At 39.5% G+C, this 266,787-nt stretch overlaps 4 protein-coding genes across 6 annotated transcripts; 1 reads left to right on the top strand and 3 right to left on the bottom strand.

Moving 5' to 3' along the window:
* Positions 1 to 7,180: 7,180 nt before the first annotated feature.
* On the bottom strand, positions 7,181 to 28,053 carry LOC133452223 (uncharacterized). Its single transcript, XM_061731443.1, has 11 exons — positions 27,989 to 28,053; positions 22,633 to 22,696; positions 21,241 to 21,343; positions 20,780 to 21,071; positions 19,719 to 19,845; positions 18,008 to 18,078; positions 17,347 to 17,476; positions 9,315 to 9,482; positions 8,988 to 9,125; positions 8,273 to 8,424; positions 7,181 to 7,315 (listed from the first exon to the last, which is right to left on the bottom strand). Exons 1-11 carry the CDS (start codon positions 28,004 to 28,006, stop codon positions 7,181 to 7,183), a joined length of 1,398 nt encoding a protein of 465 aa, XP_061587427.1. The 5' UTR covers positions 28,007 to 28,053.
* A 12,060-nt stretch (positions 28,054 to 40,113) lies between these two features.
* On the top strand, positions 40,114 to 45,204 carry zgc:113531 (uncharacterized protein LOC541359 homolog). The gene is made up of 3 exons (XM_061731161.1): positions 40,114 to 40,596; positions 43,274 to 43,403; positions 43,532 to 45,204. The coding sequence occupies exons 1-3, from the start codon at positions 40,249 to 40,251 to the stop codon at positions 43,720 to 43,722; spliced, it is 669 nt and encodes a 222-aa protein (XP_061587145.1). The 5' UTR covers positions 40,114 to 40,248; the 3' UTR covers positions 43,723 to 45,204.
* A 343-nt stretch (positions 45,205 to 45,547) lies between these two features.
* On the bottom strand, positions 45,548 to 238,651 carry b4galt2 (UDP-Gal:betaGlcNAc beta 1,4- galactosyltransferase, polypeptide 2). Of its 3 annotated transcripts, none has more exons than XM_061732519.1 (9): positions 238,257 to 238,651; positions 213,621 to 214,599; positions 156,524 to 156,642; positions 155,326 to 155,442; positions 99,545 to 99,732; positions 91,126 to 91,248; positions 61,065 to 61,169; positions 49,820 to 49,996; positions 49,124 to 49,165 (listed from the first exon to the last, which is right to left on the bottom strand). In XM_061732519.1, exons 2-8 carry the CDS (start codon positions 213,964 to 213,966, stop codon positions 49,843 to 49,845), a joined length of 1,152 nt encoding a protein of 383 aa, XP_061588503.1. In that variant the 5' UTR covers positions 213,967 to 214,599; positions 238,257 to 238,651; the 3' UTR covers positions 49,124 to 49,165; positions 49,820 to 49,842. The 3 variants fall into 3 exon arrangements, with proteins under 3 accessions (XP_061588504.1, XP_061588503.1, XP_061588502.1); XM_061732518.1 differs by having other exon boundaries at positions 49,140 to 49,165; positions 49,816 to 49,996; XM_061732520.1 differs by lacking the exon at positions 49,820 to 49,996 and having other exon boundaries at positions 45,548 to 49,165.
* Positions 238,652 to 239,583: 932 nt separating this feature from the next.
* On the bottom strand, positions 239,584 to 247,149 carry atp6v0b (ATPase H+ transporting V0 subunit b). The gene is made up of 8 exons (XM_061732516.1): positions 246,887 to 247,149; positions 245,981 to 246,029; positions 244,914 to 244,997; positions 243,625 to 243,702; positions 243,465 to 243,534; positions 242,036 to 242,087; positions 241,729 to 241,919; positions 239,584 to 241,628 (listed from the first exon to the last, which is right to left on the bottom strand). The coding sequence occupies exons 1-8, from the start codon at positions 246,969 to 246,971 to the stop codon at positions 241,602 to 241,604; spliced, it is 636 nt and encodes a 211-aa protein (XP_061588500.1). The 5' UTR covers positions 246,972 to 247,149; the 3' UTR covers positions 239,584 to 241,601.
* Between the last annotated feature and the right edge of the window lie 19,638 nt (positions 247,150 to 266,787).

Here is a 266,787-nt window from a genome sequence, read left to right as displayed (position 1 = left end):
AATTATATAATTAAATTATTGCTTAAAAATTTAAGTTGGCCCGCACCATATTACCTTACAAGCAGTGAGTTTGTAGTGCACAGTCTTAAGAAACTTGACTCACGCCTGGGGTGCCTTCTGGCGGTGCTGGACCCCCCCGGGGAGGGGGAAACGGTGCGTGATTGTATGTCTGTGTCGGTGAGAATGCGGTATGGAAGGGTCCTGCCATGGCGGATTTGAGCCTCCATTGGCAGGACATCAAAACTTAATAATTTATGAATATTATATTATACAACGATGGTTATTATTATTATTATTATTATTATTATTATTATTATTATTATGTATAGTATATTATATTATTATTAGTATAGGTATCGGATAGGTGAATGGATGAATGAATGGAATGCCTGGGTCTGGGGCCCTCCGTTGTCGGGCCTGCACGGGTGTCGCCTTGTTGGGGGGTTCCCTCTCTCCGGGCCCGTCTCCGGTCCCCCCCACTGCCTCTGCGGCGGGGCGGCCCTCTGGTCTTGGAGGGCCACTTTCGTGGGGGACGGGTGCGCCTGCCCGCGTCGGCGGCCGGGGCGGCTCTATCTCTCCGGGCAGGCTGGCCCCCTGCCGGGTGGGGGTCATTGGCCTGAAGGGTGAGGGCCTCCTGGCCGCGTGTCCGGCCCGGACCGGGTGGCCGGGGATTGCCTGGGTCGCGGTCCGCCGCCGCGGGATCCCTGGCTGCTTCTTCCCGCGCCGTGGGCCCCCTCGGCCGCCGCCGCCGGGGGGGGGGGGGGGCCTCGCAGGCGGTGGGTTGCCTCCCTCCTACTTCTCCCCTCTGTGGGGTTGCCGGTGGCCTGGGTTCCGGGCTCTTCCGTGTCGGCCTCTGGTCTCGCGGGTGGCGGGGTTGCTCCCCCCCCTCCCCCACTATAGATACACTTCAGGTGGAGCTTTGTTTGGTTTATCACACACACACACACACACACACACACACACACACACACACACACACACACACACACACACACACACACACACACACACACACACACACACACACACACACACACACACACACACACACACACACACACACACACACACACACACACACACACACACACACACACACACACACACACACACACACACACACACACACACACACACACACACACACACACACACGCTTGTTCACCTGCATGCTGGCTCTCTAGTTTTTGGGTTTAGGTAGCGGTAGCGATAGCTTAGCTCAGACTGCGATCAGATCTCAAGATTTAGGTTGATTGCTGTTATTGTTTTGGTTGGCTCCGTGCCGGTTTCGTGCTTTGTTTGTGGTTTTTTGTTGCAGATTTCCAGTGCTTGACGTGTGTCTCCGTGTGTTCCTGCTTCCTGGATTGGCAGTGGATGTAGTCACCCCCCCCCCCAAAAAAAAACAAAAAAAACACTGGGTTTGTATGTGTATATTTATGTATGTGTACGCATATGTGTGCGTATATATATGTATATATATTAAATATAGTAACAATGCACATATATACACTTTTGGTTTCTACCGTCATGGTATCAATCAATAATATGTGTGCAGACAAGGTAAAAAAAAAAAAAAAAAAAAAAAAGAAACTTGACTCAGATTATACATCAATGACATACAGAGGCCACTCAAGAATTGACTACTAATGAGCTGCTTTGTGGCGCAGTGGGTTAAGCAAGCAGCTCATATACTGAGGCTACAGTCCTCCTGTAGCGGTTGCAGGTTTGAATCCCGGCCTGCGCACCTTTGCTGCGTGTCATCCCCATTCTCTCTCTACCCCCTTCCTGTCTGCAACTTCAATAAATAGCCACTAGAGCCACGAAAAAAAAAATCTTAAAAAAAAAGTATTGACTACTAATGAGGCATCATGGATGTTTATGCTCTGCTTTAGTTGCTTTTATCTCAACAAAAACTACTGAACAATATTAAGCATTAAAAGACAGGAAAAAATGATAATACAGGGCCCTGGATAGCTCAGTTGGTAGAGCAGGTTGTCGAGCCACATTGTCATGGGAAGCTCCAGCCCCTACCCCCTACAGGGCTTTGAACTGGACTCAAGACCTTTTGTTGTGACTCCAGCTTCCTACCCCATGTGAAGGTCCCGACACCTCGGAAGTTGGCTCAAACAGACAACTGGACTCAACACCTTTTGTTGTGACTCCAGCTTCCTACCTCCGTGCAGATCCCGACACCTCGGAAGTTGGTTCAAACAGATTTGAATCACGAGAGCACCCTATGGGGTGATTTGGAGGTCTGTGACAGTCATGGCAAATGTCTGATAATGACATTTGGCCCGAGTCACATCCGACTGTAAATTACTTTTTGTCTCTCGCCTGATTTGTGTATTCTTGCTTTAACTTCTTGTATAAAAAGCTTGTTTCAATTTCACTCGGTGTCAGCCCACCGAACGAGACACTGTCTGTGTCGGTCTGCTGAACGCCGTCTAGAATAAAATCTCTCATCCCACAGCGGACTCCTGAACTGGACTTTGTAATATTCTTCAACAAGGTTCGAATTCCAACGTGTAGCTCTTTAGTACTGTCTTCCCCTCTCTCTCTACCCAAGTTTCCTATTGAGCAACTTTCAAAATAAGGGCCACTAAAGGCACAAAAAAATAAACATACATACTTCTGACCAGACACGTTGTTGTGATGAATCCACAGACGATATGTTCTGACATATCGTGGCAAGCTGAGAAGGATCTTCTCAATGTCAGTGGCTCTCTGTATTGATGTTTCCCGCAAAGGTTTTTCAGTGCAGTTTGGAATTTCTGCTCCATCTAATCAAGAGAATTGAACATAAAATTGCATTGAAAAAAACCCACAATGGTCTGCTACTAAAGAGAAGACTTTTAGGTGTTCTTTTCCTTTTTGTCTGTTTTATCAAAATTAACTAGAAGCTAAGCATTTACAGCTTGGTTTACGCTTTGTGACAAAACCAATTAAACATTTGTTCCAGAGTGAACTCCACCCTACGTCTATTACTAGATGGTAAATGAGTTTAAACTTTTGTTTGGAAGGAAAACATATGAAAAAAGTTTAGATTTAGAATGGTAAAATGTTTGCAACATATTAGCTGCTCATGTTGGCCATGAGAGCAAATGGCCACGTCAGAAAGAACCATCTCTGATTTGAGTCTGATAAGACTCAAAAATGTCAATCCACTGAAGTAATGGTGCAGATGGGGTCCTTACAGGAAAAAAGCAGCTTAAAAGAGTTCTAACAGATAATAGTAACCTATCACACCACCTGGTTAGTTTCACTCATGTACACTGAATCATCTAACTTATCAGTTTTGTTAGGTTTTTTTTGTGAAAGATATGTTTTGAATTATAATTTGTTCTGCAAGAAAGCAAGGCATTAGTCTCATCTAACACATGCAGCGAAACATCAGAAATATCAGGTATGAACACAAAGTAGACGACTTTGATCGTAAAGGAGAAATGCCACCTGAAAATTGAATCCAATTAACTAAACATCTTAAACCTTTTCAACATAACCTTTGATTTTCTGGAGGACATCTGCTCTTTCTAAGACACCTGGTACTCCAGGCACTCTGACAGGTTCACAGAAATGGTTTCCATCTTCAGACACAAGGCTGATCGGTGCAAGGTCTTCATGGTCAGGTGTTTGTTTCTGTACAAACAAGATAAAGTGTGATATATTACTAATACTGCTTAAAATCAATCTAAGCCTACGATTACATATCTACATAAATATTGGACATGAAACGTTTCAGTCGAAAAAACAGACATATTAAAATCAAATATCATGAATGTACATTCATTCGGTCAAGGAGGTGTGCCCAGCAGTACAACGAGTTTTCAAAGACGTCCAGGTCATCGATTAATTTTTCTCCTCGTTTTGATCCAAGTTGAGGCAAAATTTCTCTGAAGAGTACATACAGTCCCTCAAAAACAGCTATCTGCAAGACAATAGTCATCACATACATTAGAAAAAAATAATAATAATGCATCTCTCATTTCTAAGCTTTTATGATACGCATAGCATACGCTCACTCACTCTAACCTATAATCACGTACAAGCTCAGAGACAACTAAATATGTCACGTTACACATACAGAACTAACTTTAAGCAGAAAAAAAAACAAAAAGAAAAAAAACAATCATGATTCAATAAATGTTAATACACTTTTAGCTATACTTGGGGTAATCATTTTCTGTATGTTGAGTTTTATTGTGTTTTCAAACTTAAGCCATCTACAGTGTTATTACGAGTATTCCTATACACAAAATACCTGCTTTTTTCCTAACATGAGCTCTGATGTTATAGAGAATGGAATTTCCTGGTCATATTTTCCCAGTGCAAATTTTCAAGATCAGTGTTCAGTTTAAAAGCTGAATGCATGTTTCTCAGTTACTTTTTCTTTTGTTTCCAAGTTGTCTCCACAGAAATGTGTTTGTGGTTGAAAGGTTAAAAGTTTGACAACCCTGGTACCTGGATACAATTTGTTTTTTACAAGCCAGCAATAGAAAAAAAAAATGTTTTTGCAACCCTTCACACACTCTTGTTTTTTGGAACAGGCTCAGTTGGAAGAAGGCTATTGGATTTGTACTAAAGGCCTTTATATGCTTAGTTTTCTTTGGGGAACATCTCCCTAAAGAAAAGCCAGTACAGACCAGTCCGTCTGTACAGGTCTGCCTGTATGTAAGAACAACTTTATGGAAACTCCAATTGCCTCTTCTTTGGCAGACCAGTCAGTTGCATACTAGAATTTTTTTCCAGAAGTAGCACATTGTCCAGGTATTTTTGCAAACTACAGATTGCACAGTAGAGCATATTCTGGGTACTATGTAATACATTTTTACAAAGTAGTAGTAACACACTAGTACAGTATGCCGTTTTGAAAAGATCCAATAACTTCACAGGAGATTAAAGATGTTGAGAGGTTTCAACATCATTATCTGTTCAGCAGTCAGGGCAATGTGGCATTTGCAGAACTCACTTCTATAGATAGTTACAAATTGGGCTCTTTATCACTGCAGACACCTTGTTGTTAATATACAGTAGCATCTATTATAATACAGGTTGATACATTTTTTAAAATATTTGTTCTTCTACCAGTTTGATGTTTTATTTTGCTTTTTAATTCAACCTCTACCTGTTTGTTTAATGATGCTGTCTGACTGAGCTTTATTCATGCTTTATTATTTAAAAAAAAATGATTTAAAGCAGTAAAACATTTTTCATTAAACTGTACAAAACTTTTGCTTAATACAATTTATAATGCAGAATTACAACACCTAATGTTTTGGGTTGTTTTTTTTACCTTCTGGTTCCTGGTCATGATTTCATTTCTGAGTAACTGATGCAAACTCTGGGCGAGTGGGTTACATCCAGTCAGTTCTCGTATGTAGGAAATCAAATTTTTCCAGTCTGACCTTGTAAAGTCTCTCTGAAAGTGGAAAAATAAATTAAAACTTAAATACAGGATTATAAGCACTTGAGTGCAAAGTGTATAGTACAATTAGCTACATTAGCAAATCTTTCAGGCCAGTCACTTTCTTCATTAATACTGGCTGCTTTCAGAAAGGGCAGACAAGTACACAGTGTCGACCCAGAGCATGACACTTGGCCTTCTGATCCTGAATGAAAACAACAGAGGTAATTTGATTTTGAAAGTCAGATGTGCTCTGTGGTTGATGACACTTTTGGCGTCACATAGACTCTGATGTGAGAAATGTTGCAGAAAATTGAAAAGTTCCTTTAAACTTTTATTTTTTCTCCTTTTAAAGTCCACAGTCCATATAGACTTGAACTGTCAACCCAAAAACCATTGAAATGGCGTGACAGCTTCCTCCCCTCCTCCTAGTAATCCGGTTGCCTTTTCAGTTGACTTCTAGGGGCCAGAGTCAGCTGTCAGGTGGAAGTGGCTGCACCTGATGGGGGCGTGGCTATGCATGGATTAGGGCTGCTGGACCAGGAGCTGGCGGACTTTCTCTCTCTGCTGAGCAAGTTGGAGGCCTGGAGGCTGCAAGCTGCATTTGGTTTTTTGACTTTGCTTTACTTTATTCCACATCACCCATTTCACACATGCAACACTCATTACACTACTGATGCCTCCCACTTACATACGTTACTATGATTTGTAAATAAATAATTTCTTTAACTTTGAACTGTGTGTGTGTGACTTCTCCTTTGTTGCAAACCCTGAGCCAGGGTTGTAACAATGGGATGTAAAAGATCAGCCCTGAGCCCCTTTACGTTTATCATGGTGATAAATAGGTTGATAGATTAGAACAGACAGCAGTTTCCATGGACTACATGAAGATGTCATTGTTATCTAGAGTGAGAGTTGGAATCAGGCGGAAGAAAACCTGGAGAGGACAGGAGAAGAATTATTTTCAATTATCTGAGTTAGAAGAAGCAGCAAGCGTAAACAAAGGTTTACAAGTCAGTGGTGAAACCAGCACTTTTATATGACTCCAAGATGGAGGCCTGGCCCATAAGACAGGAAGCAGAGCTGATGGTGGTGGAGTCGAAGATGTTACCATTTTCTTTGAGAGTGAGAAGGATTAATCAAATTAAAAACAAGCATATCAGAAGAATACCCAAGACTTCTTGGAGATAAACTAAAAGAATCTAAATTGAGACTGTTTGGACACCTAAAGACGACGGGTAGTAAATACACTGATAGAAAGATGCTGGAGATGGAGCTGCAGAAGAAAAAGGAAAGAACATAGAAGCAATTTCTGGATGCACTCAAAGATGATATGAAGTTGGCTAATGTGATAAACGTAGATGCAGGGGACAGCATAAGATTAAAGTAATTGTTCTGCTGTAGCTGGCAACCACCAAAGCGAAAAGCTGAAAGAAGAAGAATGAGAATCAACCATGAACTAGGTTTGGTAAGAAGGGTCATTATGAGGACAATTAAACATTGCTTACAATGGCCCACAATGAAGACAAGAGCACACTGATTCCTTGCTTGGTTTGTGGCACTGAAGGTACAACATCATTAATGAAGAACGTCTCATCCTGCGGCATCTCCTCAGGAAAAGAGGATATGGAAAAGAAAACTGTCGACTCTTCAGAGATACCACTCTTTATCAGTGTGTCACCACTGGAGTATTCACCTCTGTAAACAGATACACCACACCAAAAAGCACTGCATGATTGTAAAGTAGAACATTAAGAAAAAAAAATCGTTCATTGAAAGTCACAGGGAACAAATCAACAAGTTGACATACTTGTGGTGAAGAACATGTGCAGGGACTCCACTTGCATTGGACAGCTTTTGTCTTAGAGTCACCATTGTATCAGTTTCTAAGTCCAGCATCAGCTCATAGTCTCCCTTAAAGGATAAAATAAAATGTAAAATAAAATTAAAAGCACTAAATTGTATGTAAATAATGAATTAATAATTATATAAATAATTGTTTACATTGTTGTTGTAATGTTGAAAATGTTCAATTAATTGGTACCATTTACTTTACAATGGTAGCCTACTACTATATACATGAGTATAACTGTGCACTTTATTCATTACTCTGTAAATAGAAAAGATAACATGCTGTGTAATTTTTTTTCTCAAGAACCTATGCACTTGCGCCCAGAAAAAGCAGATAAAACAGAATACGAGTATAAAATATTAACAATGAGAGGTAAACTTTCACAACTAGAGAGCATTTCTGCAGCGCAAGTGGATAAGACTATGTTGACAAAAAATTTTGCTCAGGAGAAATAATGCATTGTGTAGTACAAGCATGTGGCTGGGTGTGTTTAACACTTTGCTTTTGTGTACACTAGCATTGCTAGCTTATTTTATTTTATTATTTTTCTGATCTAATCCATCTATATGTTGCCGGAGCTGTAACAAGGGTGAGCGGAGGTCCAACTGACCACTACCAGGACCCTTGATGAACAAATGCTTGGCTAACTTTGACTCCACAGGGCTCCACCAGACACTTCGCTCAGCGAGTCCATCTCCAGCAAAAGAAACATACACCTGCCTTTAAAAACCCATTTGGGTCAACAATGGCTATATTTTATATTCATGACCACACTACAGGGGTTTTTTTTTTTAGTAAAATGTCATGTAAATTATATAAAACAATAAATATATGATTGATTGCCAGCTAACATGCTGCGCTCAGCATAGTCTGGACTTTTAAGCTTCTGATTATTTTACATGAGCCTATCCTGTTTATTTGTCGTGTTTTCCATGTAGTCTACACGCTCTCTTCTGAACTTTATCAAAAGTTTAAAAAAGCATAATTAATTGATAATGAGCACCATAGCATAAATGTACCTTTAGCATGATGTGACATCGAATGACATCTGTTCCTGAAGTCTGATCAAACCTTGGTTGTGGCATTATAGGAGAAGCTCTTAGATTTTCCTTCGGTGTAAATATGGCATAGATCATGGCACCATTTTCAATGTGTCTGTCCTTCAAAGACCCTTAATAAAAAGACATAACAATTAAAAACTAGCTATGTCACGTTAATAATGTGCCCCATGAATTAAAAAAAAAATCCCCCCAAAAATCAGAAAGTTTCCATTTAGGAAAGGGAATGAGGGAGACAAGAGAATGTTCTGCCCTGTTTCATATCAATAACTATTTGCTACATCAGCAAATCTGCTGCAGGGTGTAGAAATTTCATCACAATTACAGACTAACTTATGTTGCAAGAGAATCAGACATATTTACCTTGAGATTCAGGCTAACTCAAATTGATGTTTACGTTGTTGTATCTAGTGATGGGAGTGTTTAATGTTAAGAAAATCTGATTTCTCTTGGTCTCATTTAATATTTTCATTATGCAAACCTATTCTCCCGCAGTAGTCTAGAAATCCAACTATCCTCTCATCTGGATTTGTTCAGATCAACCATAAACACAAAATCTTGATTTCGCCTGTGCTTGGATTGAATATTTTCATAACTAGTTCAGTAAATAAGAATCTGGCTTTTACTTTATTTTTCCAAATGTATGCATCAATTCATAAAGACACTTTCTACTCACATGTGTTGAAGAAGGGGTCGTCTGTCAGGGGCATCCCATCAGCTGTGTAGAGACAGACTCCTTTGTTGATGCCAACATTTTCAAAATGACAGATTCGTAACATCAGATCTTCAACTGTGTTTTGTGCTGGGTCCATATCTGTAACATTGACATTTCAAACATTTATGCAGCTTAGGTTTAAAATGTAGATATGAACAGGCAGGAACATTTATTTATATATATATAATGTTTTTTTTGTAATAATAATAATAATCACTATCACCAGTCTTAGGATGCTTACTATAAACAAGTCAGAGACTCAAACAGAGACAAATGCTTTCCTCTCACCTTTAATATGCTTTGGTGTGGGACACTTAGGGTATGTGTACTGGATAGAGAATGACTCCAGTGATTTTTGTACTGGTGCCACAGCTTGAACTTGTCGCTGTGGAGCTCTGAGTTTTTGAATGAAGTTTTTCATGGTGGAAAAACGAGTCTTTTCCACCTGACTTAAACCTGTAAAAATGAAGGCATAGATTGGGAGTATTTTCTTGAACTCCAGTCTCATTACGTTACAAATGACACCATCAGCAGTTAAACGTTTCAGTTTAAGATGGAGAAAACAAGGCAATATGGACATCAAATTAAAAGTACAAAAAGGTAGTCTTGTGCCAGGCTCTTCTGTTTTGTAACCTTGGTTTTAGGCATAACTGAGATTCACAAAACTGAACCTGAGCAAACAGAACAAACTTGTGGACCGATTTCCTGTGGAAGACACCAAAGTGCAGTTGTTTAGCCAGAGACAAAACCAAACAGTATTTCGACAGAAAATGACCCACAATCGAACCCCGCTGTGGAGAAGTAATGAGCTGGGATTTTTTTTTTCTTGCAACCACAGCACCTGGGCACCTTGCAGTTGTTGCCTCAATCCTCCACTCATTTCTAGACAGTAATCCAGAGATGTGATGCCATCCGTTCAACAGCTGTTTCTATATTTTGCCTTGACTTTTAATAATATTAATAATAATAAAATATCATGTGATGTTCATCCGTAGTTATATCTAGATCCAAACTAAGATACAAGACTTTATTGTCATTGTGCATAAGTAGGCCCTACAACAAAATTTCTGTGGAAGAACACGACAATCAGCAGCTAGTTTAAGAATACTCTTAAGAGAATGAATATATATAGGGGGAGAGGAGGATGGTGGTATATATATATATATATATATATATATATATATATATATATATATGTGACCAGGTGTTAATACACAAGACCCAGAATAAACTGGAGCCAGAGACTGCTATACCAAAAAATATAGATTTTATTTGCAATAAATATATGGGATTAAGGCTGCATCAGGGAACTGGTGCCGAGTTACACATAAGAAGAACTGTCCCAAAATACGTAGGCAAACACCACTACACACAATCCAAGTCAGCTCAAATCAAACTGTATGCCACACTCAAGTGAACCCACTCACAGCAAGCTAAGGTGACTCAAACCACACAATAAAGTGCATCTGCAAAATGGCTACTCGACCACTCAGTCCCTCTTTTACGCAGCCAAAAGCCCAACATGAAAAATAAATAAACAAAAAGATGGCCCCGTTCATTGACTAGTTAAAAGCTCTAAAATATATTAAGTCTGGGAAAAACAGTGGTTGGCTCCTCCAGTAATGTCCTTGTTTGAAAACTTGCTAGACTGGAACACCGTCCCTTCCCCCAATCAGAGACATACAGGTGACTGGAATCTGGTTTCTTGGCTTCAGCTGCTCTCCCTCAGGTGTGTCTCAGTGCAGGAAGAGAGACCCAGGTGAGCTTTCCGCCCCTTTTATAGACTCCGCCCCATACCTTGATGCCAATGCTAGACTGACTGTTACCTTCCCTTCCACATCTACCCCCACTTTGAGAGGTCACCGTCCCGGTGACAAAAAACAAGGTTGCTTCCTGTTTGTTTTAAACCCATGGTCTGAACACCGCATACAGCGATTGGCTGGATGCCTGAGAACTATTGTTTTCACTATTAGTTGTATTATTTTCAACTGGCCTCCATGCTGATTGTGGCAGATTAAAGGGATTGGCATGGTGGCCTGCTGTAGTCCTATGGGAACGTCTCACAAGAGCAGGAGAGGTGGCAGAAGGCTCTTTATGTGATGGGTCTACCAGGCAATTTAACTGAGGTCCTGGTGGTGTCATAGCTGATGGATCTTCTGGCAGCACATTATGAGATGTAACTGGCAATTGGGGGTTTTCCGAATCTAAAGGCTGCACATTCATCATTATAACACTGCCAATGTCGCTTTCATCTTCTGGCATATCAAAGTCATTTTCCTCTTCTTGAGGCAAACTGCGCAGTTCCGGTGAAGGAGGGTCAGGAGTGTCAACACTGGCAGCAGAAGGAAGAACTTTAAGCTCTGTCCGATGAATAGTTTTCTCTGGCCCAGCTCCGTTCCTTGGTCGAATTTTATAAACCCTTCCTTTGTCATCCAGACAGTGCATGATCTCATAACTTGTATGGTCCCAGACATCCTGGATTTTATTACGTCCAAGTGGATGGTTCCTTCGGAAGACAAGGGTTCCTGATGCTAGTACCTCTGTTACATTTGGGGTCACTTGCCTATTCCTACGTTCAGCCGACAATTTTAGTTGACCTTCAGTATGGTGATATGCAGTCTTCAACCTTTTCTGATGCTCAACTACCCAATCATTAGTGGAGCCTGGGGCTGGATTGTTATCTGTGGTGCCCAGCAAAAAATCAACAGGTAGCTTGGCTTTTTGCCCAAACATCAACTCATGTGGGGAGTAGCCAGTGGATGCATGCTCTGTTGTATTATATGCAAAAAGGATCTGAGGCAAGTACTGTGGCCATTTCCTTTTCTTTTCAGGTGGAAGGGTACGGAGTAGGTCATGCAAGGTGCGGTTAAATCTCTCACACTGGCCGTTACCCTCAGGGTGGTATGGTGTGGTGCGACTCTTTCCAATGCCATATATTTTGCACAACTGTTTTAGCAGGTCTCCTTCAAAATTCCTGCCTTGATCACTGTGAATGCGTTTAGGGACGCCATACATATAAAACCACTTTTCTGTAAGAATTCGAGCTGTGGTGCTAGCTTTCTGGTCCGAGGTTGGATATGCTTGGGTAAATTTGGAGAATACATCCGTGATAATGAGGACATTCTCTCGCCCATCGCTTGCTTTTTCCAGGACAGTGAAGTCAATGGCCAGGATCTCTAGAGGTTGTGACGCCATTATATTACCAGGAAAAGTTCTAATTTTGGGCTGTTTGGCTTTAGCTACTAGGCAGCGATTACAGTTGTGGCAGTATTTCTCGATATCTTGCCACATATTTGGCCAAAAGCACCTCTCCCTTACAAGGTGTGTGGTCCGTTCGACCCCTTGGTGACCATGGTCATCGTGGAGATATTTGAGCACCTCGCCCCTAAGACATTCAGGGAGGAGAAGCTGGTAAACTTCTCCACCTGCTTTTGGTGGTCTGATACAGCGGTACAAAAGACCATCTCTCATACAAATCTTGTCCCATTGTTGGACAAGTTTGCAGACATCCTTGGGCCCTGTCATTAATTCTCGTTTTGATGGACGTGCTGCACGCTGCCAGTAAAACTTGAATGCACCAATCACTTGATCGGCTTCCTGGAGTGCTTGTAAGTCTGCTTTTTCCCGCATTGGGAGAGCTTGAATTGTGGTGACAAGACAGGTGGTGGCAAGGTCCTGAGGTGGAATCCGTGGTCCATGCTGTTGTTCTCGGATCATACTAGGTACTTGGATGCCAGGGGTTACTGAAGAAATGGAGTCATTTGTGGGCTGCCGAGATAGTGTATCTGCATTCCTATTTGCAGTGCCTGGACGATATTTGACTTCAAAGTCAAATGCAGCCAGCTCTGAAATCCAGCGCTGTTCCACAGCCCCAAGTTTGGCTGTTTTCAAGTAGCTTAGAGGATTATTGTCAGTGAAGACAATGAGCTTATTCCCCAGCAAGTATTCTCTAAACTTGTCTGTTACTGCCCATTTGAGGGCCAAAAGCTCCAGCTTCCTTGAGCTGTAGTTGGACATATTACGTTCTGAGCGTCTAAGGCCCCTGCTGGCAAAGGCAATAGGTCTCCGTCGACCTTCTTGCTCCTGAGACAATACTGCACCAAGTCCTGCATGACTTGCGTCAATTTCAAGCACAAAAGGTTTAGCAAAGTCAGCATAGCCAAGGACTGGGGCCCTGACTAATCGTTCCTTCAAGGACTGGAACCCCTGCTCGCATTCTTCATTCCACTTCTCTACAATAGAGCACTTTCCAAGCTCTATTGTTGGAAGGAAACATAATGGCTTATGTTTCCTTCCAATTACATCTGCCACCAAACGGTGTAAAGGTGCTGCCAGCTTCGAAAACCCCTCCACAAAGCGGCGGTAATAAGATGCAAAACCAAGGAATGACTGAAGCTCTTTTGCAGTAGTGGGTCGTTTCCATTGTGACACCACGCTGACTTTGTCTGGGTCGGTGGCCACCCCAGTTGCTGATACTATATGCCCCAGGTATTTAACCTCATGTTGAAAAAACTGACATTTTTTGAATTTCAACTTCAGGTTGTGTTCTCGCAAGCGAGCCAGGACCAATTCCAAGCGCTGTAGATGATCTTCAAAGGTTGATGAGAAAACAACAATGTCATCAAGATATAACAAAAGTGATTGGAGAGACTGATCACCAAAAATGCGCTCCATTAATCGCTGGAAAGTACTGGGCGCATTGCACAGACCAAAAGGCATTCGATTAAACTCAAACAGTCCGAATGGGGTACAAAATGCTGTCTTGGCCTTGTCCTTTTCGGCAATGGGCACCTGGTTATATCCACTGGCCAAGTCAAGTGTGGAAAACCATTTTGCCCCACCCAGGGCATCCAGGGACTCCTCTATCCGTGGCAGTGGATATGCATCTTTCCTTGTCTTTGCATTAAGGAGCCTATAATCCACACACAGCCTTATGCTCCCATCCTTCTTTTGAACAACGACTATGGGGGAAGCATAAGGACTGCAGCTTGGCCGAATTATGCCACTGCACAACAGCTCCTGAATGTGAGCCTTGACTTGCTCATACTGAGAGGGGGGTAGCCGCCTATAGCGCGGACAGGGATGTCATCCATTACAGGGACCTCATGCTCCACCAATGTGGTGCAACCCAGATCTCCCTCTCCTTGGCTGAACACTCCTGTATATTTCTCCAATAGCGCCTTCCCTTGCTGCTCTTGCTCTAATGAAAGAATAGGCCATGAGGCACTAGAAAGATCACAAGTTGCACTCCTGTCAGCAGTAATGGATTTCACCACAGCCACCTGGCTTCCATCCTCATCTTCCAATGTAACTGAACACAAGGGAGACTTTGTTTGAACGACATGCAATGCACCCAGTGGGGTGTTTGGTTTGAGCCATGCATCCTGTAAACCAACATTGACAACGGGTATCTCCACAATACCTTTGTTTACGATCAACAGAGCTCTAGGGATCAGTACACCTGGAGGCAGGCAGCTTCCATCTTCAAGTGGTTCCAGTAAAACTGAGGGAAGAGTGGTGGTAGCAGAACTTGGGCAAACAATAGCAATAAACGTCATAGAGCCTGCTGGAATGCGTACGGGTCGACCTTTGACCCTAGCCTTTCCCAAGTACCCCTGTTCACTCAGTGACTCAATGGAATGGCATTCTAACAAGGCCTCTTTCCAGCCTGGCTTGGCAGATTTCAGTGGGGGGAACTCAAAAAGGTCCGGACCAAGCTGAACAAACAGCTCATGGTAGCAACGTCGAATGATGTTCATGCCAAGCAAGCCAGGCACAGACAACTTTTGCTCCCTAAGACAAGGGTCTTCTGGGCTCTTCACGAGCAATACCCCCATCCGGGGCAGGGTCTTACTCAGAAGATTGACATCAAGTTCCAAGTAACCTATGTAAGGGATTCCCAGTCCATTTGCAGCTTTCAGCTGCAGCCAGTTGCACTGTCGCAATTTATCTTCACCTTGTGACTGAAAATGCTCTATAAAGAAATCTTCTGTAATAGTGGAGACCATAGACCCGGTGTCCAGTAAGCAGGGAACTGTGAAACCTCCCATATTAACTTCCACTATTGGACATTCTCCTATCAGTTCAGGTGAATGTTCTTCCTGGTTACTTGAGCCTGAGTGCCCCCCTCCTGGTGTCTGGCCCCCCACACCAGAGGGCGCTAGTTTTCCTGCGGCCAAACTGAGGCGGCTACAGCATCGTTCATTTGTACTGTTGCTTGGTGTCCTGGACTTTTGATGGGACCTACGGCAGACTGCATCTGGGCCCTACAGAACCGTGCTATATGTCCTGCCTTATTACATCGCAGACAGATAGGTCTACCATCTGCTTGAAAACGATAAGGTTTTGAGTCTCTCCCCTCTTTTTGTGAAATGTGTGTGTGTGGGGTTGTATTTAAAATGCCTAAGTGTTTCATAATGGCATCTAGCTGTACCTGCTGTTTCCTAAGACACTCTTTAAGCTCAGCTAGATCATTATGAGGTGGCACAGTCACAGCATTAGACTCAGCTACATCCCCGTCTCCTGAATTGGTGTATGTATTGCAAGAAAAAGCACGAGCCCTTTGCCTATTCCCATTTTTTCCCTCTTCCGCCCACCTGATGGCAATACCACGGAGCATGGTAAATGACATAGTAGGGTTTTTACTGATGTTCTGTTTAAGTTCCCTCCGCAGCATATCATCATGTACATGTTCTATGAACTGGTCACGCAAAATCTGGTCAGAGTTCGGAATACCGCCAGGTGTTTTACAAATTACAACATCCATAAGTGACTTTAAAATATGGGAATAATCTCTCAAAGATTCCCCTTCCCTCTGACTGCGCTGGAAAAACTGAAGCTGTACAGCAACATAAGATTGAGAGCAACCATAATTTTCAGTCAGTATGGAAAATATCTTTTCTGAATTGTCTCTGTCTGTTGGACTATGAAAATCAAGTTCTGCTTTAGCACTCCCATCTAAATGATCATAGAGAAAAAGAATCTGTTCAGCTTGGGACATTTGTCTAACTGCCAGGCACCTGCGAGCCTCTTCAATCCATTTTTCAACAGTCATCAAATCAACTGACAATTTACCAGAAAATCTCGGACACTTTCGCTCTCTTGGAACATACACAAATTGAGTTTGTACTGGAGCAACAGCAGGGGTAGGTATGCTGCCCCTCGCTGAGGTGGAGGCATCAGGCTCATTAGTTGGCCTTACTTGAGATGAAGCAGTACCTTGGTTTGCCAACTGTGACCTCAATTGGTCATTTTCACCCTGAAGTTGCTGCACCTGATCCAGTATGGTTTGAAGGTCCTCCATACTGTAGAAAAATGTTCACTATAGAGGCTTTGAATGGTCCTGAAGTCGTTTAAAGTTGATCCTCTGTTGGTCTTGATGGTAGCTGCCACCACTGTTTTTCCCACTTTGCTTAACTATGGCTATCACTATACAACCCAGGGCCAAAAACAAAGAAAAAAAAAGAAACACAGCTAGTAAGCAGTCTCAGCATGCACCCTGCCAACAACGCCAATTGTGACCAGGTGTTAATACACAAGACCCAGAATAAACTGGAGCCAGAGACTGCTATACCAAAAAATATAGATTTTATTTGCAATAAATATATGGGATTAAGGCTGCATCATCAGGGAACTGGTGCCGAGTTACACATAAGAAGAACTGTCCCAAAATACGTAGGCAAACACCACTAAACACAATCCAAGTCAGCTCAAATCAAACTGTATGCCACACTCAAGTGAACCCACTCACAGCAAGCTAAGGTGACTCAAACCACACAATAAAGTGCATCTGCAAAATGGCTACTCGACCACTCAGTCCCTCTTTTACGCAGCCAAAAGCCCAACATGAAAAATAAATAAACAAAAAGATGGCCCCGTTCATTGACTAGTTAAAAGCTCTAAAATATATTAAGTCTGGGAAAAACAGTGGTTGGCTCCTCCAGTAATGTCCTTGTTTGAAAACTTGCTAGACTGGAACACCGTCCCTTCCCCCAATCAGAGACATACAGGTGACTGGAATCTGGTTTCTTGGCTTCAGCTGCTCTCCCTCAGGTGTGTCTCAGTGCAGGAAGAGAGACCCAGGTGAGCTTTCCGCCCCTTTTATAGACTCCGCCCCATACCTTGATGCCAATGCTAGACTGACTGTTACCTTCCCTTCCACATATACACATATATATATATATATATATATATATATATATATATATATATATATATATATATATATATATATATATGTGTGTGTGTGAGTGTCAAAACCTTGAATCTAACTATACTTTCAATAGTCTTTTTTACATTCATCCATATTCCTTACTCTTACCCATGTTGTTCAGATCCTCATCCGTCACTCCATCCAAGAAATCCATCTCATCCTTCACACCCAACTGAAGAAACTGGTTGTAGAAGGACTGCAGTCTGTGCCGCTCAAGCAGGTTAAATATTGAAACCATCTGAACAAAACACCATGACATTTTAGTTATTTTCCCTCAACTTTCCCCTTCAATATTTCTCCTGAATAACAGAAATACTACCATCTACAGAAAATACATTTTTAACCCTTTCAGACAGATGGCAGAAGCCAGAAGTTCAGAGCTTAGGTTGTCTGAAAATAGGTCCAAAACACTAATTCAGGCACCGAAGTGGAGTTCGTTTTAGATTGGATATTCGACAGACATTCATTTCTGCATGTATGTAGCCTACAAAACACATTTTTTATATGTAAATATTAGCATTTTTGGTTCCAGGTCATGTGACTCAAAATCAGTGTGAGATGAGATACACCTCTTGTTTTTATATTTAAAATATGTTTAAAACCTGTAAATATTAGCTCATTAGCCTCTCAACGGCTTTAAGCTTTAAACACAGTAATTATGCTTATATCCCACATTTTATTTTGAAAATAGGAAGTGAGGACACGCTTCAGCCCTCTTCTGTGTACAAGCGCACTCGGACTTGACAGTAAACACCGAATCGGTGTTTACTGTCAAGTCCGAGTGCGCTTGTGCGACCTGCTCGGAGTCGCTCTGGACCATGAGGAAATGAAAGCGAATGTCTGTCGAATATCCAACTCACAACTAATTTCACTGCCGTGGTGCATTAAAGTAAAAATTGACTTAGGCATTTTGTAACGTATCGATAATCCCTCTGAGCTTCCCCGCTCCGGACCTTGAGTAGTACAGGTTCATCTACGTGCTGTTTCTGATGAGGAGCTCCTCCTCAGTTCTGCTAAAACCTCCAAAGAAAACCCCCTTAGACAAGTCTTGGCCCTTCTGTAATAATAAACTCTGTTCATTTATTTATAGGCCTACCTCTGTCCGTTTTGGGGTCTAATCTTCCTAGATGGCGTGACGGTCTGATAATGTTATCTGGTCTCTCTTATTTCAGTCTTAATGAGTGATTGAGAACACCTGGGCCCTGTGTTCCCGTCTATTTAACTACACCCATCCCACAATGGAGTCTGACTTTTTCTCTCTGCGTTCCTTTCCTTTACGCTCGACAACATGCTTACTTCCGTTGCTCACACATCCATAAATACCTTCACCACTGATCTAACTGATTGCCACACCTCATACCGTTTTGTTTGTTTTTGTTAAAATAAATATTATTTTCTTATTTCCTTATCTCCTGCTAACTCCCTGTTTGTTTGCCATGACCTTTGAGCCGCTTTGTGACAGTGGCTTTACAGGACGTGACAGGATCCTCATTTCAGAATAGGGCTAATGTTAGGTAATGCAGTAGAGTACTTTGAGATTTGGAATCTTTGTCTTAAAATCAACACTATGTAAAGCAAGGTAATATTGCATAGTTGTGTAAAAAAGAAAAAAACAGGCACAATCCTACCTTGACATATAGAGCGCTCCACTGTTACCTTCTTTATGTGAAAATGAAACCCTGGAAAATGAAACCTAACAGAATAAGCCACAACCCACACGCAAATCATTTTAAATCATTTCCACGTTCTTGGAGTGCCTATGATTGGGATGGTCTGTCTGTTTAATATGTTCACATCAATCCAACCCAACTAACACCTTGTCCCACATTTTTGGGGGTCGTATCGAAGAACTGATCACAAGGCAGGGACTCGTCTCAGCCATCCAGAAGTTAAAGCCCACTTCAATAAGCAAAGAAGCATCTTTCAGGACCTACTGCGGTTTCCTTAACATTGCAGGGTTGGAGATGAAGACACCATCACAAACTTGCATCAACAAACCCACTGTTATCTGGATAAAGTAGTTCATCAGTGGTGGAAAGCACTGAACACAGGGACCTATTTGTGGCAATAAGGTGTCAACACAAAATTTAACCCTCAAAAAGGATTGTCCTCTTGACTTTACATATCAATAATTGCAAAATGTCTTTGAATTGTTCATTCTTTCTCACCTTTTTAATTATTCGGTGTCAAAAGTAAAAGGTAAAAAAGAAAAAGAAATCGTTCCCACTCAATACTTTCCAGAACTCATGGATAGAGACATAGAAAACACACAATATGCAATTAAAAGAGATATGACTTTTCATATACAGTGGAAAAGCTTGTGCCAGTTAATGCTAGAATACTAACAACTTTCAGTTTAAAAGTGTGTCTTGATTTTGGTGCGGTATGTAGGCATAGGCCTATTATTTTAGGGGTTGAAACGTTTCCTTAATAGGGGTGTTTTTGAAGATAAAGATTTTGCCCCATCAACGGTCACAGACCGTCCATGTGCTGGCGCTGCCTCTGCAACAGTCTCTGCACCACCAGCCTTTTGCTGCCACTACAGATCCTGGCCAAGGTCCACGTAGTCTCTCTGCACCTCATTTCAGCCCTGAAGGTCTGATTGTACTGGAGGAGAAAGAGGAAGACAACTGGACACATCTGTAAAGAGACAGCTTGAGGAGGAAAGGACAGGAGCACCGAGGAGGCTATTCAAAGGTCACAAGAGGTCACAAAAGAAGACTTCATCAAAGCAGTGAATAAGAATATGTACTCTTATGTCTATGAATGAGACTTATTACTGAACAGTATCATGGATAGCTTCTGCCGCCATGTGGCAACCATAAATTATGAAAATCCTAATTTTTTTTTTTATAAAGTATTCATTTTCAAAGGGTCAGACAGTCAAGAATTAAACAATATTACAGAAATATGCACCCTCTTTTAAACACCACCCAAAACATGGAACACACTCTCCACACAGACAAATCGAAGTAGTAAAGTAACAAAAAATAACCATAAATAAAAAAAGTAAAAAATAAGTAAAAAATAAATAAATAAATAAATAAATAAATAAATAAATAAATAAATAAATAAATAAATAAAATAAATAAATAAAATAAAATAGATAAAAAAACAGGGGGTAAAAATTAAAGAGCTAAAAGGCGAAACCTACAAAGGCGAACCTACAAAAAACCTACAAACCTACAAAAAAAGCAAAGGGAAACCCATTTGTTTCACAACTCATCAACATTTTACTTAAATAATATGGCTGCATGAGATGTTACCTATCTCGACAATACACTTTTCATTTAAATATTTGAAAGGCTAATTCGACCTGAATTAATTCAAAAACGACAAATAATAAAAGTACCAGCACTCAAACTCTCCTTGCCTGTCGTTTATTCAACCATCTCTGCATCCAGATATGTTAGTGACTTGTGTGACATCTTAAAATCAGTAAGAAACAAGAAGCTGCTTTGTGTTGAACAATTAGTTCTCAGTTTCCCCCGTCATACCACTCTCATAGTGACTGGATCGCAGGTATTTGTTTTTGGCTGACATCAAGGTGGCCCTCCTGCAGGAGTACTGTATGTTGGGAGAGTGGTTTGCTTTTAACAGTTTTCTGTTTAGCAGAGAGGGGGCTGCTTGCAAGCCCTGAAGTATCCTTGCTGTTGCAGGTGGGATGTTTGTGTGACTTATTAGAGATTGGTGTGAGCCTGTGTAAAGAGTGAGTCCTGGATGGAGAGGCGTGGGTTGGAGGAGGTCCACTTGGTGGCCTAGGTATAAGATGGCACAGAGGAGGAGCTCCACGTAGTCCCAGAAGACTGTCTGTGCTTTGTTCTGATGACAATCTGGAGAAAGCAATAAGAGAGGGAAATACATTAAAAAACACATTACAATACTGTGAAAATCAACTACCCTGTTGTAATACACTGATAAAAACTGAAAGAAAAAAACACATAAACAACAACTGTAAAGCAAATATTTACAGAAAAGCAATCCATAATTACACACGCTCACCTCATGTTTTTTAGTCCCTTCACAGGCAGACGGGACGGTGTTGCTGATGGACGTGGGAAGAGCTCCAAGTCCATTTGTACAGCTTCTCTAAGTTCTCTCAGCTCTGCACATATTTTAAATATAACAGATTTCAGTAACAAAATGTTCAGAAAACAGATGTAAGGAGGGAAAGAAAGTTTATAACAGTGTGAAGCTTAAAAGGGAATAATTTTTTTTATGAAAATTGTTTAAGCCCAGTATTTAAATGAAAATCTATCTTTCTTTTTAATGCAATGACATCTGGAGTCCCAACCATTATATCATCATCTTCAGTTTGATATCGTCATAAACCACTGAGGAGATCATCTCTAAATTCACTAATGTTTTTTTAAGGACATTTATGTCTAATTTCTAATGCAATATAAATACAATATCTCAGGGGGTGATGTTATTTTTGTTTTTGTTTAGGAAAGACAAAGCTTCTATGGTATTTTAAAGCTAATCATGTTACCGACTTATAAACAATAGAGCTAATTAGCAAATAACCAGTCATAGGTTGCGTTTCCATTACCCCTAGAAAACCCAAATATCGAAAAAAAGACAACCTGTAATGGAAGTGGTTATAATTTGAAAAAATTCCCAAACATTGCAAGAACCTTTTTACACTTCACAGGAGGTGCTTTTTCAGGCGATTTTAAAATCCACTTTATTGCAAAAGTGTAATGAAATCGCTTTTTGAACATTTTACATGTCTCTGGCAGTGCTGGATGGTCAATCTAAAGTCATCAAAATCTAGTTTCCAGCTGTTTTTGGCCTCATTAATACAATTTAATATGTTCTGTAGCACTACTTAATCATTACTATTATCTACTCAATCATTTGAATGATCATCTCCTGCATTCATCATCTGACCATCTTTTCAACAGTGATTTCAGCAATGGCTGAAGTTTAGACAATCCGTCTAAACTAAAGACTAAAGATGTTTTTATGCATCTTCTTCAATGTTCAGATTTTATTTTTTTGTTGCTTTGAAGAGAGGTCTTGAAGGAAAAGTTACAAAAGTTAAGCTTATTCTATAAAACACCATTCAATGGAAATACCAACCCCCTGCAGCACTACCTTTATCGCAAATTCAGGGATTTTACTTTCTTTTTCGCTAAACTGTAATGGAAACGCAACACTTCTCATGTAGCGCTAATAATCTATCTTAAACCTATTTTCTTTTACAATTATACTTAAGAGTAAGTTCAACCAGCTGCTGTAGGTTAAGCAAATATATCAATGCTGTAGTGTTATACTAAGCTTAAGATTAAATATTAAAGTGCAAAACTTTTGCATTGGGATAAAAGTAGAACATTTTAAATACTAATTTGTGCCACCAGATGGCAGTACAATGGCAAACATTTATCTCACCTGAAAGGGATGGTTCATATTTATCAGATTCACCCTGGCTCTGAACGTTCTTTTTTCGATTTACCTGAAGGAATAATAATAGGAAACAAGTGAGTTTGTCTTAATGTGGTGTTTACTGCACATGTCAGCAGTGTTTGATTAAAAACTGGGGCTCAAAAGTAGGGCACGCTGGAAAAACATGAGGCAAATGTGTTAAACACACTCACAACAAGCCATTGGAAATTGCAAAGGAACAAGGAAAAAGGCTAAAAATAACACTGGCAGAAACGGGAGAAGAATGTGCGTGAGAGTGGGTGTGTTGGTGAGAGGCCGCTAAATGATTGAGCAGCAGTGTTTCATCACAATGCTGGCCCCTAACGTCTATATCCATAGCAAATGAAAACCATAGCGCTGCGTGTGTTTGTGTGCCCACACACACCAAGACCAACGTCCCATTTCCAAGTGTGTCCTTGAGCGTGTGTTTGCTCCAAGTGAGTGGCTGAATCCTCCCCCATCCTTCATGTTACAGCAGCCAAAATCCTAAAGAGTCTTTAGAGTGACCACAGACTACACACACACACACACACACACACACACACACACACACGCACACGCACACGCACACGCACACGCACACGCACACGCACACACACACACACACACACACACACACACACACACACACACACACACACACACACACACACACACACACACACACACACACACGCACAAATATATCTACAACCCTGGAGCCTCAAAGTAAAATCCCATGCAGTATCTCGGCCTGCTGTCCCAGAGGGATTCAAACCCAAACCTCCCAGTGCTGCCTTTCAGAGCTGCAGACGCTGTACTTGTGGTGTTTTTTGACAGGGAAGAGACTGGAATCTAAAACAAGTCTGCAGAGCACACACACACTCTGAAAATAGGCTTTGTGGCCCGTGCGGGCTCCGAATGCATGGCTCAGACTTGCTGATATGTCTGAAAAGACAGTATATTTTGGGGAATATTCTCGTGCACTTGAACCCAAACTCACCACTGCACAGGACAGAACATTGTCTCTCTATCGTTAATACTTTGGACCCAAACCAACGCGGCAGCCAAATTTATTTTTTTTACCGTTGAAAATCATTTTAGCAATGATTCTGCTGAGCCAGCAAAGCCTGATAAAGAAATAACATTAATCTGGAAAGACAATCTGCTTCAGCTTGGCCAGAGCTGGATAGTTTCAGTCTTTTCTTAAGTACCATTAGGGACTTACTGTAAATGGGTCATATTATGACCACGTCTTACATGGGATGACAAAGTTAAAGATTTTATAATAAATAATGACAATGTATTACCACATAGAGGTAAACATTGCTTTATCTGCTGTATAAGTTGCAACCTGTGTTTGTTTGCATGATGCAATATGAGCATAATAACAGCCTGTGAAGCTCGGTAGCAGTGAAAGCGCTGGTGGGTTGGATACAGACTAGAAAATACAGAACAAAGAAGCTGAAATGCAAAAGCTTCATTGCTTTTACTTGCAGCCTGACCAACTAAGTATGCAATAATATCATGGCTCCTAATCTGGGGACAGTTCAGAAACGCTTCACCTATTAACAGATCAAGTAGATTAATGCATAAAGCTGCAGGATATGACATACTTTCCACGGCTTCGGCATATTGGGATAACAACAATTTTCTCACTTGACTGACCTCATATTAAACACACAGCGATTCTGTGGTGTGTATGTGTGAGATACTCTAACTATCGCTGTTAAACAGTTGTTTTTTGGAGGAAACCCAATCTGCTTTACAAGCACCGTCCTGCTAAAAGAAAATGGCTCATTATGCTTCTGCTTTAGACCAATTCAATGATGGCTGCGACATGTGGCGCAAAAAAGAAAGAAGGTAAAAAGCAATCAGATCAAATTATCTAAGCGCCTGAAAGGGCTCGATTTAATAGCTGTATCAAAAACAATATAACCTTAATTCAAATAATAACGCTAAATGAACAGGGTCCTCAGGTGATGAAATGAGAAGGTGGCGGAGCTAGAGCCAGCAGGCAGAACATCTAGAATCCTGATACCTTTTAAAATGTAACTTCATTTATCATTTTCAACATTTCATGTGTTAGTTTTCTTCTTTAATTAATAAATACAGAGATAAAAATAGGTTCATGACATTATACTCTATACTTTTTTATAAGGGCAGAAGGCTCTGCACTGTCTCAACTGGAAACAGAAAACAGGCAAATACAGGTCCTCATCATTCAGGACATCAGTGGAATGAAGAGGATTATTAATGCATTATAACAAATTGGATATAACAGGAATGTAATGGGATTGAATTGCAATGTGTTTGTATCAAATTATCATGACTGTTGTGAAATGACTACATAGATTAACTAGACTGAAGTAAATTCTAATCTTTTCTCGTCCATCAGAATCTAAATTGCCCTTTCCTTTCATTTTTTTGAAGGAGATAACTCCTAACTGAATATATGCTGTATTGTCACCATTAAATTATTATTTTTTTTGTCACGTGCCACAACGTTTTGTACCACATTTGATACATGAATTTGTGAGACCTCTAAAGCACACCATAATCAAAAAAAGGAAAAAAAAGTTATATACAAACCAAAAAAATTATAAAAAGTATAAACAACTCCATAAATATATACATAAACGTACCTAATGTATTCATAATGATAAGAAAAATGATTACGGTATTTAGAAATTGTGTTTTTAATTTCATTACATAAACAGCACTTCAAATAAAACTGTGTTATTTTATATGCAGGCATTAAAGGCTCACTAGCTCATTTATGAAGGTGTATGATGGTATATATATCATTATATGACGTACAGGAGATGTAGTAAAGTAAAACCGTGAACTGAAGTCCTGATGTAAACAATTATACTCATAAATAATAAAACTTCATAAAACGTATTTAATTGTACAAAGTAAAAACTGCACAGAGGGGCCTCGGGACAGATTATATTGCCATTCTTTTTCTGAGAGCAGATGAATTATTGCAGATAATGAGGCGGTTTTATCTCGCTAAACACAGTTCCAACATCGTTCACACTACAGGGACTAAAAGTGTCATTTTACGCCACGCCTCAACACATCAGCTGCTTGGAGAGATCATTTCCTTACAGAAATCAATAACATTGCTATATAAACACAGAAGCTTGCCGTAAGAAACCTCTCAGATTTTTTTTTTCTCATAGAGAACAATTACTCGCACCCTTGATTTTGAACTGCTGGAACGGCTCGGCTTTGCCTCTGGAAACGTAAATAACATCCCCTCCTCCCTTTCTACCTCCCCCCTTCAGTGAGAAATGTTTGTTTTCAGACATATTTTAGACTGCTTTGTTTGTGATTTCTAAAGGCTCTCGTTGCCATTACCAAGTCAATGTTTTCTTTTCTTTCTTTAATTACAAAAAAAATTAAGGCTTTTTTTTACAACTGCCTGCATATAAAATAATGGATAGTACCTGGAGGATACATTCACTTTCACACCTACGCACAAAACAATACTAACATCTGCTGCAAAATGAAACTGCATATATATTGGACTTTAAAAGGTTTTGCCAATTAAGGCACTAACCATTAAAAGGATGGCATTTATACACTCTGAGGATACATATTATGTTTTTTACTGGTTCCTAATAAACAATTGAATTGGAGTACTGACATTTTTCATTTTATTGTAACCAGAAAACTGGTTGATAACGCGACGCCTCTATAAAGACATGTGCACAGACAAAGACAGATAATTTCACATCTGGTCTGCAGAAAATTCCTCCATCTCGCTAAACTTGCTCTGCTTCTCTCATGTGAGACAGTGTAGCCAGATTGTAGACATGAAGGCACAAGTGTTTAGCATTGTGTCATCCTCTGTGTGTGTGTGCGGCCGTACGTGTGTGCCTAATTATGTCTGTACATTTTCAGTGAGTGGAAGGAGATTGATATTTCCCAGCACTGCAACAGCTCTTGGCCAGGCAGATGGAAGAAAAAAGTTGAAAAGAATTTAGGCTGAAGCCTGCACTTTTCCTGGGGTGTAAAAAAGTTTGCATGTGTGTCCGATTGTGTACCGTAAATGGACAGCCTGGCACCATTTCAGCACTAACAGTTCAACTGGATGAGGGATTCAAACTTTGGAGGACAAACAAATTATATATTTTGTTTAAGAAAAAGGTGCACTAATGTTCAACTAATGTTTGTAGTTGCATTATCTATAAAACCATAACGGCACAAATCGCAATCCATCCATCCATCCATCCATCCATCCATCCATCCATCCATCCATCCATCCATCCATCCATCCATCCATCCATCCATCCATCCATCCATCCATCCATCCATCCATCCATCCATCCATCCATCCATCCATCCATCCATCCATCCATCACCAGATGTGGCCCATGGACCATCTCAATGCCTTCCTTTTTAAATAATAATGCACACATTTTTACTTTCTTCTTAAATTTGGTAAAGATTCTTGAGATGTTTGAAAACAAAGTTGATGCTTTATCATACACTTTAAATTGATTTCTCAAAGTTCAGACTGGAGAACTAACTTTACCGGCAGTGACGGGTCAGTAATGCTATAGTTTTAATGGCACGACCCCACTTTGAACTAATGCTTTTGAAAGAAATCCGATGTGGCCTCATTCACTTGCTGCCCTAAATATTGATTCACCAGCAATATGTTTGATAAGTTAAAGGACTACAGCTGTGTTCAGAGCAAACACACCGATGGTTGAGACATTTTTCAGCCAGGCTCGCTAAGTATCTCATAAACTTTTCACCGATGTGAAATGAAGAAAAAGCCCTGAAAAAAGTTGAATACATGTGAAGAAACATGTGACAGAAAAGTCCAATGTCCACAAATTATCAGTAAACATTTAAAAACAGTTATTATACAACTACATAAAATAAAGAAAACCCTCATCTGATGGTGAATTTTTGAAAAAAAAAAAGAAGAAATAAATGATGGAATCGGCTGGTAAACTGAGCCCACATCTTTAATGAATGTGTGGCCCCTCGTTGACTTTAACCCACTTCATCCAGCTCAGGATTGTTTAAGACTGTAGCTCATTTCAGCTGTCAGTGGATGAGAGCAGGGTACAACCTGGACAGGTCACCTTCACTTTAGTCATTTATATACACAATAGTAGGAGCTCATCAGTCGAGGATGCTTACAAGGTCATATTATATGAGTTTTACTGATGAATGAAACTTGTTCATTTCTGCTTGTGTTCAGCCAGTTTGGGATTTTGTTTTACACAAATGTATAAAAAAAAAAGCTTAAGTTCTGCATCACTCCTGCACAGCAGGAATATGAACAGTCAGTTAGTTGTTGGCTTGTTTCAGCTCTTACCTTAAAAGAATTTATCATTGTGGTCAATGCTTCACATTCCCCCAGGATGCGAGACCTAGATACAGTAGGTAGGTAGAGAGCAACAAAGAGACAAGATAACAATCATACAGCTGCTCCAATGACAACAAAAAAGAGCAGGTGTACTACTCAGAGTTTATTCACTCAAGTTTTCAAGAAATACTCAGGCAACCGTGTCCTGCCCCCCCCTCTCTCACTCTCCCTGAACTCTTTCTCCTTCTCTTGTTGTGTAACATGAGCAGACATTATTCATTTTCTTCATATGAAAGAGGATTCCTCTGCTGGCTCGGTCCAGTCTGGGATCCATTTTCTGACAATGAGCCTTTTTGTTCTAGTCTAGTCAGGAAATGAGAGAGAGAATGAGAGACTGAGAGGAAGAGAGAGCAGGAGAGAGACAGAGAGAGAGAGAGATGGAGGTGCTTTTCCTAGGTAGCTCCAATGGCTGCGTTGCCCTGTGGGCCTCAAAGCGAGGGACGGAAAGAGGAAAGGAGGAGTGGAGCATGAAGGAGGCAGGACAGAGGCCAAAGACAAAAGTTGAGGGGAAATTAAGAAAGAAAATTGTGGGAAAGGAGAGTCCTTACACAAACTTACGATCACACTTATAGACACTTAATAAGGTAGTTTATAATTAATTCATATGATTGTATCAATGTGATGTGCTGACTTGTGCATCTTGATGTTATGCAGGTTTGACTTCTATGACCTTCTATAAAATGTTTAAAAAAGGAAAAACCAAAATCAGTAAAGAAAAATGTTTTTAACCAATAGCCAGAGCAAGAGCAGATATCAGTTAGGTGTATATTTTAAAGACCACGCGTCTTGAAAACACCAGAATTACAAAAAGTGATTTTAAGTCATGAGAACAAATATGAAAGTTGTTTATATAATGAACTAATGGCCAACGTCATCAGTAAAGCACGTGTTTTTTCTTTTGGCAGTCACTGTTTATAATTAATTCAGATGATAAATTATTCACTGCATAAAGAAACAAAGGATCTTGCTCAAGAAGATTATGGGTCATGATTTTTTTTTCAAATCTTAATTCTAAGTTTTAAAACACAACCATCTGGTTCAGGTTTTTAAACAATACAGTTGACAGTAACTTAATTCTTGCCACTTGATGTCAGCAAAAACAAGTAGTGAAGGAAACGCTGACCTTTATAGCTGGCAGGAACAGGAAACTATCGCTTATTCAAATATCCAGCTGACAACTAACCTCGAACACAAGTTTCAGTTACGTTTATGATATCCAATTTTGAACTTCTTACAGAGACATTTCACTCTGAACTTACTCAACCCTGGTCCCGGACGACCACTGCCCGGCGAGTTTGGAGATTCTTTTCCCAGCTCCAAAATTATTCAAGTGAATGTATCACCATCAGTTTGTCATCCAGGGCGACACAAGTCTGTTCATGATCCATTCATTTGTATGAGGTGTGTTGAAGCAGGGAAACACCTAAACCTGAGAGGATAGTGGCCCTTAAAGGGAAAGTTCGGTTTTTTACAACCTGGACCTTATTTCTGGCATTTTTTATGGTCGTATACTCACCCAGGCAAGTTTGGTGTCATTTGGAGTCCTTCGGAAGATATTAGGAGTTTTGTGCGAGCCGCTTATGCATATAACGGTAGTGAACGGGGCACAGCGGGACACAGACGAAATAACACATGATTGCCGCGAAACTCGTTCATTTCTTTTATGAATCACTAGATCTGCTTCCAGGACCTGTTGTCTACATCCGGGGCTGTGTGTGTAACAAATAAATCAGTTTGTAAACAAGACCTCTGACCTGCATGACGTCATCTCTGTGCGCGCACTCTGTTACACACACAGCCCCGGATGTAGACAACAGGTCATGGAAGCAGATCTAGTGATTCATAAAAGAAATGAAGAGTTTCGCGGCAATCATGTGTTATTTAGACGCTGCATCGTCTGTGTCCCGCTGTGCCCCGTTCACTACCGTTATATGGAGAAGCGGCTCGCAAAAAACCCCCTGATATCTTCCGAAGGACTCCAAATGACACCAAACTTGCCTGGGTGAGTATACGACCATAAAAAAGGCCAGAAATAAGGTCCAGGTTGTAAAAAAACGAACTTTCCCTTTAAGGATCTGGATTAGGAATTTTATTTTTAAAGAAATCTGATGGCTGCTCTATATCTTTTGAAATCGTTCTCATGGTTTAATATGAAGAGGAACTGTCACCACATCTCTACGTAACATACCGAAGGCGACCGGCCACTTCATGTATCCCAGTGATATTCAGCTTGTCTCTGACTGCTTCGATCTCTTGTTCAGCGCTGGGCTGGACTGAACAGCGAGATCTTGGCCTGTGGGGATTAGAGGAGAAAAAAAGTCAAGTATGTTCTCTGCATTTTGGGACGTTGTAACATCTCTGTAAAATATGTGGGCAGATTCACGATTGTTAATAACCTGCTTCCATTTTTAGTATCGCCAGTGGGCACAGTGGTGTGATTGGTGTAGCAGACGTCCCGATGACTAAGGGCGTAGTTTACCAACTCCGGTTTGTATCGTATAAGGAAATCCTCACCACCTCTGCTACAACAAAAGCAGACACAATCACTGAGACGTCAGCCAAATCTGTTGAAAGAGTTAACGTCTTTAAAATCAAACTTTATCTCTGTTTCATTTTTTTTAAAGAAACATTTAAAATTCTTAATATACTTTTCTGTTTTATTAATGTTATTATTTGTTCTTATTTCACCTACGTGATATATGTTATTTTTCCCTCTGTCTTTCTAACTTTATTAGGTTTTTCCATGAACTGCTGATCATATTTTTGCGTCGTACACAATATGCTTCATGTATTTTATACTCTACTACTCTTTATACTCTACTCTATAAAGCCAAATCTATAAGAGACAACAGCAGCAACATTATTTCCTAAAATCTGTGAGAAGTCTGGGAATCTGTGTTTGAACTGAGATTTAGTGAATCAATCTATGCTAGAATCTGTTTATCTGTAATCACAACCACTGACTAAGATTTCTCAGGCAGCTGAACCCTGATCAAACATCTACAATCATCACATTCCCACAAAAAGTCACAGATGATCACAAAAGGGATGATATTTGTTTGGACATTTTAGTCTTTGCACTCGGGAGAATATGTCTTCTTACTCTGCTCAGACAATAACATGGACCTTTGTGTTTGTTTGTGTGTGATGGGGGGGGCCTGTGAATGGTTGGAGCATCAGGACCACACAAGCAGAGGCCAACATGATAAATCAGTTGACATTTACAAGGTATACACCCATCCGCAGCGTCGTATAAATGATTCAAATCGCATGCAAAATGTGGCATCAACTGTGTCAGCATCTCCTGGTAAAAGCGGCCGTGTTGTACCTTGGCTATTAGAGGTTTCTTGGCGGACACGTCCGGTAAATCAATTTAAAAATAATGAACATGCACAAATAATAATTTGGAGTGAAGAGCATGACAGCATTGTGATGCTTTGCCAATATTTTCTCAATTGCATAGGCAACAAAGTGCATTAAATTCAGCTAAGTTGACAAACAGAGAGCTGTGGAGGAGTATTGTTATGGGAGCTGTTATTAATTAAAAGTGTGTTGAGCTTAGTCCTGACATTCATTCAGCTGATATGCATTTGGGACTTAGCCTAATTGAATGATCAAAGGCCTGAAATACACATGTACACACAAGGCCACGCATCAAGGTCAAAAACTACACTGAAGTCAGCTTCAAAGAGGAAATGAGATTTGTGCTGGCACCATCTGTGTGGCACCAATACTCGTTTTGGCACCGTTCCCACACAGCCACTAACAATGGGATACATTTTTCAGTCTGAAAGGGACTTTTAATAATCCATTTAACACCGAGCCAGAAAACTTTCCTTGAGAAACTTATGATGTGTGAGAGAAGAAACACTCAAGTTTGTGTGTTGCTTCACTTCAGTTACACTGTAATCAATAAGCATCAGACCTGAAGCCTGTTGGGTGTTGGACAACCATCTTAAAAATTAACTGAGATTAACTGAGATTAACTGAATATAATCTAATAATTAATAATAATAATTCATTATATTTCTAAGGCGCCTTTCATGGCACTCAAGGTTGCTGTACAACAATCAAAACAGAATTAAAACCACTACCTAATCTAATCTATCTAATCTGATTTATCTTGAGATGTATTAACTTTTTCCAAATACATTATTCTAAGTTATCCCTGTATTTTCCTGTAGTTCATTTTTAGGAAAGTGTGGCAACACTTGATAGTGGGTGTTGCTGACATGCCTTGGTCTTACAAACAAGCGATCGACTTTCTTCCTGTTCGCTACTGAGGCAACCCACAAGCTCTGATACCTTCGTCTTTGATATCACTGTCTAGCACGGCAGTTTGACTGGACGACGCTTGCATCGAGGCGTAAAAAGCTTTCCTTTCAACTTCAGATGGAAGCAGCGCTGCCACCACGACACATTGGACCAACGATGCAGTTCAGCAACAATTCATGTAACTTCATTTAAAGTCAATGGACACTGCCAGTAAACATGTGTGAAAGAGAATTACATTTTTATCCAGGGTGAGATACTTGAATAATTTAGAGATTTCAGAAAAACATTGTAGGAAAGTTTTGTAGTTACTTTAAGAATCCTTGACAAGAGATCTGCTACAATTATATCCGCAAATGTTGGCATTATAACATGCTGATCTCACATGCTTAACTTGCATACTTGCTAAAAACCAGAATGTTAACATTAGAACAGTAAATATTTTGGCATTGTGAATGTTCAGTTTCAAAAACCTCAGAGCCTCGGTACAGCTTCACTCGAGCTGCGAGCTAACTGTATACTCTTAGTCTGGTTTCCTATAACATGCCGATAAGACTAGAATAAATATGTCCTCAACATAGCCTGTATAAAATGTGGACATAGACGCCATAATGCCACCATAAAGCCTTTTAAAAGCCTTCAATTTGGCATTCACGCTTGCTATTTTGGTCCTTTTGGATCCAGAAATGTCCAAATGTATACAATGGGGTGGAGCAGGAGGGTGATACTTCACCCTGATGGGACAAACATACGTGTCTTTGAGGCATAATATCTAAACGCACCAGAGAAGTGGACAATAAATTGATAGACGATAAGTGGAAAGCCAAAAAACCAAGAACAATCCATCTCACGTTGTACTGAAAGGCACCAACAAAACCAGAGAGAAGTGTCACAGGTCAACATTCCTGGCAGCAGAGAGCTGGTTTCTCGGATAGTTAAACATATGCAGACTCCCTCACACACTCTTCTGCATCCTTTCATTACAATATAGACAGTGGTTTTCATGATATATAACACATCCTTCCTGGGGTATTTTATTACACAGGCTGACTTGACTTGTCCTAAAAGATGTGGTAAAAATAATAACAGAAATAACGTGGGAAGAAGGACATTTTATTGCCACTTCTTGTGCAACTTATAAATGACATATAAAAGAGATATAGAGTAGCGAGCCTTGGTGTTGCCTCCCTGTGAGCGCTTCACTGGAAAAACAAGAGGATATAAATCTGCTTTACTCTGTTTCTTCACCTACATCTAAACAAGCTTCCAGTTAAACGGGAAGGCCCCTCCCCCTCCTTTAATTGCCTTATTGTGACACAATTTCGAAACCAGCCTGCAACATCTCATCTCTGAAAACCTTTGTTCCACTGCTTTCTCGGCCCATCTGTAACTGTCATGGGAACACAATATAGTATTTTATGGCGCCTTTTGTCTGGGGGGGGGAGTGACGTAGCTAGCAAGAGACCACAGTCTGAACTGATTAAACAATCTCCAGGCCAGTGAAGAAAGTCAGATCCAGAAAAGAAAAACAGAAAGAGAGACGAGTAGAGAAATGCGTTTGACTGAATGGTTCTAATGAGTGTTTTTACAATCCAAACTCCTGGAAAAGTGAAGTGTCGAATGTAAAAAAAAGGGAGTCATTTGAGTTTGACAGTCTGTGGCGCAAAAGTGGTCTCAGTCTTTAGTCTTTTTTAATTAACTTACTTCTCCATGTATGTTAAAGGTCTAGGAATAAAAAATAGTCTTATAATCATTTCTATACATTCATGTTCATTTTTGTGTGTATTTTTTCATAGTACAATGTGTATCAGAGGTATTAATCGTTCTAGATTACAAGCAGGATTAAATAAAACCTTTTTCATGAATGAATAACGTACATTAAGGCAGATTTCTGCCAGAGACTTGCCTTCCTTCTTTGCAAACTCTCTCTCTGAGAGTCTGCAGTAACATCTTGACTTCAGCTCTCGCCAGCTCTTTCACAGCAGGCGGATCAGCTAGCGGGGAACCCTGGGGATGTGTTAATGGAGTCTCTGCCCTGCTGCCACGGCTTCCACCTTGATGGCTCATCTGCCAACTCTTATGCCACATCTCTGCCTGCAAAAGTTACCATAGTGAAGACAACCAGACATTACGCGTGACAAACTTTCAATGACCTATTTACCTATCTGGAGGTACTTGCAATATGTCACCAGCAGCCTTTTAAAACCAGCCTTGAGTGTTAAAATTTGTATTAACATTTTTAAAGGCTGCCCTGCCATGGACTGGCGACCTGTCCACGGTGTGCCCTTGTCTCTCGCCTGTAATAGGCTGGGATGGGCTCCAGCACACCCCTGTGACCTTGTATTGGATTAAGCGAGTATGGAAAATGGATGGACTTTCAGGGCTGTTTTGCTTGGAGAACGACAGAGTTTGCTGTAAATTTCACAGTTGGCACAGTCTCCTTGGAACAAGAAATGAAAACATCTTATTTGCGCTAGATCCAACAGCAACTTAGTTTAAGGTGCCTCACTATGTAAAGTGTTTAGAGATGACTTGTGTTTTAAATTTGTGCAATAACTATACATTTAGAGAGACCAGACACATTTTGAGCAAGCTAAGTGTCTGGACTAAGAATCTGGACACCATTAGGACCTACTTTCACCATCAGGATCACACCTGTTCCCTGCCATTAATTTCAACCAGCTTGTCAAAAACTTCCAGAGTATATTGGAGGATACTAAACACACCACTTCTGGATTTTACATGCATCTACGCCCACTTACCCACCAGTATTTGCTCTACATCTTGAATGCACACACAGGCCTTTTAAACTCTCACTTCCTCCATGTGCCTTTGGGTGATGAGGTGTTTATGTTACAGGATTCATGGCTCAATGACTGCAAGTCGCTGCCTTTCACCACACCTCTTTGCTGTGAGACCGTTGATCTCATTACGGAGCTATTTCAGGGGAGGAGTTTTGAAACGTACCAGTAAAAAGTACTGGCAAACACTATTATTGAAGGATGTCAATTTCTTTTAAGAATATACCAAACCGAAAGGGGACAATTTTTACCCAGAGAGAGGAGAAATAAGGATTTGGAGGAATGCAGTGAGCCTTTGTAGGAAGACATGAAAAGAGTCTAACATTTCTTCAGATCTAAGCGCCTTAGACAATGAGGACCTTGATAGAGGGAGGAACGGCAGCATTGGGAAACGGATATGTTGCTTGCAGATCTGCTGTTCCAACATAACAGGATAGCAGTCAAAACAAGGCTGCAAAAGAAACGGGGACAAAAAGATGTGGAAGTTGGCAGGCAAGGAGTGGAAAAAGGAGAAAAGTTATTTGACAGAAAGAGTAATAAGTAACTGCTTTTTTTTCTTTCTTTAAGCCAGGAAATTTCTCAGAGCTCCCAGATTTTTTTTCTGCCCTGGAGGCCTTTCAAGCAGTCAACACATATGAATTGAGCTGTAGGTGAAGAAACATCAGGTTATAACTGAAAGTAATACACATAGGCACCCAGTACAAATATCCAGACACACACATCTACAGCTGACCAAATAATATGTGCTGCTGACAGTCTTATCAACCATCGAGGATTAGCCTCGCTGACCCTGATATACTGACTTCTCTGTTTTCTGAGCTCCCTGGGTCTTTTTGTTTATTGGTACACTGGTTGCAAACTGCATCAAGCAGACTAGATTTATGTTTGAACTATTTTCTAAAATATACATTAAGACTAGTTTTTGTTGTCAAAGACATTTATCTCACTGCGAATGCATTGTGTTTGAGCCACAAGTAGGTAACATTGCATGCTTTTGTCCAAAGGGTTGTTTTCGTTGCATGCTGTGTAGCTGTCACATGTGGGTTTCAAATGTAAACTCCCATAAAACTCTAACTCTAATTTGGAGTACATGACTTGGTTTAAGAGCTGAGGCAAACTATGTCCAGGTGTTTTTCTGCAAACTCTGACTGGCCCCGCTGATGTACTGTGGCGAGATGAGCTGATCTACAGATGCAGAGATATCAGTGCTGAACAAAGAGAAATGGAAAAAAGTTGGCAGACATTAGAGGGAAATAAAATAAGTTAAGTAGCAGGAATGGGGAGTGTTGGCAAGGAGAAATGTGGGATTTAGACAAACTGTGAGGGTGTTAGCAAGGAGAAATGTGGGGTTTAGACAAACTGTGAGGGTTTTTATATATTTATACATATATATGTATACCCTACAGGGCCATTGAGACAAATTCTTTATCTATTTTTATATTTACAGCTGCAGATTTGAACACAAGTCTACAAGTATGACATTTCTAGGTCAAAATATGTACATTTGTGTCAATTTGTATGGTAACTTGAAAATGTAAGTAACATGTCACATAAGCCAGCAGAAAATGGAGGTGGGATGGTCTCACGTGGCACACTCCATAACCAGCAGGTGTGGTTGGGCTGTCTCATTGTGCTATTTAAACCAAGGCATTGTTGGCTTCGTTGGCTAACGCTTCAGGAGGGATTGAATCCATCTTAGCAATCAATGGGCAAGACGTGGTGCAAACTCTGGAAACTTGCCAGTCTATCACAAAACCATCCATCCATTTTCTATACCCGCTTTATCCTTTGCAGGGTCACGGGGTCTGCTGGAGCCTATCCCAGCTCATTACAGGCGAGAGGCAGAGGTTACACCTTGGACAGGTCTCCAGTCCATCGCAGGGCCTACGGGCAATTTAGAACCATCAATAACCTACTACACATGTTTTTGGACTGTGGGAGGAAGCCGGAGTACCCGGACGGAACCCACTCAAGCACGGGGAGAACATGCAAACTCCACACAGAAAGGCCCCTGCCATATAGAGAAAACCATATAGAAAAAGTCAAACAACTTTGCTCCCACAAAATCACTTGTACAATCAAGTTAATGTCACAAATCAACCTAATGCGCATGTTTCTGGACTACCCTGACAAAACCGACGGAGGCATGGAAAAGAGCAGACGACATACTGAAAGCCTCCAATCAAGATTAAATGCAGGAACATTTTTGCTGTGAGGCAACAGTGATATCCTTTCATTCTTAAAGGGGACCTATTATGGCATCTAATACCTATTTTAAACAGGCCTTGAATGTCTCAAAAACAAGCTTCTGATTGTTTTTGCTAAATAAATTAGAAATTCAGTCTCTAAACCATGTCTTTATCTTCCCCGTTTCTAACCTCATTATCTACCGGTATGCAGGATTCTGAGTGGGCGGGGAGGCTATGATAATGAGGCTCTGTGTTGATTGGCTGACTGACGCGATGACGCGATGACGCGAATGACGCGATACACTGCTACGAAAAAATGGCGGAAGCTCCGGCCGGCAGAGTTAGTTGTGGGCGTGGTTTCACGCATCGCTCCTGTCGTTACCTAACGACAGGAGCAGAATCTGAACGGCTCGTAGAAGCCACATCACTCTGGATGGCTCATCCGGGCGGCTGTACAGACACTGCAGGATTTAGTTCCTCCTTCTCTGAGTTGGCAGGCTGAGGGGAGACCACTTTATATATGTTAAAGCAAGAAAAAACCTGTTTTTTTCATTATAGGTCCCCTTTAAAACATAAAGGAAGTTAGTACGACAATCTTAAGGAAGCTATATCCTCAAAGTAAAGCACCTCTGATTTTAAAAGGTGGTTGTAGGGACATTATAGTGGTTTATAAGGCTGTATTTTTAAAATGACTATAAAAAATCTGGGGTTTTAAAACAGTCAAGCTTCACATTGGTATCAGACTGAGTTAGACCATTTAAAAAAATAAGAGAATGGTTATATTGTTTGGGTTTTAGTCATGAGTTCTGTCCTAACAATGTTCTTCTTCCTAAATAAAGCTTCACTTGGATTTCTCTCAACTGTTTGTTTTCTTCTTTTTAAAATTAAAATTTTCACATCAGTCTTGACCTTGAACGGGCCTGGTTGTGTGCTTTTCCACCTCGACTTAGGGTTTGCTCATTGACCCAGAATATCTATCTTATACGAGGTCATGTTGCCACGGTTAAGTGCTTTTTGAGCACGGGGGCTTTGGGGCTGAGACTTGAGCTGAGCTTGAGTAAACATTAATGTCTGTCTGGCTCATATTTAGACCGCATAGCAGCACAGCGCCAGTTAGCCAATATTTCACTTTTATTATGGAGTCTGAGAACTGTAATAAATGAATATATGCAGCCAAGGCAACTTTTCTGACACAGCCTTAAACCAGAGGGTTTACACTGTTTAGCTAGGAATGCTTAGCTGAACCTTTCAAAAAGGAAACTCTTGTAGAACTTGCGGTTGTATTATTGTGGAAACCTACTATAAATACACCCAGTGTATGATTCCCTGAAAAGAATAAAACTTTCAGTGAATAGAAAACATGTACAAACTTACCAGATATAATAAACAGAGCAAGCTGCACTTATCTTGCGCTTTTGTAGTCTTGTTGACTACGATTCAGTATGCTTGTACGCTACAGGTCACACTCACACAGAGCTAAAACACTGAAAGGATTGCACTGATAACCTTCTGATTGACAGATGACGGCTCCATCTTGTGAGAAACACTTGCCCCTTACTTACCAACACGTCATGAGATAGGAGATTAAACAGTATAACGGTCATACCTCAGCGTGTAACTTTGAGTACTTGTCAACCAGACTGTAGCCCAATGCTGTTTGGATCGTCAGAACCTCTGACTGTGAAACACTTTCAGTGATGAGAGTCCATAGCGACCGGCCCAGAGACCAGAGCTGGTTTCCATCAGGTTGAAACATACTGTAGAGCAATCTAAGCACCAAACATAGGAGTTCAATACACAAACATAAAATAAATTAATTAATTAAAACAAATCCTAAAACTGAGGATTGTTTACTTGTAGCACGAGGGTGGGGGGTACTAATATGGACTGCAAGGCAACCCCAATTAATTTAGACCAGTTTCTCCAAAAGATGCAGGTTTTAAAAATATTTATAGATAAATTAATAAATACAATAAAATAAGATCATCATCTGTGCAAAGAAATTGGTGAATGGATGGATGGATGGATGGATGGATGGATGGATGGATGGATGGATGGATGGATGGATGGATTCATTCAAATTAAAAAATACTTTATTATTCTCCAAAGAGGATATCTAAAGAGTCTGAAGTGTAATGGATGTCAGTGCAGTCTTTTCGTTTACCTTCAGCATGTGCTAATGTCATACAACTGATAAACAACTGAAGGAATTGTACTGTAGGGACAACAACTGTAGGAATTTAAACCGAACAAAAGCTAGTTGTTTTTAAAGTAAATTTCAATTATTAAAATGTTAATCAGTGAAACAATAAACCTGGTAATACAAGTCCTTTACTTTGTTGCTTTTTGGAAACAAGCGCTCACCTTAAATCTTTAGCTGTGCCTAGTGGTATCCAAGGAAAACAGTGCAGTTGTTAGGTTGCTATGCATAGAGAATATCGCGAGATTTGTGGAAACAACGGAAAGTCTCTCATCCAGCTATTTGATCTTTAACTTACCTTTAGATTTTATTATTTAACACATCTAAAATAATGAATAATGTTTGAATTATTTATTTATATTGACATAAAGTTGACTAAAAAGTGTGTTTTTGTGTTAAAGAGGGTGGGACGCCAGACTTCAGCTGAATCTGCTCTGTGAACCCTGAAGGAGGCTTTGACCATAAAGGCTGATTTATGGTTCCGCGTTACACCATCGCAGACTTACGCCGTACGGGGCGCGTCGCCGCGTACCCTACGCCGTAAGCTCTGCGTCGATTTAACTTGGAACCATAACTCAGGCTTAACCCTCCCCTGTTTCTGCCCCCAACTTCCACTCCTCCCGGGCTCTTTCCAAGAAGCGCAGCTTTGCAGCCAGCTGTGAAGCGGCTGCAGATAAGAGGGAACTCCACACATTTGGGGTTCCTAAACTATGTACTTTTTTAAATTCTGGACTAGATAACTTCAGTATGGCACATGCTGGGAATGCGCGCTTCTCCTTGGAGCGCAGGAGCGCACTGATCCTGGCGCTTCTTCTCCTCTGCGCACAAGCCGCTCCTCCGGGCTTCCCGCAGGAGAACACCTGCGAGGCCAACGGCAGCAGGTACTACCTGGGGGAGTGGTACTTCCTGGACTCGGACCATTGTACCCAGTGTGAGTGCACCGCGGAGGGCTCCGCCTGTGCGCGCACGGAGTGCAGCTCTCTGCCGGCCGCCTGCATCCATGTCAGCCACTACCCCACCGACTGCTGCCCCCGCTGCGAGAAGATCGGCTGCGAGTACCGGGGGGAGGTGTACGAGCTGGGGCAGAGCTTCCAGGTGAGTAACCACCAGAGGTGTCAAAGGTATTCACATATTCATTACTCAGGTAGAAGTATAGATACTAGAGTTTAAAAATACTCCTGTAGAAGTTGAAGTATCAACTCAAGTGTTTTACTCAAGTAAAAGTATAAAAAAAGTAAAAGTATAAAAGTCTTCTGCACCCTTATTTAGCAAATTTAAATTATTATCAATTTTTTCTATTAACCAGTTTCAAACATGGCTGTTTATGTTTAAGTCAATTCATTTCAAACAAGACATTCCAGGCACTTTTCATAATTTTTTTCCGTTATCATCAGATATTCATTCTTATTCAGTTAGAGGTGGGAAGAACTTTCATTTACCTCTGCAGTCACCAATCCTTTATCAAATTCCATGGCCCTCAACTCTGGAACTGTTTAGATAGATCTCTTAAGTTAGCGTCATCCTTAAAAATGTTTAGGACCAGCTTGGTGGGGTATCTTTTATTTAGACAAAATTAATCAGGCTATTCCTACTGAAATGAAATTGCCATTTCATGGATATTTTTGTTTGTGTACTTATTGTATTTTTCTTTGTTTCTTTTACCTTTTCTTTTTTCCTTTCTATTCTTTTGCTATTGATTGATTTGTTTTGGTGATTTTGTATTGAGGGGAGGATTTTTTATAAGCCCTTCAGGCTTCTTTTCCTCTCCTGCACAAATTATTTGTCCTTGTATGATAAAAAAATTATTGTGTTATCACTGTGCAAAAAAAAAAAAAAAAAAAAAAGTACTGGTTTCAAAACTACTTAAAGTATAAAAGGCCATTAAGGACAAAAGCCATTGAAAATGAATGCATCTTAGTATAATGCAAATATATTAAAGAACCATATATGTGTACTATTGGGCATTAACATGTGTTTCAGAGAGCAGAAGATATGATGACTAGTTGCCTATAAGTATTGTAATGGTGCAAAAAGTCAAACTTCAGAGGCATCTTATCATTTATCTTAACCTTTATTGGAATGTACATCCAAGTTTAGTTGCAGGAATCTGAGGGAACGGATGTAAGAACAAAACTGGACAAGAACATCTGAAACAACCACAACCAAATTCACTCTATCCGGATGGAGCAATTTAACTGGATAGTTTTCTTTTAAAGGCCGAAATGAAATAGAGTAACGAGGCTGTTTTTAAAATGTAAGGAGTAAAAAGTACAGATAATTGCGTGAAAATGTAAGGAGTAAAAGTAAAAAGTTGTCTGAAAAATAGTTACTCCAGTGAAGTATAGATAACCAAAATTTCTACTTAAGTAAGGTACTTCGTTACTTGACACCTCTGGTAACGACACATGCGTGGGGATGCGAGTGAATAGCATTTGATTGGTTGTGTTGGTATTTCTCAGGTGGAAGCCGTACAGGTATGCTTCAATATAACCGCACAGGGCTTCACGTATTCAAGTATTGGATGGCAACACACTTTTTACAGCTGAATGAAGAAAAAGCAAAGATTCTTTTAGTTGGTCCAAGTTCTCTGAGGCAACATATCCCCCCTTTATTAACTTATCTGTCAGTAAAACCTTGTGAACTTGTCAAAAACGTGGGTGTTAGGGTGTTAGATGCTGATCTTAACTTCCAGAAACACATAGCTAATGTCTCCAGGACGGCCTTCTATCTTAGAAATATATCTAAAGTAAGATGCTTTCTGTCACAATCAGACTCTGAAAAGTTGGTTCATGCTTTTATCTCAGTAGATTAGATTATTGCAATGCACTTGTTGCAGGACTAACAAAGCAAGTGTAACATAAACTCCAGTTTATTCAAAATGCTGCAGCCAGAATTCTAACAAAAACCCAGAGGTATGAACACATCACTCCTCTTTTATCCTCTCTTCACTGGCTCCCTGTTAAACAAAGAGTAGATTTTAAAGTACTTCTTATTGTCTTTAAATCTATGAATGGGCTTAACTCCCTCCTACATGGTTGACATGCTCACTGAATACATACCGGACAGATCCCAGATCATCAAATAAGAGTCTTCTCATCATACCTAGAATTCAGATCTGCTCATGGGGTTTTCAGTCACTACGGTCCCACTCTCTGGAATTCCTTGCCGCAGGAACTAGGTCTGCTCCAACAGTGCCCTCTTTCAAAAGCAGACTAAAAACGTACCTTTTTGCACAAGCGTTTGAGTAAACTCTACATGGTTGGCTGGTTGATCGCACTTTTGTTAAAAATTGAATTATGGTTGTTATTGTTGTTTTTCTCTTTCTGTTATTGTAAACTTGTAATTAAGTTAGTTTGTTTGTTTATATATTAGAGCACATTGAGTCCATGCTCGTCATGTGAAATGTGCTTTATAAATGAATTAGCCTTGCCTTTGCCTTCACCAGAAACCCAGTCTAATTAAAACAAGGTCCATCTGCATCTGTTCCCTTAAAACACATATGCTCATTCCTACATGTTTGTTGTGTTGCAAGTAAATAAAGCATGGCCATTCCTATAATGTTAAACTACAGTACATATGTTGATACTTGATATCCAAAGTATCAGAAAAATTGAGGTAAATGGCGCCCCCTTTTGAGAAGGTATGGTTAGGGAGTGATGTATATTGGGTTGAAAAAAGTTTCATTTACCTTTCACTTTCCCTCTCTCTTTAAATAACTCCCACTTGTCTCATGATAAGATGATGGAAAACAAAATCCCATTGTGTTTTCCAGCCATCCGAGTGTGAGCAGTGCACCTGTGACAGTGATGGCATTGCCCGCTGCCTGGTTGCAGATTGTGCCCCGCCACCGTGCGTCAACCCCGTCTACCAGCCTGGGAAATGCTGCCCTGAATGCAAGGACGGTATGTGCAAAAACTATTTAGCATAACATAATAATCTACCTACCACACTACAGTCGTTTTGTTGATATTAAGATGAATTTTATCTGTGACTTTTTGTACACCACTATCCATGTCCCTGCTCCTTCTAGGGCCCAACTGCTACGTTGATGCGACACGCAGTCGAGTGATTCCTGCAGGACAGCCCGTCTGGGTCGACTCCTGCACCCGGTGTCGCTGCCACGACGGCCAGGATGCCGGTTACTGGGAGGGCAACCGCCTGGCCTCCTGTTCCCGCCTCAAAAACTGTACGCCCGATCAACTGTCTTCACAGAAAAACTAGGTGTCTCTAGTCAGAGAGAACAAGCAGTTATCACAAAATACATATTCACTGACGTCTGATCAGCTGTGTAGCCTCTGTTTCAAAGAAACGTTACTTAGGTGGGATCAAACGTCTTTCCTAAGCTCTGCAATGTTCTGAAGGTAAGGTACTGGCTTAACAGGCACATCAAACCCTGATTCTGAAAATCTATGCTTCTGCAGAAGACTAAATTTGATCCTAAAAAAGAGTGACGTTGCTCCAGATATTTTACAGTTTATTTAATTTACCGCTTCCAAAAGGTTGATGGGAGAAGAGTACGTTTTAGGACTGAGAAAGTACTGGGCTTTTATAAACCTCAGTCACCCAGGAGCTACTGCTTTGATTTAAGCAGCATAACGAAGCCATTGAGATTATTAGATGATAAGAGGTTACAATTGAGCTGTCACTGGTTGATGCAGCATTGAGACGTATGCAGCCGGGTGATGCAGCCTAGACCAGGAAGTGCCTGAGCAGAGCAGAAAACAATTCTGCAACTGTCTTTTAATTCTCATAGTTTAATTTCAATGCAAATTGAAATATAATGTACAAGAGCACGGCCTTAAATGAGTGCACTATGGTTGTAGATGTGGGCAATATTTGAACAGGGACATTTGCTGGGGTGTTATTGCTGTAGAGCAGGAAAGACGGTGTGGCCTTTCATAGAAACATGATTTCATGTTATTTCCCTCCAATTACCATTAAAGAATCACAGTGAATGTTGACGTTTACGTCAATGTTCACTTTAAGGCCACAGTTGAAGGAATTTCATAGATTTATATACAACATGTCTTCCTTCAATGATGTGTCATAATCCTAATTACAAGGAAACCAGAAATATTCTTGGATTTTTTTTAAAACGTGCAGTTAAGGCTGCTGCTGCATAAACAACGCCGTCACAGCTGCCAAAATCGTAGCCTTAATTCTCTCAGAAATCTTTAGTGTGTGAGGTTAATTTTAAACTTCTACCATTACGAGCAGCTTTTAAACCCTTTTTTAAAATCGTAGAGATCTCTGTGGTATAATTGGACAAAGATTATTGTCTGTATGATGCAGATGCAGCTTGGTAGCAGCCAGCTGGTGTAAGCTGCTCGGGAACTGATCCCAGCCAGGAAACGGTCCAGCACATAAGAGACAAACCAGATAATATACCTGATAAGACAAGTAATCAACCAGATTTGGTGGAGTGGATGTATTTGTTACCCACTTTTATTTTTTCTTTTACTAACGTAAGCTAAAAGGCCCTTCGTAACAACTAAACATCCACATCATTTCCTTTTATCTCTTGAACTGCTGTTCTCTTTTTCAAAATGTGTAGTTATTCCTGGGAGCGCAGCTTAGATTTACTGACTGAAACAAAAGGGACATTATATAAAGTTTCAACATTATGGTGTTAACAAATCATGTGTGAGGTGGTGCTGTCTGTGCTGCTGCTAATATTCCACAATAAATCACCTTTTTATATCTGTTCGGTGTATCTGGTTTTATCTGGTTGTATTTTTTTTTTTTTTCACAAAGCCAGACAGATGAAACAAATTGTTACGCCATTCAAACACCACAGTGGGGCAGAAAAACGGACCACAGAGGCCAAACAAACCGGACGTGTGAGCTGGGGATCAGACGGCGTTGTGGAGGCGACTTAACCTCCTTCATGCTGCTTTAAATCAAAAACTCTGGATTAACTCATTCTGCAGGTGAAAACTAACTTCTTACAAGCAGAGCTGGACAGAAAAATACAATCACAGTGAAAAACACCATCATACAATCTTTAACATCAGATTTATTGATTGTATAGAAAAAGTAGGTTTGATATGACATAACGCATTCTATATAAGATATAACATTTTCAACATTCAATGTACAAAAAGAAAAAAAACCAAAACAGCTATAGATACAGTAAAGTTCTAAAAATACCTACAGGTTTACTAAAGATCCTGTCCACTGTCAGCAGATGAACAAAACTGTATCTGAATGTTAATAGGACTTTAATGATATGAGGTGTGCTTGACAGCTGGAGCAGCTTCAGAAGTCCAATGAGAAACATCAAGCACTTCTCTTGGCTGTTTGATTTGCAATTAGAGGCCACATTTTTTATAAATACACTTTTTGATGAATGCATCTGTTGCTGATCCTCTTGAAGTCATGTTACTGTTTACACACTGCGGTGGTTATTTCTCTCCAGTTATAGCTTCACTCCATCCCATGTACTCAGCTCAGGACTGATGTTATAAAAAGGGCAGCTTTGATTACGCTGGAACTCATCTCGTTTTAAAAGGGACACTCCACCAGTTTTATTCTTTAGTTTAGTTTCAAGTGAAATCATGTACTGTAAGCGACAGGTGATGAAAATGTTTCTGAGCAGCATTAGACCTAGACTAGAGCATTAGACCTTCTTTGCCAGAATTCATGTTTCAATTTTATATATCCTCTCCTACATTAAATCAATCACTCTTAAAAACAACCTAAATTCATCAAAGTAAAAGATTATATATAGAGTGCCCCTTTGATACAACAATTTGTATTGCAGTGCATTCTGTTGTGAACATTTCTAATGAATCAGGTGGATTTGAAGAAATATAATTTTCAGTTGTAAGTGAATTACAACTCAAAACATACAAGCCTTTAAAAATGTTATGATCTCATTTCTTCAACAAAGACTTTAAAGCAGCACATGCAGTAGAGGTGAATAAATCTGTAATATTGCACAGCCGTAAACAGTTTGAGTAGGGAACTGCATTGACTTCACCACGTGTAGTCGGTCAAAACCGACTCAAAACACAGACGAGAGAGTGGGTGAAAAGGAAAATAAAAGAGGAGATGAGAGAGGTTAAGAAAAGGAAGGAGACAGAGGGATGCACAAATGGGGATGTCGAGGAGCAGAGATTGGAGAAAATTAAGATACAGAGATCCAAACGCACCATGAGAGCCCCTGTTGATATCTTTTGAAAGACGGAGCACTCTTGTGAGGCACAGCTGTGCCTGAAGTGGCCACCACAAAGCACAACAGTGAGCCACTGACACGCACGGCCCAAACTGGCAGAGTAAGAAAGAAAAGGCAGTGAAAAGGCAGATCATGCTTAAAAAAAGGTCAAAGGTGTGAATGTGTGTGTTTGTGTGTGTGTGTGGGAGTGTGTTCAGAGAGGAGGAGCAAGCCTTCCAACAGGCCCGAGGCAAACACCCCAACAGATGGGAACATTTTTGCCTCGAGGCTGATCAAAAGGCAGAGACTGTTTTCACCAAAATAAAAGGCCCAACATGGTTGTGTAATTCAGTATTAACAGTTGCACAATTTTCATCCAGACCTTTATGTGAAAAATGTTAAAGATAAGGTGGAAATATTGAAAAAGGAACATGGAACAAACCTGAAGTTCGGCCTTTTACCCATCTTAAACCACGCATTTTCTTCAAGAATGAGCTTTAATACAGAATATTTCTCAAGGCATCAGTTCGGTGTTTAGGTGTTAATGGCAACCGCATCACAGGAGCAGTGAGGAAACATAAAAACAGGTGAAAATAAGTCAGATATCAGAGACAAAACTGTCAAAAGTGTGAACTAGTGTCTTTTTTAAAAGGGAAGTGAGTAAGACTTTTGAAATAGAATTTTTTGCAATAGAAACAATCTCAGTGATTTATTTAACTAATAATATGATCTGAATGTGTGACGAAATACACTAAATTGCGATATAAGGATGATATACAGCTGGAGAAGATTAAATTTGAAGCAACATTAAAGACGTCAGTCAAACTGCTAAGATTCATAATATCCACCAGCAGATGAGAATCACTGTCTTTCATTACTTCTGGTTATATTTTTTCTGAAAGTTTGAACAAAAAAGATAACAGAGAGGAAAAAATGGGATATAAACAGTATCAATACAGTCAATGAACATTAAAAAAGGACCATTGGATCACACTGAAGGCTTGAAATAAGACCATGAGACCATTATTCTTCACTTTATCTGTGTAAAAGTTTCAAGAGTTAGTTTTTTTTTAAATCTCCACAATGCTTTTTAACTGTAAAACATATCCCATAGACAGCTCAGTTTTTTATGATTTCTGATTAAAATATGAGGATGAAATGTGACAAATGCCCAATGTTCAACATAAAACAAGCTATCTTGTACCTTTAAAGAGCAGATTACCCTTTTTATAGAAGCAGAGTGAACGACGAACAATTGGAAACAGAATCTCCTTATTCGCCACATTGGGTTAAAATCCTAACTGAGCTGTCAGTGTATAATCAGGCCTGCTGTTTCCAGTTTCCCCGTCAGATTTCATATCCTGCAAACAATACCTCCAGGAAAAAAAAAAAAAAAAAAACATTCAGATCTTCATAGATTCCATTTTGTTGTAAAACCTCCAATAAGCCCGCTTCCGTTTTCAAAATTGTAGTTCACATGTGTAAAAAAAGGAGAACAAAAAGAGAGTTCTCAGATGTTCGTTGCTGCTGACGTTTCATCAGTGTGTTCACGAGTCTTCTGCTGTATATGCAGGCACGATACACATTCATAGATTGATGGAAGAGGTTTTGATTAATGAGATCCAGACAAGTGACACCCTGACAAAATCGTCGATATGAAACTCTCTAAGTGCCGCATGTCACAAAAGTACGACCTTTTTGATATGCAGACCAACCGATACAGTTCGGTGGACCACCACTGCAAGTCAATATACTATTTGAATGTACAGTTTGGGCCCTGTGGCATTCAGGCCTTAGCAAGACTTTCTCTTTCTCTGATACTTAATTTCCAAACTGGCAACTGCATCGTCTCCATATCATTTATCGTTTCTTTCCTCGTGGCTTCAGCCTGAAGTGTCCAGGAATCCTTGTGTGAGCTCAGCAACATTTCCAAAACAATGATATAATTGTAATCCCCCAATAATAGTTCCTGTCAATATGTTGTTGGATGCCCTCCAGCGTACGTAACGACTCCCTTCTGTCAGACGTCGATATTCCAACTTTTGGTCCGTGAGATACTCGTAGGGAAGTCAGTGACCGGTCCAGGCGTGAAACCTGCCAGTGGCTGCTTGAAGAGGATGTAAATAGAAAGAGCCTGAGTCCAATAAGAGATTAATATCAAGATGAAATCTCAAAAGACCAAACAGAAGGGACCAGAGAGGAGAAAGAGTCACTACAATATCAATCCTCAGTCTTAGTTGTTCGGGGTACAATATCTCTCTTTCGTTTCTTCTTTGCTTCTCTTCCTCTCCCCTCTGCCCACACCGGTAAATGTACATGACTCTGAATCATGTTCAGTTTTCGCTCAGTCATTCCCTCTAACCTTTGATGGGCCGTGGCGGTGGCTTGCCAATCTCCACAGAGATGTTTGTGTACAGACGATACTTCTTGACGTCAACCACTCTGTAGGTCAGGGAGCTGATGCCGTCCTTCTTCATTGTGTTCTTCGTGTTCTGGATTTTGTTGAATCTAATGAACAAAAGGAGAAGAGGAAGAGGAAGTGGGAAGGGGGGGGGGTGAAGAAAATTAGATATGATTACAAGGTAAAACTGTAAGTTTTGGGTTAATAGCGTTTTTTTTCTCCTCTGTGTGACTGCATGCTTGTGTAAGTCAGTCAGGATAAACTGTAGAAGTTTGATTATGTCAAGAGAGGTTTGACTTATTGTGTAAATTAAACATTTTAATGACTAAGAAGAGGTACTGCATTTGGACTGACAGTATAGCCTACGTGGTTACCTGAATTCGGGCTAAGCACAGACCTGGTTCAGTTTCTGCAGCTGGATTTGAGTCATTGCGATCAGGCTGATTCTGGGTTGTCATTAATATCCCACCTGAGCCACATTAGTTCCAATTTTAGGCCATTATGAGGCCAACATTTTTTTTTTTTGTCTACCTGCAGCTTTTTACTCTCATCCTTCGTCAATGCAAATATTTCACAAAAAAAAGCAACTCTGGCTTTAAACTCTAGTTGAGAATAATTTGACCAGAGACAGATGGATAAAGCATCTACCAAACCAACACATGTAAGCCACATTTATATAATTTGAATATATATTACATACACATAAATCTGTTCACAAAAACCAGAAATGTTTTAAAACTGTATGAAAGTATTGTACCTACAACTCTCAAAGACATCATGGTCTTCACCAACAGGTGGTGCTGTGATATTGTACTTGGAACTCAACGGTATTATTAACAATATCCGCCTGCGTTAGTCTGAACTTTGCTGAAATATCCTTCCCCTCTGGATGTGATTCAGCAGTTATACCAGGATCTGCTCTGATTTTAGTATTAAAGCTGGAACATAAAACACACAGATTTTTTCTTTAGAGAGTGACATACAGATCTGCTACTGAGCTTCTTCTGCTCAGCGTGATATAACCTTTGGCATCAAAACAGATTCAAAACACAAACCCTCATCACACTCTCGTAGTCGTACATTTCTGCAGCCGGTCAGAATTTAAATGAAGCCAGATTGTGTGAGTGTGTAATAGTATGTTTACGACACCCTTGTCCTAAAATGGCTTTTTGTTATTTCTTGGTCTCTGAATAGAAAGAGCTGAATAGTGTGTGCGTGTGAACACCAAACAGCGGCACGATCGCTGTTCAAAAGACACCAGTGGCTGACTGCAACAAAAGATGTCTTCTTAATGATACGCTTGGATGTACAACTGAAGTTGACACTTCAGTCCGACATGGTCCAGCGAGTCCACAGATTCCTGTCGGAGCTGACTAGTAAGAACCTATCCCTCTTTCTGCATCGCTTTCCCCTTCTGTCCCTCTCAAATCGAATCAAAAAGAGCTTTTGTGGCATGAATGGAGGCTGGAAAATTGTTGTTAGGCATCTTTCCGTCGAATAATAAAACACAATAACATAAATAGAGGTACATGTTTTGTGAGTTCTACAAAGGACGGGCACTCCTGTCTAAAAGGAGGGGGATTAGATTACGAGAGAAAGAGCAAGACCAGAAGAAGGAGAGAAAAAGAGAAGTGTTTCAAGTAAAATGAGGGCTGTATGGTGGGCTACACACACACACACACACACACACACACACACACACACACACACACACACACACACACACACACACACACACACACACACACACACACACACACACACACACACAGGAGGAGATGTACTGATATTAAAAATTATGTTATTAAGGGAAAAGATTAATTCATCAAACATGGGATTATACATAAATTAATCTCTTTATACATATCAAGAATAACAGATGGAAATACACTCACATGCACACACAATATCAAGACTGTTAGTTTTTATTTCAGAGTTAGAGGGCATGACACAGACAGCCCTCGCATATTCAATGACCTGATTTCAAGAAATCCTAACTGGGCTATGGAAAGCTCAATTTTAATGCCATCAAGCCATCAAGATTTTTCCAGGAAAACATTTGTGGTTTAAGATCGCAACCCCCCTCCTGCCAAAATAAAATGGATTGCCCACAAATCCGAGGTATTTGGTCATATTTTCAAGCATAGTTCCAGATCCAGGAATGTAAGTATTGAAAAGAGAAATCTGACAAAAACTCAATCATCTCCTTTAGTCACATAACGTCTATAGAAGATGGACTGAGAGTCTGAAAGTGTCTAAAAAGTTACCGTAAGCCAATCCTGAGGTTATTGACCTTGTGGTTACATAATGTCTAATACTGTTTGAGGCCTATTTGATTTTGATTTATTCCAATAATTATTCTCTTAACACATTCATCATCTCTAATCATTACCGTCAAGTCATTTTCATGCAATATAATGTTGAATGTGTATTTTATGCTTCCATTTAGAGTAAAATAGACAATCAAGCAGGGTAGCTTTAGTGTAAAGCTACTTTTTTTTAGTCTTTACCAGATAAGCTTAATTTATGCATCATCTAACAACTACAGTATGTATAGGATCTACGTTGTTACTGCCGTTTATCCTTGTCTGTTGTTGTTTGCATCACTCTGCAGGTTCTGTGCTGCAGTGCTGTCGCTTGCAGCACAAAGCTTCAATTTGTCTGCTTCCTATATGTAGCTCAGACATAGCAAAAGAGCAAATAAAACATAACAGAGGTGATAAATGTTGAGTGTTGGTAATTTTTACTGACATTGTAGCGATATATCTTTCTACCTAGATTAAAACAACAAAGGAGAAGTAGCAGCAAGAAGTATGAAGCAGAAGAAGACCGACAATCCTATCAAATGGTCACATGTAGTGGGACAAGTGGTAACATCTAGAGTGAGAGGTGCATGTTAGGGCACGACGTGGCTTATGGTGTAGGGTTGCCTGATACAGCACTTGTCAGTGCTCATACATTTCAAACAAAATTAACTAAATTTAATACATGTGTATCATCTCACTTTTTATAAGAGGGCGCATTCAAAGCAGCCCTGTCTGGTTCGTTTCAAACAGAACAGAGTTCATATGCTCAGAAAGTGTGCAATTGAACTCTGATGCAGATCAAATAAGCAGAATCTGGTCCATCCAAAAGGTAGGTTTTGAGACACACATGATAGAAATATGGGCAGAAGAAGAAGGTTAGGGGCAGGATGGTGCAGATGGTGGTGAAGCCGCCTCACAGCTAGAAGGATCTGGGTTCAATTCTTGTCTTGGGACGCTGTGGGTGGTGAGGACGTGTTTACTTGGCCGTGTCCTCAGCACCCACACCCTGGGTGGGGTTGGCTGGCTCAGGGCAGGGCCCTCCCGGGGTTGGAAGAGGGAGAGCAAGGCCCAGGAATGCATTAGGTAGGAGCACTGGGTAATAACATGTGATAAAAATAAATATAAAAAAAGAAATATGGCCAGAAGAAAATATATCACAATGGTAATGAGAGCGTCACCACAGGTGAGGAGGAAAATAAGCCACTATCGTCTTTTTGATATAAAAACCTGACGAATGAGTGTCCAATGACGTCCACTATAGCGACAAGATGGCGACCACTGAAGGCGTGAAGTGTTCAGCGTTCCACATTAAATCTTCTGACAGTTTTGAACGCACCATCTGGGTACCTGCCATGCACTGTGAAATGAAAACATTGCAACTGTACATGCAGTTATGCACTAAAAATAGAACTCGTGTGCAATTTGGAGCAAAGTCGTCGTCTCTAGAATTACACACAGAAACGTTGCAGCGACGCACAATGGACAGTGTGTCTGACGCTTCTGGATAACCCTGTCGTCATTGTGGTTTCTTGGTTTGCTCTCTCTTTTCGATGAGTGTGAAAGAAGGATGGAAAAAGACTGCTCTGATGCCAATTTTTAAATGTATAAAAAATGTGTATTACAATAAAAGAAGGCATAAAACAGAATGCAGAATTTGGGATCTTTCTGAGCCAATTGACCCTTTGTCAAGCGTCGCTCCTGTTGCTAGGTCGGACAAAACTGTCATCTCTCCCGTCCACTTCCATTGTAAAAACAGGGTTTTACATCACTTTATTTCTAATGAATGTACCAAAGAAAATCAACAGCAACTAGACATAAATAAAAAGGAACACTTCGGGTACCGTGTACTGAGTTTAAAAAACTGAGGTTTTCTGCACAAACTAGATCTTTTGATTAGTTTAGCTGATAGCATGGTGGAAGAGTTGAACTGGGAGTGTGGCCGTCCACGTAGCTTTATCCAAAGCAGACATTTTTTGTAATTTACCATTAGTTTTGGGAAAGGGATGGAATGTATTCCTGTGATTGTCTCTGGGTAGCCAGTGTCGCTTTTTCAAGTGCCCCAAGCACACCGCTTAACCATTTTAAGATAAATAAATGAAACACTTTCGCGGTTGTAGCTATGCGTTGTAGCCTGCTGCCGAGCCGACTTTGTTTTGGCAGTACGGATCAGATTTCTGCCAGTTTGGGGATAAAAGATACGCTGCACCCTCACTACCCTGTGCACAGTGTGTTCCTTTTTTACTAATATAACGTTTATTAAAAAATAATCCAGTGATTTAAATTTCGATACAAGGCACAAACACAAACTACGCTTTTTCCATAGATGTGAACGAGAGACGGCTATTTTATCCAACCTGATATCCTTCCCCGAATGTAGCCACGGAGATGGATTTTTCTGATTGGTCAGTCAGGGACCAATCAGAAGGCTGACAAAAGGGTCAATTGTAAAAGAAAAAACCAACAAGCAGAGACAGTGACATGCTTTTATAGAGGATGAGGCTGGAACCCTGCCTACAGCAGCTGTTAGCCATAAAAGACCTTACTAGATCTACCACTTGTAAACTCAGGTTGTAATCTAAGGTTTATCTTTATTGTCTAAACAAATTTCAAAATGAAACAAATTCCTTCATTTCCCTAGAGGAAAGCATTTACTTTAAGTTATTCATTTGTTCAACAAGAGTTCAGACACCACATGATGGCATGGGATTATCTATGTATTCCAATAGGTGATATGCCGACCTTTGTTTTTGGGGGAATTCTGCTCCTCAGATGCACCGGATCGGGATGAGAGGTGAATTTCACTGTTGAAGGTGGTGATAAGGAATTTTTCTTCCATTACCCTCGGATGTGTCTTTACAACGACCCACTTTGGCCTGAACTCTGTGTCTAATCTAATTGGCTAGGGTCTAGCAGTGTAGTGTAAACTTGATCGGTTGAAACATGTTGAAGCGGGAAAAGATGAATATCCCCCCCCCCTTTTGACAGAGGCAACGCAATCAACACATGCAACCCCACGTTCATTACAGCAACGGAGAACATCGTCATTCAGTCTATGGAGAATGACCCAGATGACAACACACAACTCTGCTGTGTGAATCCAGGTGAACACACACACACACACACACACACACACACACACACACACACACACACACACACACACACACACACACACACACACACACACACACACACACACACACACACACACACACACACACACACACACACACACACAAAGGATGGCAACTATCAACATATCAAACGTGATGCTTCTAAACAGTAGTTCCCAAGACAGTGGGTCATGTAACGCTGTAACACGGTACAGGATAGAGGAACTTTCAGAAATGTTTTATTTTATTTCAAAAAGTGGGCATTCATACAGACTTGTCAGAAGCATGATGAACATGAGTCACGAGACTATTGATACAACTCTAATTTAGCTAAGCCAGGCCACCTTGCCTACCTTAGCATCTCAATACTAAGCTAAACAAGGACAAATAACAAATAACCCTGTCAAAAAAATTACAACATTTGCCACCAACACCTTCAAGGCTTTGTCTTTTCAGATGCCATTGCTAAATTGAGAAAAAGCAAATAAAACAATTCTATATACAAAGACACAAGCTTGTGCTAATAGTCTGGATCGCTGTCCCAAAAACTGAAAATTGATGTTTTAATTTGTTTTTTTTGGAAAGATTTTAAAAAAATGTTAAAAGAAAATTTTTAAGCTTTTATTTCCGAACTCTCTGTTGGTTGGTATATTGTCTCACATTGGGACAGGGCCAGATAAGTTGTTTCCAGCTGGAATGCTTAGCTGGACCAACATCTGCTTCTAGATACTGGTAGATACTGGTTCGGCTAATCTAGACTTATTTTGTTAAGACATATAATAAGTGTATCTCACATTTGTCAGATTATTATGAATAAGATGTTAAATAAAGTTGTATTCATGTGAAATTAAAACTTTCAGACACAAGTGGATATGGAAATGCACAAACACACACATACACTGAACAATATTCAGCTGCAATGCAAGAGATGCCACTGGCCAGACAGACCATGTACGTATGTGTGCATGGGTCTGTGTGTGTGTGTGTGTGTGTGTGTGTGTGTGTGTGTGTGTGTGTGTGTGTGTGTGTGTGTGTGTGTGTGTGTGTGTGTGTGTGTGTGTGTGTGTGTGTTCGTGTTTAACAGATACCAGTGGCTTGTGATGAATGTGCCTCTTTCTTACGTCCACTGGCTCAAAATCTCATTGCTATGCCGAACCAGCATCTCTGAAAGCACTAAGAGAATGGACGTCTGTGTGAGAGGATGTGCAGGTTCGAATAGATTTGCATTCATAAGTGTGTGAGATAGCAAGCATTCATCAGGCAGTGAAGACAACGCTTCCCCTGGTAAAAGCTGGACATTACACATGTCCTCCAGGAAGGCATCAACACCAACATGGATCTAAACACAACCCACCACGTGCAGCTAAAACCCATTTAAACTGTGTAAATGACTATTTTCACAGGGGATTTGTTAACTTGTCACAGCAAGAAAAGCTCATGTGGAATTGATAAAATTAACACTGGCCCAGTTCCTAGTTCCCTGGCATAGACTCTCAGTCATCCAGGTCATGGTAACTCTCAAAGGCTTGAAACATGGCAAATGGACCTCCTTTTCATTGTTCTTGAACAACTTACTGCCCTCATTTTCTTGTCTACCTGCTGTTAATGAAAGCCGTGCCAAAATAACACTACTAGGAGGAGCGTTATTAGTATACACACCGTGTGTATATGGTGCGATTATGGTGATCCACAAAAAACCATCATCAGGTAAAAGTTTGGTTTATCACTGAATATGTACAAAATGATGTTGTTGTCCTAATCACCATTTATCATCCAAAATATAAGCAGTATATATCTGACTTGCTTTGTCGCTATTGCACGTTAGCCTTCATTTCAAAGTGTTGTTGTGTTTTGACGAGTGTATATTGGAGATAAGGGGTTACCGTGGTGACCAATTCTTCTTAAATTCGTTTTATACAAAGGAGACTTGTAAAAAATACCAGATGGCTTGATAGATCATATTGATTTAACACTTTCCCACTGAGTAAGAGCAAAGCACTTAAAGCTGCACTATGATGAATGTTAAGCCTCCTTCAGGAAATGACAAGTGATGAATTAAATTTCATGTCCAAAGAGGGATCCACGAGGGAGAAAAGGAAGGAGAGAAACACTCCCTTCCACACGCGCTGCCTGAACACACTTTATTTAAGCCCAGGCCCACTTCTTTTCTGAAGATGCTTTAGGAGGGAATATCTGAGACATAATAATGAGGGTCCAGTAAGACTGTTAGAATCCGGTTTGTGTCAACTCATAGCCAGTTATTTTCTGCCCGCTCGCCACAGTTATGAATAATGTATCGATCCCAAATAAAAAGCTTCCCTGTTGGTGTCAGCCTTTGGTCCGGTTTACAGATCACAGAAAGCTGGGGTCAGGAAAACCAGCAAGACGAGGACAAAAATGAGAACTGGGTATCATTCAGACGAAGACACACAAGCAGTCTCAGAGTAGTGGCTGATGTATTGATTTTGATGAAGGCGACTGAACCACTCTGACCTAGACGGCTCCCATCTCCACTGGTGTCATTTCAGCAGGCAATTACCGAGGAATCGTCGATCCTTTCTATCTCTCTCTGACACTCACACACCTACATTTACACACAAAGCAATGATTGATGACGCATTTACCAAGCTGGTTATTTTAGACACTGTGTATGTAAATTATTGCTGTCACTTTACAGAATCGATTGTTAACTTAATGCTTAAACCACATCTGGATGGAGGCCTGATATCTCACTTGTTTCTGTGGTGCTTTAAGGTGAAAAAATAAATACTTTTTGTATCATTAATCTGACATCTCTTAGGCATTTATCCTTGGTAGATCACTTCTGTGTCACATTTCTATATGAAATGTCTGTTAAATTCAAGTGTTTCCCAAATGAGTTAATTTACTTGGGGCTGATTAAGTGAATCAGTAGACCAGGTAAATCTCTCTGCCCTTGGCACTATAATAGTTTTAGGGAGGGGCGTTTGTGGTGACATTGTCAAGCTGGTGCAGTGGATGTGATGCATCTTCTGTCAACCAGCCATGACTGGTTTGTCAGGGAAGAGGATGGGGAAAAGGTATGAGAAGAGAACAGACACTTTGAGCATGGCTGAAAAACTGAGGAAGAAAATGCCTGATACTCTTGAGAGAGACAAGGCAGGCAAACCCATATTTCCAGTGGTAAGACTTTTCCTTATTGGGGAACAAAAAAAAAAGTAAAAAATTGAGTGAACAGGAGCTGGTACAGTTACAGGGGGAGTGAAGATGTGGGGTGTTCCCATCGCAGCTCTGGTCACTAGCGGGCCTGTCAGGGGACCTGAAGCAACCTGAGATGATGGAGTTGGATGATGTGATGGTGATGGTGGCAGTAACTACCATTGTTATTGTCATTATCATTATTATCAGTGTTATTATTACCAATATTGTTGTTATCATTGTTAATTTTGTTATTTTCATCGCTATTCTTATTTTAGGTTGGTACATTTGGGAATGTGTATTCATGCTTATGTAGCAAATATATCTATATGTTAGTATATATTTCTACATGCATGTGTGTATGCATCTTCAAGTGCAGGTGTGTATTTATATTTGCATGTATGCACTAATACTGCTATAAATATCACTATCTGAACAATATAACATGACATAGTAAACCATATAATTATGATATTTTTGTTTTAGATTAAAATTTCATAGATGTTTGGATAAAAGATAGATTTATACCTACAAATCTATGTATAGACTAGTATAGATCGTAAAACCAGAAAGGTAATATAATACAAATATTAATATAAACTTGTTTGCTGGGAACCTGTTGAGAGCTGGGGTTTACAGGGGGCTGCACATAAAAAAAAACAATTAATAAGCAATACATTAAAACTGTATGTATGTATGAGTGTGTGCACATTTGTACATGAATGTATGTATATGGTTGTGTGTATGTGTTTATATATTCACATGGGTATATGTTTATGTCTTCTATTTAATTATAGTTATTATTATTGAGTAAAAGTAGTAGTATGCATCTGTATATGTAATTGCAGAAATGGGTATGCATTTATGTGTATGCATGTTTAGGTATAATCGTTAAGTATGTGTACATTAATCTGTGTGCGGCACGCCTAAACTAGTACTTGTAATGTTTTTGTTGATTTTATGTCTATCAGTGTTTATCCAATATGTCCCTCCCCCTTCCCCCGACCTAGACACACATTCAAGATGCTTGCACACTTTCACACACGTATACCAAACACATGCAAACCTACAGTATACAAGCGTGCCACATGTAGTACACACTTTAATCTGAGAATTCAGAAAAAATAGCTTTTGTCGTTGTCTTCCCCTTCGTTTATATACTTTGTTTATATGTATATGCCTGTCTTATGTTGTATAAGACACCTTTTGTAATATCCCACCACACAATTTACATTACAACACACCACACAGCCACCACACAGTCACAACAACACTGCACAAACTGCACCCATCACTGTCTTGTCTCTGTCCTGCCCTTTTATATTTCACATCGGTGGATTTCGCCCTCCATCTATTAATAAAATATATTTGATCAGTCTACCAGAAGACCAGTGGAGGACACATTCACTTTCACACACACCTACACACAAAAAACTAACATGTACTGCAAGATTAAAATAAATGTATAGTGGCAAAAATGAAAGAAAACTCATGGCCAAATCCAACTGGATGAACTAGTTACATTTCTGCCTCTTATAGCTTGTGGAAATGCTGTTTTTTATGTACTGTGATATCTTTTACAAAGGGGAGAGTGATCTAATTTAGACCATTTGATGAAACTAAAATTGTAATTAGTACTGGATGCCAGGCTCAGTGGTAAAATGCAACATTCAAATAATGAATGCCGTGAGTTGTCTGGCTTCAAAAACAGCCAATATTTTTTCATGTTACCAGCAGTTTTTAATCTTCTTATAAACCAATTTGAGAGACTAAACCAGACCTCACTGTGACCAAGAGGGAGCAAATTCCCATCTAAATTTTGTGACATAATAATTTCACATGAGATCGAACTAAAATGATATTGGACGGGGGGAACAGATTTCACAACATCTTCATTCAGACCAAGCTAGAGCAGCTATTGATTTTTGCGCTGAAAAGCATCATTGGCCAGCCTATCCAGGCATGAAACCGGGGCTCTTAGAGGAGAATAAACAGTGATAATCCACATTTAAGCAGCTTAATGTGAGGTGCTACACTCCTGGTGATTAATGTGTCTAGAAGGGCTCATCTCTCGTTCATCAAAGCATAAAATAACACATTTATGGGGGAAGAATTCATACACATTTGTGTGTAAAGCAGTTTAAATGGCTGTAGCAAAAAAAGAGCAGAATTCCAGCCCCAGGGATGCCTCTCTGAAAAGCTATTCTTGGTTTATTGAAATTTTTTTGTCCATCGCATTTTGAAATCTTTCTGGTCTCTCAGTGACCAGGAAGGCCAAGCCATGTTCTTCGGAGTAATGCTTTTTTTTTATATATACAAAATCCAATGTAGCAACACTGTCATGACATTACAGCAAATTACCAACTTTTGGTAGTTACGTCTTTGAAAAAACGAAACAAAAACAAACTAAAAAAAAAAATTAGATTTTGTGATGACATAAAGCTGTTCTCTTGGCTCTTGCATTTATCTTTTAACATCCTGTCATAAATAAAATGTTCAAATCCATATCTGAAAAAAGACTAATCTCTGCAGTTCTGCAGTATAACCTGCAAAAAATAAGCTATTCATTGATAAGGAAATATATAAGGAGTAGATAGGAACAAAAATAGTAGTAGAAAAGGAAATCAATACATTTCTATTACTGTAAAAGTCACAAGCAACAGTGATGTCAGGGGTTTCTGGAAAAAATGAAGTTGGTGTTCAACAAAAATAGAGTAGAGTTAAGAACTGAAAGAGCTTAATTTGTAGGCATAAAAGCGTGATATTAAAGGAACAGGAGACACAATCCCAAGCTAGAGTCTGAGTTTTTTCCCCAGAACCTCGGGACTCTGGCTATTAACAAGCGGATGTCACAAACGATGGAGTCTACAAATCAAACAGTCTTTAATAATACACTTAACCACTTCAGAGATGTATGAAGAAGAGTGCATTTGTTTTTTCTCCCAGTTTCTCACAAGGAGCTGCTCAGTGAGTAAACAGCAGGAGCGCTGGACTAACAGTTCACAGCTCCCACGTGTAAAAACGTACTGTAAACCAGAGCCTGATACAAAGAAAGGACAGGTGTCTCGAATAACACCATTGCTGAAGAAAAGGGTTTTCACCACTGAAGTCCGTATTGGACAGTGATAGTAGATAATGAGAACAGCAATGTGTAACAAATGTTTTTTACTATTCACTGAAGGCCTTTTACTAATCCATGTTTGCAGGCAGTATGTTCATCAGTGGCAAACAGTTATTGTAAAGTCATGCTGAAGGTCTTTCGTTTTCCATGATGTCCAATATTTGTAATACTTTCAAATAAAGCTGATACATTTTGAGAGGAACACCTGAGCCTTGCAGCCGTGAAACAAAAGCGGCGCGATCGATTCGAATGTATAGCTGGGGAACGATTTTCGACAATGATGTAGTACCTCTGCGGGTTGGGCTCGTTGTGTTTGTCTCTCTCGTGTTTAATCATTCTGTAGCGGCCGATGCGAACGTCTGGCCTGGACACCTTCATCCCATTCAGAGTTATCCTGCAACACATACAGATACATTATCTGTTAGAGATGGGAAAGAGAAAGGAACACGTGACCAAATGAAAAGAGGGAGATTGTGAGAGGAACAGAGCAGATGAGGGACTACATACCAAATTCTGCTCTGGAGTTCCAAGGTTATCTTTTCAAATATTTGTTTTTGCTGAATATATTTGATACCATGAGCATCGCTGTTTTTTTTTCAGGAAACCCCCACATTATTTTTCATGACATAATCTGATATATTCTCAAAACATACATGACTGTTACTTGTGCCGATGATTATGCATTAGTCACACCGACCACACCGACCAAAGTAATGGATTTCAGTTTGATTTTCATTTTGTGCTTGCACCTTGTTTTGTGTTGTTTGCAGATGGGAATTTGACTTGCAACTCCTGTAACGTCAGAAACAAAGTTCTCCAACATGTGTTATGCATTGTGAGAGTCTATTTTCTTAAACTCCACCAGGAAATTCTTTAATACCTAAACCCAAGCTGATAGTGAGTGAAAGCACAAAGGACTGTCATTAACATTTCATTTTTTAAACTGTATTTTTGAATTGCATTTGAATTCCATTGTATAGACTATTTGTGTAGTCCTGGTTTCAGCTCTGGCAGCACTTGTTTCAGGTGTCGAATAGGATGACACTGATTGGACAAATTTGATCAGAATGAATACAAATAATGTCAAAGGTTGCCATGAGCTAAGCCACCTAAACTAAAAATGCAAACTTTATTGACTGAACTAGCAGGGATTTGTTCCAAACCGCTTCTAAACCAGCTGGTTCTGCCCTTGTGCAACATGATGTTGCACAGCCTGAAGGGGAGAAAAGGCTTCCTAAGCACTCTTCAGAAAACCTATGGGTGACATCACAGGGGGGTTTGTCCGATTCTTTATATACAGCCTGACATATCAACAATGATGAATTTGGCTCACAGAGCTAAAGTGGAGATCATGACAGAGGCTATTAAGAGGGTTAAGAAAGTAATAATGGGAGAGAAAATCCGAGTGACCGTATAAAAGCAACGTAACCTCTACACTTATGGGGTCCCAGTGAGAAAATGAATTACAAAAGTTCCCATGTGCTGCTTTGAAAGCAAAGTAAAGTATATCAATTTGCTTAATATAGTGTAAAAACTAATAATACTGGATGGGTTATTTACCAAAGCCTTCAGGGCAAAAGTTGTGCAATTCCTTCAAAAGTGAAAACATATTTTCTACATTAGTTTGGAAGCTACACTACTTGAGAGACACTACTGCTGTTACTTTTGAGTAACTATGACAACAGGAGAGTGATAAACAAGCTGTAACAGCTGTTTCTGAGCTGTAAAGACATCAGTGAATATGCTGACTCAATGAACAAAAGCCTCAATGGGTTGAAGAGGAGACCTCAGAGCTGCAGAGCAGAAGCAAACTGGAGTGTGAGGAAGGAAGAAATGTAACCGTCTTCTCTAGATCGTAATGGGGAATGTAAGATGAGTGACACACAACATGGATGAGCTTAGAACTATGAAGAGGAGACAGTGGGACTAACGGGAATACAGTGTGATGTGCTTCACCAAAATGTTGGTTCAGGAGCATGTTCATATAAGCAGACAGAAACTACAAGCAGCAAAGCAGAAGTAAAGGAGACAGGCTTGAGTTGAGGTGCTTGTTAACACTCCAAGACATGTGACTCCAAAAAGAGCCACTCTATACCCCAGATATCGAAATGTTCTCTGTCAGTTTCCATCCATATTCTACAATGTGACTTCACTTACAAAACAAAATACCGAAATAACTTCAAGACAGTCTATTTCAACCATGCTTCTGTCTACTACACTTTCAATTTTAGTTTGTCAGCGGCTTCAACAAAGGAAAAAAAAAACTGTATTTATTATATGCAAATATTATATTACAGTAAAGCCTGTTAGACTGCAATCCACTTGGAAAATAAGGTGCTCGTTTTCACCTTCACCTTTAGGAATCTACAGTTCACAGTAGCCTGTGAACACAAGATAGTAACAGGAAGCTGAAGGAAATCTGCAGCGGTGCTTTGAGGTTACAGATTGAGTGGTCTTTATTTCCTTTTGAAAATACCAATTGGGTTCTGACATGCAGCTTTATTCACTGCTGTAGAAATAACTTTTCTTTCTTTCCACCAGGATGAACAAGATCTGATGCACATCCCACACAGGGTGTTGAAAAGTTAGTTTAGTTTCTATGAACTCCTGAAAACATTGTGTTATGCTTCTCTCAAGTGTGACTTTCCCCCAAAATTGGAAAAAAAGATAGTATAGATGTATGTGATTGCTATCTTCTATCATCATCTCCATTTTACACTCTTCTTCAGGAGCTACCATTTTGTCCAATTGTCTTTTTTGACTTCTCATGTCCTTCAGATGGAGTTCTCAGGGCTTTTGTTGCTGTAAATAGTGCAAATTAATTTCTAAAACAACACCCAGAAAAATTAACATACAGCTCACTTGGGGGAATAAATTACTGTACCAGAGATATCGTCAAAAGAAATAAACAGTTCCACTTTGGGAGCGGTGAACTTTACAGGCCGCAGCTGGGAAAAAAGACCTAGATTTACTGCATACAAAGCATGGGATCAGAACCTTGAGACCGAGCGGTAAATGCTGTATTACTGCTAAGGTGCCACACAAGAGGATATCTGTACAGAGATCTGTGTGAAATGCGAGAACAAATGGAGTGAGGACAAGACAAATGACAGATCTGCTCCATGTAAAGCCCAGCTTAAACCCTGAGTTCGTCAGAGGCATGGTATTCATATGTCTAACAGGATAAAGCATGTTTCTAAACAATCAAAAATTCTCACCTTTTGCAACACAGATATGTGAAGTGAGTTAAAAAGCATCCATGCCTGATATTGCTCCTCTAGACCTGCCCACCAGCTCTATACTCCCAACCTTCTCTTAAGTGTCTTTCTTTTCTCACATCTTAGCTCTTTCTCTTAATATTTAAGACTTTCTCGTTTCCATTTGCCCATTTATCTTGCCTTTCACTTTTATTATCTGCTCTGTACTTCAACCTAAGTGTATAAAGCTGATATTAAATGTTTATAGTGCACAAAGAACTGCAAGCGTCACGCAGATTAATATTTTCTCACCACAGTATAGAACCCTGTTCGACTGTGTTTGAGATCTTTATTAATAAAATATCATAACGCTGAAAGTTGGGGGCACAATGGGGGAGTGGTAATACTTTTCTAAAGGGCAGAGGTGGACAGAGTACTCGACCCCAGTACTTGAGTAAGAGTACAAATACTACTGGTCAAAATTTACTCCGTTACAAGTAAAAGTAGCTCAGTCAAAATATTACTCGAGTAAGAGTAGAAAAGTACTTGCTTTTAAAGGTACTTAAGTATCCAAAAGTAAATGCTTTTAAATTTACTTTAAGTAAAAGTAAGAGTAAGAGTAAGAGTAAATTTCTTATTTTCCACATCAGTAAATTACTATTTTTTTTAAATTTAAGGATCTTTTAACTCTTGTTTCTGAGAATTAACTCTTTGAAACCAGCTGCACTGATGTGCTGCTTTTAGAACCACAATGTTATATAAAACCTGCAGAAACACCAAAAACAAATCAAATGAATGAGATCATAAGAGGACAGCAGATGATGCAGAGTTTATTAACAATCATGAACTGAAACCAAATGAACCTGCACCATCCAACTAAGTCTGGATCTCCCTCAAAGACCACTGCTTTACAAAAAACTACATCTCTGCTTTCAATAACTCAATGTTGACGTCACTTAACTTTACAGGAAGGACATGTACCAGCACAATATAGCAATATAGAGCATAACAAACTGTCTCCCAATGTCTGTCTTGGCTGTCTCCCAATGTCAAGATACGGCCAAGGATTTTGTGAAAGTCCCTGCTCCGAGTCCGAAAAAAGAGCAGACCTGAAAGTAACGAGTACTTTTCAGCCTTCCTAGAAATTGTAAAAGTAAAAATATTTGTCTTGGAAATGTATTCAAGTCAGAGTAATAAGTACCAAAGAAATCTAGTACTAAAGTAAAGTACAAATCCTCTGGATATGTACTTAAGTACAGTACTCAAGTAAATTTACTCCGTTACTGTCCACCACTGCTAAAGGGAGACTGGAGTGTGTGTTCCAGTTACAGAAGACTCACACTCCTCAGTCTCCCTGGTAAAATCGATGAGGTGCTGGCATGAGTTTCCTCCATAGGGCGGATGGACTTTCCCTTAGAGGTGCGGTAGGATACGCATTGATCTGAGATGGACTTGGAATAGAGCCATCACTCCTCCACATTGAGAACAGCCAACTGAATTGGTTCAGTCATCTGGTGAGGAACGGCCTCCCTGGGAAATGTCTTTAGTACGTCCAAACTGAGAGAAGGCCTCAATGCAAACCTTGAAGAGATTGTATTTCTCAGTTGGCCTGGTGTCCTGTTGGAAGAGCTGAGGGGGCGGGGAGAAGGAGCTCTGGGGTTCTCTGCATACTTGTCTCCCGTTTTGGCCGGGAAACTACCGAATTTTACCTCTCTTTCCAGCCGTCCTCCTGTATTAGTATTTTCCCGTACATTTCCTGTTTTATAATTTAATAATTTTGAAACAGCAAACTGAATTGCCACCGGCCACCGGAGGTTAGTGGCGACAACGGGAGCAAACTCGGAACAACAAATCAGAGATGGATGGATGTAACGAGAGAAGAGGTTCTCTCTTTGTGTAAATATCTCTAAAAATGGGAAACCGACTTTACTTTCCTAAAGAGGAGCAGGATGAGGTGATTTTAGTGTCTCTCACGGGGGAAGGACCGATGTCCGTCAGCAGCATCAGAGAGCTACACGAGTGAAAATGACAAATAAAAATAAAATGTAAATGTTTCACTTGAAGACAATCAATGTGTATATAAACTGAAAATATTTAAAATAAATAAATGTGCTCTAATTCACTTTTGTGTTTCCATTTAGGCTCTATTATAGGAATTACATACAGTACATAGGAAGTACACAGCATTTCGGTGTCAACAAAGGTCGGCCGATCAGATTCTGAGCACATAATTGTAGTTTGTAAGTAGTTGACAGTTAGTTATTTTAGATTTATTGTAAACCCGACTTGAAATGTAAGATACTGGACCTCGTTTGGGCTGGTGGGAGCCTTATTTTTAAGGTATGGTTCTCTGATTAGATAATGGACGGATGAATGGATGTTTGTGTACCATGTAGATATTGATGTTGCATCAGGCTAGGAAGGGAATGACATATCTATGTTGCATAATGTCTTCAAGGGCCTACTTTTATAAAAAACCCACAGAGAAGGCCAATCTTAATCTTATCTTGTGGTGTGTGACCGCTTCAATGTACCCACATTACCTACCCGTCTATGGCATATTTAGGTCCCATCTAAAAGCTCCTCCTCGCTGTCACTATTGTAAAACGGTAAGCGGCACTGATGGCTTGTCTGGGTTGGCAACAGAAAATGGGTTCCCAGCTTTTCATGTTCGGAGTTTCTTTGAAGTTTATCCACTACCCGTTTGTTCTACACTTATGCTTACAAGTTTACCATTTTCACGTTATCCGTGTTGGTTTACACACATATTTGGTTTTAAACATTAAGAAATATAGCTCATCTACTAATCTATTTCTAAACATATCAAACCTTCAGTCTATCCTAGTTTTAGATGAAAAACAGAAAAAAGAAAAACAGTTTTATAAAAAGGCACATATGCAGTTTCCTACGATAATCTGGTTAATTAGTATTAGCATCATATTTTCTCTTCCTTTCACCTCTGCCTCCACATTTGTGCTTTGCTCTTCATTAACCTCAACTTTTTTTCTCTCCGTGTCCTTCTCCCGCCCTTGTTGTGTCTCTACTTTCTTTGAGTTAATCTCCGTCGTCCTCCATTTCATTTTCTTTTGAGACCAGAGAAAATGTAAATAACCCAGAATGCTGGCTGGGCCATCAAAAACAAATCAGCCAGTGAGAAACCGAAACCTAACTTCATCAAAACAAGACAAAATAAATTCAGCCAAAACGTAATCAGCTTTCCTCATGTTTCTTTTATTGCTCTCAATTCTCCGTGTCTTTGTTGACTCAGCACACACGCATAGGAAAAAAAAACAAAAAAAAAACGACATTTCTGTTGGAGGGTGCACACGCGACCATGCAAGCGTTTGCATAGTTTTAGGCATTTACAGTGAAAAAAGGCTGCACCTTCCTTCTCCTCTTGTGCTTTTTGCTGGGTTTTACATCAACTACAGTTCTGCATCGTTAAATAAATATTTTTTTCGTGCAAATTTCTGCAGCATTTGCAAAGCTTGACTGTAAAATCTCTTTTTTTTCTCCTCCTAATCCCCTACACACGTCAACTTCCTGCTTCTATATTTTAGGTCATGAATGTTATTTTAGAGCAGATCAACAAATGGTTTTGTTCTTTGCGTAGAAGAAATGTAAGTGGTGTTTAAAAAAAAGGCAGCTTTAGATTGATTTAAAATGATGAATAATATCAAGTATGAGATGGAACTACAGGCACCATCACTCTCAACACTACAGAGGTTCCACATTCTTCAGCTCATTAGTGTTTGGCTTCAGTCTCATAGCTTTCATTAACTTCATTGCATGCTGCAGTGCAGAGCTTTTTTTCAGCAAAGTAGGTTTGATAAACCCCTGTGCACTACCTACTCAGCAACAACAGACGCAAACAGCTAATGACTAGCTGGTGAACAGATTGGAGCATTTAGCAGCTAAAGAGCTGGTTATTTCCCAGAGGAGCCGCAGAGACCAAAACTGAGTTAGAGGAAGAGTGAAGAGCGGATTTTATTTTCACGAGACCGACTCCTCACTAAATGAGGCTGGATTTGTAACAAAGCCGCTGTTTGAGAACAAACGCACCATTTGCGAAGCATGATCGTGGTCAAAGCTATTAAATAAATAGATTGGAAATATTAGATCAATCTTATATTTAAACACATAGGGTTTGAATGAAGAGGGACAATTTGGAAATACAGCTTACGTATAAAAAACGATCAATGTCATGATATGATTGAAGACTGGGTATAGACGCCATAATATTCCCATTTTTTTCTATTTATAGGAGTTTCTATTAAATTAGCTATGTACGATATACCATTTAAAAGCCTTATTCTTCATGTTATAGTCTACTATTGCAATGGAAACAGGTATGAGCCCTGATGCTGCTGTTGACGTACTAAATACCTAGGAAATGTCCTAAGTAGTATTCTAGTGTCATTCTCTCATTTCTCAGCCTGACCTAAAATCCTTGGTCTTCAGTCACAAACAAATCTCAGAACACGTGCACCATCTTGGCTGCTATTGGGGGATACAGACTGGAGTTGACAGCTCTGCCAGTGGCAAAGAAAGCTTATTTAAAATTCAGATACAAGTGGAAAAGTGTATAAGCATATTTGAAACCACTTGCCTTATGAATCTGGTGTCCAAGTTACCTTTCCATGTATCTGTTTATTCTGTGATTTAGTCCATCAATCCGCAATCACAGATTTTGTTTGATCCACCTCAATAACTGCCATTCTGCCTGAAAACAGGCAGCATAAATTTAGGACTCTTTTGTTTCAGCACCCAGTATCCACAATCACCGGTATCCAGTTCTCGTCTCTCATCTTATACTTTGTGGAGGTTCTGAAAGCACTCTGCAAACTTAACAAAGAGTCCTATTTTAGAACTGAAATGGCAACTGCTCCAAAATCTTACCAGGAATATGGGAAAGACAGCCCAAACAGCCACAGTTTACAGATGACAGCACGATAGCCATTTTTCATAAACGCTGTGCACATGACATGTTTATTTTGTGACAGAAAAGAAGATTTGGAATTAGTAGTCATAGGCCATCTTTTGTAAAACTTCCTTTTATAGATGGACATCTGGAAAAATATGTTAAAATTCTGGCTGGGATGAAAAGAAATATCAGAATAATGTAGAATAAAGTAGCTGGTAAAAATTATTTTTATCAGATGACTTCATAGTATCCGTCTGCAACTCTTCCTTTCAATGTATCTTTTATTGCATTAAATGCCTGTATTATTACTCATACAGCGTACTTTGTCGTGGGCACTTTGTGCCTCACAGCATGGTTTTCTCAGTTTGAATCCTGGCTGGGCTCATTCCGTATGGGTTACATGTTTCCATGTTTCCATGTGAGTTCTCCATGTGTTCCTGTTTCTTCCCACAGTCTAAAATTGATAGGTCAATTAGTGATACATTCTCCACAGGTGTGATTGTTTGTACACAGTTGTTTGTCTCGTTTGTCCCTGTGTGGCTCTGTGAAGGACGGTGACACTCAACATTTGGTTCCAGTCCCCCGTTTCCCGACTCGCCCCTAAAAAGGCCCTAAAATTGCCACTGCTGACAAACGCTCCAACTTCTTATCAGTACGGAGATTATGTTCCACAGCTCTGACGGGCAGGGGACAGTAACACAGCCTGACAGCACAGTGTGAACATTATGTAAACAGGAAAAGGACAGCAGAGTGTACCATGGAGTTGAGGGATGGAAAGGCTCAATCTCCCCTGGGTGATGTATATAATTCAGAGACAAAACATTTGACCGCCAAATCCACTGAAACTCAGCGTGTGGGTGACTGCTGCGAAAATCCCCCACTATGAGAGACTTTTAAGCACTTTTTAGTAGTGTGGAGTGGTACTGACAGAAAGAAGACGTAAAAGACAGATTTAGTACTGGCATGAATGTTGCAGACCTTTGAATGATTACAGGCACAGTTTACGATCTTTTGCAGTCTTGTGTATTTCCAGCAGAAATATTCCCCGTATGACCTTGACAATGAACACATATTTCTACGTCAGATAACGGTTACTCTAAATCACTCTTCCAGGTCACTTTAAAAGGATTCATCTTCTCAACAAGGTTGTATTGTTCTAAAAAAGAACAGAACGACTATTTACTCCAGCTATAAGTAAAATGAAAGGCTCCACAAAAGCTGAACCGCAGCTGGGATGACTCTTATATCCAGTTTAGTTATCTCCAGAGGTGGACAGAGTACTCGACCCCAGTACTTGAGTAAGAGTACAAATACTACTGGTCAAAATTTACTCCGTTACAAGTAAAAGTAGCTCAGTCAAAATATTACTCGAGTAAGAGTAGAAAAGTACTTGCTTTTAAAGGTACTTAAGTATCCAAAAGTAAATGCTTTTAAATTTACTTTAAGTAAAAGTAAGAGTAAGAGTAAATTTCTTATTTTCCACATCAGTAAATTACTATATTTTTTCTAAATTAATTTAATGATCTTTTAACTCTTCTTTCTGAGAAATAACTCTTTGAAACCAGCTGCACTGATGTGCTGCTTTTAGAACCACAATGTTATATAAAACCTTCAGTCTTGACTTGTTGCGGCTCTGTCTTGACAAACGCAGGCTACTTTGGCGGTATCGTTTTGAGGAGGCTTGACGTATTTCCGCTTTACGTACGTCCCAGTGGAGAGCGTGCACTGTGATAGGTCTCCTCCTTTGACAAAAACAGCTTGTGTCCAATAGGATTTTAGGGAAGAAGAAAAAAGAGCAGACTTGAAAGTAACAAGTACTTTTCCGCCTTCCTAGAAATTTACTCGAGTAAAAGTAAAAATATTTGTCTTGGAAATGTATTCAAGTAAGAGTAATAAGTACCAAAGAAATCTAATACTCAAGTAAAGTACAAATCCTCTGGATATGTACTTAAGTACAGTACTCAAGTAAATTTAGTCCGTTACTGTCCACCACTGGTTATCTCGACTAAAACCTCTTAAAAAGGTCAGGATTTTCTGTGGATTTCTCTTGGAGAACACAGCCCCTCCTTGGAAAATGCATCAGCCTATCGTGAAAAATCTTGACAGTGGTCTAGTAACACACATACACACATACTCACTGAGAGCCCAGAACCCTTTTTTTGGACTGGATTAATCATACATTTCTGCAGCGCTCTTCTCTTATTCCCACCAGTGGAGTTAATTGCATTAGAGCAGTCGAGTGGAGGGCTAGGGAGCCAAGTCTGGTGCCCTGCCTCAGTTCCTTCTGTCGGCAGAAATGAGACGAGAGAGGAAAAAGAGGAGTGGATGGTGGTGGTGATGGTTTGCGGATGCACAGCAGAGAGCAAGTAATAGAAAAGTGAAGTGTGTGGGTGGAAGAGATCTTACAAGAGCAATACATCTGGGAGCGGAAGAAAACCTTCAAATGGCCTTTTGCTTGTCATGTTTTTCATTCAGACTTCACTTTTTTGAAAAAGAAAAAAGAATAGTCTAACTGTATAACTCAATAAATAGACTCAGATAAATCTTGGAACTGAGAGGTAAAAAAAACAACAACATACAACACCAAAGTGGTGGATATTTGTTACAGTATATATGAACACTGAATAATGTGTAATTAGGGCCCGAGCACTGAAAGTGCGAGGACCCTATTGTATCTGTGATGTTTATTATTATTATTATTATTATTATTATTCTCGCCGTAAATGAATTGCCTTTTTGGAGGCCTTAAAATGCTCAAAAACTCACCAAATTTTGCACACGCTTCCAGAGTCGCGTAAAATTACGTATTTTATGGGCGACAGGCATGGGTCCACAAGAATGGGCTCTATAGCGCCACCTATTTTATGTTTTTCGACGAGCCCCATAATATGGTTTGACCTGCAGCAATGACCTTTATGTGTCTATTATATCAGACAAAGCCCTACAAAAAAGTCTCTTGGACCCATGCTCTAAGTTACACAGGAAGTCCGGCATTTTGAATAGAAAATGTCATTTTTGATGAATTCTGATCATTTCTAGGCCTCGTACTTTAACGAACTCCTCCTAGAGATTTTATCAGATTGGCTCACAACTTGATTTGTACAATCTAGACACATGGCCGACGCTAAATTGCGAAGCTTTTAAATTTCTGCCAGAGGGCTTGACCGTAGTGATTCGGCGAAGTTTGAGGTCATTTTTAAGCCTCGCCATCAAACATCAATTGGCTGTAATTCAGCAATACATGATTTGATGTGGTCGAAAACGTATGTGCATGATTGTAGGCTGAGCCTGAAGACATCTATGGTGGAATATTCAGGATCGGTTGTAGCGCCACCTGTTGGCACCAGGAATTGTCATGTCTTCTAGTATGCATCTGTGCTCCAAGCGAGATCAGTTTAATGATCTCAAAGTTGGTCAGATAATAGGTAAGACATTGACGATGACTGACAGAGAAAACTGTACGTTCTTATCGAAGGGCGTGGCCGTTAGAGGTGGTCAAATTTCTGTGTCTCGCCATGAACATAAAAGTTGTTGTAACTTAAACATACTTGGTCCAAATTGACCCAAAATCAATACACGTAATCAGGCTTCCATTCTGAAGAAGTGGATATGACAATCTTGGATTGAAATCCATAGCGCCACCTTTTGGTCAGGTATACATTTTTCATCAAATTATGTGCTGTCATTGCTGTTTCATTCACCCAATCACAATGAAATCGACACATACTAATGTCATAAGCGTCCTTATTAACTGTGTTGAGTATCGTGGTCATAACTTGAAGGGAACTGCCATTTTACGTCACTCTGAATTTTTTGGTAAAATAATAATTTAAAATCATAGGCTTGGTCTTAAGACAATAAAATGTCAGATTTAGATACATTTCGACATGACTAAAAAATCATACGCTGGTACATATCGCTTTTGAAGAACTTTGTAACTCTCTTTTTCCAAAAATGTATTCATATACAATTAAATCATATTTTTGTCATGCCATGTCCAATTAACTTCGTAAACTTCGTAAAAATATTGTTTACTGTGATGTGAAAATATATTTTTGGCATTAAGGTGCGTAAAACGCACGATTGGTAATGAATATTTATTTAAATCCATTGGATTTAAAGCAAGCTGGCTCTGTGTGCCGGCCAGTCCTGCAGCGGAGCGGAGGCCGAGGGGGAGGGAGGAGGGGGGGAGCGGGGGGACGTTGCGTGCGCACCGTATTGACGTTCCTCACACGACATGAATCCTCCAGTGTTTTCACACGAGTCCCAACCTAATCTGTAAGTATTTTTTTATTGTGTGCATAATTGTAGAGTCGTCTTAAGACATCTATGGTGAAATATTCCTGTGGAATAGTTTTCACCGATGTATTTCGGCGGCGCATGTCTGTAATGTAGCTCGCTTTTTTCATGTCTTTCATGTCTCTGTCTTCTACCGAGACAGAGACCACTTAAATAAAACCACACTGATTTTGAGTCAAACCCGTCTTTTTAAATTCAATTTTTATACAGAAAATAATAACAGTGCATGTATTACACCTTATTTCACAGCAGCTTTGCAATTTTATTATATTATTATCGGCTTTCAGCCGAGATCTGGTCGGCACCGCGCAGCGCCGCGGAGGAGGTGCATTCAGGGACCGGTCGGAATTCTAAAAAGCCGATTATCCTCCTGGTGCGTTCAGGGACAACTGGAATTTACTGTATTTGGCGAGAATTTACCGTTGCTTCATTTGCTTAAAAATTATTTAAAGGTGACCTATTATGGCATTTAATGTATATTTTAAACAGGCATTGAATGTCTTAAAAACAAGCTTTTGAAGGTTTTTTCTACATAAATGAGAAATTCAGCCTCTGGGCCATGTCTTTATTTTTACCGTTTCTAACCTTCTCTATGAGGGATTCTGAGGGGAGGGGGGGCTATGTTAATGAGGCTCTGTGCTGATTGGCTGCCTGAATGACGTGTAGCAGGGGAGCTTTAAGCCTGAATCACAATTGTGGGTCAATGATGTATAAGGCCTTTGAGAGGCCTATTTTTAAAATACTTAAAATAAAGATGTATTTGGCCATTTTCCAAACATTTGGAATGTAGTGTGCATATATGTGAAAACTTAAAACAAAGGTATTTTAGTGTTTTTAAACCTACATTAATAGGGCAACGACCTTAAAAAAGTAATTGGGGGCGACCGTTATTTATCTCAAAATTAATAGATTTCCTTAACAAAATGTATATTTTAATAAGTATCAGTAATTAAATTAACTTTTCAAGAAAGATAGACTCATGTGTCCTTTCATTTTTGAAAACCATTTTGAAATACATTTTATCTATAATGGAAGTGTCACCCTCATAAAGCCATTTATGCATACTATACCAATGATTTATATTTGAACCAAAACTCATAGACATTAAATTTTGAATTTGCGGATTTCCTAAGTTCTATAGTAAACCATGGTTTGTTAAGGTTTTCAGAGCTTCCTTTATCGGTACACACCTGTATCATAGCACAACTTAAAGAAAAGTCTCCTGGCGCCATGGCCGAAACCCAACAGGAAGTCGGCCAGTTTGAATTAATCATGTAATTTTGGCGCAATTTATGCCATTCCTTCAGCCGCTTCTTCGCCAGAACCGTAACGTGCACCCAGGTGTGTTATACATCAAAATGTGCGTCTCCATCCTGCAATAACGTGCATAACTTTTCTCAGTCAAAAGCGTTACCGTGGCGATGATAGACGCCAAAAAGCACGCCCCCAATTCATCTGATTGGTCCATACAGATAAAACTTCGTGCCTCAAGTCCCACAATACGCTTTGACGTACATGCACAAAAATCGGTACACACCTGTATCATGTCGCAACTTAAAGGAAAGTCTCTTGGCGCCATGGCCGAAACCCAACAGGAAGTCGGCCAGTTTGAATTAATCATGTAATTTTGGCGCAATTTATGCCATTCCTTCAGCCGCTTCTTCGCCAGAACCGTAACGTGCACCCAGGTGTGTTATACATCAAAATGTGCGTCTCCATCCTGCAATAACGTGCATAACTTTTCTCAGTCAAAAGCGTTACCGTGGCGATGATAGACGCCAAAAAGCACGCCCCCAATTCATCTGATTGGTCCATACAGATAAAACTTCGTGCCTCAAGTCCCACAATACGCTTTGACGTACATGCACAAAAATCGGTACACACCTGTATCATGTCGCAACTTAAAGGAAAGTCTCTTGGCGCCATGGCCGAAACCGAACAGGAAGTCAGCCATTTTGAACATTTTGAATTAATCGTGTAATTTTGGCGCAATTTATGCCATTTCTTCGGTCATTAATTCAGCCCGAACCGTAACGTGCACCCAGGTGTGTTATACATCAAAACGTGCGTCTCCATCCTCCGACACCACGCATTACTTTTCTCTTTCAAAAGCGTTACCGTGGCGACGCTAGACGGCAAAAAGCGCGCCCACCCTTCATCTGATTGGTTCAGACAGAAAAAACCCCATAATACGGTTTGACGTACATGAACGAAAATTGGTACACACCTGTATCATGTCGCAACTTAAAGAAAAGCCAGGCCTGTCGATACATTTGATATTTCATGGTTTGCATTAATGGCCGTTGCCTAACGGCTCAACAGCGCCCCCTAGAATACTTTTCTCTCCCATAACTTTTGAAAGGTTTGACATAAAGAGTCGTGGGTGGTGTCATCGGACTCGGTATTGAGTCCTTGACCATAATTGGTGAAAATTAGCCCCGCCCCTTCTTCTGATTGGTTGTCCCGATTTTCTGCTATAACTTTTGAATGGTTTGACATAGAGAGTCGTGGGTGGTATCATCAGATTCTGTATGGAGTCCTTGACCTTCATTGGCCTGAATTAGCCCCGCCCCTTCTTCTGATTGGTTGTCCCTTTTTTTTGCTATAACTTTTGAATGGTTTGACATAGGAAGTCGTGGGTGGTGTCATTTTTGATATGCTTATGGGGGGCGGTGGCCGTGAGTGCGAGGGCCCGTTCATCGCTGCTTGCAGCTTTAATTCTAACTGGAATGCAGGGCTGGGCTTTTAATTGAATTTTAATTACAGTACGGTTTCAATTAGGACGTTCAATAATGACAAAAACAGTTTGGATTTAAGGGATCTGACATGGATCAAAAGCATATTTCACTCTGAGTGACCTATGATGATAAATTGGCAAAATAGAAAGAGAAAGACATGGCCCCAACAACAATCGATGACTTCTATCACTGATGGTTGGCCAGTTGGGTGTGTGTGTGTGTGTGTGTGTGTGTGTGTGTGTGTGTGTGTTGGGGTTTAATTCACAGACAGCAACAACGGAGGAAGAATAGAGATATGGATTTGCAAATTTTAATGGTTGCACTATGACTGGTAAAGGTTGAAAGTAGACTGACGTGATGGATAGAAGGCTGGTTGTTGAAAGATGATGGAGATGGAGCTGCCACACAAGGGGGAGGCCAAAATGAGATTCATGATGTGAAAGAAGACATGCAGGTGTGATGAGGTGAGATGCAGAAGACAGGATGGCAATGAAAACAGATGGCATGGCGAGGCCTGAGGAGAAGAAGACTTTCTTAAACTCTAAAGGATTAAGGGTTGCTGTTATGGGCCTTTAAGCTTGACTTACTTAGCTTATATTAATCTATGGTGCTAATTAATATTAATATTACATTCAATCTTATCAAATCTGGCCAAACATCATCATTTTACATGTCGCTACCTAAACAAAATCTGAAACGGCAGCTGCCAGAACTGAAACAAGGACCACCAGAGCTCCGCTGGGACCGCCCGGCGATCGACTCGGTGCTTGCCTTTAATCAGGTAGCTGCTACCAGGTTGACGGACTGATATACTGAAAATCACAGCAGACTTCTACCTGGAAAGATCCTGAAATGATTTGCTGTGACACCTATCTTCTTTAGTCGATCCATGCCAGAGTATCTGCAGAGCTACTGGCACTCATTTGTAATTGGAGCTGCTGTTTCAAATGCTGCCTAAATAACTGCTGTGTTTAGCCGACACTAGGTTAGAATACGCTGCCTGCTCCTCGCTAATCTTTGTCCTCTGACCCATACAGGCCAAACCACAGCAAACAAAGCTGTTTGTCAGTACAATTAACAAAACAACAAAATACATTCCCTGTAGAATATGAACGATTATGCACTGTTAGGTCTTTAGTCAGAGGTCAGAAGCTACGTATGTTCAGATGTCAAGATAGTGCAATGTGCTAAGTAGCAAAAGTGATGCCAACTACTGGTTGACTCCACTCTCCTAATCAAACAAAAATATACTGCTTTATTGATGTTGTCCGAAAATGAATTTACCTCTCGTATATATATATATAAACTTTATTACAGGCTCTAGATCCAATAGCAAGACATACAACATAAAAAAATAAAAAATAAAAAACAAATACATAAACACATACAAACATACTCTTATTCCTGAGAGTCTTAAAAGGCACCCATACCAATGTTTCCATAGATATGATTGATATCTGACCCAAGTGCTTCATTATAATACAGTTTTGTGACTCATCAAGTCGAGACATAAACTTAAACATACGTATAGTAGTCATGCATGTGAAATGTAGCTATAGAGACCAAAACAAAAACCAAAACAAAAAGTTGGACATTTTAATGTTGGTGACCATGGCGATTTACTTGCTTTTGAAGTCAGCCCCTAGTGGTCAGTTGATAAACTGCAATTTTTAACACTTCCAAGTTAGCCTCAACCTGGAGGTGGGCGTGCCCTGGACAGAATAAATCAGGATAAATGGATGGATTTAGGCTGGGCATCTCCTTTTTATTTCTACTGGTTGGAACCAATTAATATGTCAGATTATGAAGTACTTTTCCGTCTTGTGCCACATATTTATTTCTCTGAAATCATATCAACGTTTACGTTATTTCAATATCACAAACTAATTTTGTCAGTAGGCAAACACATAGTATATTATTATTATTATCTAACAAAAGGTGCATAAGCTGCATTATGGTAGATGTCTGCTCCAACCCTTCCATGAGGATTTCCTGTACCCACGGCTGCTGACTCTGGTTGTTCTGTTGCACCTCTCCTTCCCCTTAGTGCTTCATTTCTCTACTTCTCTCCCTCTCTCCACACCTCCAAAACCTCTGTGCTTGTTTCTCATTTTACTCATGAAGCATCTTTCTTACTCTGCCCCTCCATGTGTCTAGTTTCTGTTGGTACATCCTTCAATATTGTGCTGTTCTATGCTGAAACACAACCCAGAGGGAGAAAGCAGAGTGGGAAGCATCTTGTTTTAATACTAATAAAAAAAGAAAAAGAAAGAAAGATTGTAGCCTTTACTGAAAAAGGTCTGACTACAAATCAAAAGTTAAGAGTCCCACAGAAACGCAGGTCTACTTTCTGATTTCAACACAGACATAAGTGTTCCCAGTGGCCAGCTGAAAAAACCACCGAAAAAAAAAAGAAAAAGATGGCTACATGGAAATACAGTAAGTGTTTGAATCAGTTTGGTTTACTATTAATACAGCAGTAATATTTATAACCCATGTTCCTCCTGGACATATTTAAGAACAACATTTAATTAGGTCATTTTTCAATAATTTTATCTTCACATTTGTCTGTTAATGACAAGCTAAATGTCTCCTCTGCATAATTTTACTATCATATGAATTTATATCACGGCTTCTGGTTTGAATTAAGATAAAAACTTAGAAAATGGTATATTGTTAATCTTTCTGGCACTGTGGATAGGTTTAAATACTACAAGACCCATGAGCGTACTAACCATCCATGCTTAAAACCCAACCTCTGATCTTATGCAGTGGTTCCCTCATAGTTTTTACAGACCTTCAGGCCTGGCAGTCTCCCAAAACATCCTATTAAATGGCAAAAGTAACACAAATCAATATGCCTTTAAATGTTTTTATGGGCAACTTTAGGTGCTCCATTCTGAACCCAAGAAAAACATTTTTAGTCTCGTTATCCATCATTTTTACCATCTTTTGGAGTCACTAATGAACACATCAGTTTCTCTCTTCTAATATATTATGGATTAGTAGCTGAGAGCAGGAAAGAATAGCCTGGCACGATAAGATCATGTTCATGTTATTTTGTTGTATTATAAGTGCAAAGAAAATTTCCAGCAGGTTTTAAAGAAAAAAAAACAACAAAAAAACAAACACTTCAATTCTATTTTATTCACTTTGTTGCTAATTCAAAGCAGAAGGAATCTCAGGGCACTCCACGGAGAAAGCCTCCATCCACCAGTTCTTTTTTAATATCTACTCGAGTCCTTTTCAGGGCCACAAGGTTGCTGAAGCCTACTCCATCTGTCACCGTGCAAAAGGCCCCGTTAACCCTGGACAGGTCACAAGGCCATCGCAGGGCTGACAAACAACCATGAACTCTTGCCTACAGTTTAGACAAGTTTAGACTCACCAGTCAAACTGTGTCTGTGAACTGTGGGTGTAAAGAAAAGTGTCTTGAAAAAGCTCATGCAGGGACGGAGAATTGGACTTGTGCTGCTTTCAGACTATGTGACTCTAAGAGTCAGCAGGGGGCTGGGGTTTTCAGATTGCACTGAAGTTATTTCAACATTCACATTATGTGACTGATCACCAACAGGGGGTCGCACACTACATGATCTCATTATGACTGGGTCATCTAACTGGTTTCTAAACCACGTTTGAACACACTTCAGAAATTAGCCTTAAAGGAGCTTGAGGCTCCTTTTAAGAAATGAGACTCTCTAGTGCCACCCTTCGCCACGACGGCCGTCGGGGGTACTGCAGCCAACAGTGAAGCCGGCACGGGAGAACGGGGAGAACGCACATGCAGCGTCATGTGACGTCACATCCGCAGGACAGCGCGGGAAATTTGGGACCGAATTGCAGCACATTTTGCAGCACACAGCCTGTTCAAGGCAACGGAGAGATACACTAGAGGGCTCATTCTTTTGGGTTTGGAACGCTTCATCTGACATTATTACTAGAAAACTTAAAATGTATATGGATTTTTTTCATAAATCTTGCCACAATCCGGCCTCAAGCTCCTTTAACCTTGTGAAAAACACAACTTGATAATTTGAAAATATCCTGAGGGAGTAACCGACGGTGCAAGATGTTTGTGCGAAGACCTATTCAGCTAAAAAAAATGAAAAAAGAAGAGTCAAAGAAATTGGATACAATGAATAGATTAGCATACAGGGGTGGTAGGGATTGTCTGTGCTGCAGAAAGCACTGAGTAAGAAAAACAAACAAAACAAACAGGTGTTTTGTGGAATGGTGAGTTCTGTGCGACTCCTCTTGCTTTGTGAAACCCATCACAGATGTTGATCAAACTGGGCCTGAAATTGTTGAGGACATGATGTTGGCCCCTCAGAAAATTGAAGTCCAGGTTATTTCATGTCAATCAAATGTGTCACGCCTGGAGAAATGATTTAACTAACTGCCATCGATATAGAACAAAGACAGACTTACCAGTTTTTTCTTTATAATAAAAATAATTTTAGAAACCTAAAATTAAGTCAGTGAAATTTCTTCACTTCAAAATGCCAAATCGGTTGAATAAAAATACAGGAGAAAATATCGAAAGGAGAAAACATGGCACAGGGACAACATGCAAACTCCACAGACGGGCCCAGTTGGGATTCCATTAGGGAAAACTCTTGTAAGGCTCTGACTGCCACGCCATTGCGCTATCCACCAGTTCAGGACAATTATACATAGTCTGATTATTTAAATCAAGAAGAAAAAACTCAAATAAATTATATAAATAATAATAATGAAAAAGATATCTGTTGACGGTGATGAAGAATAAAGATTATGTCTCTGCTGTTGGTGGGAGGGAAGCTGTTCTCCAGAACTCCTGCTGGAAAATGTTACAGCTGTTCCTCGAAACAAAGAAGAACAGAGAAAAACCTGATATGTTAAACCGCCCTCGTGCTCTTTCACAAGGTGGTTGCGTTCGTTACGTTCAGTTGATTTCAAAGTATGCTCCTATGTACTGAAAAAGTGTTATAGCAGACATTTCAGAATGAATGTGGATTCAACAGGCTGATTCTTGCATTTTCACTTGAATGGTGACTTAACCGCTGCTGTACTGTTTTGTCCTGTAAGCACAAAGGAATAGTAAAAACCCATGCTAGGACTGAAGTGTGCCAGATATCTGTCTGATGTTCAGTGGACGTCACCTATCCATTTATCAATGGGGAATTTGTATAGGGACCCCCAACAGGCCTGTGGGGACAACCTGGCCCCAGTCCAGTTTGACATCATGTACCCTGCCCAAGAGTTAAAGTTAGAAAGCCTTGAACCTAGTGAAATAAATACAAAAAAAAAAACATGTTCAGTCCCCCATCCAGTTCGTCAGCTAGAGTATGGTCCCGAACAAATGCGTTTAAAGCCCATGTCAGGAACATGCACACATCCTTCACCAGCCTGAGTAACAATGTGTTCAACTGCATGTAAAGCATCTCAGCAAGGCTTGGGGTGGTGACCCAACTACTCACAACCCACCTTTTTCAGTCCAGCATACAGACTGGCTGATGAAAGGGTGTGAGGGGAAATTAGGCCATTCTCAAATAGTTGGTCTTCAGACTATCATATTCCTTACCCATATTTCAGGGGACAATGGCATCCTCCCATTTGAATATTAAAACCTTCCTTCCACATAAAAGGTGTCAAACCAGTTAAATCCACAGAAACATCCAGCCCTCTTTAGGCCAAAGTTGTAGAGCAATCTCTGAGCTGTCTGCAGCCAGAGCTGTTACATGTGATGAAAGCCCTTGTCCTCCTTCCTGCACTATTAAGTTTAGAACCACTGATCTCAAAAAGTGCTTCCCTGACCAGAGGAAATCCACCACTGTCCCCTTAATGTCCTTTATAGCAGTGGTTCCCAACCTTTTTCCTTGGAGCCTCCCATACTTGTGTCTAAGACCAGCCAGGACTCCGATCCGTACGTACTAGCACCAAAATAGTCTTTAATTGAAAAAAATTAACATTAATTATGTTTTTTTGATACATTTCTCTTTGGTTTACTCTCTATACATATGACTTTGTTTTTCTCCAATGTCACCAATGTATAAAATACGCACAAAAGGACATAAAAGGACATAAAAATATTTCTGAAAAATGTCTCTTTTAATATGAGACCAACATTTTTTTTACATTTTTCCTTTAAAAACCTGTCGGAGTAGATTACATTTTGAGTAATGATATAATAATAAGGAATGAAATCATTTCCTGTGTTTGTCACCAGTGTATAAAAAAAAATAAAAATATTCAAGACATTCATAAATTATTCCCAGTCTCTTGAATGACTCATTCGCAAATATAATTTTTACAACTGCATAATTTCAAAGCAGACAAAGTTTCGCGCCCCCCCCAGATATCTCTGGCGCCCCCCCAGGGGGGGCCCGGACCCCAGGTTGGGAGACACTGCTTTGTAGGACCCTTGGAGTTTTCTGGTAACTTTGGTACATCAGCAATGGCCCCTTGAAGATGTGTTTTCATGCATATCTAAACTGTCACACAAACCAGTGGTTCCCAACGTTTATCTGGTGGCCCCCCCTTTGGTTTATAAGAAATCACAATAAAGCAAACTGCGATCATTATTGTACATCTGGCAACACTGGGAACCACTGAAATAAACCATCCGGTCCAGACAGAAAGAAAGAGAGTGGATCTTTCTGATGGTGGAGAGCTGAGGGAGACCCTCCTTACGGATGCTACTGATGTGTGAATATATATTTCCGGTCAGCATTAAGAAAACTCAAGTTCTATAGTTGGTTGTTTGGTTCTGGGATTGCAGTGCTCCAAATAGTCACAGTCCTGTAGTCTCTGTGCATCAACAAAACAACAATGAAGCTGTGAGAAACACCACCTTCATGCTTCAGCAGCCTTTAAATTGTACGTCTAATGGCAATGGGCAAGGTTTTTAAGTAAGTAAAGGTCAATGAAGGGTCACGGGGACACTTGTTCTGACGGATTACAATATCAGCAGCCGCATGATGCACATCAGCCAGCTGGCCTGCCGCACACTCATCTCTGCTTACATTTCAAACTCCTCTTTCAGTTTTCTGCTGCTTCCCTTTTGTCACCTCTTCGTTCCTCAGCATTGATTCAACTTCAGCATCAAGCAGCTGATCTGCACCATGTCAAGATGGGTTCTGTTGTTACCGTCTTAAAGAAAGTATCTTACAAGGGAAATGTGGCTGCCTGCTCTTTTTCTTTTTTCTTTTTTTACCCCAGGGGGAGCCTATTTGTTCTGGCTACAAAGACTTGTGGATGCTGCTTTCATTTGTCGAAGAAGCATATTTCAAAGATGGAGATACAACTCAGTTACCAAACTAGGATAAAAATGGCATGTTAAGTCAGACATTTCAGACATTGAATCAGACATTTATTTTTAGACATCTAGGGCATTGGACTTCCTTCATTTGATGTTATAATGGTACCACACTACAAAAAACACATTTTTGTCTTCTGAGCGCCTCTCCTTTAGTCTTTTTCTCTTGTGTCATATTAAATGACCACATTACTTTTAAACTTAGCATAAAAAGTAGGGACATTTGTTCTTGGTAGATTATTTATTTGCTGTAACAATGCTTCTTGGCAATAAACCTTATGTACTGTTGGAAAGCCTGTTTAAATCCCTTTTAGATGGCAACATATTTCTAAGGAACATGGATTTGTGGGAAGAGAGAGAGCTGAGTATGTGGGTTGTGCCCATGAGAAATTTGCCAAATATCATCTGCCAATGCCAAACAACTTATTTTGCCATAAACTCTTGTTTGGTGTTTGGTGAATTGGATGATTGAAGTTTGAAGAAACAACACATATTGGCAATTTAACAATTTATCCATTTAACAAACAGGAGCCTCAAAAGCATGTGGAAGAACCAGACACAGCAACAACAGCCTGGCACCTCTTCGTCATGCTGGTTACCAGCATGGTCACATACTGCTGTGGGACCAGCATTCAACCAGCATTTGTTGCAAGTCAGCCAACGTGGTTGTGTTGGCCCGAACAGCGCGCCCAAGCTGATCCCACGTATTAATGGGGTTGAGGTCATTCCATCCTCTCCACGCCCAAATTCTGGAGGAAGTCTCTGATAAACCCTGTTCTGTGGGGGCGAGCGTTGTCATCTTGGAGGATAGAGTTTGGTCCCAGACTGTGGGGATATGGGATTGACAGTGATTGCAGAATGTCACCCTCGACATCTCTCACAATTGATATGGCCTCCAATGATGACGAGCCTCGTTTTTCCAGTGAGGGAGATGTCGCCCAACACTATCACACTGCCTCCACCAAAAGATGTTACTCTATCAGTGCAGGAAACAGCATAGCGTTCTCTGTGTCTTCCGGTACACATGTTGCCGACAACAGCGCAAGAGTCAATAGCAAAATATGTTGTTTTGAATTGGCAGAGAAGATTCTGCAAATTTTTCATGGGCACAATCGACACACTCAGCTCTCCTTCTCTTCCCACAAATCCATGTTCCTTGCAAATGTGGCACAATTTAAAAAGCGAAATAAACAGGTTTTTCAATGGTATAAGTTTTATTGCCAAGAAGCGTTGTTACTACAAAGAAATAATTTACAAAACACAAATTTACTTACTTTATGTGGTAAGTTTAGTTACATTAAAAAAAAATGTAATTTAAAAACAATTTCATGGTACATGACTAAAGAGAAATCGCCAGATTATAGGGACTCACATCCCCTTTGGATTGTAAGATTTTGAGGGAGTTGCAAGTTGAAAAAAAAAAAAAAAAATCTTTATATCCCCGCATTCTAAGCACATATGAAAGAGATATAAGAAGACTTATTGTGGATCAATGAGGGACAAAAGAATCCTGCATGCTTTTCCACCATGAGTTATTTCCAAGTTTGCAATTCATTATCTAGATAAGGAGATGCACACTGTGTGGTTGCGCCACAAGAGATTATCTTGTAAACCCTTTGCATTGCAGAAAGTCGAAGGTTACGTAATTTATTTCAAGCCAATCAGATGTCTGTCAATATAAAAAAAAAATAAAAATCTGTGCCCATGGCCTTCACGCTTTTGTAAATGAAATGACATTAAACGTGTGTTTTGTGTTTCAAAGAAACAGGTATTCCATCATCACATTACCCATCTTGTGTGCCACGGTACTGGAAAGCAATATGCCCACTTGTACCTAAAAACACTGATGTTTACATGTACCTTTAGTACATGTATGCTGTATTACAAGTAGAAGGACCACATTTAAATAAAAGGCACAATAACAGTATTTTTGTATTTTCTCATATTATTTTCATATCATATTTCACCAACTGTGTGTGGAGGCAGACATGCTCATCAGTTACAAAAAACAACATAAAATAGCTCACATGAACCTTGGATGCTAACTAACATTACCCTATATTCATTCTGATAAAATATTTCCATAAAGTTGTCATGATGTGAAATCCTACAATTGAGACCAAAATGGTTTTTGGAAAACAGGTTGTAAATATGTTTATTTCTGCCATCCTTGCTATCTATTCACTGTCTAACCAGCTGTTCTCTGGCTGGTACAGGTTAGTGGTCTTCAGCCGGTGAACCAAGTGATTCCTCCAGACTCCTCCTTTGTCCCTTTATGGTACATTAATCATCATTAATGGTAATTCACAGTGAAAATAATGGTCAAGGATGTGAAATCTAGCAATCTAGCTGATCTACTGGTTTGCAAGATTACTAGTTCACTTTTTTTAACCAGTCCCTACTGGTTATTTGATGAATTGCACTTTCCCACACATGACGTGTAACTGAAATTACCAAAGGAATTTCTTGCATCCCCTTTTTGGCACCTCACCCAAAATAAACTGTTATGATTCAGGAGTTGAGGACACAAATGAAGGAGATTGAGAGGTTGGAGGAGTAAACAAAAGCCCCTTATTAAAACAGAAAGCACTGCACAGGCAGGAAATACAGAGGAGAAACAAAAACCAATGACTACAGGGAAAAAGAAACAAAGAGCAAGAGAGAACGCAAAAAAACATCACAGGGGAGCACAAGAGACAGACTGGCAGGGAAAAGAGGAAAGACAAGACAATAGTTGTTTCTCAATTCAAAGTGCGGCAGGTTTGCTGATCTGACCCAACCTCAGAGTGTGATTGAAGTTTTCAAAGGCTTGGCACACCCAAAATATCCCCACTCTTCTGTTATTGTCTAGACGTCTACTTCACATGCTGCTCTGGCTGCTCATGCATGCAACCCTGGCTCAGGCGCCACAGAAAAACAGGAGGGTTTATAAAGAGGAAGGAGGAAAGGGCAAGGAGAGGCAAGCGATGGAAAGTGCGTGGCAGCGGCTGGCCTGGCACGAAAGCTGTCGGGTTGGGAACAGTGTTCGCCCAAGGCTGCTGCTGCATGTACAGATAGGGCGTCAGATGATGCTCAGGAGAGAAAGCCCTCCCTCTCGCTTCTTTTTCAGTAACTTTTATGATTGGTATAGGAAGGGGGTAAGTGTCACTGAAAGTTGCTGAAATGTGTCCTCCCCATCATGGGCTGGATCACACTGAGCAGCATGGGCAGCTTTGCCCCAGGCTGGTATTAAGCTGGCAGGACCCATTTCAGGCAGGGGCCATGATCTGCAGCATCACAACCAACATAAAAGGGGAAATTGCTGGAGGGAAGCAAGCAAAATAGCTGCAGGGTTGGAGAGGAGGACAAACTGAGGGAGGGGTATAGGTTCTGAAGCTGAGAGCTGAAGGTGTAAGAGAGCAATTTGGTCATTTAGTTTTAAGAGTAGCTGTTACGTGCCATAGTGTGTGTGGGTGTTTTCTTTTTCTGCTTGTTGCAGGAGCTGCTGGGACGGAGCCTTGCACCTGGTGCCCATCTACAATCAGGAGGCTTCGCAGGTGTGACAATCAGGAGGCTACCATAAAGGAGAGTGGACTGGAGTGTGCATGGAGCCAAATCAAGGCCAAAAGTTTTGCTAATTTGAAAATAAAATTTGAACCTGAAAATTCTTTTTTAGTTTCAATTTTATTTTTTCAGTATCAGATCTTTTTTTCAGTTTCAAATCTTTTTATTTCAGTTTCAAATCTTTTTTTCAGTTTCAAATCTTTTTTTTTCAGTTTCAAATTTTTTTTTCCAGGTTCAGACTTTTGGCCCGGATCTGGCGTGGGGGGCGTGGCATCAACTGAGAGGGGCGTGGCATCATGAGTGACAGCAGAACAGAGAAGGCGGGGGACGTTCCTCAGTCATGTTGCCTTCAGGAAACGTAGGTTGCAGAAGTTATAAGTAGAAGTATGATTCAACACTGTATATACACCATATTCACGTGATTGGCAGTGGAAAAAACTGATATTAGTGACACATTTCTGTTTAAAAAGCTGTTTTAGACCGTACTTGGCACCAATCGCAGTATAAAAGCAATAAACTATGCCAGACTGTACAGTTCAACAGCCACACTTTAAAGTTTGACATTTCCCACTTCCAGATACTTCCTGTATTGTTCAATGTAATGATCAATGACAATGACAAATTCTTCTACTGATACTTCTACTGATAACTTCTGCAACCTACGTTTCCTGAAGGCAACATGACTGAGGAACGTCCCCCACCTTCTCTGTTCTGCTGTCACTCATGATGCCACGCCCCTCTCAGTTGATGCCACGCCAGATTGGGGCCAAAAGTCTGAACCTGGGAAAAAAATTGGAAACTGAAAAAAAAAGATTTGAAACTGAAAAAAAGATCTGATACTGAAAAAAAATAAAATTGAAACTGTAAAAAAGAATTTTCAGGTTCAAATTTTATTTTCAAATTAGCAAAACTTTTGGCCTTGATTTGGCTCCATAAGTGTGCTGTGTGCTGTGTGCTGCTTCAGTGCTCCCCAGAACCGCTGTCTCAACACCTTGCGTTCTGCCAGTGTTCCCTGATCGTGTTTGGTTGTCCCTCCTTTTGAGTGGATTGTTTTTTGTTAAATGGATAGTCCTTTTTTTCCTCGGTTTTTGGAGTATTGGTTTGTGTTTTAACAATTTTGAGTCCTTGTTTGTTAATAAAATCCCTGAATTTTGTTTACCCAGCTGTCATCTTTTTCCCTTCCCAGGAAATTTCTACTATTGTTGCTCCTGAACTTCCTAGACTGTTCAGTTCGTAACAGTAGCTTTTAAAGCGAGGGGTTGGTGGAAATATAGCTGCCTGCATGATTCCAACCTATGAACGCTGCCTCCTACCAACAGAAGGAAAACTAGAGGCAAACTTTGAGTGTCATCTGTCGTCTTTTGTCTCCATCCCTTTACCCTGTTTTAGTTCTGTTACACAGTCCACAGACTGATTTTCGACCTTTGTGACTGCTGCTACAGCTTCCATTGTGTTTGTCCTTCCCGCTTCAGATGCCTTGGATAAAAAAAGCTTGTAACATAATGAATGCACCAATATATTTTATCTAATAACATACACAGCCTATATTGTCCCAAACCAGACAAGCAAACTTTAAATGATAAAAGATGCTCCACAGCAGTCTGGTGGCTCAACAAAACCCAGACAAAAATTTCTCTAAAAAGATCCATGATCCTACTCGGTTTGATAGTCTCGGCTGTGAGGGCACATTCATCTTCTTTAAACACTTTGTCCAAATGTGTTTTAAAGGGCATTTTCCTTCAGAATGGTCAGCAAGAAGGGCTTTAAAACAAATCAACTTTGAAAAAAAAAAAGTTGTTTGCTGGAGTGTGAGCTTCTAACTTCTAACTTTATTTGCTTTTTTTCTTGAAGGGTATTGAGGGTGAGACTGACTTTTGGTAATAAACATGAGAAACAAGGAGAGAAGGCCAGGGAAAAACACAGGGCACAAACAGAATTGATTGTAAACCAACAAGTGTCCAATAAACCCTGTTTCCATCACTGTTGTAGCACATTTCTCCTGGGAAAAGCCATCGTCTTGACAGCAGCATATATCTTTCCAAATTTACAATATATACTTCTAGTCATATATTGGTCACATGTTAAAACCCAACGCTGCTGTAGATTCTCTGAGAGCTTGATTAAGATACTTCTCTTGGTGTATTTGTGCTCCTTTTATTTTTTTCTTTGTGGGAATAATCTGTATGAATTTCTGATGACAGAGTTTGTGTTCCAGTGGGTGGACTGAATCCAAAAGCAGATGTTGGTTTGTGTGTGTAGGTTTTAGGTACACTTCAATGTTCAGACATGCGTACCCATGCACAGCCCTGTCCAAGAATGGCAGCTCGTTGTTTTCCGCATCTTGAGGTTGCTGTCCTCTGAGTTGATGCTTTCAGTTGAGGCCTCTGCTTCTTATGTTTGGATTTTGAAATATCAGCCCCGAATTTAGTCACATGGAGAGTTCTACTTTAATATTTCAGCTGAATTCAGGGTTTCAACTTTGCTATTTTGATGTAATAAATCAATACAAAAAAAAATGAATTCAACCAGATAGCAAAAAAAAAAAAATTGACTTTTAGTCTCGTTGAAATATGTGATCCGGGATAAATTAAACACTTAATGGATAACATTTTAATAGTTTAATAATAGTCTTGTTGCGTTCAATAGAACGTGAATGGGAATTTGTGTGATGTGAGCCATTGTTCGCGTGCAATGGATGTCCACCGTCAGAAATACTTTAGGAGAAGTATCGGAATACTGTTGGAAGGGTCATTTCTATGGGAACTCAGTCAGATCAGCCGCTCTGATCTCAAATAACTGATGTAAAGTTGGTGTAAAATGGTTGTTTAGTAGGTGACACCCGGTGACTGCATATATCACTGAGATACGGAAATGTAAAGTTTTTGATTACATTTTGTGCCTAAAGTTGCCTTATGGGCAGATGTTGACAATAATGTAAATCAAAAAATGTAAATCAAAGTTGAAAAAGATTTATTTTGTGTTTTTATTTTCTTTTAAGTGAGAGTTTTACTATATCTGCCTACATTATTTCATATTTTATACCGTGCAGAGAATATCTTGAGGACAATTTACAGCATGTATTGGACAATTGCAGCCTTCATTCAATAAAAACAAAAGTGATTTCACTTTATTTGTCATCCTTTGGGACGTAATTACGGGCATAAATCCACGCGAGACTGAGAACCTGCACATATATATCTATTTTATTGCATCTTGCCAGATGCTGACAAACAACTGCAATCTTTTAAAGAGTGTGGTTTTACTCAGAAAGTGCTTCTCCAAAGTACTCTGTTTTTGCTTCCTTCTTTTTTCTTCTTCAGCACCACTGTAACTTTGTTTGGGGAAAAGATAAGCCTCACAGTGTGAGAGCGACAGCAAGACGCTCACACACACACATATCAGAGACAAAAGAAAAACAGAATCAGAAAAGAAGATACAATGAAGACCCAGGTGGTAATGTGTCTGCGGAAAAGGCGCCCTGTTGTGTTGTAATTAAAGTATTTGTGCCCGGCTCTCTGAATGGAAATGCTCCTGTTTATGAGGCTGAAATTTTCATTTGAGATGGGCATGAAGCAATACAAGGATGGCATTTTCATACGACTTATGGAAGTAATCTGTGATAATAAGGGTGATGTAAAGCTTCATATGGAATATTTGTTTTTAGGGATCAGGTTTATCAGTTATTAATAGCCAAATCATCAGATCACCAGTTGTAGAACAAAAGGTCCATTTCAAGAGACCAGAGGGATGAAATAAATAAATCTAAAGCAGACTTAACTCATCTTTCTTTCAACCTCTCAAACAACTATTCTTCTCTTACATTTGATTCCAGCCAACATCCATAGCAATGCCATTAGTGTACTTCAGCAAGTCAATAAAAGCTGACTGAAATGCTTCAAAAGGTTAATTCACTTGCTAATCATTCTCCTTCTCTGAACGATTATAATAAATCACCTCCTCTACGTAGAACTTCAGTGTCACTTTCAGCTGAGGCACTTCACTTAGCCGCTGTAGTCTCCAGTAGTTGTAGCCAGAATGAATAATGCATGAGAGCACATTTGAGGGCAGATGCTGATGCTGATGTGTGATGTTGTGTGCTCCAGTCGCTGGTCTGACATGCATTTTATTCCAAAGAGACGACTGAACATAAGACTGACAGATGGCGGCGTATGTCCAGTACTCGATACCCAACGTTGGTCATGACAAGTCATTTACATGTAGCTAATTTTAGGTTTTGCTTTTAGCTTTTTGTGTAAATGTTTCAAAAATCCTTTCATGTAGGATAATATCTCAATTTAGTGGATTTAACGGCAGCAACAGCCGGCACTCGTGGCTTGACCTCCATCACTTACCTGTTGTAGATGTCGTCGTCCTCCCCTCCCCAGCCCCAGTACTCATTTGGAAAGCCGTTGATCTTCAGAAACTGTTTTTTACTGAGGCCTGAAACTCCTCCGAAGTAGCCTGCGTAGGGAAGCCTGGAGGAGAGGGAGGGAAAACAGAGAGGTGGGATGGGTGAAGGAGGCAGAGAAGGTCAAAGGAGGGAAACGTTTGAAGAAAAACAGGAAAAAAGAAAAAAAAACATTTCAAAAGATTTATGCAAAAATCTAGATGAATGCTAAAAATAAATTGTTTGTAAACAAGTAATGCTGGAAGGCACACGTCTCTGTTTTACTGAAGGTTTCCTTCTGAGTAAAATAATTAAATCTGAGAAAATATCAAAACTGCTCAGCGGGGAGAGGAATATGTTAGAAAACTGAAGATTTCAGCAGGTTAATGGAAAACTCTTATCAAATACTATCTTGATATGTCCACCTTTATTTAAAGAGACAACAGATCTAGTTCGCTTCAAGGATTTATTGGGATGGAGCCTTAAAGTCACTCAATGTAGCAATATTGCTCAGTGTAACATTCTAACACAATAGCTTCTCCCTAAGCATACCATTTTAACATACAGTACTGTTATATTTAATCTTACAAAGCCACTTTCTGTAGCAACATCATTTCTGACCACAAGGGGCAGCATGTGTCAGCTCCTGGCATAAGACACAAGAAAGTTTACTTCTAGTGGAACAAAGTGGTATTACAAGACATTCACTCATTACAGTGGAATTGTCAGCGGCTCTTTTAACTACACAACTGACTTGTATACCCATGTGGACAGAAGTGGTGTTGCTACATAGAATAGCTTTAAAAGAGAGAGACAGACAAAAAAATCTGGTAGTTTAGGTATGTTTAGTCATTTTCAATTGGTCTCTTATTTTCCCCCTTTCAAATAATTATTTTGGGCAGACTAGTAGAGCAGCTGTACTCTGGTACTCTGCTTCAAGAGATTTATTTGAGGGGAATCTACTGAAGCAAAAGCAGTTTTGTTCTGTCTGATTATGAAATGCTGTAATGCAAAAAGAAAAAAAGTAGGTTTCCAATAACTGTATTAATACCTGAAGCACAAATGCTGACGATGGTAAAAAGAAGTGTCTTATTTCAGTAACCAAAAAGGATTGTTGTTGAGCAGTTTGTCCACCATTCATCTCGGTCTGTGCGGTAATTATAATTGGCTTATGCAAATCTGACAATCAAATGAAGGTCGTTAATTTAAAACGATGATCCGACCTCACATTACATCATAGATCAAATTCAGATGGAGCCGCCCATTAGGGATGTGCAATTAAGCAAATGTTAACCGCGATATCCATTTTGACACCTAATGATCATAAAAAGATTGTATCTTTCCCTTCATATTCTGTCTTGTGCTCTGAATGACACAAACACACACTTCAGGCCTGCGTTTGGCCACAGGTGAATGATTCCTTCCTCCCTTAATAGGGAGGTCATGCTGGCGTTTCTGATCAAAAACGTTTCTGGGAATATTCCAGCAGCAGCAGTACTAGCATTTGCTATGTTGACCTTGATTAAATCCTATCTGGTCCAAAATTTGAGTTCACCGAGGAAATGTCAATGATTTTATGCACAATTCGACAAATGCCACATTCCTCTTAAAGTCAGTGGATGATTGTTTTTGTTGTTTGCAATTTCAATGGTGACAAAAATAATCATGGTTATGACTCTTCATCATCATGTAGCGTTACTGTCTGTACCGACAAAAATAAAAGGAAAAAGACCTCCAAATCTTTGCTACAGCAGGAAAGAAAATCTAAAAACGTAGTGTGTGAACCTTCTTGATAAACTCATACATTAAGATTTTTTTTTTTAATTTGCAGCTTTAAGAGACACGCACTGAACATCTGAATCAAATCTTCAAGTATTTGTGACCGTCAGATCTTTTATGCATCTTGTCATTGTTGACATTTAAGTGGATAATTTATGGTTGGCTTTTAACCGCAAGTGGATAATCTGTATCCTCTTTTGAGCCACTCAAAACATGAAATGAGGGTAAATAGAGCAATGCTGTATAGATCAGAGCTCTGAAAGCTCATCAGCGGCGGCTGCTCAGAAGCCAACTTTCCTTGTTGGACTGAATGCCAGAAAGCTTGTAATGATGAGTTTCCATACATATGAATGTTAAATGAACGTGTTCAATTAATTTCATGATTGATGGAGGAGATCAGCATGTGTACCGTGGGAGAGAAAGAGCGTGGGAGTTTGTGTGTACTCAGAGAACAAGGGAAGGCAGGCAAGCAGTTTTATTTTTCTCCTCAAAAGACATGAGACTAGTAGAGTGAATGTAGGCAGGGAGTGTCATGACAGGTGCCCGGAGTCTAACTAGAGGGCAATGTATGTGTGTGTGTGTGTGTGTGTGTGTGTGTGTGTGTGTGTGTGTGTGTGTGTGTGTGTGTGTGTGTGTGTGTTCTATTCAGTGTGCAATGTCAAATGTATGACAGCTCCCTGCCAAAAGAAGACAAGCAGAAACTAATGAGGCCGTGTGTTTCTGTCCAACGTTTCCGAGCAATAACATAGTCAGGTTGTGTGTCTGTGTGCTTAAAAAAAGGGTGAGAGGAAACATATTTTTTTACAATAATAATAATAACAATAATAATAATTTTTATAATTATAATAATTATAATTATTATCTTCTTAATACCATTGTAAAGTGAAGTTAATGTTGTCAGAAGTCTTTTTTAACAGTGAGTAGACACACTTGATCCCAGTGTGATAATTTCTGTTTTTTATCACCAAGATTGAAAAAAAAAGCCCTTTTCTAAACTCTCTAGGTTTGTCTCCTCAGTCCCAAGGACATTCAGTCTGAAACTGGCAAATTCTAGTCTGTTTTTTTAAGGTTTTTCTTTTTCTCAACAAATCTCTCCGTGCCTGTAAGCAGCCACAATGCATTATGTACAGACGTCCTTTTAATATTTAAAGATTTACAGCAAAGTTATAAATCAAAGATAGATCCTCGAATGAAAAAGTATATCTAAAATGACAAATGAAACAATGAAAAAATGCACCTATTCTGTTTCTATACCAAAGTATCTTGATGTAATTTAAAGTACAGAATTACTAGATCAGTATTATTAAAAATAAGATTGAAATGGATGAATGGAATGAAACAAGTAAATAAACAAATTGCTAATTTAAACGGTTGGGAAGAAATTAAATTAAGAAAACATTCAAATAAACCATTAATTTCCTCTAAAATGCAAAATAACTGGCACACAACGCACTTCTCAAATTAAAAAGTCAATCAGATAAAGTAAAAGTCAACAAATAATCTAAGAGTCTAATAGCTTTTACTGCATCATAGAAAATGATTAATAGAGATTAAAAAAAAGAGATGAGAAAGAATATAGATGGGCACCTTAGTTTTGATTTATCCTCAGTTCTCCCTCTGCTATAGGGTTTCATACTGGGACTCTAAAGGCTTTTACTCAGTTTAGAACTGCCGGAGTTATCCAATAAGTGGAGTACTGCATTAATGCTTATTGCAGCGGTGCGTTAGATGACCACATATACTGGCTAAGGAAAAACGAGACAGACGCAAGTCAGACTGACTTACATTAGGCCATATATCATCCAAACCTCCATCAGACTATTTTCTATTAATCGTATTTGCAGAAGCATCTCCATTTGAATAATGTGGTTGTTCAAATATGATTTTAAATGGTTTTTGAAGCTCTGGAGGGCTTCTAAAGGGGCGTGGTTCACAGCTAGGGTACCTCAGGGGTTACACACACACACACACACACACACACACACACACACACACACACACACACACACACACACACACACACACACACACACACACACACACACACACACACACACACACAGTCTCGAGTTGGACAGGTCAGGAAACAAATCATTTATGCGTGGAAGACCAATCAAGGATTGCGCAACAGAAGAGCCCAAGTGGAAAGAAGAAAAAAAAAGCAGGAACAAATGCGATGGGAAATGAGTTTATTTCACAACTTATTGCTCAGTTTAAAGTGTGCCCCACGGCTGAGGTCTCCGGCAAGTCTTCATCCCCTTAACAGCTGAAGTGAACTGAAGCATTACTGTCGGTGATGTAAAAAAAGAAAGAAAAGCTATGTGCGCCAACTGGAAACCAAATGTCTACTGAATCAACAAACATCGTGATATCTGAGTAGTGCTTGAAATTAAGTAGAGCATAGAGAGGATCTCTGGCTCACATGTTTTCTTCCAACCTTCAGAATATTTGCACCGCAGCTCCATGGCTCCACAGAATCATCTGCAACAGTAAACCCAGCGTATCTTATCATAGCAACAATGTAGATCAGTCAGGAAGATTGGATCTGATCACTTGCAACATATAATCTGAACGATCAATCAGAGGCATTGGAGTCTGATTAGATATGCTAGTGGTGTGAACATAGCATTTGTCTCACCAGTAGCTCGGTGGCTCAGTTCACGCTCCCACCTTCACTTTAGATCACGACCTTCACATCACACACACGGACACACTCACAAACAACATTGTGGCAAGCCAATGCCTCCATTACTGCCCGCCCTCTCTGAAGCTGCTGGGAGAATTGCCTCTGGTTGAATTTGAGAGTATAGTTACATTTTAAAAGGTCAAAATTAAACACTTTCAACTACAGTGACATTTAAGTCTCCAAAGTCTGTCCTCTTTTTTTAGGTTCTTACATCCAGTGATCAGGCATTGAAGTAACAATTTTCTGTTAAAGTAGGAACAAATAGGTTATTTCACATAAAGCTTTAACACAAAAATCACACTCAAGAGTCTTTCTAAATTCAAAACGTCATTGTGTTTTTCTGTTCAAAATACGACTTATGAGTCCTTGTAAAACCACATCTACAGTACCAAGGAAACACATTTGATAAGTTTCTATTTTGTTCTTTTTTTTTTTGTCTGCACACATATTGATGGTTAATACCATGCTGGTAAGAACCTAAGGCATATATATGTGCATTTTAATATAAAATACATATGATATATACAAATATATATACAAAGCTATTCAGTCTTGGGAGGTGCAAAAGGGATGGAGCAGCACTTAACGTGATCTCAACTTCACACTCAATGTTTTTACCATTTTTCACCAGAAATGTTGAGTACTTCTACATTTGTAAGCTGCAAATAAAGCGATCCTGCCTTTCCAAATATATGAGTGGTCTATTTACTGCATGATTTGACGCTCACCACTGTAACCTTGGGAACCAGTTCCCACTATTTTCACATTGCAACCAATCTTCTTCACTATCAATTAACTTAGCATGAGGTTTTCCTTTTATCCCTATTTACTTGATTTCTGAAAAAAAAACAACAACTGATTGCTACCTAGAAATTCCAGGGGAAGCCCTGCTGCTGCTGCTTGAGGATCCATCAGGGTCCAGAGGATTCTCAGTTGGACAACCCCGACCAAGAGCTCTTACATGAATACTGTAGTTTTGTTGGCCACAACAAAGTGATGCATTAATACACGCTGTGTTTTAGATAACTTAGGGCAGATGAGGTGTCATTATAAAAAGATAGTAAAACAAGACAAGTATTTTATTCCTTTGGAGCTGCTACACACCTTTTAAGTATATCTATGTAAATAATTTCCTCCAGACTTCAGACAGCATATGGATTACGTTTCACTCCATATATTTTCGGCTCAGGTTGTCTCGGCAGATTTTCCACCTCAAAGAAGACCTAAGCGGGTTATAGTTTAATTATGAAGGATTTGAAAGACTATACTTCACTTTAATTATCTTGTTTCATGACTGGAAAAAGTCATTTTTTTCTTCTGTCTATTGCCTTATATTTTTGTCTGTCATATTGACTTGAAAAAAAAGTGTTCGTACCCTGTGGATAGCACATCCTTTAATTAAAAAACAAAGTTTTTTCCATAAATAACATTCTGAAAAGTGTGCGGTGGATTTGTATTCTGGCTCATGTACCCTGATACTCTGATATAAAATCCAGAACGACCAATTGCTTTCTGAAGTCACCTAATTAATAATCCTGCAAACTATTCTCAGTGTAAATGCAGCTGCTTTGTGAAGACCTCAGAGGTCCGTTAGAGTACATTAGTAAATGAACAGCATCATGAAAATCATGGAAAACATCAGACAGGTCAGGGATAAAGTTGTGGAGAAGTTTAAAACAGGATAAGGTAAGAAAAAATGTCCCAAGCTTTGAACATCTAATGGAGCACTCTTCAATCCATCATCCAAAAATAGAAAGAGTATGGCAAAATTGCAAATCTACGAGGAACCAAGAACGTCAGCCTAAACTGACAGGACCGGCCATCAAAGTTCTAATTAGAGAAGCAGCCCATCGTCACTCTGGAGAACTCCAAAGGTCTGCAACTCAGATGGGGGAATCTGTCCACGAGAGAACTACTGTATTCGTTGTCTGTTCAACAAATCTGGCCTTTGTAGAAAAATTGGTAAGGAGTGTAGCACCCTATAATGTAATAATTTCCTGAAAATGTAATAACGCCTGAAAATGTAATAAAATTTGCACTTAACTCATTCAAAAATGTAATAAAATCCAATAATATAATAACTTCACCAATAATGTAATAAAATATCCTGACTGATATTGTAATAACATTTTTACCGATAATGTAATACCTTATTACATTATTGGGAATTTATTAAATTTTTTAGGTGGGTCTTTTTTTTCTTCCCAAAACTGATAATGTAATACTTGACAGATAATGCAATATATATGTTCATTTTCAGTCCAGAGTTCTACATTTTGTGTTTTAAGTATCTAAGAATGTTATATACGGTGGATTTGAATCACCAGAATGACTATTGGGTTAAATTGCAGACTTTGAGTACCATGTAATAAATTCCCAATAACGTAGTAAGGTATTACATTATCGGTAAAAATTGTATTACAATATCCGTCAGGATATTTTATTACATTATTGGTGAAGTTATTACATTATTGGGTTTTATTACATTTTCGAGTGAGTTAAGTGCAAATGTTATTACATTTTCAGGCGTTATTACATTTTCAGGAAATTATTACATTATAGGGTGCTACAAGGAGAAAATAATTGTTGAAAGGTAGTTGAAGAACATGTGGAACATGTGGAAGAAGGTGCTCTGTTCAGATGAGACCAAAGTTGAAGTTTATGGCCATAAATGGAAAATAGAATATGGTGGAAAACTAACACTGCAAATCAGCCTGAATACACCATCCCCACTATGAAGCATGGTGGTGGCAGCATCATGATGTGGGGATACTTTTCCGGTGCAGGGACAGGGAACCTGGTCAGAGTTGATGAAAGAATGGATGGAACTACGTACAGGGCAATTCTGGAAGAAAAAACCTGTCTCAGGCTGCAAAAGACTTGAGACTAGGCTGGAAGGTCACCTAAACATCCCACCAGAGCTACAATGGACTGGTTTAGATCAAAGCATATTCAGGCGTTAGAAAGTCAAAGTATAGACCTAAGAATCTGATTGATTTGAAAACTGCTGCTCACACATTCTCTCCAATTCAATCTGAGCTTGAGGATTTGTTTTAAGAAGAAGAAGAACGGGCAATGATTTTTGCCTTGAGATTTGCAAAGCTAGTAGAAACATACCCCGCAAGACGTGCAGATGTAATTGCATTGAAAAGAGGTTCTACAAAGTATCGACTCAAGGGGGCCTGAACACAAAAGCACGCTACACTTTTCAGATTTCTCTATATACAAAAGTTGGAAAACAATGTAATAATTTCTCTCTCAATTGCTAATATTTTTCTTGTCCATTAATTGAGTAACTGCTTTTTAATACTTCATACATTTGATCAAATTTCTTCATGCAAGGGGAACTTTCCACATTCCTACATCAGTCAGCGTTTCTCTGAAACAAATTGGATAAAACACACAATTGGATTTCTGCAGCTCTTCGCTGAAACAGCAAAATACAGCTGACTTTTCGTTGGGGTAACAGTTGCAGTTTGCACAATGTTTTCACTGTTAATAAAGGTCTTTGTACCCGCTGCAGTCGAGGTTGCTTTGCTACGCTTTGTAACTTATGCTCTTGTTCAGACTACAGAAGGACATCAGAATCAAAGTGGCAGCAGAACACTGGTGGATTTTCATGCAAATTTATGGGAGGAGACAAAGATTTAAAGGCATGATAAGATTTACTCAAATATTTTTAAGATAATTGTGGAAACAAAGGCTGTTGGCCATCTCTGCAGTTCTCTAATAGATAATTGATAACATATTTATGTAATAATTCATTACATTTCAGATGCTTTACATTGACAACAAGGATCTGAACATGGATGCAGATATGTAGCCCTCCTGCAACAATACGGTCACACATACAGAGATACTGATACAGATGTCTGTATATGTAATTTCAAACAGCTCTGGAAAGGATTACACGACTCACCTGAAACCAAATTTGTCCATGGCGATGGCGAAGTGTCTTGGTTGATCGTAACAATGGTAGAGGTTGCGGTCGTCCATAGGGATCAGATCCACGTCGCTGAAGATGAAGCAGTCGTACTCAGCGTCCTTCAGGGCCTCCGTGTAGCCAACGTTCAACAACTTGGCACGATTGAAGGTGTCCTCCCCCAACTGCAAGCAAAATCATATGAGAATATTAGAAAGAAACAAGGGTCCTTTAGCGGGGAACAGAAATTAGGGGTACACAAGTGGACAAATGTGCTGGTACCCCAACATTAAAGAATGAAAAACTGACACTGGTAACTGATATAACTTGAAAGCGACCAAAGTAATCATAAATGAGAATTTACTGAAAAGTGGTTAATGAAAATCAGACACAGTCCCACAGCAGGGACTGTGTTCTGCTTAGTGTCTTGGCATACGTTCAACATCGGATACGGTTCCTGACACAACCCTCCTCATTTATCCAGGCTTGGAACCGGCACTATTGGTGGCTACACCCTGTATATTACCGATAAATATGGGCCTGGACATATATGCTATTCTTTTATTTTATCTCCACAGCTTAAGATGCAATTAAAGTGGTGTAAAGACGGCTAGAACTATGAATGAGCTTTTTAAGAGATACGAGTTGAAACAAATGCAATTGCTATTAACTGCCAATATTGCCAACATAAACATAAAAAACATTTTGGTAATGCTTCTGAATTCTGCTGAAACTAAACCACTAGCACAAACAGCTGTTATTCATTCGGACTTAGCATCTGAAATAATTTATCCTGAATTCATCCCGGAACCATCGGATGGTAATATGCCATATAATGAAGTGTGTGGCGGGAGCTGCACCGCCCACTGCCAAGTATAAATGAAGGCTTTGGCTCATCCAAACTTTACACTGAGGAGTATGAACGTTTAAGTCATTTGTTTGCTACAACAGTTTAAAAGGGTCATCATTGCCCTTTGTGGCCATGAAGCAAAAAGTATCCACTGAAACTGGGCTTCTCAACTACTGTGATGTACGAGCGAGCCCCCAACCTCAAAGGGCGGTAATGAGCCTATTACTTCTTGGCACATTAGAAAGTGAAAACTCCACTCTAATGGAAAACACATAGATGCTTTGAAGCTGGCCAAATTACACAAAGGTTAATCAGGAGTGTTTTAAAACTATATTTTTTACTTTGACAAGAGGAAATATAGTGAAGAAGAATTTTTTTTTTTTCATCCACGGAAAAACTTTCCATTTAAAGTGTTGCACCCGCCCCCATAAACTAACCGCATTTTCGAGTTCTACTTTTAGGTCAAAATGTGTCATGTTTTAACTAGAAAATGGGGTTTGAATTAGGATTTTGAATTAATAATTACTTTGTGTTGTGAAACCAATTTTTTTACGCTTGCTGAAATCATTGAAATGTTACTGCCGGCTAAACGTGTAACCGTCATCTAAAATAGTGTTTTTCGAGCTTTGTTGAAGCATGACACATTTTTTTAGAATTAAAAAAAACACTCAAAAATGTATGTTTAGTCACCACCACCTCTTGTATGGATTTTTACTGTCTCATAAAGTCATCAGGGTGTTACCTGCTGCAACCGACTATGCATCAAACTGCACATTAGACACAACAATGGGAAACTTTTCACAATTTTTTTTTTCTTGTTTTGTGTTTCTTGTTTTCACCTGTGTGAAATTGGATCATTTCCCGCGGCACACCTGGCGATCTCCTATGCAGTGTTTCAGAACCATTGCTCTATGGTTGCAGACTGGCACTGAGTCTCCATATTTAGCATCTGCAGTGCTAGTTTATAAATTATATTATTTATTTGATAGTAGATGGACCATGAATTGACATTTTGATTAACTCCAACAGAGCCGGCTGCTGCAGTGAAGTGTATGTACTTGTCAGTCTCAGCATGACCCGGGTCCAAGATAAATTAATTCTTGGCTGACAGCACACTGTGAGATACCCAAGGTTAATACATCTCACAGTTATAAATTCAATAATGCACAAGGCATTGTATATCTCTAAAGAAACTTTCTGAAATGCACTGGCTTGGTAAAGTCCAATGTCCTTCTGAAACAGAGGCAAGGTCAATAATCAAGAGGAGAGGCTACTGTACAACATGACTGAATTTATTCACTACACTTTCCTGAACAAGAACAATGAAAACAACCAGTAAGCAGAGATGTGACATTAAAACAAACGATCTCGGCTTTGTGGGGCAACCGGCGTGACAGACCACGTCATAAAAAGGGTTTAACTTGTAGAAATACATCTAGTACAAATGGCATCAAGTCACTTAGAAAGATCAAGTAGTTTTATTCATTTCAGTCGAAGAACACACCTTTCAATTACATTTTCATTAATTTGGGGCATTTTCTGTTCTAAACCAGGAATACACCGTTTTCCTTACTGTAAGCTGTAAATGCTGTGTTATTCTGCATAGCTGATAATGTTACACAAAGCCGTAGCTGCTTTGAGAAGTTTGAGGACTAGATCATTGTGTTGAAAACCCAAGTCAGCAGTTCACTGGTGAATTATCAAAGAAAGAAAGAAAAACTTAATTGAATGCAAGAGAGAGGAGCGCGATGTAAGTTGGGTATTCTAAGTCCTACTTCTATGTTGTCTTATATGACGATTTCCTGCTTTCCTGTAGATAATTATAAAGAAGACAATTAGGCGCCTTTTCAAAATTGGACTCAACTGATGCTTCGGTTATGACACCGCAGGGATGTGCTACAAAAGTATCCTTTTCAACTATTTCACTACATTTCTGTTCACGGCACTGGGTGCAGGTTTCACGGTTTCTGCAGTATCTTTCCCTTTTAAAATCTGAGTTACAGAGTTGTGTTACAGACTCCCTAAGTACAGCAAATAAAGCCTGAGGTGAATCTGAGTGAAAATAACGATGGGGAGGCTGGCATGAGACGTCATGGCTTCCAGTAAATCTGAACTGTTCATTGTTTTCAGGCTTAACTGCAGAAAGTGGGCAGGTTTTGTTATGTGGTTTAGAAAGAACTCTATTGCCCACATTGGAAATATATTATATGCTTAGTCTTGTACTATTAGGTCCTTTTGCTGAGCCTCCATAGTGGGAGAGACTCCACATGACAAAATCACTGTTTCTGTTAATGAAAAAAATACCATAACAAAAGAAAATTCATACTTCCCAGTTTGAAAAATGTCCCAGTATCTACAGTAAGCAGCAGAACTATGAACCAGTGTTTTGCTGCAGTCTCCTATTCTCTTGCCATTTGGGAACACCGCCTACTTCTGACAGCGGTGAGACTCTTTGAGATGATTAATGCATCTGCTGCCCTTCCTTTCTTCTGCTCAGGAAACTGTTTCCTTTTGTTTTTTGGAGGTACATTTGCCTTTATACTTGTGCATTATCTGCTCATAATAACCGTGAATCAAGTACAATACGTAATCCCTCTTGTAAACCTTGCTAAAACCTGAGATTTCACAGCATAATCCCGCATCACAGGTAACAAAGACATCTATTGTCACAAACCATAGAGAGTCCAAATATTAACTAAAGTGTTCTTCTGCCTGTTTTTGGACAGCATTTGGTTTAGTAAGTAAGAACAATTTCATGTAAAGACAGAAAGACACCGATGAAAGACAAACATTTTAGAAGCATGCATCTTACAACAAAAATTAATTGATCATTATGGATTAAGCACTACTAGAGTTTCGGACAAACTTCAAGATGCAGGATACAGAGATGCCCCTGACACTTACTATTTGTCCTTGGAAATATAACTAAAATAGCTCAAAAAACCCTTTCCACCCCTGACTAGCATTATATAAGACACAGGTGCAACTGCAAACAAATGTCATTATTACTCTACCTGCACTGTGGCTTTTTAAATCAGATTTATATTCTCAGAGCCCATAAAAGCGAAACTTCGAGTGTGTGGTGTCGTCCTAATGTAGAAGAAAAATGTGTAAATCTGTACCTGTGATTGGGGCCACTGGCAGAAACTTGAGCAGTGGGAATCACAGAAATCAGAAAACATTTTCTTTTGCCTCTGGCTAGACTGGATGAGCTGGAGAGATGTTTTTTCTGCTTTGATTACTGTGTCACTGTCAGGCAAATGTTGCTGGTGTCTTAATATGAAATCTCAACTGCAGACTTACGGCTCTGATTGACAGGGTGAATGGCTGCACCAGGCCTGTATGCCAACCAACATAGTCTGTGAGCTCAAAGTGACATCCTAATAATCTTTGCTTTTCTACAATTTAATTAGTTTCCCCTTTGGGGATTAATACAGCATTTTAGAATTTGAATTAAATTTGAATTAACAGTGTACACCCCTAAAATACACATATAATATACATTAAAGACATGATTTGAAAAAGGAACCAGGATCTCAAGCTGACTGGTAAATGTCATAAAATAACAGAGATTAAAGCAATATGAAGACAAAGTTGAACAAAAAAAAAGATGGAAATATCAAAGTTCAGTATCAAGTTGGTGTTTTCAGCAGTGATATTGTTTACTGATGTCATAGTCTGTCCCTGTCTGCAGACAGTATTTTATCAAGCAAATATAGTTGAATGCAGCCAGTGTCAATGTTTTTCTCCAGAAATAAATAAAAACATCACTGAATATCAAAGAATAGCTAACTATTATCTATTATATTCTAATCATATTATGGCATAAATGTGTATATCTATTTTGTTATTATGGACAGATTTATAAATTAATCTATAATTGCATAATTCCTTAATTCCCAGGTTAAAAGTAATGTTTAAAAGCTACTTTCCTTACAGCACCCTCAAACACAAAAGAAGAGGAGTGATGATGGTTGTGTTGATGATGAGGAGTTGTGTTGCAGCCTCACGACCATGACTACTTGCAGCTGAAAAGTTAAAGTAAAGATATTAAACAATATATAGTCTAGTGTAGTCAAAGTTAAACACAATTAAAATGCTCTGGTGGGACCTTAAGCCATGGCAGGCATTAAAGGAGCATGAGGCTCCTTTTAAGAAATGAGACTCTCTAGCGCCACCCTTCACCACGACGGCCGTTGTGGGTACTGCAGCCAACAGTGAAGCCGGCACGGGAGAACGGGGAGAACGCACATGCAGCGTCATTTGACGTCACATCCGCAGGACAGCGCGGGAAATTCGGTCCCACAATTGCAGCACATTTTGCAGCACACAGCCTGTTCAAGGCAACGGAGAGATACACTAGAGGGCTCATTCTTTTTGGTTTGGAACGCTTCATCTGACATTATTACTAGAAAACTTAAAATGTATACAGATTTTTTTCATAAATCTTGCCACAATCCGGCCTCAAGCTCCTTTAAGAGAGGGGGCATTAACTTTTGCACATGACTGTAAGAGTTTTGGGAACAGTAAAAGGATACAGTAAGATTAAAGACAAGGGAATGGAGACAGATGGACAAAAAACAACAGAGTATGTTCCTCCCAACGGATGAACTCCATCTGTGAACTTCACGGCACATGATATCTTCCCTATCACAGCAGGGCTGTAAACTATCATACGGTACTGAACTGGACATTTCCATCGCATGTGTATGCAGAGCCGGTGGGATTCAGGGATTTGCAGGCTTGTCAGGGTTTGTAAAACCTTCATTTGAGTTCAGTCACATGTTGCCATGTTTTCATCTCTCTGACAGCTGATGTATACAATTCTCAGTTTGTGAGCTCCAACATTTGACATTTAAATCACAAAACGTCAAACCACCAGCACGAGTTCTCACAGGAGAGAATTGCATATAGTCTGTTCTGTGCTGCAAGTCCCACTCTGTCATTGAGACTTATTTCTCAGGCCTTGTTTTGTTGGCTTTTTCCCCCCCTTTTCTGGTCACCCAGAATGCACCGGCAATTTGCCTGCAGCAGCCCACGGAGGACGGTAAAACCATTCATGTGTGCATATTCTACAAATCAACAACTTACAGGGTGAAACGCAGAAAGGGTTCAATTTAGCAGGGAGAACTTTTTAGACTCCCCACTTTCAGTTTTCGAGGCATCTTGTACCTTTCAAGGACATTTCTGCTCCATTAATTTTTGATCAGACTCTACATAATGCAGAGAGCATATGCATGTGAGCGTGCAGCCTCAGCCTTGAGTAAATGAGTTTACTGACAAGTGTGACAAGTGTGTATGCAGCACAAATATGGATTTCTTCAGTCTGCTGATACGTTTGGCTCCTCAAGCTCACTAATGGACAGACTTTTTGAAAGAATCAAACACATTTGTCTCGAAAACAAACTATTCAAACTAAGTGTTTGCTTTATTCCTGAAGGTTTTTCTCCTTTTGCCACATATCTAATTTGGAAATTGAGGTAGCTGTCAGTCACCACGGACGGGGATAATCTTTGAGTCAACTGCTTATAGGAATATTTGAATTACGATAATAGCACACAGACAGGAAGCTTTTAAAAACACTTTTCATTACTTAGCCTGTGTTAAAGGGGTCATTTAGTGCTCACCTTTTGGCCGATGCGCTTATTGATGGCAAATAAAAATAAGTGCACTTAAACCAACCCAAACATCAATCACTATGCAATAATTTAGTTGCATCCCTCAGATGGAAATACAAACAAAACTTACAAGCCTGTGCCTGCTAATATATAATTATTAGTTTATTAAATGAATCACAAAGTTACAATTCTACCTGAATTGCAAATTCTGTTCTGTAATTCTGTCACAAGCTGGTCATAACCGGCCTGGAGTGGTAGCTTTGCTGCTACAAAAGTCACAAATTCCAGTTTTATCAAATGCAGCGTGTAAATCTAAGCAAATAAGAGAGACAGGGGTACACAGCAGAAATAGTGAGGAATAAATCTTATTTCGAAGAATAGTGTTGGTGGAATGAATACCCCAATAGGGCACAACATTATGCCTTCATAACTTCTGCAGTTTTTAGCTCAAGGCACTTCTTTAGTTTTAGAAGTTTAGCCGCTTTTACGACATTGTCCAAGATTTACTACGTCTTGAGTCTCTTACTTGCTTCAGCCTTCAGGACAGCTCCATCACTGTTGATGTATGACAAAGTGCCGTAAAGCCATTTGCAGTTGTTGCAGCAGATGGGTGGAACGGGAGTCCAAAGTTACTTTGGGTGGTTTTTCCTGACAGTTACAGATGGGAAACTGCGAGAGTGGCTCCTTCAAATTAAATTGAAAAAAAAAAAGTTGGTGCTGCTTTCATAGTAAGCAGGTCCTCTTTGAGCTCCCAAAAGAGTCTGGACATAGAACATCTGGTGCTGAGATGTTAGGAATAGATCGTTTGGGCTCTGTGGGTTTTGTGGATTAGGATTACTTCCTACAGATGCTATCAGGTCCCGTCAGATTGATGTGTGGGGACTTTGGAGACCAAATGAACACTTTAGACTCGGATGCATTTCTTGAGCAAAAAAATAAAAAATGCTGACAGGCTCACCGCTGACCTGCTGGAGGAGCCGCCTAACGTGGTTCAACAGTGTTGGTACGTATGTTTGAAGATTATTTAGCCTGAAAGAAGTTGCAGTTACAGTAGGTGGTAAATGCCAAAATAAAATGCATATGAATACCAGTGAAATATTGAATTTTAACTAGATGAGGAGTGTTTACTTGTGTCACCTGTTAGTGGCTGGTTGGTGAAAATTAAGAGGGTCATGGAAATGAGAGAAAAAGGTCACCCCTAAAGGAAGACACTGATGCAGGTTAATCAGATGACTAATAAGGAGAGTGAAAGTGACAAAAAAGTGTATGTAAATGACAGAAACCATCAAGGAACCACGATGAAACTGCCCCAGCTGCTCCAAAAAGTGGTAACTATCCTTATTTTTAAGTGTATACTGGGTTTATCAGAACATTTTCACACACACACAAAGGAAATGTCTGCTGCAACCAGCAACTGTACTCTGAGAAAGTTGACAGTTCATCAAATCAAGCTGTAAAGTTGGAAAAAATAGATAAAGATAACGCTAGAATAAGAATATATCTATAGGAGCATTTTTTTAAAGGGGAAATGTCTTAGTACTGAAGAACACATGGAGGGGGGGGTCGATATCGGAGCACATGCAGGGGTGAGGGACCGGACCCTCCCCAATAAATCCTTTGTGTTGAATCACAGGTTGCATGGGAATTTGTGGGGTGGGGTAATTGAACGGAAAACACTCATCATCTGCCATCGAAGTGTCCAATTTCATCACTGCAGCGACTCAGTGACTGACAGCAGGGAACTCTGGTCCCTGGTGAAGGTGTTGGCACCTCCTTTGTAAAGACGTGCAATAGTGTGCGCGTGTGTGAGGCAGATAGTTGGTCCAGTCACCATGCTAAAGATTTCATGAACAAAAGGCTGCAAGGAAAATAATGAAATACCCACAGTGGTGATAATTCCAGGAATATTTAACATCGCCTCTGAAAGCTTTGCATCAAAGCCTTAAATAATGAGCAGCTTCAGTTGTTTACTCAGCATTGAAATCGATAACTAACCATCTCAATGAGGCTGAAGATAAAACGGACTGAAAAAAATATCTGATGTCAGATTTTCTGAGCTCTGATTAAATTTTCATTTCATATTATATCTTAGGTCACGACAAAACTCAGTGTGCTCCTGAACTTTTTTCAACAGTTGCACGCATCTACAGCTGGATGGAAAGAGTCTGCGCTCAGACATTATAAGGCAAAATAAAGATTGCCACATTCTGGCCTTGCTGGCAACAGAAAGTGTTGCTTGCTCACAGAAAAAGAGACATCTATATGAAGCATTGACTTCTTTTGAAGGAATACGACAATGATCAGCAGCAGCGGACTGAAAAACCTTTGTTAAAGCAGTGTAAACAACAAGAATAGAAACCTTGTAAAAGAAAGATTTACTGTGTATGTTGCAATTCTGTAGGTTGAACAAAGGTAGAAGAAATATCGAGGCTTTGTGGCGTATAAAATCCGCTAACAATAAAATGCTAGTCGTGGTGGCAGATGAAGTGGAGCAGTTTCACAACAGTCGGTACCAACACCGACCTTGTTACTCTCAGCACAGGGGAAACAGCAGTCGTCAGGTTTGGTGCAGTTTAGTCACTCAAGAAATAGAAGTGAAGTTTTTAAAGTAATGTAAAAGGGAAATCTTTAAAAAAAATGAGAATGTCTCGTTCATTCAATAACACTGACTCAATGATTGAAGTCGTTTTCTGCTTTTAATCTGCTGATATATCAGATAACAAAAGACCACGATGAAGGAAATTGCATGCAATTTATTATCAATCACTATTGCATTATTGTATTTGAGGATTTCAAAGAAAACTGTTTTATCAATTTTGGTGTTTTATAAATAAGTAACTTAATATGACAACTCAATATGCCTAAAACAAAACAAGCAGTTTTAGTGCAGAAATATTATCATGAAGTGACGAAAAAAAAAAAGCAAAATAAAAGTATAAATAGTCTCGAAATGGGCTAAAAGCAGTGTCTGGCCTTTTATCATTATGGACTTTTTTAAAGCCACTATATGTAGAAATACCACTTCTAACCACATGGGGAAAATTGATCAGCTGTATTTTAAATATAGCTGCTGATAATACTACACTAATGAAAGGGTGGAGACATAGCACATCTTTTATGCCATTTTGTTCCACTAGAGGTATAATGTGTCATGTCTTACAGCAGGGCCTGCTGCCCCTAATTGGTCCAAGATTGATTTGCTACATTAAGTGTCTTCAAAAGGTTCTTACATATAATAACACTACTATGTATGTTGAAAATGTTGCTGAAGGAGTGACCAGTTTGTTAGAATGCAACACCAAGACCCTCTGACCAAACATCAGCAGGTTGATGTGACCAACTGGGAGTTGGGAGGAGCGGGAATGATGAATGATTTACAACCGATAACAAATGGTGCAAACTCAATTAGCTGATAAGTATCACTTGACATGACCTAAAGGTCTGAACCACTGTGAAATAAACCTTGAAATTAGCACTTCTATATATTCAGTTTTGCAAATAAGAACATCATTACTGATGCCGCAGAGCCACAGATTTATGATTTAAATGGAAGGTATTATTTTTCCTGTCATAAACTAGCACTGACATCACCTACAGCACACCTCAACTTTGTTTCTCTCACCATTAGCAGTAGCTTTGAGCTGTTGCAGAAATAAAAGGCTGGTTCAAGTGATGAGTGGCATAGCTGAAACAGGTTCCCTTTTAGAAGGTTAAATAGTTTTATGAACAAATATGAGTGGCAGGGGAGGTAATTCAAATCATTTTTCATCCAATCTGCAATGGAAAATAGCATTATAATGTCAAATGAAACAGTAGTAAATGTAAAATAATACAAAAAAGCATTTAAGCTCTTAAATAAAACAGAAATACAAAAAAAAAAAAAAATTAATTAAGGACAAGAAAATCTGCCATATCCAGTCTGATCCAGTCCGTCTTTGCTTCGGATCAACCTCAAACTTCTCTTCAGCAGCTCTCTGATTCTCTCTTTGACCTCTCAGCTCCCGCTGTGAAAGGTAAATCTTCCTCACGTCCACCGTCCACGCCGAGTTCATCTCTTACATTTATTTTCTCTGTTCTCCTCTCATGCTCCTTGCTCCGTCTGTTTGGCAGCTCCTCCCTGGTGTCTCTACAGTAATCTGGTCAGTGTCAGGCTCTGTCTCTCTACATGCCCTCTGAAAACCAATTAACCCTATCAACCATATCGGAGTATCACTAGATAAATCCATCGCTGCTGCCCCCCGCGCCAGAGCATGAGAGTATGAGCAACACAGAACAACACATATTGCTCTGGTCATTGTTGCACACACAAATCCGCGACATACCCAGAGTTTTGTTGCCATGGAGATGGATTGATGTCTCATCAGTGCTCTGCCTGACTGTCACAAAATTATGTGTTTAAATGTATTAAGAGTATATCCACACAAAACTGTAAATGTCGATGCCTGCACATGCAGTACGTGCAACAGGCTTTATCATCCTCCTGCAGATGGACGTGGTGGGGCCCCTCGGTCAGTCAGTGCAATCAATGCAGGGCAAATAGAGACCACGGGAGAAAGAGGGATTTCACCTTATTGAATTTAATGGACACTGAGATGAATGTGTGTGTGTTGCATATACTGTAGCTTCCAGTATGTACGCGCGTGTGTGTGTGTATTTAGAAAAAAAAGAAAAGGTACTGACCTCTCACAAAGAGCTACTGCCCAATCAAAGCTAGATGGGCCCTTTTTCCAGATATAACAGCCACTGTTTATAATGTTACATCTGTCATTGTATGTGGAAACTGTGTGTAGATTACTCATGCAAACTGCAGAGTGCAGGTGCCGTAACAGGGTTGGTGAAGTGCTCTAGTGCTCCAGGAGGATTGGTTACCTGGAGCTGCACCAGATGGATGAAAGGACCAGGACGAGGGACGACTTGTAGAGTAAAATTTTCAGTCATTGATTAAATCATTACTTAATATCTATAGAAGGAGGAACTGACCAAAACTGGAAAGTCTCACAAGGTAGCGCCAGTCGTAGTGAATTGCAGTCATTCTAGTCCAGGGGTCGGCAACCCAAAATGTTGAAAGAGCCATATTGGACAAAAAACACAAAAAAAAAATATGTCTGGAGCCGCAAAAAATGAAAAGTCTTGTATCAGCCTTAGAATTAAGGCAACATTCTATATTAGTTATTACTGGGGGGAGATTTTTTTTTTTCATTATGCACTTCGTGAAGAAAGTCGAAATGTCGAGAAAAAAGTCGAAATGTCGAGAAAAAATGTTGAAATGTCGAGATTAATGTTGAAGTACAATCTTGAGAAAAAAGTCGAAATGTTGATGAAATAGTCGAAATCTCGAGAAAAAAGTCGAAATGTCGAGAAAAAACTCAAAATGTCGAGATTAATGTTGAAGTAAAATCTCGAGAAAAAAGTCGAAATGTCGAGAAAAAGTCAAAATTTCGAGAAAGAAAGAAAATAAGAGAAAAAAAGAAAAAAGGAAAAAAGAGAAGAAAAAAAAGAAAAAAAAGAAAAAAGAAGAAAAAAAAGAAAAAAGGAAAAAAAAGAAGAAAAAAAGAGAAAACAAAGAAAAAAAGAAAAAAAAACGAAGAAAAAAAGGAAAAAAGAGGTCAAACATTTTTGAAAAAGCTCCAGGAGCCACTAGGGCGGCGTTAAAGAGCCGCATGCGGCTCTAGAGCCGCAGGTTGCCGACCCCTGTTCTAGTCAATGAGTGGTTTCGTTGGAGGCACCGTGAAGCTGTTTAGAAGCAACCGCCCACTCTGCTCTGGTAAAAATGCTAAAAGTTACTGTGTGTATATATATATATATATATATAGACCTAATTCATGACCTCTGGTCTCCACAGCAGTTTTTCTGGTGCTTTATGAGTGCTTGGCGCAGAAAACAAAGAGTGAGGAGGGAGGAAGAGCATGTGACGGAGCTGGCGTGAAGCCAGAATAACTAATTTGCTGTAATGACTTTCTGGCAGTTGTGACACAGAGGAGCTCCCACATAAAGTGAAAGGCCAAGCCACGACGGCCAATTCAATTACTTTTCCGCCACAGTGTAGTCAATAGTCGCAGATCAGGGCAAAACACACACAACAGCTGGTGATGATACGCTGCGCTGCAGAGCTGAAACGACAAAGCATGTAATTTGTTGTGAGTACATAACTGTCTTATTGCAGAAATCTGGACTGACGTCCGAGTGGAAATAACAGGTGAGATTGCAGCGAAACCGACTATGCATCTTCTATTGCCAGTTTATTGTGAGGAGGTTTCAGGCACAAATTTAAAACACTGGATAAGAACACAAGAACATGTTCTGTGCAAAAGTACCCAAGTACACTGGGTCTAGTCTGCAATATTTTACACAGACTACTCAAATCAGTGGAGAACTGCTTGTACTTTCTTGTGCTTCAGTATGTCAGTTTTATGCTTCGTGTCACAATGAAAGATTATGACATCACACATAAAAAGTGCTGCACTTATACGATGAGTTTTGGTGTTTGCGAGTGGATTTAGAGTGAGAATGGGCACATGAAGGAAGCCGTTCATGAGCCCGGGAGTTCCTGAGTTCATTTGAAAAAGCTGTAGTGGCGGCCTGAGGGGCAACTATTTAAACAGGTGATTTTCAGGGCGTGAACGGTATCTTATAATGTTTTTAGCTCTGGAGAGGTAGCAGGCATTGGCACTGTCCTCCAGGGAGAGAAGGGAGCAGCAAATTATTCTTTGTTCTGTTCTGATCCCCCTCTGGAGGGCCTTTTTCTCACCGCTGCTGAGATCTTGGCAAACCACACTGTGATGCTATATGCCAGGGTGCAATCTATGATGAAGTGATAAAAGGCAGGCAGTCACTTTGATTTCCTAACTGTTCTCAGGAAATGCAGATGGTACCGGGCTGTGTTACTGGCAGACCAGGAAAGGCATTAAGATTTGTGGATTCCCGATAATTCAAAGCCATTAACCCTTCCCACACACACACTCAGTTTATAAAAAATGGGAGGGGTTCGGTGCTGAGCTCTTCTGCTTTTATGGACGTATTATTTGCAAATGTTGTGACTGTTTGCGTGTCACGTTTTTGTCCGGTCATGAGTGTACAATGGGCCTCATTCATGAAATGTGAGCAGGACAACTGTTCACTCAGCAAACTATATAAGTAATTGGCATTCATGAAAATTTTAGTACTTACACACTTTTTGCAAAAAGAAACTAGAAAATAAATATTGATGATTAATAATAGTGTACATACATATTGCTTGTATTTATCAGGCTTCACAATATTAATACCTTTTATTCTTCTATTTTTTCACTTTTTTTTACTTTTACACAAACGTTATAGTTATGAGAAAATAATACAATTATAAAAACGAACATAAAATAATGAGAAATCATTAAAATATGAGAACAGTGTTTTTTAAATACAAACAAAATAATAATATAGTGATTCATGCTGATCAATCCAGATTATGTTGAGGAGAGGCCACAGACAGGTTAGTCAGATAGTCAGTCTGATATACAGATATAGTCAGACATAGATAGTCAGATATATCTAGGACAACTCTAATGAGTGTTTTCTTATTATAAGTAATCGGTATGTAATATTGAATTTAGTAGCCATTTCTAGCTCCTTAAAGACATATCCGTCTTTCAGTGAATTCCTTTGTTTTACACGGGCAGGTTCGCGAGCAGTCAGGGAAGATTTCAGGCCTCTGATCCTCATACCTGCAAGCCCAAAGTGATATCAGCTATGTGAATGATAGGAAAGGAAAGAAAGGGGAGCTCGGGTCAGCCATCTGTGGTACAGCATGAGTTGCTGCTATGACTTACGACCAACATCTGACCTCTCACAGCCCGGAGCAGGGCGCTGCTGCAGGTGAAGAGATGGTGAATAAAAGGTACGTCAACTCTGCTGCAAGTGAGTTAAAAACATCAATGAATCAAGAACATGCAAATATAAAATTCTGGCCTCAATAAAGGCATTGACTATAGTTCATGACCAATGTCCAGTCGTTGCTCATGAGCTGCTGGAGATTCAGTTATCTCCAGCAGCAGATACTGGTTGCTGGTACTTTATTGCCCCCGTTGTCAAAACGCACACAGGTCTGGCTGCTGATTTTTATCATTCATTGCTTAAGTTACTTTCTGTTAGTATTTTTTTTTTGTTAGTTTGTAAATCATTGATGACGTATTATACACTGCGAAAAATCAAAAACTTACCAGGAATATGTCTTATTTCTAGTTAAAATATCTCATTTTTAGTCAGAAAATCTCATTACACTTAAAACAAGAGTCAGTACCAGAAAAATAACTTGTTATTTGACACTTTTCACCTGTTTTTAAGTAAATTTCCACTTGAAATAAGTAGAAAAATCTGCCAGTGGGACAAGATGTATCTTCTCATTACAAGCAAAAAAAATCTTGTTCCACTGGCAGATTTTTCTACTTATTTTAAGTGAAAATCTACTTGAAACAGGTGAAAATTGTTTTTTTTTCCAGTGATGAGTCTTGTTTTAAGTGTAATGAGATTTCTTGACAAAAAATTAGACATTTTAACTAGAAATAAGACAAATATTCTTGTTAAGATTTTGAGTTTTTGCAGTGTAGGACTTATTTAGATGTTTGCATAAAGTATGTTGTGTTGATATCTTTTATTTTGTTGACCAAAACTGTTGTAGTTGCCGTTTGGTGGACTTGCAAAAAATTGGAAGTGCTATTGAAAGTTGTAGAGCACCAGCACAGTGTTTAAAGGTAAAATTCTGGCTGGAGCCTAGAAATCTAGACATTTCACTCAAAAAATGTAAATTAGCTTTGCAGGTACGTACAGCTACAAACCGTTTGAGCTCATTAGCTGTGCACGAAAGTTATGGGCAGAGTCTCTAGGAGGGTTTAACACGATGATGGCAGAGCGGCAACGTAATCTGAGTGGAAACAGTGCTGCAACTGAGGAATAGCGGCCGTTTAACCCAGGTTTGGAATCGACAGTTAAAAACTGACTATTTCTTCAAAACTTGAACAGAAGATTACACTCAAACTATTCCGTTGCAAGGTACATGCATTTGTTTTGCAGCTCACAAGCTACAGCAAAAGTTGAACTTACTCTTCTACACAACACGCTCTCCCAGTGATCGTTTCAGTTGCTCTGAATGTCACCTTTGTCGTTGCTCTGATTGGTCCTAGAACTGACCTACTGTGTGCAATCAGCCGTTGGTATCGCCCCTTGGGTTGGGCGGCTCTATGGATGGATTTCAGACCCTACATCTCTACTAGATGTGGATCTGATCTATCACGTTATAGGGTGGGGGGCATTTTGGTATTGGGGTTGAGGTGTCACATCAAATTGTTGCCATTGTGACATGGGATGGCCCTGAACGCAGGACAATGTTTGTCTTCTCTCACTGCTCTCATCACCCTTATAATATCCCAGAGCAGCGTTAATGACCAAACAGCAGACGGACACAGTTAGCAGCCAGCTGGTGAATGTGGTGGAGCATTTAGCAACTAAAGAGCAAAGGTATTTCCCTCAGGGAAACAAGTGGACAAAAATAGAGCGAAGGAGGAGAAGCATATTTATCTAGTGCTTAAACAGGCAAGGACGCACGGACACAAACTCTATAAACCATTGAAGGATGTGCAAGTCCAATGCTTTTAAATTAGGGTGTGTTGGTCAGAGTCAGTGGACACGTGGACTCAAACACTCAGATTTCACAATTATATTATACATTTTGTAAGCAATCTCCTCTGCACAGTAGTCAAACGTGACATTTCAATGCAGGTTTATGGTTTGAAGAACAATCATATTTTATTGCTTCTCCTGCTAATACAGTACATGCACATTCATAAGCGTGATCAACAAAAGTACTGAAGCAGAGATGCAGGTAAGTACAACAAAAAAAACACAAAAACATGCTGCAAATAGGCCACAATAATAGACATAAGTGTGATTTTTGACCATGTGACAAACTGCAGTACACAGGGCCATATCTTGGAGCAAAAGTAGCGAGGGAGAAAAAGAAAGAATGACAACCTGAGCCAAAGGGTAACCCTGGATTCACACTGAAAGTGTCAAAAATCGCCTGCATCGCGATGCTTGGTGGATTCACACTGAAAGATGCATGCACTATCGTCGCCTGCAGTGGGCGGGGCTTTCAAGCTGCACAGAACTGGAGGGAACAAAGTGTATATAGTCTACACATATCTATACTGTATATAGCGTGCACATCTTCAGTTTCCTATTTCACCATGGATCACACTTTGGGAAGCCTTTATATTTTAGCGTTATTTCCACATAGATAAGAGTGAGTCTGATGCTCTTTAACAAGTTTGGTCTGCGGATCAACAGCAACCGTCAGCGAGCCGTTGGTCCCGGTGAAGCTTCAGTCTGTCCGCAGTGAGCAGCACTGACCCAACAGGTCGTAGCGGATTTGGCCATATTGTTTAAACTGTGTTTTGTGATTAATAAGCACGGTTTTTAATTATTTTGCGTTGGATCGATGTAGCAAAATAAAATCGTTCCGACCATACAGCTCCTCAACCATCAGTTACGTGTTTCACATGAGCAGAGTTCAGGTCAAAACGGCAGTCAAATCAGAAAAAAATGTCAGTTTACTGGATGAAATATATTAATTCCTGATAAAATAAGTTTGTTAGTGCACAGCTATGCTCATGTGTGCAAGTGAATGAGTGTACGTTTGTGTGTACATGAAAGTACAATCTGCATTGAGGCTTCTTGCTTCGGGAATCCCGTTCTGTGATTGGACGCTGCCTCGGCGTCGCCGCTGCTCATTTGCATAAAGTTGAGATTTTTCAACTTCAAATTGACGCGCTGCTCCCTTTGCCTCCGCTGCCTCTCGACGCGTGCTTTCATAGAAAATGAATGGCAGCCGGTCGCCTATGATGCCTGTGGCGCTTTCAGTGTAAATCCAGGGTAAGAGGTAGAGAGTAAGACAGATAAAAGAAATGAATTAAAGTAGGAGGGTAATAAGAGAAAAAAAAATGTTGATGATCATGACAGAGAGGCTGCCAAGAGAAAGATGACAGCAAAGGTTAAAATTGCCTTGTGGGAGTTGGCTGGCATGTGTCACTCAGAAGCTACAGCTCCCCCCCCGAACACAGGCACACACAAGACGGCCTCCTGACAAGTGCAACTGGCATGACGGAGAGCTGCATGGAGGTGAAGGGCACAGAGCCCACCTGACACTTTGACAAATATGGGGCAGATGGTTGCAGCGGCCTACTGTGCCAGACCTGCTCTCACAGACATATGTGGATCTGGCCGAGACAAAAACAACTGTGATGCTGTAAAAATCAAAAGAGGGGCTCTTCAGGAGGAGAGGAGCCTTGCTCTGGATCTCTGAAGCATCAAAGCCGTGCCATCTCCAACATCAAGGACGCTCAGCACAAACAAACGCTACGCACGCCCAGTTGGGAACCGTGTTCCTCCAACACACTTTTGTTGCAGTGCGTAACGCCTCAAGCAGCACTGACTCACCACTACATCAAGCTGAAAATGGTCAATTAAAATCCAGATGAAACGAAAAAGCGTCAACAATAAGGGACGCATGTTATTAGCCACAGAAGTCTGCACACAAGATGAAAATAGTGTGATCACAAAACTGAACCCACTAGGAGAGAGAGCCAGATCACAATTAAGAAGCAATAAAAGTGAGTATTACGTGAGTATTTCAGAGCGTGGTCGACACCTAGTGTATTGTACTGTTGTTATTCACGCTCCCTCATCAATGTTTCTGTCAGTAATTTCATGTCAAATTGCCAATTAAAAAAAAAAACCATCATGATGGCATTATCATTTTTATTTTGTTTGTTCCTTTGTTGGAAAAAAAATATTCATGTAAGGCTCATTTATTCACTGTTGTATGTATATATAACTTTTAACAAAAAAAACCATAAAACTACTTTGTTACTAGGATCCTTTTTATTACTCAACCAGTAAATTATAAAATCTTATATATATTTTTATTGCATTTTTGTATTTTCCATGAAGCGTTACAAACTTATACTTAATAAAAATCAGGAGCTGATAAAAACATTAGGTGGATTAAAATAAATGTGCTCCATTTTTCTTTTTTCCTAAAACTTCAACCGTAATTTGTTCACTGTTTCCAATTTATCATCCAGACCAATATGGACCACCATCTGCCTAAACCAAATAATAATAATGATTAGAGAGCCTCTTACAGTTTCCCCATCACTTTGAGATACTGTATATGGGTGTGTGTTTGTGCTCTTGTAGACACAAAATGATTTATTCTCCAATGTCGTTCCTCTACAGAGTAATAAACAGACACATGACGTGGTAATAACAGTATTTTCGTACGCCTTTTATGACTGATAATATAATTCACCCTGCTGGACATCTGATGCAACATTTTATTGGTAGTTGTATGTAAGCATGAGGTGAGAGTGTCACTTTAAAGCCCAAGGGCTGGAAGTTCAAGTTAAGTTTTCTTTGTGTTTGTTGTTGCTAAGCAACCAGAGTTGGAGGAAAACAAAATATCAACAGCTAATTTTTCATGGAGCCAGTAAATTGCCTCATCTTTGACTACTTCTATAGTATAAATGTTTTTTTCCTTTGCTTTGTTCTCAACTCAAGAAAATGTATATGATAAACAATGTTTCACATTTTTACAGCAAAAGCTAAAATCTCCAATTTCATCCTCCTATTCTTTATGCTTCATTGGTGCCTGACACAACTCTCAGGTGGGTTTCTAAAGAAAGACAGTTCCAGGTTTTTAAAGATGGTATGTGGTGTTTGTATAAATTAGCAAAGGCATTTTTAAGCAATATGACAGAGACACACACACACACACACACACACACACACAGACACAGACACACACACACACACACACACACACACACACACACACACACACACACACACACACACACACACACACACACACACACACACACACACACACACACACACACACACACACACACACACACACACACACACACACACACACACACACACACACACACACACACACACACACACACAGTTTGATGCAGACCAATCATTTAACCCTTCTCTATGACTTTGCTTCAGAAACAAGAAGCTGCTCACAACATCTGTTTGGTTTAAACTTCTTGTCAGCTGAAACAGTCTTAACCATTGTAAAACTCTTATGCACTCTGCATGCCCTTGCTTCTCTCATTTGTTTTTTTTCTTTTCCACACTGCCATCATCTTTTTTTTCTTCACCTCCTTAAATTCGGACTTAAAGCTTTTCAGCCCTGGGTCCACAACGTCCTCTAAACTAACAAGGATGCTTCGTTGAGTATTTTGTCCTTAGTTAAACAGATATTTGCATTCTCCCCTCAACCCTAAGTCATTAGCAGATATCATCTGCTGTAGCAGTGTCAATCCTGAAAAAAACTGTTTGTTATTCCCCCTTCAACAGCTAACCTATGACACCTTTCAAAAGCTATTCAGTGTATAAGTGCCTACTGCTTTTTTTAATTCTTATTCTTAGTCAGTGCAATGTGGAGCCCATACAGAAAAATAAAATGAAGCCTACACCAGCTTTTCTTGACGATATCAGGACAAATATGAAGATCTAATCAGAGGTGATAGCTGTCCAAGAAGGAATAATTAATTAACATGTAGATGTGAAGGAAGAGAAGCAGCGAAGGACTCTGTCTACTCTCTCTGTAATATGGCAGCTGAGTAATGTCGTACGAATACCAATTGGCCCTAATTAAAATAATTTAAGCCATAAAGGCAATCTCCAGCTTCATTATGCCACTCTCCTCTTTTTTCCTACTTTCTTTATCCAGCGATTAAAAAGCCATTTACTTAACTCGTTATCGGCGCGTCACTGGACACCGATAAGCACCTTGCAGGATGAAGAAGTAAATGTTCGACTCTTAAAAAAAAAATGTGTGATAGATGTGCTGCTCTGGTATATTTATTATGATCTATTGGGAAATTGAAGTTGCTCAATAGTATTGATAAACATTTGGTCGACAACATGGCTGCCCTTGGAATGAATCCAGGTGAATCTTTGCTTAGCAAAACATGTTATTTTGATGTCTTTCGAGGGCCAAGGGATCTTACACCTCTGCAGTATAGATTTATAATCGCTGCTGGAGGACACTCTAGTTGAGGTGGAGCATATCATTTAGATAATAGAGTAGAGCTCTTCCCAATACCATTTTATGAGTTCAGCAGATTTTAATAGATATCGAATGCTTTGTTTTCTGTGTTGAGTGTCTGAATAAATAAAGTGCTGAGGACCAACATTGTCCCAACATACTTACTGGTGTGTGATTGTACAGCAAAGTGTTACACACACATTATATAATAAATAAACACAATCGTGGGTGTGATATGAATGCTTATTTGGATGGGTTCAGAAGAAACACAATGTGCTTTTTGAGCCTGAATAAAATTCAAGAGGTAATATTACAGTCATGTCAGTGTCTGTTTACTCACCAAACAAATGTAAGATATTTGGGTTTTTGTTGGCCAATAAAGGACCTGTTGTGGCTACAGGTGTTACAGGTAATTAACAGCAAAACATTTAGGAGATAAATGTTGAAGTGAAGCTCAAAGAGAGAAACCCCCCAAAATAGAGTCAAGCAAAGCATTAAACGAAATGGAAAAGATCACGACAGGCGTCTTTTAATGTTTTAAAAGACACAACTGCAAAGACATAGTGCTCAATACAAGAGTAGAGGCAAGAGCAGCAGCAGTGAAGTTGAAACTACTCCGTGTTTATCTTGGTATATGATGTTGGCAACACTTAACAATTAACAAGGAGGACAAACCCAAGTACAGATTGGAATAATCGGTTATTTATAACGGACGGATGGATTAAATAGACAGTTTATGATGAATTTCATGCCATTTGTATTGTGGATATGTAAAAGGCTGATGATATTTTATAAGAAAAAAATGTAATAATCTGATTGGATTATAAATATTCTATTTGACAAGACTAGGGTCAATGGTTGTAATCTGTAGTTAGCAATTTATTTTCCTTGAACGATCACGGGTCAATAGTTGTAGCCCTTTCTGGAGTAAAACCAATCCTCTACTTGTACTTAAAAAATGATCTCTGACATTAAATACAAATATATATTTTCAAAATAAAAAATACAACAACAATGCTAAGAAAATGGCATGCAGATCCAGAAAACTAATCTGCTTTGATGTATTTTACCGAGAATCAAACTAACCTTTGAGTTACATCTGGATGAAAGCATGTTTTTTGTCATCCAATAAAGTACTATTGTCCTTGACATGACTGAGCACCGAGCTCAGACAGCAGACAGAACACAGTTACAAATATCAGGCCATGAGGATCGACTCTCACGGGGCACATAACATAACCTGAAAGGAGCTTGTCCGCTTACGGCACGGCAGGAGCTGTGTTTGTGTGAGTAGAAAAACATGTGAATGTGTGGATCAAGGTTAACAAAGCAGTAAAAAAGAAAAAGAGGGGATTCCATCATCATAGAAGAACAAAAATACCACACCATATACTGCTAAATCAAAACTGATGAGAAAAAAAAACGCAACATAAAACATAAGAAAGAGTATTTGCAGGAATATATGTCACTTTCCAGTTTACATTACAGGACGTCTATGTGTCTACATACTAGGAAGCTGTGGGAAAAAATGTATTCATATCGATGGGATTTATATTCTTTATGATTAACAATTCATAATTAGATTTTGGCGAAAGAAAACGGATGGACCCTAACACACTAGTCTTGTTGTTTTAAATGCAGAGATTTAAAGACAGGGTAAGGAGCTTCTGGATGATGTTATGTGTATCGATCCGTTGATACATTCAACAAAACACACAACCCTAGCACCTTAGGTAGAATATGGACAGCTAGCATATGCTGAGGAAGGATTGGTGGGTTAGAAATAGTTTAGAAACTCCCCCCTTTCATGATATCTCTATTTATGTCCTTTGTAACATAACTCATAATCTGTTTTAAAGACAAACAGACATGAACCTGACTCTCTTAAACCTTAATACAATGCAATCCAATTAATAACATTAGTTTGTGAAAGTCCCATGAAATACAATGAAATTAATTTTCATCTTGAGCTCGACTAACATGAGTTTCTCTATGGAAGATGCCAAAAGTTTAAAAAAAGGCCAAAAATGTGTCATCTGATTATTCCGTCTACTTCTAATATCATCATAGAAAACAAACATAGCAGCAGCAGCAGCAGCATAAAAGCCCTAAAAGGTAAATAGTTTTATCAGTTTACGGCTGTGGATTTGAATTTTTTTAACACCTCTACGGGCCGAGGGGGGGGGGGTACTGACTAATTTAGAGTTAAGAAGATAGTTGCAGAGAAATGAAAGACTGAGGAGTTGGGTGTGTTAGGGAGCAAGATACTGCTGCCAGCACCAACAAAATATATCAAGCTGTTGAAATGCTTTCCTGTTGAGCTTTTTCCATTAAGATCTTAGTTGGAACCCATTCTGGATGACAAATATGAGGTGTTCGTTTACATGATCTGAAAGTCAAAATACAGCAGTTTTATTTTGTAACTCAATTTATCTCCTCTGGTATCAAGACTTACCGGTTTATATTCCCAAACTAACATGTTTTTTTTTTTATGATTATTTTCAGCAGCATGTTGATTTTTAGCAGTCACCACATTATAACCACGTTTGTTTGTCCCCTACAAGCACATTCATATTGTGAACTAATTAGATCTAGTTTCTACGTGTGAAAAATACTTAGCTGCACTCAGTTTGCTTTTAAGTACTTATATACCCTGACTGTATACCCCACCTCAGAACGACCAAATGTGTTCCAACACACTTAATACCAAACTATATCTACTTTTAACAAGTGAAAGTTGAGGATTTGCTGCAAACAGCATAAACAGCTCTTGTAAGGGAGAGCAGCAATTGAAGGACACCGAATATGTTAAAGTATTTTTTATGACTGGCATTGGATCAAACAAGTGCAGATGGGAGAAAAAGAAGACTTCAGAAGCAAATTGAGATTCTTTAGCAAGCTGATCACAGCATCTCAACAACCAATGTTTTCTAACAGGAAAGGTGATATCCAGAGGATGGAGGTGGCAGGAGGCAACACATCTTGAGATATTTAGATGGTCGAGACAATGGTAGGGAGTTCGCATCATTCAAGGGCAAATACACTCAAATCATAAGTTCAACAGGCTCTAAGTCGAAGAGAAAGAAGAGAACGCCAACATCTGCGGCAAGTGAAATGACTAACATAACAAAAAGCTTTTTCTTTTGACTGTTGAATAAATATGCTGTTTTCCACAAATGTAACATCTTGCAGCTACTGTGTATAATGAGATTAGATGATATGTGTTTTTTTATAGCTGTTATGCCTATACTATGCATTACATTACACAGAATATCTTTGCGGTGTGGGAACTAAAAACATTATATCAAGTGGACTTGACATTTCTGTGGCTACGCAGGCACAGCTGAATGTCTGCAGTGTTATTATACAATACAATGGCTTGCCTTGAGGAACATACATGAAAATAAAAATTTGATATCAAATGTAATACGTCAAATGTGGTAAAAATAAAAAAATTAGAGTGCAGAGTCCAACATAGCTATTTTGCTGTAACTACTGTAAAGTAAAGTAACTTTTGCAGTGACCGTCTTTGCCTCATATCATGCATGTGTTCGATCCTCCGGTGTGAAGAATGAAGCAGAATAAACTCAGCGAGCAGACTGCCATCAGCGTGGGTTGGTATGTGAGCTTCACCTTCACTCATGGAGGAATAATCCAACCACTGGAGTGTTTAATCTGAAATATGTGTTCTGAGACATAAACCTTTCACACAGCCACTCCAAACGTCACAGAAGAAGGCTGGAGGTACTTCACATCTCCCCTGTCTCAGACTGACGTGCCGTTTCTCCAAAGGGAATACCACCTTGCAGCACCGAAGAGCTTCTATAATGTTTTGACTGTCAATGATGACTTCTGATAGAAGTGTTTTAGCTGGAAGTTACATTTGACTGCCGAAACACTCCCGGAGGATTCCTTAGTGAAGTCCCTCGGTTGAAGTCTGAGCTTTGGCTGTCAGCACCAGTTAACCCACCCCGTGATAGCAGGGGTGGATCTACAGGGGGGACAAGGGGGGGCAACTGCCCCCCTGAGGTAAAGCCCCGCCCCCAAAAAAACATTATATCCTTAAAATCATACTTCTAAAAACAATCGTTCGTATGTCCTAAAGCCTTTCATTGCATTGACGAAAAAAGATGAATTTACCAAAAAAAAGTATATAGTTGTAAATATAATCCGTGGCCACACCCACTGCTGTGTCACTGACAGGAGACAGAGTGATGCAACTGAGGAACCTAACCTGCCCCAGGTAGTCAGTGTCTTCATGCTATGTTTTAACAGACAAAGTTAAAGGCAAATTAATGAAATCAATCAATTAATCAATGAAAAGGACATTTAAAAGTGGAGAAATTCCCATTTTGTATTTAAAGTGAGGGTTGGGCAGGAGGAAGAAAATGTGAGATTTGAGGAAGAAGGAATGATAGAAATAGCAGTAGGATCAGAGCTGAAGAGGGCCACTGAGAGCAACAGATACAGAAATAAGTGAAGATAAGGAGGGGATATTAGCAAGAGGGATGAAGATGATGAGTTCTTGGAGTCGGAGGGGAAGACAAAAGCAAACAGTGCAGAAAAAGGGTGATAATGGAAAGGACGAAAGCACAGAGTCAGGGAATCCACCTTATATTCCAGCTGGACCACATGGTATGTATTTATACTCTATGAATCCCAGCACAGTGATAGTAGATGTTACACCGAAATAGGATCTTTTCAGCAAAAGTCTACAGGTGTGTTTTAATAGTAGCTGTGGAAAGCTTTACAAATGTAATCAATGTATTTGATAAGCGATTATGAAATAACTAAATATGAAACACCTCCCAGTACAGGAAAATGTTATGTATACAGTGAAAAACTGGAAAAAAAATAAGTTGGAAGTGGGAAGGAAAGTACTATTTATTATTAATGTAAAAAAAAAAGAAGGAAAGACAGAAATGGGAAAAGCAAGAACTTCTATGAGTGAATGACCTATTCAGATGTCAGGGGACAAAACTGTAATTTAGTTTGACTGACCAAATGTCTTAAAGTACATTCTATGCGAGAAACAGCAAAGATAAATTTGTCAAGATGTTCCAACAGTCACTTATAATACTAAAAAAATATATGTGTGTGTGTATGTATATATATATATATATATATATATATATATATATATATATATATACATATACATATATACATATATACACACACACACAGAGATAACCACGCAACTTTGGACTATCATCCGCCACGACCAAAGCTGTTGGGTACAAATGTTTGGAAATGTGAATACAGATACACTTCAGCTTTAACTTTAAGTAAAAACAAACAAACTCAAAACATATACTTTAGCACTTCAGGTGAATGGACAAGTGCTGCAGCACACTTCAATCTCAAAGTAGAATTGTTCAGTCTTCTCATCTTTATCCCTTTATCCCCCCCAATAACCCCCCCCACTCCCCTTCAACCTAAAGGGCACAACGTGCTTCCTTGAGGGCTCTTATATTCTAAAATGCAATTTTTATCTCGTGGAACCACAAAGGTTGTATTGATATAACATATAAGTGTGATAACTCTGCACTCTGATAATGCGGATTACCATGGCTGTGGCCATCTATTAGGAAAATCTTGCCAACTGAAGGATAACAGGCCCAACAGCAGGCCCTCTTTTGAGCAACAAAAGCAAATCCTTGATTATTTCTGAACTCATTTCTTATTTTGTTACTTTTGATAATCAACCTTTCATCTGGCACCCACGCAGGAGTCGCTGTGTTATAAACACAGGAAGGCTGCCGGTTCTATGGGGCTTTCTAAATGGCCTCCTGAAGCTTCTGTCTGTTTTCCTCATTATATCCTCTCTATATGATAAGCCAAATAGGACTGAGCTACTGCAGTGAGATACTGAAAGCCATTTGACTAAAGGTTATTTCAAGATAAATGTCACTGTTCCCTGGGGAGTGTAGACTTTAAAAATGTGGTCCAAATGTGCTCTTATGATACTGACGACAACGATCCAGGAGGGTAGAGTTTAAATAATATATTTACTAAACACAACTGGGAAGTATAAAGTGAAGGATATTTAAAAAGAAAACAACAGCAGGCTATATATAGAAGATATGAGCCTCAAATCACCCATCTTATCATCACAGATACTATATTGTCATACGTGGTCCTTTGATACATAAATGCACCCAACATGACTGAATTAATAATTCACAAGCATGTCATTAAGGCCAGCCACCCCGAGGGGCTGCAGATAGATTAACACCTGATATGTCTCCACTGAGGGAACTTGTATTATTACACTCAATGTAGGAAATGAGAGCACTGTTCCCAATGGGACTGGAGTGTTGGAATGTGATCAGGATGCCATGAGGAATTAGTTTGACGCCATCTGCCTGCTCATGTTTCAATATGCTTAAAAAAAGAAGAAGTGAGGAGTAATTTCCATCCTTTTATGGCCAAATGAATCCTGAACAATTATACTACAAAAGAACACTCTTTGGATTTAGATATATGTTGCTGTTCTGGTTTATGAGCAATGCTCTCTTTATGAAAACATTTGGAGTGTGGTGAAAAAAAGAACGTGGGCGCCATTAAATGGTTTATGTTTTAGAACACTCATAAAAATAAAGTACATATTTCTAAGGGTTTACACATCAGGTTAGGATTACAAAATCATCACATAAAAAGGTCAAGACAACGACATATTACACATTTCTGTAAACATTAAGTTAAAAACTATTTAGAAGCAGGGCAGAAGCTGTACGTGGAAAAACACTCAATGCAATACCCTGTAGATCCACCTTGTCCAGTAACGGCTTTAAATGTTTTCAGCGTGACATTGTTTGGGTGTATTTATCTCCCTTTTCGACTCTGCTTTAGTTCACTGAAGCTTTCAGTCATTCATTTAAGCCCAGCTCTCGTCTGGTCCTGACAGAGCGTTTCCAGAGGTCTGGACATTTGCTGCACCTTGATTATTTTTTTCAAAGCGGTTCTGCTGGGACTTGCTGGTGTTCTCTGTGGTCATTTTCCTCCTGGATGATCCGATTTCAACCAAGTTTTGGCTGTGAGACAGATCGCCTCACCTTTGAGTCTGGAATAGTTTATCATACTGTGCAGGCATGTTAATGGTTCGACTGAATAACTGCGAAGTGCCCAGATGCTGTGGCTGCAAATCAATCTAAGTCATTACTTTTCCACAACCATAGCAGTTTGTAGGAGGAGTTTGTTTGAGCTGATATGCTATGTTTGGTTTTTGCCAAGGATGGACCTGCAGATTTGAGACTTACAATGCCATTTCAATCATGTCAGGTCAAAGGATACTGACCCAAAAGTCTGATTTATAAAGACGCAACTTTGCAAACCTCCTGCTCCTGTTCCCTAACCTTAAGCAGCAGTACTTACTTCTTTAAGATCATTGCTGATGGCTTTCCTCCTTAGCATTGTGTTAACACACACCTGAATGTTCCAAATTAGCAAAATGACAATATTTTTGCTTTTACTGGGGTTTTTTATATAGCCAAGAAATCAAGATGTACAGGTAGAAAATTAACATTTGTTTTGCAAGTGTATAGCTATCATTCTTTGGAGCTCATTAAATATACCCACAAGTCTTTAGGAGGCAATCAAATCAGTCTATCCTTCTACAGAGAATCTATGGATGGGGTTAACAGGATGAACACAGAGCAGTGACGTATGTCATATGAATGCTGTCAGGCAATTAAAACAATTTAGAGATTAATTCATTAAGATCTGTAATTAATTAATCTAATTACTCTCTTTTTTAATCTCACCTAAAAATTGCTGAGAAAAGCCCTCAACTTGTGGTGGTTTCTTTTAAATTCATTACATTATTGTGGCAGATCAAAAGACTGATACATAACAACAAAAAACTGGCTTTATAAAGGAATATATTTATTTTTTTAGCAGACTTGAACAGATGCAGTCGTATCCCAATTTACATCCACTTGGCAAGAACATTCATCAGCCTCTCGGTCTCAGACGTGCGCATGCGCGCGGTGCTCTCCTCGAGTTTAGTTTGGGGAAGAGCGTTGCTGTGGCAACATCGTTGCTGTGGCAACATTGTTGCTGCTAACGTTAGCTGTGGCTGCGCTCGCGACCGGGTGCTTTGCGTTTATGTGGCTAAACGTGATTTGTTTCGGTGGTAAGCAAAGTCCTTTCCACTCGTTATTATTGGTGCCGTCGGGGCGTTTTAGAAATGTAAATTCCCCGTTCACTGGACCGACAACTTTCACATGCTCCTCCATTTTCACTTCTCTCTGCTACTCACCACCACCGGCCCCCCAGGCCTGTCCAACTACAACGGGAGTCTACCAGCGTAGCTAACCGAGCCCTCACACAGTAACAGCCAATCAATGCCCACTTCAAGGTGGGACTGACCATTGTCACTCAAGCACAAGAAGCCCACCGCACAGATTTCAGATTTCACAATAAAGACAATTCGCAAACAGAAAAAGTAAAGTTAGAAATTAAAAAATAGATTAGGCAATTATAAAACATGCTAAATATACTTGTAATTAATTAATCGCAATTAATGCACTAATTTGACACGCGTAAATATAATTTGTAGTGTGGATGGCTGAAGCTGATGCTTGAATCAACAGTTAAAGACCCTGACTTTTTCTCCTAAAATTTAAATGAGGACAGCACTCAAACCATTCCTGTGCATGGGAGATGTATTTGGTGTTTTGCTGACAGGCTACAGTACAATTTGAATTTACTCTTCACAACACACTCTCCAATTGACTCGTTTTCGCTGTCTTTTCAAGCAACATGCTAAAAAAAAAAAAAAATCCATCCAATTTTATTACATTGAATAGGCTTGCTCCGAGTATCATTTTTTACAATCCTTGCCAAATTTAATTCTCTACTCTTTTCTTAATTGATATACTTCTTCCTCACCTGTCCAAGTGTAGTAGCCTAGCAACAAGACGTCATCGGCCCGAAATCTTTGAATAATATGCGAGCGCCCTCAGTGATGTGATGTGACCTTGTGTCAGTTTATAATTAAACCCCAACAGAAGCTGCCCTCCATTCTGCTGATTTTAAAGGTCAAACATATGATGGGTGGGTGGAGGGGGTAGTATTATAAAAAGAAGGAGGACGGTGATGGGAAATGGAAACATCCCACTGAGCAGAGTGATTCAGTCTCTCTGAAGCCTTCTCCACAGTGCATATTTACCACAAATGAAGGTCTTTCAGTGGAAGGAAGCGTATAAGGCAGCGATAGCGCAGGGAAATGGGGGTGCTGTAAGGCAACGTGAAGCAGCCTCAACCTCACATTCACCTTAAGTGTTTCTCACTAAACAGAAAAATGAAAGCTTTGATAAATACTTCTGATTACATTTGAATTAAATTGGTATCAACTGGTTAAGGAGAGCTGAACTCCAGTGGTTTGTGCACATAAAAACTGAAGTGTGCAAGTGTTAAAGTTTGAATTGGCAATTCATCTTCCTGTGATGGGTGAGGCTGTTCTTCTGAATCTGTGACCGTGAACCTGCATTTGGTGGTTTGTAAATCGTTTTTTAATGGAATTAATTCCCTCCTGTTTTTACATGTTTTAACGGTTGCTAACACCATTATATCCTACAGTCCCTGACATCCAAAAACAGAGTCAACCATCTGCTTGCCTTTAAAGTTCTAACAGCATCTTAAAAAAAAAAAAAAGTATCACTAGATAATGTTTTCCAGTGTTTAGTTGAGAAAAGAGAAGTGTTCAATGTGATGGATGCATTTTCGTGAAACCTTATAAACCCTGCGGTTATCAGGGCTGCGAGGGGTGAGAAGTGAAGAGACATGTCTCCAATTTTTCAGTGCTGCCCAGTGTAAATGTGTGGCAGAAGGAATGAAAACAAAATGGAAACTTTCACATGATTGGGCTTTATACTTATTAATATAAAAAAGGCTGCTATTTTTACTGATAAATTCAGTTTTCATGAAAGTTATAGTTACAGTTAAAGTCACAACAAAGCAGAAATGAACATGCATTTTACGTTTGTCACATGACCCAACGATAATTAAGCACTTAGCCAAATATGCCTGAATTCGATAATCATTTCACTTGGATTGATTAATAATTTGTATTTTACTGGATTATATTTAACTTTGTAAACTTTGAAAGTTGTCTGTATAAAGTGCCTTGAGATAATTGAATTGAAACGTAAAGTTGGGTTTCAAAATCTGAACAAAATGCTCTGAGATGCTGAGAGACTGCTCCCTGAGGACGCTCCCCGACAAATGGCAGACCAGCTCAAGTGAACTGTACTAACGATGTAAACGTCACAGGCCTTGTTTATCCAAAGTGAACTGTTAAAGCAGCACAATGTAACTTTTCCACCTTAATCTAATATTTCATCATCATCATTGTGATGGTACATCAACTTCCAACAGGTTTAATGACACCTCTGTCATGGTCTGAGGGGTCTGTATCGCCTTCACTGGCACTATGTAACTTTGAGGTGCATGGTAGGAACCCTTCCACACTACTGGTAAAGCACTACCGCTTTTATCCAAGGGAGCCGCCAAACTCAACAAAAGCTGAAAGTTACATTGTGCTGCTTTAAGATGTGAACAGTTTATTTATGCCATTCTGGAAAGCGACCCTTGCATACAGGCCCCGTGACCGGCAAATAGGGGAAATTTAGCTGTCCTTATCTGTTTGATCACTGTGATCGGAAAAGTCTGAAGCTAAACAAAGTATCAACTTCCGGTCCGGCGTTCTCGTCGTAAACAAGATGGCGGGCGTAACGGCCGTGTGTCAAATCTGTTTCATCCACCTTGAAGTATTAACAAGGCAATGCCTTTTCACCATCTGAAGAGGGAAATTAAAGCCTCAATAACACATCCCACACATGTGATCCCGGTCCTTCTTTGGTGGTTTAACTCGGTGTCATATCGATGACGCTACAGTGAAAAGGCAGCATTTGATGCTTCATCATGGACAAAATGGCAGCCAGCAACAAGTCAGAGAAAGCTTCAACGTCCGGCACATCTTCATCACTGAGCAGCGTCGCCCGTGCTCGAGCCAAAGCAGAGGCAGCGAAGGTGAGGGCTTCATATGCAAGTAAGGAAGTACAGCTAAAAGTGGAAAAAACAAGAATTGATGCAGAGCTTGAAGCGCTAACGCTATACAGAGAAGCAGACATTGCAGTAGCCGAAGCAGCAGTCCTAGAAGAAGAGGCAGAGTGTGGGAGCAGAAAATCAGTATCAGACGAAGTAAAAAGAAAAAGAACGCAGGAATATGTGCAGTCTTAGATTGGGCTTTCTGAACCTCGAGGCCTACCACCGCTTCCCCTCGCTAATGACAACAATGGTCACTCAGGTGAAACATTAGTGACATGGGATGGATCACAAGGCTCAGATCCAAAACCTCAGCCCAAGAGCAGTAAGCCCAAGCCTGATGACAATCACGCACCTTTGCCCACTCCAAGAGCATCTGAGACCCAAAAAGTTGAACAAACAAAGAAAGTTCTCAGTCCATTCTCCAACCCATTCACGCCTCACTACAATACACCGGCAAGCATGTATTGTAGCGCTCTGGGGCTGTATTTAGGGCTGGGCGATATATCGAGATTTTAATATATATCGATATATTTTCAAACGCGATATGGTACGAGACAATATCGTTTATATCGATTTAAAAAAAAAAAATATATATGATTTTGATATAGCTTATTTTGTGACAAATTGACTTGAATGTTTTATTTGAGATTTGCACAAATGTTTTGTTATTTGCACAACTGTCAACCTCAGTGGAAAAGTCTGCCTGTTACTGTCTACATTGTATTAATTGCACAGTGTATTTTAATTTAATTGTTATGCAGGAAAGGGATATTTGTTTTATTTTATTCAAAAAGCATTTTTATTCTATATATGCAGGCAGTTTATTTTTATTTCATTTGTTTTATACATTTTGATATTGTGCAGGCCTCTGTTAATAAAGGAACCTGTGTGACATTTGGCTAGACATTGTATTAAAACTGACTGTTTTTTTAAGGGTTTGCCTCAGAAAAAAATGAAGCTAACAGAGATGCTATGCTATAATGCTTTGGGGGAAACCCCAATTATGGCACAGAAAAAATATCGATATATATAGAGTATCGCCATTCAGCTAGAAAATATCGAGATATGACTTTTGGTCCATATCGCCCAGCCCTAGCTGTATTGCACCACGGCGAAATGGAGTGACGGAGAAGTCCGAAGGGTTCATGACGGCGTCACGACAACGGCGTAGGTTCTGCGTTGGTTTAACGCAGAACCAAAATTCAGACTTAAACTTTCTGTTTATCGTGCCATTTCTTGACTGTGGTGTTCGGGCTCCTCCTCACTCTGCTGTCATTGCTTAAATTCATCAACCAGTCAGACTGCCAGTCTCTTGCCAGAGATAATTAGAGGATGTTTATTTTTTAAATTAATCATCTCTTAAGTGGCCGGGGATGAGGCCACATGGGGATGGAAACATGGGCTGGGTTGATCTGGAGGACTAATCTGAAGATGCAGTGGAAGGTTATGTCGAGAGATTGTTTAGAAAAATAAAAGTGGAAATTCAAAAGATTTATTTACTTTTTAATCAATCCTGCACCTCTTAAAATGACAACTACACCCCCTGAAAACTGAGTATACAACAATTTAAGCATAATATGAGGCCTTTTAAATATTCAGGTTGCCTTCAAGCTGTGGTTAAAACAGCATGGCTAAATTGTACCTTGCACCTTCATGGTACGGGTATCTCTTCCTTACAGAGCAGCTGAGCTGACAGATAGGTGAGCATGGTAGCAGAGGAGGAAGAAAGTCAATCTGGCTATGATAAACTGGTTATGGTGCACCCATTATTCACAGCTTTCTCAAGTGACGGTGGTAAAACTACCAGAGGAAAAATGAGGCAGATGTTTGTAGTGATCCTCACCGTGGGCTCTGAACATTATCAATGCACCAAAGTTGCACTTAGTCCTGAGTTCTTTCAGTTGGTGCATAACTCTCTAACCTCCTCGGAGTAGTGTTAAATCTTAATAAAGATGAAATGAATCGCGTGTTACTCACTTGCACTGAAATAGATGCATATATAGTCCCTTCAGAGTTGGGGAACAAGATTGTTTATTTGACCCTTTAACCTCCCAAGCACCAGCTGTACTCTTCATGAAATGAATCCAGTTATTCCTGCAAAGTCACGCACCGAGGGATTTTGTATTTCAGTGATGAAAGCAGCACCGTCAGATTGCTGGTTGACAGATGTGGATGTAGACACAGGTAACGCAGTTGTCTTGTCTGAGGTGAAATGATTTGCAGTAAGTCTCTCTGCAACATTACGGTGGTGGGAGCAGGGCATCTTGTCCTTGCAAACAAAAACCTACACTGCTGCACCATGAAGCCCTAATTTCAGACCTGCTCTAAAATCCCTGAACAGATAATCAATGAAAACCGCTTAACAATCTAACTGGTAAAGCTGCGTTTAAATGTGCTCCATAAATACCATTTATTTACCAACTCTACAGTCCAGTACAACCTAGTCCTTAGACTGTTAACATTTCTTAAACAGTTGTTAAATACGTACAACATGCTTCCAAGGAACTCTCTGATTCAGGGATATACGAAGTATTCATTCAGTATTCATCCTCAAAAGGGAACTTGAGCTGATATTGCTCCTTCAAAAACGACCATATTCCTCTGAAACCATTTTATAAAAAAAAAAACAAAAAAAAAACTTGATAGTAACCTGAGGGAAAATCGCCTAAGAAAAAAGTTTGCACAATATCACTTTAGCCTTTTAACCCTAAGTAGATCAAATAAACCACACAGGTACAAGATAATTTTGTGGCTCTTTACTTACAAATGGTAGGCAGCACAGACCATGGATGTATTATATAACTGGATACAGTGCCAAAAATGGCCGCCCATTCATTTCAATGCATTCTGCTCAGCCAGCGCATGTGCCGAAAAAATTTCTGACTTCCTGGTTTACTTCCTGGTACACGGGCCCATAGAGCATGCGCAGTTGAGTCACCTCCCATGATGCTCTGGGGCCTCCCATCATGCCCCGGGGCAATGACGCAAGTATTAATATAATATGTATTAATATAATATATTAATTCATGTATATTATTACATGTACAGTATTACATATATTATCAATGTATTAATATAATATAATTACATGATATATATTAATATAATACATCCGTGGAATGCACGGACACGGCTGTGACGTCAGCCGTGACGTCACGCCCAGAAAGAGACTTTTCTTTGACTTTTCTGGCCGTTATAAAACATTTTTGACGGATATAAAGTCCATGACTTAAAAATATAGAATACAAAGATTAGTAATTGCCGGTGATTACAGCTGGAGGTGTCCTGTGAACAGTTTTAGAGGCTTCTCTTTTACAATTGCGGTCTATGGGAAAAAAGCTTTCTGGGTCCCATGGGATTTTCTGTTGCAGTACCGCGACTGGCCACTGGAAAAAATCGGCACGCCTTCTGAGTGCCAGACCCGGGAGCTGCTCTTTACTTACACAATGGTAGGCAGCACAGACAGGCAATGATATCACAACTCTTGCTTTTATATAGCCTTCTAGACGGGTAAACCCATCCTTGGAGCCTAGAGCTCCCTCTAGCTGCAGAGACGACTGGAGATACTACATTCACAACAGCAGCTTGGAACGTTGTCATTCAGAAGGAGGGATGTCCACGACATATAAACAGCTATTTATCCCTAAATTGTCATTGTGTGACATTATGGTCTAATTAGCAAGCCGGTTTAGGCATATGATGCATATGATGTTCTTGTGCATCTCTTCTTTTATGAGATGCAAAATGTTTAGTCTGGAGGTTAGGGCAAGGTGATGATCAGAGTACGGGACATGAAATCTAACTAGCACTAGTTTCTTGTGTTTATTTTAATTGTACTGTGTAAACACGCAGGGGGGCTTGCTTTGGTATACATACACCAGTTCATGTTTAAGAGGCAAAAACCATTGATACCATAATAATAATAATAGGAATTCCTACTATTTGAGTGTCTGCATTGGTCTTTTACTGAGGTTTCCTGTAAAAGCAGATCCTAAACCCATTAACGGCAAGGTCAGTATCCTCATGGACCTTGTGATAATCTCCAACCTGCTTGCCCAAACCTGTTGTGGCTTCATACCATGCAATTCTTCAAACTGTGAAAACAGAAAAACGTAATAATCACAATTTCCTGCACAGAATGTCAGGTCAAAAGAACTGAAGCCAGCACCAAAAGTGAAACCAAGCTTCTAGCAGCTCATAAAGGTCTCTATAATGCTTTATTTTAGGAAACCACAGAGAGAATTACTCTTGTCTTTCCCCTCTCCTCATGGGGGTAAAGAACATGGTTTATTCATTGGAGGAAAACCTGGAAGTTTGACCCCTCCAAAGTCCAAAGCACATACATAAAATATGCACATGCAACCGCAGCGTTGAGTTCATAAAAAGACAACCAACACAAATGTTCTCCAATTTCTGTCTTTGAATATACATTTTAAATGTTGTATCTTTAACCTTAGAGTTCTTGGAAACAACTGAAAACGTCGCTTTCAGAGATGATGCAGCAAATCAGTCCAAATCGAATTTTTAAAATCCATATGAAGTTCTTTCTTTACAACTGTGTTTTTCTAAACTCGAGCCACCCGACCCTGAGTTTGTAAAACCCTTAACCGATCAATGGCATTAGTGATACTTCTCCGGAGAGTACTGGGTATTCATTCTCATGCTGTTTATGGTCACAGCTATTGTAAGAGCAGGCAACTCTACTGGTAATTGACACAAAGGACTATTATGTGTCACGCTTGTGCTGACCAAAGTGTTTACAAAAAGCCTTATGCATTGAAAAACTAAACAACTATTTTAGCCCGACAGTCATTTGGAATTGTGCAAACACCGGCGCTGAGATCAGGGTTTTGTAAATGAAACATTGCTAATTGATACGTTTTCATGCTACATAGCAGTGTGCTAATCAATGCAAGGAAAAGAATGATTCCCAGTTATGCAGAGGGGTTATACAGTCCTCGAAGGCAGTTATTTTCAGACTCTGTGAATTGTCTTGTGAGCCTGGTAATCCATCACATAGAAGGACAAGGAAGAATGGCAATGATTCCCTGAATTACCTCCTCTGACACGCACATACCCACGTTCCCCTGAGTCATCAGCGGTGCCACGGTCTCTCTAGGAGACACAAGGTGGTGGGTAAGCGGGGGCAAAGACAGGTAACAGGAACAGAAACAAACAGGCAAGAGGAGATACAACAGCAGGCTGGAAAGTAGAGATACAGTAGTTTATAAAACAGTAAAACTGTTCAAACTACTGCAAGTTGCTCAATATCCTGCAATTTTGCACTCAAAGTTTAGGCTCTTTAAGTGCGAACATGTCTTTGTATAATTCAGTCTGATGCCCTGACTTAATCCCCACGAGCTCAGTCGCACTCCCACATGCGAGCGTAACATTGCTGAGCTGAGGCATTCCCACTCTGTGAATGTAAGCATATTTTTGCTTGTGTTTGCGGTGACAAACATGATGAATTTCTAAACCAAAGCACAGTAATGGACTTCATCTCAGCCAACACGCAGAGGGATGTTATCCTCGAAATATGCCTTGAAAATATCCAATTTCTTTGAGTAATTCAAAGTGCTGGAGAAGCATGTTGGAAACTGCCGAATGTTTGCCTTTATTTCCTCCTTCAGATGCTGAAAGAGCGGAAGAAAGCAGAGAAAGAGCACCAACGTACTGTACTCTACACACAAAACAAAATGTGAGAGGACACATAACAATTGACTTCAGTTATTTTGTCAGACAGGAAAAGTATTAAAGCCGTTTCTTTCAAGAGTCACAACTCTGATACAGCAGAAGAAAGCAATAAGGACCCTTAGTGTTCATTAGCAGTTTTATCTGCTTATACGTCTATGACTAAGTGCATTGTTGGCCTGATTCCCATCCTCGCCTTGGTTCAGATGCTTGTTGTTGATCTGGTTCTGCTTTTTATAACAACTACTTTGTCATAGGTAAAAAAAACCCAACAGATTCAGTTAAACTTGATTACATTGAAGATTGCAACGGCATTTTACTGAAAGTTAGTCTCTTAATTAAGTTTGTAAGTAAATTTTTAAGCCTCATATGAGTCTGTTGCTGGCACAATATTTTGAGTAACCTACTGATTTGAACAATTTTCTACTACTTATTTTCTACTTACGTCACTAAATAACTTAAATATTAATACTCATGTATTACACATGGTGTTCAATGTTTTGCTGATGTATATGTCGACGGGGCTGGGGATCAAACTATTGCTATCATGGTCAGAAGAGGACCATCTCTATCTGCTGAGTCCAAGATCTAAAGTCTAAAACATCTAAGCTCCAGTTGATCAAACTAATCAGCTTGTCACAATGAAGTATCCTTCTGAAAATATTTGAGTTGGAGCATTCAAGTGGAATAAACACAAGAACAAGGGCATCATCCATAACAACGGCACTGCATCTGTTTTACCAACAGTATTCATTGTGGAATTGGACTTATTAGTAGGAAACAAATTGACAATCTTATTTTTAGCCATAAAAATGTTCCCATCTTAAAAGATGGTGTCGACCCTTACCTAATCAGTCAATGGCAAATACAAAACACTGTATCACAACTTGACAGAAATGAGAATGGGTGTAACAAAGAAATAAATAAAATGAATGTCTTCTTTCTTTCTTTTTTACAGAATAATGAAAATCTCATCAGTGAGAAGGATAAAAATAAATCTGTTTAATTCAGTTCTGGATTCACGAGCATAAGAAAAAACTGCTGAATAGAAAAAGTAACAGAAGCCATTCCTTCTTTATGTTGGGAGCCAAGGGGAAACAATAAATAAATAAACAGTTTTACTACAAACAAGAGGCCAGATAGTGCATAAGCTCATGCCGCAGCCCCTGCTGTATCTGAGGATGAACTCGTATCCACATTGGCTCATACAGCCTTGAATGCAAATGATCAGGATGGAGACTTGTACATATGTACAGATAAATCACAAGCTGACTTCCTTCAGGCTTCCAAAGGCCGTTTTCCATCCATTGGAAGCCTAAAGAGTAAATATATAAACCAGCTGTCATCCGGTGCCAAAATATCAGGACAATAAATCCTAAAATCACATGAGCAAGATCTTTCCACAACCAAATTTATGCACAGACACAAATATTTATATCACTTGCACTTAAAGACTCACAATTAAATGAGATTATCATAAAAGCTTGGAAGAAATGTTTTAGGAATTCTGCTTTAACCTCCCTGTAAATGCAGCACCTTCGGTTTTAGTTTAGTTGAATATTCCTTCACCTGCCTGCCTCCTATCTGTGAATCTACATTACGGTCCTCGGCAGCTCACAACAGTAACACAAGGGCATCTGCATGACCACATTCTTCTGTGTTCGTGGAAATGTCATTTCCCACAGAAGATCAAACCTCCGATAAAAGTGAGATATTCATGTTCATTTTAACCCCCTCCGATGAGAGATTACTCCCTCTAAACCCATTTTTCCTGCTTATTTTCTTTTGTACTTTGGAGATTTCAGTTTCAATATTCTGTAGGCCTATTCATATATTCATTAAATGTGAGTTTCCTTAATGCCTTCCATCACATTTACACTTTATTTTCATGTGTGCGTGCTGCACACCAGTGGGCATTTAAAGGGTCATCATAAACACGGCTTCATCCACATACTGCAGCTGGCTTGAAATGGGAAAGTAAGCCATCATAACGCTCATTTTCTTGCCCGTGGCCTCCATCTTCCCTGATATTATCCCCGAGCTCCTGACGCGATTAAAGAGCAGCCACATTCCAATATGGATCTGGCAATCTGCTCCTGAAACCGGTAATGTCAATTAGAGAGTCCAAGAAAGCTTATGTTAACACTTCAGCCTCGAGTCGAGAGCTGATCAGAGATTGGTTTAACTCCCTGATGTCATTTACATGTTTAGTTAAAAAATATACATGGTTTGTTGTTTGAACAGGTGAATTAACAGACAATCAGCCTGAATAAACAAGACAAAAAATACATGAAGCGTTGAACTAAAACTAAACTAAAAGTGAGGAGAAACAATGTTTTTCATTTTTAATCAATTATATTCTAAACAAAACCAAAAACGGAAGAAAAAATGAAGCAAAACTTAAAATAAACAGACAGAAAAGAAGAATATGTGCAACGCATGACGACATCCTCTGCTCTGCAAAAAGAAACTTTTCTCTCTTTTATTGCGAAGGAAAACTTTGACTTCTCTACAGATCTGGAAACAGCACCCTTCTGCTGCAGAAACCTTGAGAAAACCAATATCAGATCCATTCTACCAAATCGATGTGTATAATTTCAAAGATGTGTTGGCTGCTATTGACAAGGATCTTTTTTTTTTTCTCCCTGTTCTCTCACAGATGTATATGATGTCTGATCCCCTCAACATATCCTCCGCGGGTTTACTCGTCAGGATACTGAACGTCTTTATCATTTCACACAGATCCTTTGACTGGTGAGCAAAGGCAAAGATAAATGAGCTGAAGGTCAGCCAGCTGAGAGGGATTGTATTATTCTGCCTGATACAACACCGGCTATCACACCACACCTCACACTCCAGCATGTGGCTGGTTACATTATGTTGACTAGTTAAAATGCACAAAATCGGCACAGACTCTTATCCAAACTCTTCAGCAGGTCGCAGGGATGGAGACAGGAGGACATGGAAGATGTGGTGATGCTTTTGCATCGATTTTTGGCATGGCTCCAAGAAATAAAGCATGCCTATAAATGTAAAATAGACAAAAATGCAAGGAAATAAGAGTTCGGCTGTCTTTCTTTCATTGTCTTCAGAAGCAAACTGCTAACAATCTGGATGTTGTTATTGTGTAATTTTCAAAAATATGACTGGAATTGCAGACATGAAATAGGGAAGAGGAAGAGAAAAAAACAAAGTATTCCACTAATAACAGAGGGAGCATAAAGTTGCAGGATGTCTCAGCTATTATCCCCACTCCGTTCAGCCATTAGGAGGAAATGACAATAGGTGGGAGGCATATTAAGGCAATTTTCTCAACAAATGATTCACAATGTATTATTTTCTTGTTTTTTGTGCTCAATACAATTGAATACTTCTGGCATTGATTGTATTATTGTAAAACGTCATCAGAAGTTAATTAAAGGTGTTTTTGATGATAAATAGCATTATGATGGCAGAATAAGATGGGTTGTTTCTTTTAAATATTCCCTCTGTTCTTATTTTATAATGTCACTGAGTCTGAGGTCAGCTATACCTAAATATTGCATACATCCACTCCTTTTCTTGTCTCTACTGTCACCTTATTAATATTGATTTTCTATACTCTGTCTGGACTTCGACTGCTGGGCATGTCTTCTCCACGATAGTACACTGCTCCAAAAAAATTAAAGAAACAGTTTTTTTATCAGGGTATGGCATGAATTCAACTGCACTTTTGTGATAAGGTTTTGGTCAGGTACGTAGCAGAGGGGGTTGTTAATCAGTTTCAGCTGCATCGGTGTTGATGGAATTAACAACAAGTGCACTAGAGGGTCAACAATGAGACGGCCTCCAAAACACGACTGGTTTTGCAGGTGGAGGCCATTTCAAGTTCCTCCCTCTTGATCTTTTTTAAATGTTTTTCCACAAGTGTTTGCTTTAGCTAAAGTCATTATCACAACTGGGAGCATGAAGCGATTTCTTAACCCTCCTGAAGTTGCGCAGATTGTCCTCCTTCAGGATGGCACATCCATGCGTGCTGTTGCAAGAAGATTTGATGTGTCTCCCAGTACAATCTCCAGAGCATGGAGGAGATTCCAGGAGACAGGCAGTTACTCCAGGAGAGCTGGACAGGGCCGTAGACGGTCCTCATCCCATCAGCAGGACCGATATCTGCTGCTTTGTGCAAGGAGGAACAGGTTGAGCACTGCCGAGCCCTACAGAATGACCTCCAGCAGGCTACTGGTGTGAAACAGACTTCACGAGGGCGGCCTCAGGGCACGACGTCCTGTAGTGCCCTGTGCTCACTGCTCAGCACCGTGGACACAAGATATTGAAAAGAATTTTGAGTTGCAGAAATTGAATTTAGGCAAAATGGATGAGCCTGCCACATCATTTTTTCACTTTGATTTTTGGGGTGTCTATATACTGAGCCCCCATGTAGACTGAAAACTTTTATTTCCATCAAAAGATGTGGCATCCTTTTGTTCCTGAGACATTAAACTGTCCATATCAGTATAAATATCCAACTTTTTTTTGTTCACCATTGAAATCTGATGTGTTTTCAAAGTGTTCCTTTAATTTTTTTGAGCAGTGTAGTATTTTTTTCAATCTTTTACAGAGCAGTAAAAGTACATAAAACATAGTCTGTGATAACTTTAAAGATAACATTAACTATAGAGTCACAATGAATTAAGTAATAAAGTCCCACGGCGGGTGGGGAAACACAGCCACTTCATTTATTTGATCAAGCCAATACACAGGGCTCCAACTGAAAACAGAAGGTCATCAGCAAAGAAGCAGTAAAATGTTTCATGTTTGCAAAGATCGACTGGCAAAGCACTCCAAAGCACCAATTTAGTCTCCTTCAGATTACTTTGCAATATGAATGAGCAAGTCCTTCTATTTACATCCTAATTATCTTGACAGAATATGAAGCTGACTGACGCTGGGTGAGTTTGATTAAATAACGTTACATGCATCAAGAGCACTTGTGCTAATTGTTGATACAGAGCTGTTTAAATTTTTTTAATAGTTTCGCAATGGATTAAAACTGCTTTAATCCACTGCCTTCTATCCCTGACAGAACAAACAGCTCTCCCGGTGTCCACTTAGACGTCACTATGATACATCACTTGTTTTGTCATTTCTTCTACCACCTACAGAATGAAGCAGATATACGTAATCTTAATTAGACCGAGTTTCGTCTCTTCCCTGGCCTTGATGTTACTAGTCATGTGTCTTATTGCTTAATGTCAATCATCATAACGTCCACAAATATATACTGATCTAGAACGTGACTGTTAGAAATGACGGATGTGCTTTCATAATACAGAGGGCTCAGGTGGAAATATAACTTTAAATGCTTTATCTTCTCATTCCTCCAACCTATTTTTATGATTTACACTCTCTAAAACAGGAGGGCTAGAGCCTTTTCTAGCGCACACCGGATGAAATCCTACAGTACAAATGTGACATTTTTTAATTTTCTAGAAACACATGAATTACATGTTAAAAAAAAAAAGAAAATATATGCCTTTGACCATGCCAGATTGTTGCGGTCTAAATCTACAATTTAAAAAGGCAGAAAAGTAAAAATGAGTCATGAGCGTTCAGCTCTGCTCTTGATGTGTAAGGGACTTGCATTCATCGTGTCTGTTACTCTTCTAAGGCCACGTTTACACGTAGCCGGGTATTTACAAAAACGGATATTTTCCCCTCTACGTTTTCAAAAATATCCTCGTTTACACGGACCCGCATGACAACGCTGTTAACGTCATGCCAGCCAATCAGAATCCTGGAAAAAACATCAACAAATGACACGTGTAACTTCCAGTTAAGGCTGATTTATGGTTCCGCATTACACCAACGCAGAGCCTACGGCGTAGGGTACGCGGCGACGCACACCGTACGGCGCGCATCGCCGCGTACCTTACGCCGTAGGCTCTGCGTCGATTTAACGCGGGACCATAATTCAGGCTTTACTTCCAAGACGGAACGAGAGTCTGAGAGAATTTAAAACAGGTAAAATAAAAGAAAATATTGACGGTGGCCAAACAAATTGTAAACACAGGTCGCACACATGACGCTGCTGGTGATGTTTCTGTCGCATAATGTGACGTAAATCTCCGTTTTCCTCCGTTTTCTCTGTTTAGACGCAAACGTGAAAACGGAGTTTTTGAAAATCTCCACTTTGGCCGGAGTTTTCAGAAATGATCGTTTTTGGGGGCTTTGACCTCCGTTTTCGTGTAAATGAACGGCCAAAACGCATGAAAACGCCTCAGTTTTTGCCCCGTGTAAACGGGGCCTAAAATTCAGACATATTAGGACGTTCTCCAAGACGTGTCAGACCACACGTGGTGTGTGTTGCAGCTGAATCCCTTGCCCCTTGGTTCCAGAAGGTGCTCTCGGGTTCATCTTCGAACATGAATCCTCGCATATGCTTCAGATACGCTTCCTTTCTGCCTCTGCAGTGGCTTTTGCACAAACGAGGATTTTTCTTTTTCTTCTAATCTTTTTAATACACATCATTTTGGCTTCTATTTACTTTTCGTTTTTACAAACTGAGCTAAATGTGAACGCAGAGACACCCTTGCCTCTGTATTACTGCTAAACATGTATCAGAGCGTGCTGGGAAATTTTTCTTCAAAAGTATACTTAATAAGCATTGTTAATAAAAAAATGTCTAAAAAGAGAAAGGAATAACATTACATGTTCTGAATGAGATGGCAAGTGTGAGGAACATCTATTATCTTTGAACTTGACCGCAAACAGCAAGTCATTTAACTAAAGCTGAAAATATGGCACATTTAAAGTTTACATAGTCACTGTTAGAGCGGGAAAGTACTGTAGTTTTTAGTGCATTAATAATCTTTTGGGTGCATTAATAATCTTGCTTCCTGCCAAATTTGCGTGCAGCAGGGAAATGAAGCAGAACTACAGCTTCTCTTTGAGACCAAGATGGGAAAAATGGAGATGCAATAAGCAGCCTTGAATCACAGTGACATTTCCAGGTCGTTTTAAGAAGAGCTCATCAAGGTGCTCGGGTTTCCTACCCTGAGTAGCTCAACTATCAGGTTTTTTTGCTTTTTAACTGTCAGCCAAACAAAGAGCAAGATGTGAAGGGGTCGCACTCCAAGAGAAAAGACGGGATTTCAAAGTTTAAAGGACTAAAAAGTCCTAACAACCCAATAAGCAAAGCTGCGACCTGCTCCTTTAAACATTTCCACACTAAGGGCCTGATTTACTAAAGGTTTGCGTGTGTAAAAACGTGTGCAAACTTGACATCACCCGCAAACCAATGTGCAAGCTGATCTACTAACAGCGTGCAGAGGACTGCGTCTCTCAAATGAGCAAAATAGCACACGCTGTTCTTTTAGTACTTTTGCCCTGATGAATAATCAATATGGGGCGTACCCGCCAGAAATCGCTAAATACTGGGAGGGGAAAATGCAAATAGGTTCATTTACCACACGCAATGAGATTTACCAAGCCTGAAAGTTATTGCGGGGATTGTGATTGCGTCTGTATTTAATATGTTCGAAAGGAAGGTGCTAATCTGCCCAGCATTACGCACCGATGGCTGCTGTTATTGTGGCAAGGAGGCGACATCGCCAAAATCAAAGAATACGCAGAGAGAGAGTTTTTATTCTGTTGCATGCTATTTTAAAAATGGTTGCACAAGTTTTATTAAAGGCCACTTTTTCTTTAGTTCTTCGCCTTATATCTTGCCACCTTCTTTTAACCTCATCTGCTGTTCTTTTTGTCTTACCAACTGCATTTATTCTATTGCAGATTTTCTCCCATATTGCGTTTCTTTTTGTAATGTTTAAATTTCTTTGCTGTAGTTCATGAATGTGTTTATTTGCCTCTTCCACTAATATCTCTAACTCCAACTCGTCAAATTTCATTTTGCGCTTGCGACTATCCTGCTTTCCATCCAGACTCTCCATGGCGCAAACCGTAAGACGCGCAACACCTCATTTAAATACTGCGGTTTGCACCTGTTATCAATTGCGCGAGCATTCTTAGTTGATCACCCGCAAAACACACAACAGCACGTGCAAACTTTTTCAGTGCACACGCAATTTAGTACTCTTTATTTAGGATCTTAGTAAATCAGGCCCTAAGAGTTTTAGCAGTGCATGCCAAAAGGGATGTCACGCTCACACAGGCAATGAACATTGTGTCATGTTTATGAACGAGGGGACATGGACAATTTTATTCATTTATTTTTTGAGGAACATATATTTGGGTATCTCAAATGTGTTTAAAAAAAACTCTGGCATAAAACAGCTTTGGGGTTTTATTGATGTATTAAATTTCTTCTGATAACAGAAAAAGGATAAAAGAATGTTGTTAGATTGGCCGATTGTGAAAATAATATCATTCTCCCTGTCTGTGTCATTTTTAAGACGTTTAAAAGACAAATGTAAGACAAGGGAAGGCCCTGTTAAAAAAAAAAAGAATCTTAAAACATAAAGATTCACCCAAATATTGGTTAGATATCAGCTGTTTTTTTTACTAAAACTAAACATTCTGCAAGTCTGACTCTCTGACACCCCCACAGTGTCAGTGTCATTAATGAATCTAGAATTCCATTTGTTTGGCGTTTTAGCACCAATCATCTTAAAATACATCTCAGATATTCTGAAAAATGTGATATCTAGATAAAGAGGTCACGCTTGAGTTTTTATTGCAGTATAATCTATTCTAAGTGGATTTGTAGACCTGAAGCCATTAGACTTTCCACATCTTGCAACTTTTATGTTTTACAATTACTTCTCTGAAAACTTAGAGGTGAAGGGAAGTTTTCAGCCAAATCTATAATTCATCATAGCGCAGGCTACATCTTTGCACATGGGACTTTATAGGTCCTAATGGGTACAGCTTGAATGAGAAAATTACATATCTGTAGAGTTAAAAAAAAATAGGTAGAAATGTTCAACCAGCACCAGAACAAAGACTCGCAGGAGAACAAGGAGGGTGAGGAAAAGGAAAAAAGCAGTTGTTCATCCCATCAATATCTTATTCTACGGTCAGTTACACACAAATTTAGTTTTTCTCCTTTTATTTTTTTAACTTTTTCTTGTAGTTTGAGGCAGCAGAGGACAAAGAGTGCAGCATCGTTGCCTGAAATACAGTGGTTATAGGGAAATAGGTGAAAATGGAGGCTTAATTAAACAAAAAATACTAATAACTGATCATGAGATCAGTTATTAGAATTATCTTGGTTGGTGGGCTTTTTAAGGCATTAAATTTTCTTCCTAAAAATAAACGTTTAATCTATGAACTCTGGTGAGAGGATGCTCCTGCTGTGGATGAAACCAACCAGCGACTTGTCCACTGCGTACTTTTCCACTCGTCCAATGACATCTGGGACGAGCTCAACTCAATACGCAACTCAGAACAAAATAAATTGAGAATAAAAAATGGATGGACGGTTTGACGAATGGATGGTGTGACCATTATGTCTTCACCCATTGATTGATGGACTCTTCTAAATCCCTAAGTTGACTTGGCTGTCACACGCTTGTTCCTTTTAGTGCTCGAAGTGACATTAAAGGAAGAATCTGTCTGAAATCCCAAGAACACGGCGCACATACTCGAGGAAGTAACCATGGTGCTCATGTGTCATGACAAGCAGACACACCATCAATCATGCACCAAGCCTAAAAAACTATTTCTTTGGTGCATTTTAACAAAGTGGCCTATTCTGGTGTGCTTTTGGAGCCCCCTCCATGAGCTTTTGAGGTACGATAGTTTTGACAATTAGTGTGAGTTTCTGAAGTTCAGAAGAAAATAATCTATTTCACAAGTGATGACTTTGAACAAAATCTACAACGTATTTGTCATTTATTAACAGTTGCTTTCTTGCTTGTGATGTTCTCTCAAATGTAAGTAGCTTTAGATAAAAAAATCTGCAAAAGGACAGTAGTAGTAGTAGTTTTACATGAACTGGCCGTAAGTGATCAATGAAAATAATGCGAATCTTAATCACTGATAAATTGGCTCCGTTTAGAAAATAAGATAAGATTATTTATTTGTCATTGAGCCAGCGTTCGAAACCATGATATATGAGTACAGCCGTATCCAGTACAGCCCATCCAAGAGAACAGAAAAAAAACAACAACATAGGACATGGGTATTATTAGCTGAAAAGGATAACACTGGGAAAGAGGAAGTAAAAAAAAGATCTTCACACTGTAAAAAAAAACAACAACAAAAACCAGTATGAAGGTGCAAAAATATCACCTCAGCACAAAGAAAAGAAACATACTCAAACAATTTAACATCATGACGGAGACTAGCACGTGTGAAGGGGGAGTTGGGTGTGGGTGCTGCATTCAACATGTTGTCATGCTTTAGTCAGTAGGGATATGGTAAAATATTTTTTGCTTTTATTTCATTTTTTTGTAAAGCTTCTTCTTGATTTATAATTTTATGGGCTAACACAATTTCAATAAGTTGTGCGTGTTGTCTGACTTGAAGCTAAGACATCTGAAATGAGAAGATGCACCATATTAACAGTAATTTCTTCAGTGGTGCAAACGTATTACTTATAACAGCACACACACACACACACACACACACACACACACACACACACACACACACACACACTTATATATGTATATTTCTGGGCTGCAGGTCCATTATGAAGCACTTTCCCTTCATCCAAACAGACTGCCACTGAATCAGTGCTTACATCCTCTTATAAATACTGATGAACCTTGTTCATAATTTTCTGATTTTTCACAGAGTAAAGAGCAATGCCTAGTCAACTGTGAAAATAGGTATTAGCTACAGTCACAAATAATATATATTTTTTCTTTAATTTGCATTTTTGCAGGGTTCATTCCAGCATGGCAAAACTAATCATAGCTTCTACAAAAAAAAGAAAGAGAAATCACACACACACACACACACACACACACACACACACACACACACACACACACACACACACACACACACACACACACACACACACACACACACACACACACACACACACACACACACACACACGCCTGTTTGGTCATTTCAGGACAGGAACTGTCTGGTGACCTTCAACATAAAGCCCAAACAAATACAATCAGAAACACGGTTTAATCCCAGTTGATTCTTTGGCATCGCTTCATAACCGGATACTGCAGGAGCTGAAGCAAAGACATGAATAAGAATGATTACCAGACAAATGCAGGAGGGTTACTGCCAGATAAGTGTGTATTTCATCTATGTGTGTGTGTGGATAGCTGTGCCAGAATAAGACAGACAACAGCCAGTTGTATCTTTTGTGGATTATTTACAGCAAGATGTCCGGCCAGATTTTACAGTGCTGTGCTTACTCTTGATGTAAATATGCTGCAACTTCCTTTCCTTTTTTTCAGTCATTATTTTACACTAAAGTAAAGCTGGACCAAATAAAGAACAATAAATGTTCTTCAACATATGGTGTCCTGTGCACTTTGTGTTGTAAATAACTTTAGTAGCTCCCACTGGAAAAGGCTGCTTTGGAAGAGGAGAGAACATCAAGTAAAAAAAAAAAAGTAAATGTAATCAAGTGTTAGGTTCAATTTAAACATTTTTTATTAGTGAAGATAACGTTTGATATGCAAGCACTGACTTTGTGAGATGTACTGACATCTAGAGGCACAAACTGCAAACTTCAACCAACTGCAAGAAGCCACTATTTGATTTATCCGTTGTGACCTTTGTGTAGCAACAAGGCAACTGACAACCTGCGGTGTCTTTGAATGTAAAGGAAAACAACAGTGGTACTTATTTTTGCACTGTTCTACATCGATGGAATAAAAGCGTGAATATTCTGTATTTAACTTAGTTTTCAGGATATTTTTATTTATTTATTTTTTTTTTCTGCCTCTTCCTCTTTGCTTGTTTCTGGGCATTCCTCCAGTTTACACAATGAGCCAATGGCCGACAAACATTGGCCCCGGTCCTTGGCCGATAGAGAGGACACGGAGCAGCAGGAGATAACAGCAAGGTTGCTTTATCACTTTCCGGATGATCTTTCTGCAACGCCTACTCACTAAATCTCCCTGCCAACAGTGCTGCTTTACAGAGCAAGATGATGGTAATTTACAAGTGACTAGTTGAGGCCAAACAAGGACAGTAGGTTGGTGCAGCAAGTGAGAGAAACTGTTGCAATGAGAAGTTCTACCAGTAAAAGTTATGCATGATGAAATATCAGACCACAAAACATGTGTTCTTAGGTATGCACCTATGGTGAATGTAAAAGCAGTTTTGATTATAAAGTACATAAAAAAGCATGAGCTGGGTCAAAATGTAGTACAATAAAAAAGTAAGAAATATCCATAAAGTAACATCCTGGAAGGAGAAACACATCCAAGAGAAGCGGTCAGTCCATCACAGGGCCACACAGAAATAAATACCGAACCGCAACATGCTTATGGAGGCTATAATGAAACCACATCACAAGGTGAAAACCCACCCAGGCACAGAAAGGAGCCACACAGCACTGCAACTGTTAAAATAATTAACTGGTAATGTTCTTCTTTTTTTATTTATGTTCTTCTTGTTTTAAGGTAAAAGTGGCAACCGCCACATCATGGCGCTGCCAGAGGTGACATAAACATAAGCAAACAAATACATAGAAAAAGGTCATAAGTAATAAAATAACATTCAAATTGAAACACTTAAACACAAAGAGCAACATTGAGGCATCTACTAGACTGCAGTGAAATGAGATGGGTTTGAAAATGAAACGTTTCTAAAGTCAGAGGGTTCTTAGGTGTGTTTTTATTGATTCATTTATTTATATACTCATTCATTGTTGGTTGTTATATTTGATAAATGAGAAGTTTTCATTTGATCAAGGCTGATTACTCATGCTGAACTTGGGAAGCAGAGACACTTTGTTTCTCATTAAATCGCTTTGAATTTATCAGGGTTTGATCCATCAGAGCACCAGATGCGTCCAATATTCCTGATGAAAACAAAAACAACATTTCTTAATTCTCACTTCAGAAATAAACTGCATATTTTGAAACTGTCCTGCCCTCATGCACGATTTTGTTGGGTAGAAATAGCTGTGTAGCCCACACTTGATTGGCTGATGCTCGCATCGAAGCGTAGAAAGTTTGAAATCCTCCAACTTAGATGAAAGCAACGCTCCTACGGCGACACGGGACCCACAGTTCAGTTTGGCAACCCCTTTCAAAGTGAGTGACCATATGCGGTTCAGGATGTTTTTACCTTGTACAGTAATGGAAAAGGAAGCTTCTGTAGTTGTTTTCAACATAAACTATAATATGAAGAAAGGAAAAAAATAAAACATCCATCAGATCTGATAACAACTATAAAATCCCTTTAACTGCCATACCACTTATGGCCACTATGTGCTGGCAAACTCTTGATAACTTACTTTCAATAAAAGACAATAAACTTTTGTCATAAAAAGCCTACATCAACAATTTTGTCTTATAGCTCATCATGATATTTCTATCTCCTGTAGGTCCACATCTTCTGATTAGTGTGTAAAGTGTCCCTCCTGAAAATAATGACATCATTAGATATTTGTCCCTAAAAAAAAAGCAAACAAAAAAAACAACAACACACATCTAATTATTTCCAGCAAGTTTTCAGTTCTTGTCCAAATATGTGCAAATCATGCTCCATAAAGACGGAGAAAGGGACAAACGCATGCTAAACCCAAGCATTCAAAACAGCAGTTCACAGCAGTTCACTGATGACAAAGTCACTTTAAGAATATTTTCTTTTGGAGTATTCTTTTTATCATTATTATATCATTATTATGATGTTTTGTTGGGGATTTAATCTACGGTTTAGTACAAAATCCATCACTGATTTTTAAGAGCGCAACGAAAACCTTGTCTTTTTTTTTTTAGTTCCTTGAGAATACAAAGTTTCAAATTAAAATGAACATGCACATAACACGATATCAGCAATTTGAACACAGATTGCGTGCATGTGTTTAATAATGGCTTTTCTTCTCTGCTATACACTCAGGTACTTGTTTCTTTGGTCCAGATGCTATTCCCTAATTACATCCCAGCTTCATTAAGGTTTTATTGTTCCGTTTTTGTTCAAACAATCATTCAGAGATGTTCTCGCTCGTTTCTTAAACTACACTTTGTAGCACTTTTGAACTCAATATCCTTGCACAGATCATGTTTTGGTGATTCGGTCTTACTTTTGCTGTTTTTTGAAAAAAACAAAAAAAAAAACAAACATTAATGCAGTTATGAAGGTGGAATTTACTTCTGCTGAGGTAGACTTCATCTCAGAGTTAAAGATGATCCACTAGGAGCTCATTTAAGTAATGACCAAAGCAAGAACGGTCAATTATTAAAGCCTAAAATGCAGCTGGAAAACAATATGGCAGAAAAGCATCATGTGTTCCCAAAGAGCCAGCCTTCATTGCAGTCTATTGTCCAGCTCTGGGATACTGCAAAAAGCTGTTATTTTAGAAGATGAAGCCATGTGAACCTGCCAGTGTTTCCTCTTGAGATCACAACCGTCCTCTGCATTTGGGAACAACCCTGGTGAAAATGTCAACATCCGTAGTTATTATGTGTTGACGTAGGTATTGGGAACATTTTCTTTTACTGTTCAAAATAAATTCATACAACTGTCAAGTGCAAAATGTTTTTTTCTCTGGTGAATAACACCTAATTTTGCACTTTGGAAGGGTACAGAAGAATTAAAAACAATTAAGGACAAATCTAAAGCAGGTATGCCTTTGAGGAACTAATTTAGCACTGCCGCTATGCCTTGAATACCAAAACACAGTTTGCATCAGAAAAACCCCCACCAAGGTACATTTGCCTACGTATGTCCATGGATAGACTCAGGTTGGTGTCCAAAAAGTAATTATCTGTTATCCAGGATAAGACTGGAGGGAGAAAATTATCAGCACTTCCACCCACCACCAAATAGCTCACACGCGCACGCGCACGCGCACGCACGCACACACGCACGCAAGCACGCAAGCACACACAGGCTCTGTGTTAAAAAGTTCCAGATTTTCACTCATTTAACACTCGAGCGAGCACGACAGAAAGGTCTTCTCCGCTGTCCTGTCACAAAGTGTTGGCTGGTGTAAAGGCTAAATCGCCCGTCGTGTCAGATACATGAGGACCTCTTGTCATCAAAATCCCACCTCTGTCCCATTGATTCAGGTCCTGTCAATCTGCCTGTCCATCCGTCCTGTTTCAGAGTCTACCTGCTTCACTCTCTCTCCATCTGACTTTCTAACAGTTTCTTTTCAGGCAAGTATTTAGATAACCTAGTTTGACCTCTTTTAAAAGAGATTAATGGAACATACGTATGTCATGTTTAGCATACTACATCTTCGTGAAGATTGGAATATGATTTACAGTTTGTCTTATGATAAGTTTGGGAACAGCCTGAACATTTTTGACTGATAAAGAGTTTCTGAAAGTAGAAAGAGTAAAATCTGTGAATCAAATTATTGGTCAGATGGCATTAGTAAAGAATATATTTGGTAATATGGAAGTTTTAATCGTTTCTCCAAACACATAGTGGTCAGATGGTAATGTAGTTTCAACCATGGTGCAGTTATACTGTAGTTACCTTACGTTTGTGCTTTTAAGACATATTTTGCTTTTTTTTGAAAATAAACAATGGTTAAGTATTCTTAAATTATGTAAATAATCTAAATAATGTAATAAAAGTTATTATTTTAAATTCTTATGTCACTTTTCAAAAGTTTGGGACCAGTTCTTGAGCTCTTTTGGTCAAAATACCAAAATACCATAGTAGAAAATCACAGCATTCAACAACATACCAACTGTCTCTAGCTGGCTTCTTTGTGGTCTCTCTTTTAAAATATATGTTACAGTTTACCAATGCTTACTTTGATATAGGTCTGTGATGTCACAGGGCCTTGTAAATCTGAATGGCTCACTGAATGACATTTTCAAGTAAGACAGTTGTGTTTTCTAAGAGTTTTTGTCACCTCAGACACACAAATAATTGCTTTCAAGCACAAACTAATGACATAATATATTCCCCTTTAATGTAAGTGGAATAAGAAACCAGAATTCCTTCACCTTATAGAAAGGTTTCTGATGAGTAAGTCCTTATTGGAAACAGGCCATAACAGTTTTAAAGTTGGGTTATCATGTGACAGGGATTCACAAACATACACCTGGTGGTGCTGGTGGTGGTGTTTCACTCACTGGAACTCTTTGGGTGAAATTGAAACTTATTCGAAAAATATAAGGAATAAATTGACCTTGTAACACAAGCTGCTTGTGCCGAGAGTAATTCAGTATCTCACCAAGGTCAAAAAGTTTTAGATAAATACATGATAGTGATTTCCGCTAAAACAGCATGGACTCTTCAACTACGAATCACAAAGCGGAGCAGATGATGATGATTATAGAGACAAATGCAACCAGGCACTGAATCAGCATCTGTCGAAAGTGGAGGTGACAGAGCAGAGGATGGTGCTGAGGTAAAAGATTATCTACCATTTAATGTGATATAACATCATTTTTTTCAAAGATCTCAAACAGAAGTGTGGTGCGGTCTGCTTGTACGATAAACAGTGTGTCTTTGACTGAGGATTTATCTGCACTGCAAAGCCGTCCTTGAGCACGGCACTAAGTCCCTTTATACTGCGAAGCTGAAGCTCCAAAACAAAACCTGATCTCTTAACAGAGACAAAGCAGCAGCAGACGTTCCTACTGTCTTTCTCCTCGTCTCGCTCCTTTATTTCTTCCTCCACTTTTCATCTCTGTCCTTCATTCTTACTGCTTTCCATTCTGTTCCTGTAAATCCCCTCTGTTTTTCCTTTAACTCCTACTTTCCTTCCTGTTTTTATAATCCATTTCCTTGTTTCCTTCCTTCCATTATGTTTTCTATAATTCCTTCCTTCCTTCTTTAATGTTTTTCTCCTCCTTCCTTACTTCATGTTTGTTTTATCCTTTAATCCACTGCCTCCTTCCTTCCCTCCTTCTCCTATAATTCCATTCATTTTTTATTCCTAATTATCCATCCTTCATCCATTCTTTTTTCTATATTTCCTTCTGATCTGTTTTTCTATAATTCCTTCCTTCCTTTTGTCCTTCCTTCCTTCTTTCTCTTCTTCCGTTCCTTCATTATTTCTGTAAAATCATAAATGTAGCCCTTCCATCCCTTTGTCCATTATTTCTTTTTCTGTAAATATTTATCTCTTCTTTCCTTCCATTCTTTTTCTATAATTCCTTCCTGCCCTCCATTCTTCCTACTGCCCCTCCCTTTCATTCTGTTATCATATCATTTCCTCAATCATTCCTTCCTTCCTTCCTTCCTTCCTCTCAGGTTTTCAGTAATGTTTATAAACAAACCTTGACTTTTCAAAATTCATTTCATTGTTCCCAATCAAACCAGCTTGTTGAATTATCTTTTTGATATCCATCATCTTTTATGACATCTTCCTTTATGTTAAAGTTCAGATACTTCCGAAAAGTTATTGTCAATCTGCATGTTTGTAAACCTCTCACTACGCTTAAATGCCACATTTTAAGGATAAAGATGATTTTAAAGGAATGTATAACCTCATGAATATTTAAATGCGATGAATTGAGTGGAAAAGATGAGTTTAAGAGAAAACATGGCCCAGCTGTCGCATTGACTCCGACATGTCTCACCCTCGCCGACAGCTTTGCGTTTGGGAAGAGAGAAACTCGGAGATGCGAGGGGCAAATATATGTTTGTGTCTGTGTGTACAAGTGCAGGAGAGAGCAGAGAGAAAGACACTGAAACGCAGCTACATCAGAGCGGCGCGCAGCAGGACAGACGGGACCAAAGGTCTGCTTCACAGGAGGAGTGATTAAAGCGCTGCGCGAAGCCCACGTGGGAGCAAAAGGGCAGAAAAGAGATCTCATTACCCATAATGTAAAAGAAGAGCAACTCTCAGAGCAATTCTTAATGCAGCATGGAAAACACACTAACTTTCACAACATTAACAATCTTTCAGAACTGACATAAAAAAAAAGAAAATGGAGGGAGCGAAGCCACTCTCCTGATGAGAGGAATAAGCTCTTTCACCACATTAATAATTATAAACACCTGCTAATGGCTGCAGCGCTCTCATCAGTCTTTCACAACACTTAATAAACTTGATATGGGTGTGCAGATTTTTCACGACCGTTTCTTGTCATAATGTCGGAAGTAATACTCGTTACTAGATTTGCAAATCTGTGTATCATAAAAACAACCGTTATTCACATGATCTACCGTGTTGGAGCCAAAGAAAGCAGGTCATTTTTCTTTTAATGCTTTCTACTCTCGTTTTTATTTTTACTGTTCGCCTTCAACTTCATACACTTTATGATTAGAAGTTATCACAGCTCACGCGCCATTGAAGACAGAACTACTAATCATTTTGTAACTACTGATACCAAAATCTATTATTTGTAACCCAGATTAGAAGTAGCATGTTACATATTAGCATTGAGACTGTCAGGAGGCCTACCTGGTTGATGATGTAAATGCCGTAGTCAATCCTCTGCCGTCTGAGGATGGGGTGGAGGTAGTGGAGCCAGTACTTGAGGTGATTTTCTCTGTGGCGGAACGGGATGATGATGGCAACCTAGAAAAAAAAAAAACACGGACGGTTTCATGTCCGTGCTCACACAGATCCACTTTTTCTAAATTCTCATGTTATTAAATTTTATGATTTGTTTTATTTTAAAATCATGCAAATTATGTTTAAAGCAAAATCAAAAATGCTCCCTGACCCAATACAGAGGTTCTTTTCAATTCAGGAGACTCGTTACAATCTTAGAGGTGTCTGCAATTTCACAGTACAAATAGCTAAAAAAGGTATGAAAAGGAGATGTGTCTCCATCACTGGAGTTAAATTCTGGAATGATGCCAACATAAATTTAAAAACATGTCATTCTTTTGTTGTATTTAAGAAAATGGTTTGTAAAGCTATTTTTGAAGCTTATAAGTGCAATTGACCAGCTGTTAATGTTTCTTTGCTTTTCTATTGTTTCTTTGCCTTTTGTTGTTTCTTTGCTTTTCTATTTTCTTTTTGGTTTTCTGGAGGTCGGTAGCCAAAATTAGAAAGTTGGTACTATAGGATAGGCTTTTATAAGCATTTTGCTTCAGCCTATGCCTTTTCAGTTATTGTTCAACACATTTTTTTGGTTTTGTATGAAATGCTGTGTACAATGTTTTTTTGGTGTTGTTTTGTGTTGCAATGACTGAATAAACTTCATTCATTCATGTTATTCCCGTGTTTGTTGGAATCTATATATGCACTCAATATATAGCTGATAATATTTGCTAAACTTATGACACTGCAGTCAGCTTTTTGCAGCTTTTTGCATTTACAACATTTAACATAAAAGGAAAAAAGAACACCATGGCTTTTTTTCAGAGCCATGCTCACACCTGGTTTTAAAAGCTGTGACTGTGATCAACGTGAGCCAACTTCAAGTAGAAAGCTCTAGGTGCATCTGTTCACGTTTGCTTTTAAGAGTTTTTTGACGTGTAAATATATAGTTGGTTGAGTGTGTGTGTGTGTGTGTGTGTGTGTGTGTGTGTGTGTGTGTGTGTGTGTGTGTGTGTGTGTGTGTGTGTGTGTGTGTGTGTGTGTGTGTGTGTACTGGCAGGGGAAGTGGATCTTGGTTAGACATTGTTCTGTGGGAGATGCGTTCACAGACCTTCCATCTGGGCCGGCAGTCGGGGGGCGTGTATCGGCCTCCCTCTGTGACGTTGGGGTTCTCTTTCTGCACTCGCTCCATTGTCATCTGGGAACTGAACTCGATCAACAAACGCCCCACTGAGGAAGCAGCAAAGAGGAAAAGGGTTAGCGAGATGTGGAGGAGAGCAGATAAAACAGAGGATGAAAAAGAAGAAGTAAATGACGGGAGGAAGGAAAGCCAGACAGGACACAAGGGATGCACAGAGACAGGGGACAGAGGAGGCTTTTAGCTTCAAAGCGGCACTGTACGTGCATCAAAGCAGTGTGTGGAAAAATAATGGTTTCCAGGGAAACGCTGTGCGTGAAACAACATTTAATAAGATGCAAAGGCTTTGGAGAACATATAATGCTTAAAAAATAAACAAAGACTTTGAAGTTGGAGAATATAAACATGACATTAAATGTAATTACGCTGCTCAGTGATGAAGCCACATGGTATGCTCCGTCTCCACAAATGTTTCCATCATTCCTTTGAGTTGCGAGAGATCAAATACTTTCCGTGCGTCTGCCTGTCTGTGTCTGCCTGATTGATTGAGTGTTCTAAATAATTTCAAAGAGGGTTTTGCTTTAATTTTCCTGACCCGGACAATATATCCGCTCCGGTTGCATATAGAACCGGCATCATTAAGCTACAGGAGCAGACTTGTCTGTTGGGATCCAACCAAACCCCGAAATAACTCCCATCTTAACAAACTAGACTCCCAGCCCCTTAAAATATGATTCATTAGTTCAGATATTTATTCACTGTTGGACCAAGAAGAAGTGAGCAGATTCATTAAGCACCATTCAATCTACTAACATAAAACATTGTTATAAATCATATAGGGAATTATGTCTGTGGAAGTGTTGTTTTAACAAAAACATATGCCTTCCACACATATTGAAAGTGTTGTTCACTATTTTAGCTGCAATGTTATGCATTCAAAGAATGAAACTTGATTTTTGGTTGACATAATTGGACTTGGCAAAAAGCACATGATGTATTTTTAAAAGGATTAAAAAAAATCAGAGCAATTAATTCATCCTACTAGCAAGGACTGCTTGTTTTTTTTTAAAAACGTAATAAGACTTATTCTCCTCTTACATAAAGCCCTATTGTTCTCTATAAACAATTACATTAAAGGAACCATACTGTTGCAGCATGCAGCATATTCTTCATTACATGATGACTGGTTCTGCTGTTCAAGAGTCAAATGTACACAAAACAGTTTTAAAAGCCCCGGGAGACATTAAATGTGTCTCATTCCAGTTGTCTCTTGCAACAACTGCATATCGCTTCAATATGTTGCACATTAAAGATGAGGACTCAGAAAGGGGGAAAAAACACAGCAACTAAGGTTTTGGTTATTGTCGTGATTATTAAGATTAAATGACATGAAGAAAAATGTGTTTCAAGTTGCTATTTGCTCAGATAAAGGCAATAAAATGAGAGGTTAAGACAATGTTTTGGGTTTGGACAAATACACCGGCGGACAATGATGATCTTAATGGATTATAAAAGCTTGCAGAACTCAGGAGGAGGTGAAGACGAGCACCTCTTCGCTGTATCTTTGGGAGTGATAACAAGCGACGGTGTCCATTTAATAGGGTTCAACCATCCTAAGAGGTTCGAGATGTAATACGTAGACACTTCAGTCGCTCAGCATAGAGAATACTTTTCTCTACTCATCTTCACATGATGCTGCTCGGAAATGTGACCATTTTATTACCAAATTTTGACTATGCATGTCTTGGTCGTATAATTAAGAACACAAGAGCTATCAGTCTCCATTAATACAGAATTACGCAGTAGCATCTACCTCCTCTGTTGCTACACTTGCTGTACAGTATACACAGGATTACGCAACGATAACTGTATTGCTCTGCAAGGCAAAGAGATGAAGCACATATAGAAGATAATCTACTTAGCATCGGTACACGGGTTTCCGCTGAAAGCTCTCTTCCAATCGACAGTGTACACATCAGGAGCGTGATCGATGGCAATAAGGTTATATGTTCATGTTCATGTAACTTCATTACTTCTTTAACACACCACACAAACTGAATGCAAACAGTCATAACAGCTGAGCCCCCTCCATCCTCTCCACACTCATATTTCCTTTTTTCACAGTTTCCTCTTTGACAAAGAGGAAACTTTGACAAAGAGGAAACTGTGGGTCTTCTTTGTGTCACTAAATATTCTGTTATTCTACTTAACATAACAAAAAATGTTAGCTTTAGCAGAGGAATTGTGCAATTCTTATCTTTATCTAAAATTAATGCATCCAATTTATTGGCCAGTGACTTTCACCACTTCCATTAATTTAGTAACATTTTCTTTTACACTTAAACACAAACTCCCTCTCTGACACCTAATACAGTGAGTGTGGAAAGTATTCAGACTCATAGCAAAGGGTCTGAATACTTATGACCATGTGATATTTCAGTTTTTCTTTCCTAATAAATTTGCAAAAATTTCTACATTTCTGGTTTTTTCTGTGAAGATGGGGTTCTGAGTGTACATTCATGAGAAATAAAGTTAACTTTTTTGATTGTAGCAAATGACTGCAATGACACGAAAGGGGAAAAATTTAAAGGGGTCTGAATACTTCCGTACCCACTGTATATATTATACTTTGTTTAGGGTAGGTATCGGATTTACACTTGTACATTGTACTGTGATTTACCCAATCACTACTAGGACAGTATGCTGTCACCAACATAAACTACTGCAGGTGATGTTCACATCTGCCAATGAAGAACTACACAAAATGTTGCCATTGGCTGGTTGGAAAATAAAAAACAAAACATATATATATAAACTGAAAATCAGATGTCCTCCTTAAGAACAAATATCCAGATATTCAAGCATTTGGGTCCTATTAGCTTGATCTCCACTGACCGTTAACATATCTTTTTTTAAGAAGTGTACATCAGTACAGATCTTTAATCAATAAGTTCCAATTGGGTGATCTAAATGTTCCCCATTTTCTTTGTGCAGTATCGCCAACAGCTTGGAACCTTGTCAACAAGTGTCTTAAGGAGTGTTTGAGGTGTTCACGCAGACTCCTGACTACCTGCTGATTTGCCACTGGCCCATCGGCGAGATCCACAACTGACATAACAGGTGTAAAGTTGTGTAATGTCTAGCACCTGCAATCCACTCTAACTACCAATTACAGCAGAGCGTCCCTGTGGCGGATCCGATGTAGCAACAGCTGAGTACGTAAAGAGCACAACATCCCATAAAGCTTGCCGCTAACGGATGAAGACATGGAAAGGAACCTTAAAAGAAATACATGTGTTACTTCGCTGCTGTGATACATACAAATGGCATGTATAATGCAAAAAGGCTTTTGAATGTGTGTGCAGATAGGACATACTCATGTCTGTGTGAGAGGAGGAATAGGGCGATGATGGGATCGAGGTAATAATTGTGGAGAGAAGAAATGGAAAATGGCAATACATTGTATGATGATATATAACTCAGGCACCTACGTGTGTATGCGATCGTGTAATATCTCATGCTTATCTACAGTATGTGGTAATTTTACAGTAATATATTATAATCATGTTGCCTGAAAACACACATTTCCCATGGCCATGAGTTTAGCTGCACACGTACCAACGAAGCACGACAGCAAACACAAACAGCCAGTGGATTCGTTTGAGGCCGTGACTCAGGGTCACACTCAATGAGAGGGGCGCACAAACGGGATAAAAATGAGACCACTCAAGTGTTCTGTTGGTTATCAGTGGGATGTGGCATTCATCCATTCAGAGTTTCTTTTTTTGGGGGCTTTTCTTTCATGTTGTTGATTTGCTCTGACCTCCACACCAAGCAATTTGTACAGTGGGTACGGAGAGTATTCAGACCCCTTTAAATGTGTCCCTCTTTGTTTCATTGCAGCCATTTGCTAAAATAAAAAAGTTCCCTTTATTTCTCATTAATGTACACTCCCCATCGTGACAGAAAAAGAACAGAAATTTAGAAAATGTTGCAAATGTATTAAAAAAGAAAAACTGAAATATCACATGGTCATAAGTATTCAGACCCTTTGCTGTGACACTCATATTTAAGGGTGCTTTCACACCTGTCCCGTTTGGAGCAGTTGTTCTGGAACAGGGAGCGTTTCCCCCTAAAGATCAATTTGTTTGGTATATATGAACACAGCAATCGCACTCGGATGCGGCACAAAACAAGCGAGCCGAGATCACCCAGGAGCTCCAAACGCACCTGCAGCGGTACGTTTGGAGTGAGAACATAATCAACACAGCAACCGACACAACTCCATTCATTGTGTATGTGCGACCGCGGCGCAGAGCCTCCACCACCTGGACACAACTTTCTCTCTTCTCCCTTCTCTCTTATTGGACGTGCCGAGATGTCGTCACAGCGCGGCACGGTGAAATTAAAAAATGTTCAATTTGGGCAGGCAGGCGTGGCTCAAACGCCGCGGCAGGAGCCGCCGGGATCGGCAGCAGAGCGGTCCGCTCTTGCGCCGGTAGCACATACACAATGAATAGGATCGGTGGTCTGCGCTTTGCGCCCTCTTTGTGAAAGGGGCTTTATAACCATTGTTGTTTTTCCCAGGGTACGGAAGAGGAAACTCCTTCCGCGTTCATTTCTGACCAATGAGAGAACAGTTGGTTCGCACATGGCATTTGTTGACAGCTTTGAACCGCTACAGACGGTTGCCTTGTGAACACAAACCCCACAAACGAAACAACTGTATCGATTTAGCCCCTGAATCGGAACAAAACAAACGGGCCACAGGTCTGAAAGCACCCTAACTCAAATGCTGTCCATTTCTTCTGATCCTCCTTGAGATGGTTCTGCTCCTTCATTGGAGTCCAGAAACATTTAATTAAACTGATTGGACTTGATTAAGAAAGGCACACACCTGTCTATATGAGACCTTACAGCTCACAGTGCATGTCAGAGCAAATGAGAATCATGCGGTCAAAGGAACTGCCCAAGGAGACAGAGACAGAATTGTGGCAAGACACAGATCTGGCCCAGGTTACAAAAGAATGTCTGCAGCACTCAAGGTTCTTAAGAGTTTGGGACGACCAGAACTCTTCCTAGACCTGGCTGTCCAGACAAACTGAGCAATCATGGGAGAAGAGCCTTGGTGAGAGAGGTAAATAAGAACCCAAAGAGATGCAGTAGGGAGATGGGAGAACGTTCCACAAAGTAAGACTATCACTGCAGGCCTCCACCAGTTGGGGCTTTATGGCAGAGGGGCCCGACTGAAACCTTTCCTCAGTGCAAGACATATGAAATCCTGCATAGAGTTTGCCAAAAAACACATGAATGATTCCCAGACTATGAGAAATTAGATTCTCTGGTCTGATGAGACCAAGATTGAACTTTTCTGCGTTAATTCTAAGCGGTATGCGTGGAGGAAAGCAGGTACTGCTCATCACCTGTCCAATACAATCCCAACAGGGACACATGGTGGTGGCAGCATCATGCTATGGGGATGTTTTTCAGCTGCAGGGACAGAAATTGAAAAGAAGTTGCAATTGAAGGAAAGATGAAAGCGGCCAAGTACCGAGATATCCTGGCAGAAAACCTCTTCCAGAGTCCTCAGGACCTCAGACTGGGCCGAAGGTTCACTTTCCAACAAGACAATGACCCTAAGCACATAGCTAAAATAACAAAGGAGTGAGTTTGGAACAACTCTAGGACCATTCTTGACTGGCCCAGCCAGAGCCCTGACCTAAACCCAATTACGCATCGCTGGAGAGATTTGAAAATGACCACACACATTCACCATCCAACCTGACAGAACTGGAGAAGATCTGCAGGGAAGAACGGCAGAGGATCCCCAAATCCAGCTGTGAAAAACTTGTTGCATCATTCCCAAGAAGACTGTACTCGCACAAAAGGTTGCTTCTACTCAATACTGACCAAAGGCTCTGAATACTTATGACCATGTGATATTTCAGTTTTTCTGTTTTAATAAATTTGCAAACATTTCTACATTTCTGTTTTTTTCTGTCAAGATGAGGTGTACATTAATGAGAAATAAAATTAACTTTTTGGATTCTAGCAAATAGCTGCAATGAAACAAAAGGGGAAAAATGTAAAGGGGTCTGAATACTTTCCGTACTCACTGTATGTGAAAGCTCAAAGGCTGATGAATTGTTCCAGTGCCGCTACTGTTTCTGATAGGCCCACATGTGCAGAGAAACAGAGATCCATCTTGGGCTACACATTCAGTTTAATCTGTTTCAGGTTGAACAGCTACATAAGTAGGCTGTGTGTTAATGTGTCTATCACCTGTGTCAACTGCATAAAACGCTGAAAATGTAAGCGGGTGAAGTGCATGCTAAATGGTGGAGCTGCAACAACACCAGCCTGTGGTCTGTGTGGTCTGTGTGGGTCAACTGCATGTAGGAATAAGACTTGTAAACTACTGTACCACTTAAAAGATGAGATGCATTTATCAGCTTTTTACGTGTCCATTTTGGAAAGAGTGCAATTGAAAAGTATCATAAAATAACACAATAAGCTGGCTGTCAATCAACAGTCCGCCTTTGAGAGTTTTTGAGCCTTCACGTTGCTTAAGTGACAACCGAAAAAGGGCTGCGGTTGGATTTTTCCATATTTGAGGAAATGGGCACATAAAAAGTGGAGAAAGGGGAAACGAAAGAGGAAGGAGTGTGTCCCTTTCCTCCTGCATCCCACTGACATAGACAGCAACAAGAGAGTCTTTCAGCTCACTGAATCTTATTAGCCTGTCCACACTCTCCACCTCTTCCCTTTCAATCATTTACAAGTACTTGTACCAACTCCCAACCGTAATTGCTATCCTTCTCATTTAGATGAAAAAGAGGCAGATCAAGGAGGAGTGGAAGGAAAAAGTGTGAAATCCACAGATCCACAATGCCTTTGATTTTATTTATCATAATTTCTTCTTGTCCATTTTACTCTTCTCATTTTCAAACCCCTTCCAGGAGTCATTATGGAGGATTGAGGAAATAATTAGTGGCAAAGGTTGCGCTCGGTGCTGGATGTGTGTGAGTGCTTCTGTGTTTGCTGCATCAAGGGATTACTGGCATCAAAGAATCTCCTTGACATACAAAAACATCCAATCATCTGTTTGTGTGGCTGTGTGGCTGTGTGTCTGCGCACAACACCCGGTGTGCATGAGATAAAAGGTTAACAGCATTTATTCAAACCTCACCAAGACCATGCACCAAGGGCTGCATCATCCACCAATTGATAGCGTTGTTGTTGTTGTTGTTATAAAAGGAAACATTAATTCGAAATAAAAAAAGGGGAAACATAAATACCAATTAAAGGATAGAGTGAAACAAGTCTGTGGTTTGATGGATCTGGGGACAGACTGGTGTCAAACTGTATTTGTCAAACTTTCTCTGGGAGCTAAAGAGAAAAAGAGTCAAGATGACAATTTTCAAATCTTGACAAGAAATAGTATTTATTCCTTAAAGTGAAAAGAACAGAAATCAAATGGCTTATGTACGCTTACTGTATGCCACAAATGTATGAATAATTAAGGGCATGGTCTTTTGAGTGACAGCTGGCTGTAATTAATGGTTAGCTGCCATCACTTTAGCTACTTAGTATTCAGAACCGTCACTGACTTCTGAGCTGTGATGATCTAACAGTACATAGTTATTCCTACTTCAGAGATCAAATCCCCACAAGCCTTTCTGTGTGGAGTTTGCATGTTCTTCCTGTGCTTGCGTGGGTTTTCCTCGAGGTACTCTGGCTTCATCCTGCAGTCCAGAACATTTATGTCATACTAAATTATTATTCTAAATAACCCAAAGGAGTGAGTGTGTGTGGTTGTTTGTCTATATGTGGCTCTGCGATGGACTGGCAGTCCTTTTCAGGATGTACCCCTGCCTTTCACCCAAAGAGAGCTTGGATGGGGCTCCAAAAGACCCTGTGATCCTAAATAGAAATAGGCCCAAAAAGAAATGGGAAAAAAGCCCAAGGACAAAGTTTAGCTAAGCAGCAGGCCACCTGGACCAATCGGGTGTCCTGGACTCTGAGGCTGCAGTTATTTCGCCGAAGTGCCAGCTCATCCAGGGTCCAGCTGGTCATCAATCAGAGCTCCCCAATCTTTATTTAACTGCAACATTGTATTGTTTCAAATGTTAAGGGGCAATATCGAAAATGAGATTGTACGGATTCAGTCACTCAGAAAGTAAGGTAACACTAGTTACCATCATAGCTCAGCAAGGGGACCTCAAGGCCACAGTCAGTTAGCCAAGCATCCGTTACATGAGTCTTCCAGTGATGCTCAAGTGGAACTCCAATCCTTGCTACAGCTCCCGTAGAACTTGTTGGAAATCTTTTGATTTATCAGAATGGCCAAATAGTGACATTAGTACAAGTTATCATGAGTTAAGCCAAAGTAATATAGCTAACTTGTGTAAACTGCACTAAAGTGGGCGTGTTCCAGGTGGCCTCCATGGCTTGTTTTGTTCTGGATTAATCAGGGCTGGGCAGAATCAGTTCTGGCACCCATCAGCGCCCCCCAAAAAGGCCTCAAATCAACTCCTTAGAAAACCCTTTGGTAATGTCCCAGGGGGGGTGGGGGGTTTCAGTACTTTTTATAAAGTCTATGCTTTTACCCTTGACCTCCACTAATTGAAACCCACCTTATGTGGACGTTTCATGCTCTCCCTGCTTTGGAGTATGCTACATTAATGTTGTCCCGTGACTGAAAAATGACTGTGGGCACAACTGTGTTTGATTGCGTTTGTCTCGTCACCACTATAGCTCACATTGCTTCTGACACACAGAGGTCGCTTATGGTTAATTGGTGCTTTTACTGATGAATGCACAAGTCAGTCCAGGGGGTTTGGAAGAATAGGTCTAACTGCAGAGTTTATTTTGGGAACCTTTTCAGTTTAATATAGAATTTTAGCGTCTGTTAATGCAAATAAATCAGTAAAATAAAAAAAAAGATCATAGTAGAGGAACAAACCTCACAAGCTCCAGTGAGCATTCTCATTGTTGAAAAACTGGATTTAGTTCCAGTTCAGAAATGAATATCTATTCACTGTTAATCCATGTTCCAAAAGGTAAATGTATGTAAAAGTACAATAACTGTTCAGATTAACTTTTTGCTTTATTTATAATCGGTTTTCCAATTCAAATATAAAAAAAAAATGTGTACTTGTCAAGAGGGTGATTTTTGAACTACTCTCCTCTCATGTCATCTGTATATCAGGGCCATTAAATGGCCTGAAAATAAATATATTATGGTTTATTGGAAATATTTTCATAGGCTGAACATGTAAAAGTTCTGTATGATAAATATGAAAGAGAAGCAGAATTCACAAGCCTGTTTCCATAAAACATGAGGAGAAAAGACGGGCAATATTTCCAGATTGCAATTGAGCCCGAAAGTAACGCCAACACGATCATTTATTCAGCCGTTTTAAATGGATTCACATTTGGATTCCTGCTATGGAAGAGCTCTGCCTTCATTCCTGCAGTGACGATGACTGACGCTAATGTCTGTTAACCAAAATAAAATAAAAAACTACACTTCACGAGAAATGATTACTGCATATAACATGAGCCCACAAAAATATCCAGAAGATATGGGTGATTTGATGTAGAAACACCAGGAACACGATTACTAGAGGTGGGAGAACTAAGAGCAAAGCTTACTGCATAATTTAGAGTGATTACATGTGGCTGGCTGACTATTCTTTCTCTGCAGTGTAAAGTATATTCAGAATGTGTATACATGTATGCAATTATCTAAATCCTTTTTCTTTTCTTTTTTAAATCTATCATTGAAAGTAAAGTGAAATTAAATTTAATGTGAGCTCTGAGACTGCAGCTCCATCAGAAACAGTTCCCTTTGGGTTTGTTTGGTTTCACATTCAGACACATTTGCAGTCATGAAATTGGATGAGTAGCGAACTCTAATCATCAGGAAATGTTTGGCGCTGTAATGCAAGAGAAACAACGTGTGCGCACGCAAACAAGCCCAAACAAGAACTTTCTTTAATGAGTGTGAATTTTAAGCCAATTGAGCCAAGTAATTACATTGTGACAATACAACGGCACTGATTCGAGAGGAAAAAGTATTCAATGGGATTTTTTCTTCCATCAAGAAGCAATGATTTTATCAGCATTTACTGGAGAGATACTGCTCAGCACCGGTGTTGCAGATCATTACCCGAACAAGCGAGGCAAAAAGCACTTGATGGCTAAAATCCAAGAGCACAGTATGCTCACTGAAGCCCTTTTTTGCTTTGAGACGGAAGAGGCTGGGTGGATGAAACAGATGGAGAATGCGTGAAGCACAACAACATGTCCTGGCAGGGTGTGTCGAAAGAGAGACAGAGAAACAAAAGATGAAGACAAACAAAATAAAAGGCAAGAGGTGCAAGTGATGCAGGGTCAGATAGTGAAGGATGGTTGGTTGGACCTCAAAGAGAGGGTGAAATAGATGAGAAAAGACAGGAAGGAAAAAGTGAAAATGCAAAGTGAAGGGGTGGAAGATAATGTGAGGTCCTGAGCCAAATACCATGGCAACACATCCATCAAAAAACAGTGGTGCTTCAGTCCACTGAAGTCCCGCTACTATAGTTGTAAGATTACAACTGCCCTCTCTAGTAACCTGAAACCAAAAATATCTGCTATGATTTTTTTTTTCTTGGTCAGCCTCGTTGCCAGAAGGCAACATTGGCCTTTAAAATGTGTGAAAAGCAATGATACATGCTGCAAAATCAGGTAAGGACCTTGTTCACAACAGATATTCATGCGGTAGAAATTCAAAAGGTTTTGAAAGTATTTTGAGTTTTTGTCAATGCCTCTCTGCCTCTGTCCTCCATCACTTACTGGAGTATTTCCCATCCCTAGTCCTTGGGGAACACTGTCCTGCATGTTTTAGATGTTTCCCTGGTTCAATGAACCTTGATACAAATGGCTTTGCCATTAATAAACTTTTGCTAACCTTGATGACAAGCTGGTGACAACTATTCATTTGAATCAGCTATGTTAATGCAAGAAGACATCTAAAACATGCAGGACAGCGTGCCCTGAGGAACAGCGTTGGGAAACACTCTCTTAGTGTGTCAATTCCTATTTAACTTATCTGTAACCTCTGCTTCGGGAAAAAAGGACATCTAAGTATCAAAGTGAAGTTTTCTTTTTATCCCCGATTTTTTTCCCCATTTTCATCACCCAGTGCTCCTTCCTAAGTGACAGTCCTGGGCATTTCTCCCTCTACCAACCCCGGGAGGGCCCTGCACTGAGCTCAGGTCTCCTCAACCTGAGGAGTGAGCAGGCCGCTTCCTTTCACCAGACAGGCTTCTCTGGCCGGACGACGTTATTCCGGCCATATCCTCCCCACCCCAGTTGCCATTATGGTTGAATGTGTCATTTTTGTGCATTCCCTTGTTCATGTAAATCTCTTGTTGAACCGTTTCAAAGCGCTGCGACTTATTGTGTAGCTACAACAAAAGTATGTCAGAACCAACCGTTGTTGGTTGCGCTTTTGCGAGTGCCTGGATGATGCAGAAGCCACATTGGATGGAACAACTAAAGAAATCAAAAACATTTTTTTCATTTTTTTCAACTACTTATCGGGTTGATTCTTTCATAAATGCAATCATACAAACCATCATCGTCCTCTTTAGATTTAAACTACACAAAATAATCCAAAGAGAACCCAACTGCACAAATCTTTTGTGAGTATTTCCCTTGATGCCATTTTTGGCAGAATTCACATTGTTCTCTCTATTACATGATATCAAATCTGCATGTCTGGCGGGAGAACCGACTCCAGCGTGCCAGCATGTGGCCGCGCGTGCATGTAACTGCGAGTATGAGCGTGTGAATGAGTGTATCTGGCAGCTACAGGTCTCACTGCCACAGTCCAGCTGGCAGTTTGATGTGCTGGTTGGCACATGCCGACCCATGCTAGCCTACACACACACACACACACACACACACACACACACACACACACACACACACAAACACACACACACGCACGACTCTCTTAGGAATCTGTATCCTGAGACGTCCGCAGCCAAATGCATGAAGACTCCAAGGTCGCGATGATGTGAGAGCACTACACGGATTGGCGTGATCAATGAGACAGACATGAAATGGTGCAAGAGAGCTAGCTGCCAAAGGATTACCGTGCAGACACTCCTACAGATGCCAGGCCGCATCTGCCAGAAATAACACTGCAAAATAAATTAATCAGTGGCCCAGGACTGAGATTATGAAAGGTGACATGTATGTGGTACAATTAACTTCAAAACCTGACAACGAGACTGGGATCCTTGTTAGGGATTGTTTCCGCTCCATCTGCACAAGTGCTGTGACAAAAGCACATTAGAGCCTCCACGTGCTCGGTGCTCACAACTGCTCAACACTCAGTCATTTCTCAGGTTAACCTCTTAAAGCTTTGGAGGCTGCAACAGTGGGTGCAGCATCCTCTTCTTTCTTTGGATTCACACTTGTTCTACGTCATCATCTTGTAGTTTTGGTAAATGGAGGCATGCATGCAAACAATGACTTTTGTTTTTTTACATCAATCTGGCTGATAAGATCACTTGTGTCTTTCACAACTATGAAAGTGCAGATGCAGTCTCTGTCAAAGCCAGAGGGATTTATTCTAGCAGAAGCCAACAGAAGGAGAGAATGTAAATATCCTTTCAGAGTTTATGTTTCCACCGAAGCTGACATCTGACATTTCTGAGGACTGTACTTTGATATTTCTTGCATGTGTCAGCAGACACACGCATACAAATACACACAGATGCTCTTAAATCCATCAGAGTATCAATGTCCCTCTGTTCACGTCGGTCTTGATCTTCCTCTGCTTTAATCTCCTTTCCTTCTTTTCCTCACAGGAATTTATTTCGCCTGTCCGTCACCATTAAAGGCCATCCGGCATACAGCCAGCTGTGTATGGTGGCGAGCTCTGAACACACAAGAAGATCACAGACACACACACTACCTGGTGGCCCCAACGTCTTGACATATACACAATTCAGCAATTTAAAGCCGGAAGTAGCAAGATGGACAAACAGAGGGATGAAGGGAGCTATAAAATGGGAATTTCATCTACAGTAAAAGCTGCAGCACTGATTTAAAAGATATATAGTCCACAAAAGAAGCAGTGGAATGGAGTTCAGGTACTAACTCAATCTAAAATTGATCATTATGAAAAGACGAGTAAAGACCTCATTTTAAAATAAGCTTTTGTACTGTAAATTTATGAGACTTTACCAAATGACGTCACAAACCATTTTCTATTGTAATACCATTTCTGAACACTTGAGGGCATGCAGGTCTGCTGTGTTGATACCGGAGCCACTAACAATACTGTGCTAATGACTGGGGATGGTCCGGCATGTCCTACTTGAGCTGCATGACTTTGTTACTTACACTAGGGGCCGACGCGTGAACTTTCTTGTAATATGCTCTCCCCATGTGATCACAAGTGGTATAGCCACAAGGAGTGGTTTTAAGACATCAGGTTATTAAGTCAACTTTTAGAACTAAATAAGATCTTAAATGCATTAGCTACTCCGAGGGTAACGTGTGTATTAATTTGAGCGTCTTTCGGTTTTCTATTTGCACTATGTGGCAGTTTTTATTTTGTAATGTATTGTAGCTTGATTAGGGAAACAAGCAGTGAAAAATTACAACCGAAGCTGTTCAAGCCTGGTTTCCCCGACGCAGCAGCAGAACCAGCACAATGACTCAAAAGCTCCTTGATAAGTCAGACCCTGTTTATTCCAGAGTGCATTACCATAATTAGGAAACGCACAGAGTCACAGATCAACTCGAGCAGAAAACAGCAGAACAGGAGTTTCTCAAAGTGACTCCAAAAGTTGGGGTTTTGAACAACCTTTAGTTGAACACGGGCCATGCTACTATCATCAGTGTTATTTTTATTACATGGCTCTTCAGACAAACATTTAAACATTAATGTAACTTTAAAACGCTTTGATTTCTGATGACAGCAATGATGATTTAAAAAAAAAAACAGATGACTCCAAACACAAATTTAGAGAAAACATATTTTTGACACCTGTCACGACTGCAGAATTCAATAACGCGTCTGGGAGCTCTAAAGCGCATAAAAACAAGACAGATCAGTACTGATCACAGAGTAACACCATTGATCATGACTATATAAACCCTCAGAACATGATCAGCCCACTCAATGGCAATTATCCCGTTATCACTGACGTAATTATACAGCAGATTAAAAAAAAATTATATACTATAAAACTATAACTCAGACAACTAGATAGATCAGAAGATCTAGCTATCTGTATATCTATTAATATGACATCATACACAACTGATAATCAGTATTACTGTAAGTCTTTAAACTGGCAGCCTGAAAGAGAGAAATAATAATGATGATTCAGTAAAAAGTCTTTGGGAAGTACAGATAAGAACTAAAAGCTATTATAGTTCATTATGGGAATGAAGCAACGGCGTTTGCATTAAGCTATTTGGCTACACTTCACGATATATATTGTTTTAGTGGAACTACAAGAACGAAAGGCAAGATGACTTAATAAGATTTACAGTAGTGGCGGATAAGAAGGCACCCCGAGGACCAACAGAGGGGCTGAGACTAAGTGAAGGAGAGAAGGAAGTGCTTATATATCTCCACATGGTGTTTGCTCAGCCAGAAGCTCGGAAAGGCTGCTCCAGACTTTCCTCACACTTCCTCACTACTTTCCTGCCCTCATTTACAAAGCACACTTTAAGTACACCTCAGAAAAATAATGTAAAAGGTACAGTTGAGTTATTCAGTAAAACTCAGCAGCACACCTGCATATGTAAATTATTCATGATTTTGCACAGCAGCTTACATCAGCACTCAGCATCTCCCGTTAAAAGCTGTTCTCATTCAGCCTGACAGCACATTTGGACTTCTTGTTTGTTGCGGCAGTTCAACATTTATATTGTAACCCAACTGAGACAGGACTTACAGTCACTTCTGGTTCCTGCAAGTGAAGGATGAGTGAAAACAAATGAAACGAATGAATGAATGGCCTTAAAATGGAAAAATTCTGGAGAAATCATACGATGAGACTGCATCCCAAAACTGATTTTTCTATTTTTACAGTCAGAAAGAAGAACAATCACACCTGCATAAATATTGCAGTGTCTGAGTTTTTTGCAACACATGTATTAGCCAAATTAACTGAAAATATACACTTACAAATGCATGTAAGAAAGATATTCTGAGATTCTGAGTTGGTAGATTCTGATTTTCTTTCTTCAACCCATAATCAGCTGCACACAATTAAACAATCAACGCTGAAAGGTAGTGGAAGCTGCAGGCTGTGTTCGCCAAGAAGGCTCGGAATGGCGACCGTTTTGGTTGAAAATGCACCTAAAATTGTACATGGGTGGGACCTTCAACTATATTTGAGTGTATTTTTCTGATTGCAAATATAATTGTTCACACTGTTAGCCATTAATATCTGACCTGCGGGAATTTTTTGAGGAATATATAAAGACTTCAATCAGCAGTTTTCAATAACAAAAGAAGTTTAGAACATTTATTGTTGGCACCCTTTGAATTTTAGCAGCTGCTCCTAAATGTGTTTAGTGACAGGAAAACAAACAACCAAAAAAACTACCTCGCATTACGTTATCTTATGCTGCGTGATCTTAGAAGGTATCAGTACCGATCTCTGCCCATAGAGCTGATCTGACCTGACCGGACAAAAAGTCCCCAATACCGATTACCAACTGATCCATTTTACCTCTCTACTTATCTCCTCCTCATCTGTTGTGTTGCTCCCCAAACAACACCAATTTGTTATACAATGGATGATGAAAAAAAAGCGAGGCAATCTGCTAAAGAACCGTGCATGAAAGTACCAACGAGGAAACATGAAAATGTGGGAACAAGATAGAACAAAGTTAGTTCACCTAACTGTTCCCTCAAACTGCTACAAAGCTTTCAAGGTACAGAGACATATTAATATTGTTGAGCAGGGCACTACTTTGTCCACTGAACTGGATGGACATCAAAACCACATCCATCTCACCAAAGGACAAAGGACCAGAGGTGATCTTTTGAGTTGCCTGCCGCTGCTTCTATTGGCTTGAAATTTGTGGACCAGAGTTAAAGGGAATTTTTTCAATATATGATAAGCTTAATTGAGGTCCGGCTTAGGTATTAGGGTTCAAACTGTTAATAATCCTTTATAGGACTGCAGTATCAGATAAAAATGCGGTACAAGAAAAAAAAGTCCATGGTCTTTATCACAGACTCTATAAGAAGAGCTGGACAATCCTTAACCCTAAGGTTTTCTGAAGAGTGCTTTTCAAGCCTCTTTGCTCTCATTCATTAATTGAATATGCACAGCGCCATTTTGCATATGGACAGACAGAGGAGACCTGGAAGCCTGCTGGAACGAGCCCAGTTTAGTTCAGTAACGTGAAGTAGCTAAGTTAGCTTGGCTGATTTAGCGTTGGATTACTTTACATTCATTCTGACCAACTCTGGAAAAACGATCTTAATGAAGTGTCACTACCAAAACGGCATCCGAAACAAGTGCTGCCTCTGGGATCCGCCATCATTCAGCCTGGTGGGGAAAGCTTCCTGGCGTAGGCCAGCAACTCTCAGACCGAGAGACCGCAGGTCCCAGCAGATTTCCACTTTGAAAGGTCCTGAAATGATGATCTACAGTGGCTTCTGACTTTTTTACCTGAACCACACCGCAGGACCTGTTTCCAGTGAATGTCTACATCCCGCTTCAAATGTCATTTCAGTAGCGATGCCAGAAGACACAGCGGTTAATGCACTGTCAGCAGAAGCTGCAGGCTGCTTTGCTAAACGTCATCCTCGGACCTTTCCAGGACGACACAAAGCCAGTCGCAGCAGTCCCTGCAATTAGCAGCACCAAAAAAAACCTCCTGTCTTCTAGAAACGAACGACTAGGGCTCCAGTATGTCGTTATTCACAGCTCAGAAGTCAAGACAGTACTAAGCACTAGGTTGATGACGCAATGACAGGTAGCCATCGGCAACACTCCTAATTATACATAAATGTGTTGCTTTATGTTTTTTTACATGATGTGGTAAAGTAAAATCATCGCTGAAATCTAGTTATGGAGACCTAAACCTTTTTTTTCTCTTTTTTAAATCAGACTGGAAATATGTTCAGCCCTACTGTAGATTTGGGCATTTGAACATTCAATTTATTGTGATTCAGTCACTTTTGGAGCCAGCCCCTAGTGGTCGGTTGAGGAACTCTATTCAATTTAATTCACAGATACTTCATTAATCCCTAAAGGTGAAATTATTTGACTGTAAAACTAAAACTCCCTGTTTGCATCATATTAGCAAGATGTAGCCACCTGGTCTTTCTTTACTTTAAATGTACCAAGCTTTTGTGAAAAGCAGGTTTTTATTCCTAGTTTCAAATGAAGCTGTTCATCTTGTGGTATTTTTTCACATTGCTAGATTTCGAAGTCTTACAATTAAATCTAGAAAGGTGCATATAAAAACTTTTGCTGCATTTCCACGTGTATTTTGCAGCGAGAGCAAGCTAAAATCAGTCAATTGATTACTCTCTCTCTCAAGCAAATCTTTTTAATTGTATTTGGTGGCCAGTGTTGAAATGACATGAAGCTGGATAAAGAGGGCATGCATAGTGGTTCATACATCCTTTAACTATGTCTTTCACTGAACTCACGACTCCCCAGGCAGAACAACCTCCTAACAAGCCTACTAGTAACTAGTTTCCACGTGCATGCTTTAGACCACACTCAACAGTGAACTGGGCTTAGAAATGGTTCAAAATGAATGAATTGATCAGCACCACTGCAGAGTAATATTCACTTCTATTCAGTTCAATTCAATTTTATTCATATGGCAAAGTGCTTTACAGAAAAAAAACAACTGATGATAAATAAACATAAACACAAGTTAAAACAATGAGAACACATGCATAAACCTTAAGTATAAATGAACAAGGTGGAAAAAAGCCATTCTAGAGACTTGCTTGAAATGTGGTATAAATTAATAATTCTGGTTCTCTACTCTTATTCGAGTACAAAAAAAAAAACGCTGATAAGTATGCAATTATTTCTAAAAAATGGTAAAATAAAAGTGAACAAAAAGATTTCCATCCAGATGCAGTACCCAGTTTTAAAAATTACAGCAAGAACCTGAACTTACATGACCTTTTATTATTATTACAGTTTACCTTCCATTTGATTTTAAATATTGCACAATTAAGTATTGTACCTTGATTTTAATACATTTTTATAAATGTGTTGATACATAGCTGCTACAGAGGATCAATTATAATAGTTTTGAATTTTTTTATTTTATTTCAACTTTTTTATTATTTCAGTTTAGTTTTAGTTAGTTTAACAAGCACATCAGTAATCTTAGTTTTGGAAAATTGCTTAGTTTTAGTTTAGTTTCAGCTTTTGAGGGATGAACGTAAGATGAAAGAATCCTTTCAACAATGCAATATAGTACATATATCTTTTATTCTTTATTTTGAGTGAGTAGAAATATTAATTATTTATTTTTATTTCAGTTAATGGGATTATTTTTCCACTCTTAGTTTCAGCTTTAGTTTTGGTTTTAGCTAACTATAATTATTCTGCAGAGGGCTGCTGCCAAACCAACTTTTGTTGTATCTGGCTGCACAACGACGATGCCAGTATCTGTGCTTCTCCTTAACTCAGAAACATTTTGTATTAAGGACATGCTTCTTGAACATTTTTTACTAACACCTGAATATTCTTGAATGGGCAACTTAAGATAAATAAATAAAAACCCAATGACGGCTGTGTTAGATGAGGATTTGATCATACTTATGCGTTGCACCATTGTCCTTACATATTGCCAAGCTGATCGTAGGATGTCTTAGTAGTCAGGTTTTAGCTGTATAGAAAGGATAAAAATCTAATCTGTTAAGCCGATATGTAGGTCACATGATGATATTTATGTTCTTATTTGCAATATAACAGAGCACTGGGAGCTTGTTCTACATAAGCTTATGTTGAAAATAAAAAAAAAAAATTAAAAGGGCAATCTAATGATTATGGTGATTCACAAAACTCAACATTTTTAGCAGAAGTGGTAAAATGGTGAAGCATCAGAACTCAATTAAGCATCACAATGCTGTACCTTGGAATAATTGTGTCTCTTGCCCTATTCACAAACTGAAAACAACAGCCTAAATATATAAATTGATAATTAATTGGATGTAAACTCATTGATAGACGAGGCAAAAAGTCTCTCAAGGCCACAAAGTCACTGCCAGTGCAAAAACGGGCACACAAACACAAAATGCCTCTACTTTGGCTGGGGCTCAAACGCGAGCTGATTTAACTGATGAAAACGCGGTTTAGCTTTTCTTCTGCTGGACTGCAGCCACTGCCGAGCAAACTGTTCCTGTCTCCAAAGACACGGTAACAGATCCCATTTCAGGAGAACGCTCTGAAAGACCTGACAGAAAAGAGGGATGAGGATCGAGAAAGAGAAAGAGAAAAAGAAAAAAATGGTCAGGACGAAGAACAAGAGACAGACAGCAACAGATGGAGAGAGAAAAGCATGGATGATATGAGAAGAGAGGAAGAACAGAAGGCAAGGGAGAGATCTCTAAAAGTAACCAGATTCTGCATTTGATTATACATAAAAGAAGAATATGAATTTTCACTTGTGATCTTGAATCATCTTAGGATTGGCTTCAAGGGGAACATTTCCACACTAAAAGCAGCAAGAAATGCATCGAGACTGCAAATTTCATTCATTTGTATTTGTGATTTTGGCAACCAGGTGAATGAAGGTGCAATACATAATGTTTTTTTATGTTTTTTTTGGTCTAGTTGTAGCTTCACTCAACTTTTGTGGGTACTGCAAAGTTCACTGTTCATTGTACTTTAGGCTGTATGCAGTTCACTGTCACTAGAAGATGTTCTAGCCAGTGAACATGCAGCATGATTTCATTATGTGAACCAACTCAAAGAGCGGGAAGGTGCTAAAACACATCTGAAAGTGGCAAAGTCCCGCCATGAGGGTTTGTATGAGACTTTGCCACTCTCGATATACCGGTAGTACAGCTCTTTGCTGTACTTTTTCCTCGGCTCGTGTTTTTTTTCTGCTTCTGCTTTGCATAAAGTCATTAATTCTTAAATGTCAACAGAACTAAAACAAACAAGAAGTCAGTGTTATTATAGTCTAAGATATTTACTATCACTGTGTCATTTCTGCTGCTGGGATAGATGAGGAGGACGAGGGGACGTCGAGGGGACGAGCGAGAGTGAGAAAAAGCAGAGGAGAGGAAAGTGCACTTCATGGTTATCTGATCTTTCTGCCCTCTGTGCTGAGAGCTACAGTTCCTCCACTCATGACTATAAAGCCTGCAGCTCTGTGGCATCGCTTTTGTGCACAAAAATGCCTTTCAGGCCCACAATGCCAGTTTTGTTTGCTTATGTGGGGAATTTCTCTGTCACCATTTCTGAGTTATTAATGTTTTTTTCTCATGGGATGCATACAACACAATTTATGTGAAACTTTATAAATAACTTCAAGTCCTATTTCAAGCAAAGCCGTAACTCAGACCAAGCGCTGTACTTTTATGTATTATAGCGTATTTTGGCCATTATATGACTCAGAGGACTGGTCAGCTGGGGAAAAGTGTGAGAAGAAAAAAAAAAGAAAAAAAGCTTCCATCGTTATATAAAATACACCAGTCAGCTCCATGAATACAGTACGAACCACAAGGATCATTTGAATGTGATATATTGCCACACATCTGCTGATGCAGGTGTTACGGGGTCGATATTCAAATACCAGCCTGCCGCAAGCTGCTGTTTGAATACACAATCCAGCAATATCTCGCTGCAAAAGATATTCGCAAAATTTTAATTTGTCAAGCAGTGTTTTCGACAGCATGTCTTAATTTGAAAATGAGGGTCACTGTCAGGGATAGCGTAAATGGAACAAATAAAAATGTGCAGGAGTTTGTTTCCATGTATCTGTTGAGCTAAGGGAAAAGAACAGTCTCAGCTGATTTTGTGCTTTTCATCAGTTCATGAACAATAAGTGGAGAAACATCTGCGCACAGGCTGGAGAACCACTGATGTAAAAACAAAGCGTAAAGTCCAAGATGGATGTTTTGTGGGAAACAAATGCCATACATTAAAATGTATGTGCAGGGCCTTGTGAAGAGGCATCACTTCTTGTCTGCTAAGCCATGCAAACAGGGAACACAGACTGTTTGTGTCAGCACAAGATCCACATTAGCATAACCTGAGCTATGTGAGACTTGATAGGCTGCATGGCAGACGCTGCAGGCAGTCCCAGATGGGTGGGTGGGTGTGAAGATGGATGGATGGATGGGTGGGATGAAATATTAGAGGAACACAATTTAAAGAGAAATTAAAGGTTTTTAAAATACAAAAAAATTCCTTGATCACTTTATCAATGGTATTTTTTTTTTCCAATTGTAATCCATATTAATACAAGCTACTTGATTAATGAAATCAACATCCTCAGAATGTCTTACATCGTCACTAATTAGAAGTAAGAGATTTTAATCATTTCCAACGGTCTTAATATGCACATCTTAATAGGAAAAAGACAAGTCTGGAAAATTAACAAGCTATATGGAAAATAATTACTTCCATTGTTATTTTCCACACCAGCAACCCCGTTGAGACCCATACATCCATCTCATTAGCTCTTCTGGGTCCTCTGGTCTCCAGGGTGACTAGGGCTACGCTGTTCTGACATGTATAACACCCTCTAACACTCCCATGAAGCAAAGCACACACATTCTTCAGCAGACAAATCATCACCTCACAGCAAGGAGGTATCCAGTTCAAATTCCTGCTAAGGCATTTTTGTGAGGAGTTTGCATATTTTCCCTGTGCGTGGGTGGCTTAGTCCAGGCCTCCTTCAGTGGTTTAAGGACATGCTTGTGTGACTGCATATTGCTGTTTGTGACTGTGTTGCATTGCAATGGACTGGTGACCTGTCAGTAGTGCACTTCTGCTTTTTGCCCACTGACACTTATGACCCTGAATCAGACTGAAGCGGGTATGGATTATGGATGGATTATGAGTTCATGTCGACTATAGGAGTAGTTGTGATTGTGTGTACATGGTTGTTTTTCTCTGTGTTTTCCTGTAATTGCTTGGTGACCCATTCACCTTGTACCCTGCCTCCCGTTCAGTGACAGCAGGGATGGGATCCTGGCCTCTGTGACTCAGAACACTATTATAGACTTTAACTTGATATTGAGATTGGAAGAACCATATTATCTTAAAGGGGACCTATTATGAAAAACAAGTTTTTTCTTGCTTTAACATATATAAAGTGGTCTCCCCTCAGCCTGCCAACTCAGAGAAGGAGGAAAGCAACCAAATTCTGGAGTGTCTGTACAGCCGCCCGGATGAGCCATCCAGTGTCATGTGGCTTCTACGAGACATTCAGATTCTGCTCCCGTCGTTACGTAACGCCGGGCGCGATTTACATAGGTCGGCCTCCGATGAGTGAAACCAAGCCCACAACTAACTCCACCGGCTGGAGCTTCCGCCATTTTTTCGTAGCGGTGTATCGCATCATTAAGGCAGCCAATCAGCACAGAGCCTCATTATCATAGCCCCGCCCACTCAGAATCCCTCATAGATAATGAGGTTAGAGAATGGGAAGATAAAGACATGGCTCAGAGGCTGAATTTCTAATTTATTTAGCAAAAACAATCAAAAGCTTGTTTTTAAAGACATTCAATGCCTGTTTAAAATAGGTATTAGATGCCATAATAGGTCCCCTTTAAGTCATAATTATATGAACAAGAAGTGTTCGTCATACACCAGAGTTATTATGGTGCTCCACAAGTTTCTGTGCTTGGACCACTACTTTTTGTTGTTTATTCTTCCATTAGGTACTATGACCAATCAGGATCATTTTTCATGCAGATGATATTCAGCTATACCTATCCGTGAAGTGAGATAAGACCAGTTAGTTAACAAGAACAAAACAATGTCATAAAGGTGTCAGAAAACTTCTAATTTCCGTCTACTGAATACAGAAATTTTATATTCTTGCCTTTGCACAAATACACTTTATCGCGATGTAGACACTACGGATGGGTTTTCTTTCTTTGTCTTCATGAATAGGCATCATGTGAATTTGAATTTTTTTGAATTAATTGGTCTATAAATATTAACAAAATGGATTTAATTGGAATATTATTGGATTATTGCAATGACATAAACTTTTCTTTTGAACTAGCACATCATTAATAAAACAACCTGAATATAATATATGACATATTATATGCAAAAGCAATGCAAAGCAGTTTATAACCCAAAAGGATACATTTCAGATCAAGAACAATAATATTCTTCTCAGTCTGAAACAGTTGGATTTCGACTTTTAATGATTGTGTAAAGTTGTTTAGTCTTAGCTCCTATCCCTTATGTGACAGTGAGCTATGTCCACTTCTAACCCGTCATCTCAGGCCCTTTAACCAAAAAGTCATTTTTCCCACTTGGATCATCTCATTTGAGGGATTTTAAGAGGGTTGGCAAGAAAAACGTCTCAATTATTTCATTTGAATAATTGGAGAGAGAGATACAGACTGTAATTTTCTGGGGTGAATATGTTCTTCTTTCCCCATCTCTCTAATCAACTCAGCGCCCTGGGTTGGCCCCCAATTAAAAAGATGACCGGACTGAGTTTTTAAACAGGGCTAATGTTGATTAGGTTTGCATTTGATGATTTGATGATAAAAAAAATAAAAAATAAATAACAGCTGTACTGTTAATACTTTTGGTGTGGTGAAGAAAAAAGAGACATTTATATCATGTGTGATGTGACATACAGTAGCTAGATTTAATCAAATTTTAGCAACTACAGTATTCCTAATTAATTATTTACCCTCACAAGCCATCATGGCTTTTTGACAGTTTAACAACTTTTTATTTGTTAGAAGCTAAATTACATTTTAGAGTCGCTTCCAGCTGGCTACTTTCTGCCAAAGACACTGGCAGCACTGATAATTTTATCCCTGTGAAAATCTGGCTGTGGGATTACAAGCCCCAACTGTGAGGATCATATCCACAATATCGCTTCTGCCTTCATGTCTTATACGAATTCAGTCATCCATCTGTCTATTTTCTGTACCAATTTTATTCTCCCGGAGTCTTCCTAGCTGTCAATCAACAAGAGCCGGGGTACACCCTGGACGGGGTTACCAGTCAATCACAGGGCCACACAGAGACACTCACAACTACTGTTTAAATTCAGCAATCAACTGAACAGGCAGTTGCAGAGCCAGACGGCACCAGGAAAACCCATGCAGGCAAACAAGGAAGATGCCAACTCCACATAAAAGGTCCCTAGCTGGGATTTGAAACAGCAACTTCCTTATTGCTACTTGACAGTAAACCCACCACAAACCTTGTTGTGGTTTGTTGTGGTTTAAAACACCTTTTATGTAAAAAAGACTGACATCAATGTAGGTTTTGCAGGTGTTTTATTTATTAAACACCTGTTATGCACTCCTCAGTTGGTCTAAGACACATTAATACCTAATTCTCATTCATACTCCTCTCCAGACTCAGCGTATATCACGCACATGTGACCCTCCCCCATTCAACATTATACACTCTCTCACCACAACTTACACATGATACAACGAGACAACCCTCAGAACCGTAAAGGAAGTTTTGAATATTTGTTCTATCTTCTGACGAAGCCCCAGAACGTATAAACTGGTATTTGGGACCTTTAAGAAGAAATTTAAAAGTCCTTCAGGATCGAACTTTCTAAAATAAAGAGGGTTGAGATAATTTTTCATGTTACTGTACCTGCTGAGCAGAACTGTACCAAAATTAGAGGACAAATATGACATGATAAAAAGAGAGTGGTTCATTATCATCTTAATATTTCATCTTTAGCCCGTTTACAACCCATTATGCCTCATTACACTAACAACTGTGACTTTTCTTTCCCACAAGAGACACCTTTGATCTGTAAAGTCCACACTGACTCTGACACCTTGGTAGAACAAGCAGAAACAGAACCAGCTTTAAGTAAGGCTAACTTTTTTTTCTTCCATTTTTAGGTTAAGTGAATTTAGAAATTAATCATTTCAGTTATTCAGTAAATGTATTTAGTTCAATTCAACTTTGTATTTATTTATTCAACCACTATTATGCCACTGTATCTCTACTCTACTTATCCAGTTTGCCAATTGGCAACCTTGATGACCAATCATAGGGGAGGACAAGTTTTAGATAAATAACATTGCAATAAGAAAAACTAGGTAAGAAATTTCAAGAACAGCACCAGAGGATTAATGCAAGACATAAAAGTATTTTCAACATTCAAACATATTTTCTTTTTCTGCATTTTGATGTAATCTAGTTGAAAATATTATTTCTAAACACATGCTAAAGCTTTTGTTTACAGAAATAAGAGAATGACAAAAATTTGAACTTCAATTTAGAGACAATTAAACAGAATCTCACCAAAGGAGCTGGACTTTCCTCACCAAAATATACAGTAAATGCCATACAATCTCTTATAAGACAAGAACATTAATTTTAAGTATTTTTTCCTTCGGGGATGAATAAAGTATCTTGGAATTTGAAAATCAACTATTACCACTTTAACATCAGATTTTTACGCTATTAGTTCTGAGATAAAAGAAACGACAATCCAACTGCATAAAACGAGTACTATGACAAGAAATACGTAAAAAGTTACAGGATACAAAGGACCAGAATAAATGACACAAAGCTTAGAAATATTCAAAAAAAAATCCTTCAATCTGTTTCATGCTAAATTCCTGAACTGAAATTCCTGCTCCAATTTTATCTTCAGCCTTGTATTCCTACAGTAAATTCCTTCTGTATATGATTGCTTTTCTTTAATATATGTGACTATTTATCCGTTTGTTATTTGGTAATTTCTTTGGAAAAACTGACATACAGGATATGTATGTATAGTACAGGGTATATGCTTTTACTGATCTGATACTGATTCTGATTCTGATACCTGATACTCAATACTCATACTCAGGTGAGATAAAAGCATATATCTGAAACTTATCATAACTTTGGAATGACAGCTCTGTGCACATCTTGAGTCTTTAAGAGGACACAACAAAGCACCCAAAAACAACAAAGCAGAAAATATGTGGCTTCTGACAAAAGGCACAGGAACGGCAGAACTGAACAGACAGATGGCCGCGTCCCATCCAAGCGCTGCGAGGCTGATCCAGTAACAGACAAATGATGTCCAAAGCAGACAGTTTTGGACGGGCTGTGTACAAGTCCCAAACCCACAAGCGTGGGCCACGAGTCTCCTCTCACAACTCATGAATCAATAAATCATTAGAATTAAATCTAATTTGTTCTTGTTTAGTTTGCTGTTTAATTGAGGTGTGTGGATAAACTTTAATTTTACTTGCGAGACGGTTACCTAAGAGACGTGGTTGCACATATTATATAACCAGCTTGGTGGCACAATCTAACATATATACACATCGCAGGAGAAAACTAGGGTACAATGAGGAGCTCTCACCCATGAATACAGTGACACAGGTTAGTTGGAGATAAACCAGCAACCTTCTAACAGAAGCACAGCCACTTTATCTCGTGAGTTACAGCAGTCCCGATTCCCCAATTAAGAAAGAAAACAGGATTTTGCTGCAGGTTTTCAGGTATGCAGTTTTAGCCGCTATCACTCCTGCAACCACGCAATGTTCACACATCGCAATGTTCAGGTTGGTTTCCAGGGAGTTTCTCCCTCATGGCATGGACCAAATACATGCGAAAGGGAATATATACTCTCAAAGTGTGAACCATATATGCCTGCATTAGAGTAAAGGAGTAAGAGAAAAATACAGGCATTTGACGGGCCAAAACAGTGACCTCAATACACGGAACCACGGTAAAGCACTGCACCGAATCTGTCCTCAAAGAAGTGAAAAACCGCCACTGATTTCAGCTTTTTCCTTTGGACCCAGCACGTTTTATTTTGCAGGATTTTTTTTTTTTTTTTGTACCAGGAGGTTTTCCAAGGACTTCAATGGAGACTGCAAGGTCTTTTCCTTTGTTTTATTAATAGTATTTTTATTTGGAGAGTTAAAAAGAAAAATATCCATTTAAAAGTTGAATACAGTTTTCATGGCACAAGATGTCCTCAAATATTAGAAGCAAGAAGAAAAAAGGAAAAAAAAATGTAATTTAAAGCTGTATCTATGAATAAATGAGAATTACTGCATGCTGTTTGTCAGGTCTGAATTCAATGCAAAGCTAAATCTCTCAGCGCCTCTTGTCTATAGACAGGGGAATAGAGCACAATAAGAGATGTAGGACGAGGTGACAAATCACCACTTAAGCTTCTGCTGCCTGCCCACACTGCAGAACAATGCAGGCCTGGCCATATGTGAAAGCAATGAATGACACGACAGCCGTCCAATAAAATGGGGCTTTTTAAAATGCTTTCAAATGTATGTGATATAATCAGGTGGGAAGTAAACATAAAGGAACGTGACTGGTGATCCAATACAAAGAAAAGGACAGGGAACCTTTAGCTTTATCACAAAAAAAAAACAACTTGAAAATAATGGCAAGTGCCAAAGCTTATAAAAAGGTTTAGAAACGATAGAAACTGTTTGATAAAGGCAGAAAATACTTCCTACAACAAAGAATAAAAGGTTAGAGTGGGTGAGTCAAAGGTCAGGATTGATTTTCAAGCACAACTGAGTCGAGCTAAATTAAATTGCAAAGAAAACAGCCCTTAAATGTGGGTAAAACCAAAATAATGTATAATAATAATATAATGTATAATGTATACAGTATATACAGTATATAGAGGAAATGTAGGTTTCATTCCCACCATCTCTTCTTTCAACTTCGTGTGAACTGTGACCAATAAGGGCAAAAAAATTCTAAAATAATAAACAAAGCAGCTATTAAAACAAAACGGTTAAAGAACGCAGTCTAGAAAGAGTGATAAATGTGATATGAACATATTCAAAAGAATCTAACTGGTGGCTTAAAAGCTTCCTTTGGTGGCTTTTTGAACAAACAATAGCCTCAGGTTGAGAGTTAAATGAACATTTGTAAAAAAGCCCACTGAGTCCCTCTTTTCTTCATATTAAATGTGTTAATTCAACTCTGGTGAAAAGAGCAGCACCACAGCACCAAATGAAACAAAATTAGAAAACAACTTGGACGAAATGTTATCTCACTGGGGACCTTTCCGAGAAAAAAGGGCAGTATCGGGATTTTGTTTAACCTTTGTGTATTATTACCTTGTGATTGGTGAGATGGGGGAAACAGTGGAAGAAGTGTCAAGCCTTTGCATGTTTTAGCTCTTCAGCTTTCCTCTATCATGCAGTCTTAAAATTTGAAAGACATCTATGTAAGCTGCATTTAAATGTCACTGATTTTGAGAATTTATCTTTTAAGAGACTGTAATTCATGCTCCAGGAAGATGAGTGCATCTGACAAAACAGCATAATATTTCCTTTTACTGAGCCAATACAAAGTTAATGTTTGTTGCCCATTGTAGCATCATAAATACTTAACAAATTCAATGTCTCTGTTCAATTTTTGCTGTCATTTAGGGCCACAGGAAATTACTTCTGAATTGCATGCTTTTAAGGTTCATCAGTTCTCATCATCTCAAATTTCAGTCTGGTCGGATGTGCTCTGCTTCTAATGCTAAAAATGTTAAAATGACAACAACAACTCCCGGTGGTCCGCATGTTATGGACGAATTTCACTTCAAACTGTGTTGCATATGTCAGAGGCGACTGTCAAGTTATGGCAGACGATTATCCACAGGAACACAAAGTTTTATAAAAAGCATCAGCAGGGAAATGGATGTTTGCTGTCCAGGGTACTGAAGGCATGAGCGGTTTATGAGACATTTGGGATGAAATCTCTCCAGCTAGTTATATTCTGCCAGAAGGCGAGAAATTGTAAAAATGTACCAAAGCTGCAGGGTATAAATATCGACATACGGTATAACGGGGATACTTTACATGCAAAGCAGCGGGTATGTCGCTGAAATTTGATGAAATAGGTGATGTGAGAGGAGACAGATTTGATCTGTGAGATTCCTGTGTGTTATATGAGCTTTCATTCCCTCTCTTGCATACATATTTAGGAGTCAGATGATGTCATAATGATAAAATGCACCTGATGGAGATGGTTCTCCCAGAGCGGGGCGTGGAGGGCAGATCAGATGGGATGAGATGAGAGCAGAAGTTATTGCACCGGTGCCGTTGTAATACTGCCAAATTAATTAGGTGATAACTTGAGGTTTTCCCACTCCAAAACGATTGACGGCAAAAAGACAACGACAACCATCACAAAATACCCTCAAATAATACTAATAAAAACTGAATGTATTTGACAATGACTCCTGCTGAGGGGAAGCATTTTGTTATGGTTACAAAAGACAAATGTAAACACAGAGATGAACATCGAGAAAATTAGTTTTTACAAATGTGTGATAGACAGCGACCGTGTGAGGACAAACAACAAATTCAAACTCTGCTGGGAGCCTTTAATGAATTTATCGGTCTGTTAGTAAAATTCTAACGCTGCATCTTAGAGTCTGACATTTCAACAAGATTGTTTGGTTGAGGGCCTTTTACTTTATTATCCTGTGATAACTTAAGACGAAATGACTAACCATGTCTGGAAGTTTTTTGTTTTGTTTTTCCCCACATATGTGCTCGTTGTTACGTCCGCTCTCACTGGAGCGGTTGTGAAGACGACTGTGAAATGGCAGGAATGAGAATCAGCACCTCCCAGTCTGGCAAGGGTCCCTTTTAACTGGTCCACCTATGTTCCTACCCTCACCTGTTGGTCACAAAGAGTGGTTAGAGACCGACAGAATGAGATTTTAAATATAACTCAGTCATCTGTGATGGACTAGGAGAAAAAACACAGCTCCTCATTATCAAAAGGAGACAAATGAGGTGTCTCTGGCTTCTGGTAGATCCTGGGAAGGCGAAGGGAAAGGCACGTCCAACTGGAAAAAGGCCCAAGACAAAGGACATGCTGGAGGGATTATATTTCCTCCTCCAGTTTTTGTTCTGAGGGACTAGGGAAAGCTGTAACAGCTGTAACAGCCTTTCTGCTTGGGTTACCTCCGCCATGACCCAAGCTTGGACGAACAAAGATAGATGGATAGAAAGAATGATAGGTAGATAGATGCTCACCGTTATGAAAACATGTTTTATGATCGATGAACTAACAAAAGGAGAAGATAAGCATTAAAACTAGACATTGACAAAATAAAAAGAAGTTGGTATTGTGTAGCTTTTATTGTCCCCATTCCTCACACAACACTGAAACAACACTCTGGCTGAAGATATTTATTTCTGCTTTACCTGGACTTTAATAGCCCATTAAATGACTGTTGTTAGTTTTTATCACACTCATAATGATGCTTAAGATGGGTCCAATTGTACTTTTTAATGAGATACAAGGTGCAAATCATCCAATCTGTTCAGTGATAAACAGATGGAAAGCCAGATTACTGATGTGAAGAGAAGCTTGTTATAGTTTGAAAAGGGAGCTATGACACTGCATCTGAGCTATTAAAAAAAGAAAAAGAAAAAAAGCCAGACGACAATGAAGATCTTCAGAAAGTGAGTCCGTTTTTTTTTAAGAAAGAAAAAAAATCATATTTCCTTCAACTTCATCCTTCTACCTGGTATTTGTTTTGACACTCAGATTAATGTCTGTTTCTTTGTTTGTGTCTTAATGTGATGCATAAATGCAGTATAAATAGTCCAAAATAACCCAAATTTTATGGAGAAGTACATCAATAAAAGAAGGAGCAGGAAAAGCATGTTAGCTTTCCGTATCAAGAGACCAAACTTTTGAATAATAACCATCTGAACCTGCATGCTGGTTCAGCTCAAGGGAGCACGAGTGTTCAGAGCATTGATTTCTGTCTGTTGGTGAGCCTGTGTGTGTGAATGTGCAAAATAATATGTTAAAAGAAAGAAGACAGCTGTCTCTTGCAAGCAGCCTGCATGGATATCCTTACAGGTAATAGAGAGGAGATTGAGGTTTCACAAATATAACTCACAGGATCACACACATGCAAACACAAGAAGAGAAGCAGCACGTTGTGGGATGGAGGGGTACCAGTCTCAGCTTTAACTTTAATCATGAAATTAAGTTCTGCAATACATCTGACTGACACAAACATGAGTGTGTGTGCACTAATTAGTGTTTCAAATGCATCTCTGCGCATGCATTTGTTGTTATTTTTTTTTTAAGGGTATGTGCTAGAAAATACATTAGAATGTCTGCCGCTACCGCAAATGAAGTTTATGTGTGTCAGTGCTTGACTGACAAGGCGGGTAATGAACGTGTCTCCAGAGGAAGCGGTGAACCGGGTTCTTATATAAAGTGGTCCTCCGTGGACGCTCGATGCTAAGGGCACTTATACCACGAACACTTATATACAGACGATATCATATCACATCGGAATAGTGCACGTCACTTTTAAATACCTACAGTTCAATGTAGAGACCGGAGCGGCCACAATTAACTTATTGCAGGAGACAGCAGTTTACTCGAGTTTGATTAAGATTAAAGATTCAGAATATCATCAAGGCAGGAAGCATGTTTAATAGAGCCATTTCTGTTGGATGGATGCCCCTCTCATGGCTGATATCCCACATGAACAGCACCCAGCTCTGGCTATGAATTAGCTCTTCACGCTGGATTCAATTGATTTACTATGACAGCTGATATCTATACAGTCAATTTTCTGCCAGCACATTTCTAATAGCAGAAGTGAAGTTTGTGGGTTTATTTGTCATTATTTCATGTGATGGTACAACTGCACACGCAATGCAAAGCTGTAAAAAAGTACATTCAAAATCATACTGTTCTACATCCAGATTTAAAACAATTTTTTTAGCTTTTCTCTTTTTTTAGTGTGTGACCTATGCTTGTGTAAACAACTTCTAGCCAAAACATTGTGACATGGACTGCCTTCTGTAAGCTCTGCAACTTCCCCCTCAACACTGCTGTCCGTTCGGCGTTCGTCCTTGCAAGCCTTGAGGTTACTAAGAGCCAAACTCACGTCCAGCCTTTGTCAAAGTCCCTCAGGTCTTGTAGATCGCATCCCATAAACAATAACAACAACCAGTTGTTTACATTCTTGTTGAGCTGTGAGCTATGTCAAGGCTGTTGGTAAACAAGTCAAAGGGACAGATGAGTGCTTAACCACTGATGTTGAGCGGTTCACTCTAATAGTTGAAAAACACATTTTGTTGGACACCAGTCATCCTTTTTATAAGGATACGTGTAGAAATTACAACTCATGGCTACGGTTTCCAGAGGAAGACGTGTCTTACATTATAAAGATGTCCTTAATGCAACACAAAGACATTGTCGTCATATATAAGATTCAACTTCAACTGAAGGAAAATCAGATTACGTTAATGAAATGGCACCCAGTGCTCACAGTCTTCTGTCCCTACTGTCAGCAAAAGTCACCCAAAGTAATTTTGTACTCCCACTTGGTCATATCTTGAAACAACTGTGTGCTGTTTTATGGTATTAATACACCTGATGATAACGATGAGGCTAGCCGACAGGAAAGTACTGACAGATGCAAAAAGGAGTGAAATCAAGTAAAAGCTCAAATGAGAGAATCTCAAAACCCGGTGGTAAAAGTTACTAACACTCCACACCTCCAGGTTAAAGATTGCAAAAGTTCCTGTTTTACTTTTCACAAGCCAATTACTATGTGACGTCATGATGCTATCTAAAAAACTTTGGATGAATTGGACGAATCCCACCAAACAGGCGGTGCTCAGAAGCGTCCCACTTCTGAAATGGTCCAGGTAGGAGCTTAGGAGGCGGTGGAGGAACAAAAATGCAGGCCGACTGCAGTGCTTCCATTGAGATCCAGAGGTAAGTCTTAAACACAGCTGCCAGTACAGTATTATTTGTCAGTCATTTAAAATGTCAAAAGATAAATGTTACTCATCATTTCATCCTCAGCAGATGAGATATTGCTCGCCTTCTTTGAGGATGTCAGGCTTAAGCACGGAGCCTGGAAGCAGGTTGATAAATCGCACCCTGAGGTACTTAACATTCCTTTAACTAATCATGTACATCATGAGGCCTCGCCGTTATTCAGCAAACCAGCAAGTTGCAACTGAATTCTCATCAAAATAAACGCAATATAGCTGGAAAAAGAACGTGAGAAATAAGCAAATGTTGCAAGAGAAAAGTAGTTATCAGCTGTTTACGAGTCACTGCAGAGCAAGAATTTTTCATTTAAATGATTTATTTCTTGGTGGAAAAAAGGCTGAAAAAAAAATACTTTACTCAGAACATGTACTTTGACAGCACCGCACAATTTCAAATGAATCATCAACAGTAACGCATGGGAAGCTTCATGTAACCCACTGTTTTTTATCTATGTTGTCCCTACAAACAGTAGCCATTCATCACAGCGGCTGGTTAACTGTCTTATGCTGTTGTAGTTGCAATTTCATTTTAAGCCATCACACATCCCTCAGTTGTATCCTGGTTCACCTATCCAGATGTTGTGCTTCTGTTTTGGACTTTGTTAAAAAAAACAAAAGTTTGCAAATATGTTTTACTCATACATAAAAGTGCATCAAAGAATTTGCTTTTCACGAAGGTGAAGTTGAAGCTGAAGATCCATTGTTCTTTTTGTAAATATAGACAAGTGGATGGTGTCTTAAACCCTTCCTTATCGACATCAAGCCTAAAGGCCAACTGTTGGTTGTAAAGGTAATTCCTGAAATCTACTGGCATGTAAAAGGTTGAAAAGTCTTTTTTAATTTCTATAATCACTATGTTCAACTGAAAACCTTCTCACATTGGCCCGCCATGCTGGAAAGAGAGTTATGAAAAGTCACCTGGACTCTATAAGCAGATGACTGTATTTACTTGCAATGGTACAAATGAGCGGCTATCTGATAGCACATTGCTGTTGCTGCTTTTTAAACCATTAAGCTGTTTCTATTCAGGGAAAGAGAGTTTAACACTTTGACAACGTATCAATATATAATAAAAATACTATCCCCACTTCCACCTCAAACATGCTCAGAGGACGAGGGCCCAACCAGAATACTGGTTTTGGTGCAGTTCCCCTCTGGTCATCCATCTACAACACAGCTCTGGGGTAAAAACAGGTCTATACTGAAGTAAAGATGAATCAGAGCAAAGATCCCCGACCTTACCAGGCTGCATGAATCTTATTCACTCAGCATCTTCTTCCCCCTCCCGTTCCACTTCACGTCCTGAAGTTCTTCCTCCTGATGGAACTTAATTATCAGCTTTCTCGCTGTTTTCTGCTTCAACTCGTACGACAAGTTTAACTACTATCAAGCAGGTCTGGCTGTCAAACTGCCGAGTAAACCTCGAACCTTCAAAGTGTATGAAGATGACACATCAAACAATGCCGTTCGTGCTGAAATTTTTGCAGTTCTGCAACGTAAATTATCTTTCATCCTCTTTCCCCTAAAACTAGGTAGTGCATGAGTCATCACATGGCCTTAACAGACATATTAGCTGATGAATTAGTCAGCTTCATTGAAACGAGTGTGTAGAGATATTGAAAGAAAGAGTTAAGCAGAATGTCTCGCCTTAAACAGATAAAAAAGGAAATTGAACATTTGGGCATGCCGCCAGAGAACCTGTAAAAGTATACCTTTTAAATTGCTGTTATTACAACAACAAATGTCCAATTATATATGTTCTTGCCACAGTGGGAGTCTGAAATATGTTTTTATTCTTTTTGTATGTAGCACAGCACCTCATTAGAGTTGAAAAGTGGCTCGTAGTGCAAATTAGCACATACGAGTTATCAATCAAAACAAATATCCACTTAGCATTGTATTTGTGTGAGTGTATATCTTCACATATCTGCGTGTGTGTCCTTCTGACCCTTTAAATGGATCTTTTCATCCCGCAGAGGATGCAGCTTCTCCGCAGACACCACGCTGTCGTAGCCTCTGGCATGCTAAAACTCCTCTTCTATTCCTCCTCCTTCGTCCTCATTTCCCACCTTCCCCCCTCCCATCTCCTCTATTTATCTTTAATCTGCTCATCATCAGCTCATATCTCTGCTCTGGCCTTCCTCCTCTTATCTTTTCATTCGCCATTCTAATTTGTTCTGTCTCTTCCTCCTCCATCACCAGTTCCTGTGGTGAATTATTAACCTGCAAAGTCTTTAGTCTTTCTTACACATAACATGAAAGGGCCAAATGATGTGATATATTATTTGATGTCATAAATCATGTCCAGTTATGTTGCAAAACCAGCATAAAGAGCCTAAAATTTAGTTATTGTTCCAATACTGTGTAATCATTATGTTTAGTTTATTTTCCTCCATTTTTTAAACCTTTACCTCTTTTTTTGCATCAGCCAGTGTTCATCCCATTCATTCAAATTCCAAATATTTCAAACTCCCTGTTTTTAGCCCGCCCAGAGCATCACGACTAGTAATAATCCTTTTAACTAAACCACATCAAATCCCTCACAATGCTAATCCATTAGGCGTGATATTCCACCGCTACAGATCATCCGTACACGTTTCCGACTGTGCTGTGGCATGCACGATTAAATTGTGATGGTAATTTTTTGTCTTGCTGGGCTTGGCAACATCTTAACTATTTATACACCGAGGGTGCAGGCGCATGGATAACGGGGTGGGACGTGGCAAGAGTCGTGCATTATGTACAAGACAAGCCTGATGTGCAAGATAGAAATAGGAAATTACAGAATGTCAAAATAAGAACATCTGCTTGAAAAGCAGAAGGAAATATTTACAAAGAAGAAAATGTAAATGGAATCTATATTAGTATGTAAAAAGAAAAAAGAAAAAAGTGACTATGACTGCCATAACTGAAAGAAAGTCTGCATTGTTGGATGATTGTATATAAAAAGGGCCAGTTCTGTGGATTTTCTCCAATTTAATCTCTCATTCAGTGCAGTGCTGTAAAGGTAATTGGCTCCCACAGCAGCTTCACATCGAAACAAAACAAATGTATTTCTTCTCGAAACATATGTTTTTATATATTCCTTTTATTCACTATTTCTCTTTGTTTAGATTGTCTAGCAGTCTGAAAAAACCCTTAAACGTTGTATGATGGAGGTCCCATTATTGTTCTTATCTAACAACCTACCACCAGCTGAGGTTAAAAATGAGTCCTGCGGTCTTTCCATTTAGCCGTCTCTGCCCGACAGCGCAGCTATGGATGCTTTTCGATTCATGTTTTTATACTATTTCTTAGTCCCATTATGCATCGCGGCACTCCATTCTAGACAATTGTGAGAAGACATGAGCTCCAGGGGTTGAATGGCAAACATAAGAATGAATCTAAGCAGTTAAATGCTGACTTTCAGGGCTTTATAGTAAATTGCCTAATGTCTCTATCCACTTTCACAGAAGTTACAGTGTGTTGTTTGCCTGGCAGCAGTGATTACTCTCATCCCAGATTTGTGGCCTAATTAATGAAAGCCAAATCGACAATGACCAGCTCAGACATTAACTTAAAAGGCTTCTTAACATCATCAACAACTCTGCAGACAAACAAAGCAGTTTTTGGTGAATTAATTTTCTTCTGTCATTGGATGATAAACTGCTACAAGTCCAAGAAAGTATCTGGATCAAATAAATCTGATACCCTGGCAACTAAAAGCATTAATTAATTAGCTGTAATTGAAACAACTGGCTCACTTATCAATGGCGAATTAATTGTTTAAAGTTGTTTTTGTCAATAAAACCTCTCATCAGTCACTGGTTTTCACCTGTAATTCATTTCTGCAAAACATTTTTCAGGTTTGTCTTCTCATGTCATCACACAGCTTGGGAGCTGGACTGAAAATCAGCTCCTGGATGTAACTTGTCCTCATCAGTTGTTTTTCTTTTATTTTGTATTGGGACTGATTATTGAATATTAGAGTGCAACAAGCACTTGACAAAGTCGACAGTGAAATTTTTCGAATTTTTAGCATAGACATACCATCTACAAACATTACAGCTGTCATTTCCAGACTGGTGGAGGGCATGAAGGAAACAGTCGACAAGTCGCAAAAATAATCAACAGATTAATGAAATACCTAAATTACCATTAACTCCAGCTACAGAATATTAGAATAGGTTCAGTAAATAATAAAGTAAACCAAGCTCTTTACATTTTTCTCTAAATAAAAATGTAACTTATCCATTATCTTTTAAAGAGCAGACTGAGGCTTACATCATAATTCTGTATGAATCAGCTGATTAATATTTTGATAAATTCTACATACAAGTTCAGGCTAATTGAACTACTTTACTGCAATTTTACCTCAATCATCCGTTCTAAATTGTATCCTGGTTTATCTAAGTTGCTCTTGTACGATATTTGCATTGCAAAGAAGCGATACATTACACCAGCATACGCCTGCATGGTTATGAATATATGCACTGATTGTTGAAAGTGCTCAGTTCCACCTACTTGGACACATTAAAGGGTAACCTTGCAGAGTGGCAGATGTGACAAAATGCCAGCCCACTCACCAAACTTCGAGAGAGCTCGTGGGGCTCAACATCACAATTTGATGTGCTTGATCTGAACATAAATTTTAAACTTTGAAAGTGCTGCTTCTCCCCTGCTGGTTCTCCGCAGGTTCTTTCACATCACGTTAATCAAACCAAGCTTAGGCCCATGCATGCATATTCGTTGTACATTTCAGAAACCAAAAGGCTTCTTTCAAGACTTTTATGCACATTACAAAATGAATTGTCACCTGTCGTACAGCCCCAGAGGCAACACTGACACAATGTGTTAGAGCACCCACGTACTCATTTGTTAAGTACTGAAGAAGCCTTTAATATGGAAGATGATTAAAACATAAAATCCCGGAAGACAAAGTCAATAAAAATAAGCATAACCTTTTGAGGATGCCATTAACAATGCTTTCAGATTGTTTCTAATTATTGCATATTGCATGAAGCTCTCGGGTTTGTAGTTTGGTGCTTTTCTGGGTAACACCCAGAAAAGTGAAATGTTTGACAATGAACAGTTTATTGGGGTCTGCAAATGTTCATAAAACACTTCAGAGGAACTATAAATGCTTTCACATTTTATAGCAACTCATCCAACAGTTGGATACATATTTTAGTCTGGAAAAAGCAGCAAATCACCAACAGAGAGATCCCAATTCATTATTATTATATTTCCAAATCAGCTTTAACATGTGACTTCTGGAGCAAAATCTAATGAAAAACAAATGAAATCCATGATTTCCCTGAAAAGAAAGTGAAAATGACATCCCTGTACGTACACAGACTGCTGAGATTTCATGGTATACTGAGTCTTGTCATGTGACAAACAAGTTACTGTATGTTATTTTCTTTTGCAAAAGCATTAGCTGTTATAGTAACAGCCTATTACTGACAGTGCGAAGGCCCTATTGTATCTGTAGGATTTTTTTTCTCGTTTTTCTTTTTCTGCTGAAATGAGGGCCTTTTTGCCCCCCTAAACGTGCCCCAAAAGTCACCAAATTTTGCACGCAAAAGAGGCCTGGTGAAGAATTTGATATTTAATGGTTTGCATTAATGGGCGTGGCCTAATGGCTCAACAGCGCCCCCTAGAATACTTTGTGCCTCAAGCCCCACAATACGGTTTGATGTACATGCACGAAAATCGGTACACACCTGTATCATGGGGCAACTTAAAGAAAAGTCTCTTGGCGCCATGGTCGAAACCGAACAGGAAGTCGGCCATTTTGAATTAATCGTGTAATTTTGGCGCAATTTATGCCATTTCTTCGGCCGTTAATGCGGCCCGAACCGTAACATGCACCCAGGTGTGTTATACATCAAAATGTGCGTCTCCATCCTGCGACGACGAGTATTACTTTTCTCAGTCAAAAGCGTTACCGTGGCGACGATAGATGCTAAAAAGCGCGCCCCCCCTTCATCTGATCCATATTTGATAGATCCTATTTTCTGCCATAACCTTTGAATGGTATGACATACAGAGTCGTGGGTGGTGTCATCGGACGTGGTTTTGAGAACTTGACCATAATTGGTGCAAATTAGCCTCGCCCCTTCTTCTGATTGGTAGATATTTGATAGTTCCTATTTTCTGCCATAACTTTTGAATGGTTTGACATAAAGAGTCATGGGTGGTGTCATCAGACTTAGTTTTGAGTCCTTGACTTTTATTGGTGAAAATTGCACGCGCGAGGGCCCGTTCATCGCTTGCAGCTTTAATTTATTTTATATCCTTGACTTCTTGGCTTCAGGACTCAACAGCACTGAAATGCACAACAGATTTACATGATTTTATTCCCATTGCCTTTGTCTAGTTTACAACCTGCAAATAGAAGGCCGCACAATAATGGATTTAAAAATATGGCTTAAGCATTTCTATTACTCGTTAAATGAATAAAACAAATTTCAAATTGAAAAAATTATCTTTTACTTTCAAGAATCTTCCTCTCCTGCCATTGCTGATTGCCCACATTAATAATTAATGGAGTAAATAATAAGACAACAGTTATGTCATCTAAAGATCCTCGTAAAACATCAATACCAACTTTCCCTACCAGGGGCCCAACAATTGCAACGATTACCCATGAGATTTGGCCAATATTCAGATGAGTGACTGACAGATTAAACTCAGAGAAATTAGATTTTTTTCCCCCACCAGTGATGAGCACAACAACCCAATCAATCACACACATTTACAAGCAAGTCATCAGTGTGCAAGTTTCTGCTTGCGAGTCAGGAAGACCCAAACCTCCCACTTTTTATTATCTGTGAAGAAAAAGCATAAGCTCTGGAGAAACAATCACCAAGAGGGTTTGAGATCTGAAACTTAATCAACACTTAAAACTGCCTCAACCTGCTGCACATGCCCAATTTCACAAGACTGGCAAACACTACAGAGCTGAAGTTAAAGTCAGGCAAAAGCTGTGAGAAAGGAGCATCTTTACTTAATTTAAAGCCATTATGAGAAAATTCTGTGATAATTGGTGGGAAATCTGGAGCAGGCAGTTGCTGAAATAAAGAATAGAGGTTTCAGAAATGTGATAAATTGCCTGAGCCAAAAATAAGCCTCACCTGTGGGACAAACCTCTTGACATTGCATTATTATATTTGTTTAACCTTGTTTCACGTCAGAGAGATAACATCAATCTCACACGGTGCTACTGATTCTACAGGAGACATGATGAGGAGAAAGTGCGAGTTTGATCTTTCTGATCTTAAACAAAAACTGGCTGGGACACTTAAATGTTATACTTTTGAGAAGCACAAAGATAAGGATTTGCATAAGCTGCTGCAGTTAGGGAAAAATGTAAATGACATGTATAAACAATGTTTCATTATGTAAATAGCTACATTTTCAGTTTATGACATATTTTCATTCCATTCGTTATATTAAGAGAAGACAGAAACCACCAAAAACTTAACAGACCTTTTGAATTCAGCAAAGAAAATGTCAGTGAGTGTAGCTTTAATGGGCAGCTTTTGGTCCGTGGTGAAATCCCAAAGGGAAATGACCAGGACAGTTTTAAGGTCATTACTTTGATAAGGATTGCAGGTTGAATTCCAGCTTTTATGTAGATTCATTCAACACATCAATGACATGTGGGATGTGCAGGAAAAACTCCAACTTGTGGCTTCACACTCATTTTGATCACAGGAGCGTGGAGCTAAACAATGTTTCAGTGGAGAATATTCATCAAAAAAGGTAAGAGACTGACTGTGAATGGTGTTAAATAAAACATTCCCAGATTTAAATTCATTTTTTAAATATTCAGCTATCTAATATGATCTAAAGTCCATGTGGCTGTAGCGACTGAAACAAATGACGCATTCAATAAGTCACCAACGTTTTTGATCCCTTCACATTGACTCAAACACCTACATTTACAAACGCTTTAAGTCTGGTCTCTGGCGTTCAAATGCTGTGATCCTGCACAGCATCACCTGGGTGGTGTTGAGTCACATGTTTGGCCATGCTGGAAGTATTACTACTGTTGTATGGCTTTCTTATCCTTGTCTTGTTTTGTTTTTTTTCAAAAACATTTTCTAACCATCATCAACATATTTTACATCCAATCGGAGAAGCATCTAACTTCTCAAATACGACTAAATGCTGCAGGAGGCTGAAGGGGAGAGATGGCTGATGATTTATGGTTTGCTCAGGACATTGAAGAGGAAACAAAAAACTTTTCCTGGACACAGACGCGCACTGGAAATTGATTGTGACATGGCTTCCTCCAAATTTTTGGGATGACATTTCTGAAAGAGGGAAGTAATCCGGGCCGCCAGCATTGATTTGGAATAAGTCTTACAGGGATGATATATGATCGTGGAATCAGTTGGTGTTACACTTGAGAAGCAGCAGATCCTAACAAAGCAGAGCCTAAAGATGATGAACAATCTCATGCGGAGCCTCTCAAAGTGCTCACAGATCTAGAAAAGCAAATCAATATGAACCCTGATCTTATAGCTGTTTTGCGGTAACCTTTCTAATGGCAGAACATGGTTTATTCAGAGGAAAACTGAGAACCGACAGAGACTAACATTCATGAACATGTACAGTATGTTCACGTTCATCGAGCCTAACAACATGAAAAGGAAATGTCATTCACACAAAGAGAGGAAGTCTGCGATATGGTAAGCTGGCTGTTTTGAACTCATCCTGGATGTGTTGCCGTTGCCTGCCAACCACCCAAAACAGATCTCAGCATCTATGCTTGATGCCAAGGGTCGACCATTAGTTTTGTCCTTGATCCAGTTTAATCAGAATTGTTTGCTGCAGGTGACAGTGCTGCCTGTTTTAATCCTCTCATTTGTTTGCTTAGTTTGTTTCATTTGTAGGTTTGGATGATTTATGACAAATTTGTTCATCTGGATCACCCTGAATTTGCCTCATGTTGCCATACTGGTCTTATTTATGGAGTTTAACCATTTCTTTTTTTTTTTACCTATTAGCAACTATGTTCTCTATTCTCCTATTTCGCCTTTTTTCTTCTTTTGATTCAGTTTTGTGAGACCGAGGGATCCAAGATTTGGAGAGACAATGAAACTGAGGCAGTTGAGAAACACATAGCTGATACTAAGAGGCAGAGTTAGCAGTGTATGTGCGAGTTAGTGTTTGTACGTGTGAGTGTTTGTGCGTGAGGAAGAAAAACTGACAGTGTTTCGCCAGATGACAGCAGTGCGCAGACTGTGTGTTTTATCATTTATCATTTGGAGCACTCGCTTGTTAGAGCAACACACTTTAATAGTCAAGTCTGAGCCATGAGGGCCAAGATGAGAGAAGGCATTTTAATAACAGTGTGAGAGTGCAGATACAGATATACAATGTTAACGGAAATGCGGAAACAGAGGAAAAAACAACTTTGCATTGATCTGTAAAAAAAATACACTACTGTGTTTTTGTGGAAAATATTTCTATTCTTAAAGTTTTGTGGATAAGCCAAAAGAGAAAGAGATTCTGGAATAAATACAGTTAAGCAGATTAGAGCTGTGACTAATGATAGTTTTCATGGAGAATTAATCTGCAGAATATCTTTTACTATTTCTTAATTTGTGTTTTATGGTCACAAAAAAAATCTAATTTCACTGGAAAAAAAAACAAACGGAAAAGAACATTGTTGTAGCTTATCAATTAAAAAACAAACAAAACAAAACAACAAACAAAATATTAAATCTAAAAGTCTATGTCTAATTAAACAACAGATATGTTTATAGATAGTATACTGGTACATTATTAGCTGATTTCTCTCTTAACTTAACTGAACTATAAAAGTGCTGAAAGCAAAAATATCAAGCGTTTTGTCCTCCCATTTTTGAGCTACAGTGAACGCAGCATGCAGGTAAAATGGGAATGCTGGGTAATTATGAGCTCTTTTTTTGTTATGTAACAGTGCCCTGCGAATTTAAACAGCTCACATAGACCTTCAGACACTCAAATATGGAGATATAGAGATTTACTTTTTTAATACTTTTTTTTCTTTTCACAACATGGATTTCTCTTCTATTCTGTTATCACTGCCACTCTGACTTGATCCACTCAATTTTTTATAAACATGCTAAAAAACATAAATAGAAAATAAAAGAAATGAGTTCTGCACATTGAATAACCGCTGATTTAAATAAGCAACAGCAACACATTCAGCAGAAACATGTTCTGACCTGATGACCTGACGCAAATCACTGTTTATCATGAAATCAGTTCAAATGAACACATCATTAAACTCAGACGCGTGTTTGGTTGACAATTATGAAAACTGTAAAGCTGCGAAGAGAATCATGGTCATGCTTTCCTAAGTAAAGACAAAGTAGGCATCAAAGTGACAATGAAAAATTCACTGTTTTGTTTCCCTGTCCATCAATCATGCCCCACGCTCCGAAGAGGACTTTGTTCTTTTCTTCCAGAAGCATCGCAGCACTTCCTGCTTTGCTTCAATAATTATTTCTGGGACCACTGTGGTATTAATCACCTGCGGAATATCGGCTATAGTTGCTTTTCATGAGAGAAGCATCCCACACATAGAGAAACAGATGCTTTCAGAACACAATATCATTTAAATATAGAGGCAACAAAACCGATCTGACCAGCAGAGCTCTTGTTGTTATGAGAGGCAACCATCCATATAGTCCCACTTCACATCCCCCGTGTTGGTTAACTTTAAGGTAACAAACTCAAATGACTTTTGATCAGTTCATGTTGTGTTTTGCAGCTTCTCTTTTCAGAGTTTTTTTTTTTATGTGAGCTTTGTTCTGTGATAATTTGCCGTCAGCCATTTGTGGCCCCTTGACGTTGGAAAAAGCAGTTCAAGGACCAACTGATCCCTCTTATCATATTTCCTACCCCTGTGTCAAATAAAGGATTAATGTTTTCCTTTGTTTGGCTTTGTTAAAGCCATCTTCAGGTCATCAGGTTCCACCTTTTCAAGCAGCTAAACTATGGCTTATATTACATAGGGACCAAGAGCAGATGTTGCTAATGTTGCGCAGGAGCTTGCTTAGACTATCATCTGTTTTTAAATGAGGACACCTTTAATGAGGAGATAATGTATGAATGAAGAATTCCCAGGAAAACAAAAGAGAAGAATAATAAAGGGGTATTAACAAAGGAAAAGGAGAAAGAGGAAAGCCAATAACCAAATGTTCACTTAGATTGATGTAGGCAGAATGGTTCGTTGGCTAGACAAAAAATTCAATTATGCATCCGCATGTTGATGAAACTGACACGCAGCAGAGCAGACTTGTGAATGGCATTGGGGAAGGGAAGGAGGGCCATTTTAATGAGGTTATAGCAGCCATTATGTTGTCAGGAAGCCTTTTGCCTCGGCGGCCATGGCTGCGCCTGCTTCCTCACCGCGTGGGAGTGCATAGCAATGTGTTTGTGAAGGGAACAACCTTGTTTATTGACTTGATTGAAACCGGTGAGGAACACAGGTTGTTTTCCTCGCCAGACTGATGTTATTTCCTTACCTAATGAACACACAGGCAGGTGAAGAAACACTGACAAGAGGCATGAATACGTTGTTATTCTTTTTAAATATACCCCGAGGTTGTTTTCTAATCCTGATCTCAGGGTTTAAAACGATCAACAGTACAACTGAATAGAAAAGTCCTGTCTAGTCAAGTAGCTCCTTGAAAACATCTATATACATATTGATGATGAGATAACTGAAGAGATGTGGCATTGGATGGATTTTTAATCTGGAAAAACATTGCATTGAGGACGGTTCCCACCAAACTTGTGTTCTGCAATGTTATGAGGTGTCTTTACTTGTTTGCCTATTCAAACCATATCATCACTTCAACACTTTTTTACGATATCACTGTCAAATAGTCTTCTTGTGTGTAAAAATGTACAGAATACTTCTATTTAAAGTATTGTATTTGGTAAACATGATATGTATTTGTATGCACACTAAAGGGGAAAAAGAGTAGGAAACAGAGGCCAAACCAGTCGAGTACAATTATCAAAAGAAACACCACATTTGTAAATGTATCATCAAATTATTATTTTATTATTTATGTTGTTTGCTCTCATTGTTTATACTGAAACATCATCTTCCCTCAAGTTATCGATACAGTATTACTGTCCTGACTTAAATATTTAATATAAATGTTGAACACACCCTTTTACAACCTTGAGGTTGAAAGTATATCTCTGATCAGACTGAAGGCATTGGAGAGACAAATGTTTATTTTTTCTGTTTTCCAAAAATCTTTCCAAAATTAATAAATATACAGTATATTTAGAAGTTTCTTTCAGGCTGTCAGTTTGTTCACGCTGCAGGAAGCACGATGCAACAGTGCCAAATGATGCGCGTTGTTGGATCAGAACATAACTTTCTATCTGGTTACATTAACAATCAATCAATATTTGATGCACTTGCCTGAAAGTTAAAACACTGACAGCAGGTGCAGAATTGTCCATTGTAAATGCATTAAGCTATACCAGGGATCAGCAACCCGCGGCTCTAGAGCCGCATGCAGCTCTTTAGCGCCGCCCTAGTGGCTCCTGGAGCTTTTTCAAAAATGTTTGACCTTTTTTTTCATTTTTTCCTTCTTTTTTTTTCTTTTTTCCTTCTTTTTTTCCTCTTTTTTTCTTTTTTTCCTTTTTTTCTCTTTTTTTTCTTTTTTCCTTTTTTAATCTCGACATTTCGACTTTTTCTCGACATTTCGACTTTTTTCTCTACATTTCGACTTTTTTCAGGAAAATTTGACTATTTCCTCGACATTTCGATTTTTTTCTCAATATTTTGACTTTTTTCTCTAAATTTCGACTTTTTTCTCAAGATTGTACTTGAACATTAATCATGACATTTTGACTTTTTTCTCGAAATTTTGAATTTTTTTCGACATTTCGACTTTTTTCTCGAAGTGCATAATGAAAAAATAAATCTTCCACCAGTTCTAACTAATATAGATACATGCAGCATGTGTTCTGTGTTGCCTTCATTCTAAGGCTTATACAAGACTTTTCATTTTTTCGCGGCTCCAGACATATTTGTTTTTTGTGTTTTTGGTCCAATATGGCTCTTTCAACATTTTGGGTTGCCGACCCCTGAGCTATACCAACCACATTACAACAACCACAGTTGTGAAAGCTTTACAGATATACATTTTTAAAATTTCCAAAACAATCTTGCTCACAGTCATGCCACCAAATTTAAAATCCTGCTCTGCTTAAGTCAAAAACCAGAAATAATCTCACACACTGCAAAAACAGGCCCTTAGCCTAATGTGACAAATATCTAGTCAAAATTGTCTTATTTCAAGCAAAAATATCTTTCATGTTCCTGACTAGAATGCTTAAAATTTGCAAAATAATCCAAAATCTTCTTCAAATTTTATCGAAACGAGGCTTTATTTTATTCTTAGAAATTAGTGTTTCCAGTGGATTACAAAGTTTTTTTTCCGACAAAAATCTGTCTTTGATACAAATTATATTTGCAATAACGTATGCAAGTACTTCCTGACATGTGGGCTGTGGCATTAATCAAATTCTTATCATGACTTGATCATTTTGGCTCACAACAATCACAAAAAAATGTAACTGAGCAAAAACAATTGTTTTGCCAAATATTGAGTCTGAATGACACCTTACTTCAGACATAGACTTTTTTAACGTAGTATCAGGATCAGACTGGTGTTTGGGCCAAAAATGTTTAAGGGATTATTTGAGCAGCTCTACCAGCATTTGCTCAACCATTTAATTCACTCTGAAAGTATATGAAAAATGTCAATATATTAGTATGAAGTTACACTTTTTTTTATCAAGCATCCCTACCAGCATGTTTACTGTATACACAAAAGAAACCACATTTTATGCCCATTCTTTGTATTTTAAATGAATGACCTTCTCAAATTACACCAGCTTCAGTTTTGACGGGACCATTGCATGTGAATATAAACTCTAGTTCTACTTTTACTTCAAATAAAAATCTAACCGAAGCATAATGTAGATTATGGAGTGTACTGACTCAGATAATATCACTTTTTTTTTCTTCAATCTCAGAACTCTTATTTAAACCTTGTATTAAAAAAATAAATATTTTTTCAAATAATAAAACACATTGTGCCTCGAGCCCTTTGTTCATCAAGCTGAGGCCTCATAAACCTCCCTGGATTCAACCTCTTTCTTCAAACTATTCCAGCTGTATCTAACTGTGAGAGACGATACAAAAGATTCTGGCTCTCCTGATGGTTTCCTCCATGGGAGTCTCGCACAGACACATCTTTCCAGTCAAATTACTCTCGCTATGAATAAAACACATTCCTGTATGTTCTTATACAGTAGCTGTGCAATCAGCACAGGCAAAAACATCCGGATACAATCTTTGGGTTTCTATCATACTGAATTCTCCAAATTTCCCTTATAACACTGAAAAAAAAATGGTCTTAAACAGTTAGGTTTTACTGAATAATGAAACAATATTAGAATAACTGTTGTTTAAAGTGGACATGGCATGCTTTTCTGTGTTTTGGGCCTCATCTAAAGTAGCTGTGTCCGTTCATGCTTCCAGGTCAACCAGTGGGAAACAGCAATATATACAGTCTGGTGTTAAGATGCATACGGATATAGCGTTCTAAAGTATAAACAGCACACCAAGAGAGAGGGCGATAAACTTCTGATTCAAAGGAACTGTTTTATGAATCCATATTGTCCTTGAAGAAAAGTGTATTTGGTGGGGACGTTGAAACAAATATGTTCAGCTTTAGCATAATTACTTTTACAACCATCCCAAACAGAGACATCCTTGTTTTTGTGGTTCCATCAGTCGTCAGTTTTCATGATCGAGGTGTGATTCTGTCAGACCTTGAGTTTCTTTTATGGTATCTGGGTTTGGAGCTCTGACATTCTGACCATCAGGAAGAGTTGTGCACATCCATGACGCCCCAATTTGCCCCCTGCCCCCCAAAAAAAGCCTGCAAAAATTTTACCACTCTGTTGTAAAAAAAAAAATCAACATTAAATCAGTCGGAAAACACTTAAGACAAAATGGTATTTTTTTACAGTAATTGTTTAACACATGATATTTTTTTCTTTATTGTTCTGAAGTAACTGCAAATTGGTGGACGGTATGACGGGTGCAAAGCTTATATAGAAGTATCCAAGATAAAAACAGCAGCAAATGGCCATCTGATGCTTACTTTTAAGGAGAGCTTTGGGAGCACTGTGGAACTCATTTGGTATGTATGGTACAAAGTGTTTCTGAAAAGTAAATAAATAAAAAAGACGGTTTTGAATAATAATGAGGTGACCAATGAGAGAGTCTCAGTTGCATGTCTTAGTTACAAGATCAATCTTTGTTCCTTTCTACAGAAATGACACATTCTTTGGACAGCAAGTGAATAAATGAGATAAAGACAGCGAATATAAACTCTCTTGTGAGATTTTAAATGGACAGCACAATGATGGATGAGCAGTAATGAAATATTATCTTACTGCTAAACACAGCTCCTCTGCAGTACCTCGTACAACACATACAACATCCCTCTGCTGTACCTGTCGTCACCAAGACGACAGTCAGAAACTGTCAAAGTGGTTAAAGGATGATGGACTATTTTAATAGTTATCTGAAAATGAAAAAAAAAAACTCGATAGCATGGTGCAAAATTGAACTTCACAAGAACAATGATGTGGCAGAAAGTGATGGGGAACAGTGTGAGAGGAAGCGGAAGGAATTACAATGAAGCCTTGCAAGGACAGCTCGAGTGCAGCTTCAGTTGATAAAACAGTTAAACAACCACAAAAATGAGCAAAATGTCCACAAGGACATGAACCAATAGAACGAAGAGATACAAAATGATCACAACGAAATGCAAAATTAACATAAAGAGATGCAAAACAAAGACGTGTATGGAAATTGTACAACAAAGACACACAAATACAGTTATGAGGGTAAAATTACTATACAAAGCATGAGATGTAAAATTGCTTTGGAGATAGAAGATTACTATGAAGAGAGAATAAAAACGACTATAAAAAGAAACATAATGGTATGATGATTAATAATGTCACCTTGCAAGAAGAGAATTCCTGGTTGAAATCTCAACTGGAAGCTTTTTGTGTTGAGTTCACATGTTTTTAATGGGGATTGTTTACCATCTAAATGATTTAAAACCTTTTTTTAAAAGTATCTTTTTTTTAGTCAGTTTAAAGAAACGCTATAACACTGATTCCCCGAATTCAGAAAACACTGACTTTTGTCTACTGCAGGTTAAAACAATGGTTATTCATTAGTACTCATTAGTATTAGTAGAACAAAATAAAAGAAAAGGGTGTTCAAAAGCAAAGCCTGACTGGCAGTTTATTATTTTCATTAACACTTTAGCAGGATTGTCCAGTGTAAAAGAGAGGTAATAGAACATTTTCATTCATTCATCCGTCCATTCATTTTCTAAATCTGCTTCAACTGTAAATACTTAATCAAAAAAGACAACACTTAATTCTTACTAATTACATTTGATTGGGGAAACCCCACCGAGCATAATTTGACACATGGCCTCATAAATAGTTTTTAACCTCTCTCAGATTTGTGTGTGCCCTCTGTGTGTTCATACACACTCCTCGTGTCATGTAGGTGGGGAGAGGTGATCAATAATAAGGATAATTACCGGGTTCACACACAAGAACACACACACACATGTGAATTTCTGAACTGATAAAACTGCACCCCTTCCAGTCATTGTGCAATGAAGCGACAACTGTTTTTAATGTGAGTCTGGTCATCTTCGTTATCATGGTGATTGTTAATCATTGAAAAAAAACACATTGAGGAAAATAAAAAAACAAAGAGAGGAAAAGATAGGGAAAAAGAGAAAATACAGCTTTTGCCGGTGGGCTTGTCTGATCACTATAACCGCCAAAGCCCTGTGAGTTCCTCGCTTCAGCACTGCAGCTCTCATTTCAGATGCGACAATTGAAATGGGGTATTTGGACAGATGTTATTGGAATTAATGTAAATTAATATTAAACACCACTGGTAGGTTAGCGTAATGAAGCCAAGCCAGCCAGGCTAAAATAGCTAACATGCTGCAGGTTCCAGGTCTCTTGGTTCTCCCCATTGCAACATGGTGCTGCAAAGTACGGCAAGGAAAGAAAAGCACACAGAGTTTGTCTAGTTCTTTTTATAGTCTATAAGGCACACTCATTATGGTTAATTGGAAACATTTAAAATTGATCACTTTCCATGCTAAATTGCAGGGTTTTACCCACCATGATGGGCTACCCGCTGATTGGTAGTTATCAAATTGCTCAAAATGTTCTTTTGTTTTTTTTTTTTATTAAACCAGGTGCCAGGGTCCACACACTATACAGCAAGTTTGCAGTAAAATTCATCAGCCAGGAAAACGTCTCAGCAGCACCAGTCAGTGAGGTCATTCCCAGTTTGTCAGCCGAGGAAACAATTATAGGATTTATTGAAGTAAAACTAAAGCCACGGTGTGCAATTACCTCTTCAAATATTCTGCAATGAAAATCATTGCTTTGTGCATGTAATGATCGTAATTATTTCACTTGGTTTGTTTCATCACGTCTGTGGACAAAGCAGTCGTTGTAATGCGATTTCTCCAGCCGCAGAGATTATTTCCTGAGTTTCTGTATCATTAAAATGAGGAAATATTCAGCAAATTAATGACGGTAATAAGTTGCAGCCTGACATGTCCGTCTCCAATCCGTCAGTTGCAATGACTGCTTTGTCCACAGAAGTAATGAAGCAAACATAATAAAATTAATGAGCAAAGAGTCATTGAGACATGTGCAATGGTGGAACCCTGAGATTTTAGTATTAACAAACTGAATAAAACAAATACAGCGATATTTTAGTGAGTAAAGGCATATGTTTTTATCTGTCTGTGGTTTAATGTTTAATGTTTAACAAATGATTGCATTATCTTTAATGATCTCATGACATTCTGTATTCTAAACTCGTAGATACTGTACAGTAGTAGTAGATACAGAGCCCAAGCCTTGGGCATTTTTTTTTTTCCAGCGCTGGACTCGCTCTCAGCAGCTGTGCTCATAACACCACCTCCACAAAAGAGTGATAATAATTACCTTTTGCAGGTAATCTCTCCACCCTTGGAGAGAACCTGGCTTATTGCTGCGCAACGGAAAATCAGGCCCCTTATGGTATTGTTTACTGGTTCCATGTTGGCCCCATGTGAATTTTTCACAATGGTTCCCCTAAGACACCCATTTTGAGCCCATGCTCATTAATCTCCCATGTACCTGGGCATATCCTTTACATGCAGTTCACCCGGGTCAAGAAAGAACACGTATGGGACCCAAGTTTTCAGTCTAATTTTAACCGTGTACAACATTGTTGTTGGAAATGGCTTGATGGTCCACATACGTCTCTAAAGTAGTATATAGGATTTGCATTTCTCTCGTGAGCCACCTGAAATGAAGTGGTCCGTGGGCCTTGAGTTTGACACGTGGCATAAAGAACGATTTGCTATTCTTTCACTAACATTGAAGGGCTTTTTTTTTCCTGTGGAAGAGCACGATTTTAAATGCTGAGTTCTTTCAGGTGCACGATGTTCAATCGCCAGCTGCCACCACGGCGACAAGCATAAATTAAACTGCAATTATCTAGCAGAGACAATAATTTTAACAAGACAAAATGAAATAACCTCAAACACAATGACAACGCTTGTTAAAGTCTCCCAGGAAACTTTTTTTTTTGTCAATAAAATAACTTTACAGGAACAAACGTTTCTTCAATCATTATCTATCGAGTGCCTACACTACAGAATTTTTTTTTTAGTAACATATCCTGCATGCCAGCTAATTCTAACAAACAGGGGCACATGCACACACACTGACACACACATGGGGTCAGGATATAAGCCGTGGATGCCAGCCACTCATACAGGCAGCACCTGTCAGCTGGTGTTGTGGGACAGCCAAGGGCTTGTTTGTTTGTTTCTTCCCCTCTCACTCACTTTCTATCTGTGTGTGTGTGTGTGTGTGTGTGTGTGTGTGTGTGTGTGTGTGTGTGTGTGTGTGTGTGTGTGTGTGTGTGTGTGTGTGTGTGTGTGTGTACCTCTGTTCAAGGTCTCCATATTTCCCTCTGCCCCCCCCACCACCACCACCACCTCTACACCTGCTGTTCCTTCCTTCACTCCATTCCACCTCTCTGCCTGTCTCACTTCATGCCCACCATCATAACACCATCATTAGATCTCTTTCCCTCTTTCGCTGCACCTGTGACTGAAAAACAGACTCTTTCAGTCTTTCAATCCCTTCCTACTCATTACAGCCCCCAGGCAGCCACTCCATCACTGAGAAAAGGCAGAGATAAGCAACAAGAGTACACCTGTGCCCTGTATGAATGCCCAATCCGGAGTCGGTGACAGCCAATTCCAAGGCAAATAATGGAATCAGCGGACCTCAGCTTGAGACAAATCAGCCTGACAGCTTTATCTCCCGCTCTCTATTTCAAAGCACGTTACCAACCTCATTATCAAATGAGAAAGGCAATCAGTAAAAAGAAGGGAAATATGCTGATACTGCCACGATACTGATCATAAGGGATTAAGTTTGCAAAGCTCATTTTACAGATGGAGCAGGTGGGAGCAAAAAAAGAAACATGCTTTCCTGTTATCAGCTGCTGAGAGGTACTTTTTAATAAATATTCATTTGTTGCAACAAATACTACACCAGGTCTGAATACCACTTAATGGGCTCAAGAGCTTCAGGAATAGATTACAATGAATACTGTATGAAGCGCACCAATGCAGCCCACATGCACATGTGAATGTGGGCCAGACGCGTCTGACTGAGCAAGTCGGGTCCACATGTGCAATACTGAACCAGTGAAGCGCACATGGCGGAGACCGAGTGTGAAAGCGAGCAACCTGTTAATATGTTTGAGACCAATCGAGGAGTGTGCAATAAAAGTGCACTACATCAAAGTTCTATTTCAGTGAAATAAAAAAAAAATTAAAATTCTAGTAAGAGGAGTTTATAAACTGTCAACTTGTCATCACTCATTTTAAAGTGTGCAAAAAAGCTGAGGTCTCTGGCATTCTGGATTGTTTTACAGATAAAATGAACTGAAGCATGACTGCAGATGTCGTTCAGGGCTGACAGTCAGTGAACGTGCTCTCCCACTGCAGTGGGAGTGTACGAGTTAATGCTCGACGGACGGCACTTCTGACGTGCCTCTAATATAATCTAAACAGCAGAACAAATGTCTTTGTGCTAGCTACAAAAATGAGCTGTGTACTTAGAAACTGCCCCGCCCCCATCCACGATTTCAATTGGCAATGCGATTGGCTGACACTTCCATTGAAATCAATTGAAATCAACGCTCAGTTTGGAAACCTTTGACATCCCCCCATCAAAAGTGATGCCCTGGATGCTTTTAGCACATATAAAAATAGCTGGGTACCCAAACTGTATCCAGATGTCTATGGAGCCAAATCAGGGCCAAAAGTTTTGCTAATTTGAAAATAAAATTTGAACCTGAAATTTTTTTTTTACAGTTTCAGTTTTATTTTTTTCAGTATCAGATCTTTTTTTCAGTTTCAAATCTTTTTATTTCAGTTTCAAATCTTTTTTTCAGTTTTAAATCTTTTTTTTTCAGTTTCACGTCTTTTTTTTTCAGTTTCACATCTTTTTTTTTCAGTTTCACTTCTTTTTTTTTCAGTTACAAATTTTTTTTTCAGGTTCAGACTTTTGGCCCGGATCTGGCGTGGGGGGCGTGGCATCAACTGAGAGGGGCGTGGCATCATGAGTGACAGCAGAACAGAGAAGGCGGGGGACGTTCCTCCGTCATGTTGCCTTCAGGAAACGTAGGTTGCAGAAGTTATCAGTAGAAGTATGAATCAACACTGTATATACACTATATTCACGTGATTGGCAGTGGAAAAAACTGATATTAGTGACACATTTCTGTTTGAAAGGCTGTTTTAGACCGTACTTGGTAGTATGTAGAAGTGGGAAATGTCAAACTTTAAAGTGTGGCTGTTGAACTGTACAGTCCGGCATAGTTTATTGCTTTTATACTGCGATTGGTGCCAAGTACGGTCTAAAACAGCCTTTCAAACAGAAATGTGTCACTAATATCAGTTTTTTCCACTGCCAATCACGTGAATATAGTGTATATACAGTGTTGATTCATACTTCTACTGATAACTTCTGCAACCTACGTTTCCTGAAGGCAACATGACTGAGGAACGTCCCCCGCCTTCTCTGTTCTGCTGTCACTCATGATGCCACGCCCCTCTCAGTTGATGCCACGCCCCCCACGCCAGATCCGGGCCAAAAGTCTGAACCTGAAAAAAAAAATTGTAACTGAAAAAAAAAGAAGTGAAACTGAAAAAAAAAGATGTGAAACTGAAAAAAAAAGACGTGAAACTGAAAAAAAAAGATTTAAAACTGAAAAAAAGATTTGAAACTGAAATAAAAAGATTTGAAACTGAAAAAAAGATCTGATACTGAAAAAAATAAAACTGAAACTGTAAAAAAAAAATTTCAGGTTCAAATTTTATTTTCAAATTAGCAAAACTTTTGGCCCTGATTTGGCTCCATAGATGTCTACATAACATAAGAAATTGTAAGAGAAATAATTGTTCTAATACAGATGTTTGTGAAATACCCAAAAGTCAACTTTTCAATGGGCTCTTAGAGACGCAACATTAACACCAGCCAACCTTTTCCTATGTTTGGACATGTTAGCTTTCACACAACACAATCTTTGAAACTAAATAAATTTGATTTTTATATAAATATCAAATTTACTAAACCCCAAGAAGCACCTGACCTCAAGCAGCTTTATGGAAAGGTGTGAATACAACCATGGGTTATACTGTATAAAATGCACTGAATTTCCTTCACTAAGAACAAAGATACACTAAAGTTAATGTTCAGCTGCACGTGGCCACTGTGTTTTTACAGTGTGAAAGGGAAAGTGTCTTACACACAGTGAACCACCTTCTCCCTATTACAAATAAAACCAAACAAGTAAACTGGTGCTACAGTGTGCAGGTACCTGCAACGATAGTTGTCCACTTTTGCCTTGCAGACATTTTTTAGGGGTGTGTTTTATGTGTTACTGATGTATTTAATCAAAGCTTGGATAACAGAATTATATCTAACAGGTGCTATATTTTGGAGAAAAACAGTCTCACAAATGTAGAAAACAGTTGGACAGCAAGTAATCATATGTATCTAGGTCTGCTTTGAGGTTTCTCTGGAGCTTAGCTTTAAATAATATGTCTTGGGATAATTGTAAATCATTAAAAAAGGTACAGTTAATATGTTAAAACAGAGTCAAAGTCCCATCAAATGAAATATCTCCTGACTTTGAGGACATGATAAAAGTCCCAACTGCTAGGCAGATCAGTGGATGTATGCTTGCTCTACAGATAAAGAGATTCAAAGAAAACTTACAGTGATAAAACCTTCAACAATAAACAACACACATTGCGAGAAAAGTCCTGAAACGGTTAAGGTTTTAGATCACTAAATAGATAATATGGTCGGCATGAAAACCAACTTAAGTAGGATATAGCATGATTTTACAGCTCATTAATATCTAGTATCAATTAAAAAGGATGATGATGCTGAGATACACAGCACTCAGTGAAGCCCACTTTAACTAATGTTAAATTACATCAGTGGAAATAACAGTCATCTGAAACAGAAATTATGCTCATTCAGTTTAGCGTTTTTTTGTATCAGGACTTCATTTAAAATAATAGATAAATTGAAATAAATAAATAAATCTGGTCCTCACTAGGTTTTGGTACAGCCGCAAATGAACAACGACTTATAGCATACCAAACCTTGTCTATATTAAGGTGGCAAGAACTGAGCCAAAACAGAACATTAAAAACTAAGTATACTCTTTGATGTCCAAAGGAATTAAGAAGATGAAGCCGCAGCAAGGTGCTGCTCATCAAATATGCCTGATCATCAGCAGGCCCTCTAGTCTATAGGATCAGTTTTGGCAGTTTTCCACTCCGAACTATTCAACTGTGCAAAAGAGGAAAGACATCATCAGCAATCTTAGAGAAACAATTTTAGCTGCTCATTCAACTTCTAAGAGTTATGAGACAATTTCCAAATGATAACAGTTCTTCAGTGAAAATAGAGATTATTCATAAGTGGAAAACATCCAAGATAGTTTTCCACTTATGTATGTATGAATGTGAAATGCTGATTCCACTCTAGATTTTGTGCATTTCAAGTAATGAACGTTGGAATACAAACGGGGGATAATGATATTTGCTTGCTAATTTTAAAGGGCATACACCATTAGCATGAGCTGACATTTCACAACAGTAAGCACTGTTTTCTGTCTCCATTTAAATTCCTTAGAATGACGCTAATACATGTTTTTTTCTTGTGCAAGCAGCGAGAAAAGTTACAGATTGTTGGAATCTTAATTTACTTTTTTGAGTATACTAAGTTGAACTAAAACATTTATGGACAAGATAGCTGCTACCTGCCTTTAATTGGCTTTCGGCACCCAAACTGATTTATTCAGTTTAATGCTTTGAAATTAGAACACCAAAGAAATACTTATAAAGTGTTTATCTCTCTCTCTCTGCTTGTGTAGAAGTGGGCTTACACCTCTGACTGCGTGAAATTCAGTTAATAGCTCCACACGGAGTCTTCAGGTTGAAACACCACTGTAAACTGTTGGCATTAAATCAATTACAGGTTGCAACGTGACCTGGAAAAACTAAATTATGACTACACTTGCTCTATCCACCTAATTGGAGTAACCCTGGAGGTGCATTTATTTACAAGATATAAACTTATAACCTTCAATTTTGAGCTTTGGTCCCAGTCATCAATGATGTGCAAATCATCCCGGCGTACCCTGCGGAGCCTTCATCCCAACAATTGCAGAAACTTCAGTGGGGGCTTGTTTTAGAGTAACTAACCTTGTTAATATTAATACCAGATGTCGCACTCAAAAGAAAAAGAGCAGACAGAAAAGACGACGTGTCCTACATACAGTTTGGTGTTGGTGAAAGCAGTAAAGGAGTAGCTGATGGTATTACTCACCGAGGCCAGGTGGGTTTTCAGGACATGGTGGGAGCGGTTTGGGCGAAGGCGTCTGATTGTTCTCGGGTTGCATACTTGGCACCAGCTGTTCACCCGTGGCCAGGTAGCTGGCTAATGTTGCGTTGGGCCTGGACAGGTTGTAGTAGTAATAATGATGTCCACTCCCTGCCCCGCTGGCATTATTCCTGGATCCGTTGCGGCCATTGTTGAAACGGCTGAAGATGTCGAAGCGCTGCGAGTAGACGTCAAAGTACAGGATCATCATGATGAGGAAGTGGAGCAGGCATAGCAGCACAACACCCTTGCAGATGCGCTCCAGAGTCCCGCCGAGCATCAGCCGCGACATGGCAGACGGAGGTTACCGTCCCGCGACGGCCAGCCACGACAAAGCTGGCGTGACTTGGTTATGGGCATGCACTCAATCTCATTCTCATGGCTGTGTGGGGGATATCAGCTGTGGTTAGATCTCTGATGAGGACATGTGGTTCGCTGCTCACCAACTATCTGACTTCAGCAGGGGTCATTGGGTCGCCGATGCAGAGAGGGGGGCTACACCATCAGCTACACCTGCTGTTCCTGAAAATCTGTGTGGCCAGCTTGTATGTGGTGCATCCCCAAGTTTTCTGCATGATAATCGAACTACATACTTCATTTAGTCTTTCGTGCCTGGATCTTTCAGGCAGAAACTCAAGCAGGTCCTCTAATATTCCTTATCTGTGATATGATGCACATGAACAAATCTATTACACCTGAAAAATTTTGTCTTTGAGAGAAAATCCTCTGATAGACATGTGGTCATATGTGTCAGGGGTGACTGAAGCCATGGGGTTGTCCATCTTAATGAGATAGTCCGGTCAGACCAAGTGCTAGAACTGACAGCTTCTTCTTATGAGGTGGCTGTTGTGATGGTAAAGGAACAGCTGACATTTCCATTGGGATGACCTTTCCTTATGGCAGCTAGAAAGAAATTCTCAAGCACCTGCAAAAACAAAAAGGAGAGAGAAAAGAAAGAAGTTAGGAAAAGGCAGAATCAAAATTTAGTCGTGAGTTTATCTAACCTTTTCCTAAAAGGAGAGCATCTGCTGTTTGAATTCTTACTTAAACCGTTGCAGCTAAAATGACATTAATTATAGCTTTACATTCTGAATCACTACAGCGACTTCTCGTATTATGCTGCATAAAATCGGTGCAAACATCATCGATCTTTCACCGGCACTTTCAGCCCTTACTGACTTTGTTCTTATACGAAATGCCTGGTAGGATAGCAGCGAGATAAATTTAGAATTTCCCTCTCATCAGGCAAAGAAGCACAGAGGAGAAAAAGCACCTACAGGTACAAACAAACCACGAGCCTTGAATGGGGCAGTTCAGCCAAATTGACATGCCAAGTCAATTTTCCAGTCAAGTGGTTTAAAAACCGTTCATGACAGAGTGAGACGGCAAGTAGGGATATACAATGCAGTGAACATATGAGCAAAGGAGAGAAAGAGGGGCACTTAGCGGTGTCCCCTGGGTAACACTGGAGGTTTATAGCTTTTCCAATCAATGAGAGGAAAGATGAAAATAAAAAGCCCAGAGTGACATCAGATTTTCTGATGAAAATAATCTGAGAAAAACTGAGAAGCAAATAGCTAATACCAGTGCTTGGAGACTGGATAAACTATATAATACATGTGTCAACTCTGATTTTCTCCATTGGTTAACGTTACAGGTGCCTTCTCTCTGAAAAAAATCCATTGTGTCTTAGAAATACTAGATTTTCACAAAATACTTGCATGTCTAGACAATATATCTTGTCATAACGATCTAAAAAGGTACGCTAAAGATAAGACCATCTTTACCTCAAGCCCTGTGTGCTTTGTAAAGTATTTTTAAATGCAACAAACAACATTCAACAGACTTGAATATGGAGATATACCTGCGCCATTAGAGCTACAGAGAAGTGTTAGGAGTGTCCAGAAACTAGGGCTGCATGATTATGGCCAAAATGATAATCACGATTATTTTGATCAATATTGTGATCATGATTTTTTTTTTGATTGCACCGTCATGTAAACATATCACGACTGCTAATTTACAAACATTTTCATAAAAACAAAATTGGTGCTAATTCTTCACCCTCATTTTTGTGCCTTCATTATAGAAATAGAAATAAAAACACTCATTAACATTATACATTTCTGTTCATTCTGGGCACATATCCTTGGCCAAATGGAACGTGATCGCTTTAGTGAACTCAACATGTCTTTGTGAGGTGGATGGAAGCGCTGCAGGGTCATTTGAGGGACATTTGAGATGATGATGAACCACTCACGCTTGCAACAGACGCAAGGTTTTTCATTGCCTTCATGCATTTACCATAGCTGACTTTGTGATTTGTTTTTAGGTGGTTGAACAAGTTAGTTGTGTTGGCTTGTGGCGCCGAAACACCTTTAGAGCACTCTTTGCATATTATGTGTTCCTGGTTAACATGCTTGACCTAAATCTGAAATATATATGTCGTCGATTTGCTATATTTTAAATCATTTTCGATCTAATGTTGCACTGAAATTAATTACACGCTACAGCCTGTCGAATTTAATCGGAGCAATATCATTTTTATGAAACAGTTGTTCTGTCATGTTTTAATAATTGACCGACACTACCGCTAACCAAATTTTGGTGACGTTAAAATAAATGCCAGAATATATATTTAATAAAACAACACCCTCCCACCACAGCTAGAAACAGGCACGCACAGAGAGAGAGAGAGAGAGAGAGAGAGAGAGAGAGAGAGAGAGAGAGAGAGAGAGAGAGAGAGAGAGAGAGAGAGAGAGAGAGAGAGAGAGAGAGAGAGAGAGAGACATTGTTAGTTACGTTAACAGCACACAGGTGGGTCGGAGTCAGAGTAACATCCAGCACCGCGATGCTGCCGTTGTTGCGGACCCGCCCGCAGTTACAAAACAATTATTAGGCTAAAACATTGAAATATTGAACTAATGTTTACGTGTTGAAACAAGAGAAAATGTAAATCCAAAGATCAATATCACAAATATTAGAACAGGCATTTAAATCTTGACAAAACACAGTCATGCACCAGCAGTCCAACTCCACACTCTGCCATTTTGGATGTATTTTGTTAAAATAAAATAAAATAAAATACATTTTTGCTTTAGTAATCTCACAACAAGGAAATTCTTCCTCTGCATTTAACCCATCTCTAGTCAAATAGGAGCAGTTGTTGTTGAGTCTAATCTGGTCGTTGCTTTGCTTACATCACATGCTTCATCTCTCTGATTGGTTGTAATCCTGTCCAATGGCATCCAGAGGTAGTTTCTTTGTACTGCTCTGCTCCCCGGAAATCAAAGTCGAATCCAGAGGAACCAAACGAATGATTTGCATCAAAAGAGGAAAATAATTAGGCTGGTTAGCCAGGCCCTAACTGAGATAGATCAAGTTAGTGATATAGTATATTGGCAAATTAAAAATTGACTTATTTAGTCACATTAAAAAGGATCTTGCTTAAAGAAAATAAAGCTTGATTCTGCATGTTGTCATACATTATGAAGAAACATATTTCAAATGTGAATTAATGTTGGAAGACCGGTGATGCCCAGAAAGGTCGGTGCCTCTTGCTGGATCTGTCTTACAGTATGTCTGTAGGCAGCAAAGTAAAGACTACTAGGACTGATCCTTGAGAGAGTGCGTGCATGTGTGTGTGTTAATAATATGCATGTGAATGAGAGTGCAATCTACTGGTTGATGAGATGGATTTGTGCTCAGTGAGGGACCTAGGCACCACACGTCAGTCACACCATAACACTTGTGCAGGTCAGGATTCATTTCCCAGGCATGCCGCTCCTCTGCTACTAAACAGGCTGGAATGTGGCACATCAGGGGTGAACTCAAGCAGACATGCTCTGACAGCAGCAAGTTTCTTTGCTCCATTTTCTGTTTCGGTGATGTCATCTATGTATTGAAATGTTTAAGATAAAGGATGGCAGAGCAACAGAAGACGTAAATCCACAGAAAGGATTGAGAGCTTCTTTTCCCACCAGCTGCACAGGACTTATTCTATCTACACTGATCTCTGATAAGTCAGTGTTTTTCTCTCATGTGGGGTTTGGAAAGAAAGCTCATGGGTTCGAAATCCATCTGCACCTCAGCCTTTTCATTTGCTCGCATTTCACTTGACTGATCTTTCTAAAGATAACAAATGGATTTGGGTTCTTTTTGTAAAAGGTCAACAGGAAATCTGGCTTTGAGTTTCTATCCAATGCTTAGTTCTCGTACGTCTTGCTTGTTCTCTCAGGAACAGCACAGAGTGCTCACATCTTCCTCAATATACAAATTAGGAAGCAAAAACAAGGCCAGCAATGAATCTTTACAACTTAAAGACCAGGGAATTTGGGAAAAGAGAAGATGTAGCCTTGGCCATAGCAGCAGAGAGAAATAAACCCTTTATGTAACCAGTTTATTCAAGGATCCTTATAACTCCCTTTTTAACAACAGCAATAAATTTCATAACAGTCCCCCATCATATCATGTCTGCCAAGGAGCCCACAGAGGATTTCCACAAAAATAACTGCTAGTTTCCATCTCCGTTAAATTCTCTGCTGCTTGTAAATGAGAATTTTGGACCGTCCAGATGTCCTTTCATCATCTCCATCAGCACTACTGCTATCATTATTATTATTATTATTATAGGCAACCAAAGGGGGGATAGGGACACAGAGTCAAAGAGAGATTAGAACGAAACACAATCTGCATAAATATGCAAACTAAATTCAAATATGTGGACAGATTAACATGTAAAGCATGTATAGTTCGAAGACTTAGAACAATTACATACACAATACTAAACATTATGTCTCCTACTTTCCTCGAACTGGAACTGAGATTTATGGCCCAATAACAATAGTTAGTGCTGTCAAGCGATTAATAAATAAATTGAGAGATTCATTAAGATCTGTAATTAATGAATCTAATTAATCTCTTTTTTAATCTCACCTAAAAATTGCTGAGAAAAGCACTCAACTTGAGGTGTTTCCTTTAAATTACATTACATTATTGTGGCAGATCAAAAAAAAAAGTTTTTTAAACAGACTTGAAGTGATGCAGTCCTATCCATTTACATCCACTTACAAGAACATTCATCAGCCTCTCGGTCTCAGACGTGCGCATGCGCGCGGTGCTCTCCTCGAGTCTAGTTTGGGGAAGAGTGTTGCTGTGGCAACGTCGTTGCTGTGGCAACATCGTTGCTGCTAACATTAGCTGTGGCTGCGCTCGGGATCGGGTGCTTTGCGTTTATGTGGCTAAACTTGAGCTGCTTCGGTGGTGAGCAGTCCTTTACACAAAGAACACTTTACCTTTATCAAAGGTGCCGTCGGGCCGTTTAGAAATGTAAATTCCCTGTTCACTGAACCAACAACTTTCACATGTTCCTCCGTTTTCACTTCTCTCTGCTACTCCCCCCCTCATGTCTGTCCAGCTCATAATAGATCCATGGTCCAGCTACAACGGGAGTCTACCAGCGTAGCTGACCACGCCCACACACAGTAACAGCCAATCAACGTCCACTTCAAGATGGGACCGACCCTGTTTTCCACCCATAACAACTCAAGCACAAACACAGATTTCATAATAAAGGCAACTCGCAAACAGAAAAAGGAAAGTTGGAGATTAAAAAATAGATTAAGCGATTAAAAAACATAACGTGATAAATATGCCTGTAATTAATGAATTGCAATTAACACGCTAATTTGACACCCCGAACAATAGTACCAAATTAAAAATTTGTGACAAAGTGACAAGTAAGCTTACTCTCTGTGTTAACCTGCTGTACTGTGGCCCATGGATTACTCTACCTAATAATGAAATGAGGTTGTAACTAGACAAGCATGTTGGATTCAAGAAAAGCTTTCAGCAAGGTGAACACCCACTTATTCCTTTTTATTCAAAAGTAGCTTGATTCACATGATGGTACGTCTCTGGTTTATACCAACAAAGCACTGCAAAAACTCAAAATCTTAACAAGAATATTTCTCTTATTTCTAGTTAAAATAAAGAAGTAAAAGTAAAAAATCTCATTACACTTAAAACAAGACTCATCACTGGAAAAAACAACAATTTTCACCTGTTTCCAGTAGATTTTCACTTCAAAGAAGTAGAAAAATCTGCCAGTGGAACAAGATTTTTTTGCTTGTAATGAGAAGATAAATCTTGTCCCACTGGCAGATTTTTCTACTTATTTCAAGTGAAAATTTACTTGAAAAAGGTGAAAATTGTCAAATAACAAGTTATCTTTCTGGTGATGACTCTTGTTTTAAGTTTAATGAGATTTTTTTGACTAAAAATGAGACATTTTAACTAGAAATAAGACAAATATTCCTGGTAAGATTTTGAGTTTTTGCAGTGAGTAATCCACGTTCTCGCCCTGCATGTTTTAGAATATGCCCTGGTCAGAGCCGTCTGGGAGATTTGCGAGGCCCTGTGCGAAATGGCTTGGGGGGGCCCTCGCGCGTGAGCGTAGCGAGCGCGCGCGAAATTTTGGGGTTTTTTGGGTCGGATCGGGTGTCTATATGCGCAATTTTAACTCTCCAATTAGCAAAATACTGGATACCTTCCCCTGCCTCATCATCATTTGACTTGCCTCGACGGGGGGCCCCACGGCTGCTTGAGACCCGGTCGGATTGGTGATTTTTCTAACAAATTTATCAAACAAGCCTTTCAGAGAGCCATTAAATTCTTCCATTTTCTTTCGTTTTTATCTTTTTTCATCCCCTGATGGAAATTTCCTGAATCTGTCTCGTTCTCTCGACATTGTGTGACAGTTTGTTCCAACTCCACCCGTCTGGATCAGAGCAGCTTGTGTCTGCGCTTGGTCTGATCAGTTGTATTGAACAACAGACACGCGCATCATTGCACATATATTTATTGATATGCACAGACTAGTACACATTTAGGTCTGTAATGGAATGTGACTGTTGATATTTATAAGGGAAAAAACGAAAAAAAAAAAAACGAAAAAAAAAAAAAAAAAATTTTTTTTTTTTTTCAAAAACGGCCCATAGCGCGAGGCCCCGTGCGGTCGCACGGTTCGCACACCCCTTGCGGCGGCTCTGGCCCTGGTACAATACAGCTGGCTCAAATGAACGTGTCACTAACTGATTTGTGCAGACCTTGATGTGAAGAAACACCTAAAACTTAAAGGACAGTGGGCCACACAGACCGGCACCGGGGAACATTGATGCCCCCTATGATAGCCAACTCTACTGGCCTCGACTCTGAGACAAACAAATGTTTTTTTTTTATCTGCCACTTGAGAATTCACTAAGAGTTTGGTAATGTGGTACAATGTACAATGGTCAACAGCCAGACCCTTAGTTTTTTTAAATCTTCTTTCAACTCTGAGTGATAGAGAATGGTGTGAGCCAAAACTATCGTGGTGCTCCTTAAATATTTTACTATCACTTTGCAAAACCTTGCAAATTAAATTACTCGTATCCAGCTCCTTGGAGCACCAAGGAATCTAAATCCTAAGGCAGGCTTGGCTTTATTTCCAGCTGAATTTCTTGCTGCTCCATATTAATCAGGGAATGGGAACACTAACTCAAATGTCACTTTCTAGAGAATCCATGGATAAATGTCTTTGGTTGACACTAGATACAGCAGTGTGTCATCAGTCACTGTCCTCACTCATGACAACCAGACCCAAGATATGCATGTATACACCTTTGAAACAGGATGCTCATTCTCCCTGCTTTCTTCATTAGATGGAGATAAGATAAGTGAGAAGATAAGTGAAGATTAGGCAAAAATAAATAAATCTGAGTTATTTCTGAAACATGAAAATACCAAACGAAGATTAAATCAGTACCCAACTCTGGATTCTCCTTACTTGTGAAGGCATTAATCAGGCTTTAAACCTTCAGTATTGGCCATTGCAAAAAATCATTTTCAATTATCTTTTTGTTTGATTTTCTGTACTAAAAATACTTGCAGAGTACGTTTCGACCACAATAATGTTGACTGAGTTAAATTATTAGGTTTTTAAACAAAGTACAAGTAAATTATGTTTGGGTTAGTTTCTAAATAGGAGCTAGGTAAAAATTAATGAGCCTTCTGTGTTTTTGTATATATGCGCTCAAATATTAAGATACTGTATTTGCTTGCAATTTGTACATCCAGATTTAAATTTTGGTGTCAACTTGTTTTCTTAACTTGACTCTTGAAGGTTTGAAGCCAGCTGCTTATAGTCATCATCTTCAGTAATACTTAATTTTAGCTGTTAAACGGCACCGCATGCCACAGACCTCAGCCGTGTGGCGCACTTGAAATGGCAAGTTGGAAAATTATTAACCACTTTTCATTGCATTTATGCCTAAAAAGGGAGATTTTGTTTTTTTCAGTTGCATAAAAGTTATGTGCAGTTAATAGTATGGACAGGAGACCACAAGAGGTAGGAGTTGCTTCATAAATGTGATTAAATATCCCTTTACATGAAAGTGAAGCTGATATCTTAACATGAAAAGAAAAACCCCATTTGTGCCACTTTAAATAACATAAGAATTCATGAATGCTGTGAAAAGACTGAGTTCAGTAGGTCAAAGTCATCATCATCTATAAATGAGAAGCTGTTTTAGTTGACATTTTCTCTGAAATCAGCTTAAAAAATCATTTGCATTTTTGAAGTAAAACAGTAATAACTGTATGTCAGTTTGACGTCACAATGTGCAAATAATATACCCCCACTGTGGCTGATATCAGCGATATATCTTCATTTATGAATGAGAATTCTTCTCTGTTCACACTGAAGTGAAGCTCTAAAGTTCCCATTTCAATAACATTTGCATTAAACCTTTGGTGCGCATATATACCCTGCCCCGGTTCAAAATAATGGTCAAGCATGGAAGTGTCGAACTTTAGTCTTTTTTTCTCTAAATTCAAAAAACAATATGCTGCAAAGAATACTCAAGGACATGGATATTACTGAAATTATATTACATATTCTTACATATTCTGTGATGGAGTATGTTCAAATTCATGCGTCACCAAGTTAAGTCAGTCAAATCAAGCCGTTTAACTGCAGAAAATCAGACAAGTTGTGTGGTTGATGCTGGCTGATTTAAAGGAGCTCTTGTACTTAATACTTTCAGAAGTGGCACACAAATTCACACACATATCAAAGACAGCATTTAAAATATGTGCCAACCAAAGCACGCAGAACATCTGTAATTTAAAATTTTAATTGGTCACCAGATGGACAGACAGATCGGTAATTTGTGGGGGTACATAATTTATGGAACTGGGGCCAAGCATATGCTGGGAGAAGAAACGGTCTGTGACTGAACTGGAGGCTTTTCATATGAAGGGACAACTCAAAACAAAGCATCACACCTTCCGTCGCACAGCCAAGCACAAGAACAAAGCCTGTCACTTTTTATCAAACCAGTGACTATACCAAAAGAGAGAGAAAACAGAGCTTCGGGTTGGAAGAACAACAACATCCACAAGCTCCCTGAGTTTTATAACTTTATAGAATTAAATGAAACGCTCCCCTGAGAATTGATTATCTTCTTCTGCTACAGTTACATTTGTAATTTGAATTCACACTGAGCTTCAGCGTATTCAGGGCCAGGGGGTCAAACACAAGCTAGGGGAATATTAAATCATGATGTTTTGGTCCCAAGTTTCCAAAGTCCAGAGTAGATTTCAGAATCAGTAAATATCAGTGGAATATCTGTGTAAATTACCGTTACTTGTTATTCCAATCGTAAATATGAGAGGCCTTGAATTTTGAAAAGCAGCAGTTTATTGACAATACCAGAATAATAATTATAATAATACAATGTGAAATTGTGAAACTGTAATAAATATTTTCACTTGTTTGAACAACATAAAATCAAATATTTTTTGTAATATCATACTTTTTTTCTCTCAAAAAGGCATTTGCAGAGATGCATCTTGTTTTTTGTCTAACGTGTTCTTCAGGGTTTCAAATGCTGATCTGTAAAAATGGAAATATATGCATTTTCAATTTATTGCCAATATGTTTTTAAAGAGTTGGTTACGTCAGCTCTTACAAGCATCCCATATCCGATATTTGTGTTTACACTGGTTACCAGCTGGGGAAAGAGCTTGCTTTATGGAATGACTCGGTTACTGACCTGGAAGAAGTTTCACTGCCAGGTGAACTGAACGCAGGTGAAATAAAAGCTGTAGCATGATACAGATGAGGCTATATGAATCCATGTGCTTTTTCTTTTTTTTTCTTTTGCTGTTTACATGTGCACATGGCAGGAACAATATTGGAATTGGGTCACATGAACCCTGAAGTGTAAATGCAGGCAAAGAAATGTCAACACAAATCCCAGGATCCAAGGTTTCTCTACAGATTATTGCTTGTAACAAGAAGATAACTGTTATTCTCTTCTTCTGTCTGCGGTTTTCGATGTTATGAACATCTTGAGCTTGATCAGTGAACACGACAGTGTCCATGCAGTTAGAGCCCACATGAAAGAGACTTTAAAATAAGCACAAAAAATAACACTATTTCCAGGGTTTCTGCAGTTTTGTTGCCTTCAGGGCACAAAGGATTAAATCTGTTAAAAGAAATATATCTGGTCTTCAGATATATCAAAAGGTCTTAAACTTGTGTTTTACTTTACTCTAATAACTAAAACTTTAGAAGTATGATTATTTTGAGTAAAACTAGAAAAAAGTCAAAAAGGTCAAAAACTCTGGTGCCTGTTTGTTTAACTTCATTCATAGGATCTTGGGGGATTTAAGTAACTACATGTTCCTGACTCAATAAATCCGAACCAAACACCTTTGGTGGTATCATCCTCACACAACACTTTTTTCATTGCTCTGCATTTTTTATTTTTATTTTTTACCTGTTTCCTCAGTCATTCTCACACCTCTGATTGCCTCGGGCTGCTTTCCTAGCAGGTGAGTTTCAGCCAGATAGTGCAACACTTCAGAGGCGCCACAGTAACACACCGACCGATGCAAAATTACTGTCACAGTTGGACTTTGCAGAAGAAAAAAAAAATGCATGACAGTTTTCATTTTGTCTCAGAGTGCAGCTACAGTGAATGTCATGGTCAAAGGCACCTCCGTGTGATGGACAGCTGAGGTCACCCTGCTGAGGTACGAACAAGATCAAACAAGGAGGATGGAATTGGAGCATTGTAATAAGTGAACACTATTAATCAGGATCAGGAACAAAAACTGACATCTATAACTTGCAGGGGAACGCACTGCTAATGCCACTTTGAATATAAAGTAATACTGTCATGTTACCTACTCCTACACTTCTTGTACTTCTGCCTATTTAGCATAGCAGAACTGAAGAATATTAAACTCTACAAGGCTTGATCTCTCTGTCAGTGACATCATCATTGATAATTTCCAACGAGGTTTGATGCAGCAGAGCAGAAGACAGGCCTCTCCCAGCAGCAGCAGCAGCAGCAGCAGCAGCAGCATGAGGAGATGCTTCATTGCTACATGCACACACAAATACTCCCGAGTTTCTGTCTTTGTGAGGACACTTTCTGACACAAAGCATTCATCATCCCATCCTCCATAAAATAAACTCTTTTCTACCTCTTGACTGAAAAAAAACAACAACTTAACCCTCAAACATTATGCTGAGGGTGTGTCAGAAGGCAAAAACCAATCAAAAACCTTGTACTTTCCTAAAATGTCCTCACTATCAACTCCTCTGATCCTCAAAAAGGCACACCTATTAGTACTTCCACAACCAAACATCTCCATTGCAGCAGTCCCTACAAAATTATGAGTCTGTAGCTCCTCAGCAGATGTTCTCAACGGAGCCCTCGGGCTGCAAGCCTTGTTGAGTTTACTTTATATGTAAACTCAACAAGGCTTAAACAGTCAATGAGGAAGAAAACATATATATGTCTCCCATTTGTAGCTAAGTGGGCAGATTTAAACATTCCCTGAATCAAACTTTTTCTACTAAACGTAAATCATCTGGATACTTTTATAGGAAACGTGTTGGTTGTGAGAAGCTACAGAGATTTTTCATCAGACTCTGAAGTCCCCCCTTTAGGTTTACAGTGCTTAAACCAGTAGTTTGACATTTGAGGAAATGCACTTATTTTCTCTCTGGTGGAGAATGCATGTTCTCCTATAACATTTCTATTGGATTAAGGTCAGGACTTTAACTTGGTCATTCCAAAGCATTAACTTTAGTCTTCTTTAATCATACTTTGGTAGAGTGACTTGCTGCTTCGGGTTGTTGTCTTGCTACATGACCCACTTTCTCTGTAGATGCAGTTCATGGACAATTGCCCAGATATTTTCCTTTGCAATTTGCTACTAATAATTCATTGTTTCATCATGGGAATTGCTTCTTCTCCCCACGCAAGCAAGGGTTTACTACCTTTGCTTCAAAGTCATCCAACAGTTAAAAAACATGTCTGTTGACTAATGATTTTATATTGACTAATAGGTGTAAGTGTCAATGTTTGTACTGTATATCTCAGATTGGCTTTTTGGATGCACTATACGTTTGACCTTCAAAATATATAGCAGAGGTGGGGAAATGTCTTGATTCCTAGATTAATGCAAGTACAGATGTGCACAATTCTATCTCAATAAGATGATGGCGAATGGAAATTCTTCTATACAGTACCAAGTTCAAGAAAAAATATCTCTTTATATTCCTACCTCAATTGAAAATAAAACTGCTTGTGCTATTATGTTACGTTCGAATAGCATAATTCATAAAAGAGGAAGAACAAGAGGTCAAGAAGTTATATGTAGCTCCATTTTCACTGTGACCTAATTGTGATGTGTTGTGTGATATGGCAGAGGAACATTAAAGCATAAATCATGAAAGCATAAAACTGCACTCACTTGATTTTATAAGCTCTTTCACTTGAAGAGAACTCCTGGTTTCACCAGCTGTTAAGGGCTTGCAGCTGGGATAAAAGCTTCTATCACAATCTTTGCTTTATGATAAAGGCAAAGTTTGATGTGGACGTTTACACGAATGTCTGTATTTGCATTCTGCAGCCAAATTAAAGCCCAGATAGTACAGTACTGTATGGATTCACACATTAAAATATAATTTGAGGTAATCCTCCTCAACAAATGATACATTTTTATGTGTCTCTGTTAGCAGGGTCCTCTTTATTTGCTTTAACACTTATATAACTCTCATGATTTGTTTGGTTTTTTGACTTTCAAGCCAGATAATATCAAGCTGCAGCGAGAAGTCCCTTAGTTTAGCTCGGCCCAGAAGATTTAATCTTGGCCGAGCACAGTAACTTCCGGGAATCTCTTTCGGTTGCCTGGAAACTGCTCCGAGCTTAGTTCCCCGGCACTAAAAACCAAGGTTTCTCAAACAGACCAGGGCAGATGTGTATGTGTATTTTTTTTTGAGTCGCAGTGAACATTATACTTAATCCATTTAAGAGTCGAATGTTTTTCAAAGTCAGTTGTGGTCTAAAACAAGAAACTGAAGAGTGAATGCAAAATTTATATTCATCAAGTTAACTGTAAAAATCTTTGAATAAATAGTTTGACTAATTGATCAATCATTTGCTTACAAGCACACCATGCCAACTTCGAAGGTAATGACATGTTAATGTTATCTCGTTTCTGCTCCCCCAAGCGGCAATACAATTCTTAGAGTGTTTGATATAAATGTAACTGATATGTTAAATATCCGATTTTGAGTGTAAATTCAAGCAGAAGAGCTACACCGTAAATAAGTCTGATTGTAAGTGTAAAAGTAAAATCAGCTGGACAAAGATCACAGCCTAAGCATCGTCCGCTTTCTCATCTTCCCTCCTTCACTCAGCGTCTCTGGAGCTCCAGGCCTCTCGCGTTTTTAAGCTACAAGCCAGGCCTCCCGGTCTAATGAAAAATGCATTAGCCATGCCTCACTTGATACTGAAGAGCCTCAGAGCACTCTTGTGGCGCCAGCACATCTCGCTGTAGGCAAGTTCATCTCCCACCAACCAACCGGTGTACAGTGGACAGAAGGTATCTTTGACTTGGCCCAGCCAGCCTCAACTGCGTGAGTCTAATGCATTAGGAAAAGCAACTACAGCTACAATCTGCATTAAAAAAGGAGGTCACAGAGGAGAAGCATATCTGTAAAACTAGAGTTTCACAGACATGCTCAGAAAAAAAAAGAAAAGAGAAAAGAGTTTTCTGAGGAAAGCCAGAAAGCAGCTGGGTCTTCGGTGAAGATTATATCCCTCTGGTGAAAATTGAAGTGATATCATAGACATGGAAAGAGGGTGGGGAAGGTAGAGAGGGCAGAAGGAGAGAAAAAGAGCACACTGTCATTGTAAAAAATCTAGGTCATATCACTAAGAAGCTGGCTGGGATAATAACAACATATCTATCATATTGTGCAGGGCTAAAGAAAATGATCATTTTTGATCATATCATAAATACTGTACATGAATCAGCCACAAAGAATTACCCTCAATACAAGTCATGTATAATGACAAATACTATTGGGAAGCCTTATAAAACCAAAAGTGCCTGTCCTTTTTTAGGCTTACTGTGATTTGTACGTAACATTGTTACAAAGCAAAAAATGTACCAGACTGTTATGAGACGTTCACTGAATGTTACCAAACTGTTACATATTAAAAAACCACTCAGCATGAACATGTAGATTATGTTATCTCAGTGACCTACCAATACACTACAGGATAGAGGAGGCCGGTCCAGGGATATTTCCAGGCTTCTAGGTTTTACCCCGGAACCACAGATAATGGAAATCTGTCTTTGGAGTGCTTACAAACCTCTCAACCCATTTTCCAGATATAAGAGGTATCTCATCATATCTGGGAAAGTACATGGACATGGAATAAAGAAAATGCAACAATGTGGAACATGGTTGCATAAAAAGCAGTAAAATAAACAGTAAAATATTTCCAGCAATTTATGGCAAAATGTCTTTGCAAAATATAATTCAAATAAAACATTAAATATAGGACATAAAATGGGAAAGGACACGTGGATAGACATTCATTCATGTAATGTGAAACAATGTGGTTCATTGAGTTGTTTCTTGTACAACTGTGAGTTCTTGTTTCAAAAACAAGCAGTTTTATAAAGACATAAAACTGCCTAAATATCTCACTATTTGAGAGTTTTGAGACCCCAGAAGCTCAAATCGACGAAAAACAATATTTCAACTTGAACTTTGTAAGCTGTGAAGTAATCAGTATACCGTTAAGAAAGGACATTGTTGTCGCTCTAAAACAATAAACCCATTAAATATTACTAGAAGTTGTTACAAGAATCACCGTGTCAGTATCTTGGTTAGATCTGGTGCCAACATGCACCCTGGGTGATCTGATCACACGAAAATTTCAACACAAAATTTTAAGAATTAATATTTAATAACTAATTAATTAAATAATTAAATATTTAACTCATATTGTTGGGTCATGGCATCTTTGTAATGTAACAAAGTATTCGTGATGATTCAATGTAGGAGCTTGTCTTGTCTTGTATGTTTTCTTGTTTATATGTTTTGTATGTGTGAATTTTTGTGTTTTTGTATATATTTGTGAATTAGTATTTCTTCTGTTTGGTTTGTATTGTGTGTACACTGTATTGTCACCTACGAGTGTATGACGACCCCAGGAAGAATAGCTGCTGCTTTTTGCAAAAGCTAATGGGGATCGTAATAAAACAAACAAACAAACAAACACGTGGACAGCACTAAACACAGAAGTACACAATCAGGACCTTAAGATGTTCTCAGGATTTCCAGGAATATGTGTTTTGTTAAAATCAGCAAAGTCTCAGGATGTATCATCGCCAGAAAACTTCCTGCCAATCTTTTCTACGGGGAGTCAAAGACAGTTTATACTGAGAGCGTGACTCAGCAGGCGTCATCATCACGGTCGAGGAGACAAATGATGACATCACTCCGCTGCCATCATGACAAAACTGACCTTTCGGAGTTCATTAACCAGGTTCATTCAGTGTAAAATCACACAGTTCGTCAGGATTAAAAAATAGCACAGAGGTGCACACGTGTCTCGTGAGTCATGAAACAACATGTTTAAAAGTTAATGCCTGGTTGTACCTTGGTCTCTGATGACCGCCAGGCCGACATGACTTGATTAATAATTCAAGATTTGGAAAATAACAAAACTGACAAACACTTTCTGTTGCCAGCTTTTCCATTGTGAGACTTAGCTTTGCTTGTTTTTTGTTTTCATGGAGAATGTTATTTACCCTCATAAAAAATTTAAATATAAAGAAAAAGGAAGACCTAAGCTGAATACTGAAGTGGTCCCAAGACAACCATTTATTTGCTTCACTTAATGGCTCTGATGACTTAAGGCAGAAGTACTGCATGATCGATGAACAGGTTTAGCTTCTGGCGGTCAAGATGTGTACAGCAGAATCATGCAGGTCTCCTGCCTTAAAGGGAGGATAGAGTTTAAGCCGTGCCCCACTCTGTCGGGTTTCTGCTGACACTGCTTGTGATTTTTAATCACATGTCCATCATTAACTTTGATAGATGTCCACTGTTTCCACATGTGAACAGCAATTGTACAGCTGAGAACTTAAAAAACAGTGCAAGGAGCCACTAAGTATTAAAAATAAGGGAAATTAAGCCAATATATGAAATCTTGATGGTACATTTTGTCTCAGATTTATAATCACTTTGTTTTGTCGTTAAAAAGTACTCTAAGTATCAACTCGAAAGGCCCAGTGGTAGGTTGAGGCCTGCAAGCCGTAGACAGCAGGCTTATACACAAGTCCTGGGGCCTAGAATAACATAAAATAAAAACAAAAAAAAAGACTGTAATGATGCACTAATGTTAAACATAAACTGTCACAAACCCGTACTAAAATAATAAACCCACACCTCTTCAGGGAACAAAACAAAACAGGAACAACGATACCCATAATGCAATGCAACCAAATAAATTATTTTTCCAGGCCTCAATTTCTGACTGGAGTGTCACAGTTGATGTTTTTTTTGCATGTTCCTTGTTAAGATAAGAGGTTTTTCATTGATATTTATCCTCATCATCATATTCAAATGTATCTACATGAGGGAGAACATAGGGAGGAGCGTCGTGCTCCCGCATCCGCGTTCAATAACACGTTGTTTGTGACGTTCAAATGAAACGTGCATGGATTTGGACATACGCACAGTTTTGAACATCTGAATTTTTTTTTTTGCGTTGGCAAGATTTCTGCACAAGAATTCACGATGAAATCCACGCACTCTTTGTACATGAAACCGCTGGACTCAGACTTGAGTCTGACTTGATTTAAAGAAAAACTCTTGAGATTAAATTAACCCTCCATCTATTACGACATGCTTTATTGAGTGTAATGAGTGTAAAATTTCCTTAGGGAGCAAAACAAGCAGTTGTGAGTTATAATTACATAACTACATATACGGTGGGAGGATGATAGCGTTGTTAGTCCAGAGGGCAAGTAATCAACATCTGAATGAATTGCAATCGTAAGCCTCTGAAGAGCTTGGACAGTGTCACTAAAGTGTCACTATGAAGCAAGATAATTTTAACTTCTTGTTGTTAAAAAGAAACGGAAAACAGAAGACACTGCCCCATGCCAGGTTAGCAGAGGACTGCTTTAATACTGGCATTGGCTAACTTTTGGACGAACAAATTCTAACTTCCTCTGGAAATTATAAGGTTTTACCTCCTATCTCTCAGGGATACAGGGATCGCATACTTTAATTGGTTGTTGGTACTTTATGAAAGAAAAAGTTAATAACCTTGGGCTACTCTGAACTGTGGTAACAAGGCTCCGGCAGCATCGGGGACTATATTATTGAAGACTGTGGTTTTGATAGGCTTGAAATGTTAAATTATTTTTTGGGTTTGTTTTTTTATTTTTTTTTGGTAGTGAAGTATTTTTCTCACTTAAAGCTTGTTTGCGAGGGAGAGCACACATGCAACACATAGTTGTTCTACATAACCACAAGAGAACAAACCAAATGTTCAAAAGTGTGGTTACAACTAAAATGCTCATAAATTCAACAAGTAACATAAAGGTGAAGGTGGAAACAACAATTGCTATCTAAATATTTAGCAATAAAAATGCACTTGGCTTTATGCACCCGGCTTTATTTAGTGCATGTAAATCCACAGTGTATGTGCCCTAACTAATGCTGTAGCAACATCTGACACCCTCATCAGTGGCCTGTGTAGTCGTCACGTACTGTATAGCTGACATGAGGAGTATAGGCCAGAGGTGGCCAACCCTGGGCCTTAAGTCATAGCCATATGGCCATTAATGCCTAATACCCGTTGTTTGCTGGTGATGAGTTGGCAGTGCGTCAGTGAGAGTCCTTGATTCCTCTTTGAGTTCTTCTCATGCAACCGTCAACTGCCAGCAATTTTCCCCCAGTCAATCTGTGAGCTCTGCAACTGGCAAATTGGGTTTAGAAATCATGCAGGGTGGCCTTTCAGAGTCTTGTTTTGCATTTCTTTGATTTGAAAATAAAATAAATGAAAATACGGTGGGTTTCAACTGCCGCCGACTGTCTTGACCATGTTTATATGTCTAGATGAAGCTACTGCCACATGATTGGCTGATTATACTTCTGTCAACAAACGGTTGAACAGTTTCAAAAATGCACAAACTGAAAATGTTGAAATAAATTAAATATTATATTACAGCAAATCCATATTTTATATGTACAGTATTTGATTTATTAATAGTACCCATATTACCATTAAAGCTCCTTCAAGTATTTTTTTGTTTGAACAAATAGTTAATAAAGTGATTGACAGCCATGAGCCCGTTACGTTGGAGTGGGTGAATTACGCTTTACATTTCATCTTCAACTGCGTCCGTGTTTTGTTTTGTTTATTCAGCAGGACTTTATCTGCATGAAGAGTCGATCTTAGGTATAATTCTCCTACATTCCACCACTTATCCGACATGTCAGAACATAAATATTTAAATTATGCACTCACTTAGGCTGCAGTTTTTGCCACATCAACTGTTTTTCTTTCACCACTTCAGCCACCTTACTTTTCAACCAGATGTGCTCAAATTCACTTTATTTCAACTTTACTGCAAAAAAAGGCACTGTTTCTGAAGATTAAAAGGTAGGAGGATCTCTTATGTTTCCTCTGCTTGTCATGGTTAATCACATTACGGAGCTCCGCTGATCTTTTTTATACAGGTCATAAACTCTTTATAAGAAAGGAATATGTTTTGTTTTTAAAAAGCCTCATTTCAAAAACATTTTTCTTGCCTTTTGGCTAGACTATTTTACTAGGTTTAAGTTATGTAGTGAAAAATGTTTCTTACCCCATTGACAGAGCTATTTTAGCTTAATTTAAGACAATTTGACAAGATTTAGGAACATTAGGCTTCTTACTGGAGGGGCTTTTATTCAGTGTAGTCGTGGTACAGGCATTTAGCTCAAAGCCAAAATACTCAGAGTTGACAGGATCAACTTGAAACCCCTAATTTGAAACTAGAAACTCTCCATTTCTCATGTCACGGTTCGTCAATTCTGAGTTAGCAGTTTAACTCGGAGTTTGTGGAACCTCCTGTCTGAACTAAGGCCGACGTGTAGTTAATGAAGTGGCAGTTGAGTGTACATTAAGGAGGCTACAGAAAAAGTTGGCACTGGAAAAGTAAAAAAAAAAAAACAAGTAAGACTTTGGAGGCCATTCAAGGAGGTCTCTATCTGCTTTTTCATAGCCGGCAGACAAAGACAACAGAGTCCCATCTGTGGATACAACCCACATGCTACAGTGGAAGCATCATCTCTGTGCGTCCTCTTTTGCTGTGTCTCGTTCGCCTTCTCTCTGATCCAGCTGCTCATTTGGCAACAGAGTAAAGAAGTAAATGAAGTGCTGCAGCGGAAGGAAGGCTTCACTGGGAGAGGGACTGCGGGCAGGGAGAGTGAGACGAGGATTTGGTGAGTGCATGTCAAGACACTTTACTTAGATTACTTTTGTTTGTTTTTTTCCATCTATATTTAGTGACAAGGATTGAAATATAGCTTTTATTCTTTTAACCGTGCAGTGAGAGCAGTCAACACAGTTGAGACTGATCAGAGAAGCAGAAACAAGTGAACAACCAATTGATACTGCAAATTTGTGGATTTGGGTGCAAGAGAAAGGCTGGGGAGTCCCCAGTCCCCACAAGTAATATTCAATCATGGAACAGAGTTGTGAAAAAGAGTAATAAATCCCCAATTTGGGATCAGTTTGATTTTCAATCAGAAAAAAAAACAACTAAATGGTTTAAGGTGCCTAAACAAAGCAGACTTCAGTGTTTGTAAAAGCAACATCAGGAGAGGAGGATGATGTCGGCTGAAGGACGCCCTGACTCAAAACGAACAGGTGGGGATAACGTTCGCTACCGTACGCTGCCAGCTCTTAAATGTTTAGAAAGAGCCACGCCTGTATTTAACCATCTAATGACAATATCAGAAAGTATTATGGTGCTGCATTAAAAATTTGCTTCAGCTCATGAAAAAAAGGAAACTAATTTCACTCAACTCAAAAGAAAAAGTAGAAATAAGTGTAAGAACCACGTCCTCGTTTTTTTTCAGTTTCCACCTCCACATTTTTTTTGTTTCTTTGGATGAACCCAAAACAGTTCATCTTTTTCCCATCATCTTCATTTCATTTGTTATATACAAAGCCATTTTTGCCCTTTAGGTCTAAAACAATCCTGGTGACATCATGGCACATGGATGCTTCTGACCAATCAACTTAAGATCTTATGTAGTTTGCAACGTTTCAATACACTTTGTTTCTTTCACCCAGACAGAAAACATAATCTCATGAATCTACTTTTTAAAATTTTATGAAATGACTTCAGGGTTTGTTCATGGGTTACCACGGTTACAAAACAAGGCTCTGAGGTAGACACATGACCAACACAACTTTAATAATTCAGAAAACATTGATACTACTCTTTATATGATCAAACATTTATTGAGCGTATAGTGTGGGATTTCATTTGGCCTCAGAGCAGCAATTTGATGAAATGTGTCATCAAGTTGAGGTTGCTTAGAAACAATAGTTTTTCCTATACCGATATTAGCATCAGTAAAGCTCACCGATGCTGCTGAAGATCACGGTATCAGAATCAGTGAGTATTGTTGTGCCGGCCATCCGATACCATGATTTATGAACAGAATCCCAATTTCCTTTGTTGTAAAAGTCTGCACAGGAGGATATATCCTACTGCCTTCCAACTTCCTTTTTAGGTCACCAGGTGAGTTGCTGGATAGAGCTAGCATTATAAGCATCACCATTAGACTGGCAATTATAATTATAGCCTAATTAATTTAGTCTGGAAAATCCCACCAGGACACTGCGTCCCACTCTTTATGTAGGGCTGGGGTTTCCAGAGGTGACAGAAATATTGCTTAAAAAAAAAAAGACATGGGCAAACTTATTAAACAATTAAGGAGCCATCAGATAATAAAATACAAGTTCATCAAGTGAAAGGGAAAGAGAGACGAAGCGCCGAAGCAAACTATGGTGTTTGTTTTCCAGAAATTAGACAAATTTCCTCAAAGAAAGCTAGAAAACCAGAGCAGTGGTCAACAAACAACTGAATTCCATGTCCCGATAACGTTTTATGTCGGTTAAAACAATTGCCGGCAATCAGCTTCATTTATTTTTATAGATATTTAGGCCCCAATGTGTTAAAATACAATTTATTTGACATATTTGTGACTGCACTTTAAATTGAATCCTGAATTTCTTTATTCATAATATATTATAAACCAAGAAAATGAAATGTTTTATTTGTTATTTTAAAAAGTAAATAAATAAAAGTATTGAAACTTATTAAACCCTAACACCCCCTCCCCCTATAGCTGAGAGGGTTAGTTATGTCTTTTATTGGTCGATGATCATGGAGACATAAGAGATGGGGGGGAAAGGACAACTAGGAACCACGAATGGCACTTTACAGGCACACACACACACACACACACACACACACACACACACACACACACACACACACACACACACACACACCTGTACCTCTGAACTCAGAAACAGCCTGGTTAGTTCCCATGACAGCAAATCCCGACATGAAAGAGTGACTGGAGGAATGGGTCTGGGGGAGCCGCTGCTGCAGACTGTTATGGATAGTAAGGTGTGGATAATAGGTGAACCTGAGGAAACCAGTGGGAAACAACCTATTTGCTTTATTTAACTAAACCATAGGAGGGCTGGAAGAATGTTGGTCAGAACGTGTGGCCTGATTATTGTAATTTCCTGCAAACAGAGGCACAGTCCTCTACACCAAAGATTATTTTTAAAAAAGAGCACTGGTCCAACTACAACAAAAACACAACACATTTAAGTCAAGATACATCTAAAAACTAAAAATAGAGGTTTTTGCACATATTTCATTCAGTCCTAAAGATATAAGACATAAACCCCCAGCAGTGAATTTAAATCCACAGCAGAGCAGTCTTGACATTTAGAAAAAGAAACACTTGATACCATGATTGTTAAATTTCACTGTTGAAACAGATGCAGTGAAAGAAAGCTCTGGTCATATTAAATAAGTAGTTGATTATTTAGATCTTTTTAAGTTCAAAGCCAGGATACTTTCACTCCGGGGAGATTTAAAATGCATGAAGAATTTTTGCATCACCCAAACCGGTCACAGCATAAAAGGAATTAAAATGTGATTTACAAACTATAGATGTCATTTCCGACACGTTATAGCCGAAATGATCATTAGCGAATGCTAAATATTAAGAATTATTATGCTATTTTTCAATAAGACACAGAAAGTTGTCGACTTGTTTGGTAAACTATTCACTAACGATTAAATTTATGAATCAGTTGAAGCCTTTGAATAAATATTCACACTGTGTCCCAGATCCTGTGAGCATGTGGAATAATTTATTATAAGAGGCATATTGTAGAAACGAGTCAAGCCTCACAGTAACCCGGACAACCTGAGTGGCAATTTAAAATGATGGAATAATCACTGCTTCATTCGAATCAGGCATATTTACACTCACTAACTGCTGCCTGTACTTGTGAAGCTAAAAGAGTCTACTGACCATGTTGATGTTATCTTGACCTGTTTAAACTAAGAACCATCACAGATTACATGACATATGGTCAACGTGTCTGACCTGTTTAATGATATGATATAGATCACAGATGCCTTAAAAATTATAAAGCACTATTCTATTTATGAGACAGTAAAGAAAAAAACAGTATGAATATTAATAATCTCAATTAAAATACTTTAATCTCATTCAAAAATTGAAAATTTCAATGCATTTTCTTGGGGAGCACTTCAAGGATTGAAGCTCTCCGTGCATTGATGCTATTTTGTTCAAATACCAACAGCAGTGATGTTGTCCAGAAGTCGTTTATTCTACGTTTGAGTGGTTCAATGACAGAACCTCAAGTAACTGCAGCTCTCTCCATCCAGCGAGTCATGAGAGTGGATCTGACTCCAAAGTGGCCTAACAGCCCTTGTGCTTCAACTACACGTTGAAGTTTTCTAAATGTCTTACACTGAAAAGAAAAGGTAAGGCTATGCAGCACTCCTTCAGAACCCAGGATGATGAGGTTTCAACAGTCGGGGAAAGCAAACAAATACGGCCGCAGCGGTTTTTGTCAGAGATGTACACTTATTTCTACAGCACGTTTATATCCTGTAAAGACTTGTTCGGGTAACTAAATGCTATTTTATGTGTGCAATAGTTCATACACAGAAAAAAAAAACATGCGACTACTGTGACAACTGGTTCTCTTTAAGTCTTCAAGTGGGCTTTAAGAAAGTGCACAAACTGAGCTCCTAATCAATGAAAGAATGATGATAAAAAAGTAAACAAATATATAACAGTCCTCATCGCATCCCATCCTCCTGTATAAGTGTGTGCCCTCAATGACACATAAAAGTACACTAATACTGTTCACTTCAAACTGAACAACAGCTATGTCCATATGCACAACACTGTCAAAACCAAAACCCTTAAAGTCACGCCACGAAAGCCAACTCTGCATGAGCAGTAACTTGTCAAACAGAGGTGGTTCCGGTCCACTTTTGTCTCTTTTCACAGCTGGCCCAGAAGAAATGAGAGAGATATCACATTGGGTTACAATCTTAAATCCTGAGCTTCTGTGCAAAAGCATTGTGATAAAGATTCCCTATTTCTCCTCTCTTCCTCATGCACATTCATGGGATCCTTCTGCACGCCGATGCTCTCACATTCTGTGGTGAATATACAGCACAAAAATCCTTTCAGAAAATACCAGCACACTTACGCTTCTGCAGAAATCCATGTCTAAAGTGGATTTTTTACACTCCAAAGAAAACTGACTGAGAAGGGATGTGTGAGTGCTTGATCCTAGCAGTGTGGATGCTGATCCAGTGCATGTACTGTAGGAAGGATGCTGAGGTAAGCCGAGTATGGCGGGTGTGAGGATGCTGCTGCTGGTTCATCATATGCACATGAGCACCAAAGAAAAACAGGATAAGAGGCAGACAGTGCATGCAATTATATTTTCACAATATGCAAAAGTCAGTAGAACAGAAGGAGCATGGATATATGTGTGGAAATATAATGAAAACAAAGGCAAGCGTGGACTGGAGTGAACAATGCCCCCCCAGAAAGCGTGATACTGCACATACCTGGTGTTGTCAGGCGGATACTTCTGTCCGAGCATCTTCTCTGTTTCTGGTCGCAACCACCAAAAAAAATGAGACAACTCTCAGTGAGCGCTGGGACTGCTGAAACGTTGAATGAAGCGTATCAGAAGACACGGAAAAGCTGCTCGGAACAACTACATTGTTTTCGTTGTCCACAGAAAACAGGCTTTTATGTCTCCTCCTCATCACCGGAGAAAAAGCCTCAGGTTGTGCAGCAGCATTGCGTTTTGCTGAATCGCAACGATAATCTATCGCAAACAGAGGGCTGGAGAGATGTAAGGTTGGTGATATTCCGTCATCCCGCCGTGTTTTTGCTGAGGATGATGTGAAAGAGGAGGAAAGATGCTCAGGATGAAGCAGCGAGCTGGTCCCTCGGCTCTGGATGCATACGGTGGCCGGTCAGGGCCGGATTTTCGCTTCGCCTTTTTTTCTTTTCTTTTTTCTCAAGTTTATAAACACACTTTTATTCTTCTCAACCAATATGAAATTCACAAAAGCAAAAAAAAAAAAAAATCGAATTACAATTTATTGGCATCATAATTAATTTAAAACTAGATACTTTGAAAGGTGTGTGAACTATGTGAACTTTCATTTTTTTTGTTTAACCAAAGCGGATTGAAATGTAGGGCATTCATATAACATTAAAACCACAGTTTGTAATGTTTTGGTTCTTGGAAAGGGGGTTGGCTAATACTTTCTGAGTTTTTAAAGCTGCTTATCAAATAAAATAATAAACACTGTGTCATAAAGAGTAACACGCAAGGTTCCTCTGACATATCCAGGTGACCTGAAATCAGGCAGTTGCATTAATATCTTGTCACATATCATCTGTTGTTTGGTATTTGAGACAGCATCTGTGTAAAACTAAAGCCTGAATTATGGTTCCGCGTTAAATCGACGGAGAGCCTACGCCGTAACTTACGTGCGTCAACGCGTGACGTACGCCGAATGCTCTGCGTTGGTGTAACGCGGAACCAAAAATCAGCCCTAATGAGCAACATCGCTTACAACTTATCCGACCAATCAATGATACTAGTAGGCTGCTAGCCAATGAGATGGACGGATCATGTCACGTGTTTGATTTCCTAGCGCTAAAAAAAAAAAAAAAAAAAAATGCAAATGCATAAAAATGCAATGTAGTACTGAAAAGGATGCACATCGGAGATATTTTTTTTCTTCATTTGTTTAGAATAAACGTTTGGTCTCCAATTAAATGAGGACAGATGTTGAGGTCTTCTGCGCCACCTAGTGGACACGAGTAACCACTGCAGGTGGCTCACAACAAAAAGTTGACACACAAAAGCCCACGTATAATGATAGAACCATTTAATTTTCTCAATGACAATTTTAAAGCCAGAAGGAAATTTGATGTATTTTCATTGTACACAATGTCAAAAAACAATGAATTATCTCATCACCGCCACGTCAACATATAATGCACACACAGTAGCATCTAGTCACGGAGAGCCTGGGGATTGAAGCCTCACTTGTCAAAAGGGCATCATGGGATTCTGACCTTCATGTGAATTTAAGGACAAAGATGCTGCTTTGACAACTTTGATAAGACTCAGTCTACACACATGAATGTTTACACTCTTTCAGTTAAAGAGAAGTAATGAAATATTTAGATGGTCAACGATAGTGTGGTCTGTCTCCTGTATGGAATGACACATCAAGAAAAAGTGTTACAAGTTTCGTATACACGCCATCACAGATTACATGTTGCAGCATCTCAGCATTTGCTCCCCGCATCTAACTCCTTTTTATTCTGCCCATGACTGGGATCCACAACTTTTGATAACTCAGATTTTTAAATTAAATCAGCTGAAACACTGTAAACCCACCAGATGACATGGATGTCTATTTAAAATCAAAATTATGAAGCATTAACAACTATGTTGTGATGGTGAAGAAGTCCAACGATGTTTACATACATTCTTTATACACATACACATAAAAGTCAGACTCAAACATGTTTCACACAATTTTTAGGAATGTAGGGTGGAGGAAAAAAAAAAGAAGCAGCAAACATTAACATTTTGATAACAAATAACCACATATGAACATGGATGGGACGGTTGCAAAACAGTATTTGAAAAGCTGTTTCATGCGTGTTAACATATGGATATTAAAGTTTTATGGGAATGAAGCAGATCGGCTGAGATTGGTTAAAATCCAGTTCATTGGATCGATAGATTTCAAAGATGGTGATGTACAGACAACAGTTACGAAAAAGCTGACGTTTGATTGTTTGCGTGATTTAATAACTTCAACTTTGCTATGAATGAACCAGGGGCTTGAACAGTAGCTGGGACATATTTGACCTGTTAAAAAGCCATTTAAGTGAGTTAAATGAAGCTTAAAAACCAGCTTAGGGCTTTGTTGCGACAGAAGTCTTAATGCATGTACACACTGGTTTATTTAGGCTTCTTCCAGGTCCGTTCCACACACCCCTCGTTTGTCTCAACGTTATCCTCGTACAAGTTACAGAAGAGGATTACAACTTGAGGGGGAAAAAAAAAAGTCTGACAGGAAGTGCTAACTGTCAGCTGTGTTCTGGAGGCTTGTGAGGATCAAATGTAAACATCTAAGTGATAAAACACTTTGAAGAACCGAGGAAAGAACAAGAAGATGAAACTCTGCTGCTGCAAATAGACAATGCATCTTCCCCAAGAGCAAATTCAACTGTCCTGTGATTATAATTTTAGACCAATACTGTTATTCTAACCATCTAATTCTTAATCACTAGCCTGATAAAATACTTTCTGTGGGCCACCATGTAGATTTAAAGGATTGTTAGCTAATTTGGAGAGAACAGACACAAAAAAACAACAAAAAAAACCAGACCAGGCCACAAGAACACAAAACACATCCCCATGCTTCACAGGAAGAAAAAAAGAAAGAGTCCAGCATACACACACGCACACACACACACACAATATTTTCAAACACTCCAGTGTCATTTTTAACCACCATTCAACAAGAGTGGTCAGAGAAAGTGTAATAAAAATACGCTGAGCCAGCTGTAAATCTAAACAGCTCAAGACTACAGTCTCCCTGTACGACATGTCGAGCTCAAGTGTTTAAGGAGTCACTCTTCATCTGACAAGTAAAGAAATGCACAAAGAAAAACAACCTTTACTTCAGTTATTCACCATTCATATGTTCCACAAAACAGGTCACACAGGAACCACTCGTGCCTGAATGATGGTTAAAAACAATACCAGGCAAATAGACATTTAAATAATTTACGATGTATTTACACAATAATCCATCTTATTTTTCCAGCAGTATTTTTCCTCTCCTCCCAGCATGTGAATGCATCTTCTAGTCTCCCATCTTTACTTTTGATGTCTAAGGGGACAAAAAAAAAAATATTATAACATAAACAAGAGATAAAAATCACATAATCAAGTATCTGAGATGACAAATAAAGGGAGGGAGAATTATTTACCTGCAGAATGGCGACAATAACGCCAAACAGGCCAATTGCACTTCCAAAGATTTCCACAATGAGGATCTTCACAAAGAGGCTGGCGTTCTGGGCGTCCGCCAAAGCAGCTCCGCTCCCCACAATGCCCACGCAGATGCCACAGAACAGGTTGGAGAAGCCGACAGTGAGGCCGGCTCCAAACATGGAGTAACCTAACAGTTCAGAGGAAACAACGAGTCAGAAACAATCAACGTCCATAGTGGAAAATGTTTTACGCTCAAATTGTCAATCTCTTTGGCAGGTGTTCCTGTTGTTGTCGTCATCTTACCGGCTTGGTAATTTCGTGCTCCGATGGTCTCAGGGGTTGTTCCAGTGAATTGCTATAAAATGAATGAGATCATTTTTAGAAATCCTCTATCCTCTCTGCTGTCCAAATCATAATTCAGTTCTTTACATTTCTCAAGCTTTAGTCTGAAATCGTGTTGCTCATATTATATATATGACTGTCTCAGAAAATTAGAATATTGTGATAAAGTTCTTTATTTTCTGTAATGCAATTAAAAAAAGAAAAATGTTATACATTCTGGATTCATTACAAATCAACTGAAATATTGCACGCCTTTTATTATTTTAATATTGCTGATCATGGCTTACAGTTTAAGATTCCCAGAATATTCTAATTTTTTGAGATAGGATATTTGAGTTTTCTTAAACTGTAAGCCATGATCAGCAATATTAAAATAATAAAAGGCGTGCAATATTTCAGTTGATTTGTAATGAATCCAGAATGTATGACATTTTTGCATTACAGAAAATAAAGGACTTTAACACAATATTCTAATTTTCTGAGACAGTCCTGTATATATACACACACACACACACACACACACACACACACACACACACACACACACACACACACACACACACACACACACACGTATGTATGTTTTGTTTAATGTTCCATATGAAGTGTCAACACTAACAAGTATGCATCAAAGTGGATTTTTCCTAAATTTCATTGATGAAACCAGGGAAAGATGCTCTACAACATTTAAACAGACTCCAGAGGGTTGTTGTCACAACGGCCCAAAACATAACCGGCTGCACTCTCCCCTCCCTGGAGGAGCTGGACACCCGGTGTCTCAGGAAAGCCAGGAAAATCATCAAGGACCCATCTCATTCTTTGAACTGTTGCCATCAGGCAGACGTTTCAGGACTGAAATCACGCACAAACAGACTCAAGAACAGTTTCTATACCAGAGCCATAACTACACTCAATACTGCTAAATATCAAACTGACTTTGTCCATGTGCAATACTGACCGAACCGAGCAATACCTGCCATAGAATCGTGCAATACTGTATGTTGTCTTCCTGTTTGTGTCCTTTTAGAGATTATTTGTTTTTATAGTTGTTTTAATATATCTATTTTTTTAAACCATGCACCTTAAAGAAGATCGCATCCAATTTCGTTGTACCTGTACAAATGACCATAAAGACGTTCTATTCTATTAAAGGAGAGCCGAAGAAGATGTTGCACCAGCATGTTTCCTTTTACAAATAAACACCCGTTTCACACGTCGTTTTGTGTAATATCCCGTCACTTTTCATGGGTTCTGTTAATGAAATATGGCTTGGTGACCAGATAGAATCAACCATCTTATGGCCCTCCGTCAGGTAGTGTAAAGACAACGACAACTTGAAGACTGGTGAATGCAAGACGGCAGATCGTGAGTATAAGAAGAGCACAGTCACCTCAGCCATGTTGCTGATGACGATGGCCATGATGATCCCATAGATGGCAACAGCTTCACAGAAAATGATGCTAAATGAAGAGAACAGACAGATTACGTCCCGTTACATGTTACACTTACTGCTGACGGGTTTGTATGCATTTGTTACCAAATGAACCTACCTGACCAAATTTTTTGTCTTAATTCGTGGTGCTTTAACACCACCACCAATGATGCTGGAGCCGGTGATGTAGATCCCCCTGTAGAGAAACGGAGGGGGGAATACAAATCAGCAAATGTTTTGACAATAAGAGAATCACTAAGTGATATACAAAAATAACTGGATCAAAAGAGTATTGATTGTTTACTTTACCAATTAAGCCAAATGCGAGTTGAGACTAGCAATCAGTGCCAACACACCAATTACGTAAAGCACCCACTCTTTTGTGATCCAATAAATGCATCCAAGACAAGGCAATTATACCAAAGAGCACTTAGATAGGTTATAAAAAATGCTGTTAAGCAAACAGATGCACAATCAGTGAATCCTTTTACTCTAAAACACATCTCGAGGAAAAAATACCAAGGAACCAAATGTTGGCAACAAAATAAAAAGTACTTCTGCATGTAAACCTAATGGAGGGTAAAGCAAGTACTGAGCTCAGATTGTAGTATAAAACAATGATTTTTTTTTTTTTTAAAAGGTATTTGTGGAAAAACAAAAAGAAACAAAGCACTTATTAATTTTAATGACAGGAATATAAAAAGACTAGCTAAGGTGCACAATAATCTAATTACAAGTACACATTTCATCCTATTTCTGTTTATAAAGTTAATTTGAATGTTGACAGACGCAACACGCTCTTAACAGTTAAAAGGATTAACTGAATTAATAGCAGTTTCAGGCTCGAGTGAATCTTTTTCTGCAGCTGCTTATGCATTAAATGAAGGCAGGAGAGTCTTCACCGACTGGTCGCCCTGCTGAATCAACAATCTCATCCGTCTACTACAGTTTCTCTGCATTTAGTGTTCAAGTGAAACTTTTCAGACAAATTAAGGAGGCTTAAGTCCGTAAACCTGACAAGTTCGTAGAAGCTAAACCAAAGTCATTCTGATTTCTGAAAAGGGGTCTATGAACCCAGCAGTCAAAAAAACTAAACTATGGAGCTATGGTGATCAACACCATTAAAGCTTCTGATTAATTACAAGATAGGACCTAAATAATAAACACAAAAGTGTCCCTCTATTAATAATAGTTTTATTTTCTAGTTCCACTTTTATAAACTTTTGAGTCACTCAAGGAGCAAAAAGAAGAAGAAAAAACAACACGTACTCAAAAGGAAATTATGTAATTCAAAAATATTGCAGTTTAGATATTCAACCACCACTGTACCATGTACCAGACTTTAGCAAACACTCATCCGTGTTGCTGTTTGAAAGGTTCTCTGGGTTAAAAGGTAAAGGCACTCACCAGGCCGCCCCCACCACGGACAGAGAGATGGCCAACCCGATCCCCAGATTGGCCCACATAAAAGGAGAAGTCTCTGTCAGGAACCTGCAGCGGAAAAAAGAAGCGTCAGTCACAACAGCTATTCTAGTTAGACTGCGTGGAAAAACAAACGTGTAATCATGAAACAGTGCTGTGTAGTCAGCTTTAAATTCCAACTGTAAGGCAACAGAATTTATTCAGAATCCAACAGTACTACATAACATATATCTTTTTGACTGAAATAGTTTATTTTACAACAAAATGTGCTGTGCAAAGTGCTGCCAAGTTAATATCCTTTTGACACTTAAATTCTCCCAGTAAGAAAAACATGGCTTACATTGATAGATCCAGTTTACAACAACATTTTCTCAAACAAACAGACCACACACACATCAATCCCTAAGTTACTTTGTAATTTTTCATGTACAAAGTGCAGGTAATGAACAATTATTCCCACATATAGCAGTTAAGTCGTATTGATGATTCAAAGCAAGAATATACGATGATCAGGTTTGCTGTTTTGTTCTCTTTTCTACTTGCTGCGTTCCACTTTTCTCAATACCTCATTCATCAACGCAAAAACTGACATTCTCAAAGATAAACCAGCAGCTTTTTCTATGGTCTTTAATAATTGCTCCGTAAACAAAAATAACAGCGTACCGGTACATGTCCAGTCTCATGTGTGCTCTATAGCGCTACATCAAATAACTAAAGGCAGGCTGTGAATGCATCACACCAATGTGTGGGTAGTTCGTCATGTTTGGCCTGCAGGACAGCAAAGACTTGCAAATATTCTTATATACTGCATCAAATCTCTTAGAAAAGAGCAATGTAGGGACATAAGGTTTTGATTTGTTATTGCAACCATGTGTAGTGGTCCAAAGTCTTATTTTTTATTCAACTCTGGACTTCCCCTGGACTTGTCCTACGTTAGGCAATAAGGTTCATAACTATTTAGTCCAAAAGAGTTGTTCTTTACATATAGCAGAAATCTCAATGAAGTGTGATTGTCCTCAATATTCCAGCAGATTTTTGCAAACATTACTTACCATGCCACATCAAAGCGGAATCCAAGGTCAAATATAGTGTAGCAGATACCTGTGGAAACAAATAACATCAACTTACCAGCTTATAAACTAATACACTTATTAGCCTTTATTCTATTATTTACCTCCATTTTGTTTTACTTACTGCTATAATTTCATCTTTACCTCTTCCTGTATTACTTTCCTACCTTGTACTGCAAATGTTGCACCGTAATTTCCCCTCGGGATAAATAAAGCAGCTTGAATCTTGAACTTAGTGGAATAGTTTACTGGTTCTTTACGCTGCTTGGTGCATGAACACAAGATAACCCCCTCTCAACTTTAATAATTGTGTTTTCTGTACCACATGTAAAGGAGAATAAACCCTGGAGTATTAAAGTCAAGGAAAGAAGTTGAAACATCTTTGTGTGATGTCTCACTCTCACGTGAAAACTGCTGCAGTTTCCCACGCCAGTCAAATGACTTAAGGCTGATTTATGGTTCCGCGTTACACCGACGCAGAACCTACGGCGTAGGGTACCCCGTCGCCGCGTAGGTTACGCCGTAGGCTACGCCGTAACCCTACGGCATATGCTCTGCGTCGATTTAACGCAGACCATAATTCAGGCTTTAAAGTACACAAGCAGACGCAACCCAGCATGCCACGAGGGGTTTCAAACAAAATATTGTAACTAGTGAGCATACATCCATTATTTTAATGTCTTACATGATCTATTCTGAGGTTAGTGAGAGCCAGACTGCAGAAACACAGCGAGCAGAGCTGCATAGCATTAGCTCAGATATCAGCCTGAACAGGCTACTTGTTTTGTACACAAATACGTTTAATATAAATGAAAATGTGCAGGTTTAAAAGAGAATATCCCAAACTATTTAACATGCTCGGAATCTGGGGGTAAACTGTAGCCTCACCGACGATGAGTATGGTGCTCCAGAAGGCCAGAGTGACCCCCGTGTAGAGAATGGCGTGTCCGTTCATCATCCACTCCAGCAGCATCGATCCTGCAGTCAGCCCGGCGGAGCAGCGAGGGGTGGAAGGCTCGAATTTAAAATTTGTTGCCAGGAAAAGCACGATATCGGGGAAAAAGTAGTATTAAATGAAGCGCTATATCTCGATGGAGGAGGAAGAGCTTCTAAAGGAGAAGCAGAAATGGAGTCAGCTGATCCAGGCTGACGAGCATGTGACCCGCGATTGGACTGGGCTGCGTTCGATTATGAAATTGTTGTGCACTTTACTACATCTAGCTCTAAATAACATCATCATAGCTAAATCTTTTCTAGACTTTCACAAATATATATGTATTTTTATAGTCAAAAGAATATAAAAAAAAAACAATTAAACAATTTGGACCTTATATTTGTTAATTCGATTTGTTGTACAAGGACACATATGTAGTTCGTGAACGCACCGCAGAGTTTAGTGCAGTTCCCAAAATAGGCCACTAGATGTCACTATTGTAACACCGGTCATTAAATACGTCCCTGCTGACAGGGCGATAAAATGTACAATAAAATAGAAAAAACAAATAAAAAACACACAAGCATAGCATACATAAAGATACAGAGACAAAAACAACAACAACATAAAAAAACATTACACACAAAACTAAAAAAAAAAAACAAAAAAAAAACAGAATCCTCCCTATATTATCATTCAACAGAATCATCCAGTACAGGTCCCAGTACATGGATTATAAAACGCATGAACTGTCCCCAGATTTCCCAAAAGTCATCAGATTTCCCTTTCATGGCATATGTCAATTTCTTTAATGCAAAACTATTTGAGAGTTCTTCGTACCATTGCTTGATGTCTGGTTTGTCTGGGTTCTTCCAAAACAATGCTATTGTATGTTTTGCCTGGAGTCTTTGCGATAATTTGACCGAAATCAAACTTTACATATGCATATTTCTTACTTAAAATAATGAACAAAGTATATGCAAATTATTGTCCAGTCATCAGGGCTTTTATTATGGTGTTCATTATCAGAATCAGAATCATGTTTATACTGTACAGTGAGCGAAAACAACCGAGTCAAATTCCCTGTCTTGTTTGACCTGACTTGGCCAAACAAGACAGGGAATTTGACTCGGTTATTTTCGCTCACTGTACAGTAAATAGGCAAATGACAGCTCTTATTAACATATATAAAAAAAAAAATTTAAGTGAAAAGTGCAGCAGTATGAGGTAGACATAGTTATTGAAAGGTGCATTGTTACAGCATATGATTGTGGTTATTAATATTATTATTATTGCACAGTGATTGATTACTATTATGGTCATGATGGGGTTATTATTGGAGATGGCTATTGACATGAAAAGAAAATTCAAGGATGTATTACATAATTTCTTACAAATTCTGAAATAGAGCGGGGAGCACAGTACTGGATCAAAAAATCCTGTCAGTATTGATCAAAATATGTATTTAATCCCAAAATAAAGCAGCCTACCCTGAGAAGCCCGGAGATTAAGAATTACAGATCATTACAGAGACTACAATACTCATAAATTATCAAATTATTTAGGAACCTTTAGTGGAACTTGGATATTTTGAGTTGTCAGAGTACAACATCATTATCCTACGCTGCAATTGGTGTAGTGCAGGTATCCCACTGTCATTCCAGTCACCTTTAACACTAAACACTATTTATTCATTTAATCACAACCTTCCTGTTCTAATTTATATCATTTTAAACCTGTAAACTAGCATTAAAAGCCTCTCGTAATTTTGAAAGTAAAGAGCTATAGCATATGTAAGCCAAATCTTTATAGAAGTGTAGTTCTTTGTCTTGTTTGACACAACGTTGCATTAGATTTTTAACTAGATAATACAATGCCCAATAAGGGAAGTAATTTCAATGTCAGTCAGTCTTCTGCCATTGTTATTTAAATGAGTGTATTTGAATGCCTCCAAAATGTTTGAGAAGAATGCTTTCATATGAAAAACACAATCAAATTTATGTCTTGAAAGAACATGGAATGAAGCTCTGTTGATTATATATTAAATCACGTCAAGCTGAAATGTGTCTTCTGGGAAAAATAAAGTACAAGAAGTGAATATCATGAGATTGACAATATACAATTAGAAAACAATTGATTCATTCAATTCAATAATACTGTATTCTTCTCCAAAGGAAATGTGTGATTTTGTAGGAGACAGTCAGCCAGTCAGTCTTCATGAACTCAAAATAGTTACTGAAGAAAGTTACAGTTGTTGGAAATAATGATCTTCTCTACAGGTCCTTGTTGCAGAAATCTCTGACTGAAGGCACTTGATAATTTTTCTTCAATTTTGTTGGAGTCACTGACTGCTGCTACCACAACACTCACAGACTTATAGGCAGTTTGTAACAAGTTGTCATGAGCAGTGTGTACCTAAAACATTTTCAAGAGGTACAATCTGCAGTGTCTTTACACTGGACAGGCTCAGTGTTGCATCGCACATCAAGTGTTCTGTCTCTAGACAATTGCGGAGGTGGTCGCCAGTATTTTCTGTGATTTCTCACACAGTAGTACAGGCTGACTCAAGTACAATACACTGAAGAAATGGAGTTTTATTTCCCAGTATATCTAACACATGAGCTTTATAGTGATAGAGATGAGTGGGCTCGCTGAAGCTGAACAACGATGGGACTGTATCTTCAACTGCAGACAGTACTGAAAGGTGTCGCTTTGCTTACTGAGATGGACCAATAACAGTCGCTTCAATAAAGTGGATTTTTTTTTAGGTAGTGGAACAAATTATGTTTTCCACAGCACTGGGTCAGACTGAGGCTAAGAGGTGCTGTAGAATCTCACACAGTTGGTCTGCACAGGCGTTTGGACTCTACTGTTGACACCATCTTCATCAGCAGCCTTGTCCTGGTTCAATCTCTCCAGCTGTCTCTTCATATTGCTGCTTGAGAGCAAGAGTTTCATAGTTTTATGTTTCCTCAAGTAGCGAAACATGGCAATAAATTAGAATACAATACTTTGTCACCATGCATGGGTACAGTGAGTTTAAAAGCAGCATCACCTTTCCAGTGCAAGACAGTGCAAACAGATACAAGAAATATAAAATACAAAAAGGTTAAGGTGCATTTTTAAATAGTTAAATCAAGACCTGAGATCCTAGCTACAGATAATTAAACATAATTGCACAGGTGGTGGAATATTGCACAGATAGGCCGGGAAAAAGTATTGCACAGTAAAAACAGTAATTGCACATGAAGACGTTCACATTTTGTTCAGGGCGGTTATGGGTTTAGGGAAAAAGCTGTTTTTCAGTCTGTTGTTTTTGGACCTGATGACTCTGTAGCGTCTTCGTGAAGGCAGCAGGTCAAACAGGTCAGAGCCGGTTTGGGAGCTGTCTTTTTTGATGGCAGCGGGAGGTGTAAACGCAGTGGGAAGGTGTGGAGAGGAGAAAGATCAGCTGGAGGGACCTATGGGAAATGGAAGCAAATAAGATCAGCTTTATCATCAGAGCAACTTATGACGTGCTCCCATCACCAAAGAATCTCCATCAATGGTACGGCGAGGATCCAACCTGCGCCCTCTGCCCAACTCCAGCCACCCTCAGACACATCATGACAGGCTACAAGACTAGCGCCTGGCAGCACAATCAGGTCCTCAAGAGCCTGGCATCAGCCATGGAGAGCATACAGAGCGTGACCAACGCCTTGCCACCAAGAGCAACCAATCCCCCGAAGACAACAAGGTTTGTCCGAGAAGGACAGAAAACACCCAAACATCCTTCCACCAAACCAGAAGCAGGACACCTACACATGGCCCGCGACTGGAAGATGCTGGCAGACATCGGCAAACAACTAATCTTCCCACCCGAGGTTGCCTCCACCAACCTCAGACCAGACCTGGTGCTCTGGTCCCCTTCACTGAAAACTGCTTACATCATAGAGCTCACAGTCCCGTGGGAGAACTCTGTTGAGGAGGCCTATGAGCGTAAGAAGCTGCACTACTCAGAGCTAGCAGCAGATGCGACATGCTAGGCAGCGTGGCTGGAACACCAAAGTCTATCCAGTTGAAGTGGGATGCATAGGATTTGTGGCGTCGACTACCATCAGACTGTTGAAAGAACTCGGAAGCCACGGCCAGGCTCTGCGGAGGACCATCAGAGCAGTCTCAGAGGCGGCTGAAAGAAGCAGCCAGTGGATTTGGCTCAAGCGGAAGGACCCGTGCTGGGCCCCAACATCAGTATAATAACAGGATGAGTCTCAGTGGCGGCTGAGCATGGGACACAAGCTGAGGACTGATCATCCTGTGGCGGGCCACCTTTGTGGAGGGTGTATAGTGTTGGAAGGCCGAAACACCCAATAATGCAAGGGCATACACTACTGAAGATGTGTCTCTGGCTCAGCTGTCCTGAAATTCTACCCTGGCCAAGACTCACCTCCCACACAACTCGGAGAACCCCCACATGTTGATTACATACCACTCCCAACAACATGGCAAATCTTAAATAAGTGCTCACCACCTATTGGCACAAGGGACAGCTTAACATCTCGTCCTGTGTTTTTTGATTCTCGTTGTCCGAGGACGAGTCCTCAGAGGAGGAAGAGACCCCCTCCACCTCAGAGGCGACAGGCATGGAAGCGACCGATGGCCCAGGACGAGTAGCCCCAGCAGAGGCGGTCGACCTGGAGGGTTGGTCAGGGTGTTCCTGATGGAAATCTGCCATGAGACGAGGGCAGAGGATGCGACCAGCAGGGAGCAGGGAAAATACAAGACTACATATACACAAGGGTTAACGAGACACAGGTGCAGACGATCAGGGCAGATGGGAAACAGGAAGGTCAAACAGGAAGTCAAGAACAAAGACTTTATTTAGATCACACACAGACACAGAGTTTCAGTAAAAAAAAGAATCCACACACAAATAAAACTAACAATCATATGATCAATATCTACTTTGACTGAAAAGAAGGACGGCTGGGGGGATCAGATTAGCACAGAAAAATAACAACAACAAAAAAAATAAAGAAACGTAACATTAAAATAATTTATAAAGTTTAGGACAAGTGTATGTTCTAACATCTTTTTTTCTTTGCACTGTCAGAGATTGAGGGAATAGAGTGCTTTATCTGTTCACATGTATAAGAGGTGAAGGTTTCTCTTAGTTTTTGTCTGTCAGGCTAAGAAGGTGAAGCTAGCTGGCTCCTTATTCTCAGTAAGTTCATCATGACAGAGGTGAAACCAAAGAGAGGTGGGCTGGAAGGAGCGAGTAAACGAAACAAAGAGAGAGACGGAGCAAGGGGCCACGCAGGTGGTAAAGCTTCATTTATGCTCTGGCGTAGCAGGAACAGATGTATGCACAGCTCCTAAGCCATCACTGGCATTTATACCTCTGTGTTGTTGGAAGCGTTGCTCTGTAATTACACCACCAACCCCTGCGTAGTAATGTATGTTGTTTTCTGCAGAAACGTGGCTTGCAGTGCCAAGCTTCCCTTTATTTACTTCCTGCAGCTCAGACATAGCAATAGAGCAAATTAAGTATATTTTACAAGAGTTGGAGTTTAAGAATGTTGACCATCAGTCATTTTCAGAGACATTGGGGCAAACTACAATTCTACCCGACTTGAAAACAATGAAGAAGAAATAGTGGTGGGAAATTTAAAATAGAAGAACACGGAAAATGTTGGAGGAACACGCTGAACCCCATCAAATCGATGGAGAAGCAATTAATTCTTAAAATGACTTTTACTTGTCAGCAAGAGCAGAGAAGAAAGCAGTGAACTATTTACGCAGCAAAGCTGAACATTTTAATTTGGGCGTTAGGACTGACTCGTTTTTGGAGCCAGCCTCCAGTGGTCAGTCGATGAACTGCGATGTTTGATACAACAATGTTTGTTACATCAGGGCTGGCTTCAACCATGACGTTAGATTGTTGCCACTTGGCCACAGCTGCCAGTAGCACAGAAGCATTAAAAGGTTCTCTAAATGATTTCTAGAAACATCTTGACATCTGATTTTAGCGTCTCAATAATTTCAATACAGGCGTCCTGACAGAGCGTTCCACCTCCGAGGATTTTATCCCCATCATTAATATGACATCCTATCATGTTTTGTCAGTTTCTTTCCCCTTGAGGCAACAGGAATCCCTCAGCTGTTCAGGTTGTCAGTTTGATCCATCCCAGGTTCATAAAGAATAAATAAGGTCATGAGGACACCTGTGATTGACTCAATCACACAAGCGTGATAAGTGAGAGATACTTTTCTGACTCAAATCATAATGTTACCTCTCTTTTGGAGATTTGTGTTCATACCTTCTCATACGAGATTGGTTTTCAGGATAAATCAATGAATCAGGTTCAACTGTTTTGGGTTTTCTTATTCTAGCATCAAGCAGATATGTTTTTCCATTATTTTAACAAGCGAAATATCACTGTTTCAGCAAGTGCAAGACAGGTGACTCTGTTGTGCAAATTAATTTGCTAGGAAGAGAAAACACTTTGATCTGAAACGTCCTTCAGATGTCAAATGAAATTAAAGTGTTTTGTCAAAGAGGTCCTCTGTAGGTGTAAAAGGAAAAGGAATGCAGATTGCTATTCTTTGAAACTTCATCAGCGTTTAGTGCTTACCTTTGATCTATAAACTTTTAACACTACCTGTCAAATGTAAAATACAAAAAATGAAGAAAAAAAATGAAGGACAAGAAGAAAGCCATTCTCATATTGCCGTGAGAATTAGATGCCTAATTCTTACACTTCTGTTTGTCAGGCTGGTTGAAATGGAAAATTAAGCTAATTATGTGCAACTATTTTTTTCTGAGGGTCTCTGAGTGGTGTAAAGGCAAAGTGTATGCATATGTAAATACCCAGATTGTACTAACTATGTTGGCAATTAGCAAAGTCTGAATTTGGCTGCAGACACAAAGCTAAATGCTCGTAAAATACAACCAGAGGAGGAAAGTAAGCTTCACTCATCAGTAACAAAACAATAAGGCTTATTGGCTCGTGAAATGTTTTACTCACCATTTGGCCAGTGAAAGGTAAACTTACATTACAACCGTCATTTTGCTAAATAAATATCCTAATGTGAATAAAATGAACATTGTTAGTTACTTACTTCGTCGCTTGACATGATTGACGAGGTTTTGCACACGTCACTATCACAACTCAGTGCTGTGAGGGGTCTGTGCGCGCTCCCGTGCCGGCTTCACTGTTGGCTGCAGTACCCCAACGGCCGCCGTGGTGAGGGTGGCGATAGAGAGTCTCATTTTTAAAAAGCAGCCGCAAGCTCCTTTAAGTAATCCACTTTTTGCACTATTTCTGTTACAATTGGTGTTGTTCAGGTGACCCGAATGCAGGAGACTGAAGTAGCAGGAATCCAAAACAAAGTCCTTTAATAAAACAAAAATTGCTGCTTGGCAGGAATTCAAAAACATTACCAAAAAGCTGACAGTAATGGAAACCCTGAACAAACGGAATGTGAAGCAACACATCCAGGGCACAAACAGACGAGCGGGGACGAAGGAAAGCCAAAACAATACAGAGACCAGGCTGCGAGACACAGGTGCAAACAGGACTGATGGGAACAGGGGAGGTCAAACAGGAACTCAAGTACAAAACAAGGAAAATCCAAGAAAAGCATAACCCTGACACTAAAACGCTTAACCACGACAGTTTCTAATATATAATATATAAACTAAGTATAAAGATTCTCTATATGGGAATCATAACCTTTGCATGTGTGGACTCTCTGTTTTGGTCACATGAAAGGAGCTCAAATGTGGCTGAAACTGGCAAATATGATAAATAAATAAATAAATAAATAAAATGCAATGAAAAAAATCTCCACCAGTTAGTACTTGTGCTTCAGCTCAGAATAATTTGCTCATTATTCACCCTTTACTCATGGAGTCTCTTCTGTGATTAAAAGATGACCCTGAAAGCTGTTTGTTCAGTCATTTACGTCCTAAAAAAATCAACTATTCTGTGTGTGGAGGACGTCCAAGACCTCCTTCCCATTCAAACAGATGGTGCTTCTTTTTGACATTAGCACGACTGCGTGGTAATAGTTGTAACCATGACAAAGTGCAACTGTTCATTTGACATTTCATATTCAAACTCAAAGTAAGCTGTTAAAAAAAGACAGCTGCTGCAGTTACATTGGACTGCAGAAGCAGGAAAGCTATGGTTTTGATTGTCACTACATAGTAATCTTCAGTAAATATGGATATAGAGATTGATTTGAAATGAAAATCTTTATGCAAAAAAAACAACTATGTTCATGTCCACATTTCTTTATTTTCTGGGAAAACAGCGTTTTACAACTTTCCTGGGGCTGCGCAGTAGACTGCATTGTGAGTGGGTTGTTTTTCTTCTTGTACTTTTTTTTCATCATAAAATGTTGAATAAAGGTAAGATGTTTGGATGACTGACAGAAATTCAATAATTAATTTATAATTCTTAAAACTCACTCAAATTTACAGGCATTTAAATATTTTATTTTCCATATTTAATAATATCATAATATTGATTACCGGTAATTCTTAAAACTGAATCCAGGAGGGAGTTAGTGCAGCAACAAGTTTAACCTGAACCCCTAATTAACTTCTTTGGCCAGATATCCATGTTTAGTCCATGTCCTTTGATTCTCTACAGAAGGAAAACATCAAAGATCCAGTTCTGTGGCGATAAGGCTTCATAGTAAAACCCTTTAATGCACACCGTATGCTATGGTTAGTGTTACTATGGGAACCATGATGGTAGAATAGGTGTTGTATACATTTTGAGATCGACTACTGATGTTCAATAAATAAATAATGTAATATAGATAATAAAGTAAGTTAGTATGTCAGAGAATACTAATTACCTGAAGTGAAGAGCCAATTATCTCTGAATTTCTACAACCAATTTTCCTAAAGAGAGGCTGTCTTTGTTGAACTAACTTTGAAGTAAACCCCCCTGGGAGACTGATTTGATCATTAGATGGTTTGTAAACTAGTAAAGTTTTGAGTCCTATCGGTTCTATTTTTGTATTGTGATGACATAGAAACTAGGCTGGTTTAGTAAATCTAGTGCAACATTATATCAGACGCAGTCAAAGTTTGTGAGACCCCACTCTGCCCTTTACTTCCCTGGATTCACTATTACTGTTCCTAGGAAAGGGTTGAGTTTCCCTCAGTACAGGAAACAAGTGTCATGGTTTTCTTCCTTTTTTTGGCAGCAGTAACTGACTTGTCACCTTGACTTACGAACTTGGATCTTCTCATCAAACCAGGAAAGTTCTGCTTTCTGCTAATTGTGCAGCCTTGCAGGCACCTTGGGTGATGCTGAGGACTTGTGACCTGTCCAGGTTATTCTCCCCACCTCTCACCTGGAGATAGGCGGAACAAGCCTCCTGGAGGCCCCTGTGAAACTGGATTGGACAGAAGTGAGTATGGGAAATTGATGAATGAATATTGTGAATTTATTTATTTGATTTTCAAATCAAATAAAATGCACTTTGCTTTTTTTGCTCGTTGGTAGCGAAACAATCCATTATGGATACGCGTAACTGGCCTCTTCTTCAAAGCTTTGAATTGGCTTCTTTGGACTTAATGAGATCTCATGCAAATGGCAATATGAGCTGCCACTTGAATCACTACTTTACTTTGACTTTTTCAGCATGAAGACATCCAAATACATTAAAAATCCATTTAGGTTTGGATGAATTATGTCTACTCAAGCTGTATCCATGAATATATCAAACCCGGCCAGGCTCTATTTATGGTGTAACACCACGCTGTTTGTTCAATTTCTAGAGTAAATACTTCAGTGAGGTGTTAGATTTATCAAGAAAACACATTAAGAAATGAAATAACATGTTTGTTCAGAGGAGAGCTTACGCGCTGTAATTTTCACTGAACTGGCTTATTTTCCAACAAACACTCACAAACACACCCTATGTGATCTAAGAATGTAACAGGAAGTTTTCCTCATCTATTACTATCTTTTTCTATTCCGTATTTAACTCAGGTGTGGAGAATTCATGAAGACAGAGAGCGAGAGAGAGGGAGAGGAGTGGCAGTTGCATTGTTAATTCATGAAACTTATGTACAGTTCCCAGAGTGATGCGGTTCATATTAGACAAAAGCACACTGCGTTCAAATATGCTTCTGTTTGTCTCCGCATCTTTTCTCCCACTTCGTCATCCAGTAGCTGAGGCACAAATCAGAACGTTTGCTGCATTGATGAAAAACACCAGGGGTTAATAAAAGAGACAAGACAGAAAGCATAATGTCTCATTCAAAGTAATCATGCTCCACTCACTGAGCTCTGCTGTGTGTGTTTACATACACTAATATCCTATCCTATTCTCTCACATCGTTTGTGCCATTTCCAGCTGATATATTATCTACTAATATTAAATAATTTGGATATATAGAAAAAAGGAATATGTGAATGTTACATTTCTGAACATTTTATGTGAGCATGACTTTTGTTATGCACTATTCTATGATTTTTTTAGCTTAGCTGCCATTGTATGAGGGGGAGATAAAATGGGGCTGTAATCTGGACGTGTGCTTTCATCCAAGCTGTGTGCACACAAATTCATTTCTCTCTGGCATCAGCGAGTCTTTAATTCCAACTGTGGATGCTGTAGATGTTACTCCTCTTTCCAGAACTGATCACTTGGCCACGTAGCTGGTTTTAGAAAAGTACACAGAGTCTCAATAATAAGCAAAAAAATATGTTTTTGCATCAGTGCCATGCATAACAGTGCCAAATGTAGTTTGCTTTGATTTCCAGGAACCACATTAAGTTATTGTGTTAATTTCCTCACGTTGCTGAACTAAGAACATGACTGAACTGGCAATAAGGATTCTTAAAGGTATAGTCTGTAATCGTATTCAAAAACATTTATTGTTATACTGAGTGAAATGGTCCTTCCATCCTGAGAGTAGCCAGTGAATAATGTGTTCAGAAAAAGGAAAGAAAAAAATCCAACCTCTCTGACAGCTTTAATCCTGTAAAAACTCTGACCAATCTGTTTTTTGCGCACCGAATGGCACGGATTGGTCAGAGGACCAGAGGATTGGCAGGGGGGAAAGAACCAATCAGATGCCTTTATTTTAAGTCCCGCCCACGCCCCCCTCTGTCCCATGCGCGCACTTGTCATGTCGAAAATCTTGCCGAAAAAACTTCACACACTCGGGTCATGTTTGGTGAAGAATGGTGCAGAAAACGAGAAAACGCAGCAAAAAATACCACCTCCCCAGTATGGGGGTCCGTGGGGATGGAGGCGTCTCCATCCCGGCGAGGGCGGAGAGCGCAGGTGAGGGTGGCGGTGCGCTGCGGTGCCGTGCAGGCTCTGTTGCCACGGCTACGCCGTACCCTACAGCGTAGGGTACGCGGCGACGCGCACCATTCTGCGTTGGTGTAACGCGGAACCATAAATCAGCCTTCAGTGTGTGCTCTGTGTGTCGTTCTGAACACTTCTGTGTTGTGCTCATTTTGCTGGGACGTCGGGTACCTCCGCTGAGACACAACTTTTGCGGTATGCGTTCATTGTTGTGTCTAAAACTGATGCGCAGTGCCCACCCAATCAGAAACGGTACAGATATTCTGTGATATTTTTTTATATTTATAAAAAACATGCCATGGCTTTGGACGGAGCGCTGACGGGAGGGTGAGGAGGGGGTGGGGCTTAGAGGAGGTGCCACTTTCAAATCTTGCTAGCTCTCCAACATCATGGACTATACCTTTAATATATAATTTGTCAAGCTTTTGATTCATATTTCAAGAAATGTTGTGAAAAATGCTTTGAAAAAGAATGGACTGCAAACCTGTCCATGGATGGATGATGGATGAACACATAGATGAATGAATGAATGAATGTTAACACCTTGATTCCAAACTCACTAACCATAAAATCATAAAGTGATGATCCTACTCATTTAAGGTCATAAAAAGCAATCATTGTAAAACTTGCTTTTGCATTATAGGTTACAACACACAATAAAACAGACACGTTACAAATTTCAATATTGTGGCATTTATGTGGGGAAAAAAATCAATGAGATAAAGTACATTAATGCTAAAATCATTAGTCATTTCATTCAATATCTCTATCCACCTAAAATGGCACCTACTAGCACCTTGAAATTTGTTTGTGCCGCAGCAGACAGGAAGGACCTGAGACTACTGTGTCTCAGGCGGGCAACTAATATTCGTGTTGAATGTCTTCTGCTTGTACATAATTACATGTTTTGCAAAGAAATGCCTTCCTTTTAGAATGTTATTATTATTATTATTAGGGCCCGAGCACTTACAGTGCGAAGACCCTATTGTATCTGTAAGAATTTTTCTTTATTCTTTATTCTTTATCCTTCTGACGAAATGAGGGCCTTTTTGCCAACAGGTCAACTGCGCCCCCTAGAAAACTTTGTGCCTCAAGCACCACAATACGGTTTGACATACATGCACGAAAATCGGTACACACCTGTATCATGTAGCAACTTAAAGAAAAGTCTCTTGGCGTCATGTCCGAAACCGAACAGGAAGTAGGCCATTTGATCTGTTCTCTGCTCTTTTAACACCAGGCTACTTTTCCTTAAAGTCTTATTTCAAAGCTATTTTACAGCAAAAATTGTGCCAAAAATGAAATATCTGCATGAATAATTCCAGAAAAATTTAAAAAAAGCATTTGCAGATAATGGTTTTGTCTGATTGAGAGAAAATTGAAACTTTCCTTTTGCTAGAACTGAGATGAAATGAAAAATGCTTAAACACAGGAGATAAGGAAAAAGGGGGGCAAACTCTGTTGTAATTCTTTCCCTTTTTTCTTCTCTGGTGTAACTGCTTTTCTCAGTAAACTGCGAGGCTATGACACCTCATCAGTCACGATTGATTTAATAGGTTTGATGAGTTGGAGCCATGCTCAAAGCCCCCTGAGGCAACTTAAGAAGAGGAACACTGCAGTGATTAGCTGCAATAATCGTTAGCTACCTGTCTTCTTAAAAAGAAGAATTATTGAAGAAAAATCTATGAATTTGCCATGCCAAACTTGTGCAAGCTCAGTGGTCTGACATATTTAAACACTGGTAACTATGATTAATAAATTAGGATTAATAATACATTTTGTGCAGCTTTCAGTTTAATTCATCGTATGAGCATTAAAACCCACACATAAGTTATGTTAAGCTGAAAGGCCAGCTATTACGGATCATTTATGCATTTTTAAAGACAGTATTATATCGTGAGATTATGAAAGGATCCCAATAAACCCTGAACAAATGGTAGAGGTCAGTTATTAGCCTTCCATTCAATGGACACAGTCATATAGATAAAGTTAGTTTGTGCTAATCAGAGTTTAGGTTATAAAGATACGCAACACAATCCTTTCATTTCAATAAAAGGAGAGATTCAATTTAATTTGGTTCAATTCAATTTTATTTATATAACGTCTATTACAATGCAAGTTGTCTCTAGGTGCTTTCCAGAGACCCAGAACATGACCTTTGAGCAAGAACAATTACATAAACTGTAGCAGGTAAAAAACTCCTATAGTGGGAAAAAAACCTTAAGCCTTTCTTCAAGGAAAAACTTCCCTTTAGGAGGGAAGAAACCTTGAGCACGACCTGGATCATAAGGGGGGACCCTCCTGCCGAAGGCCTACCAGGTAGAGCAGGAAAAGGGAGATCAGAAAGAGAGGAGAGGCACAGATATATTATCAAGGTAGAAAAGATTAGTGTGGCAGGGTGGAGGTGCAGCCACTCAGGTTGATTGGGCACAGGTGGGTCCCATCAACCTCTCCACCCTGCCTGCCTTCATAAGGCGTGGCTGCACAGCAGCAAGAGGTCTCTGCTGGTGCACGTGTGTCTGCAGTGAGATTAAATAAAGAGTTCCTGCACTAAACCCCCGTGTCCTCTGTCTTGTCGGTCGGCCCCCGTAGCACTAGCCCTGCTACAACTAGATTAATTATTCATGAACAGGACAACTAAGCATTCAATGTACATATTACTGATACACGGTTAGTTGGTGTACTAAAGAGATGACTTTATAAACAGATGTAGACAGCAGACACTGAGGTGATCAGAGGGTGGGACCACAGGTCAGGATGTCGGTAGATATAATAAAAAAAAAAACAACAGTCATAATCATTTGTAGCTTTATATAATTTTGCACAAATTGTACATGAAAATTCTCCCCCATTATTTTTTACCAGGATCTAAAAATGTTTTAATAAACATAAACATTTTAACAAAAGGCTCAGTGGTGGTTAACTCACTTTTGGAACCAGACCCTTGTGGTCGTGTTTAGGAACTGCAGTTTTCCCTATTTCCACGACCAAGTCAAGCTCGTTAAGCGAGTCAAGTGTTGAACAATTACAACTAACAAAACTAGGAACATAGTGACTCATAGGATATGAAATGTGAATTATATATTTTCAATTTTCTTTTGATTATACGAAAGCCTCCTAGAAGGTAAAGCCAGGATTTATAATGTGACTGAGAGAAGGATATGGCTAATACTGGCCACCAAGCTGTGCTGCTGTGTGCCTTGAGGAACAACACTGACTTATGGCACTTTTCCACTAGTACCTACTCAGCCCGGCTCGGCTCGCCTCCACTCGGTTTGGCACTTTCCCACTAGGGTTCTACCTGTGCCGAGTAGATACTTTCCTGTATCTACTCTGTCGAGGTTCTAAGCGGCTGAGTCGGCTGTATCTGACGTCATCACGCTACATGCCATGGATTGGTCGGGGGGTTGGCCAATCAGATGTCTGAGTCAGGATGTGGACATCAGCGAAAGAGCGACCCTGATGGCGGCTTCTTGTTCATTTTATTCGACAGGCAATGGCAGCGCAAAAGTCTGTTTGGTGATCCAACTCTGAGGTGCAAATGTTCATAAACCTGGTGGCTGAGGAGAGAATTAAAAAGGGATCTAGACGGGCGATAAGGAACGACAAGCAGCACATATACCATCTCCTCCGTGTTCTACATCTTTAGTGTTGTTGTCTTCTTCGTTCACACAATCAAATACTTCACAGCAGCTTCGCTCCAACCTCCTACTTCTGCTCCAGGTGCTGAATTGTTATGGAAAAGAAACCAGGCCGAGTTGAGTCGAGCCGAGCTGAGATGAGTAGGTGCTAGTGGAAAAGTGCCATAAATGGTGTGTTTCAGAGCAGTTTCAGTTGAGAGATGTGGTTGACAAAAATGAAAGCCAAAAAATAGCATGATTTGTTATTTTTGGCTTTAGAAGCCCATACCGTGTTATCTATGCAGAAAAGGAAAATAAAGGCTGGATCTAAATGGTTTCAGTGGTGGTAATCATGTCCCTGCATGTTTTCATTTTTATTTATTTATTTAGTAGATAATAGAAATGAATAATGAACCTTCTGTATTGTGGACATCGAACTAACTCAAGCTGTTAGTTTTGCAGGTGAACATTTATCTGCAGGCTGTTGGTGTTTCTCTTCTTCCCAAGCAATAACCTCTCTTGCAGCAATCAACAAAAAGTCAGCATCTTTCTTCCTGTGCAGTCATCTGTCTTCTCTCTCACACCTCTCCCACTCTGTCTGCCTCTCTCCTTTTATTCTCCCTTCACCCCATTCTTTCCTCTTCACTGTCAACTCTCTTCACTTCCTGTTATCTCCTCCTAGTCCCCTATTAATGGAACCTAAAGTTCAGGGGCTCAGTCTTCAGAATTTCAACTAGAGCTTGACCCATTTAAATCTTTGTTGAGGTATAGAAATGTCCACAAAAATATTTTTTTTCCTCAGCCTCTAATGAAACTGTTGATATTAAATGGATAAAATTTACAAGATCAAATATTTTGCTCAAAGGTTGATCAATATTTTAAAAAAGTGTCTTGAATGACGCCTATGAGGTGAAAGCAATGTAAAAGGAGGGTAAATGAATAAGCTGCATCAGGTCTGCCTGAGTGTTCTGCCTTACTACACATATGCTATGTGGCTAAAAGAAAAAATCTGTATGTTGAGTCTGGTGTGTACTTTTACCACATGCAAAGCACAAGTTCAAGTAATATGTATTTATCTCTTAAATAAAATCAGCTCAGCTTCACATTTAAAGCGGCAAACAATCAACAAAATACATGAATACAAAACATGACTAAACCTACAGATATAGAGTTAGTTGGATAGTTTTCATGATGTTGATGTTACGATGTCTTGAATATGCTGTGGTCATGTGAAAGTTACCGCAGAGGTTCACACTGTTTTGTTTAACTTTACTTGTAACAGTTGGGTATCTGTAAAAAAAATTGTAATCAAGTGTACAGTAAGTACAGTGTTCCCCTCGGACTGTTATGGTGCCCTTTGATTCTCTTTGTTGTTGAATTATCGGGAATAAAACAGTTTCCCTTTAAAATGATGTCCCTAGTTACGTACTCCTGAAAACGTAGTTGCGTTCTTTTGCTTCCACTGTTGGTTTTCTGTAGACTGGTACGATATATACCATTGCTGCACTACGTCTACAGCTTGCAGCAATATTTTAGCTTCACCTACATACATGTAAGAGACAGTCATAAGGCTAAACCTCTCTCCTCTTAACACTGAAGAAATCACATTTTCTACACTTCAACAACCTTGAGACGCTTGTATTTTATTGTTTTTTTTTCTTTTTAAATACAATTGATGGCCTTCACTGTCACAGTCTGTCAGTGTCTGTGTTCTGTCTATTTGTTTGTGTGTGCGTGTTGTGAGTGGGCGTGTACTGTGGGCGTATAGGCTTGGCTCCAGCTCTCAGCTTGGCACACCTGGTTCCAGTTCCCTCGTCTCCTCACCTGCCTGGCGTCAGCTAATCATCCCCAGTCTTTAAATGTTTGGAGATCCTGCAGCGCCGATGCCAGATCGTTTCACAACCCTAGTGTTTGGTAACGCTTCTAGTCAACCTGTCCAGTATTTTTCCTAGTTTATTTCCTGGTTTAGTATTTTTGGAAAACCCAGTTTTGTTAGTGAGTGCTGATTTTGTGCTCTTCATGATTTTTGATTCCTGCTCTTCTCATCCTCAGAGAATCTCTGCCAGCCGTTTGCCTTGCCTGCCTGCCTGCCTACCTGCCACTCAGCCTCAGCCTGCTCACCTGCACATTAGAATCCTGCTGCCCTCCGGATTGCTTCTTCCCGCATTATTTAATAAACACCCTTGGACTTTGATTTTGTTGTGTTCTGCTTTTGGGTCCGCCAGTTTAACAAATCGTGACAGAACGATCTGGCCTAATATGGACCCAGCGGAACTTGGTAGGGTGAAGGAGGCCGTTGCTAATCAGGGACAGCTTTTAGGCAACCATGATTCACTGCTTCAAAGACTTGTTGATCAGATGACTGTGATCTCCAACCAACTTACCGCTCTCACCATTGCATCGCAGGCGCAAGCTCCACCTCCTGAGGCACCTCCACCTGTACCTGCTGCTCCAGCTGCTGCCGCTGTTCCTCATGCAGAGCCACACATCCCCCCACCAGCTAAGTACTCTGGCAATCCTAACACTTGTCGTGACTTTTTAACCCAAGTCCAGCTGAGCTTTGAAGCTCAACCGTCTCGCTATGGTCGTGAAGAAGCCAAGATAGCCTATACAGCTAATCTGCTTGAGGGTCCTCCTCTCAGTTATTTCAATGCCCTCCGTGAGCAGCGTTCTCCTGCAGTCCAATCCTTTTCTGCCCTTGCCACAGAACTCAAGCGAGTCTATGACCACCCTATACGAGGACAGCAGGCAGCTCAACAGCTTCTGAGACTTCGCCAGGGCAGGCGCTCAGTAAGAGAATTTGCCTCTGAATTCCGGTCCCTTGCTGTGGAGTCGGGGTGGAACGACCAAGCCCTACTCACAGCTTTTCAAAATGGGCTCAGCCGCGCCATTGGGAGGGAAATCGCGCTTAGACATGGGCAGCTCTCTCTAGATGATGCCATTACAACTGCCATCAACATCTCTGACCAAATGTCCCAGTGGCAAGCCGAGCCTATTCCCCCTAGGTTTTTTCCCAGTAGCAGAGACCCACCAGCTGAGGTCAGACCTCCCGTGTCCCAAGCCTTGACCCCTAGTCCTCCAGATGCGGAGCCCATGCAGGTGGGTCGAGCCCGCCTTACACCAGAAGAGCACACTCGCCGGAGGCGCGCAGGGGTGTGCCTTTACTGTGGCAATCCTGGCCATTTCATTGCTACCTGTCCCGTGCGGCCAAAAGATTAGGCTCTCCAGTTACAGTGGGGGTTCTGGTGAGCCAGACTGTCTCTTCCCCCAAACCCTTGTGCAGAATGCAGTTCTCTGCTACTCTTCGTTGGCAATCTCAATCCTTGTCCCTGTTTGCTCTGGTGGATTCTGGTGCGGATGAAAACTTCCTGGATGCGGGTGTTGCCTCTCAAATGGGCTTAACCATCGAGCCGCTTCCTTCACCTCTGAGGGCCAATGCTCTGACTGGTCGCCTCCTCGCTCAAGTCACTCACCGATCCGAACCTGTGCACCTCCTGGTGTCAGGCAATCATCACGAACAGATCCAGTTCCACATAATCTCGTCCCCACACGCTCCCATAGTCCTTGGTCAGCCCTGGCTGGTTTTGCACAATCCTCTTATTGACTGGGCCGCGGGTAAAGTAGTGAGCTGGAGTCCCCACTGCCATTCCACCTGCCTGCGGTCCGCTCGCTCTCCTAATGAGGATACCATTTCCCCTATCATCTCTGAGCCACCAGACCTTTCCAAGGTACCTCCAGTATACCACGACTTAAGTGAAGCCTTCAGTAAGCAACATGCTTTGTCTCTCCCTCCGCACCGCCCCTATGACTGTGCTATTAACCTTCTTTCTGGAGCTCCCCTGCCATCCAGCCGGTTATACAACCTGTCTCGTCCAGAGAGGGAGGCAATGGAGAAGTATATCCATGACTCATTGGCTGCCGGCATCATTCGACCCTCATCCTCCCCAGTGGGCGCAGGCTTCTTCTTTGTGAGCAAGAAAGATGGCTCTTTACGTCCCTGTATTGACTACAGAGGTCTCAATAACATCACCGTCCAAAACAAATACCCTTTACCTCTACTTGCCTCTGCCTTTGAGCCCCTACAAGGCGCCACCATTTTCTCCAAATTGGATCTCCGAAATGCTTACCACTTAGTTAGAGTCCGAGCTGGAGACGAATGGAAGACTGCATTTAAAACACCACTCGGCCACTTCGAGTACCTTGTCATGCCTTTTGGCTTAACGAATGCCCCAGCTGTGTTTCAAGCCTTGGTCAACGACGTTCTCCGTGACCTGCTTAACCGAACAGTCGTTGTGTACTTGGACGACATCCTGATTTTCTCCCAGAACCTGAGAGAACACATGGGTCATGTCCGAGAGGTGCTCCAGCGTCTTCTAGAGAACAAGCTCTACGTAAAAGCGGAGAAATGTGAATTCCATGTTCCATCTACTAGATTCCTGGGATTCATCGTGGAGAGTGGCCAGGTGAAGGCAGACCCTGAAAAGGTGCGTGCAGTCGTTGACTGGCCTCAACCAACCTCTGTCAAGCGTCTCCAGAGTTTCCTTGGGTTCGCCAATTTTTATAGACGTTTCATCAGGGACTATAGTCGGGTAGCCGAACCCCTCACCAGGCTCACCTCCCCAACCAACCCTTTCACCTGGACCACCGAGGCAGATGCAGCCTTCAAAGGACTAAAGACACGGTTTACCACAGCTCCTGTCCTCATCCACCCTGACCCCTCACGCCAGTTTATCGTCGAGGTTGATGCCTCTGAGTCAGGGGTGGGGGCCGTCCTTTCTCAAAGATCTGCCAAAGACCAGAAGCTCCACCCATGTGCGTTCTTTTCCCGTCGTCTCGAGCCCGCCGAACGCAATTACGACGTGGGAAATCGGGAGCTACTGGCGGTTAAACTTGCGCTAGAAGAATGGAGGCAC

Source organism: Cololabis saira, chromosome 10, assembly GCF_033807715.1.
Source record: "Cololabis saira isolate AMF1-May2022 chromosome 10, fColSai1.1, whole genome shotgun sequence".
NCBI lineage: Eukaryota > Metazoa > Chordata > Actinopteri > Beloniformes > Belonidae > Cololabis > Cololabis saira.
This window is presented reverse-complemented; position numbering and strand designations above follow the sequence as displayed.

Bases quoted from the DNA above. Each gene is read 5' to 3' on its own strand.
- atp6v0b (XM_061732516.1), bottom strand. From the start codon at position 246,971: ATGCTGCTGGAGTGGATGATGAACGGACACGCCATTCTCTACACGGGG. The intron at 243,535-243,624 runs GTAGGTTCATTT...CTCTTCATTTAG, and splicing joins AAGACAAAAAATTTGGTCAG to CATCATTTTCTGTGAAGCTG. The intron at 241,920-242,035 runs GTAAGATGACGA...CTGAACTGTTAG, and splicing joins AGCACGAAATTACCAAGCCG to GTTACTCCATGTTTGGAGCC.
- LOC133452223 (XM_061731443.1), bottom strand. The intron at 21,072-21,240 runs GTGAGCGTGTGT...TGCTTTCTCCAG, and splicing joins AAGGGACTAAAAAACATGAG to ATTGTCATCAGAACAAAGCA. The intron at 17,477-18,007 runs GTAAACACCGAT...TGTTTTGTTCAG, and splicing joins AAGCGCACTCGGACTTGACA to ATGGTTTCAATATTTAACCT.
- b4galt2 (XM_061732519.1), bottom strand. From the start codon at position 213,966: ATGTCGCGGCTGATGCTCGGCGGGACTCTGGAGCGCATCTGCAAGGGT. The intron at 156,643-213,620 runs GTGAGTAATACC...CTGCTTCCTCAG, and splicing joins TGAAAACCCACCTGGCCTCG to TGGGGCGTTTGTTGATCGAG. The intron at 155,443-156,523 runs GTCTGTGAACGC...TTTTTTTTCTAG, and splicing joins ACTGCCGGCCCAGATGGAAG to GTTGCCATCATCATCCCGTT.
- zgc:113531 (XM_061731161.1), top strand. From the start codon at position 40,249: ATGGCACATGCTGGGAATGCGCGCTTCTCCTTGGAGCGCAGGAGCGCA. The intron at 40,597-43,273 runs GTGAGTAACCAC...TGTGTTTTCCAG, and splicing joins AGCTGGGGCAGAGCTTCCAG to CCATCCGAGTGTGAGCAGTG. The intron at 43,404-43,531 runs GTATGTGCAAAA...TGCTCCTTCTAG, and splicing joins CTGCCCTGAATGCAAGGACG to GGCCCAACTGCTACGTTGAT.